This window comes from Lissotriton vulgaris, chromosome 10 (assembly GCF_964263255.1).
Source record: "Lissotriton vulgaris chromosome 10, aLisVul1.2, whole genome shotgun sequence".
Classification (NCBI taxonomy): Eukaryota; Metazoa; Chordata; class Amphibia; order Caudata; family Salamandridae; genus Lissotriton; species Lissotriton vulgaris.
Window position 1 is genome coordinate 515,664,845 of NC_141698.1, and position 288,358 is coordinate 515,953,202.

Here is a 288,358-nt window from a genome sequence, read left to right on the forward strand (position 1 = left end):
GCGGCCATCTTACAGCTTGTGTCCGTATCTTGCACTAGGAAAACAAAAGGGAGGTTGCTGCACTATTCCTATGGAGAGTGAGGGAAGAGTTAACTGGCATGACCACAGATGTTAGAGTAACATCCTGGGGCATCCATTTTGTTGGATGTAATTGCCTCACACACCCCGAAGGATGTCATGCTTCATCATCGGCGGTTGCTCCTCGTCGGGGAGGTGGTGCAATCCCCGACGGGCTCACCTCAAAGAGGGGCTCTTTGGCGGAGATCTTTTTTCCAACAGCCTTATGGTGAGGTGGGGGTGTGTGGGCTGGGCTAGGTGTAATGGTGTGAGGGATATTAAAATGTAGCAAGGGGTACCGGAATTCAGTTTATTCTGGGGGTCCCCTGGCTGCAGTTAAAAAAGTGGGGTTAGCTCACTAGGTGTCAGCAGGTTAAGTCAGGTGACCCTAGATGAGACTAAAGGTGATGCTGGTCGACATGTTTCTCGCTGTGGGTCTAGTCACCCGCGATTCATCAGGACCTTAATAAAGTGCAAAGGAAAACATGCTAGTGTCATGTGTGTCAATCGTTACCTCTGTGGGTACTCCTATGCCTAGACATAGAACAAAAAAGAGGAGGACAATCGTTAATTACAAATCTGCATGTCAACAACTCAAGTCAATGACAGGGTGTGTACACAGTGTGGCATGCTATTGGTGCTTGGGAGTAATGTACAACAACCAATGCATGCCTTGCAAATTGTGTGTGCAAAGTGCGCAGTGAGGAGCACACACAACTGTTGAGTCCGTGAGGAGGTTTGTGGTAGAGTGCTGGCTAAAATCAAAGGTTTAAAATAGATTTTAAGAAAGATTTAAAAATGCAGCAGTTTAAGAGGACTTCTCATTTAGTGTAGAATTCGAGCAGGTATAGTATTAGTGGCACCGTTTGTAACTACATGAACAACACTCACACACTGTGACCCAAAGGGGTATATATAGATTGAGAAGTCTCACGTGCCCCACTTACCTAATGGTTAAGGATTAAATGCCACATGAGGGGTCGGCGGGACTGAACATCAGGGATGAGCCCAGGGTTTTAGCTGGAGATAGAATATAACATAGCGCCTGTAGTTGGGTAGTTGCTAAAGCTAATGTTAACATATCTCCATGCAGAGTTGGGCTGGAAGGTCTAAGACCTCCACGCTGTCTCCCTCCGTTAAATCCCTGTCTGGTAGACTCACCTCCATACTCCTGTGTCCGCGCAGTCAGACCTACCCTTCTCCGCCGAGCTCGAGTAGATGTGGGAGCTCGGCGGCCGGGGCAATTTAAACCACGTTGACAGGTCGGCGTGTGACGGCGCGTCTCCGCCTCCTCTGTCAGGTCACGTGGTTTGGGAGCTTTTTGTGGTGGCCATCTTACAGCGGTGTGCTGGGGCGCATAACGCTGAATGAACTTCATTCTTAGTGTCTACTCATGAACATATTATTGTGCCGGTTAGGGAAATAAAAGGGGGGGGGGGGTGTTGGAAATCGCCCCATATTACCGATGATTTAATCACCGCTGGTATGTGTGAGGAGCAGTTAGTTCGGAAGTCACTCGCTCTCATGTATGAAATATAGCGGCCATGTTGTGTTGGGCACAGAATATGTCCAGGGCATACACTGGCAAGTATGGTTATGAGAACGTAGCGGTATGCTGTAGTTTGGTGAGTTTACTAACTAAGAATCGTGAATGGCATTTGGAACACGTTACAAAGTGTGTGGTGTCGCGTTACATACACATGCACAGAACCACATCACTCGATAATGTGAAATACTGAGCCTGTTACATAATTTTATTTATATCAAAAAGGGAGGGAGTTAAGGTAGTTGATCAATGGATCAACGGACACGGTCCACCACACAGGGTGGTGGAAGGTCCAGTTACAGCTTGATACACTTAATAAGCCAGTTACCAATCAATTTAAAAAAAAAATCCATTTAGACACTTATTTAAACATTTATTCTTCCATCGACCTTTACATATACATATATAAAACATATTTATTTTTCAGAAAGACACACATTCACTGGATGGTGTCATCAGTGATGTCATGAGTGATGTAACTGACCATGTCATGAGTGATGTAATATGTGATGTCATCAGCAGTGCATTACACGCGCAAGTAATAGTGAGTCCAACTAACTATAACGTGGAATTTCATTGGTTTTATGTCAGTAAAATTTCCATCTAACTATAACTGGTGTCAAACCTATGGTTTTTTCAGTGAATTTCATAGGTTTTTCAAATGCTATCTCCTAACTATAACGTGTGTAAAACCTATGGTTTTTTCAATGAATATATATATATATATATATATATATATATATTTATAATTTTATATTCACTAAAAAAAAAGGATCCAGTAAAGTTAGGTGGAATGTTCAGCAATAATTTAACGTTTTAAACTCCAAAAAAGACAGACATGTATCACTTATAGTTATCCCAAGTGATTATAACTCGTACCCTAAATTAACTATAACTCTAGCCCTCGCCATGCACACTTTTCTCATCAACAGTTTCACTGCAAATGTTTCAGTGATGTTTTCAATAATGACATAGAAGATGTCGTGAGTGATGTAATATGTGGTGTAACTACAATTGCATGATGAGGGCAAGTGTTATGGTTACCCTATGGCTTGAGTTATAGTTACTTTAGATAACTATAAATATAACTGTGAATTTCTGTCATTTCTAGAGATCAAAATGTAACATTGTTACTGCTCATTTTACCTAACTATTACGTTACTTTAACCTTTGATATTTACAGTGTATTTCTAAGGGTTTTTCTTTACATAAATGAATATTTTATTACTATACATAAAGCCAACCCCCACCACACACTGCCTTTTTTTACTTAAAGTACATTTTTATTACTAGACGTAAAGCTAGCCTGCTGTTGCGCACTGCCTCCAATTTGGCCCGGTGGCCTCATTGCACACAGGACTTGGCCTACACTTCGGCCCTGAGGCCAACCCACACAAAGGCAGCCAACCATACATTGTGCAGGATGTCTGATCCATCCCCCATGTATATTTAGGGGAGGGACATGCAGGTCCCTCCCCAAGCCTTAATAGGCCCAGGTGACCACATCAATCGGGCACCTGAACCCCTTCTCAAGCCTCTATCAGGCCCTGAGGTCCTATCTCCAGGCCGTGCTCAACTTGAGGTTAGGAGGCTGTAGCCTCCTTCCCGTACCCATTCCCATTCCCTAGAACCAGTGTTTTTTTAAATAGGGGATGGGGTCGGGCTCCCCCATGCTGGGCATACATTCAAACAGTGCTTTTGAATCCTATCCCTCACTGCACTGCTATTTTCTGCCTGAGATGGTACTGGCATACCCTACCTTCATGTCAGACAACCCAACTTTACTCCCACCTGGGTAGGAGCAGTGGAAATTGCTGCTCTCATCCGTGCAGGAGCAAAGTGATTTCAGCTGGCTCCTGCCAGCACTAATATGGGTCTCGGTTGTGCAGCCATCCATGGTCGTGGTGGTGTTGGGGCTCCCCCACGTCCCCAACGGAATAAAGACATTGCTTCTGAAAAAGAAAATGCCTCATGCCCCGGTGGTGGGATGGGAGCCAGCAGAAGCTAGGGAGGCTTTGGGAAACCTCCATGGCATCCAATGATTCTGGGAATATGAGTGCTCTGGGTGGGTACTAGGGCACCCAGTATACCGAAACAATAAGGCTAAGAAAAATAAAAAATGACCAGCAGAAGCTGCACATTTATTATTCACTGTTCCTTTGAAGGAGCGCTACAAAATGCCGCAGGGCTTTTTCTAATAATATTTTTTATTCCTGGTGGTGCCCCTAGAAGGTCCAGAGGCACCCTAACCTTTTTTTTACTGTTGTGGTGTGCTGCAGTGAGCTCAACAGTCACCTATCAACATTAAAAAACACACACAGTAAATCTCCTGGATCCTTAAAAGAATCACCTCAGGAGAGCTTTGTATATTTATTTTAATGCACTCCTAGCTGGAGCTGCCTGCTTTTCAGCTAGGTGGCAGAGCTCCCTTGTGGTTGGTTGTACGGCTGCACTTTGTAGCTTGAAAAATGTACAAAGCCAAAAGGTCTGCTTTACATATTTTGATCTGTTGACCCCTTGATAAAGTTATTGTTACCTGATATAGTCAGCTGGGCACAACAGTAGGAAGTTGGATGCAGGGCCTTGGTATGGCGTGTAATGGGTTTGGGCAGAGTGGCCATGCCCTGCACCCAACACCATGCCACACATAGCAATGTACATCTTATTTTTGAAAAAAATTAAATCCTTGAAAAAAAACAAAGGTTAGACAGACTTTTGTGGTAGGTGAAATGTCAGCTAAAACATACCATTTTAAACAAATGAAACCACTGAAATTCACCATGTATATTTATCTCAAGTAACTATAACTTGTGATAAACTATAACTTGGGCCTTTGCCTTGCACTGCTAAATTCCTCACAGAGTACCTCACTCATGACATATTCTATGGCACGGGTACTCACAAACCTTTTCTCAGGGGCCAAAAAGTATGGTCAGGGATGTGACAGAGGGCTGCATTGATGCCAGCGGGGTGGTACTGGTTGGTGTGCAGGGCGGAGAATGGTGATAACATGGGTGTAGGAAAAGCAAACCATATAAATCCAGTAGCTGAGGTGCACAATATATAACTACAAAACCTGGTATTAATCCTAGTTTCCCCATGTTCCCAAATTTTGTGATTTTAGACAGCTTTATTTCACTTTCCCTCCTTTTTCTACATTATCACATATAAGAGGACCTCAAAATACATGACTCCGGGATGTTCACTGTACAAAACCTTCTCCTGTGTTTGATTTAATAAACTATAATGTTGATCATTTATAAAAGGAACCAAGGCCACCCAAAGAGTGCAAAATACAACTGACTTGCCTCTTTAGTTCACTATTGGCATTGTTGTCAGGGTGGGGGAGAAGAATGAGCATTTCTAAATTCATGTTTGAAAACTATCACTTTTAAAATAATACTATTCAATCCATTGATATAATTGTATGTACTAAGGTGGGAAGGTTCTGCATGTTAATTAAATTCACTTTTTGAATTTTGAAGAGACTTTATCATATTTTTACACTATTGCTGCAAGATTTCTTTAAAAATGAAGGTGTTCCTAACACTGCAGGACTCCCTAGTTAAATCCCTTCTTTAATATCAATTAGCCTTTAACTGCATGATTTCCTGTTTATTTAACAGGTTTTTGTTTGCTCTGTGTTAGGTATACAGCAGCCCAGTGCTGCTGTTGAGCAGAGGACCGCATGTAAAGGTCAAGGAGGCTGCATGGTTCCCCCGGGCTGCAGTTTGAGTATCAATGCGTAATTGATAACATCCCTGCAACATATGAAATGACATAATTGATTATAAGAATGTGCACGGAGGGTGCAAGCTATAATTACTTTAGGGCAAGTCTCACAGAACTTGGTTGCACAGAAGTAAAAATGGAGGAAATGGGAAGTTACATCACCCAACAAGTGTCAATTTTTGAAAGACCGCTGAAAATTGTAACCTCTTTCATGAATAAATGTAGATCAATTTCTGCTTCAGGAATTTAAGTTTCATCTTTCAAAAGTGGAGAGAATGCATGTCCACTTCTTTCTCATGGAAACTCAATAAAAAAATCAATTAATTCAATTGTTGCCATGTTTGGTCTGGTGCATATATTTCTACATAAGCAGCAAACATTTAGCCATATTATCAAGAACGGTGATAACATTATCGCCGATTTAGCGGCAGGAAACTGCAGCTAAAGCGGTGTTAAGGGGCTTGATAATATGCCCTTGAGAATTCCAATAGAAGCCCAGGTTTGATGTCCTTCACCCCAGAACCTGGGCTTCTATTGCAGTTCTATGGGGCATAATATTATGCCCCTTATCGCCGCTTTATAGGCAATTGCCTGCCGCTGGTTTGTAATTGTTTTGCTTTGGTTCATCAGGAAATTCTCTGTGAACTAAAACTTAAAAACTTAAGGTTGTGTGGGATTTTGTTATTTTTATTTAACCTGAAAAGACTATTTGGTGCAAAAGGGAGCAGAGTATTTTTGGAAATGTCCATTCTGCACGTTTTAATGCGTAATGTAACACCAGGTTTTAAATTGTTATGTTATTGCTGTTTCCGTAAACCATCTTTATTTAATGTATGATGGTTTGTATTAACCACGTACAGTAAGGTTCTCCCTGCCTACTTCATATGGCTCTGGTGCATTGCTGACACAACCAGCCCCTCTTTGAGGAGATATCTCATTACTCATCTTGCTCTTACTGTTCTCTCCTCACTGGGCATCCATCAAACTCTCAAGTTGTGTAAAAATAACATTTGTCCTGATAATTGGAAGCACTGAGTCCGCTCTTCACCCAGAACAAAGTTAAAGAATTGTAACATTATCACATTAATCAAAAAGCTTTGTAAGAAAATTACTGTTTAAGATATCTAGATGTTTCCACCTGCATCCTAAGTATTACATTAGGATTATTGCTAACCAACTGATGATTCCTAATCAAAGCTATGCAATTAGTTGAGGCTATACATCGGAGTCACACATCGTGCACCTTCAAGCCAATCAATGTTTACTCGAGACTGGTGTTATTGATTCACACGTCATTGGTGTTCCACCGAAAAAAAGTAAACATTTCCTGCCTTAATTTGTACATCAGATAGCAACGTTCTACAGAATGTGCAAGTAGGTGGTGCAGATATCCACTATCCAACATGCAAATATACATTTTATGGTGGGAACCTAGGGGCATATTATCAAGCTGGGCATTGAAAATTATCCCTGTTTTAGCAGCAGAAAACTTCCGCTAAAGTGACGATAATGGGCTTGATAATATGCCCTGGAGAATTCCAATAGAAACCCATGCTCTGGTGTGAACATGGGCTTCTATTGGAATTCTCCAGGGCATATTATCAAGCCCATTATCGTCGCTCTGGCAGCAGTTTTCTGCCGCTAAAACGGCAATAATTTTAACGCCCTGCTTGATAATATGCCCCCTAATTCGATAGTAAGATGCCTCTTCATGTAAGTACATGCTTTAAAAAAAAACATATATCCACATTATTAACTAATCATTTTAAAATATATTGCCTTCGAATTGCTTTAAGTACCTAACTGGTAAGAATTGTAACACTGTGCATTTACTGTGGAAAATGACTTTGTCAATCTGGCCCGTTATTGTTACCATAAGTGCTTCTTTTCTAGGGGTATTTTCCAGTGGATGTACCACTATTATAGTCAGTTAAAGTCTTAGCTGTTTATTTACAACCGAAAATGTCTTCATTTAAACTCATAAGTTTTCTACTGCGTAATTGCCCACTCCAGGAGCTTGGAATTAAGCAGCAGTAAACCCCATGCAGGAGGGAAGGAGAGAGAAGATCAAGGTAAGTTGTACGTTTGTGAATACCCCAACACTCTTCATTTTCTAGGCATTCACAAAAGTCTGATCTGACCCTTTCTCACCTTGAAAATAGGCTGTGATTTACTGTAGCCAAGGGCTGAGGGTCTTTCCCATTCAATTGTGAGAATGGGAATGGTCTACCTCCAAACTTAATGGGGGTCTAGGATGAGGGAAACGTTTGCAATCATAGAGAAAAAGAGAATTAAGAACGTAAATTAACTCGTTGGACTGAATTTCCATAGGACATCCAAACGTGCACTGACGAAAGGGGAGCACGAGGAATGTTTCACATGTGGCATTCTCTGTTGTAGGTTATGGAAACCTACAACTAACACAATCTCTCAGGGCAGGATTACACTAAAGGCACTTTTTCATTTTTGAGCCAGGTGAACCTTTTAAAAGGTGCAGCCTGTGCAAACAATAAAAATGCACCTTATTGCCATGAATGTGCTGTCCCAAGGTAGCCACGAACACGCGCTGCCCCCAGGGCAGCACATTCAAATGAAAAACGGAGCGGCTGATTTGGAGTGAATATTTAGAATTCCTTAAAGTCAAACATGTGCACCAGTGCTGAGGAGTAGATCTGCAGTGTAAATGTACAACTTTTGAAATAAGCCCAAAACGTCCCCGTAATCAAACCAAGGTTTTATTCCGCAAATAGAGTTTTTGCCTTTAATGTGTATTATTTTTCGTAGCGGTATATAAGGAACAACATCACTGAGGGAGGAAGTGCCCAAAAATAACAAGCACAACAAAAGAGTAGGTCCAAGATCTACTGTGATTTTGCACTAGGGTGCAAAATTATTTGTGACATTTACTAAGTTATGCAAAACCACTTTGCGTGGTTTAACAACTACAACGTAATGCAACACAATGTGTATTGCTGCCTCACGTTATTTTGTGTCAGGTAGGCCCTACATGGACATTCCCGTGAATCCATACATGCATTTTGAAGCAAACCGAGATTTACCAAAGGCAGTAATCCTTTGTGTTAAAATGGTGCGCCTACCCAACAGAGGCGTAACAAGGAGAAATAGTTGTATCTCTCCTCTTTACTTCTTTCCATGCATGTGGCAGTCTGACAAACACATACAAAGTGGAATATGCCTCTATGGATTGCTTCTGTGTAGTAAGTTGTCCCATCCTGCATAAAAGCAATCCTGCCCTTAATGCAGGCACCCTTGTACTATGGTGCACTGGTGCGAGCATTGGTGCTAGGCAGCACACCGTACGCCAGCCCTGGGCGAGAACAGAAATGCTTCTTATTCTTGTAAATATGGGGGATTTCTGTTCCCTTCTTTCAAGCACCCTAGTAAGGTCCCTTGATGTGTCCCACTGCATGACAATGTAATAAATGGACCCCTAGATGTCTCTGCTGTCAAGGAAAAGAATCAAGTTATGATGGGTTAGAAACTCATCTAGTTGCGCACTGTGCACATGGTGTTGTCCTACACCTTAATTATTTTTACTGATTCGCCATATATACACAATTATTCATCAGTTATTTATTTTCATAATCTGATATCTTCAAATTGTTATCATACAACACATTCAATATTCATTTTACACTTTTCAATGTCGGTATTTCCAAAATACACTGTAATATCAATATTTGCACGTGGTAACCATTGATCACATTTTACATTTTTCAATCCCTGCCCAATGCATTTCGGCACTGACTTGTGCCTTCATCAGGGGATGATCTGAAAGAATAAAAAGCAAACTGTGTAAGTGTTGTGTTATTTAATGTGTGCCATGGGAGTAATTGTTGTGAATAGTTCTATATCATACCTGTCGGTTATATATCTTTGTTCAGTCGGCTGAAATAAAGACCACGACACCTGATGTTACTATTAAGTCATGAAAATATACGGTGTTAAGTTTAAGCCTTACGATCCTTTTCAATATGCTTACCTACTGATTCTTGGGGCTTGTTGCTCTGTGCAGAAAAAATACATAAAAGCCCTAAGGTTAATGCTAATCATTCCTGTGTGCCAAATGATGTCTTTATATGAGGACTGGAAAGACGGTTACAAAAAACGATTCGGTCCTACCTGATCTTCTCTGATTTAGGTGACCTGTAAAACGCATAATCGGACGTTTTTAATATGAGCATAGGTACACTAGAAAGGTGTATCCTAGCTGTAGAATTATGTGGACATACCAGCTGAATTTTTAGTGGTCGACCTACAAGGAAAAATGAACACATAACGTGAGTTATGTTCTATCATTAGAGAGCGTCTTGGTCTCTTAACGGGATGAACTGAATATTATGACTACTACCTGTATTGTCCTCCGGCACTACTCGAAAAAGCTGTCTCTCGTGTAGTTCTCCGTGTGTTTCTCTGTGTGTATTCAGCGTTCGCGACTCGCCGTTCTCGAGTGTGCCATTTACTGGCTCTCGCCGTTTGGTAAACACAAACGAAGTACTACGTCTACTAAGAATGTCGGTAGAGAAATATCTCTATGTCTGCCATTTTGTAATGTCTAACCATGGTATATATCAAGGCTCCTGTCACATTAAAGTGACTGTTAAAAACTGTTTATTAATGATATATTGCTAGAAACTCCGCTGATCATATTTGAACGAATTAATTAGGATATTTCTTGCCTTAGGGTGCTGTTTCCGTTGCTTAGAATAAACTGTTCTAACACTTGGGGAAAAGTAACATTAATAACGAGATACACTAAGGTGACCTATTTCAAAGTGTGGGTTACGTGTTGGTATATTTCAAGTGTCAGTGAATGTTAATCAGTACTTTCAAGTGTACATACATATATCAATACTTTACAATGGCCATTATATAACATACTAAATCAGCAATACTAGAATTTCATACAATACTCATTAATGCTGTTTGCTCCTATTCAACAATTCCACATATTCCTGCCTGTTAATCTGATGTGTTTCGTGGTGATCTTATATTATGTAACTTACTAGGGTTGAATAACGTTATGGATGTGGTGGTGTTTTAGTGTGGCCTTATAAATGACTAGACATTACTCTGCTCTAAATTGTAGCCAGCTTTGCTATGCTCTACAGGTAACATGAAAGGTCATATCTATCATTTAAACCTGTTGGATGCATTGTCTGCAAGTATTTTATCCAATATAACTCTCGTTGTAGAAGTCTCTGCCTGTTGTCAATACCTGCTTTGATCTCCACTTTTTCTATTATGATAAACTGTAACTGAGAAATGTTGTGGTTGGCTTCCTTCCAATGAGAAGCTAGTGGTGATGATATGTGCTGGCTCCGTATCCTACTCTTGTGCTCAGTTAGTCTAGTTTTAATTTTCCGCTCCGTTTTCCCAACATACATCTTCCCACATGGGCACTTGATTGCATACACCACGTTTTGGGCATTGCAGTCGCTGGAATGTCTGAGTTTTATGGTTTTGCCCGTAGTTGGGTGCGTGAATGTATTTCCAGTGTTAACGTTGTTACAGTGTGTACAGTTCTGACACCGTACGGTCCCCTTGTGTTCGGTCCATCGATCATCCAGTGTGGTTCACTTGTCTGATATTAGGACCTCTGGTGTACGCATGCATGGGTGGTTGTGAAAATATTCCATTGAAGTCCTTTTCTGTGGTTAAAAGTTCCCACCTTTGATTGATTATCCGTTTGATTGTCGCTGACTGTGTTGTAAATTTGGACACAAATACCATTCTATCCTGTTGTGTTTTTTGTTTAGGTTGAAATAGAATTCCTCTGTCCATTTGTTTAACTCTCTCTTTGCTCTGCTCCACTATTTCCGTGGGATATCCTCGTTCTTTATATTTCTGAACAAACCGATCTATGTTTAAACCACATATATTGGTTTGTGAGCATATTCTCTTGATGCTGATGAACTGGGACACTGGTAGATTCTTCACTAATGACCTCGGGTGGAAGCTGGTATAGTGTAATGCACTATTTTGGTCAGTTGATTTGGTATATAGTTCCGTGTTGAAACCTGTGGAATGTTTGGTTATCCTCACATCAAGGAAATCCATTGTATGGCAATCAATCTTATGTGTGAATTGGATCCTTGGATTCACCTGATTTAGTTCATGAATGGTATCCTGTAGTGTTTCCTTTGTGTCTTGCCAAATTAAAAAAATGTCATCCATGAAACAACAGTACATTTTGACTTTTGACCAAGATGTTGATTTCATTAGGTGTTCTGCTTCGAATTGCGCCATGAAAATGTTCGCATACGCAGGGGCCCCTGCAAAGCCCATGGAAGTTCCAGTCATTTGGGCATAATACCGATGATTCCACTCAAAATAGCTGTTGTGTAGGCAAAACTTTAATAGTTGCAAAAGAAACAATTTATCTGTTGGTAGATCTTCCATTTGTAGTAAGGCCCATTCTATTGATTCTAACCCAGCTAAGTGCGGTATTGAGGTGTACAACGATACTACATCTATTGTACATAGAATCCAACTTTCTTCAAACTCACTTCCAATGTCTGAAATTTTTGTTAAAAAATCGCTAGTGTCCCTTATGTAGGAATGCCATCCTTGCACGAATTTTTTGAGAAAATAATCCAGATAACGTCCGAGGGGGTCAAAAATTGACCCGCACCCCGAGACGATGAGTCTGAATGGTGGATTAGTTAAATGTTTATGGACTTTTGGGATCATGTAGAGTTTAGGACATCTGGGGTGGATGGTGGTTAAATATCCTCTTATTTTGTCATCGATCCATTCTTGTTCCAATGCGCTTTGCAGTAGGTCTTTAAGCATCTGTTGTAATAATCCGATTGGGTCTCTGTCCAATAGTTGATATGTATCTGTGTCTGAGACATGCTCTTCGACTTTTCTGGTGTAAAAATCTGCATCCAACACAACCATGGCTCCTCCTTTATCTGCTGGTTGTATTTGTAATGCTTGGTTATTGGCTAAATTTTGTAGTGTTTGCTTCTCAGCTTTTGTTAAATTGCTGTGTTTCACTCGCTCATAATTCAAACCTTGTATGTCTTTTTTAACCATTTTTTCGAATGTATCAAGCATTTTATGTGAGACAGGTGATTGGTAAACACTTTTAGGTTTGAAGCGTGTGTTATATTCTGTTTGGACCAATTCTGTGGGCTGCACTATGTTGCTGAAAAAGTGTCTTAATCTCAGGTTTCTCATGAACCTGTAGAATGCCCCTTCCAATTCCATCTCGTTAGCTGTAACAGTGGGCACAAATGAAAGTCCCTTGTTTAACACTCTTTGTTGTTGTTGTGTGAGTATTATTGAAGAAATGTTTATTATCAGACCACTGTCCTCCCGCTCCTTAAGTATTTTCCGGCCGTTTCCTCTCCTGGTTTTTTGCTTGCTGCAGCCCCTGTTGTTTGAATCGTGGGTTGTAATCCTAGATTCTGTACCTGTGACAAAAAAGCCACATTTCCGCTGGTTGTTGCTTGTTGTGTATTGTTTGTTGTCGATGTAGAAATTGGTGTGGTTAATTGAACTGGTCCCCGGGTAATTGATGTTTCCTTATCTGTTACCAAGCTCTCTTCTGAAGAATGAGCAGTTATTTGTGCTTTTTTTGGATGGTATTGTCGCCGGGCATAGATTTCCGCCCAAATATACACCTTGTTTACTTTGTAGTCGATGGTGTCGCGTTTGTATTTTCGTAATTTCCCTTCCTGGAGTTCTTTACTATACTTTTCCAATTTTTGGGTTAATCCATCTATACTCATTTGCCATGTGTCAATTTCCTCTTCAAGTTCACATATTGTCTTTGATAATTCCTCGATGATCAGGAGGATCAGATCAAGTGAACATTTATTTAGAATGTTGTACCACTTCTCCATGCATTTAGCGTTCAAGTTACAGCGAAACAGCATTGGCTTGATCGACTGTCTCAAACCTCAAGGGATCCGTTTGGCTTTGTGATATTGCACCAATGTAGATGCATGCATTTTCTGGTTTAATTGACGTCGAGTCAAATATTCAAGTTGTTTTAATTGCTGGCTGATTGAACCCCCATGGGCATCCATTGTCCGTACCTCTTGTATCAATGTATATATCTTGTCAGCCTGTTCTGTTGTGTATGCCAATGTGCTGGCTCTATTATCAGTCATCGCTGTGATATTTTCAAACTGCATTTTGAAATTGGGTGCTTCCTCACCTTGTGACTCAATTTGAAAAACTGTAATGGGGGTATGTGAGGAGCACACCTGGTCTATCTGTTTGTCTAGTAATCTATTGGTGCTGCAACTAAGGTTTGTCACGCCTGTGATAAATATCAAGTTAGGATGGGTTAGAAACTCATCTAGTTGCGCACTGTGCACATGGTGTTGTCCTACACCTTAATTAATTTTACTGATTCGCCATATATACACAATTATTCATCAGTTATTTATTTTCATATTCTGATATCTTCAAACTGTTATCATACAATACATTCAATATTCATTTTACACTTTTCAATGTCAGTATTTCCAAAATACACTGTTCTGTAATATCAATATTTGCACGTTGTAACCATTGATCACATTTTACATTTTTCAATCCCTGCCCAATGCATTTCGGCACTGACTTGTGCCTTCATCAGGGGATGATCTGAAAGAATAAAAAGCAAACTGTGTAAGTGTTGTGTTATTTAATGTGTGCCATGGGAGTAATTGTTGTGAATAGTTCTATATCATACCTGTGGGTTATATATCTGTGTTCAGTCAGCTGAAATAAAGACCACGACAAACCTTAGTTGCAGCACCAATAGATTACTAGACAAACAGATAGACCAGGTGTGCTCCTCACACACCCCCATTACCGTTTGTCAAGGAAAAGAAAGCACCAACAGGGACCATGCTTCAGTACAATGTGACTAGTCCTTTATCCAAAGATCATTTAGCTTGCTTTTACAAAAAATCTTGCTTCTCTTGTGGTCAAGTTTAGGAGCGATCAGTACAAGTGACTCTGTGAGAATATTTTGTGGCACTTAGCAGAACATATTTTGGGGCCCTTGCTTGGCGCATCTTAGAATTTACTACTCATTTTCAGCTAACCCAAGCCCTTGGGATGCCACACAAAATTAAACAATGCATTCTTTCTAGTGTCCGACAGCCAATTAGTACCAAAAGAAAACTTGGACAATCATTTGATCGAGGCATTTCATTTTGCGCTTGGACCTAGATTTTTTTTGCATGCTTCAATAATAATTCATATGAAAACCAGTCTGTTCTACCCATGGTAGTAAGGACACTGCAAGGGTGACTTGGTAGCTATTTAGTTGTCTAAAGTATAATAATAAAATAACAAACAAAAGAGACGAGGGAGAATATACCCGGGTTTAAAACTGTGGCATCAGTTTTGAGATTTCAGCTGATAATCAATGTTTCTGGCAGGTGAAAATATTTTTCATTATAAGGATGAAATCTCACCCACCACAAGGTGGCATGCTTCACATAGGGTTCCTCCTCACACCACAACAATAGTAGTAATATGGACTACATCTCCTAAAATAGAGGAGCTATTGGATGCTTTATGTTGTGCCCTATGTGAATGGAACATTGTGGGTAGGATAAGCAGAGTGTAACACCATGAAGAAAGTGGTTAACATTGATGCCTAATCAGACTGCAGCCTTTATTCTTGTCTGTTAAGGGCAGAATTAAAAACAAATCCCTACTTCTTCTCTGCTTCTCATCTATACTTCTCATCTATCATCCCTCCTCATCCATTCTCTCTACTGCTCATCACTCATCTCTGTTTCTCATCCCTACTTCTCATTCATCACACATACTTTTCATCCATCATCCATGCTCCCACCCGTACCTCTCATCCATCAACCCAATGTCTCATTCATTATCCCTACTTCTCATCCTTCATCTCTAATTCTCTTCCATCATCCCTACTTTTCATTCCTTATCCCTGCTTCTCAACCCTACTTTTCATCCATCATCACTACTTTTCATCCATTAGTCAAACTCGTAAATGTAAATGTAGTTGAGCTTATATAGCGCACAGCTACCCGCAGTGGGTGTCCCGGCGCTTGCTTAGGGAACCCCTACTGTTCATTCATAATCCCTACCTCTTACTCATCATCCCTGCTTCTCATCCATCAACCCTACTTCTCGTCCCTACTTCTCAGTCCATCATCCCTACTTCTCATTCCTAGTTCTTATATATCATCCTTACTTCTCAACCATCATCCCTACTTCTCATACATACTTGTCATCCATCCTCCTTGCTTCTCATCCATTATCCCTAAAGACTTGAATTCACCGGCAGCAAATGAGAAATAGGGTTATTGGGTGATGGATGAGGTGTAGGGATGGGAATTAGGGATGAGGCTGACTCAGGGGCGTTGATCACCAAGCCTCGGGAAATCACAGAAGCCATCTCAGATCTACCCTATCACAAAGCCCCGGGTGAGGATGGCTTTCTGGCAGAGTTCTACAAGTGGAACAGATCCAAAGCAGCGGATTTTCTCCATGAGGCCTTCACTGATCAACAAAGTGCTGATGTTGGTCCACCCCGATCGAGGAAAGGACCCTCTACTTTGTAGCAGTTATCATCATATATCCATGCTCAATGGGGATGTCAAGATATTGCCCACATTTGAGCTGCCTGCCTCATACAAATTTTCCCCTTTCTTATTCATCATTTACAAGTGGGATCTGCTCCAGGTCACTGGTCTGGCAAACGATTTTTGTGTGTTAGCTCCTGTGGTCTGCCTAGCAGCAGACCTTTCAGATGAGGACCCTTCCCTGTCCGCAGATGTACCTGTCACGGTAAACTGGGGAGATTGAGGCCTTGCCTCTATTATGGATCACGACATGACCTGCCTTTGTCGGTTGCCCATTCCAGTGGGACCCACTTATGGAGCAAATGTGTTTGGACTTGGCAAAATGGTCGCACTTGAATCTCTCACAGTGGGGACAGATTCAAGCTGTGAAAACAGTTGCTCTTCCCTGATCCGCATATTTGTTGGTCATGCTTCTCCAATCAATACCCTCTCGACCCTCTGTCTGATAGCTAAGACCATTACGGCCTTCATCTGGGTGTAAACAAGTCTTTACCTGACAATTCAGAAGGTTTCACTCATAGTTCAGCAGGGGGACTGGGCCTGTCTTCTGTGGATCATTACTGTCTAGCCCTACATTTGGCACAAATGGCATATATGCGCCCCCGTTATGGGTCACGATCAAACGCAGACTCCAGGAGGATTTGTTTGGACCACAGGCCATCTATCTTCCTGGTCCCACTTTGGCAAAAAGTCATGTACACCCCTTGGATGTGAACTCACAAGGTCTTTTTGGTGGAAATGCATCTCCATGATAAAACTTTCTTCTGGAACAATACTGGTATCTGCATGGGGGCCATGGTTAATTGGGACCTGTGCCGCAGAGCTGGTACCCTTACTCTTACACACCTAATCTTTGGTGGTGAACTCAAGTTCTTTGTGTTGCTACAGGATGAGTTTGGCCTGTTTCATACTTAATGGTTGCACTATACATAACTACAGCATTGCCTGCTGAGCAAACTGGGTCCCCAACCTTGCATCATCCCTTGTTGCCCGATGCTCTCTTACCTTAATACTTGGGGGTCCGTTTAAAACTGTGATGTCTGGATTCTATAATTTCCTGATTGACCACCTCTACTCCTAGCCACAACTGGCTAGCTTCAGGATGACCTGGAAGGCTTATATGCAGGTGGAATATGATGTGTGGATTGGACAGAACTTTTGGAGATCCTGGAACGGGGAGCCCCAGAGGCATGGATAAAGCTCAGTCTTTTTAAGATCCTTCTGGACTGGCACTGGACACCTTCACAGCTTCAGGTTACAGAGTTGCTTCCTCACTCTGCCTTCTGGTGATGTGCCCTGTGATATTCTTACTGGACTGTTCTGCCATTTACCCCTTCTCGAGGGCAGCAGGGTCTACGCTCCAGGAATCTATGGATTTGCCCTTGCCGCTTCCAGACCCAGTAATTCTTCTCCAAGACTTATTGGATCTTTTGAAGCTGACAAGCCATGCCCGTCATTTTCTTGTCACTGCCCTGACATCTGTCAAAATATGTATTCTGTGAGACTGGTGCTCTCTACAATTGGTGTTGCATGAGGAAGTGCTCGCGCAGATGTATCATACTGTGTCCTGGAAACAGGTCACTTACAATTTAATGGACAAAGCAGATATTTTTCTTCTGACAAGGTCCCCTTTTCTGCCGGATGCCACCCTAATTTGCATTGAATCTTGATTCTTCCTCATCACTATCATTGCACCCCATTACCCTTCTTTTTTTCCACGCATTACTATACTTGGGGTTCATTTGACTTGCCTTCGCATTCATGCTTTGTAGTTTCATCTTCCTTCCCTCCCTTCTTTTCTTTCTATCCTTCTTCACCTCTTCTCTTTACTTTCCTCTTTCTCTAACTTCTTTTCTTACCCCTTTATTTCTTTCTCCTTTTTCTATCTATTAGGATTTTTTGTTATTGGTGCATGTTTTTCAATCAACATTTGTATCTCAGTAGGGGTCTATGCTGCACATGCATTTCACTGTATTTGCTGTAATTTATCAGTACTTAATTTATACCAATAAAAATAAGTGCTTCAGTAAAAAAGAAAACTGTACCAAATGTGTTTTTACAAACGAATAAATCTTACATGACTCAGCACTATGGGGCCGTGGGGCCGATTACGATCCCATTCGGAAGGGCTCCGAATCGAATTGGGGCTTGCCTAATCTGATTCGGAACCCTTGTTGCTGACCGAATCGTACCCAGTTCTGAACAACCAATAACAATGCCTTGAAAACAGTTTGGGCTGTCTGAATCGGTTCCGATAGGCATTCGTTCAGGTCTAGCCTTTCTGAGCCGATTCGTACAGCTCTATGGGCACGGTTTTCCAAGCGAGCAAATACAATGACAGATTTGGACAACGGTTCCAATTTAGTGTGCCCGGAATGAAGCGACTGAGAGAATATTTCTTTTGGGGCCCGTAGCAGGCCCCTTTGACCCGGGGCCTTCCGAATCCGACCCCTAGGGTAGCCAAGGTACCCTTTCCTACCATGCACAGTTTGGCAGGCACCAAGGTAGGCCGCCACAGGTTGCATGATTTTCCCCAACCACCCCTTTCTTCAATGGGAACCTGTGTTCTTGTTTCAGAAACACAGGCTTCCATTGAAGTCAATGGGAGTCTGACCAAATGGTATCCAGAATGTATCCAAATCGCTCGGTCGGACTCCCCCGATCCGAGTCATCTGGAAAGCATTCCTGGACTGATTCGGTGGGAATGCTTTCCAAACGGGGTTGAAATCACCATCTGTGTGTTTTTACCATATATTCTTTAAAGACAGAAGGAAAAGATAAGGTTTCAAACCAATGAATAGAACATAACGCTAACCAGATTATTTAAAATGTTTGTACTGACTTACTAAAACCTAATGGGTCCTATATAGAAAACCATTCCTCTCCAACAAAAGGTTTCTGTGGCAAGTTCTGTCATTGAATCCCATGTGGGGTCCAGGATTATCACTTCTTTCACAACCCTGTTTCTCAAATACATCATTTGTTTGGAGTATTGTTGTTAAAAAGTATTAGAAGTACCCCTCAGTTTAACATTTTGCTGACACGTTGCTTTTTTAACTCACTGCAGGAACTGGCATTCACTAGGGGTGGGCATTAAATTCTGCTCTGCTGGCAGAGTGGGCAGAGGTTTGGCTACTCTGTGTTATGCATGCAATGTGGAGTTCTGGCTATTTGCCCACAACCACTGCATGATTCAGAAAAGGGGGTGGTGATGAACAGAGTGTCTGAATTAAGCGGACCACTCTTACCCAGTCCAAAGATCAGGGCTTGATCCATCACCGTTTTTTTAGCTCACTGCACCATCCCAGCTCAGAACCTGGCTACATGAAAATTAGTCTGTTCCTGTCCCAGTGCATGATGGGAACAGGGCAAACCAAACTACCAAGCCAATTCTTATACTGGGAAGGAAACAAGCTTCCGGGGCCCGGTTTCTGGCATTTCAGCCATCGTCGGCCCCGCTTGCTTGAATCCTGATGGTGCAATGAGCAAGGGACTCACATCTGAGTATACCCTTCCACGCTTATGGTGGACAAAATGATTCAGAAAAGGGGGTGGTGATGAACAGAGTGTCTGAATTAAGCGGACCACTCTTACCCAGTCCTAAGATCAGGGCTTGATCCATCACCGTTTTTTAGCTCACTGCACCATCCCAGCTCAGAACCTGGCTACATGCAAATTAGTCTGTTCCTGTCCCAGTGCATGATGGGAACAGGGCAAACCAAACTACCAAGCCAATTCTTATACTGGGAAGGAAACAAGCTTCCGGGGACCGGTTTCTGGCATTTCAGCCGTCGTCGGCCCGGCTTGCTTGAATCCTAATGGTGCAATGAGCAAGGGACTCACATCTGAGTATACCCTTCCACGCTTATGGTGGACAAAATGATTCAGAAAAGGGGGTGGTGATGAACAGAGTGTCTGAATTAAGCGGACCACTCTTACCCAGTCCAAAGATCAGGGCTTGATCCATCACCGTTTTTTAGCTCACTGCACCATCCCAGCTCAGAACCTGGCTACATGCAAATTAGTCTGTTCCTGTCCCAGTGCATGATGGGAACAGGGCAAACCAAACTAGCAAGCCAATTCTTATACTGGGAAGGAAACAAGCTTCCGGGGACCGGTTTCTGGCATTTCAGCCGTCGTCGGCCCGGCTTGCTTGAATCCTGATGGTGCAATGAGCAAGGGACTCACATCTGAGTATACCCTTCCACGCTTATGGTGGACAAAATGATTCAGAAAAGGGGGTGGTGATGAACAGAGTGTCTGAATTAAGCGGACCACTCTTACCCAGTCCAAAGATCAGGGCTTGATCCATCACCGTTTTTTAGCTCACTGCACCATTCCAGCTCAGAACCTGGCTACATGCAAATTAGTCTGTTCCTGTCCCAGTGCATGATGGGAACAGGGCAAACCAAACTACCAAGCCAATTCTTATACTGGGAAGGAAACAAGCTTCCGGGGACCGGTTTCTGGCATTTCAGCCGTCGTCGGCCCGGCTTGCTTGAATCCTGATGGTGCAATGAGCAAGGGACTCACATCTGAGTATGCCCTTCCACGCTTACGGTGGACAAAATGATTCAGAAAAGGGGGTGGTGATGAACAGAGTGTCTGAATTAAGCGGACCACTCTTACCCAGTCCAAAGATCAGGGCTTGATCCATCACCGTTTTTTAGCTCACTGCACCATCCCAGCTCAGAACCTGGCTACATGCAAATTAGTCTGTTCCTGTTCCAGTGCATGATCGGAACAGGGCAAACCAAACTACCAAGCCAATTCTTATACTGGGAAGGAAACAAGCTTCCGGGGACCAGTTTCTAGCATTTCAGCCGTCGTCGGCCCGGCTTACTTGAATCCTGATGGTGCAATGAGCAAGGGACTCACATCTGAGTATACCCTTCCACGCTTATGGTGGACAAAATGATTCAGAAAAGGGGGTGGTGATGAACAGAGTGTCTGAATTAAGCGGACCACTCTTACCCTGTCCAAAGATCAGGGCTTGATCCATCACCGTTTTTTAGCTCACTGCACCATCCCAGCTCAGAACCTGGCTACATGCAAATTAGTCTGTTCCTGTCCCAGTGCATGATCGGAACAGGGCAAACCAAACTACCAAGCCAATTCTTATACTGGGAAGGAAACAAGCTTCCGGGGACCAGTTTCTAGCATTTCAGCCATCGTCGGCCCGGCTTACTTGAATCCTGATGGTGCAATGAGCAAGGGACTCACATCTGAGTATACCCTTCCACGCTTATGGTGGACAAAATGATTCAGAAAAGGGGGTGGTGATGAACAGAGTGTCTGAATTAAGCGGACCACTCTTACCCTGTCCAAAGATCAGGGCTTGATCCATCACCGTTTTTTAGCTCACTGCACCATCCCAGCTCAGAACCTGGCTACATGCAAATTAGTCTGTTCCTGTCCCAGTGCATGATGGGAACAGGGCAAACCAGACTACCAAGCCAATTCTTATACTGGGGAGGAAACAAGCTTCCGGGGACCGGTTTCTGGCATTTCATCCGTCGTCGGCCCGGCTTGCTTGAATCCTGATGGTGCAATGAGCAAGGGACTCACATCTGAGTATACACTTCCACGCTTATGGTGGACAAAATGATTCAGAAAAGGGGGTGGTGATGAACAGAGTGTCTGAATTAAGCGGACCACTCTTACCCAGTCCAAAGATCAGGGCTTGATCCATCACCGTTTTTTAGCTCACTGCACCATCCCAGCTCAGAACCTGGCTACATGCAAATTAGTCTGTTCCTGTCCCAGTGCATGATGGGAACAGGGCAAACCAAACTACCAAGCCAATTCTTATACTGGGAAGGAAACAAGCTTCCGGGGACCGGTTTCTGGCATTTCAGCCGTCGTCGGCCCGGCTTGCTTGAATCCTGATGGTGCAATGAGCAAGGGACTCACATCTGAGTATACCCTTCCACGCTTATGGTGGACAAAATGATTCAGAAAAGGGGGTGGTGATGAACAGAGTGTCTGAATTAACCCCTTCGCTGCTAGGCCTTTTCCCCTCCTGTGCTGAGCCCTTTTTTGGCTATTTGGGGTAGTGCGCACTTAGGCCCCTGTAACTTTTTGACCACATAAGCTATCCACGCCAAATTTGCGTCTTTTTCTTCCAACATCATGTGGATTCTAAAGGCGCCCAGGGTTTGTGTATTGCCTTGGAGGGGTCCCAGAAATTAACCAAAATATAGTGATTTTTTTGTTTTTTTCAGAAAAATGGGAAAAACGGGCTGCAAATGAAAGCCTCTGGGTTTTTCCCTGAAAATGTTATCAAAAAAGGGTTTGTGGGGCTGAAATCTCCATTTTCTCAGCTTTTAGGAAATGACAGTCTTTTGTCAGAGAACCGACATTTTTCACACAGGTTTGGCATTTTTCTGGGACATAGCCTATTTTTGCTATTTTTAGAGCTTTTCACCTCCTTCCAGTTAATGGTAGAAATGAGTTTAAAAGCAATAATGGATCCTAGGAAGCTGTACATTTTCAAAAAGTAGACACAATTCTGAATTCAGAAAGGGGTCATTTGTCTAAATCCATGAAGGTTTCTTTATAGAAACTAACAGTTAAATATTAGAATAATTGAATATTTGTTAAAAAAACAGCCTTTTGTCTCAACGTTTTCACCTATAACTTTTTTTAGTTTTGACAGCTCTTAGAAAGCAATATACCGTTACATCCGTTAGACCTTCCTGGTTGTGGGGATATATAGGACTTGTAGTTTCACCAAGAACCCGACGAACCCAGATCCAAAAACTGAGCAGCAACTTGCAATGGTATTTTTTCATTTACTGGGTATAGAGCACTTTGTCTTGGAAAATGTATACATGGAAAAATCTGTATGAAAGACACCTATGTATTTCTGAATTGGGTACAAAATATAGAGTTCAGAAACAGTATATTATTGCTAATTTTCAAAATTGGGAATACTCATACTAGCATGAGAATTATTGGTCATTTTTCAAAATTATTTTTTTTTTACACAATGTCTTTCATTGAAAGGGAGAAATGCGCAAAAGCTCAATTGGTAATAACAGTTGATTTACAAATCTAAATTACCCCAAGTCTCCCGATAAAAACGGTACCTCACTTGTGTGGGTCGCCCTTGTGCCTGCGACAGGAAACGGCGCAAAATGCAAAGTGGTGACACCTAAATTTTGCAGTTACAAATTGACCCTTTTTTAGCAAAGTGCCTACCTGTAGTTTTTGTACCCTAGCTCTGCTGGCACCGAGGGAAACCTAGCAAACCTATACATTTTTAAAAAGTAGACACCCAGGGGAATTCAGGATGGGGTGACTTGACTGCCTACCACCAGGTCTTGTTACCCAGAATCCCTTGCAAACCTACGAATTTGACAAAAAAAACACATTTTCCTCACATTTCTGTGGAGGAAAGTTCTGGAATCTGCTTGGATCAACAAATTTCCACCCACCCAGTGTATCCCCAGGTCTCCCGAAAACAATGGTACCTCACTTGCGTGGGTAGGCATAGTGGCTGCGACACGAAACAGTGCAAAACGCAATGTGGTCGCACCTCAATTTCCCAGTGAAATCTTGCGCTCTTTGGACAAAGAGACTACCTTTTGTTTTTGAGCCCTAGCTCTGCCAGCACTTAGGGAAACCTAGCAAACCTATACATTTTTAAAAAGTAGACACCCAGGGGAATTCAGGATGGGGTGACTCGTCTGCCTACCCCCAGGTTTTGTTATCCAGAATACCTTGCAAAGCTAGGATTTTGACAAAATAAACACATTTTCCTCACATTTCAGTGGTGGAAAGTTCTGGAATCTGCGTGGATCTAGAAATTTCCACCCACCCAGCGTTCCCCCAGGTCTCCCGAAAAAAATGGTACTTCACTTGCGTGGGTAGGCATAGTGGCCGCGACATGAAACAGCGCAAAAATCAACATGGTCGCACCTCAATTTCCCAGTAAAATTTTGCACTTTTTGGACAAAAAGACTACCTTTTGTTTTTGTGCCCTAGCTCTGCCAGCACCTAAGGAAACCTAGCAAACCTATACATTTATGAAAAGTAGACACCCAGGGGAATTCAGGATGGGGTGACTCTTCTGCCTACCCTCAGGTTTTGTTACCCAGAATCCCTTGCAAAGCAAAGAATTTGACAAAAAAAAAACATTTTCCTCACATTTCTGTGGTGGAAAGTTTTGGAATCTGCGTGGATCAACAAATTTCTACTCACCCAGCGTTCCCCCAGGTCTCCCGAGAAAAATGGTACCTCACTTGCGTGGGTAGGCATAGTGGCTGCGACACGAAACAGCGCAAAACGCAACGTGGTTGCACCTCAATTTCCCAGTGAAATCTTGTGCTTTTTGGACAAAGAGACTACCTTTTGTTTTTGAGTCCTAGCTCTGCCAGCACTTAGGGAAACCTAGCAAACCTATACATTTTTAAAAAGTAGACACCCAGGGGAATTCAGGATGGGGTCACTCGACTGCCTACCCCCAGGTTCTCTTACCCAGAATCCCTTGCAAAGCTAAGAAATTGGAAAAAAAACGCATTTTCCTCACATTTCTGTGGTGGAAAGTCCCGGAATCTGCGTGGATCAACAAATTTCTACCCACCCAGCGTTCCCCCAGGTCTCCCGAGAAAAATGGTATCTCATTTGCCTGGGTAGGCATAGTGGCTGTGACAGGAAACAGTGCAAAACGCAACGTGGTCACAACTCAATTTTTCAGTGAAATTGTGCACGTTTTGGGCAAAGAGACTACCTTTTGTTTTTGAACCCTAGCTCTGCCGGCACCTAGGGAAACCTAGCAAACCTATACATTTTTGAAAAGTAGACACACAGGGGAATTCAGGATGGGGTCACTCGACTGCCTACCCCCAGGTTCTCTTACCCAGAATCCCTTGCAAAGCTAAGAAATTGGAAAGAAAACGCATTTTCCTCACATTTCTGTGGTGGAAAGTTCCGGAATCTGCGTGGTTCAACAAATTTCCACCCACTCAGCGTTCCCCCAGGTCTCCCGAGAAAAATGGTATCTCATTTGCCTGGGTAGGCATAGTGGCTGTGACAGGAAACAGTGCAAAACGCAACGTGGTCACAACTAAATTTTTCAGTGAAATTGTGCACGTTTTGGGCAAAGAGACTACTTTTTGTTTTTGAACCCTAGCTCTGCCGGCACCTAGGGTAACCTAGCAAACCTATACAGTTTTGAAAAGTAGACACCCAGGGGAATTCAGGATGGGGTCACTCGACTGCCTACCCCCAGGTTCTCTTACCCAGAATCCCTTGCAAAGCTAAGAAATTGGAAAAAAAACGCATTTTCCTCACATTTCTGTGGTGGAAAGTCCCGGAATCTGCGTGGATCAACAAATTTCCACCCACCCAGCGTTCCCCCAGGTCTCCCGAGAAAAATGGTATCTCATTTGCCTGGGTAGGCATAGTGGCTGTGACAGGAAACAGTGCAAAACGCAACGTGGTCACAACTCAATTTTTCAGTGAAATTGTGCACGTTTTGGGCAAAGAGACTACCTTTTGTTTTTGAACCCTAGCTCTGCCGGCACCTAGGGAAACCTAGCAAACCTATACATTTTTGAAAAGTAGACACACAGGGGAATTCAGGATGGGGTCACTCGACTGCCTACCCCCAGGTTCTCTTACCCAGAATCCCTTGCAAAGCTAAGAAATTGGAAAAAAAAAACGCATTTTCCTCACATTTCTGTGGTGGAAAGTTCCGGAATCTGCGTGGATCAACAAATTTCCACCCATCCAGCGTTCCCCCAGGTCTCCCGAGAAAAATGGTATCTCATTTGCCTGGGTAGGCATAGTGGCTGCGACAGGAAACAGTGCAAAACGCAACGTGGTCACAACTCAATTTTTCAGTGAAATTGTGCACGTTTTGGGCAAAGAGACTACCTTTTGTTTTTGAACCCTAGCTCTGCCGGCACCTAGGGAAACCTAGCAAACCTATACATTTTTAAAAAGTAGACACCCAGGGGAATTCAGGATGGGGTCACTCGACTGCCTACCCCCAGGTTCTCTTACCCAGAATCCCTTGCAAAGCTAAGAAATTGGAAAAAAAAACGCATTTTCCTCATATTTCTGTGGTGGAAAGTTCCGGAATCTGCGTGGATCAACAAATTTCCACCCACCCAGCGTTCCCCCAGGTCTCCCAAGAAAAATGGTATCTCATTTGCCTGGGTAGGCATAGTGGCTGCGACAGGAAACAGTGCAAAACGCAACGTGGTCACAACTCAATTTTTCAGTGAAATTGTGCACGTTTTGGGCAAAGAGACTACCTTTTGTTTTTGAACCCTAGCTCTGCCGGCACCTAGGGAAACCTAGCAAACCTATACATTTTTGAAAAGTAGACACCCAGGGGAATTCAGGATGGGGTCACTCGACTGCCTACCCCCAGGTTCTCTTACCCAGAATCCCTTGCAAAGCTAAGAAATTGGAAAAAAAAACGCATTTTCCTCACATTTCTGTGGTGGAAAGTCCCGGAATCTGCGTGGATCAACAAATTTCCACCCACCCAGCGTTCCCCCAGGTCTCCCGAGAAAAATGGTATCTCATTTGCCTGGGTAGGCATAGTGGCTGCGACAGGAAACAGTGCAAAACGCAACATGGTCACAACTCAATTTTTCAGTGAAATTGTGCACGTTTTGGGCAAAGAGACTACCTTTTGTTTTTGAACCCTAGCTCTGCCGGCACCTAGGGAAACCTAGCAAACCTATACCTTTTTAAAAAGTAGACACCCAGGGGAATTCAGGATGGGGTCACTCGACTGCCTACCCCCAGGTTCTCTTACCCAGAATCCCTTGCAAAGCTAAGAAATTGGGAAAAAAAACGCATTTTCCTCACATTTCTGTGGTGGAAAGTTCCGGAATCTGCGTGGATCAACAAATTTCCACCCACCCAGCGTTCCTTCAGGTCTCCCGAGAAAAATGGTATCTCATTTGCCTGGGTAGGCATAGTGGCTGCGACAGGAAACAGTGCAAAACGCAACGTGGTCACAACTCAATTTTTCAGTGAAATTGTGCACGTTTTGGGCAAAGAGACTACCTTTTGTTTTTGAACCCTAGCTCTGCCGGCACCTAGGGAAACCTAGCAAACCTATACATTTTTGAAAAGTAGACACCCAGGGGAATTCAGGATGGGGTCACTCGACTGCCTACCCCCAGGTTCTCTTACCCAGAATCCCTTGCAAAGCTAAGAAATTGGAAAAACAACGCATTTTCCTCACATTTCTGTGGTGGAAAGTTCCGGAATCTGCGTGGATCAACAAATTTCCACCCACCCAGCGTTCCCCCAGGTCTCCCGAGAAAAATGGTATCTCATTTGCCTGGGTAGGCATAGTGGCTGCGACAGGAAACAGTGCAAAACGCAACGTGGTCACAACTCAATTTTTCAGTGAAATTGTGCACGTTTTGGGCAAAGAGACTACCTTTGGTTTTTGAACCCTAGCTCTGCCGGCACCTAGGGAAACCTAGCAAACCTATACATTTTTAAAAAGTAGACACCCAGGGGAATTCAGGATGGGGTCACTCGACTGCCTACCCCCAGGTTCTCTTACCCAGAACCCCTTGCAAAGCTAAGAAATTGGAAAACAAAATGCATTTTCCTCACATTTCTGTGGTGGAAAGTTCCGGAATCTGCGTGGATCTAGAAATTTCCACCCACCCAGCGTTCCCCCAGGTCTCCCGATAAAAATGGTACCTCACTTGCGTGGGTAGGCATAGTGGCTGCGAAAGGAAATGGTTCAAATTGTACGGTGGTGAATTTACAATACCAAATTGCAAAACAACCTTGATTTTGGGGGGGGGGGGCACATGAGTTTTTGGCCCGGGGCTCGGTGGTATTCTTTGGATAGTACAAAACCCAAACAGTTCTGAAAAGTAGACCCCCGGGGGAGTCCAGGAAGGTATGGCATGCATGGGTCCCCGAACGTTTTCCTACCCAGAACACCTTGCAAACCTTAAAATTAGGTAAAATAATCACTTTTTCAAACTTTTTTGCGTGGAATCACCGTGCCCGCAAAAATGTCCTACCACCCAGCGCTCCCCTCGTTCTCCCAAGTAAAAGGATACCTCACTTGTGTGGGTGCCCCAAAGCAGAACAGGCCAAAAACGAATGTTGAAAAAAGTAGTATTTCAGTGTAACAAATTAAGCTCCCCTGCCTTAGTCACAGGCCTTTGGCCCACCCACACAAGTGAGGTATCATTTTACTCGGGAGAACAAGGGGAACGCAGGGTGGTAGGACATTTGTGCTGACACGGCGATCTCACGCAAAAATGTATGGAAAACTGTTTTTTTAACCTAAATTTGTGTTCTGCAGGGATTTCTGGGTAGGAAAACATTGGGGGACCCACGCATGCCATACCTCCCTGGACTCCCCCGGGTGTCTAGTTTTCAGAACTGTTTGGGTTTGGTAGTTTCCAAAGATGCCCGCCGAGCCCCGGTCCAAAAACTCAGTCCCCCCCCCAAAAAAAGAAGGTAATCTTGCTATTGGTTATTGTAATGTCTCCACCGTACGATTTGGACCTTTTCCTGTTGCAGCCACTATGCCTACCCACGCAAGTGAGGTACCATTTTTATCGGGAGACCTGGGGGAACGCTGGGTGGGAGAAAATTTGTGTGAGCCCAGTGACGCCACGCTTTCCCACACAAAAAAGTGTGTAAAAACTGATTTTTCCATCAAAACTTGAGGTTTGCAAGGGATTCTGGGAAAAGGAACGTTGGAGTATCCACGCAAGCCATACCTCCTTGGAAGCCCCGGGTGTCTACTTTTCAGAAAAGTGTGGGTTTGGTAGGTTTCCCGACATGGCCGTCTCGCACGGGGCCAAAAACCCAGGTAACCCCTCTTGCAAAAGCTGGTGGTATTGAATGTCAATCCCACCAGCTTTTGAAAGAGGGGTTACCTGGGTTTTTGGCCCCGTGCGAGACGGCCATGTAGGAAAACCTACCAAACCCACACATTTCTGAAAAGTAGACACCCGGGGGCTTCCAAGGAGGTATGGCTTGCGTGGATCCTCCAACGTTCCTTTACCCAGAATCCCTTGCAAACCTCAATTTTTGCAGAAAAAGTCAGTTTTTTCACACTTTTTTTGTGTGGGAAAGCGTGGCGTCACTGGGCTCACAGAAATTTCCTCCCACCCAGCGTTCCCCAGGTCTCCCGATAAAAATGGTACCTCACTTGCGTGGGTAGGCATAGTGGCTGCGAAAGGAAATGGTTCAAATTGTACGGTGGTGAATTTACAATACCAAATTGCAAAACAACCTTGATTTTGGGGGGGGGCACCTGAGTTTTAGGCCCGGGGCTCGGTGGTATTCTTTGGAAAGTACAAAACCCAAACAGTTCTAAAAAGTAGACCTCCGGGGGAGTCCAGGGAGGTATGGCATGCGTGGGTCTCCGAACGTTTTCCTACCCAGAACACCTTGCAAACCTTAAAATTAGGTAAAATAATCACTTTTTCAAACTTTTTTGCGTGGAATCACCGTGCCGGCAAAAATGTCCTACCACCCAGCGCTCCCCTTGTTCTCCCGAGTAAAAGGATACCTCACTTGTGTGGGTGCCCCAAAGCAGAACAGGTCAAAAACGAATGTTGAAAAAAGTAGTATTTCAGTGTAACAAATTAAGCCCCCCTGCCTTAGTCACAGGCCTTTGGCCCACCCACACAAGTGAGGTATCATTTTACTCGGGAGAACAAGGGGAACGCAGGGTGGTAGGACATTTGTGCCGACACGGCGATCCCACGCAAAAATGTATGGAAAACTGTTTTTTTAACCTAAATTTGTGGTTTGCAGGGATTTCTGGGTAGGAAAACATTGGGGGACCCACGCATGCCATACCTCCCTGGACTCCCCCGGGTGTCTAGTTTTCAGAACTGTTTGGGTTTGGTAGTTTCCAAAGATGCCCGCCGAGCCCCGGTCCAAAAACTCAGTCCCCCCCCCCCAAAAAAAAAGAAGGTAATCTTGCTATTGGTTATTGTAATGTCTCCACTGTACGATTTGGACCTTTTCCTGTTGCAGCCACTATGCCTACCCACGCAAGTGAGGTACCATTTTTATCGGGAGACCTGGGGGAACGCTGGGTGGGAGGAAATTTGTGTGAGCCCAGTGACGCCACGCTTTCCCACGCATAAAAAGTGTGAAAAAAGCTGATTTTTCCAGTAAAAATTGAGGTTTGCAAGGGATTCTGGGTAAAGGAACGTTGGAGGATCCACGCAAGCCATACCTCCTTGGAAGCCCCCGGGTGTCTACTTTTCAGAAATGTATGGGTTTGGTAGGTTTCCCTAGATGGCCGTCTAGCACAGGGCCAAAAACCCAGGTAACCCCTCTTGCAAAAGCTGGTGGTACTGACATTCAATACCACCAGCTTTTGCAAGAGGGGTTACCTGGGTTTTGGGCACCGTGCTAGACGGCCATCTAGGGAAACCTACCAAACCCACACATTTCTGAAAAGTAGACACCCGGGGGCTTCCAAGGAGGTATGGCATGCGTGGGTCCCCCAATGTTTTCCTACCCAGAACTCCTTGCAAACCTTAAAATTAGGTAAAAATATCACTTTTCCAAACTTTTTTGCGTGGGATCTCTGTGCCGGCAAAAATGTCCTACTACCCAGCGTTCCCCTTGTTCTCCCGAGTAAAAGGATACCTCACTTGTGTGGGTGCCCCAAAGCAGAACAGGCCAAAAATGAATTTTTAAAAAAGTAGCATGTAAGTTTTACAAGTTAAGCCCCCCTGCCTTAGTCACAGGCCTTTGGCCCACCCACCGCCAGCCGCGGACCCATCACATTACAACACTCACACCAGCAGACAGCGCCATTCAAGGGCCCATCACTTACGTATCTGCCACAGCAACTACACAAAATGATGGACTGGGTAGAGTGTCACTCAACTAGCAGTGTGTGTAGTGACCAACAGAAAGTTAGTACTCGCACACTGCCAGCCGAGCGCAAGTCCACCCACACCACCATCCAAGCACCAGACCATGCACACCGCCAGCCAAACACCACTCAGCGCACACCGACAGCCAAGTACCACTGCACACACACCGCCAGCCAAGCACCACTCCGTGCACAGACAGCCAAGTACCACTCCGTGCACAGACAGCAAAGTACCACTCCATGCACACCATCCAGCCAAGCGCCACTCCACACACACCGCCAGCCAAGCACCACTCCGTGCACAGACAGCCAAGTACCACTCAACACACACCACCAGCCAAGCGCCACTCCACACACACCGCCAGCCAAGCACCACTCCACGCACACCACCAGCCAAGCACCACTCCACGCACACCGCAAGCCAAGCGCCACTCCACACACACCACCAGCCAAGCGCCACTCGACACACACCACCAGCCAAGCGCCACTCCACACACACCACCAGCCAAGCGCCACTCCACACACACCACCAGCCAAGCGCCACTCCACACACACCGCCAGCCAAGCACCACTCCGTGCACAGACAGCCAAGCACCACTCCGTGCACAGACAGCAAAGTACGACTCCACGCACACCATCCAGCCAAGCGCCAGTCCACACACACCGCCAGCCAAGCACCACTCCGTGCACAGACAGCCAAGTACCACTCTACACACACCACCAGCCAAGCGCCAATCCACACATACCGCCAGCCAAGCACCACTCCACGCACACCGCCAGCCAAGCACCACTCCATGCACACTGCAAGCCAAGCGCCACTCCACGCACACCGCAAGCCAAGCGCCACTCCGTGCACAGACAGCAAAGTACCACTCCACCCACACCATCCAGCCAAGCGCCACTCTACACACACCGCCAGCCAAGCACCACTCCGTGCACAGACAGCCAAGTACCACTCCGTGCACAGACAGCAAAGTACCACTCCATGCACACCATCCAGCCAAGCGCCACTCCACACACACCGCCAGCTAAGCACCACTCCGTGCACAGACAGCCAAGTACCACTCAACACACACCACCAGCCAAGCGCCACTCCACACACACCGCCAGCCAAGCACCACTCCACGCACACCGCCAGCCAAGCACCACTCCACGCACACCGCAAGCCAAGCGCCACTCCACACACACCACCAGCCAAGCGCCACTCCACACACACCACCAGCCAAGCGCCACTCCACACACACCACCAGCCAAGCGCCACTCCACACACACCACCAGCCAAGCGCCACTCCACACACACCACCAGCCAAGCGCCACTCCACACACACCACCAGCCAAGCACCACTCCGTGCACAGACAGCCAAGCACCACTCCGCGCACAGACAGCAAAGTACCACTCCACGCACACCATCCAGCCAAGCGCCAGTCCACACACACCGCCAGCCAAGCACCACTCCGTGCACAGACAGCCAAGTACCACTCTACACACTCCACCAGCCAAGCACCACTCCACACACACCGCCAGCCAAGCACCACTCCACGCACACCGCCAGCCAAGCACCACTCCACGCACACTGCAAGCCAAGCGCCACTCCACGCACACCGCAAGCCAAGCGCCACTCCACACACACCACCAGCCAAGCGCCACTCCACACACACCACCAGCCAATCGCCACTCCACACACACCACCAGCCAAGCGCCACTCCACACACACCGCCAGCCAAGCACCACTCCACACACACCACCAGCCAAGCACCACTCAGCGCACACCGACAGCCAAGTACCACTCCACACACACCGCCAGCCAAGCACCACTCCATGCACACCGCAAGCCAAGCGCCACTCACCGCCAGCCAAGCACCGCTCCACGCACACCGCCAGCCAAGCACCACTCCGTGCACAGACAGCAAAGTACCACTCAACGCACACCACCAGCCAAACGCCACTCCACACACACCGCCAGCCAAACACCACTCCACGCACACTGCAAGCCAAGCGCCACTCCACACACACCACCAGCCAAGCGCCACTCCACACACACCACCAGCCAAGCGCCACTCCACACACACCGCCAGCCAAGCACCACTCCGTGCGTAGATAGCCAAGTACCCCTCCACGCACACCGCCAGCCAAACACCACTCAGCGCACACCGACAGCCAAGGGCCACTCCACACACACCGCCAGCCAAACACCACTCCACGCACACTGCAAGCCAAGCGCCACTCCACGCACACTGCAAGCCAAGCGCCACTCCACGCACACCGCCAGCCAAGCACCACTCCACGCACACTGCAAGCCAAGCGCCACTCCACGCACACTGCAAGCCAAGCGCCACTCCACGCACTCTGCAAGCCAAGCACCACTCCACGCACACCGCCAGCCAAGCACCACTCCACGCACACCGCCAGCCAAGCACCACTCCGTGCACAGACAGCCAAGTACCACTCCACGCACACCATCCAGCCAAACGCCACTCCACACACACCGCCAGCCAAGCACCACTCCGTGCACAGACAGCCAAGTACCACTCAACGCACACCACCAGCCAAGGGCCACTCCACACACACCGCCAGCCAAGCACCACTCCACGCACACTGCAAGCCAAGCGCCACTCCACGCACACTGCAAGCCAAGCGCCACTCCACGCACACCGCCAGCCAAGCACCACTCCACGCACACTGCCAGCCAAGCACCACTCCGTGCACAGACAGCCAAGTACCACTCCACGCACACCATCCAGCCAAGCGCCACTCCACCAGCCAAACACCACTTCACGCACACTGCAAGCCAAGTGCCACTCCACACACACCGCCAGCCAAGCAGTACTTCTTGCCCAAGGGGTCGCTTCCTAAAAACTAAATTTAAATTCCCTGGTGCTAGTGGGTATTTTCTGCCCCCCCGGGGGCAAAAAGGCAAATAAAACGGGCCGATTTGCACCTAGGGTGGACAGAAAAACAAAAAACACACCGCCAGCCAAGCACCACTCCGTGCACAGACAGCCAAGTACCACTCAACGCACACCACCAGCCAAGGGCCACTCCACACACACCGCCAGCCAAACACCACTCCACGCACACTGCAAGCCAAGCGCCACTCCACGCACACTGCAAGCCAAGCGCCACTCCACGCACACCGCCAGCCAAGCACCACTCCACGCACACTGCAAGCCAAGCGCCACTCCACGCACACTGCAAGCCAAGCGCCACTCCACGCACTCTGCAAGCCAAGCACCACTCCACGCACACCGCCAGCCAAGCACCACTCCACGCACACCGCCAGCCAAGCACCACTCCGTGCACAGACAGCCAAGTACCACTCCACGCACACCATCCAGCCAAACGCCACTCCACACACACTGCCAGCCAAGCACCACTCCGTGCACAGACAGCCAAGTACCACTCAACGCACACCACCAGCCAAGGGCCACTCCACACACACCGCCAGCCAAGCACCACTCCACGCACACTGCAAGCCAAGCGCCACTCCACGCACACCGCCAGCCAAGCACCACTCCACGCACACTGCCAGCCAAGCACCACTCCATGCACAGACAGCCAAGTACCACTCCACGCACACCATCCAGCCATGCGCACCTCCACACACACCGCCAGCCAAGCAGCACTCCGTGCACAGACAGCCAAGTACCACTCCACGCACACCATCCAGCCAAGCGCCACTCCACCAGCCAAACACCACTTCACGCACACTGCAAGCCAAGTGCCACTCCACACACACCGCCAGCCAAGCAGTACTTCTTGCCCAAGGGGTCGCTTCCTAAAAACTAAATTTAAATTCCCTGGTGCTAGTGGGTATTTTCTGCCCCCCCGGGGGCAAAAAGGCAAATAAAACGGGCCGATTTGCACCTAGGGTGGACAGAAAAACAAAAAACACAATCATGGCCACCTGGAAGCGACCCTTACCCAAGGGGTCGCTTCCCAAAAGAAACACTGTGCCCCAACAAATATCCCTGGTGCTAGTGGGAAATTTCTGCCCCCCCCCCTGGGGGCAAAACGGCCGAAAAACAGGCCGATTTGCCCCCAGGGGGGGCAGAAAAACAAAAAGTTAAGTGTGAGGCCACCTGGAAGCAACCCTTGCCCAAGGGGTCGCTTCCTAAAAGCTAAAAACAAAATCCCTGGTGCTAGTGGGCATTTTCTGTCCCCCCCCTGGGGGCAAAACGGCAAAAAAAACGGGCCGATTTGCCCCCAGGGGGGACAGAAAAACGTAAACAAAAAATATGGCCGCCATCTTGGCTCCAAAAAACAACCCTGGTGCTAGTGGGGAATTTCTGCCCCCCTGGGGGCAAAACGGCCAAAAAAACGGGCCGATTTGCCCCCAGGGGGGACAGAAAAACGTAAACAAAAAATATGGCCGCTATCTTGGCTCCAAAAAACAACCCTGGTGCTAGTGGGGAATTTCTGCCCCCCCTGGGGGCAAAACGGCCGAAAAAACGGGCCGATTTGCCCCCGGGGGGGGGAAGAAAAACGAAAACATTATCACAGCCCGCCTGGAAGCGACCCTTGCCCAAGGGGTCGCTTCCTATAATCTAAAATTACATCCCTGGTGCTAGTGGGGGCATTTCCGCCGCACAATCGCGACGCTGTGCGCGATCGTGAGGCAGAAATGCCCTGCAAAGAGACATCAGGGGAGAGGAAAAACTCTTTCCTCTCCCCTGATGCCTCTTCGCTGCCCCAAACCCCCGCCAGACACTGTAATCTTACCTTTTCCCCAGACGCGCAGGAAGCAGATGGCTTCCCGAGCGCTGGGAATCCCTGATGATGTCAGCGCGCGCTGTGCGCGCTGACGTCATCAGGGATTCCCATGGGGGGGGCGGGGGCGGCAGCGGAAGGTCTTCCGCTGCCGCCCCCAGAAAGACAACGAAGATCAGAGAACCTCGGGGGGAGCGCCAGCGCTTCCCCCGAGGGTGGGGCTCATGACGAACTGGGCTCGTCATCAGCACACGACCACTGTGCACCATGACGAGCCCAGCTCGTCATCAGCATCGAAAGGGTTAAGTGGACCACTCTTACCCAGTCCAAAGATCAGGGCTTGATCCATCACCATTTTTTAGCTCACTGCACCATCCCAGCTCAGAACCTGGCTACATGCAAATTAGTCTGTTCCTGTCCCAGTGCATGATGGGAACAGGGCAAACCAAACTACCAAGCCAATTCTTATACTGGGAAGGAAACAAGCTTCCGGGGACCGGTTTCTGGCATCTCAGCCGTCGTCGGCCCGGCTTGCTTGAATCCTGATGGTGCAATGAGCAAGGGACTCACATCTGAGTATACCCTTCCACGCTTATGGTGGACAAAATGATTCAGAAAAGGGGGTGGTGATGAACAGAGTGTCTGAATTAAGCGGACCACTCTTACCCAGCCGAAAGATTAGGGCTTGATCCATCACCGTTTTTTAGCTCACTGCACCATCCCAGCTCAGAACCTGGCTACATGCAAATTAGTCTGTTCCTGTCCCAGTGCATGATGGGAACAGGGCAAACCAAACTACCAAGCCAATTCTTATACTGGGAAGGAAACAAGCTTGGCATAGAATATTTTCTTGCATGCACCTCACCTACGGTAAGTTGGCAAGTGAGATTTGGCATCCCCTAGCACAATTTCTGAATGTTAGGATGGCATCGGTTGAGATTTCCCCATCTTAGGTGATCACAAACATTCATAGTCATAAAGCTGCAGCTTGAGTAGAAAATCTACAAGCAGCAGCAAATTCAACTCGAGAAGCCAAACTTTCTGGTACACCACATGGGTCCATTTGCGCTGATTTTCCAGTGCAGAATGAGCTCCCCACACTAAAAATGAGTGCAACTACTGCAGTGTGCCTAAATACGGCCATTTACAGAACGCTGCAGAATCTAGCAGAGTTTTCATGTAACTCCATGGAAATCTGTAGAGTGAAACTCTGCAAGGTCCACCCACCCCTAGTATTCACCAGAGGTCTTTATCAGGAGGACTGTTATTGGGGGGAGGCCAAGATGAAGCTGTGATTGAGCGCTTTGTGCTGGTGCTCCACTTCTATAAGGCCCAGCATCTCAAATTCTGTACCCATCCCACATTGAGTGCCTCCCATGGCTGTTCCGCACTTGCCCTGTATGCTGGAGTTCCACTCTTCAGTGCCCTGCTGTGACTGCAGTAAACACTTGAGACTGCTGGTGGCCTTCAATGGAAGCCATGCGGAGGGAAAGCACTGCTACCATCCGGATTCCACACATTGGTAATTACTTGTCACTGTTGCTATTTGGACAGCCAGGGAGCTGCTGCAGCACCCTCAGGGGCTCTTCTTCTTCCATTGTCGGCGGATCGGTCTACTTGACTGAAGGTCTACAGTGGGTGTGGCCTACATGATTCCTGAGGGCCCCAGTGATGCCTGGGCTCCTGGCCCAGTGAGAAATGGCCCTTCAGACTATGGCCTCTGTGCAGACCTTTGGCGTGCTCTTGTTGGGTTGTCAGCCCCTTCAGTGAAGGTGAGCCAACAGCGTCCTGGGGAAAACAGACTGCTATCATCTGGGACCACATTATTGATGCTGCGGTGATGGAGCGCATGGCCTACATGATGCAGTAGCACATATGACTGTTGGATTTCTGCCACTTCGGGTTCATGAGTGCTGAAGAAGGTGCCTGAGTGGACGGCCTGTGTGCCATGTGAAGCCAGTGCCCTCCCCTTGAAGTTTGCATGTGTGTCCTGTGAGAAAAACTCCTGAAGTGACTTCTGGGACATTGGGAGCTTGGTATGGTGAGAAGTGCCCTGGGGTGAGTCGGGCAGCTGTGTGATATGCGCTGAGTGCCCGCTGGCTCAGGACGTTCTACAATATCTGAGGGTGTCACCTGCAGTCAAGGAGGGCACAGTGTGCGATTGGTGGGTACCTCTCTCAGATAGGCTTTCTCGAAGAGCGTCATTGTGATGCTGGGCCCCTGAGCTGTTGCTGTTGTAGCCATGGGAGCTAGGTATAGCTGGGATGCTTAGACTCGACACAGCTGGCCTGGGTGAACATCCACCGGTGCACTCCACCCTCACTAACCCTCACTCGGGATGTCCCAAGGATTGCATCTTCACTGACGACCACCTCATGGAATCCTGTGTTTGTTTGAAGACAGCACTGTGCATTATTGTGCAGCGCTGAAGTTTGGGCCCTTTTAACTGTGACAGGTAGCAGTTGACTGGGCATGGTTCACCATAGTAGGAAGAGGTGTGGCGCCGCAGCTAGGGCGACTAACTATGGAATCTGGGGATCAGGGTTCGATCCATGGCACCGGTGGCAGATTAGCCCAGCACCATGTGACAATAGCTTGCTTAATCTTCCCGACAGCCCCCAGCACATAGAGACCCTTACAGGTGATTGTGCACTTTACAAATGTGGATTATTAATATTATTATTATATGGTAACCAAATTTCTGCCCAAAAAGTCCATCATGGCCATGCTAGAGGCCACACCATCCCACGTGGATTCGATCAAGCACTTGGAGAGTACACTGGAGAAACATACCAGCATGCTTGATAAAATTCTGCAGGCAATACAGGACTCCAATATGGCAATGGAAGCCCAGCTTGGAGCCATACAAGTTGAGACTGGCAGGATGTGGGCTGACTATGCCAAGCTGGTGGAACGGGTACATGCAGTTAAATCCAAGCTGGCGTCCCTCACTCCTTCAATGAAGAATATACAAGAACAGCTAAAGGCTCTCCAGGTGGAGGTTTAGACTCTTCAAAGGAGAGGTGAAAATTCAGACGGAAATTCCTGCCACAATAACGTCCTCTTCATAGGTTTCCCGGAAAGATCTAAGAGAGCGATCTCTGAACAGTTCCTTGAAGAATGGCTGGTGACCACAATCCCAGCTAATAAGGTCCCAACATTATTTTCTGTGAGAGAGCACACAGGGTCCAAAGCTGCTCCCCATCACCCAGCACACCCGATTATAGCCCGCATACTTCGTTTTTGGGACATAGACCTGCTCTTGCAGTTATTCAGAGCTAAAGGCCTTGGACCTCCAATAGGACCAACAACATCACAGCCTAGATGGATTACACTGAGAAGGTTCAAATACGACATAGTACTTTTGCAGCAGTTACAGCCCAGCTCCGTACTCTTATTCTTTCATATGCCTTACATTTTCAAGCCTACCTGTGTGTGGTGGACACTGGCACCACACATTTCTTCATGTCACTAGAGGAGGCCTGGCAGTGACTTTGCACTAGGGCTACCTGAGCAGGGTAAAGGGTGGGAATGAATTTATTTTTAATTATTAATGATTAGTTGTTAATTAATATAAACTAACTAATTGAAAAGTAATTAGGGTAATTGTGAAATAAATTTTAGGTGCGGTGTGGGTTTTTTCTGGTAAAGGGTGGGAATAATTTATGTGAAATTAATGATTATATGAAAATTATATAATTGAATTATTTGATCATTATGTAGTGTAATTGTTTAATTATTATTTTGTGTGTGGGTTTTGGGTTTATAGGGGTGAAGGGTGGGAAGTTAATTAATTTTACTTACTTTACAATTAGTTGTTAAATACTATTAGTTATTTATTTGTAAAAGTTTTCTAATTGCTTAATAATTTTTTTTACAGTTTAATTTTAGGTGTGGGGTGTGGAGATTATAGGTGTAAAGGGTGGGAAGTTAAATAAATGTTATGTGATTACATTTGTTTTTTAATATTTGTTTAATTGATAATTAATTATGTAAAATATGTAAATATTATTTTTTACTTTCGATGTGGGTTGTGAGTTGTGTGGTGTTGTAGGGTAGGAAGTAAATAGACTAAATGTATGTAATAACTAATGTAAAGATATTTATTTGTTTGAAAATTATTTTTCTTTTTATTGATTGTAGTATTTGTAGGTATTTGTGATATGTATTTAACATTCTAATGTTTTTTATAATAAATATCTTTTTATTTTAATTATTAGCATATTTATTCATTTTGTATTTACTTTTTAAAAAGATATTTGTATTTTGTTGATGATATTTTGTTTGCTTTTAATTTTGAACTGACTGGAGTGGGAATGGTAAATGTTATCCCTCCGCTATTCAACACTTTCCCTACTGTTGCACTCACTGGATTGGGAATAGTAATTGTTACCCCTCCTCTAGCCAAAACTTTCTCTACTGTTGCACTAACTGGAGTGGGAATAGTAATTGTTACCCCTCCTCTATCTAACACTTTCCCTATTGTTGCACTCATTGGAGTGGGACTGGTCATTTTTACCCCTCCGCAATCCAACACTTTCTCTACTGTTGCAGTCACTGGAGTGGGAAATGTAAGTTTAAATATTTTTAAATAGTTCAAAATAGAACGTTTTTTAAATGTATTTCATGTTATTGGTATGTGTATATAGTATATATATATATATATATATATATATATATATATATATTCACTGAAAAAACCATAGGTTATAGACCATATATAGTTAGGAATTAGCATTTACAAAACCCTAATTTACTCGCACAAAACCATAGAAATTTGCATATCTAGTTAATTGCAATAACTACATATCGCGCACCCGCAATCCACTGCTGATGATGTCACATATTACATCATTCATGACATGGTCAGTGACATCACTGATGACATCATCCAGTGACTGTATGATTCTGTAAAGTTAAAATATGTCTTACATATTGAAGAATGAGTGGATGTATAAGTGTCTGGATGAAGGATTTAGTAGGTGCATGACTGACTGTATGAGTGAGTGATTAAATGTGTCTCACTGAGTGCATGGGTTAGTGACTAAACTGTCTTAATTTGTGCATCATTATATCTGTTGTTCTGTAAACTGCTGCATGTGTTGATCAGTAGCTATATGAGTAACTATATGGGTTATTGATTGGTTGCCCAAGTATTTGTATGGGAGAGTGAGTGTGTGTGTGTGGGTGTCTGGGAGGTGTGTGACTCTGTGCATAGATGTGTGAGCAGTTGATTCACTAGATGTATAGGTTCAAAACTGCATGTGGAAACAGCTGTATGGGTGGTTGACTGTGTGCATGAGTGTATTTGTGAGTGAATGGATATCTCAGTGCTACATGTCAAAGTAAGTACATATGTAAAACACAGTACATATGAGAGTTCACATATATAAATTACTGTGCATAAGAGCTAGTGAATGTGTGAGTGGCTGCATGGATCATTGAAAAAAACTTGTATCAGTGATTGTATAAGAGAGTAAATATGTGTTAGAATATGTTTGAATAAGTAAGGTGTGTATAACTGTATAGTTGAGCAAATGGAGGTGTGATTTATTCTTTGCATGACTGACTAGGTGTGTGAGTAACTCCATGGATGAGTGACAGTATGTGATTGTCTGTTTACACTGAGTGTATCTAAGGTTATATTAGAGCCTGAAGAGGTTCATTGTATTATCACATGAATGATGTCATCAGTGATGTGATCAGTAATGTCAAATGAGATGTCATCAGTGATGTTATCAGTGATATCATTTGAGATGTCATCAGTGATGTCATCAGTGATGTCATTTGAGATGTCATCAGTGATGTCATCAGTGATGTCATTTGAGATGTCATCAGTGATGTCTCTGACCATGGCATGAATGATGTAATATGTGACATCATCAGCAGTGGATTGCGGGTGCGCGATATATAGTTATTGCAATTAACTATAAATGCGAATTTCTATGGTTTTGTGTGAGTAAATTAAGGTTTTGTAAATGCTAATTCCTAACTATATATGGTCTATAACCTATGGTTTTTTCAGTGAATTTTCAAGGTTTTGTAAATGCTAATTCCTAACTATATATGGTCTATAACCTATGGATTTTTCAGTGAATTTCAATGGTTTTTTAATAGCAAATATCAAAAGCTGTCAAATGTCAAGTACGTGATAGGTAAAAACATTTTCGTGTTTATGCACGCGGATGTGCTTTGAACGCTGCCCCCCCTCTTTTCTCTTAGGAGTACTCTCTCTTTGCAGATAGTGAAGGTTAGTTAACGTAGGCCTTTACCCCCGTTGTAATCCGTCGTGCCTGCTGCCCTCTCTATTTGATTGATTGTTATCCAAGCATTTACTGTTTTAGAATTGGTTCTCTTTGGTTCATTCTCTATTTACAAACAAGCACAGAATCGCAATACTCTGTTTAGTATTTGCAGATAGTGAAAAATAGTTTAAAAAAACAAAAGGAATCGAGCAAAAAGTAGGCCACTAATGGGATCTTTTTTTGCCCTCGCTAAAATAGAAACATTAAGAACAACCCCTCATGAGAAATACAAAACTAGTGAGATGAACTTAGCTCCACACCATGATGGCTGCAAGACAGCTCGGCTCCGCCACCCACCCCACCCAAAATAACAACAAACCCTATGCAATTATGTGTCACATTAAAAATATATAGCACTCCAACAAAGTAGTAGGATAATAACACTTTAATAACTTATAAATATTTACAACACACCAGCAAAGTAACAGGGTAAAACATTTTATTAAATAACTATTTACATAACTATTTTATACTTTTTGTTGCCCGATCCGGCTAGCTCTATCGATTGAGCATGAGACTCATGCACTCTGATCTCCTTGGCCTCAGTCAAGCATTAATAGTAAGATTTTCATACGTGAGTGTACTTTTTGCCTTTTGGTGACTCTTCCATTCTTAACATTGTTCCACAATCCGTTTGACCTGAAACGATTACACAAATAAAACATTTGTGAGTTTTAAATTTCCGGAGAAGTATAATTCACCAATACCTTTTTTAAAGTGTTATAATCCTACTAATTTTTTATCGATTATTGCTCTTTGAGATATTCCCTGTCTACAAACAGAGAAGAATAGGAATATTCTGTCTCCCTTTGCAGATAGTGAAGGATAGGTAATGCGGACTTTTGTCCCCCGTTGTAATCCGTCATGCCTGTTTTTCTCCCCACTAATTGATTGATTGGCTGGACATTTATTGTTCAAGGAATAGTTCTCTCGAGGTATTCTCTGTTTGCAAATCACGTGGAATAGAAATATTCTCTCTAGTCTTTGCAAGTAGTGAAGGGTGGGTAATGCGGACCTTTGTCCCCCGTTGTAATATGTCATGCCCATCTACTCCCCACTGATTGTGAAACTAGTTCCACCCAGACCATTTATTAGAGGTACATCATCTGGCTCAACTGGAGAGTACCCCTAATAAAGAAGACATATGTAAAATACTAAGTAATCACTGTATCCTGTTAAACAGAAACTTTAGCATGAAACACACTTGAAAAGGAAGGGAAAGAAATCGAACAAAATCAGTAGGCCACTGATGAGTTTTTGACTTCGCTAGAAATAAGAAACATGAAAGTAGTAAAAGAAGCCAAGCTTGACGTTACGGCAGCCACGAGGTAGCTAGGCTCCGCCACCCCCCCACTGCTCCAAGCATGTCTGTCCCACCGCCCACCACGCCCAATAACGGTAACATGAAATAGATACAAATCAGCAGATACCTACCCCCATTCCGGAAACTCCCGAAGTGCAACAGGTTCGCGGCTACGCCCATCCGGAAGACGAGGCCTTCGGCACGTGTAGGGCGGGTCCTGCTGGCAGCCATCGGCCGGGGAGGTCATCGCCTAAGGTGGGACAGGAGAGGAGCCGAGGCCGACGGGATTCTTCTTCTTTCTAAAATAATGGCTGCGACAACGGGGGGGGATGTCTTGCACATGCCACCGACCCCCCCCCCCTCTTATCGCCTGGTCCGGACATCACGGATATCAACGCCAAATGTCGGCGTGGGGTGCGCTGGGAGGGAGAGGCAGCGCGAACAAGCCTCTCCCACCCCAACAGGTGGGGGCCCCTCAGCTGCACCCCCAACGCTCCACTCACCCAACAAAAGGGTCGTCGCATAAGGTGGACCAGGAGAGGAGCTGAGGCCGACGGTATCTTCTTCTTTTTTCAATAATGGCTGCGACAACACTGGGGGGGATGTCTTGCACATGCCACCGACCCCCCCCCTCCCCTCGTATCTCCTGGTCTGGCCCCGGCTTGATATGAGCTCCCCGTTTGGTCCTGAAGCGGCGCCCTGCAGGCCACGGGGGGGGATGTCTTGCCTCTGCCTCGGACCCCCCCCCCCCTCTTATCGCCTGGTCCGGACATCACGGATATCAACGTCAGGTGTCGGCGTGGGGTGCGCTGAGAGGGAGAGGCGGCGCGAATGAGCCTCTCCCACCCCCCTCAGCTGAACCCCCAACGCTCCACTCACCCGACAAAAGGGTTCCTCCACTCTTGCGATGCAGCGGCGCTGCACTCACCCGACAAAAGGTCTCGTCCACTATTGCGAGGCAATGATGCTCCGCTCACCCAGCGGGGTCTCGTCCACTGTTGCGGTGCAACGGCGCTTCTGAGTTCAACTAGAAAATGAGTCCTGCGTCCAGAAACGTTCTCCTCAACTTTGAAGATTCTATAAGAGCCACGGGGGCCCCCGACCCCCGCAGACACCCCCGATGGGGAATGACTGCCATGATCACATACGGAACGACCACGACGTAGCCGCGGGACGTCAGCGCGCTCATGCCGGCGCCGGCCTCAGTCTTGAAATGACCAAAATCCTGCAAGACTACCAACTTGATCAGTTCCGGTAGGACACCAGTATGACCCGGTAGGAGAGATTGTTGCCTCCCACCCCCCCACCCCACTTTGACTGATGGTTCATGTCGGCAGTCCCCTCTGCTACCCTTCAACGAAAACTTTTGGACTGCCGAAGGAGGTCCCGGTCCAACCACGAGTTGATGGAGACATTTTGACTATACTTGGACCTTCCTGACCTCACCCAAAATGGCGCCGGTACAAATGAAACTCTCAACTCCTTGTTGTGCCCCGATTGCTCAGCCTTGATATCATGAGATATGTATGCAGTTTTTAGCACATGAATTGATATGGGATAAGACTGATTATATGTTCGGACAATGAATTGATCCAGGATGGGTATTGATTATACGTTCGAACAATGAATTGACATGGGACGGGTACTGATTACACGTTCGAACAATGAATTGATATTAAGTTCTAATGCATCATTGATTACTGTATTTATTATTGAAGGTTCGAATTGTCGACACTTTTGGTACTTGCTCACAATCAATTATAGATATGATTTTGTTGCACTTGTCGCACTTTTTACTATGAAATCAACGACCACTGACTCTCTGTTATGTTTTCCACAAATAAATACCCCCCCCCCCCCATTTACAGTTCCAGCCTGCTCCGTGGCCGGCCCACATGGTTGTAGGCCCGTATTTGGGCACCAACATTTTTATTAAAGGTTTTTGAAAAAGCAAACGTAGTTGTAACGCGTAGATTGGTAAGTTTCGAATAAATGGCCACTGTTTCCGATTTTTTTTTTTTTTTTAAAAAGCAGGTGAAATGAAGCAGCTCAATTAGTTAAGGGTTAAAAAGTATAGTACGCAGAAACTTTAAAAATATGAATGGTCCAGGTTTGTTGTGTGTTTTTCATTTTTGTACAGCATAAAGCAATCGATGAAGATCCTGGTATTTAGCCTCTACTTTATATGCTACCTGTATCAGGGAAGTTGTTTTAAATGCCCCTAAGCCACCCCGAAGGAATGTCACCTGGCCCCCCTAGTACGAACGAAAACGACCCCATACCACTGTAGGTTACCTCTCTTCCTCAAAAATGACAAAAATTACTTTCTAGGACGTTTTGGACATTGATGATTTTCATATGATCTATTTATTAAAGTAATACTCATCTCACCGCATGAAATTCATTTTCCACATGCTACGCAAGTCAATCTCATCTGCCCAAAGTTGTTTTGCAGATTTGAGACCGTTTCCCTTGCCTCTGACTCACTTATTGCTAAGTCATTGGTGGATGTTTTTGCCGGTCGGGGGTTATCCACCAAATCTCGAAGTTGTGCTTCGGAATAATTAAGAGGGTGCCACCTCTCCATGTGCCGATGGATGGTATGATTACCATAGCTATATTTTTTTTCGGTCCCTCTCGAGAGTTTTTTTTGTTGCAGATGAGGCAGGTAACGAACCTGGCATTAACTTTCTATTCATGAGAAGTAAAAGAAAAAAATTGCCAGATAAAATTCACTTTCACATGGGATGTTCTTGGCATTTTGTTTCAGAAACTTTTACATCACTGTGTCATTTCTTTGTCTATCCTGGTTAAAGCAATGTCATGTAAATAGTTGTTTAAAAAGTTTTTTTTTAACGTGTTTACTTTGTTGGATCGTTGTATATATTTATAAGTTATTAAAGTGTTATAATCCTACTACTTTGTTGGAGTGCTATATATTTTTAATGTGACACATAATTGTGAAGACTTTGATGTACAAAAAGGCATCCCTGGAATCTTCCGCTTCAGGCTCGGTCCCACACACCCTTACAGTGAGAATCCCCTCCCCAATCACAATACAGGATCGTAATCAGATAGTAGGAACGTGTGTGGTGTGACGGATCTCATGAGGTGGGGGCCTTGATCTACTGTAACTCCTTTGAACAGGGGTGATTCTTTACAGTTGGGGCCATAAACTACATCCGCAGGGCTAGGTGATAGCCTGGGACCGGCCTGGACAATCAGACACAGAGGAAGAGGAGTGTCAGAGGGTGCGGTAGTGAATAGGGTGAAAGGAAGGTGTCGGGCGGGCACAGGGTGTGATACTCATGGAAGAGCAGCGCAGATGGGGGGAGGTTTATGGCCCATGCATGAGAGAGAGATCAGGGGTGACCAGTGCGTGGGGGAGGTGCTTGCGAGGGTGGGGAGCCATGCTGAGGATCGGCGGCGTGCAGAGAGTGGGTCTGGTCAAGGCATCTAAAATGGCTGCCGTGCACGACAAAAGTGTGGCATTGGAAAAAAAGCAAGATGGCACAGACAATGTTTATCAATACGGATCAATTTATAACAATTATTTTTAACCATATATTTACTTGTAGTGTCAAAATGGCAGTCAACACTTCCTGATTTCCTTCGAATCGAACGTTAACAGAAGTCAATCGGCAAAAAAAAAAAAAACGCTCACGCGCAACCGCTGGAAGACAAGTATCAACATATATGAGCCTCCTCAACCACCCTCAGAAAACATAGGGGGTCAGGATACGTCTCCCATACCCCCTTATACCCAATACTCACATTGCTTTTCCTCCATCTAGTAATTTAATTAAATCGAAACACAAAATGGCGAATTCACGTTTCGCTACCAGTTTGCGACCCGGTTCGCGAACCGAGAAACGCTTTTACCGCGAAAAATCTAATTTTTTTTATTTGCCGCACGGGACCCTTTAATAACCCCAACATCATTCCTAGGTGGTCAAGAGGAGTCTACCTTGCCCCCTTTCATTAAATTCCCCCTTCGTTTTTCTCCTCCTCTTGTCTCTCGATCCTACCGAGAGACAAGATGGCGGCCGCACCGGACTGTTTAGAATGTTGACAGACACCGGAGAGCCAATCAGCTTCGCTTCGCAAAGCTCGGTTACGCGAAAAGTACGCGATCTGGAGCGCTATCCGGGACGCTGTCACAGATATATCAGTTTTTTTAAACGTTAATTTCTCAAAATCCACTGGAGCACATATATTGAGACCCAGCAAAGGCACATCGGGCTAACAGTCCCTACAATTTTGCCAAGTTTCGTGTAAATCCATTCAGCCGTTCGAGCTAAAAGTGAGGCCAAACGCCCTATGGAAAAATGAATGGGATAAAAAACGATTTGGGACCCCCCTTTTTTCTCGACCCCCCCTTGACGAACAACCCCCAAATTGTCAGGGGCTGCTCAGAAACAGAATGTGCCATTTTCCTGAAAATTTCAGCCGATTCCGTCCACAAACGCCAAAGTTATTAGACATAGAATTTTCAAAAGTTCCATAGAGAAAAAATCCTAACTATATATACCTATTGGCGACCGCCAGTAGGTAATATATATATATATATCTATCTATCTATCTATCTATCTATCTATCTATCTATCTATCTATCTATCTATCTATCTATCTATATATATATTTTTCTAAATTATTGAAGTTCATTGACCTTTATTAATTTTTGACATTTAAATTATGTCGAATAATATATAAAACTAAATGGTTGAACTTCAGCAACAAGAAATGTTTTTGCACATTAGCACTATGTACTTTTATAGTCTGTTTACCCTGTTCATGAAAAGAATGGGAGGGTTTTACATTGATTCATAGTACTTAAGGGTGGAGTTTTTCCTGACACGTCATGTGATCAAGGCCGGGGCAACCCGGTTGAAACGCGTCATGTTGTGAGAGGCTGAATAAAAAGCACTGTAATTTTCGAAAACCTGTGTGGTGGTCCGTTCCTGGTGGAGGAGTTCGCTTTTTCTGTTCCAGGAGTTGTTTTCCATTGATTTCAACACGCACTAGCTGTCGGCGTGTTAAACGGACCCTCTTCACGTTTGTGGCTGGTTTGTTTGGCGGCTGTTATCGTTCGCGGTATTTGGACTTGACCCGGAAGTGGTACAGTACTCCAGCCCCCCACTAGGCGGAAAGAAGGAAGCTCCGGGCGCAACGGAGGTGAAGCGGCAAGTTTGTCTCTGGCGAGGTTTGGACTAAGGCGTCGTTGGATTCCTGGTCCGGACTGTGTTGCCGAGCAGGTGAGGCGCTTGCTCTTTTGCGCGAAGAGGAGCCCTTTGCTTAAGAACTGTGGGTGTGAAGATTAAAGGACTCTGTAGCGTCTTTTTGTTTTCCATAACTTTATTTACCGAATACCTGTTGGAATAGTTGGTGATCGGTAGTTTTGGAAACAAGCTATTAAATAAAGCCGTTACACTATCGAACTGTGCATATCTTTACATTGCCTAATATCAGCGCTATGGCGTCCACAACTGACGTGCTCAGGAATCGTGATGAACGAGCGGATGCTATGTTTGCCAATATGCCGGTAACTTCTGGGACTGGGCAACAGCAAAATGTGCAAACCACGGAGGTGAAAGACATTAAGAGCTTACTAAAAAAACTTGAAAAACTACAGAAAAATGAATTAACAAAGTGGTGGGAGCGAAAATCCCTGGAGAAGTATAAAGAGGCCGGAAGGGTTCCTAGAGGATTGCGTGTTTTAATTGCACCCTCATTTGACAAACCGAACCCTTTGATGCTGAAAGAATGGGCTACGAATAACCTAGAGTGCTCTATGAATATGGTAATAATGCTTGTTAAGTATGCTGAGATTGACAGAGTGGAAATAGTGGCTGAAATTGAATTATTGATTGCAGAACTTGATGCATTAGACCAAAAAGATGCGGTTAAGAAAGGAAGAGAAGACATACAAAGACGCCTTGATAAACATGAGAGTATTATAATGAATCGCAAAATAACTAAGTTTGCACGAGACAAACGCGACTACGAGACTGGACGTATTTTTACTTTTGCCAAGCGCTTTGATAATGCTAAAAAAGCGGCAATAAATAAAGTCCAACCACCACTAATCTCTATTAATCAAGGAACTATTACTGATAATGCTTCCAGCTCAGGATCTAGCCTTATATCTAGCAATGCAGAATCAATCTCAGGAGAAAATGAGCAACATTTAAACCTGTCGGAACCCCAAAGCTTCACTCCTTCGGAAGAATTGGGGTTCATGATAGAAGATCGTCGACAAACACTCAGGTCATGGGCACCCCAAGCGCAGCCGCAAAATGCAGCAGAAGGAACAAACAGCGCAAAGAGAGGAGGAAAGCGCGGAGGTTTCAGGAAAAGAAACTAAGCATGCCTGATAGCCAGTTAAATGATGTAGATCTTTCATCTGTTAACACTGTTATTAACATGACTCCGTTAGAATTAAATACTGCAGAACTTCAGTTGCTTTCTTTGGGGCTTTCTTTCTGTCCAAGAAATAATTTTAAGTATGTGCAATCTCGTATTGACATTTTTAAATTTATAAGAAAGTTAAAGTTGGTTAAGTTCCATAAATTAAAGAAAGCTAATGTTAAAGCAGCAGTTATTAATGTTGAAAACCAGCCTAGTGCTCGTTTTCAAGTAGCTGATGTATCTGCACTTCGGACTGTGAGTAGTTTGGCAAGTGATAATGATGAGACTGTATTAAATACACAGGAAGATCTTCAAAGTATGGGTGTATCAACTTCTAATGCTGCACTCACTCCTTTTCGGCCTACATCTACATTTATGCCTGTTATGGCAAGAGATGCCATTGACATCTTTGGTGACTGTGTAATTAGTGACTTAAAAATCCTGCATAAAAAATGTATTACAATGAACAAAAAAAGTCATTTCAGAGAACAACAATATTTTCGCCTTATGGAAAAACTTACTAAGGAAAAGAACATTATAATTAATAAAGCAGATAAAGGCGGAAATATTGTTTTATGGCCTAGAGATTCTTACTTGGAAGAAGCGAAAAAACAATTGAGTGATGCCCATTGTTACAAGCAGGTAGCTTTTCCAATTCTTTTGAAAGTAAAGGATCAAACTTTTAAAGAATTATCAAAGTGGAAAAGGGAAAGTCTAATTGACAAGGATGAATATAACTTTTTAAAAACAGAATACCCAATTACCCCAACCCTATATCTACTTCCTAAAATTCATAAAGAGATATCTCCAGTGCCAGGACGACCCATTATATCGGCCCAAGGTAGTTTACTTGAATCAATGTCTAAATACATTGATTTTTTTCTTCATGACTATGTAGCTGCCCTGCCATCTTTTATTCGTGACACAGGACATTTTTTGGAAAGACTTAAGGATGTTACTTGGGAGGATGGTTATCACTTATTAGTGATGGACATTTGTTCCTTATACACAAGTATTAACCATCAAGATGGCTTGAATGCTATTAAATTCTTTCTGTCTAGTAGAAATATCTGCTACAATGAGCATAACAAAATGTTACTCCAGATGACAGAAATGTGTCTAACCAACAATTTCTTTATTTTTAATAAGGAGTTGTTTCACCAATTAAGGGGTGTAGCTATGGGGGCGTGCTTCTCTCCAAGCTATGCGTGCTTGCACGTTGGCTGGTGGGAGAGGCACGTCCTCATGCAGACCCATGGTGATGATTATTCAGAACATGTCATCAGATGGTGGCGTTTCATTGATGACGTGTTCGTCATTTGGAGTGGTACAAAAGAATCAGCCATTGATTTTGTCAGGAAGATCAATAGTAATTCCCTCAATCTGGAATTTACGGCACAGGTCAGTGATTCTAAGGTAGAATTTTTAGATGTTGAGGTATTTATTGACCAAGGTAACATTTGCACTAAATTACACCGCAAAGTTACAGCTGGTAATTCTATTCTTCATGCCAGCAGTGCTCACCCTAGGCACCTCATAAAAAGTATTCCCTATGGTGAGTTTTTACGTATAAAAAGGATCTGTAACAGAAAGGAAGATTTGGACATTTGTCTACATGAAGCTAAGGAAAGATTCCTGAAGAGAGGCTATAGTCTAAAAGATCTCCAGTTGGCTCTAGACAAATTAAATACATCCAGCACAATAGAGGTCAGGGAGGTGTCTAAGGACAGTCAGGTCATAACAACTGCTCCTATACCAGTAAGACTAATCACCACCTATAGTAGTCAGGAACATGATATTAGGAGAATTGTCAATAGACATTGGCCTATTCTCCACACTGACATTATTTTGTCGCCTGAATTACTGAACCAGCCTACTGTCACTTTCAGAAGAGCTCCATCTATTCGAGATGCTCTAGTTAAAACCAGTCCTGAGGTAACAGAAATGAAGAACTGGCTTACTGACAAGAGAGGCTTTGTTAAATGCTTCTCTTGTCGGGCTTGCAAATTTGGTGTAAATAAACAATTTTTTACTGACCCCTTTTCAGGAACTCCTAATAAGATTAATGGTTATTATACCTGTAAAACCGATTGTGCGGTATATGTCCTAGAATGTACATGCCAATTATCTTATATCGGTAGTACTAAACTCCCTGTGTTTAATAGGATCCTCCAACATTTGCGAGCAATTGTGAATTCGGATCCATCTTATCCGGTTGCTCGGCATTTTAAACTTGTACATCAAAATAAATTGGATGACCTAAAATACTATGTAATCGACTCTGTTCCAAAATCAATACATGGCGGAGATAGGGAGAAGAAACTCCGTCAGTTAGAGAGTAAATACATTGTAAGACTAAACACCAAGATACCTAACGGTTTGAACACAGGAGAGGATATGGTTAATTTTCTATGAATACAATTTATAACATTTAGTTGGGACTAATAATAGCTTTATATGTATATCTGATATTGGGCTCAATATCAGATTAATGAATTTAGAAGAATATGTTTACTTCATGTGGGTTTATGTTCCTCTGATACAGATATGCTATGGATGTGTATATATATGAATTTAGATTTTATATAGATGTGTAAAACATATTATGAATTTGTAGGATATAATGGATTTTAAATGGAACCTTTTATTGTATATTACCTAGTTGGTCTTCTAGTATGTTCTGGTTTGACTATAGGGTTTTCTAAAGAGAGGGTTATCAATCTATTATGAATTCGTCAATGTTGATTAGCACTTTATTAAGAATCCACGGAAATATCTAATCTATTTTCTAATTTTATATACAATTTTATACATATTTATATATATATATATTTATTTGCTGTGAATTGATCCTTTTTAATAGAATATATCAACTTTTCTAGTTTCAAGTTATAATACCATCAGTATATTTAATAAGAAATGTATCTCTGGGTGGTTGTATGCATGATTGCTTGATAAAATGCATTCGTTCATTCTCTAATTAATTTTTAACTTATCAATCATGAAAGGTTGTGTTCAACCACATGTTTTATTTACACTAATGGGTTTTACTATGATCAATGATTTTCAGATTTGTACAAGATGAATATTACATTTCATAGAATAGTATCGGGCACTTGCCCCGGATTTTTCTAAATTATTGAAGTTCATTGACCTTTATTAATTTTTGACATTTAAATTATGTCGAATAATATATAAAACTAAATGGTTGAACTTCAGCAACAAGAAATGTTTTTGCACATTAGCACTATGTACTTTTATAGTCTGTTTACCCTGTTCATGAAAAGAATGGGAGGGTTTTACATTGATTCATAGTACTTAAGGGTGGAGTTTTTCCTGACACGTCATGTGATCAAGGCCGGGGCAACCCGGTTGAAACGCGTCATGTTGTGAGAGGCTGAATAAAAAGCACTGTAATTTTCGAAAACCTGTGTGGTGGTCTGTTCCTGGTGGAGGAGTTCGCTTTTTCTGTTCCAGGAGTTGTTTTCCATATATATATATATATATATATATATATATTACCTACTGGCGGTAATATATATATATATTACCTACTGGAGATAGGTATATATAGTTAGGATTTTTTCTCTATGGAACTTTTGAAAATTCTATGTCTAATAACTTTGGCGTTTGTGGACGGAATTGGCTGAAATTTTCAGGAAAATGGCACATTTTGTTTCTGAGCAGCCCCTGAAAATTTGGGGGGTTTCGTCAAGGGGGGGCCGAGAAAAAAGGGGGGTCCCAAAACGCGTTTTTCCCATTCATTTTTCCATAGGGCGGTTGGCCTCACTTTTAGCTCGAACGGCTGAATGGATTTGCACGAAACTTGGCAAAATTGTAGGGACTGTTAGCCCGATGTGCCTTTGCTAGGTCTCAATATATGTGCTTCAGTGGATTTTGAGAAATTAACGTTTAAAATAAGATATATATCTGTAACAGCGCTCCGGGCAGCTCTCCGGTTCGCGTACTTTTCGCGTAACGGAACTTTGCGATGCGAAGCTGATTGGCTCTCCGGTGTCTGTCAACATTCTAAACAGTCCGGAGCGGCCGCCATCTTGTCTCTCGGTAGGATCGAGAGACAAGAGGAGGCCAAAACAAACGGGGAAATGAAGGAAAGGGGGCAAGGTAGACCCCTTCTGACCCCCTAGGATTGATGAGGAGGATATGATAAAGCCACGTGGGGCCAAAAAAAAAAAAATCCGATTTTTTCGCCGTAGAGACGCGTCTTGGTACGCGAACCGGGCAGCTAACCGGGCAGCTAACCGGGAAGCTAACCGGCAGTGTAACGGGAGTCTGAGGAGAAGCTGATTGTTATCATTGTAAACAGTCTGGAGCGGCCGCCATCTTGTCTCTCTGTGGGATCGAGAGACAAGAGGTGGAAAAAACAAAAGGTGTAAATGAATGAAAGGGGTAAGGCAGACCCCTCCTGAACCCCTAGGATTGATGAGGGGGCTATTAAAGTTCCCTGCGGGGCAAAAGAAAAAAAAATTGCGATTTTTCGCGGTAAAGGTGCTTCCTGGTACGTTAACCGGGCAGCTAACCGGCAGCGTAACGGGAGTCCAACATATTGTGTTTTTTGAACGTTTGTGATATGTGCACGTGTGGATTTTGTCTAATTAAGGTTAAAAAAATATATATATATCTTTAAGCGTGTTCTGGCGCGCTTACGTTTTGGGTTTGGTTTGTGCTGCAGAGACGATACGTCACGGTTATGCGATGCATCATGAGGCGTCTCACGGGCTACGTGATACGTCACTTAATAAAGAATATATTTTACAGCTATAGATATTAGCTTTTAAAAAACCAATGAAATTCACAGAAAAAACCATAGGTTATAGACCATATATAGTTAGGAATTTGCATTTACAAAACCTTGAAAATTCAATGAAAAAACCATAGGTTATAGACCAGATATAGTTAGGGATTAGCATTTAAAAAACCTTATTTTATTTGCACAAAACCATTGAAATTCCATATATAGTTAGTTGCACTAACTATATATCGCGGACCCGCAATCCACTGCTAATGATGTCACATATTACATCATTCATGACATGGTCAGTGACATCACTGATGACATCACTGATGACATCTCAAATGACATCACTGATGACATCACTGATGACATCTCAAATGACATCACTGATGACATCACGGACATCTCATTTGACATTACTGATTACATCACTGATGATATCATTTATGTGATAATACATCTTCAGACTCTAATATAACCTTAGATACACTCACTGTAAACAGGCACTCACAGACTGTCACACATCCATGGAGTTACTCACACACCTAGTCAGTCATGCAAAGAATCAATCACATCTCCATTTCCTCAACTATACAGTTATACACACCTTACTTATTCAAACATATACTAACACATATTTACTCTCTTATACAATCCTTGATACAAGTTCACAATGATTCATACAGCCACTCTCACATTCACTGGCTCTTATGTTCAGTTATTTATATATGTCAACTCTCACATGGAGTGTGTTTTACATATGTACTTACTTTGACATGTAGCACTGAGATATCCATTCACTCACCAATATACTCATGCACACAGTCAACTGTCCATACAGCTGTTTCTACATGCACTTTTGAACCCATACACCTAGGGAATCAACTGCTCACACATCTATACACAGAGTTATACACCTCCCAGCCACCCACACACATATTCAGTCTCCCATACAAATACTTGGGCAACCATTCAATAACCCATATAGTTTCTGATATAGCTACTGATTTAAACATGCAGCAGTTTACAGAACAACATAAATAATGATTGCCAAATTAAGACACTTTAATCACTAACCCATGCACTCAGTGAAACACATTTAATCATTCTCTCATACAGTCAGTCATGCACCTACTAAATCCTTCATCCAGACACTTATACATCCACTCATTCTTCAATATGTAAGACATATTTTAACTTTACAGAAACATACAGTCACTGGGTGTTGTCATCAGTGATGTCATCAGTGTTGTCATTTGAGATGTCATCAGTGATGTCATCAGTGATGTCACTGACCATGTCATGAATGATGTAATATGTGACATCATTAGCAGTGGATTGCGGGTCCGCGATATATAGTTAGTGCAACTAACTATATATGGAATTTCAATGGTTTTGTGCAAATAAAATAAGGTTTTTTAAATGCTAATCCCCAACTATATATGGTCTATAACCTATGGTTTTTTCATTGAATATATATATATATATAGCCACTTTGAAAAGAAAAGGAAGACAAAACCACCTGTTTCCGGCTTCTATCCTTGCATGAAGTGCAAGGCCTGTAGGAATTCACAGAAAGTCAAGGAGTATTACATACCTGGTCAAAAGAGGAAAGGTAGAATAACTAAACTGTTGAATTGCAATTCTGACCACACAGTCTATTGTCTAACATGTCCCTGTGGGAAGAGGTATGTAGGGAGCACGGTGAAACAAACCAAACTCAGGGTCCTAGAGCATATGAGGGCGATTACATCAGGGGACCCCAACTACCCAGTAGCCCGTCATTTTGAACAGGAACATGATAGCAATAGCAATCTTTTGACTTTTTTCATTCTAGATCAGTTGGTCAGAACAGAAAGAGGGGGCAATTGGGTAAAAAAGCTGAGAACACTGGGATCACGATTCATTATCCAGTTACAGACCAAAACCCCGGGAGGGATGAATAATGAAGAAGAGATGTGGACTCACATCTGAGCATCCCTCTCATATTTCCTTCCCTCTTTGTTGAAGAACCAGTGATGTAAATTTGTATATAGTTTCCTTTAAACAGAGTAGAGTGATGTTACCACCAATGTTTTGCATATTATTTTTTGATGTTTTGATAAATACAAATGCAGTCATTAATCAGTTGATTAGATTCGGTCACTGATGAAAGGCCTATTCAAGGCTTGAATGTAAATAATGTCTATGCCCATCCAGGGCTAAAATTATATATATGATAACTGCGATGCAACAATGGTAACGTAAAATCATGTGAGCATAGGCGACTTTCACGATAAAATTTAAGTGAAACTCGCATCTGTTGGTACCAGCGGCACATTTACCATCTAAATCTATGGGTTGTAAGCGAGATCGAGTATTGTAATTAATTTAATGTTTTCTTTCCTAATTCAAATGGATATGACAAATGTAGTATCTATTTGAGTTCTCTCGCATTGTGTGTATATGTACATATGTAATATAGTGGATCACATATTGAAAGATGGCCGCCGCAGAAGCAGTGAATGTATTGTTTTGAGTACCTTCGTTTATGTCAATGCACATGAATTGACACGTGACCAATGACGATCATGATGTTTCTTGATTTAAATTCGATTTGTAAATAATGTCAGTTACACTGACGAAGGTGGAAACGCCGAAACGCGTTTGCTAACTGACTATCGAGGGAGTTTAATGAATAAAGATTTGGCTGACCTACGCCATATTTGCTTCGAGTGCTCTCATTTCCTGAAACCCGGGAGCTTTGGGGGTTTCTGCGTTTTGCCAATATATATATTACCTACTGGCGGTCGCCAGTAGGTAGTTATAGTTAGGATTTTTTTCAATGTTAAATCTCAAAATTCTATTTGGAATAACTTTGGCACCGGTTGACGAATCTGCCTGAAAATTTCATGAGAATGGCCTCGTCGAGCTCCGGTCCTTCCCTGAAAGTTTGGGGGGGATACAATAAGCGGGGGCCGAGATAAAAGGGGGGTCCCAAAACGCGTTTTCCCCATGTTAATTTCCATAGGGCGGTCGATTTCACTTTTAGCCCGAACGGCTGAATGGATTTACACCAAACTTGGCAAAATTGTAGGGACTGGTAGCCCGATGTGCCTTTGCTATGTCTCAAGATATGTGCTCCAGTGGATTTTGAGTAATTTAGGTTCAAAAAAATATATATATCTATAGCAGCGCACCGGTGCGCGCACCAGGGAGCGCTCCGGGCGCGTGACGCGAGGTGCGCATGGAAAGCTGATTGGCTCTCGGGTGTCTGTAAACATTCCAAACAGTCCAGAGCGGTCGCCATCTTGTGTCTCGGTAAAATCGAGACATAAGAGGTGGCTAAAACAAAGTGGGAACTGACCATAAGGCATCAGGGATAGACCCCTTTGACCCCCTAGGTTTGATGTGGGGGCTATAAAAGGGCCCCGCGGGGCATTTAAAATATATTTTTTTTTTTCGTTTTGCGCGGGGGAAGCGCTCGGTGCGCGCACCAGGTAGCGCACCGGGGAGCGTAAAATGAGGGAAAAAGATGACAGAGTTTTAAAAAAATGAAGTTTTCATTTAGAAATTGGAGGTAGTTCTTAAAAGAACTTTTTTTTTTCTTCTTTTTGTTGTTTTATATTTTTTTTGTGTTTTTGGAACTTTTTGAACTTTTTTGGGCTTTTCAAAACAGTTTTATATTTTTTTTGTATTTTTTAGGGGGAGAAACAAAAAAAGGGAATTGAAACTGGCTCAACTGGAGCAAAAAAACAAAAAACCCAAAAAATTATTTCTTTTTGGGGCACTTGTGATTATCACCTGCAAGGACGATGAGCTTAATACTTTGTTCCCCATAGGAGATAAGCTTGCCACAAGCAGTGCAAGTAATTTTAAAATCAGCAAATCTCGGCTGAATGCAAGACATCACCTCAGATGTTTCTGGTTGCGAGGAAGTGGGTTGGTTTCTTTGGGAGGGGGTCCTTGATGACTGGGGGAGGTTACTGGCCAGTTCCCGGAACTCTGCACAAGAGTAGTTGTTTGGATGCTTTCTTGTCATGTGCCGAATCATGGTATAGTTACCAAAAGAATATTTCTTGTTTGGGTTGCCCCGTGAAAGTTCATCATTGCAGATGAGGCAAGTCACCTTGGGAGCATTCACCTTTTTTTTCCCCTCTGGAATTGAAAAAAACTGCCAAACAATGTGTGGTTTGGGTTTGTAAGGTGTATTTTCTTCTGGCAGCCATCTTCTTCTCCCCTCCTCCTCTTCCTCTTCCTCCTCCTCCTGTTCTTGACCACCAATATAATTTGGAGCTGGTCCTCTTGGTGGTGGGGGTGGGGGTGGTGGGGCAGATGCACCAGCTGATGCTACTACTGAAGCCATTATTTGGAGCAAAAAAGTAGAGAGAGCAACAAACAGGTCTTCCTCAGTCAAAGGACAAAGTCAGAATAAGGAAAAAAGGTGGGGTCTTTCATCATTTAGAAAAAAAAACTGTCCTGAACCAATGAGAAGTGTTATTTTCAGGTCACATGACCAGGGGCTTCATCATTATGAAACTAAAACTGTTATGAACCAATGAAAAGTGTTATTTTCTGCTCACATGACCCGACGCGCTTACGCTACGCGCACGGGGGCGCGCAGCGTAAGCGCGTCGGAAGTTTACGTTTTGCGATCGTATTCGCTCGAGTACTTCCGGGTGCGCTTACGCCGTGCGTATCACGCGGTCGCGGCTATGCGATACGTCACGATCATGTTTTCGTTTGCGATATTGGCGCTCACGAGACGCTCCCCGGAGCGCGCCCGGGGGCGCTTTTCAGAAATACGCTTTTCGGGGCGCACTCCGGGGCGCGCTCTGGGAGCGCTCCCCCCAAAAATAAAAAAATAAAAAATGGGATAATTGTAGAGACAGGTAGCCCTATTCTGAAGTGGTTTGTAAAAAAATTTACTTTATAAAAATATGTATTGTGCTACATTGGGCTTAATATATGTTAGAGCCAAAATGTAGCCCAAATGTAGCCCAAAGTAGCCCAATGTAGCCCAAAGATGGCCACCAGAGATCAAAAATTGTAAATGTAGCCCAAAATTCAACTAGATGTAGCCCAACTGTAGCCCAATGACAGAATGTACTAGAGTGTTAAAAAGAACAACTAGAGTGCTAACAGTCTTATTTTCAAAGTGAAACTTATAGTTAGGAATTAGCATTAAAAAAACCTTTGAAATTCACTGAAAAAAACCATAGGTTTCACACCAGTTATAGTTAGGAATTAGCATTTAAAAAACCTATTAAATTCACTGAAAAAACCATAGGTTTCACACCAGTTATAGTTAGCTGGAAATTTTACTGATATAAAACCATTGAAATTCCCACGTTATAGTTAGTCGGACTCACTATAACTTGCGCGTGCAATGCACTGCTGATGACATCACATATTACATCACTCATGACATGGTCAGTGACATCACTCATGACATCACTGATGACACCATCCAGTGAATATGTGTCTTTCTGAAAAATAAATATTAGTGAGTTATGTTTAAATATTTAAATACATATATTAGTGTTTCACTTTGTGTATAAGTGGCTACATGTGTTGATAAGTAGCTACATGCGTATGTATATGGGTTATTTGATATTTTTAGTAGTATCAGTATGAGTGTCTATATGGTTTGGTGGAGGTATTACTTAGCACATAGATGCATGAGTGACTGACTGTTTGTTTGTATGTGTTTTGAAGACAGCATATGTACAGGACTGTATGGGTGGATGAGTGTCTATATGTGTTTGTTAGTGAGTGAATGACTGTCTCACTAGTGTCTTTATCAGTAACTACATATGTTTTAATCTAGTATATATGAATATTGATGTATATAAGTGAGTATATGTGAGAGTAAGAGATTGTAAGATTTCCTGTTTAAATAAGTATGTGTTTCTATAAGTGATTGTTTAAGAGAATAAATATGTGTAATTTTCAGTAGAAGTAAGGTGGAAGTGTGTGTATAACTCTATATTCAAATAAATGGTTGTTCAATAGTTTATTTGCACGTGTGAATATGTGTGTGAGTAACTTTTGGATGAATGTCGGTGTGTAACAGGATGTATAGGTGTATCTCTTCATATGATGAGTGAGTATATGTATGAGTGACTATATAGAACTGTTGGTGAATGAGTGGATGTGTATATAGATAGTGGAAGTACAGAATTGCTTGTTGTAACTGATATAGGTATGTCCATTTTTTAAAAATGTCAGTTTCTATTTTTGAATATGTGTCTCAAGGGTTACTTTACACTGAGAGGAGGTCTGTGACTGTGTCACAAGGATGGTGTCATCAGTGATGTCATGAGTGATGTCACTGACCATGTCATGAGTGATGTAATATGTGATGTCATCAGCAGTGCATTGCACGCGCAAGTTATAGTGAGTCCGACTAACTATAACGTGGGAATTTCAATGGTTTTATATCAGTAAAATTTCCAGCTAACTATAACTGGTGTGAAACCTATGGTTTTATCAGTGAATATATATATATATATATATATATATATATATATATATATGCAGAATGAAAAATTAGGGCACATTTTGAGTGACTTCTCAAATCCTTTTCTATTTCATTAAAACAGTCTGACATGCAGTCTCCCAAAATGGCCACCAGAGACAAAAGAGCCAAAATGTAGCCCAAATATCACCCAGATGTAGCCCAAGTATAGCCCAATGACAGAATGTCCCAGAGTATACTAAAGAACAACTAGAGTGCTAACAGTCCTACTTATTACAAAGGTATGGCACACCTGAAGCCATCTTGATTGGAATAAAGTGGTAACTCCTAAAACATTTAATTTAAAAAGAAACAACATGAGGGGGTATATTTTTCCATAGAAAGTATGATTAGTGCTGCAGAATGAAAAATTAGGGCACATTTTGAGTGACTTCTCAAATCCTTTTCTATTTCATTAAAACATTCTGACATGCAGTCTCCCAAAATGGTCACCAGAGACAAAAGAGCCCAAATGTAGCCCAAATATCACCCAGATGTAGCCCAAGTATAGCCCAATGACAGAATGTCCCAGAGTGTTCTAAAGAACAACTAGAGCGCTAACAGTCCTACTTATTACAAAGGTATAGCACACCTGGAGCCATCGTGATGGGAATAAAGTGGTAACTCTTAAAACATTTAATTTAAAAAGGAACAAAATGAGGGGGTATATTATACAATAGAAGGTATTATTAGTGCTGCAGAAAGAAAAATTAGGGCACATTTTGAGTGACTTTTCAAATCCTCTTCTATTTCATTAAAAAATTCTGACATGCAGTCTCCCAAAATGGCCACCAGAGACAAAAGAGCCCAAATGTAGCCCAAATATCACCCAGATGTAGCCCAAGTATAGCCCAATGACAGAATGTCCCAGAGTGTTCTAAAGAACAACGAGAGCGCTAACAGTCCTACTTTTTACAAAGGTATGGCACACCTGAAGCCATCTTGATTGGAATAAAGTGGTAACTCTTAAAACATTTAATTTAAAAAGGAACAAAATGAGGGGGTATATTTTGCCATATGAATTATGATTAGTGCTGCAGAAAGAAAAATTAGGGCACATTTTGAGTGACTTCTCAAACCCTCTTCAAGTTCATTAAAAAATTCTGACATACAGTCTCCCAAGATGGCCACCAGAGACAAAAGAGCCTAAATGTAGCCCAAATATCACCCAGATGTACCCCAAGTATAGCCCAATGACAGAATGTCCCAGAGTGTTCTAAAGAACAACTAGAGCGCTAACAGTCTTACTTATGACAAAAGTATGGCACACCAGAAGCCATCTTGATTGGAATGAAGTGGTAAGTCTGAAAACACTCAATTTAAAAAGGAACAACATGAGGGGGTTAATTTTGCCATAGAAAGTATGATTAGTGCTTCAGAAAGAAAAATTAGGGATCATTTTGAGTGACTTCTCAAATCCTCTTCTATTTCATTAAAAAAATTCTGACATGCAGACTGAAACATACACTTTGAAAACCAGCAGCAGACGTCCCTGGTGAGCAGTAGCTTTACTACAGTTATCTAATGTGCAACTAGAGTGCTAACATTCAGAATTTATGGCAAATATGTGACACATCTGAATCGGCATCACACATCACACCGGCTGTCCTGCAACCAGCATAGACGTGGGAGGGGTAGGTGCCTAGAGGCCTACTGCTAGTAACTCTTGAGGTTCTCCTCAGTTGTTGCTGGCCCCACCAGGTCAGCCTAGGGGATCTGGAAACGGGAATAGCGGTTCCCGGGAGGTCCATAAAGAAAACAATAATTCTGCGACACTACTCAGGTCGTATCATCGATTCCTCTGACCCCAGAGGGACCGTAAGCAATTATATGAGCACCAAAGGTCCTGATGAATTGCCTTCCAGGCAAGAAACATGTCGACCACACGCACACTAAGGGTTGAATAAGGATTGACCAGATAACCCATCACTCCTTAATACCCCTTATTTCCCTTTTTAACAAAGCAGTGAGCCACACTATTAAAATTGTTTAATGGACTCTACTGACTTTTCTTAAATCGCACTCACGCTCACAATTGCACTTTCTTTAGGCCCCTCACATTCACACACCCGTTGGCAAGGAATAAAAGATCTCCACCAAAGGGCAGCCCTCCTGGGCTGCCCGACGGGCATTGCACCGCCAGCCTGCCGTAGGAGCAGGATACCAATGATGACGCTGGACGGTCACCGGATGGGATGACAGTAGTCGTCCAACCGGGAACTTGTGTGAGGTATCCTAAATTTCCGATAAGGGTTCACACTATGCACTTTCCCTGTCTCGACCAGTGAGAGAAATGTTAGTTTGAGCCACTCTTTTGTCTCCCTCTGGGAACTCTGCACAATCAATTTGTTTACTACTGACACATCTGAATGCCTTCTTGATGGAACCAAAGTAAACAAGCATTGAAAATGCAATAGATCTCGCCCTCGTTTAAGTTAAAGCCATTCTGTTTGTAATGAGGTGGCTTTTTAGCTTTGCTTTTATTAGTGTTTTTTCAACTTTCATGTAAATAACATGCATCTGTATGCAAATAAGTATATGTATGCATGCATTTATGTTTGTATTTATATAGATATACAGATGATATATGTTTATATATGTATGTATATATATATATTCACTGAAAAAACCATAGGTTATAGACCATATATAGTTAGGAATTAGCATTTACAAAACCTTGAAAATTCACTGAAAAAAACATAGGTTATAGACCATATATAGTTAGGAATTTGCATTTACAAAACCTTATTTTACTCACACAAAGCCATTGAAATTCCATATATAGTTAGTTGCACTAACTATATATCGCGCACCCGCAATCCACTGCTGATGATGTCACATATTACATCATTCATGACATGGTCAGTGACATCACTGATGACATCACTGATGACATCTCAAATGACATCACTGATGACAACATCCAGTGACTGTATGTTTCTGTAAAGTTAAAATATGTCTTACATATTGAAGAATGAGTGGATGCATAAGTGTCTGGATGAAGGATTTAGTAGGTGCATGACTGACTGTATGAGTGAGTGATTAAATGTGTCTCACTGAGTGCATGGGTTAGTGACTAAACTGTCTTAATTTGTGCATCATTATGTCTGTTGTTCTGTAAACTGTTGCATGTGTTGATAAGTAGCTATATGAGTAACTATATGGGTTATTGATTGGTTGCCCAAGTATTTGTATGGGAGACTGAGTGTGTGTGTGGGTGGCTGGGAGGTGTATGACTCTGTGCATAGATGTGTGAGCAGTTGATTCACTAGATGTATGGTTTCAAAAGTGCATGTGGAAACAGCTGTATGGGCGGTTGACTGTGTGCATGAGTGTATTGGTGAGTGAATGGATATCTCAGTGCTACATGACAAAGTAAGTACATATGTAAAACACAGTACATGTGTGAGTTGACATATATAAATAACTGTGCATAAGAGCCAGTGAATGTGTGAGTGGCTGTATGGATCATTGTGAACTTGTATCAGGGATTGTATAAGAGAGTAAATATGTGTTAGTATATGTTTGAATAAGTAAAGTTTGTATAACTGTATAGTTGAGGAAATGGAGGTGTGATTGATTCTTTGCATGACTGACTAGGTGTGTGAGTAACTCCATGGATGAGTGACAGTCTGTGAGTGTCTGTTTACACTGATTGTATCTAAGGTTATATTAGAGTCTGAAGAGGTTCATCGTATTATCACATGAATGATATCATCAGTGATGTGATCAGTAATGTCAAATGAGATGTCATCAGTGATGTCATTTGAGATGTCATCAGTGATGTCATTTGAGATGTCATCAGTGATGTCATCAGTGATGTCACTGACCATGTCATGAATGATGTAATATGTGACATCATCAGCAGTGGATTGCGGGTGCGCGATATATAGTTAGTGCAACTAACTATATATGGAATTTCAATGGCTTTGTGTGAGTAAAATAAGGTTTTGTAAATGCAAATTCCTAACTATATATGGTCTATAACCTATGTTTTTTTCAGTGAATATATATATATATATATATATATATATATATATATATATATATATATATATATATATATATATGTATATATATATATATGTATATATATATATATATATATATATATATATATATATATATATATATATATATATATATATATATATATATATATATATATATATATATATATATATATATATATATATATATATATATATATAACATACTGGCGGTCGCCAGTAGGTAGTTATAGTTAGGATTTTTTTCAATGTTAAATCTCAAAATTCTATTTGGAATAACTTTGGTGCCGGTTGACGAATCTGACTGAAAATTTCCTCAAAATTGCCTCGCGGCATTCCGGTCCTTCCCTGAAAGTTTGGGGGGGATTCGTCAAGCGGGGGCCGAGATAAAAGGGGGGTCCCAAAACGCGTTTTCCCCATGTTAATTTCCATAGGGCGGTCGATTTCACTTTTAGCCCAAACAGCTGAATGGATTTCCACCAACCTTGGCAAAATTGCATGGACTGGTAGCCCGATGTGCCTTTGCTATGTCTCAAGATATGTGCTCCAGTGGATTTTGAGTAATATATCTATAGGCGCGCTCCGCTGCGCGCACCGGGGAGCGTACCAGGCGCGACACGCGACTTGCGCGCGGAAAGCTAATTGGCTCACGGGTGTCTGTAAACATTCGAAACAGTCCGGAGCGGCCGCCATCTTGTGTCTCGGTAGGATCGAGACACAAGAGGTGACAAAAAAAAGGGAGAAATGACTATAAGGGGGCAGGGTAGACCCCCTCCTGACCCCCTAGGCTTGATGTGGGGGCTAAAATAGGGTCCTGCGGGGCATTTTAAAAAAAATATTTTTTTCGATTTGTGCAGGGGGAGCGCCCGGTACACGCACCGGGAAGCGCACCGGAAAGCGCACCGGGTAGCGAAGCACGTGGAAAATCCAGGGCCTTATTTATGAATGCCTTGCGACAGTTTTGCGCCGCCTGTGCGTCACTTTTTGTGACGCACCAGCGGTGTAAAAAAATGTGCCTCGTTGCGCTATATTTAAAAAGTGACACATCTAGGTAGATGGGCCACTTTTTAAAACCCTGTGCCACATTATACCTGCATCAGGTATAATGTATGCAGAGGGGACGTTCCCCCGCAAAAAGCTTCGTAATAGTGACGCAGTGAAATCTATGAGATTTCACTGCGTCACTTTTAGGATGCTGTTGCGTCAAAATCTTGCGCCTGCCTCACAGCAGGGGTAGACTGACGCAGTACCTTTCACATGGGGCTTTCCCCATGTGAAAGGACACATTACTGGAGTTGCGTCAAATTTGTGACGCACTCCAGCAATGCGTCACTTTTGTGTTTACAGATACGTCAGAAATACTGACGTATCTGTAACTCCTTGCGACATGATGTGTCATACATTAAATATGACACATCTGGAATGTCGTAAGAAGTGCACACAGAAAAGTGACGCATCGCTGTTTTCACGCAGCAATGAGTCACTTTTCAGAAATGAGGCCTCCAGTTTATTCACTGTGTCACCTCTATGACCCTTTCTTGCGTCAATACGTCCTTTTTGCATACATTACACCTGACGTAGGAATAATGTGGCGCAGGGGCTTACAAAGTGATGCAACTACCTAGATGTGTCACTTTGTAAATATGACTGAATAAGGTGCATTTTTTACAGCACTGGTGCGTCACAAAAAGTAACGCATCGGTGGCGTTAAAGTGACGCATGGCCTCATAAATGAGTCCTTCAGTCTTCTACTCATGCGTCATATTAAATTTATGGCGTAATATGTTGGAAGTTCTTTTAGATACGTTAGTATTTCAGACGTATCTGTAAGCGCAAAAGTGAAGCATTGCTGGAGTGTGTCACAAAAATGAAGCAACTCCAGCAATGTATCCTTTCACATGGGGCCAAGCCCCATGTGAAAGGGCCTGCACGCCTGCTGTGAAACAGGTGTAAGATTTGGAAGCAACAGCGTCATAAAAGTGACGCAGTGATATCTCATAGATTTCACTGCATCACCTCTACGACCCTTTCTTGCGTCAATACGACCCTTTTGCATACATTACACCTGACGTAGGAATAATGTGGTGCAGGGGTTTACAAAATGACTCATTTACCTAGATGCGTCACTTTGTAAATATGAATAAATAAGGTGCATTTTTTATTGGACTGATGCGTAACAAAAAGTGACGCTTTGGTGGCGTTAAAGTGACGCATGGCTTCATAAATGAGGCCTTCTGCCTTCAACTCCAGCAATGCATCTTTTCTTACCCTTCCACACCCCTGTTCCTTTTCAACATTTTTTGAATATCAACATTCCCCATATTCACTCTTCTTCTCCTTACTTTCTTTCCTAACACTCACCTTCTTTCAGTCCTCCTACTTCACTTCCTTTCTCCTTTCATACCTTTCTGTTCTTTCTTACTCATTTTCCTTTCCATTATCAATGCACTCTATTTCACTTACTCTTTTTCATTTTTTTAAGAATATAGCTCTTTGATGAGAATTGGAGGTAGTTCTGAAAAGAACTTTTTGTTTTCTTCTTTTTTCTAAACAGGAACAAAAACAGGGAATGGAAACTGCTCAACAGGAGCAAAAAAAACCAAAAAAATAGGGGTGGGAAGGGCAGTGATGGTTCTTCAATGCTCGAACCATGAGCTGAACACTTTGCTCCCCATAGGTGAAGAGTTGATTGCAGTATCTGCATCTCAGGACACCATGGTTAAAAGCAGGTTGAATGTTTGGCACCAGCTCCTGCAATTGCCCCCTCCCAGAAGAAGTTGCTCCTCCGGTCGATGTAGAGGCCCCATCACTGGGAACCTCTTGTGCCAGAGCCCTGACACTTTCCCGGGCAAAATTCTGGGGGTGCCTCCTCTCCACATGCCGGATCATTGTGAAGTTCCCAAATGAGTACTTTTTTTTTGGGGTCACCCCGTGACAGGACCTGTTTGCAGATCCTGCACTCCACTTTTGGAGCATTCACCTTCTTCTGGTCTGCTGGAATCTTAAAAAATTTGCAAATAAAATGTTCCTTCAGCTTTGGGATCGGAGGCTCTTCATTGATGAAATCAGGTTCTTCATCACTGCTGGATTCTCTGGCAACCATGGTAAATCAAGAAAGATCCAGGAGCAAAAAACAGGTCTTTCAGTCACAAAAGTGAAAGAAGAAGTGAAGGAAATGGGAGAGGATTTCATTCTTTGTAAAAAAAAACTGTTAGCAACCAATGAAAAGTGTTATTTTAAGGTCACATGACTTGACACGCTGACGCCGCGCGCACCGGAGCGCTTCCGGGGGCACACACGTGGCGCGAACGTAGGCGCTTCCGGGGCGCATACGCGGCGCGAACGTAGGCGCTTCCGGGTCGCATACGCGGTGCGAACGTAGGCGCTGAAGTGACGTTTTGATAGTTTCACGGAAATGCAAAATTATTTTCTTTTCCTTATTAAAAAAAACTGTTTTAATTTGTATGGTACAAAATGTTTTGCGTTGATATTAACTTTTCATTCATATTTTTTTCATGAACGAAAGTAGCACTCTGGGTGCGCTTTCCGGAGAGCTTACCGGAGCGCGCACCCAGAGCGCCCCAGGAAAAAATGATTAAAAAAATAAATAATAAACATACTTATACAAAACAGCAAATTGTAAAAAAAAAACATAGGTTAGAAACTCGATATAGAAGGGAATTAGCATTTAAAAAACCTATTAAATTCACTGAAAAAAACTATAGGTTTCACACCAGTTATAGTTAGGAATTAGTATTTAAAAAACCTATTAAATTCACTGAAAAAAACATAGGTTTCACACCAGTTATAGATAGCTGGACATTTTACTGACATAAAACCATTGAAATTCCCACGTTATAGTTAGTTGGACTCACTATAACTTGCGCGCCTGCAATGTACTGCTGATGACGTCACATATTACATCACTCATGATATGGTCAGTGACATCACTCATGACATCACTGATGACACCATCCTTGTGACAGAGTGAGAGACCTCCTTTCAGTGTAATGTAAGCCTTGAAACACATATTCAAAAACAGTATTTAACATTTTCAAAAAAATGGAGATACCCATACCAGTTACAACAAACAATTCAGTAATTCCACCATCTATATACACATCCACTCATTCACCAACAGTTCTATATAGTCACACATACATATACTCACTCATTATATGTAGTGATACACCTATACATCCTGTTACACTTTGACAGTCATCCAAAAGTTACTCACACACATATTCAGACATGCAAAAAAACTATTGAACATCCATTTATTTGCATATACAGCAATACACACACTACCACTTTACTTCTAAGAATACTTACACATACTTACTCTCTTAAACAATCACTTATAGAAACACATACTTATTTAAACAAGAAGTCTTTCAATCTCTCACACTCACATATAATCACTCATATACATCAATATTCACATATACTAGATTAAAACATATCTTGTTACTGATAAAGACACTAGTGAGACAGTCATTCACTCACTAACACACGCATATACACACTCATCCACCCAAACAGTCCTGCACATATGCCGTCTTCAAAACACTTACAAACAGTGAGTCAGTCATTGATGCATCTATGTGCTAAGTAAAACTCCCACCAAACCATACAGACACTCATACTGATACTAAAAAAAACAAATAATAACCCATATACACACACATGTAGCTACTCACCAATCCATGCAGCCATTTATAAACAAAGTGAAACACTGATACGTATTAACCAATCATTTTTTTTTAAAACAATTACACACTTATTTAAACATTTATTCTTATTTATTTATTTTTCAGAAAGACACACATTCACAAGGATGATGTCATCAGTGATGTCATGAGTGATGTCACTGACCATGTCATGAGTGATGTAATATGTGACGTCATCAGCAGTGCATTACACGCGCAAGTTATAGTGAGTCCAACTAACTATAACGTGGAATTTCAATGGTTTTATGACAGTAACATTTCCAGGTAACTATAACTGATGTGAAACCTATGGTTTTTTAGTGAATTTAATAGGTTTTTAAAATGCTAATTCCTAACTATAACTGGTGTGAAACCTATGGTTTTTTCAGTGAATTTCAAAGGTTTTTTAAATGCTAATTCCTAAATATAACTGGTGTGAAACCTATGGTTTTTTCAGTGAATTTCATGTTTTTTTTTAATGCTAATTCCTAACTATAAGTCTCACTTTATAAGTAAGACTGTTAGCGCTCTAGTTGTTTAGAACACTCTGGTACATTCTGTCATTGGGCTACAGTTGTGCTACATCTGGCTGATATTTGGGCAATTTTTCTTTTTGTCTCTGGTGGCCATCTTTGGGCTACATTGGGCTATATTGGGCTACATTGGGCTACATTTGGGCTCTAACATATATATAGCCCAATGTATCCCAATATATATTTTTTCAAAGTTAATTTTCGTAAAAACCACTTAAGAATAGGGCTACCAGTCCATACATTTTTTCCCATTTTTTTAAATTTATTTATTTATTTATTTTGAGGGGGGGGGGAGCGCTCCCGGTGCGCGCCCCGGGGAGCGACCCGGAAAGCGTAATTATATGAAGCGCCCCGGTGCGCGAACCGGGGAGCGTCCCGTTAGCGCGAATGTCGCGAACGAAAACATGTTCGTGACGTATCACGTAGCCGCGTCCGCGTGATACGCACGGCGTAAGCGCACCCGGAAGTACTTGAGCGAATACGATCGCGCAACGTAAACATCCGACGCGCTTACGCTACGCGACCCGGGGCGGGTAGCTTAAGCGCGTCGGGTCATGTGACCTATAAATAACACTTTTCATTGGTTCATAACAGTTTTGGTTTCATAACGATGAAGCCCCTGGTCTTGTGACCTGAAAATAACACTTCTCATTGGTTCAGGACAGTTTTTTTTCCAAATGATGAAAGACCCCACCTTTTTTCCTTATTCTGACTTTGTCCTTTGACTGAGGAAGACCTGTTTGTACATCTCTGTACCTTTTGGATTTTAATAATGGCTTCAGTAGCAGCAGCAGCTGGTGCATCTGCCCCACCACCACCACCACCACCACCAACAGGACCAGCTCCAGATTATATTGGTGGTCAAGAAGAGGAGGAGGAGGAAGAGGAAGAAGAGGAGGGGAGGAGAAGATGGCTGTCTGAAGAAAATACCCGAAACAAGCCCAAGCCACACATTGTATGGGAGTTTTTTTCAATCCCAGAGGGGAAGAAAAAAGTGAATGCGGCCAAGGTAACTTGCCTAATCTGCAATGAAGAACTCTCAAGGGGCAACCCAAACAAAAAATATTCATTTGGTAACTATACCATGATTCGTCATATGACCAGAAAGCACCCAAACAACTATTCACGTGCAGAGTTCAGGGAACTGGCCAGTAACCTTCCCCATTCTTCAAGGACCACCTCCCAAAGAAACGAACCCACTTCATCGGGACCAGAAACATCAGAGATGATGCCTTGTATTCAGCCAAGATTTGCTGATTTTAAAATCACTTGTTCTGCATGTGGCAAGCTTATCGCCTATGGTGAAAAAAGCGTAAAGCTCATCGTCCTTGCAGGTGATAATCGCAAGTGCCCCAAAAAGAAGTAATTTTGGGGGTTTTTTGTTTTTTTGCTCCAGTTGAGCCAGTTTCAATTCCCTTTTTTTTGTTTCTCCCCCTAAAAAAATACTAAAAAAATATAAAACTGTTTTGAAAAGCCAAAAAAAGTACATAATGTTCAAAACACACATAAAAAATATAAACCAACAAAAAGAAGAAAAAAAAAAGTTCTTTTTAGAACTACCTCCAATTTATAAAAAAAGGCTTCCTTTTTAAAAAACTCTGTCATTCTTGTTTCCTCATAGTACGCTCCCCGGTACGCGCACCGGGGAGCGCACCGAGCACTCCCCCCGCACAAAACGAAAAAAAATATATATTTTAAATGCCCAGCGGGGCCCTTTTTGAGCCTCCACATCAAAACTAGGGGGTCAAAGGGGGTCTATCCCTGTCGCCTTATGGTCATTTCCCCCTTTGTTTTAGCCACCTCTTGTGTCTCGATTTTACCGAGACAAAAGATGGCGGCTGCTCCGGACTGTTTCGAATGTTTACAGACACCCGAGAGCCAATCAGCTTTCCGTGCGCACCTCGCGTGTCGCGCCCGGGGCGCTTCCCGGTGCGCGTACCGGGGCGCGGCTATAGATATATATATTTTTTTGAACCTAAATTACTCAAAATCCACTGGAGCACATATCTTGAGACATAGCAAAGGCACATCGGGCTACCAGTCCCTACAATTTTGCCAAGTTTGGTGTAAATCCATTCAACCGTTCGGGCTAAAAGTGAAATCGACCGCCCTATGGAAATTAACATGGGGAAAACGCGTTTTGGGACCCCCCTTTTATCTCGGCCCCCGCTTGACATATCCCCCCCAAACTTCCAGGGAAGGACCGATGCACCGCGAGGCTATTTTGAGGAAATTTTCAGGCAGATTCGTCAACCGGCGCCAAAGTTATTCCAAATAGAATTATGAGAATTAACATTGAAAAAAATCCTAACTATAACTACCCACTGGCGACCGCCAGTAGGTAATATATATATATATATATATATATATATATATATATATATATATATATATTGTCGCTCCAGGTTGTCCACCTCTTGAGTAGCACGCGAGCAGCAGCGTTATTTATGTGTAGGTGAGGACGGGGATCCGCTTGTAGACGCCGCTCCGTAATGGATCTGCCCGACGCGTTTCGAAGCTCCATCTGCTTCTCTTCAGGGGCTTTAACGGAAGCGGTGTGTGCACCCGCTACACTTCTCCAATTTCATATAACTCACCCGCCGATGGGAGGCTCCAATGAGACTTCTGGGAAGTGTAATACGGAAAGCACACAATCAAGTCCTGTATGGACTCCACAAGTGGGCCCGTCCTCGATCCCATGTACGGCTGCTACTTCACTGCCGTGACCCCCACGTTAACGGGGTGGTGCATACTCCGCGGCTGGACTGCCGCGTATAAATTGTCGCTCCAGGTTGTCCACCTCTTGAGTAGCACGCGAGCAGCAGCTTTATTTATGTGTAGGTGAGGACGGGGATCCGCTTGTAGACGCCGCTCCGTAATGGATCTGCCCGACGCGTTTCGAAGCTCCATCTGCTTCTCTTCAGGGGCTTTAACGGAAGCGGTGTGTGCACCCGCTACACTTCTCCAATTTCATATAACTCACCCGCCGATGGGAGGCTCCAATGAGACACTCTGGGAAGTGTAGTACGGAAAGCACACAATCAAGTCCTGTATGGACTCCACAAGTGGGCCCGTCCTCGATCCCATGTACGGCTGCTACTTCACTGACGTGACCCCCGCGTTAACGGGGTGGTGCATACTCCGCGGCTGGACTGCCGCGTATAAATTGTCACTCCAGGTTGTCCACCTCTTGAGTAGCAGGCGAGCAGCAGCTTTATTTATGTGTAGGTGAGGACGGGGATCCGCTTGTAGACGCCGCTCCGTAATGGATCTGCCCGACGCGTTTCGAAGCTCCATCTGCTTCTCTTCAGGGGCTTTAACAGAAGCGGTGTGTGCACCTGCTACACTTCTCCAATTTCATATAACTCACCCGCCGATGGGAGGCTCCAATGAGACTTCTGGGAAGTGTAGTACGGAAAGCACACAATCAAGTCCTGTATGGACTCCACAAGTGGGCCCGTCCTTGATCCCATGTACGGCTGCTACTTCACTGCCGTGACCCCCACGTTAACGGGGTGGTGCATACTCCGCGGCTGGACTGCCGCGTATAAATTGTCGCTCCAGGTTGTCCACCTCTTGAGTACCACGCGAGCAGCAGCTTTATTTATGTGTAGGTGAGGACGGGGATCCGCTTGTAGACGCCGCTCCGTAATGGATCTGCCCGACGCGTTTCGAAGCTCCATCTGCTTCTCTTCAGGGGCTTTAACGGAAGCGGTGTGTGCACCCGCTACACTTCTCCAATTTCATATAACTCACCCGCCGATGGGAGGCTCCAATGAGACTTCTGGGAAGTGTAGTACGGAAAGCACACAATCAAGTCCTGTATGGACTCCACAAGTGGGCCCGTCTTCGATCCCATGTACGGCTGCTACTTCACTGCTGTGACCCCCACGTTAACGGGGTGGTGCATACTCCGTGGCTGGACTGCCGTGTATAAATTGTCGCTCCAGGTTGTCCACCTCTTGAGTAGCACGCGAGCAGCAGCTTTATTTATGTGTAGGTGAGGACGGGGATCCGCTTGTAGACGCCGCTCCGTAATGGATCTGCCCGACGCGTTTCGAAGCTCCATCTGCTTCTCTTCAGGGGCTTTAACGGAAGCGGTGTGTGCACCCGCTACACTTCTCCAATTTCATATAACTCACCCGCCGATGGGAGGCTCCAATGAGACTTCTGGGAAGTGTAGTACGGAAAGCACACAATCAAGTCCTGTATGGACTCCACAAGTGGGCCCGTCTTCGATCCCATGTACGGCTGCTACTTCACTGCCGTGACCCCCACGTTAACGGGGTGGTGCATACTCCGTGGCTGGACTGCCGTGTATAAATTGTCGCTCCAGGTTCTCCACCTCTTGAGTAGCACGCGAGCAGCAGCTTTATTTATGTGTAGGTGAGGACGGGGATCCGCTTGTAGACGCCGCTCCGTAATGGATCTGCCCGACGCGTTTCGAAGCTCCATCTGCTTCTCTTCAGGGGCTTTAACGGAAGCGGTGTGTGCACCCGCTACACTTCTCCAATTTCATATAACTCACCCGCCGATGGGAGGCTCCAATGAGACTTCTGGGAAGTGTAGTACGGAAAGCACACAATCAAGTCCTGTATGGACTCCACAAGTGGGCCCGTCCTCGATCCCATGTACGGCTGCTACTTCACTGCCGTGAACCCCACGTTACCGGGGTGGTGCATACTCCGCGGCTGGACTGCCGCGTATAAATTGTCGCTCCAGGTTGTCCACCTCTTGAGTAGCCGCGAGCAGCAGCTTTATTTATGTGTAGGTGAGGATGGGGATCCGCTTGTAGACGCCGCTCCGTAATGGATCTGCCCGACACGTTTCGAAGCTCCATCTGCTTCTCTTCAGGGGCTTTAACGGAAGCGGTGTGTGCACCCGCTACACTTCTCCAATTTCATATAACTCACCCGCCGATGGGAGGCTCCAATGAGACTTCTGGGAAGTGTAGTACGGAAAGCACACAATCAAGTCCTGTATGGACTCCACAAGTGGGCCCGTCCTCGATCCCATGTACGGCTGCTACTTCACTGCCGTGACCCCCACGTTAACGGGGTGGTGCATACTCCGCGGCTGGACTGCCGCGTATAAATTGTCGCTCCAGGTTGTCCACCTCTTGAGTAGCACGCGAGCAGCAGCTTTATTTATGTGTAGGTGAGGACGGGGATCCGCTTGTAGACGCCGCTCCGTAATGGATCTGCCCGACGCGTTTTGAAGCTCCATCTGCTTCTCTTCAGGGGCTTTAACGGAAGCGGTGTGTGCACCCGCTACACTTCTCCAATTTCATATAACTCACCCGCCGATGGGAGGCTCCAATGAGACTTCTGGGAAGTGTAGTACGGAAAGCACACAATCAAGTCCTGTATGGACTCCACAAGTGGGCCCGTCCTCGATCCCATGTACGGCTGCTACTTCACTGCCGTGACCCCCGCGTTAACGGGGTGGTGCATACTCCGCGGCTGGACTGCCGCGTATAAATTGTCACTCCAGGTTGTCCACCTCTTGAGTAGCAGGCGAGCAGCAGCTTTATTTATGTGTAGGTGAGGACGGGGATCCGCTTGTAGACGCCGCTCCGTAATGGATCTGCCCGACGCGTTTCGAAGCTCCATCTGCTTCTCTTCAGGGGCTTTAACAGAAGCGGTGTGTGCACCTGCTACACTTCTCCAATTTCATATAACTCACCCGCCGATGGGAGGCTCCAATGAGACTTCTGGGAAGTGTAGTACGGAAAGCACACAATCAAGTCCTGTATGGACTCCACAAGTGGGCCCGTCCTTGATCCCATGTACGGCTGCTACTTCACTGCCGTGACCCCCACGTTAACGGGGTGGTGCATACTCCGCGGCTGGACTGCCGCGTATAAATTGTCGCTCCAGGTTGTCCACCTCTTGAGTACCACGCGAGCAGCAGCTTTATTTATGTGTAGGTGAGGACGGGGATCCGCTTGTAGACGCCGCTCCGTAATGGATCTGCCCGACGCGTTTCGAAGCTCCATCTGCTTCTCTTCAGGGGCTTTAACGGAAGCGGTGTGTGCACCCGCTACACTTCTCCAATTTCATATAACTCACCCGCCGATGGGAGGCTCCAATGAGACTTCTGGGAAGTGTAGTACGGAAAGCACACAATCAAGTCCTGTATGGACTCCACAAGTGGGCCCGTCTTCGATCCCATGTACGGCTGCTACTTCACTGCCGTGACCCCCACGTTAACGGGGTGGTGCATACTCCGTGGCTGGACTGCTGTGTATAAATTGTCGCTCCAGGTTGTCCACCTCTTGAGTAGCACGCGAGCAGCAGCTTTATTTATGTGTAGGTGAGGACGGGGATCCGCTTGTAGACGCCGCTCCGTAATGGATCTGCCCGACGCGTTTCGAAGCTCCATCTGCTTCTCTTCAGGGGCTTTAACGGAAGCGGTGTGTGCACCCGCTACACTTCTCCAATTTCATATAACTCACCCGCCGATGGGAGGCTTCAATGAGACTTCTGGGAAGTGTAGTACGGAAAGCACACAATCAAGTCCTGTATGGACTCCACAAGTGGGCCCGTCCTCGATCCCATGTACGGCTGCTACTTCACTGCCGTGAACCCCACGTTACCGGGGTGGTGCATACTCCGCGGCTGGACTGCCGCGTATAAATTGTCGCTCCAGGTTGTCCACCTCTTGAGTAGCCGCGAGCAGCAGCTTTATTTATGTGTAGGTGAGGATGGGGATCCGCTTGTAGACGCCGCTCCGTAATGGATCTGCCCGACGCGTTTCGAAGCTCCATCTGCTTCTCTTCAGGGGCTTTAACGGAAGCGGTGTGTGCACCCGCTACACTTCTCCAATTTCATATAACTCACCCGCCGATGGGAGGCTCCAATGAGACTTCTGGGAAGTGTAGTACGGAAAGCACACAATCAAGTCCTGTATGGACTCCACAAGTGGGCCCGTCCTCGATCCCATGTACGGCTGCTACTTCACTGCCGTGACCCCCACGTTAACGGGGTGGTGCATACTCCGCGGCTGGACTGCCGCGTATAAATTGTCGCTCCAGGTTGTCCACCTCTTGAGTAGCACGCGAGCAGCAGCTTTATTTATGTGTAGGTAAGGACGGGGATCCGCTTGTAGACGCCGCTCCGTAATGGATCTGCCCGACGCGTTTCGAAGCTCCATCTGCTTCTCTTCAGGGGCTTTAACGGAAGCGGTGTGTGCACCCGCTACACTTCTCCAATTTCATATAACTCACCCGCCGATGGGAGGCTCCAATGAGACTTCTGGGAAGTGTAGTACGGAAAGCACACAATCAAGTCCTGTATGGACTCCACAAGTGGGCCCGTCCTCGATCCCATGTACGGCTGCTACTTCACTGCCGTGACCCCCACGTTACCGGGGTGGTGCATACTCCGCGGCTGGACTGCCGCGTATAAATTGTCGCTCCAGGTTGTCCACCTCTTGAGTAGCACGCGAGCAGCAGCTTTAATTATGTGTAGGTGAGGACGGGGATCCGCTTCTAGACGCCGCTCCGTAATGGATCTGCCCGACGCGTTTCGAAGCTCCATCTGCTTCTCTTCAGGGGCTTTAACGGAAGCGGTGTGTGCACCCGCTACACTTCTCCAATTTCATATAACTCACCCGCCGATGAGAGGCTCCAATGAGACTTCTGGGAAGTGTAGTACGGAAAGCACACAATCAAGTCCTGTATGGACTCTACAAGTGGGCCCGTCCTCGATCCCATGTACGGCTGCTACTTCACTGCCGTGACCCCCACATTAACGGGGTGGTGCATACTCCGCGGCAGGACTGCCGCGTATAAATTGTCGCTCCAGGTTGTCCACCTCTTGAGTACCACGCGAGCAGCAGCTTTATTTATGTGTAGGTGAGGACGGGGATCCGCTTGTAGACGCCGCTCCGTAATGGATCTGCCCGACGCGTTTCGAAGCTCCATCTGCTTCTCTTCAGGGGCTTTAACGGAAGCGGTGTGTGCACCCGCTACACTTCTCCAATTTCATATAACTCACCCGCCGATGGGAGGCTCCAATGAGACTTCTGGGAAGTGTAGTACGGAAAGCACACAATCAAGTCCTGTATGGACTCCACAAGTGGGCCCGTCTTCGATCCCATGTACGGCTGCTACTTCACTGCCATGACCCCCACGTTAACGGGGTGGTGCATACTCCGTGGCTGGACTGCCGTGTATAAATTGTCGCTCCAGGTTGTCCACCTCTTGAGTAGCACGCGAGCAGCTGCTTTATTTATGTGTAGGTGAGGACGGGGATCCGCTTGTAGACGCCGCTCCATAATGGATCTGCCCGACGCATTATGAAGCTCCATCTGCTTCTCTTCAGGGGCTTTAACGGAAGCGGTGTGTGCACCCGCTACACTTCTCCAATTTCATATAACTCACCCGCCGATGGGAGGCTCCAATGAGACTTCTGGGAAGTGTAGTACGGAAAGCACACAATCAAGTCCTGTATGGACTCCACAAGTGGGCCCGTCCTCGATCCCATGTACGGCTGCTACTTCACTGCCGTGAACCCCACGTTACCGGGGTGGTGCATACTCCGCGGCTGGACTGCCGCGTATAAATTGTCGCTCCAGGTTGTCCACCTCTTGAGTAGCCGCGAGCAGCAGCTTTATTTATGTGTAGGTGAGGATGGGGATCCGCTTGTAGACGCCGCTCCGTAATGGATCTGCCCGACGCGTTTCGAAGCTCCATCTGCTTCTCTTCAGGGGCTTTAACGGAAGCGGTGTGTGCACCCGCTACACTTCTCCAATTTCATATAACTCACCCGCCGATGGGAGGCTCCAATGAGACTTCTGGGAAGTGTAGTACGGAAAGCACACAATCAAGTCCTGTATGGACTCCACAAGTGGGCCCGTCCTCGATCCCATGTACGGCTGCTACTTCACTGCCGTGACCCCCACGTTAACGGGGTGGTGCATACTCCGCGGCTGGACTGCCGCGTATAAATTGTCGCTCCAGGTTGTCCACCTCTTGAGTAGCACGCGAGCAGCAGCTTTATTTATGTGTAGGTGAGGACGGGGATCCGCTTGTAGACGCCGCTCCGTAATGGATCTGCCCGACGCGTTTCGAAGCTCCATCTGCTTCTCTTCAGGGGCTTTAACGGAAGCGGTGTGTGCACCCGCTACACTTCTCCAATTTCATATAACTCACCCGCCGATGGGAGGCTCCAATGAGACTTCTGGGAAGTGTAGTACGGAAAGCACACAATCAAGTCCTGTATGGACTCCACAAGTGGGCCCGTCCTCGATCCCATGTACGGCTGCTACTTCACTGCTGTGACCCCCACGTTACCGGGGTGGTGCATACTCCGCGGCTGGACTGCCGCGTATAAATTGTCGCTCCAGGTTGTCCACCTCTTGAGTAGCACGCGAGCAGCAGCTTTAATTATGTGTAGGTGAGGACGGGGATCCGCTTGTAGACGCCGCTCCGTAATGGATCTGCCCGACGCGTTTCGAAGCTCCATCTGCTTCTCTTCAGGGGCTTTAACGGAAGCGGTGTGTGCACCCGCTACACTTCTCCAATTTCATATAACTCACCCGCCGATGAGAGGCTCCAATGAGACTTCTGGGAAGTGTAGTACGGAAAGCACACAATCAAGTCCTGTATGGACTCTACAAGTTGGCCCGTCCTCGATCCCATGTACGGCTGCTACTTCACTGCCGTGACCCCCACATTAACGGGGTGGTGCATACTCCGCGGCTGGACTGCCGCGTATAAATTGTCGCTCCAGGTTGTCCACCTCTTGAGTAGCACGCAAGCATCAGCTTTATTTATGTGTAGGTGAGGACGGGGATCCGCTTGTAGACGCCGCTCCGTAATGGATCTGCCCGACGCGTTTCGAAGCTCCATCTGCTTCTCTTCAGGGGCTTTAACGGAAGCGGTGTGTGCACCCGCTACACTTCTCCAATTTCATATAACTCACCCGCCGATGGGAGGCTCCAATGAGACTTCTGGGAAGTGTAGTACGGAAAGCACACAATCAAGTCCTGTATGGACTCCACAAGTGGGCCCGTCCTCGATCCCATGTACGGCTGCTACTTCACTGCCGTGACCCCCACGTTAACGGGGTGGTGCATACTCCGCGGCTGGACTGCCGGGTATAAATTGTCGCTCCAGGTTGTCCACCTCTTGAGTAGCAGGCGAGCAGCAGCTTTATTTATGTGTAGGTGAGGACGGGGATCCGCTTGTAGACGCCGCTCCGTAATGGATCTGCCCGACGCGTTTCGAAGCTCCATCTGCTTCTCTTCAGGGGCTTTAACGGAAGCCCCTGAAGAGAAGCAGATGGACTTCGAAACGCGTCGGGCAGATCCATTACGGAGCGGCGTCTACAAGCGGATCCCCGTCCTCACCTACACATAAATAAAGCTGCTGCTCGCGTGCTACTCAAGAGGTGGACAACCTGGAGCGACAATTTATACGCGGCAGTCCAGCCGCGGAGTATGCACCACCCCGTTAACGTGGGGGTCACGGCAGTGAAGTAGCAGCCGTACATGGGATCGAGGACGGGCCCACTTGTGGAGTCCATACAGGACTTGATTGTGTGCTTTCCGTACTACACTTCCCAGAAGTCTCATTGGAGCCTCCCATCGGCGGGTGAGTTATATGAAATTGGAGAAGTGTAGCGGGTGCACACACCGCTTCCGTTAAAGCCCCTGAAGAGAAGCAGATGGAGCTTCGAAACGCGTCGGGCAGATCCATTACGGAGCGGCGTCTACAAGCGGATCCCCGTCCTCACCTACACATAAATAAAGCTGCTGCTCGCGTGCTACTCAAGAGGTGGACAACCTGGAGCGACAATTTAATACGCGGCAGTCCAGCCGCGGAGTATGCACCACCCCGTTAACGTGGGGGTCACGGCAGTGAAGTAGCAGCCGTACATGGGATCGAGGACGGGCCCACTTGTGGAGTCCATACAGGACTTGATTGTGTGCTTTCCGTACTACACTTCCCAGAAGTCTCATTGGAGCCTCCCATCGGCGGGTGAGTTATATGAAATTGGAGAAGTGTAGCGGGTGCACACACCGCTTCCGTTAAAGCCCCTGAAGAGAAGCAGATGGAGCTTCGAAACGCGTCGGGCAGATCCATTACGGAGCGGCGTCTACAAGCGTATCCCCGTCCTCACCTACACATAAATAAAGCTGCTGCTCGCGTGCTACTCAAGAGGTGGACAACCTGGAGCAACAATTTATACGCGGCAGTCCAGCCGCGGAGTATGCACCACCCCGGTAACGTGGGGGTCACGGCAGTGAAGTAGCAGCCGTACATGGGATCGAGGACGGGCCCACTTGTGGAGTCCATACAGGACTTGATTGTGTGCTTTCCGTACTACACTTCCCAGAAGTCTCATTGGAGCCTCCCATCGGCGGGTGAGTTATATGAAATTGGAGAAGTGTAGCGGGTGCACACACCGCTTCCGTTAAAGCCCCTGAAGAGAAGCAGATGGAGCTTCGAAACGCGTCAGGCAGATCCATTACGGAGCGGCGTCTACAAGCGGATCCCCGTCCTCACCTACACATAAATAAAGCTGCTGCTCGCGTGCTACTCAAGAGGTGGACAACCTGGAGCGACAATTTATACGCGGCAGTCCAGCCGCTGAGTATGCACCACCCCGTTAACGTGGGGGTCACGGCAGTGAAGTAGCAGCCGTACATGGGATTGAGGACGGGCCCACTTGTGGAGTCCATACAGGACTTGATTGTGTGCTTTCCGTACTACACTTCCCAGAAGTCTCATTGGAGCCTCCCATCGGCGGGTGAGTTATATGAAATTGGAGAAGTGTAGCGGGTGCACACACCGCTTCCGTTAAAGCCCCTGAAGAGAAGCAGATGGAGCTTCGAAACGCATCGGGCAGATCCATTACGGAGCGGCGTCTACAAGCGGATCCCCGTCCTCACCTACACATAAATAAAGCTGCTGCTCGCGTGCTACTCAAGAGGTGGACAACCTGGAGCGACAGTTTATACACGGCAGTCCAGCCGCGGAGTATGCACCACCCCGTTAACGTGGGGGTCACAGCAGTGAAGTAGCAGCCGTACATGGGATCGAGGACGGGCCCACTTGTGGAGTCCATACAGGACTTGATTGTGTGCTTTCCGTACTACACTTCCCAGAAGTCTCATTGGAGCCTCCCATCGGCGGGTGAGTTATATGAAATTGGAGAAGTGTAGCGGGTGCACACACCGCTTCCGTTAAAGCCCCTGAAGAGAAGCAGATGGAGCTTCGAAACGCGTCGGTCAGATCCATTACGGAGCGGCGTCTACAAGCGGATCCCCGTCCTCACCTACACATAAATAAAGCTGCTGCTCGCGTGCTACTCAAGAGGTGGACAACCTGGAGCGACAATTTATACGCGGCAGTCCAGCCGCGGAGTATGCACCACCCCGTTAACGTGGGGGTCACGGCAGTGAAGTAGCAGCCGTACATGGGATCGAGGACGGGCCCACTTGTGGAGTCCATACAGGACTTGATTGTGTGCTTTCCGTATCGCATTTCCCAGAAGTCTCATTGGAGCCTCCCATCGGCGGGTGAGTTATATGAAATTGGAGAAGTGTAGCGGGTGCAAACACCGCTTCCGTTAAAGCCCCTGAAGAGAAGCAGATGGAGCTTCGAAACGCGTCGGGCAGATCCATTACGGAGCGGCGTCTACAAGCGGATCCCCGTCCTCACCTACACATAAATAAAGCTGCTGCTCGCGTGCTACTCAAGAGGTGGACAACCTGGAGCGACAATTTATATGCGGCAGTCCAGCCGCGGAGTATGCACCACCCCGTTAACGTGGGGGTCACGGCAGTGAAGTAGCAGCCGTACATGGGATCGAGGACGGGCCCACTTGTGGAGTCCATACAGGACTTGATTGTGTGCTTTCCGTACTACACTTCCCAGAAGTCTCATTGGAGCCTCCCATCGGCGGGTGAGTTATATGAAATTGGAGAAGTGTAGCGGGTGCACACACCGCTTCCGTTAAAGCCCCTGAAGAGAAGCAGATGGAGCTTCGAAACGCGTCGGGCAGATCCATTACGGAGCGGCGTCTACAAGCGGATCCCCGTCCTCACCTACACATAAATAAAGCTGCTGCTCGCGTGCTACTCAAGAGGTGGACAACCTGGAGCGACAATTTATACGCGGCAGTCCAGCCGCGGAGTATGCACCACCCCGTTAACGTGGGGGTCACGGCAGTGAAGTAGCAGCCGTACATGGGATCGAGGACGGGCCCACTTGTGGAGTCCATACAGGACTTGATTGTGTGCTTTCCGTACTACACTTCCCAGAAGTCTCATTGGAGCCTCCCATCGGCGGGTGAGTTATATGAAATTGGAGAAGTGTAGCGGGTGCACACACCGCTTCCGTTAAAGCCCCTGAAGAGAAGCAGATGGAGCTTCGAAACGCGTCGGGCAGATCCATTACGGAGCGGCGTCTACAAGCGGATCCCCGTCCTCACCTACACATAAATAAAGCTGCTGCTCGCGTGCTACTCAAGAGGTGGACAACCTGGAGCGACAATTTATACGCGGCAGTCCAGCCGCGGAGTATGCACCACCCCGTTAACGTGGGGGTCACGGCAGTGAAGTAGCAGCCGTACATGGGATCGAGGACGGGCCCACTTGTGGAGTCCATACAGGACTTGATTGTGTGCTTTCCGTACTACACTTCCCAGAAGTCTCATTGGAGCCTCCCATCGGCGGGTGGATTATATGAAATTGGAGAAGTGTAGCGGGTGCACACACCGCTTCCGTTAAAGCCCCTGAAGAGAAGCAGATGGAGCTTCGAAACGCGTCGGGCAGATCCATTACAGAGCGGCATCTACAAGCGGATCCCCGTCCTCACCTACACATAAATAAAGCTGCTGCTCGCGTGCTACTCAAGAGGTGGACAACCTGGAGCGACAATTTATATGCGGCAGTCCAGCCGCGGAGTATGCACCACCCCGTTAACGTGGGGGTCACGGCAGTGAAGTAGCAGCCGTACATGGGATCGAGGACGGGCCCACTTGTGGAGTCCATACAGGACTTGATTGTGTGCTTTCCGTACTACACTTCCCAGAAGTCTCATTGGAGCCTCCCATCGGCGGGTGAGTTATATGAAATTGGAGAAGTGTAGCGGGTGCACACACCACTTCCGTTAAAGCCCCTGAAGAGAAGCAGATGGAGCTTCGAAACGCGTCGGGCAGATCCATTACGGAGCGGCGTCTACAAGCGGATCCCCGTCCTCACCTACACATAAATAAAGCTGCTGCTCGCGTGCTACTCAAGAGGTGGACAACCTGGAGCGACAATTGATACGCGGCAGTCCAGCCGCGGAGTATGAGTCATTTGAGATGTCATCAGTGATGTCATCATTGATGTCATTTGAGATGTCATCAGTGATGTCATCAGTGATGTCACTGACCATGTCATGAATGATGTAATATGTGACATTATTAGCAGTGGATTGCGGGTCCGCGATATATAGTTAGTGCAACTAACTATATATGGAATTTCAATGGTTTTGTGCAAATAAAATAAGGTTTTTTAAATGCTAATCCCTAACTATATATGGTCTATAACCTATGTTTTTTCATTGAATTTTCAAGGTTTTGTAAATGCAAATTCCTAACTATATATGGTCTATAACCTATGGTTTTTTCTGTGAATTTCATTGGTTTTTTAAAAGCTAATATCTATAGCTGTAAAATATATTCTTTATTAAGTGACGTATCACGTAGCCCGTGAGACGCCTCATGATGCATCGCATAACCGTGACGTATCGTCTCTGCAGCGCAAACCAAACCCAAAACGTAAGCGCGCCAGAACACGCTTAAAGATATATATATATTTTTTTTAACCTTAATTAGACAAAATCCACACGTGCACATATCACAAACGTTCAAAAAACACAATATGTCGGACTCCCGTTACGCTGCCGGTTAACTGCCCGGTTAACGTACCAGGAAGCACCTTTACCGCGAAAAATCGCATTTTTTTTTTCTTTTGCCCCGCAGGGAACTTTAATAGCCCCCTCATCAATCCTAGGGGTTCAGGAGGGGTCTGCCTTACCCCTTTCATTCATTTACACCTTTTTTTTTTCCACCTCTTGTCTCTCGATCCCACAGAGAGACAAGATGGCGGCCGCTCCAGACTGTTTACAATGATAACAGCCAATCAGCTTCTCCTCAGACTCCCGTTATACTGCCGGTTAGCTTCCCGGTTAGCTGCCCGGTTAGCTGCCCGGTTCGCGTACCAAGACGCGTCTCTACGGCGAAAAAATCGGATTTTTTTTTTTTTTTTGGGGCCCCGCGTGGCTTTATAATATCCCCCTCATCAATCCTAGGGGGTCAGAAGGGGTCTACCTTGCCCTCTTTCCTCTCTTTCCTTCATTTCCCCCTTTGTTTTGGCCTCCTCTTGTCTCTCGATCCTACCGAGAGACAAGATGGCGGCCGCTCCGGACTGTTTACAATGTTGACAGCCAATCAGCTACTCCTCAGACTCCCGTTACACTGCCGGTTAGCTTCCCGGTTAGCTGCCCGGTTCGCGTACCAAGACGCGTCTCTACGGCGAAAAAATCGGAATGTTTTTTTTTTTTTTGGGCCCCGCGTGGCTCTATAATATCCCCCTCATCAATCCTAGGGGGTCAGACGGGGTCTACCCTGCCCCCTTTCCTTCATTTCCCCGTTTGTTTTGGCCTCCTCTTGTCTCTCGATCCTACCGAGAGACAAGATGGCGGCCGCTCCGGACTGTTTAGAATGTTGACAGACACCGGAGAGCCAATCAGCTTCGCATCGCAAAGTTCCGTTACGCGAAAAGTACGCGAACCGGAGCGCTGCCCGGAGCGCTGTTACAGATATATATCTTATTTTAAACGTTAATTTCTCAAAATCCACTGAAGCACATATATTGAGACCTAGCAAAGGCACATCGGGATAACAGTCCCTACAATTTTGCCAAGTTTCGTGCAAATCCATTCAGCCGTTCGAGCTAAAAGTGAGGCCAACCGCCCTATGGAAAAATGAATGGGAAAAACGCGTTTTGGGACCCCCCTTTTTTCTCGGCCCCCCCTTGACGACCCCCCCAAATTTTCAGGGGCTGCTCAGAAACAAAATGTGCCATTTTCCTGAAAATTTCAGCCAATTCCGTCCACAAACGCCAAAGTTATTAGACATAGAATTTTCAAAAGTTCCATAGAGAAAAAATCCTAACTATATATACCTACTGGCTATCGCCAGTAGGTAATATATATATATATATATATATATATATATATATATATATATATATATATATATATATATATATATATATATATAAATTATTATATATGTGTGTTTAACTTAAAAAATGATTTAATACGTTCATTTGTTATATTTGTTTACATTTATATTAAATCAATTTTTTAAAATAATTTTATTATTTAATACATTTAATATTTAATAATTTATGTTATATAGGTAAAAAAACGATATTTTGCGCAACTATATTTATGACATTGATATTTTTCTCTCGAGATTTTTATACTTACCATCACAAGTTTAGGATGTAGATATTTTTGACATAGATATTTTGTTCACAATATTTTTGTATGGGGATATTTTGGGTGTCAATATTTTGTCACTGTACATTGACATCTTATTTATCAGTAATAACATTGTTCAAATTGTTGTTTCGTTGATCCAGGAGTTGGGGTTGGTAACCAATTGGGAAACATCTAATCTTCCTACTGCACAACAGATAGAGTTATTGGGACTCCTGGGTGATTCAACTTTAAAGATATTTCAAGATTCCATTACCAAAGCTGAACTTGGTAAAAAAAAAAGGAACTAAGACATGGGCAGAATCTCTCTGTTATTTCTCTTCACCAATTGACAGTCACAATGTTGATGGGTATTTACAATAGTTAGGTTTTGAATTCACTAACCTTATGTCCGGAAGTTCTGCAAGAACGAGAGTACCACTAGTCCATGCAAGGCTGCATTGCGATGCGATGTGTTAAGCATTTAAGTGATTAGAGCCCCTTAGGGAAAAGATGGGGATTATGGAGAGGAATTGAGAGAGAAGATGTCTCATTTCTCATTTTAGGTGTTCATCTAAATCATCAAGGATGGCGTCATTCTATGGCATTAGGGCTTTGGTCTTTTCTCTTCTTTAGTCAGGGCACAGCTGGGGCTACAGCAAAGATAAACAGATGTTACCACCTTCACGCAAATCTAATCCACATGTTATCTTCAACGGTTTTCTCGTTTATAGTGTGGAGCCCCCTTACAATGCACAAGATCCAATGCAAACAAATACCTTTTTAGCTGGGTTGTCTCTTTTTCTAGGAGAGTGAAACAAGCCTCTGATCTCTGTGTTTGAGCACTGTGCTTAATACTGTGTCTGTTTAACATGAAGTCTCAATTAAAGCAGAGTTATGTTACTATTTTGGTAGCAGGCCTGTCACATACTGGTTGCAAGTGAAATAAGTAATTTCTTGATTCTGTATACTCATTACACAAACTTTCTCTTGAGTTGCTAAACTTTGGCCCCTTTTGACACTGGGCGCTTTGCCTTGTTAACTGGGTCTTGACTTTGCATTTGTGTTTCCAATCTTTAACCATGTGTGTCTTGAAACGTTTCAGACCGGTGGTTTCAATGAGAGAAATGACCATGATTTTTATCTTCTTTCTTTTGCAGATTTACTTGATACAAAAGATGCCATTGTTCAGCTCTGGAACGCTGATGCTGGGACCTGGACTCTAGGGAAAATGTGAGTATATCCGCTTGATTTGGAATACAATTGGTCCTTCCAGAAAGCTACGAGTAAGCGGAGGGCTTGGTCAAGGGCGGGTCTTTTATAGTTCTCAGTCATAAAATGGCAGCCACTTGCCGCATCTCATGAGAAGAACCTTCCAACACTCTGAGCATGCAAACTTGAGCTTCTACACTTATAATAAATCTTCAAAGACATGGAGGTCAATATTATCCTTCCAAAAAGACATTTGTTTGTTTTTTCACTCCTATCCTGTCATCGAGGTTTTATTGGGCTTCTATTTTTTCTTCTTTTAATTCTGATTTCAGCCACATCACCATCGTCCTGCGAGGGTAGAAGTACGCTTCAAGAGAGAGATTTCTGTAGGTTTACAATCAGGAGTCAAGATAGTCAGTGAAGGATGAGGCTGCTATGTTTCTACTTTGTCTTTTGTTATTTCTTTGTAACTTTTTGTTTCCTTCATGGCTTATGCACAACTTCACATAAAAAAGAGGCTTTAAGTGTGAATGTTCCTCCTTTTATGGACTAGGGTTGTTCAGTTGTGTGCTCCTTTTCCTGTCATGAGGCGACATGGTGTGAAGATTTGAGTGTATTAGATGGTATGCCTGTGTGGCCTTCCCATGGAATAAACCCGCAAAAACTGTCTTGAGTCCAGTCAGGCTCTGAGCTTGGGGTGGACCAGTTCTGATCCATGTAGAGGATGTACACAGAGGCCTAGGGGATTGAGCTCACGATTCACTAGTGTAGGGCATGGGGCTGTATCTTCTGGTCACACTACTTGTAGCTCCTGAGACAGCTTGTTTGTTATAGGGGAGGGGTCCTGGGACGCAGACAAGGGCACAATAAGTTGGTGGCCACCAATCAGAGATGCAAGTGGTTCCACCTGGGTAGTCCATAGGGGATAAAGGATTGTCTAAGACCTTATTGTTCGATTGTTTACATTGGAGGTCTCGTGTAAATATTGTGTATGCTAACAAGATGGAATCATTCATTTATTGTTGTGTTACTTTAGATTTTGACAGATGTATTTCAACTCTTGCTGTATGGTGTGTTTATCTTACTTGATTCTTACTATGTAAATGTTATGATGTGTTTTTCACCTGCTTCTAATTAACATGACCTTTCAGTTTCTTGTCATTTGGGTTTGGGGGGTGCGCAATCCAGACTGGGGTTGCTGGGTCCTATTGGCCAGTACCTCCTGTTACGTGGGGTGTAAGGAATTCAGGCCCATTTATAAGGAAGAGCAGATCTGAAAAACAGAAGTAAAAGATAAAACATTTGCATATTTCGCATGCAATATTCATTAGAGAAAAAATGAAAATATGCAATTATTTGATTGATGTGTGTCACCGACCCTTTAGCCTGTTTTATGCTATATTAAGTAGTTTTGGTGCATTTGCTTCCATTTGCTTGTTTTGTTTCAAATCTTGTAGGCACTGTGGGGAAAGTAGTTGTGTTCCAAATTCTTTTTTTTTGTTTACAAACAGAACCCACAGGCTGTATGGTCTTGGATTACTTTACCGTTCACACCTCTAGTACAGAGAAAAAGGCTAGCCTGAGGGTTTTCTTTTCCATGGAAGCTTGACGGCTGCTGCACAGATCTCTCTTCCTTGTTGATAAGCCATGCTGTAAGTCACGTACTAAAGACATTCACTTGGGTATTTGGTTTTGAAACATTCAGTTCTTACTGCCGGTGCTGCAAATTGTAGCATGGTTTTAAAATAAAGCTCAGAGACATTAGGTAAGTCAGGAACTGTAAAATAGAGGCTGTAAAAACATCCCTATTCACAAAAGAAAGAAAAAAGAAGTAATACATTGACAAACGTAAAAGAATCTGTAAGTACACATAAACGCTGATTAAACAAAATGACAGGGGTAGAGAAAGTGGCATCACACACTTTTTGATCTTAATAACATCACAGGACATGACATGATATGACCCTGAATCTTCCAAGGCAATGATGACACATGGCCTTAAACCATGATGACATCACAGTAAATTACATAATACCGGCATGATTAACATAATCAAACAACACAGGCAAATATCTATATGTCTTTTTGAATACATCACCTATAGTAAGATAAGTGGCGCGGTGTACAACTGGCCATGAACTGTAGCGAATGAAGCAACTGAGTCAGGTCTCTTCTAGGAGAACTCAAGGGTTCCCCGCCATCCCAAACAAAATTGAAAATCAAAAAGCATCAAATAGCGCATTTTAAAGCACAATTGCCACATACATTTGCTAACTCATCAGTGGCTTTCAAATGGCACTCATTCAATATTTAAACCCCTTCATGAAGTGGCAAGCAAATGAAACCTGATTCTATCCATGAGATGACTCAATTTTTTTCAAAATGTGCTGTTGGTGCATTCATTTGTAATAGCTGCCTCCATTTTGTTAAAGCTATTAAGGGTGCCCCTTAAGGCAAATATTAAAGACAATATGCCCACATGTACCCAATAATGCCATTCATATACTATGGGGGACACATGACAAAATTATTTCTAGTATGTCAAACCAGAATTTGTCATAGTTGCACTCCTCCCATATGCTGTGGATTTCTCTGTTATTTAAAAAAAAAAAATACATTGAATGAGCTAGCACCAGCATTTATCACCTGGGGGCACACATGGAAAAATGCAGGCACTAGTACATTAGAGGTAATTACCTCTAAAATACCAGTTCCAGCAAAATGATGGCTTATTTTCCCATTAATGCCATCGATATACTATGGGCGACTCTTATTTCAAAATTACTTCTAGTATGTCAGACCAGAATTTGTCATGGTTGCCCTCTTCCCATATGCTGTGGATTTCTCTGTTATTTAAAAAAACAATATATTGAATGTGCTAGCACCCGAATTTTGCACCTAGGGGGCACACATGGCAAAATGAAGGCACTAGTACATTAGAGGTAATCACCTCTAAAATACCAGTTCCAGCAAAATTATGGCTTTAGCACATTGGAGGGAATTACCTCGAGTATTTTGTCATAGAAGGTTTTTTTGCTTAGAATTTCTCCCAATTGTCAGGCCCGGTATTTGCTCTGGGTGCCTCTCCAAGTGAAGATTTGCCTCCGGTATGCCAGGGCAAATGGCAGGCACAAAGGCAATACATCACATTCTCATTTACATTCATTCACTCACAGTCATTCTCACTCACACTCACTCAGCCATTCTCAATCATTTGCACTTATTCAGTGTCACTCTCTTGCTCTCACTATTGTTCTTACCCATTCTCACTCATTTGCAGCCACTCTCACTCATTCTTACTCTGACTCAGTTCACACCCTCTTGAACTCATTATTACTTTCACTCTCAATCTCACTTATTCTTACTTATCCTCTCGCACTCGCTATCACTCATTTCTACTCATTCTCACTCACATACATTTTTGCTCACATTCACCAACACTATCTCACACTCATTCTTATGTTCATTCTTACTCACCCACTCTAACTCACTTACAATGACTCTTACACTCATGCACTCATACTACTGACACTCAATCAAACTTCTCCTTACTCACTCACACATGGTCACACGCTCACAAATGCTCACACTCTATCACAGTATCACTCAGAAACACACATACATACATTTAAAAACATCATATTCAGAAGGAAGTGCATAGCTTTACTCAGTTCCTGAACACACATTTGTGATCAGGTGATATGGGTTAAAGCACAGGTGGCAGAAAGAGCATCTTGAAAACACGGCAAAACAATGATTATTCTGTGTCACCTAACTGGGCTGCCTGCAGCTTATGTTCTAACTCATACTGATAATTACATAGTACATGGACTGTAAACACTTTGATTTCTTGAAAAATAGGTACACAACTCCATTCATACCTGTGTACAAGTACAAAAGATGTTCATGATACAAGTTTTAGAGTCATACGGCTGGCATTCCCCATTTTGTATAGACCTCTGCAGTGACACAGGTCACCTAAATGAAGTAAAAGATTAAGGGTATGTACCTTCTTAGTTACTTGTTAGTTACTTGTTAGTCAGAAAGAAATCGTTTTGATTGGAAATTGCAAATTGTTAGCTTTTTTTCCAACATTGTATTATATGCTGGATGCTGGGCAACTTGCCATGAAATATTAAATTGTAGATTGTTTAACTACTACTGATTGTGGCCCAGTTCTGATTGCTAGCCACACAACTAGTATCATGAAGTGACCACTCTGTACTCTGTGCCAATGCTAGCTGCCAGACCAAGGGAGGAGAGCTATTGTGCCTTCGGTGCTATGCCAGGCAGTTTATGACTAAGAAAGGAGCATAATACTTTATAGAAATGTGTTACCAGAACTTTATCTTATCAGTATAGTAAAGGCTGAAGGTTCCATGAATGCAACAATTGTTAAGCTCCAGACTCTCCCCCAAAAATCTAAGGGGCACATGCATCAACCTATTTAGGAAGTGCAAACGGTGCGAATCGGTAAATTCGTGCGCTTCCTAAATACGTTTTTGGGATGCATGAAACATTTTTTCAAAAATCGTTTTTTTTTGCATTTCCTAAAAATGAGAATGCATTTAAGGAATCGCATTTGTGCGATTCCTTAAATGCAATGCATCATTTTTTTTAAAAATGCGAATTTTGAAATAGGAAGTGCAAATTAACACGAGGTTGACCCTCGTGTTAATTTGCGAAATTGTTTCAAAAAGCACAAAAATGCATTTTGAAAAGTGTCATGTTACAGACACACATGTCCTTAGGACATGTGTGTGTGAAACATGCACTTTAAAATACATTTCAGGGGTGCAGGGGGGGTCCTTTGGACCCCCCTCTGCACCCTTGCAATGCATCAACAAATTGCGATTTCCTAAAAAAAGAAATGCAAAACGGCATTGATTCCTATGGGCCTCTAGGCCCATAGGAATCAATGTAATGCCATTCCTTAATTGTGATTCGCAATTAAGGAATCGCAAATTGCGAAATTTAAGAAATCCTAAAAAAATTTAGGATTTCTTGATGCATAGGATTTTGCAATTCCTAAATAGTGATTCCTTAATTTTCGCTATTTAGGAAATGCAAAATCCTCGATTGATGCATGTGCCCCAGACATTCTAGGGATGTGCCCCTGTACCAAAATACACTCTAAACATATGCTTTCTAAAATACAATGAAGCTTAATCACTACCACACAGCCCCAAGAGAAATGGTTCCCAAATGCCAACACTCTTTAGAAAAATCACAGCAGTCACATGAACAAATTTGTAGCTGTCCACCACCTTAGTTTTAGCAGTGCAACACTGGGGGCCTCAATCACGAGTTGCTTGGATTAATCCTTAATATTTCCTGGCATGGAATTACTATTACAGGGTGTCCCAGTAAAAATTAGCGAAGGGGGGGGGGCGTGGTTACGGGGCCGACCAAGATGGCTGCACCGTGAGGGAGTTCCACCGCACTGGGACCCTGCCGCGGCTTTAAGGGTGCATTTCCCTGTTCCCGACGTTGTTGTGGAGCGGCTCCCTGCATCAGAACCCAGGAAGACCATGACGAGCTCTTTTTCTGGATGAGCGGAGCTTGTATGACGGGCATTTCTACCACCGCGTCTTTCCTGTCATGTCTGTCGCCATTTCGCGAAGGTCCCGCAGCTGACTAACTAGCTGCGGACCTCGCTTCCCATTGTTGCAAGCTGCTGCATTTTCGACTTCTGCCACTATGGAGAGCTGATCTTAGGTACTTTGCCAATAACTCCTTACCTTACTTTTACAGGTCCTTCAAATTCATGCCTGCATTAAGTGTTTTTCTCCACATATTAACGCTGCCATTTTTTAGTCAGCAATGCCTGCAATTTTTTTTCTTTTGATGTCATTTCAGCCAGTCTTGTTGCACAATGCATATGTGGAATGGACTTGAACATTGTCACTGCTTAACTCATTCTATACATTTAATAATGAACATTTTCGCAGTGTTGTTGCTTCTATCTTCCTAGGATACACTCCTGTTCTCTCAAGGTTCTGCGTCATATAACAACAGCTGCATGGTTTATCCTATGACTTTTCTCCGCTTTGTTGGTCCCCCTTTTCTTTATCCTGCCATGCTCCTGCTGCATATGCGGCATACACTGAATGAGCTGCATTTCATGTTTCGTTAGTTCTTCAAGTACCTCAAGTATTTTTCAACGGTTTTTTGTCAACAGCCAACTAGGGATTGCCTTTATACCAGAGGACTCCATTTGAACAAGTCTTTCAATTTTTTATGGCTGTTTTGCATTTCATTGTCTCATGACTATGTTGGTGCTCCCATGACATTCCGAATATGTATTCAGTTTCCTGTTTTTCCTAAGAGCACGTACTTATTTATTCATCTCCGCAATTTCAAGTCCTTATTACTCATTGGTTTCCACTTACTTATGCTTTGGAGCCCAATGGTTATTAATTTACTATGATAACTACGTTAATTTTCGTATGGGCAGGTTGCGCAAACCAAAAGTTGTTTTTGTCCCATCTACCTCTCCTCAAGTGCCATCTTCTTCAGGAAGCTCCAACGTCACCACAGCTGCGGATTCAATGGCGGGGCAGGCTCCACCTCGTTCTTCCTCAACGCCTTTGTCATCAAACAGACCCTCTCCTCCCAATGCTTCTTCCAAACGTTTGAAGCAAGATCCCCCGTCCCCAGATAAGTCCTCCTCTTCAATTTCTTTGGATTTACTTTTACAGGAGATTTGTGCTGTGTGTCCTTTTGTTGAGGAAACTACCAAAGACATGCAACTTTTAAAGGACAAATGGTCATCTATGGATGCTTGAATCTCTTCGGTGGAGCAGCAGGTTGCAGAGGTCCAATCCCACTCTCAACGCATCTCTTCCTTGGAGTAATCAGTTTGCGACCTACGCTAACATACTGAGGATTTGGAAAACTGGAACAGACAGATTAAGCTTCGCGTTTATGGTGTTCCAGAGTCTTTGGAAGGGGATGATCCTGTATCATTCTTCACTTCTTTTATTCCCAAACTGCTGGACATGCCTCCTACCACTTCTCTCAGCATTCAGAGAGCCCATAGACTTGGCCCGCGTTCATCTGACTCCCCCAAACCAAGAGGTGTCATTATTCTTTTATTAAATTTAGAGATCTCTTGTCAGTCCTCTCTGCAGCAAGGTCCAAACGCCAATTTCTGGATGGATGTTTCTTTCACAAGATGTCTCCAATGCTATGGCGTCCAGAAGGAAGGATTTTCTGAATCTTCGTGCACCTCTACGCTCAATGGGTCCTAGATATGGCCTATTTCGTCCGTGTACATTTAAGGTCACTCATCAAAATAAGACTTGGTCTTCTCAAGATCCTGGTGAACTACGGAACTTCATTCATCTCCAGTCTGGCGGTGCCATTGATACATCCACTTCTTCATATGGCTGATCAGCTTGTCTTCTATGCTTATAATTGTTTGATTGTCCTCCAATAGTTTTTCCTGATGTTGTTCTCATTTCTCACTTCTTTCACAATTCTTATCAATATATACATGCCTGGTTAATTTTTTCCAATGTGTTTATTGTAATATTATCTCGTTTTTGGTTCAGTATTTGTTCTTTGCATACTTATAGTATAAGTTTTTCTGTCTTTTTTTCATCTTTTTTTCTTATTGTCACTCATCATTTTATATCTTTCGTAGATTCGTGGAGTCCTTCCCTTTGTTTCGTGTGGCCCTTCCCCTGCAACATAGATCCCTGACATTCTTCCTTCAGTCTGCATGAGTCAACTTGTCAACTTCCCAATTTGTTCTGCCCTGGTGTGGTTCGGTTCCCTCCCTTGCAAGAGCTGTCTTGCGGAGTGTCGCCACTTCCGCATTTCCTCATGTTTTACTTTTTCAGGTACGTTCTCTCAGTCATCCTTTGGATGTGTACTGTCTCTTCTTTACTTTCCTCTTTTCCTCCTCTCCTTCCTTTCCTTTTCCCTTCCCTCTCATTTTGTTCTTGTTCTTTTTCCTCTCTCACATCTAGCTCCTTTCTTTTTTCCGGCTTTAAGATAATTTCTTACTTTTTTGCAAATTCTAATGTTGTAATGTTTACGGTTACTGCAAATTTACAGTTATTTTGTGGAATGTAAAAAGTTTTAATAACCCTATTAAGCGGCAGAGAGTACTTTCCCACTTATGTTCCTATGCCCCTGATATTGTACTTTTACAGGAAACTCATCTTAATGATGTTGAGTCTCTTAAACTAAAGAGGAACTGGGTTGGTACAGTTTTATTTTCTCATACCTCTAATAAAAAGAATGGTGTGGCTATTTTAGTTCACAAAAAAATGAAATGTACTGTGTTATTAGAGGAGAGGGACTCGGAAGGGAGATGGCTTCTAGTTAAATTGTTGATTAACTCAATATCTCTAACTGTCTTTAACATTTACGGTCCTACTCAACCTGATTATGCATTTTTGCCTTTAATCACTAGCAAAGGTATGCAATACAAAGATGAATTTTTCCTTTTAGGAGGTTATTGTAATCAGTTTGTTGATCCGTTCCTAGATCACAAATCTACTGTCCGTTTTCTCCCTCACAAATCCCACAAAAAATCCCTAAATACTTTACTTCAATCTCATCTCTTCGATTCTTGGAGACTAATGCACCCAGATACATTAGATTATTCCTTTTTCTCACACCCTCACGCTTCATCCGCTAGACCGGATTATATCTTCTTTTCTTCATCTTTTAGTGTAGTTCCTATATTCCCAATAGGCTCTGCGCATTGGAATAACATAAACGACAGTGTAGACGTAGGACTGAGGTCGACTATGTCTCTATTGAATATGTTAGTCTTAATTATGGAATGCCAGCTAGCTCAGAGGTCACTAGAAACTTTCTCGAGTAAACAAGAAGGTGTTAACTTTCTTGAATAGACAAGAAGGGATTCGTTTCTGACAACGGCATAAAGATGACAACTTTGCTCCCCCAGAATAAGGAGTATATATCCATATCGCAGAAACAATAGATAGCTATTTCACTCAGTTAATCGTGCATGCTTAGTTTCACCAGGAGTGCAGAGAAATAGAGAGACGGGCATTTCCAATAAAAAGGGTATTTATTGAGCAGTCTACTTTCTCATGCAAGATAAGTGAATTGCCACAATTGCAATACTTGTCATAAAGTAAAGTGCATGCAGTAAAATGAGTATTATGAAATAAAACTGTAAAAGCATGTATATGGTTTCTAAGCCATAAGATACTTAAAATGGATAAAATACATACAACAATAAAATAATGACTAAACATACTCTACTGGTGTTTCTAAGATACGCCCACCCCAGTGTACCTAACCTAAGCCTAGTACAGGGAAGGAGTAGATGAGTTACAGTTTTTGCCAAGAATCTGAATCAAGAATTCTCTGTGGGTCTAATCAGCTCCGTACCTTGGTTATAAAATGAAGGAGGTCTTGTATCTCTTTCTCAGGACTCAATCTCCCAGCAACCCGCAAGGGTGACAGGGAAACACTGGAGCTGTTTCTCGGCAGGAGAAAAGACAGCGTCTCTCTCAGTGCGTCAGCATGGAGGGTCGGCTTCCTTCGGCACTCGCATCAGCAGGGCGCCGGGCGAGTAGATAGCCAATCTGCTCCAAACCACTGTGTGTTGCTTAAGGCAGATGCTGGTATATTTATACCTGGAAGGTGCAGAGTTTGACGTAAGGTTGGAAATAAGACGTCACTAAGAACTCGCAGTTCTTTCAGGACTCCAGGAGTTCTAGGACAAATCAATAAAGAAGCAGGGGGAATTCCCGGGCTGCTGGAGGTTTGGTTTGTTTAAGAACGCGTTGTGCTTTCTAGGAGTCTATGGGAGTAGCCTTGCCGTATTTGGACTGCCTTGGCTAAGTCTTAATATGGGTATGATTCTTATGCCTGTATAAGGGTATGATTTGATATAACCACATAAGGGCATGAACGCAGGAATATTTACTAGAGTCCTAGAATCATCTACAACTATCTCTCACTCAAAATTTACTATCCTCCTCTATTGAACCTATAGTTATTTCAGATCATGCTCCCATCATAACAGATATTGATTTACTCCCTCCTCTGCCCAAGCCTTCTCACTGGCTCTTTAATTCTACCCTTCTTACTGACCCTACTTTTTCCTCCTCATTTTGATCTTTTACTAATGATTTCTTTCAAACTAACTCTACTCTCAATACTCCTCCTTATATTCTTTGGGACTCCTTCAAAGCCACCGCTAGAGGGTTTATTATCGATTTTGTATCCAGGGAAGAGAAACAATTTCTTCAAAAACGTAAGTCCTCTCTTGCATATAATAAACAATTAGAACATAAATTCTATAGTTCGTCTGACACTTGTATGTCTCCTGAACTTTTACGTGCTAAGATCTCCTTTAACAAGTTTACTACGGACAACGCATCCTCTATTCTCCTACACGGTTCTGTACGTTATTATGGTGGCCGTAATAGATCTGCGAAGCTCTTAGCTACTTACCTTAAATCCCGTAAAGAGGATACTCTCATTGAATCCATCTTTTCTCCCGACAAAGATCTCCTCCACACAGATGAAGACATTCTTAAACAAATTACCTATGCTTTCTACTCCCCATCTTGACTTTTCAACTCTTGATCTTGATATTTCCCTACATGAACTTTCTACAGCCTTATCTTCTCTTATTAAAGGTAAGACTTCTGGTCCTGATGGCTTCCTGGTGGAGTTTTATTTGCACTTTTCTGATCTCTTACTGCCTAAACTTTTGTTGCTTTTTCAATCCTTTTATTCCTCTGGAGAGGCTGCTGGTACTTTTCAGGATGCCACTATATGTCTCATTCCGAAGGAGGGTTGTGATCCCAAATACTGTAAAAATGATCGCCCTATATCATTAGTGAATGTTGATTACAAGGTTTTTGCTAAGTTACTTGCCTTGCGTTTGGACACTTTCATGCCCCATCTCACCGGAAAAGAACAATGTGGCTTCATCAAGGGTAGGCTCACCTCTGATAACTCTTGTCTCTTTTTAAATGTCTTAAATAAGGCACCCTCTCTTTCTATTCCTTTGGCTGCTATTTCTGTAGACGCCGAAAAAGCTTTTGACAGGGTGGATTGGTCCTTTTTATTTGCTTCAATCAAATGGCATGGTTTTGGTTCTAAGTTTATTTCTCCTATCTCTTTATTATATTCTTCAGCCAAAGCTTCTGTACTTGTGAATGGCCGTCTCTCTTCTTCTTTTACCCTTCAACGAGGAGTACGTCAAGGTTGCCCACTTTCTCCTCTCCTTTTTGTTTTAGCCCTTGAACCCTTCTTATCCTCCATTCGTCAAAATGCTACTATTTCTGGTTTTCCTTATGGAGACCAGCAAATAAAACGCTCTGCATACTCCGATGACATTCTTTTATTTATTTCTGACCCGGAAACATCCATCTCTCCTTTGTTAGCTGAATTTGAAGCATTCTCTCGTGTTTCTGGATATAAGATCGATTCAGATAATACAGAAATTCTTCCCCTTGCTAAATTTTGTCTCCCTCACCTCTTTTCTTTTACCGGTTTTGCTTGGAATAAATCTCAAATTAAATATCTTGGCGTCTGGTTTTCCAACTCTATATCTTCCTTCGTTAAATTAAATATGTCCGCTGTTCTTTCTCGACTTGATCAGTTGTTTTCTTCCTGGAACCCTCTTTTTCTCTCCTGGTGGGGTCGACTTGATTCCATTAAGATGATGGCCACTTCTATTCTTATTTATGTTCTTTCTATGTTACCGGGTCACATAGAAAGAAGAAAACCTCTAGAATTTCTCTACTCTCCCTTCACCAACCTAAATCAAATGGGGGTGTTCATTTTTCCAGATTTTCGCCTTAATCACCAATCCTTCTCCTTACGTCAGGCTTTGCGCTGTCTTTCTTCGGAGTCCTTCCCTCTCTCTCCCCTTTGGCTCAATATTGAACGTTCCTCCTTATCTCCTTTTTCTTTTGAGGAGATTATTCGCCTCTCCTCTAAATCCCCCTATGACTTATTCCCCTTATTTAAATTCACCTCCTCTCTTCTTAAGCCCCTGTTATCCTCATCGCTTATCTCGCGGGAAGCCTTCCTTCTTTTGCCAATCTGGTATAACTCACTTATTCTCCTACATATTAGACCTATTTCTTGGTCTTCTTGGAGGCTTAAAGGTATCATCTGGGTTCGTCAACTTTTCAATGGTGTTTCTCCTTGCTCCTTTCTCCACTTTCAACTTCAATTCCACTGTCCCCGTTCTTTTCTACAAAAATACACTTTTCTTATGGAGGTTATACTTGATCGTTATTATTCCCTTCCTTCCTATACGCCTCTCTTTATTCCTCCTCCTCCTCTTCTTGCTCTTCTCACTACTATTCCTAAAGCGTCTATCATCTATAAATTCTTCTCTTCCTCTAATCCAGATAAAATCAAATCCAAAGATGTCATTTTCATAGATTAGATGTCTCCTTTGCTTCCTCCTCTAAACCCCCTCGTTATGTAGAATTGTATTGGTTACCTCTTACCTCATATCTAGATTGCTTGGCACAAAAGCCATCTACTCCCGTCAATTCCGAAAACTTTAAGCCGCCTTGGGGAATGTGCTCTCTCCTCCTTGTGTACTTCATTGCTGTATTATAGATTTGCTTATTGCTGTTCTGCATACTTTTGAATACCTTTTTACTGTTGATTGTATTATTTTCCTTCGGCCGCTACTTTTCTTTTATAAAATTGCCCTGTTGTAACATAATTTTTTTTTTTTTTATAATTCCTTCTCCTCTTCCCTCCCTTTTTCCTTTAAAATTAAAAAATGCTTTTATTCCTTAATTTGACATTAGAATTGTTATAGCTTTTTTCTTGCCTTGTTTGCCTTCTATTTCTCTGCTGATGTCATTTGTTATTATTAATATGCTAAATAAAGCTTTTCAAACAGAAAAAAATTTGTGAAGGGTAAATGAACAGAATTACACATTTCTGTGGAACATCATATGGAAATCAGTGTTGCAGCACATTCTATCGCTTGGAATTGAGTCTGCTGACTGTGTAAACAACACAGAGATGTTATTCTTCGGACTTGTTAACTCTCTTTATCGGGATCAGATTTTATAGTCTGCTCATAATGATTGCCTATGTAGGGCTACTGGTACCCATCATGAGCTTGGGAAAGGACTGGGGGGTAGAGTTTGGTAATGGTATGTTTTAAACCGAATATTATTTGGGTGATCACTCCCCCGATGATGTATCTTTTGGTCCTTTTGTTGCTGAATTCATTTTTGGTGACTTTATAACTCTGCACACGCTTTCACTTCTAACCAATGCTCAAATGCTTGTGTTCTCACCCCCGAATATGTTGCAATTGGAACACCGTTCACACGTTTAATTTACTTGTAAGTTCCTGGTAAGTGGTACTGTGGTGCCCAGGACCTGTAAATTAAATGCTACTTGTGGGCTGCAGGACTTATTGTGCTTCCCACTACAGTAGCCTTAAACCTATGTCTCAGACCTGCAGCCTGCAAGTGTAATTTAAAAAAAACATGTCGACTTGGCAAGCTATACCACTGCCAAAGCACTAAACCTTACTTTTTATTACAAGTTAGTTACCTCTAGAGTAGGCTCTTTCCGTTTAGAGGGCAGGGTGCATAGTTTTTAAAAAGTAGGACATATGTACTTTGTTATACATCTTAACCATGAAAATCGCATAAACTCGACTTTCACTATGCAAGGCCTGGCTCTCCCAAGACTAACACTGATGCAACTTTATGCAACCATTACGGCTAGATTCGGAATGAGAACAGCTAGAGAAATATTTCTTTACTGTATATATTATATTTATATACTGTTTGTAATATTTCTTACTTATAATACTTGCATTAGATTCTAAAATTCTCTTTATTGGTAAAGTAGGATTTTTACTCCTACTGTTTAAAATACCACTTTTGGGGACATGGCTAGCACCCAATGAAGATGGCAGCATGATGGCGGAGCTCCTCACCTGGGCTGCCCTATACTGCGGCCTTTGATCTACCCAAGTGTCCATCCAACATGTAAGACAGGCTCCTACGTACCAGCGAGGCTCCAGCGATGTTGATGACGTTTCCAAGAGGTTTTATGTGGTGCACAATTCATATTGGTGAACTAGTGCATCCCAATTCTGACATACCCATCACGTAAAATGACTCCTGTCTCTCTTCACAACATTGACCACCCATCTCTGACGTTGCGCTGTGGTCCCCAAAGATAGCCCTAGTCAGAGCTTTAAGTGGGATGAAAAAACTGGGGTGTGTCTCAAAGGGGTGTGGCCAATGCAATCAAGGGTGTGGCTTAAAAACATGTAAGCTAAAAACCTGTGCTTAGCATAGTGTCCCGCCCAACTGGTATTTTTCAGGTTCTGTCATTGAATCCAAATATATGATGCAACAAGTAACATCACACCTACAACAAGTCAAGACTGTTGGCTTTGTCAAGGGTTGTTAGTTGCATAAGATAAATAAGCAGCAACTATGGCTTGCTTATAATATTGAAAAAGCTTCCACTGTAAGCCCTGGTGACACTAGGACAATGTTGCTGCTCCTAAGTTTCAAAAAGAGAAGGCAAATCAAGAGAGAAAGTGATTCTCTGTAAAGGATCTCCAGTCCCCTACAACGCTCAACTGACATGATGTCATGCCGTATAACTTTTCCACTAGTGAGCAGCGCACATCAACGTGCCTGCTGTCACTGCAGTCTGGAATGTTCTGCTTAATTCAGATACTCTGTCCATCACCACCCCCTTTTCTGAATCGTTTTGTCCACCATAAGCGTGGAAGGGTATGCTCGGATGCGAGTCCCTTGCTCACTGCACCATCAGGATTCAAGCAAGCTGGGCCGAAGATGGCTGTGATGCCAGAAACCGGTCCCCGGAAGCTTGTTTCCTTTTCAGTGAAAGAATTGGCTTGGTAGTTTGGTCTGACCTGCTCCCATGATGCACTGGGCCAGGGACAGACTAATTTGCATGTAGCCAGGTTCTAAACTGGGATGGTGGAGTGAGCTAAAAAAAGGTGAAGGATCAAGCCCTGATCTGTTGACTGGGTAGGAGTGTTCTGCTTAATTCAGATACTCTGTCCATCACCACCCCCTTTTCTGAATCGTTTTGTCCACCATAAGCGTGGAAGGGTATGCTCGGATGCGAGTCCCTTGCTCACTGCACCATCAGGATTCAAGCAAGCCGGGCCGAAGATGGCTGTGATGCCAGAAACCGGTCCCCGGAAGCTTTTTTCCTTTCCAGTGAAAGAATTGGCTTGGTAGTTTGGTCTGCTCTGCTCCCGTGATGCACTGGGCCAGGGGCAGACTAATTTGCATGTAGCCAGGTTCTGAGCTGGGATGGTGTAGTGAGCTAAAAAACGGTGATGGATCAAGCCCTGATCTGTTGACTGGGTAGGAGTGTTCTGCTTAATTCAGATACTCTGTCCATCACCACCCCCTTTTCTGAATCGTTTTGTCCACCATAAGCGTGGAAGGGTATGCTCGGATGCGAGTCCCTTGCTCACTGCACCATCAGGATTCAAGCAAGCCGGGCCGAAGACGGCTGTGATGCCAGAAACCGGTCCCCGGAAGCTTGTTTCCTTTCCAGTGAAAGAATTGGTTTGGTAGTTTGGTCTGCCCTGCTCCCATGATGCACTGGGCCAGGGACAGACTAATTTGCATGTAGCCAGGTTCTGAGCTGGGATGGTGCGGAGAGCTAAAAAACGGTGATGGATCAAGCCCTTATCTGTTGACTGGGTAGGAGTGTTCTGCTTAATGCAGATACTCTGTCCATCACCACCCCCTTTTCTGAATCGTTTTGTCCACCATAAGCGTGGAAGGGTATGCTCGGATGCGAGTCCCTTGCTCACTGCACCATCAGGATTCAAGCAAGCCGGGCCGAAGACGGCTGTGATGCCAGAAACCGGTCCCCGGAAGCTTGTTTCCTTTCCAGTGAAAGAATTGGTTTGGTAGTTTGGTCTGCCCTGCTCCCATGATGCACTGGGCCAGGGACAGACTAATTTGCATGTAGCCAGGTTCTGAGCTGGGATGGTGCAGTGAGCTAAAAAACGGTGATGGATCAAGCCCTGATCTGTTGACTGGGTAGGAGTGTTCTGCTTAATTCAGATACTCTGTCCATCACCACCCCCTTTTCTGAATCGTTTTGTCCACCATAAGCGTGGAAGGGTATGCTCGGATGCGAGTCCCTTGCACACTGCACCATCAGGATTCAAGCAAGCCGGGCCGAAGACGGCTGTGATGCCAGAAACCGGTCCCCGGAAGCTTGTTTCCTTTCCAGTGAAAGAATTGGTTTGATAGTTTGGTCTGCCCTGCTCCCATGATGCACTGGGCCAGGGACAGACTAATTTGCATGTAGCCAGGTTCTGAGCTGGGATGGTGCAGTGAGCTAAAAAACGGTGATAGATCAAGCCCTGATCTGTTGACTGGGTAGGAGTGTTCTGCTTAATTCAGATACTCTGTCCATCACCACCCCCTTTTCTGAATCGCTTTGTCCACCATAAGCGTGGAAGGGTATGCTCGGATGCGAGTCCCTTGCTCACTGCACCATCAGGATTCAAGCACGCCGGGCCGAAGACGGCTGTGATGCCAGAAACCGGTCCCCGGAAGCTTGTTTCCTTTCCAGTGAAAGAATTAGCTTGGTAGTTTGGTCTGCCCTTCTCCCGTGATGCACTGGCCAGGGACAGACTAATTTGCATGTAGCCAGGTTCTGAGCTGGGATGGTGCAGTGAGCTAAAAAACGGTGATGGATCAAGCCCTGATCTGTTGACTGGGTAGGAGTGTTCTGCCTAATTCAGATACTCTGTCCATCACCACCCCCTTTTCTGAATCGTTTTGTCCACCATAAGCATGGAAGGGTATGCTCGGATGCGAGTCCCTTGCTCACTGCACCATCAGGATTCAAGCAAGCCGGGCAGAAGACGGCTGTGATGCCAGAAACCAGTCCCTGGAAGCTTGTTTCCTTTCCAGTGAAAGAATTGGCTTGGTAGTTTGGTCTGCCCTGCTCCCATGATGCACTGGGCCAGGGACAGACTAATTTGCATGTTGCCAGGTTCTGAGCTGGGATGGTGCAGTGAGCTAATAAATGGTGATGGATCAAGCCCTAATCTGTTGACTGGGTAGGAGTGTTCTGCTTAATTCAGATACTCTGTCCATCACCACCCCCTTTTCTGAATCATTTTGTCCACCATAAGCGTGGAAAGGTATGCTCGGATGCGAGTCCCTTGCTCACTGCACCATCAGGATTCAAGCAAGCCGGGCCGAAGACGGCTGTGATGCCAGAAACCGGTCCCCGGAAGCTTGTTTCCTTTCCAGTGAAAGAATTGGCTTGGTAGTTTGGTCTGCCCTTCTCCCGTGATGCACTGGCCAGGGACAGACTAATTTGCATGTAGCCAGGTTCTGAGCTGGGATGGTGCAGTGAGCTAAAAAACGGTGATGGATCAAGCCCTGATCTGTTGACTGGGTAGGAGTGTTCTGCCTAATTCAGATACTCTGTCCATCACCACCCCCTTTTCTGAATCGTTTTGTCCACCATAAGCATGGAAGGGTATGCTCGGATGCGGGTCCCTTGCTCACTGCACCATCAGGATTCAAGCAAGCCGGGCAGAAGACGGCTGTGATGCCAGAAACCAGTCCCCGGAAGCTTGTTTCCTTTCCAGTGAAAGAATTGGCTTGGTAGTTTGGTCTGCCCTGCTCCCATAATGCACTGGGCCAGGGACAGACTAATTTGCATGAAGCCAGGTTCCGAGCTGGGATGGTGCAGTGAGCTAAAAAACGGTGATGGATCAAGCCCTGATCTGTTGACTGGGTAGGAGTGTTCTGCTTAATTCAGATACTCTGTCCATCACCACCCCCTTTTCTGAATCATTTTGTCCACCATAAGCGTGGAAGGGTATGCTCGGATGCGAGTCCCTTGCTCACTGCACCATCAGGATTCAAGCAAGCCGGGCCGAATACGGCTGTGATGCCAGAAACCGGTCTCCGGAAGCTTGTTTCCTTTCCAGTGAAAGAATTGGCTTGGTAGTTTGGTCTGCCCTGCTCCCATGATGCACTGGGCCATGAACAGACTAATTTGCATGTTGCCAGGTTCTGAGCTGGGATGGTGCAGTGAGCTAATAAATGGTGATGGATCAAGACCTGATCTGTTGACTGGGTAGGAGTGTTCTGCTTAATTCAGATACTCTGTCCATCACCACCCCCTTTTCTGAATCGCTTTGTCCACCATAAGCGTGGAAGGGTATGCTCGGATGCGAGTCCCTTGCTCACTGCACCATCAGGATTCAAGCACGCCGGGCCGAAGACGGCTGTGATGCCAGAAACCGGTCCCCGGAAGCTTGTTTCCTTTCCAGTGAAAGAATTGGCTTGGTAGTTTGGTCTGCCCTTCTCCCGTGATGCACTGGCCAGGGACAGACTAATTTGCATGTAGCCAGGTTCTGAGCTGGGATGGTGCAGTGAGCTAAAAAACGGTGATGGATCAAGCCCTGATCTGTTGACTGGGTAGGAGTGTTCTGCCTAATTCAGATACTCTGTCCATCACCACCCCCTTTTCTGAATCGTTTTGTCCACCATAAGCATGGAAGGGTATGCTCGGATGCGAGTCCCTTGCTCACTGCACCATCAGGATTCAAGCAAGCCGGGCAGAAGACGGCTGTGATGCCAGAAACCAGTCCTCGGAAGCTTGTTTCCTTTCCAGTTAAAGAATTGGCTTGGTAGTTTGGTCTGCCCTGCTCCCATAATGCACTGGGCCAGGGACAGACTAATTTGCATGAAGCCAGGTTCTGAGCTGGGATGGTGCAGTGAGCGAAAAAACGGTGATGGATCAAGCCCTGATCTGTTGACTGGGTAGGAGTGTTCTGCTTAATTCAGATACTCTGTCCATCACCACCCCCTTTTCTGAATCATTTTGTCCACCATAAGCGTGGAAGGGTATGCTCGGATGCGAGTCCCTTGCTCACTGCACCATCAGGATTCAAGCAAGCAGGGCCGAAGACGGCTGTGATGCCAGAAACCGGTCCCCGGAAGCTTGTTTCCTTTCCAGTGAAAGAATTGGCTTGGTAGTTTGGTCTGCCCTGCTCCCATGATGCACTGGGCCAGGGACAGACTAATTTGCATGTTGCCAGGTTCTGAGCGGGGATGGTGCAGTAAGCTAATAAATGGTGATGGATCAAGCCCTGATCTGTTGACTGGGTAGGAGTGTTCTGCTTAATTCAGATACTCTGTCCATCACCACCCCCTTTTCTGAATCATTTTGTCCACCATAAGCGTGGAAGGGTATGCTCGGATGCGAGTCCCTTGCTCACTGCACCATCAGGATTCAAGCAAGCCGGGCCGAAGACGGCTGTGATGCCAGAAACCGGTCCCCGGAAGCTTGTTTCCTTTCCAGTGAAAGAATTGGCTTGGTAGTTTGGTCTGCCCTGCTCCCATAATGCACTGGGCCAGGGACAGACTAATTTGCATGAAGCCAGGTTCCGAGCTGGGATGGTGCAGTGAGCTAAAAAACGGTGATGGATCAAGCCCTGATCTGTTGACTGGGTAGGAGTGTTCTGCCTAATTCAGATACTCTGTCCATCACCACCCCCTTTTCTGAATCATTTTGTCCACCATAAGCGTGGAAGGGTATGCTCGGATGCGAGTCCCTTGCTCACTGCACCATCAGGATTCAAGCAAGCCGGGCCGAATACGGCTGTGATGCCAGAAACCGGTCTCCGGAAGCTTGTTTCCTTTCCAGTGAAAGAATTGGCTTGGTAGTTTGGTCTGCCCTGCTCCCATGATGCACTGGGCCAGGGACAGACTAATTTGCATGTTGCCAGGTTCTGAGCTGGGATGGTGCAGTGAGCTAATAAATGGTGATGGATCAAGCCCTGATCTGTTGACTGGGTAGGAGTGTTCTGCTTAATTCAGATACTCTGTCCATCACCACCCCCTTTTCTGAATCATTTTGTCCACCATAAGCGTGGAAGGGTATGCTCGGATGAGAGTCCCTTGCTCACTGCACCATCAGGATTCAAGCAAGCCGGGCCGAAGACGGCTGTGATGCCAGAAACCGGTCCCCGGAAGCTTGTTTCCTTTCCAGTGAAAGAATTGGCTTGGTAGTTTGGTCTGCCCTGCTCCCATAATGCACTGGGCCAGGGACAGACTAATTTGCATGAAGCCAGGTTCCGAGCTGGGATGGTGCAGTGAGCTAAAAAACGGTGATGGATCAAGCCCTGATCTGTTGACTGGGTAGGAGTGTTCTGCCTAATTCAGATACTCTGTCCATCACCACCCCCTTTTCTGAATCATTTTGTCCACCATAAGCGTGGAAGGGTATGCTCGGATGCGAGTCCCTTGCTCACTGCACCATCAGGATTCAAGCAAGCCGGGCCGAATACGGCTGTGATGCCAGAAACCGGTCTCCGGAAGCTTGTTTCCTTTCCAGTGAAAGAATTGGCTTGGTAGTTTGGTCTGCCCTGCTCCCATGATGCACTGGGCCAGGGACAGACTAATTTGCATGTTGCCAGGTTCTGAGCTGGGATGGTGCAGTGAGCTAATAAATGGTGATGGATCAAGCCCTGATCTGTTGACTGGGTAGGAGTGTTCTGCTTAATTCAGATACTCTGTCCATCACCACCCCCTTTTCTGAATCATTTTGTCCACCATAAGCGTGGAAGGGTATGCTCGGATGAGAGTCCCTTGCTCACTGCACCATCAGGATTCAAGCAAGCCGGGCCGAAGACGGCTGTGATGCCAGAAACCGGTCCCCGGAAGCTTGTTTCCTTTCCAGTGAAAGAATTGGCTTGGTAGTTTGGTCTGCCCTGCTCCCATGATGCACTGGGCCAGGGACAGACTAATTTGCATGTAGCCAGGTTCTGAGCTGGGATGGTGCAGTGAGCTAAAAAACGGTGATGGATCAAGCCCTGATCTGTTGACTGGGTAGGAGTGTTCTGCTTAATTCAGATACTCTGTCCATCACCACCACCTTTTCTGAATCATAAAAGTTATAAAAAGCACCAGTTATAATAAAAAAAGAAGCAAAAAATAGACAGTTTGTACAGCAGCTGTGTGTAATTCTTGTCGTGCTGGATGCTGTGGCGTTCCTATCTGAGCCTTCCTTCTTATATGTCATGTATGGCTTAAAAACCTGGCCACTCCACAAGCAAAGAGTGACCTGGAATCTGATCTTAAAAGGATTTATCCATTGCTCCCTCCAAACTGTGAAATCATGACAAACACGAGAGAAAGATCACAGACTTGATACACATGGGTCATAAGAATAAAAAGACTCAAAAGACCGAAAACTGGGTCAAAAGAAAACAAAAGAACATCTGCTGTCACCAGATACTCCAGTAAAAGGGAAGACTTTGCAAATGGTATGGACATTATACTAACAAAACTCAAAGCTTTTCATGAACTTCCTCAGGCAACTAAAGCCAATACGGAATGCCTTAAATTGGGAATGGAAGGCCTTTATCAGGATGTATGGGCAGGGCAGGACTGGCTCTATCTGGCACCGGGCATTTTCCCGGTGGACCACCAGGGTGGAGACTAGTTTTGGGCCCCTGACAGGCCGGTTTTGTTATCAAGAGTTTACAGTAGCAGCCCCCTGTACCAATATCGGCTGAAACCGGCCCTTGCAAACAGCTCAGAAATACCCCCGGGAGCCGACTGAGCACTTTGCCAGGTTCTCAGTCCAGCCCTGTGTATGGGCACTAGCTAACGAAGTAGAAGAAGCAGAATCTTGCATCAGATAAGTTGAAGATAAGCAGTGCTCTGCTGCAAAAGCATTCAATATATTGTCAACAGAGATCCTCTTCAGCCTTGGAAGATAGAATCAATGTTGCAATGGTGCTTCCCCTTCCTTGAGGGAATATACGGCAATGGGTGAGGGTACTTTCATGCTTCCTTCACTGCTGCTGCTTTACCAATAATTTGAATACGTGGAGAGACTTCGCAATGGGTGAGGGGTCTGTCATCTTCCCTTCACTGCTGATGCCTTGAACACATCAGGAGAGCCATTGCAAGGGCAGTCACTGGGGGCAACAAGTCCCATAACCCACGAGGGAGCTCGCACCTGACTTCACTTGCCTGCACATTAAGCTCTTAAAAAAATGCATTGCTGTCGTGTGGTGCAGGACGCACCAGGCAACATCCAGGAAAAGCCCAGGACAAGGGCAGGCCCGTCTGTGCTCATCTGTGCCTGACTGAGGCTGGGGAGGGCCCACTCTCTTTTGTCTTCAAGTCATTGGTTCCGAACATGAGTCCGGAGTCCTGATGAAAATACTTATTTTTATCAGTACTGTAAGGATGTTTATGCCTTAGATTAGCTAAGAAGACATCAACAATTGATAAATTAAAATTAACACAGGCTCAAGGAGGGAAAGGCATGAAACCTGTGGAATCTGCTAATACTATTACAAATTACCTTCCAAACGCTAAGGAATTGCTGAATAGAGAAATTGTTAAAGGTGAGGAAAGGTTGCCCACATCAAAGACTGCCCTATGCAGTTCTATGTGGAGGTTGTTGGCAATGAGATTGTTCTAGTACATCAGGGGTTTTTGTGCAACACCATAACAAAAATCAATACCAAGCCTGTCCAGACTCCATGTGTTTTCCATTACCGCCGATTACTGAGGTATCTAGCAATAGCAAACAAACTCTCCCTCCAGTGAAAAAATGCTGTTAGCCACGGGTCCTGACGGCTCCTAATTTAAAGAACAGGAGATCATCTATTAGGCCAAGTGGGAATGGCAGCAACATTAATAAGGTTCAAAAGGACAAAGAACTAATACCACCTCAATCCTCAGAAATGATATGCAAGACTGTATATGCCAAGATTGAGAATTTGGGTGAAATATTTGTAAAGGAAATGAAAGAGATACAAGAAAGGATCTCCACACAGGAGACATATGTAAATGAAGTCCTAACCTTGCTCAGGAGGAAAGATCAGCCTCATGCCATTGCCAGACCAGCAGGCACTGCTACTTCTTCCAATCCTAGCATGCCTGTGAGCTCCCATCTTGCCCCTCAGCAGCTACCGGCTGCTCTCTCTGAGAGAGTTTTAGCTCCAGAAACTGCAGCTCAAGCACAAGATATCTTGCATCTTCCACTGGAGGTGACCCCATGTAATTGTGTTAAGAAATGTTCCTAAATTACAGTCACATTCTTTAAAGCATTGGAGTGATTTACAAAATAAGGTGATTCACTAGTTGGCTAAACACATTTAAGACCCAAACTTTTTATTCTAGCAAGTGATAGTGGTGGGAAGAGTCAGATGGGTAGGCCCTTCTAGGAAAATTTTGATAGGGTGAATGCATTGTTGTGAATGTTCACTCCCCCAATGTGGTCATATCTGTTTTTTGTGACCTTGAAAGGCGGTATCATCATAAAGGAAACACTGAGGGGGACATCTTATGTTTTTCACTAGTCCTGATAAACTGTTTTCGTAACCCAATTTTTGTTCATATGCACCCGCCTCACTGTCTAACTCTAGTGTGCAAATACCTGTTCCAACCTGCAATGGATTTGAACTCCGTTCAAACTGTGATCAATAGGACTGACTCCAGGGGACCATTGAGTCTAAACCAACTAGCAGTGTGATTAAAGAGCTAGTCCATATCTCAGTGGATAGTTTTACGCCATCAGACATAAATATTAAAAGTGCAAAACTCATTGGCAAGTCCTGCAACATTTGCGGGTGTTAAGAATAAACTAGGGGCTATAGAAAGGCTAAACATTATTACAATATGCCATATCGCCTGTCTGCAGGAAACATGGGTGGTGGCTGATTTTTATGTAGAGAGCTATTTTTCTGTCATTACCCAAGCCATTCCTTCAGATGCTGGAAGGTCCAAAGGGGGTTTAGCTTTATTAATCTACCACTGCCCCCCTTAGATTAAAAAGGTCTTATACCAACTCACCATATTTTCAGATTTGACACCGGCACACAGACGAACAGTTTAATATTGTCTGGTCAACTATTCTAATAATGTTTTTGACAACTCTAGATCTAGGGTCATTGTTGAACTTGGAATGGAGCTGTAATCATTCAGAAGTCATGTTACAGATGATTGCATTCTTGTCTGGGCAGGGGATTTTAATATCTGAAAATGCGTTACTAAATTGGCCAAAAAGCGTGGCTATATAAAAGAAAATGGAGATACTTTGCCTCAGTTTCCTCATAATACATATAGAGGAGGTTATCAATTAAATCATTTTTAAATATCATTCATTCATTCATTGATAACTTTATTTCGATCACAGTGGGCCATAAATTACATGTTAAAACAAACAATAAAACATTAAAATCCATTTTTAAATATCATTTAGAGAATATCCTTATGAGAAAGGGTGGTACCAATACCTACTTTTCAAAGGAGCGGCCTTAATTTCATCATTGACAATTTTTTAGTCTCCAAAATTGGGATATGTATGGTGGAATCTTTTGAGGTCACCCCAAGCCCACTTAGTTACCATAATCCTCCGATGGTGGTTTTTAACGTTAATCCCATCCACATAATCGGCCCGCAATTTTCACGCCACATCGAAACTCAAAGCAATAATAGCATTAATCTCAGATGGTAGAGTGCTAATTGTACTCTCCTTTTTGAAAAAATAATAGAAGAAAACTTTAGTGACTTTCCCCCACATGCATCAATGTAGGCTTTTTTGATACCGTAATTGCGATTATTAAGGAATCGCAAAAGCCTATGCATGTAGGAATCGCTAAAAAATAGCGATTCCTACAAATTCCCGAATTGCGATTCGAAAATTGCGAGTTGCAATTAAGGAATGGCTTCCCATTCATTCCTATGGGCCTACAAGCCCCTAGGAATGAATGGAAATTGCATGCGCATTTTGCAGGTACCCATTAGGTACTCGCAGATTGCGCATGCAATCTAAAGGTTGCAAGGGAGCCAAAAGGACACCCTGTTGCACCCCTGAAATTGTAATGTGAACCCGTGATGGGCACACACATGCCTCAAGGGCATGTGTGTGTAACATGTACGTTTTTCCGCAAATTACTGTCCCATTTCATTTTACCTGAATTCGTGACCCCTAATAGCAAAATTGCTATTTTAAATCGCATCATGCATTGCATTTAAGGAATGGCAATTTGCAATTCCTTAAATGCAATTGCAATTTAAATCATTGCAAATTCTGTGATTCCTTAAATTGCGATTTTTCCATTTGGGATGATGCATCCCAAATGCAAAAATACCGGTCGCAAAGGGGCAGATTCTGAAAATCTGCCCGTTTGTGACTGTTTTTTTTCATTTGATGCATGGGTCCCTTAAAAACTTGCACTGTCAAAAAAGTCAAAAATATCTTTATTCGGTTTTTTAAAAAAAAACATAAAAGTTCATAGAAATACATTTTTATACATTAATTCAGTTAATTAAAAAAACCTGTTAAAAACAGAAATTTACAACTACAGTTTATAAAATCTCAGTGTTTAAAAATGACTAAACTTTTACTACTGTTCTTTGTATTCTATTCATTCGTTTTGTTTTCAGAGGTTAGTACGATGGCGGATGCAAAATTTCAAAAAACATACAATTGCTTTTGCTATTAGTTCATTTTCAAGATATTGTAATGCCATGTAAGCTGGGCGACATTGGCGTAGGCCCCAGTATTTTAATATAGGCAATAGCCATTGTCTGCGGGGTGCCTCAAAAAACTTGCAGAATAAAGTTGTATGTATTGTTGACTGTTGTGATTGGGAATCGCAGGGGCACAATGAAGATTTTGATGTCCAATCATTCTGTGTTGGAAAGCAGACCATTTGGTGGAACATATTGAACCTGAAGCGTGTCAGAAGTAATTTTTCAAATTGTGTTATTTTGTACATCAGATAAGGTTCAACAGATGGGACCGTTTGTACCGACAAACTTTGTTGTACAGAAGGTTTATGGATTTCTTTTAACAGGCGTATTTGGCGCAGATGTGAAAGACATGCTTTTCTCAGTTCTGATTTAGAGATGCTGTTTAGAGATAATGGGTCTGTAAAAAAAGTTTGTATCCCATGTCTTCTAAAAAGGCTTTTACATATGCTGTCCATTTCATCCTCCCATGATGATCAAGCGTCTGTATATCTTGAATAATGAGTCTGGTTAGATGACATTGTTCGGTGACCCAGATTCTGCGCCATAGCATTATAGGTTGGGCTTTTATAATATCCTCTAGATGGTCTATGCCCAGATCTTCGTGACAGGCATATGTAGAGGAGTTTTTCGGTAGCCCTAATAGGGTTCTTAAAAATGAGTTTTCTATGTTTTGTACATCAGTCACATTTGCATACCCCCATATCCCTGCCCCATAAGTAGCGGTACTGACACATTTTGCCTTATAAATTTTTAACATTTCTAAAGGTGGTTTTTGTCCCAATTTTTTAGCAAATGATCTCAAGGCCGTTGTTGCTTTTAAAAAGGATAGTTTCCTGGCATTAATTGCTGCCTTCCACTTGAATTTATCATCAATCACGATTCCCAAGTATTGGTAAGTGGATGTTCTTTCCAATGCTTCCCCTTTCACAAATAGTTTTTTAGGTTTCAACATCTTTTTCCCCGCATGCATAGTAAAAGTTTTCTTAAGATTTAAAAACAGATTCAGACTTGACATAAATTCACAATATTTATCCAACTCTCGCTGCAATTCCACTGAGGTTCTAGCCAGGATAACCGCGTCGTCGGCATATAACAAAGCGGGTATATGCCGACGACCAACCGAGGAGAGATCTTTACTTCCCTCGAGCATTGCGATCTCGAGGCCATTTGTATAAAGGGTAAATAAAAAGTGGGCCAGCACACAACCCTGTCTGACCCCCTTTTCCACACCAAAACTCTCTGTCAATTGACCTTTTGTCCCAAATCGTACTCTGCCTGTTGTTCCGGTATAAAGTTCTCTAAGAAAGTCTACAATAGGGGGGTCAACTCCCATTGTGAGAATGATCTTCCACAGCCTTGAGTGTATAACACAATCAAAGGCTGCGGATAGGTCTACATACACCATATGAAAGACACTCCCCTTGGCCTCTAAGTACTTTCCCGCTAGTAAAGACAGATTTAACGCTTGATCTACAGTACCTAGGCCCTCTCGGAATCCGTACTGTATATCTGATAAAATGTTATTTGTAGCTGCCCACTCCTGGAGCCTCTCGAGAATGATCCGACCAGGGACCTTCCCAAGAGAGTCCAGGAGTGAGATAGGCCTGTAACAAGTTGGTGAATTTCGATCTCCCTTTTTAAAGATCGGGACCAGTACGGAGGTCTTCCATGATTTTATCAGACCTTCTTCTAGGGTTGCATTTAAAACATTTGTCAAGAGCGGGGACCAAAATTCTTCCTCATGTTTGAAGATATCAACGGGAACCCCGTCTGGCCCCGGGGCCTTGCCTGTTTTTGAGGATTTTAATGCTTTCTTTACCTCATCATGTGTAAACTGCAAGTTTAACGGATAAATAACTTGGTTCAATGAATCCATTGTTTCCATATTAAATAATGATCCTAAACCAAAAACATTAGAATAATGATTTACCCATTCAGTATTGGTAATTGCGACATCGATATAAGGTAAATCCTCTTTACCTGTGAGATAGGGTGACCTTACTATTTGCCAGAACTCAGCGCTATCTTTAAGTTCTGAGCTCTTCTTTAGACGGTCCCATAAATCGATTTTTATCTCTTGCTTTCTATTTTTTATTGCTAAGGCGTATTCTCTTCTTAGAGTAGTAATTTCCTCCCTATCTCTTTGATTCCTGACGAGCGCTTTTTTCAGTTTTGTATGTGCTTTAGTGCAAGCTGGATTAAACCAGCCTTTATTCGCTTGGTTTTTTTGTTTGCAAGATCTAGTGAGTGCCTTTTTTATTTTTTCTATAATAGTATTAAAACTATCTATTATATTGGTACTTTTTGCCTTATGCTCTAGACAGATTAATATCTCGTTTTTGCATGCTGTAACTATTCCTGAAGTGATCGCTCTTTTGTCAATATTTCCCCATTTTAGGGTGTAGCCGTTAAGAGAACCCAACTCTAGGTTTTGTTGATCTAATAAAGTTAATATGTCAAGATCCTTTTGTTTATTTTGATCTTTTAAGGTGATTATAATCGGGAAATGATCGCTTAGAGGGTTTTTGACTACTTCGAATGATTCTACATTTGGGCCTTTATGTGCTGAGATCATGACGTAGTCTATCAGACTCATTAGTCCCCTACCAATAATAGTTGGTGTAAAGGGTACTTGGGGAGATTTTAGTTCGTTTGCAAAGCCCAATTCTAGTTCAGTTACAACCTCATTCATTTTTTCGCCCTCATATGAGTGCGTGAAGTGAATTCTCATATTGCCTTCATCTTCCTCGATTCCACATTTATCTGTGTTGTTATTCTCACATAAATGGATATTAAAATCGCCACCCCAGAGTATGGTACATGATTTATTAATATATTTCTCTTTTAAGTCTTGTAAGATTAGAGAGATCTCTTGAAGAAGATTAATCAAATCATCTAATTTCTTGTTGTTATAGAAATTTACTATAATATATAACGTCTGTTTAGTTCTCATTAGAATAACTATTTGGTAGTTCTCGTTTAGTTTGACAGGGACGATCTCTTCATAGCATAAAGTGTTTGCTATATAAATAATTAGGCCACCACTATTTCTTCCAGATGGAGATTTTTTTGCCGAGGAAAGAAAGGTTTTGTACCCCATTATACGCAATGGGTCAATGGCCCAAGTTTCCTAGAGACAAATAAGACTGCTCGCGTTCACTTGATTTATAAAGTTAGGATTAGTTACTTTGGCCAGCAAACCTGCTACATTCCAGAAAGTTATATGTACAAGAGAAGTACTACTATTTTGTCTAGGAGGAATTATCTTAATTGATGAATTTTTTCAGGGGTTCAGTGCTAATTTTTAATTGTAGTGAATTAATTTCATCATTTGGTCCTATTTGATTGTGGAGAATTAGAGTATTTTCTACAGTAGAATTTCGTATATCTGTTTCCTGTCTGTCTAGGGCACTATCTGACACCTGACCTACTGGATTTAATATGTAGGTCACTACCCTTTCAAGATGGATATTTTTTTGTCAATCATTGAAATCAAGGGTAGATAGTGCAGCAAATCTATTTTGAGTAGGGATGCTATAAAGGTTACCAGGTGCGGCAGCAACTTGTTGCCAACGAGGGTCACCATACTCTTTATGAGGCATTGTGGACAGATAGGGATGGGGTGTGAAGTGAGAACGTACCTGCGGTTGGTGTCTTTGTGTATGAACATTTGGATATGTAAATTTAGGATATTGATGTAAAAACGGGGAATTGTTTTCAAACATTTGATGGTGATCAGGAAAAGGAGTAGCTAAGTTAGATCCCATTGATGGTATATTAGTAATCAAATGTCTATAAAAGTACCCCAACGGAAGTAGAGTGATATTAAATTCCCAAACCGAGGGTGGAGGGGCTCTAGCCAAGGTCTTCTCTGCCCATTGCGGATTCTTGAAGCTTATAGATACACAGTCACCCTCAAATATTTTCTTCATGGGGCCTATCCATCCTACTCTCTGTACATTGTTTATTTCTCCTGTGCATTCTATCGGGAAGTTACAGTTTGCTATCAACCAATGCAAGATCTTATTTTTCAAGGACGAACAAGTTTCCTCCTGATCATGTCTAAGTCTAGGAACGTTAACCAAGACCAATACGTAGGCACCACATTCAGTAGGAAGATTGATTCTTGGAGGGATCTGCCTTGAATTGTATGGTGGATCATGTGTTGGCCGAGGTTTTTGAAAGTTTATTGAAGTAGAAATCGAATGATTGTGTGTCTTTTTTTTATCATGAGATGATGCTGTCGTCTTTCCTGGAGTTTCAATCACGGGCTGAGCGGTAGTAGTTATACTCGAAATTGGGCCGCTTCCTGTGTTAGAGTTGTTTGTAGATTTATCTCTGCTTAAAGGAAGAACAGGATTTGGTTGTAATTTTGTCGATCTGTCTACAGATGATGTAACTTTTTCTATCTGTTTGTTAGTAGTAGATTTACTAGTATTTGTTATTGCTGCTGTGTTAGTAGGTACAATATCTCTAGGAGACTTTTTATTAACAGCGATGATTTCCTCAAGTTTCTTTTCAATTCGGGTCAATCTAGATTCGATTGGTGACATAAATATCGCCAAGAGGTTACCAACTCTTTCTATGAGTTGGTCATCTTGTATCTGATTTGTAGGTACGTCAAGATTGTTTGTACGCTCCTGATCCTTCCCCTGAGTAAATTCAGTTGATACCCCTGCATGTGTTGTTATTCCACTAACGGTGGGATGTTTAGTTGTGGTTTTTCTGGATGGAGCTTTGGTTTTTTTATACAATTTTTTGACAGGAGGAATGATTATTATTGGTTGTTGCGTCTGTTTACGGATTGCACCCTTCTGGCTGGGTCTTACTAATATAGCACTATTCTCTTCTGTATTTTCCGGGGTATGATTTATATTTAGATCCGGTGTCTTTTCTAGATCGTTGCTCGTATCGGAATCACAGTCAATCAGTGGATCTGTTGCTGATAGGTTAATTTCATTAGGAATAGTGTGGAGTTTGGGCCGTATTTCTTGCAGACAGACCGTGTGTGAGTCGTTATGTTTGGCTGGAGTTTTTGCCAACAAGATTTGGCCAAGGGAAGAGCGTTTGGTTGTTAATAGTTCGTATGAGGCTCTACGCTTGACGGCTTCTAAATCTTGTGAGACTCTTCTTTCAAGAAGTGAGATGCTTAGATCAATGGCATCGTGCGTTCTCGTAATGAAACTATCAATAGGGCCAATGATAGATGTAGTACTTGCTGCTGCAGCAGTCTTGCTTCTACTTCCCCTGGTGGACATTGTGGTCTAGTCGTGACAGTCCTGCAATAACATGCACTGAGAAAGAGGACCAGGTGTCTCCTGATAAGTGTGATACGGTGCGACCCAGTGTCAGGAAAGTTATTATCCTTCAACAGTGTAATATACCGGGTAACAAAGTCCGTTTTATTCACATGCAAGTTGAATAAAAAGTTTTACCTGTAGAACAGCAGAGCGAAGATGTTAGAGGGGTATACCCGACCCGACCTCCTCGTCCTCTGAGGGCCTCAGAGGGCCCGCCCTTTGCCCGGGCTTCGCCCGGCGTCCCGCGAGACGGGGGTGATGCTTGATTTATGCGCCTCCTGGCGCGGAAATGTCGCTGTATGTGCCGCTAAGCCTGCTGGAAGTTGTGGTCCTATGCCTGTGCCACGCCCACTCTCCACTCGGCAGCCGGACTCCCGAGATGGCTGAAGGGGTCACACAGCGGGAGGCGGGCGGGCTGGGTCCAAGGCAATATCCCAGGCGGTGTCCCAGGGCAAAATAAGGCAGCGCCTATACAGCGGTAGACGTCTCTAAGTTTTTTGCAAGGTTTCACCCCCTCGACCGGGGTGATGCTTGATTTATGCGCCTCCTGGCGCGGAAATGTCGCGGTATGTGCCGCTAAGCCTGCTGGAAGTTGTGGTCCTATGCCTGTGCCACGCCCACTCTCCACTCGGCAGCCGGACTCCCGAGATGGCTGAAGGGGTCACACGGCGGGAGGCGGGCGGGCTGGGTCCAAGGCAATAACCCAGGCGGTGTCCCAGGGCAAAATAAGGCAGCGCCTATACAGCGGTAGAAGTCTCTACGTTTTTTGCAAGGTTTCACCCCCTCGACCGGGGTGATGCTTGATTTATGCGCCTCCTGGCGCGGAAATGTTGCGGTATGTGCCGCTAAGCCTGCTGGAAGTTGTGGTCCTATGCCTGTGCCACGCCCACTCTCCACTTGGCAGCCAGACTCCCGAGATGGCTGAAGGGGTCACACGGCGGGAGGCGGGCGGGCTGGGTCCAAGGCAATATCCCAGGCGGTGTCCCAGGGCAAAATAAGGCAGCGCCTATACAGCGGTAGAAGTCTCTAAGTTTTTTGCAAGGTTTCACTTGCACTGATCGGAGTACCTCCCCACACTTAATTGCTGCAACCCAAAGTTTTCCATATCTTGGTATGCAATTTGCGAGGTGCAGTAATTGGGTCACAGCTGAAAGCTAGGAAACTGACATTTTTAAGAGCCATAGAAGCCTTTTTAGATTTTCCACCAACATTGGAAATAAACCAATCAAAAAAAATTGTTGACTCTATACACAGCTAAATGTCTCCCATGTTACCTATGGAGCACCATTGTGGGGATGGGAAAATTGTGCTCCCTTAAAGACATGAGAGAACCTCTTTTTAGATAGACTTTTGGTGGTCCCAAAGTCAACCTCCTCTTATATTGTACATAAAGAGCTGGCAGTACCTTTCTTGGAGGATATTATCCAGATAAGCCCCATTTTGTGGGGTAAAACTGGTATGACGTTTACCAAAGAATTGATATCTGATTGTCTAAAACTTCAGAACAGAAAGAGGATCACATGGCTAGCTTATATTAAATCATTTTAATAACAGTGGATAAAAACCTTAGTTTGCAGTACCTCGCTAGTATCTTGCATTATAGCAAGATTGATTTAAAAACAATTAAATGGGGAAGAGATCGGCAGATAGACAAACGAGAGAAAAGTAATCTCTCTGTACATAATTATTGCTCAGGCCCCATAAAAGAAGGATTTCAAAATGATTTATTAATGGTGTAAAATACGAAACATAGATTCTATCTTACAAGATTGTATTTAGACACATTGCACTTTAAAGGTTTTATTTCCTAAAATGGGGTCATGGTCAAAGACTCTTCCAAAATGCCTATGTGATGCCACTTCGAATTAACTGACTATACATTTTATCTTGTTCTGTCAATTTTGCAAGGACTTAAGAAAGCAAATACTATGAATCCTGTTTGTTACTGGAAACTCCATTTTTTTATCAGGAAGCTTTTAAGTATATTTACTTTTTAGAAAATGTGGACATATGTTACTCTGTAGCTACTTTTATTATAACTGTCACCTCTAGAAGGAAAAGCCTTTAATACAGTGAAGTATTAACATATGAGGATGGGTCATGATAATATACCCTGCAAAGAGAGATGCTTTAGCTATTCATAAGCAATATGAGATATGAATACTGTTAATGTGATTTTTGGAAGATGTATGTATGGCGTAAACAGAGAAGCTACTGTATGAAGTCAGATATATTAGATATTTACAAGAGAAATTAATGGTATTGACGTGATTTTTAAGAGATCAATGTATAGTTTAACATCAACTCTTTTTAGATTTGCTTGATATACTACAAAATGCTTTAGAGTGTTTCTCAATATTTGTATTGTTTTGATAACTCTCTTATGGACATCATTTTATGGAACAGTAATTGATTGACTTGACTTGACATTACTGCAGATGCCATATTTCAGTTACCATATTGTCTAGCTCTTTGAGCCATGTTGTCTTACAAGTTCTTTTTACATATACTTTTTGTGGCCTTTGGGTCTATATTGCTTCTAGACTTGCCCTCAGCTGCTATTAGATATCTGATTTCGCTCATTGTTTGTACTCTCAATACAGCCTTAACACTTATTGTGTTCTCCTCTTTTAGATTTAAATAAGTTCCTTCCACCATATTAATTCAATCCTTGGATTAATGCATGGTTCATTTTAAACACATGCATCTAAGATTGTTTCCCTTAATATCAATGGGTTAAACCATCCTATGAAGATGAAAAACATCCTCGACTATTGTGGTAAATTGAATGGTGATATCCTTCTACTCAAAGAAACAAGAGCTGGTCTAACTGAAGCCAGTAGCATGCAACATAGTTGGATTTTTGATTATGCTTGTTCCCCAGCTTATAGCAAGAAAAACTGGGTTTTCACCTTGATTTCAAAGCATGTGGATTGTCAGCTAAATACTATTTCTAACGATAAACAAGGTAGGTGGCTTATCTCCAAAATAACCCAAAATAACTCCTCCTTTTACATTGCCAACATTTGTGCACCAACGACGGACAACCCAATATTCTGGACCCCCCTAAACCGGAGACTTCTAGAAATCCCATCAAACAAAAAACAGGTGACTTTATTTTACCCTATGACACCACTCTGGACAGATTATCACACTCTACATATACACCTAACCGTTCATGTACTCTGGTTGAGAAACTTTCTGAAGAGAATGAACTTACCAATATATGGCGCCTTCATAACCCAACAGGTAAGAATTTTACATTTAACAATCATGACTTCTTACCCAGAATAGAATATTTTTTATAAGCAAATCTCTGGTTCAATCTGTATTTAACCCCACCATTGTGCCTTCTAATGTCTCTGATTCTCCTCCCAAAACTAGAGCTTGGTGAATGAATGATGCGATTCTTGAAGATCCGGTTTCCAGGAATACAATAGCACAAACGTTAGCAACTCTTTTTGAACCATAGTATTGCGTCTGATGCTGATGAAGGTAACCAATGAGATGCTATGAATGCTACTATTAGAGGTGTGATGTTAGGTGTAATGGCAAATGAAAACAAGAAGCTGAACTCTAAACTAAATATCTTGGAGGAAGAAATACACGTTCTAGAACAGGAGAGGATCAAGTATCTAAGTCTAACAATTCCTCCAAAATTAAACAACTTAATACAAATACAACAAGATACTTAATGAAATGGCTCATGTGTGGTCAGATAAACTTATATCTAGAAACTTATCATAGTATAATAAAGATGAGAGCCAACTGGCTCTTACCCTTAAGACCCCTAAAAATCCATCAACATCTCGGCCATTAAAGATCATCTAGGGTGCCTACAAACTGATCCTGTAAAAATTGTAGAGACTTCTTGTAACTTCTATTTACAACTGTATAATGAAGTAAACTCAGATAATAACGATTGTGCAACTGCATGTAAATCCTTCTTAGACCCCCTCAAATTGCCAAAAGTCCTAAAAGAGGCTCTCGCTCAACTAAATAACCGCATTACATGGGATAAAATATCTTGAAGTATTAAATCGTTAAAATCAAACAAAGCTCCTGGCCCAGATGGCTTTGTTATGTTATGTTATGTTATGTTAGTTTTGTCTTCTATAGCGCACGGCTACTCCAAAGAGTGTTCCGGCGCTTTTATTAAAACCAGTCGTAGAGTAACACAACACAGAACAAGCAAAAAATGGAACAGCCAAAATCAGAAAGAAAAGAATTACTGGGCGAAAAGCCAAGTTTTAAGGCCCTTCCTAAAATTCAACAGGTTAGAGGTGCTGCGTAGTGCCAGGGGCAACGTATTCCAAATCTGTGGTGCCAGCAGCCTGAAGGAGCGACCTCCGATGCGGGCCCTCTTTACTCGGGGTACCACCGCAAAGAACAGTGATTCAGATCTCAGCGATCGGGTCGGCTGGTGGAAGGCAATCCTCCTCTGGAGATATTTAGCTCCCGAGGCATGGAGAGCCTTGTGGGCCAGGGTCAAGGCCTTAAAAACTATCCGCTTCCGGATAGGCAGCCAATGGAGCGACTGCCAAAGGCGTGAAACTCTAGAATGCCTATAAAGGCCAAAAATGGCCCGCGCGGCCGAGTTCTGGCGACCTGCAGACGTTGTAAAAGATATTCCGGCAGGCCAAGATACAGGACGTTGGAATAGTCCAATCTTGAGCCGATTAAGGCCTGCACCGTCGTCTTCCTATGATCTTCTGAGAGCAGAGGAAGAAACATACGGAGCATCCTCAGAAGGCCGAAACATGTCCCCGTAAGGCCAAGGATCTGAGATCTTAACGCCAGGCCATTATCCATCTTAATCCCCAGATTCTTAGCTAGCTGGGAGGAGTGCGCTGGAGGAAACATGTTGACAGGCCACCATTCCTGCCAGTCTGGGTCGTGTGGTCAGCCGAAGAAGAGTACCTCAACTTGTCTGAGTTGCACTTGAGGCTGTTGAGCTGGAACCATTTAAAAACAGCCCCAAGGCACTCACGGATACTCTCTCCATCAAAATCTTCTCCTTTCCTGCAGGTAAAGAGGAGCTGGGTATCGTCTGCATAGGATACAATCTGGGCCCCATAAGACTCCGCCAGTGCCGCCAGAGGGGTCATAAAGATGTTAAAAAGAGTCGGGCTCAACACAGATCCCTGCGGAACGCCGACTCCCAAAGGCGGCAACATCACGGCGGAGCTGGGTGAGGCCCAGACCGTTTGCCGACGACCAGCCAGGAATGATGTAAACCAGCTAAGCACCGTCCCCCTCAGACCGATCTCATGAAGTCTGGTGAGGAGACTCTCGTGGGGGACGGTGTCAAAGGCCGCCGACAAGTCTAGCATTACTAACATAGCTTTGCCGCCCGAATCCAGCGCCTCTTTTATGGCCTCAGACACCTCCAAAAGCGCCGTCTTGGGGCGGAAGCCAGATTGGGTGGAGTGCAGCAGATTGTGAGATTCCCAAAAATTGGAAAGCACAATATGAACATGCTTCTCCAGGATCTTAGCCAGCGCGGGGAGGAGAGAGATTGGCCTGTAGTTGACCAAGGCCTCCGGGTCAAGACCCGGCTTCTTAAGAAGGGGTATGACCATTGTCTGCTTCCAGGCCTGCGGGACCATTCCCCGAGTCAAGGAGAGATTCAGGAGTGGAATCGCCAGAGGATTTACAACGTCGGCCATTTTCGCCAGAAATTTAGCAGGGCATGGGTCAAGAGGCGACCCAGATTTAAGATTGGCCATAAGTGCCAGTGACGCAGGAGCTGAAATAGGCGGGAAATCTGCCAAGACTGAGCCCGAAAGGGCCCATGGGCCGGGCCCATCTTCAAGGCTCGAAGATACTTCAACTACCCTCGAAGAAAAAGAATCCTGGATCGATTTGATCTTGGTGGTAAAGAAGTTGGCGAGAGCGGAGGCCCACGAGTCAGAGGGAGCGGCCAGGGTCGAATTAGTTCGAGGGGCCGTGAATTCCCTGAAGATCGAAAAGATCTCCTTTCATGAGTTGGAGGCAGCCTCTATCCTCCTAGCAAAATAGCCTTTTTTCTCCAAGAGGATGTCCCGATGATAGGCCTTGACCGCTGTCCTGTAGACAAGCCTGGCTGCTGGGTCATACTGAGCACGCCACACCCTTTCCGCCACCTTGCATTGCCTACGAGAGGCCGACAATGCTTCGGTGAACCAGGGGGCAGAAACCCGTTTCAATGTAAATGGGGGGGCCGTCTCGGGGGCTAGATCGTTCAGCCTATCTGTTAGCCATGACTGCAAGGACTCCAGATCTTTCTCTAAAACTCCAGTTAAAGGGCAAGGATGATCGAGAGATGCTTGAGCCAGCATCTCAGGAGTCACCCAAGGAAAACGCCCTGGGGGCTCGACAAAGCTGCCATGGGGCGTTGCTAGTTGGTTTCTTTGTGCCTAGAACATAGAATTTGGCCATCCTGTGGTCTGACCAAAGCACCGGCAAAAGTGACATGATCTCAATAGGAGACGTTGAAAAAAAGAGGCTCTCCAGCGTCCTTTTACCATACCTTCCAACATATATTACAGCCTCATATTCTTACCCTTTTTCATACATTTGATTCAGCAGGCAAACTAGGAGGTTCTTTTTCAGAGGCAAACATTGCTGTGCTTCCCAAAGATAGGAAGGACCCTCTGGATAAAAAGAATGTTATACCTGTCTCATTATTAAATATAAACTACAAAATATATACTAAACTGTTGGCACTTCGGCTTGAAAAAGTCCTTCAGCTACTTATACACCCATCTCGGACAGGTTTTCTAAAAGGCTGACTTGCAAATGATAATGTTAGGACCTCATATTTTAGGGAAAGAAAAATGTCTTTACTCTCTGTCCAATCTGATGGTTCTGGATGCAGAAAAAGCATTCAACAAGGTCTCCTGGCCCTTTCTGCAAGACACTTCTGAGGCATTCAATTTAGGTGGCAGGTTTATATGCTTGGCCATGGCTATATACTGTCACCCAATAGCTCGTATCAAATTGACTGGACACATTTTGAATGCTTTTGACTTAGCTCAAGAAACGAGACAAGGTTGACCCTTATCCCCTGTATTATTTCTTTTATCAATTGAACCTCTACTACATTCCAATTGCTTTAATACAAATATCAAAGGTATCCCTTTAAGAAGTGATTCTCAGAAGCTAGCTGCTTATGCAGATAATGTCCTAATCTTTTCGACTAAGGCACAGAATGCCATTCCTGAAATTTTAAAGGTAATCACAGATTATGCTAAAGTCACTGCCTACTCCTTAAATAAGGAGAAAGCTGAAGTCTTAAAAATGTAAGTCTTCCATTTATGGCATCATCCTCAAATCTTAAATTACAACCATACAAACCTATATACTTTCCAGTGAGTTTGCAAACTCTACATTGGCAAGTAAGAACCATATAGAAACCTCTCTCCGTACAAACATCATAAAGGTTACTGAAGAGTGGTATCCAAAACTCATTACATGGTGTGGGGAATAACTGAAACAGTTGAGATGCCAATTGCGCCCCAAGTCAACTTTTATCTTAATGAGTTACCTCTGGACCTCTACAACACCTTCTTCACATCGCTCAATGGTTTATTTACTACTTTCATTTGAAAGGGGAAAAAGGCAGGAATTTCCTCACGAAATGAGAATCAAGCAAACAACAGGGTGGTATTAACCTCCCCAATTTCCTCCTCTACCAAACTGCCTTCCTCCGTTCCTCTTTGCCCTACTTGAGTGGACACAGATATGGGCCTAACTGCTCCTCTCTCACCCATAAGTATCCTAACAAATCATTTTAGGCTTCGTCATTCTTACCAAATAATGAAAGATTCACTTGCAGCTGTTAAAAGATCAGATATGTGTTTTCCTCATAGAATCAAAGACTTTAAACTTGCCTCCCTATGGTTCAATCTATCTATAAAATGTGATCCTAGCCCCTCTTTCTGGGAACGATGGGCCTCTATGGGACTACTATATCTCAAGGCATGATATCCCTGGAAGACCCACTAACTTTTGCCACATTAACTACTAAATTGAATGTATGACGTTACTTAGCATGCTATTACTTAGCATGCCTTTTCTACAAAGTTTTTACTTCGCAAATGCCTTTACTTAGCAGTATTTTATTATGCATACCATTACTTCGCAAAATCAAATAAAACCATTAAATTGGCATTACTTAGCAGTATATTACTTTGCAGGATTTTACTACGAATAAAGATTATTTTTTTATTTTTTTCCCTACACACCAACACTACCCTCCACGCCCCCTACACTACACATACACTACAACACTACCCAAACACTAAAGCACTACCCCACACTACACATACACTACAACACTACCCTAAACCCTAAAACACCACCCCTACACTACACATACACTACAACACTACCCTAAACCCTAAAACACTATCCCCAACACTACACATACACTACAACACTACACTAAACACTAAAACACTACACCCTACACTACACATACACTACTACACTACCCTAACTACACTGCCCCACTTTCCTCTCTCTGCCCGTGATCCACTCTTCACCTGCGAAGTAACGGCATATGCTAAGTAAAGGCATATGCGAAGTAAAGGCATGCTAAGTAAAAACATGCGAAGTAAAAGACAATGCTAAGTAAAAGATGCTAAGTAAAAGAAGTGCGAAGTCAAGTCAAGTCAAGTCAAAAATTTATATAGCGCACTACATACCCAGAGGGTCTCAAGGCGCTTGAGGAGAGGGGGGGTTTACTTATCAAATATCCAGGTTTTAAGCTGTTTTCTGAAGGCTAGGTGGTTTAGGGTAAGGCGGAGGTGGATGGGAAGGGAATTCCAGGTTTTTGCCGCTAAGTAGGAGAAGGATCTTCCCCCCATAGTGGCTTTGTGGATGCGCGGAACAACGGCGAGGGCTTGGTTGGACGAACGCAGTTGGCGGGTGGGAGTGAAGAAGGAAAGGCGCGTGTTGAGGCAGTCAGGTCCAAGTTCGTAGAGGGCTTTGTGTGCATGGGTGAGGAGACGGAACGTTATCCTTTTGTTGACGGGAGCCAGTGAAGGTCTTTCAGGTGACCGGAAATGTGGTCTGTGCGGGGGATGTCTAGTATGAGTCTGGCTGAGGCGTTTTGAATGCGTTGGAGTTTTTTCAGCAGTATTGCGGTGGTGCCGGCGTAAAGGGTGTTTGCGTAGTACAGACGGCTTGTAACCAGTGCGTGGGTGACCGTTTTTCTTGTTTCGGTGGGGATCCAGCGAAATGTTTTTTGAGCATGCCTAGGATGTTGAAGTAATGGTTGTTTACCACTAAATTTGCCCTTCAGTCAATCGCTTTTTATAACTGACTGTCTCTAAAAGTTGCTCCTAGGGGATTTAAGAACGCACTTAAAGCAGATTGTCTCAACTTCTTCCATAACTTAATGTCTAAAAACCATAAAGTCTCCATAATCTATAAAATATTTAGGAACTCTTCTCTTATTTTTATGGACAAGATAGACCCCATAACACCATTACATTGGCGTAATATATGTAAATCAATGCTATTGCATAAAACTTTGTCTCTCATCTTACAAAGCGAAATGTGGACAACATACAGAGCATTCTGCACTCCTGCAGAGCTGCATAAACATGGTCTCCTTTCTTAAGCTGCTTGTTGGCATTGCCAGCATCCCTAAGGGGATCTAGAACATTTCTTATTTTACTGCAAACACATCACTCCCTTCTTGCTATCTGTTTAAGCGACACTCACAAACATATTTAACAAACAAATTCCATTATCACATACTATAATCTCCACGGGTATACATGTAACATCCGACTCGAATACACTAAACTCACTATCATTTTGGGACTCTTCCCTCATTGACTTTTTGCTTGCAATGGGCATTAATACAATCTTTGTGAATTGGAAAAAGTATGACAACATATCATACCATATGTGGTGGGCGCGGGTATGTTTTTTCAGGAGTGCTGATAACTTTACACTTAATCATTGTTAACAAAACGTCTTCTCGTCTTTTATGGTCCAACCTTCACTTATATTTGCAAAAGATTAACCCACCCTAAAATATATCAGCAGACTTCTTGTACAATCCTTATGCAATCCTGATTCTTAATTACTATGATCCTTATGCGTTTGTTCTTCTTGTTTCTCTTTATTCTTCCTCCTTTTCTTTCTCCCCCTCTTATATGAGATACTCAGGATACACATATATTCATAAACCTGCAATCAATATGCTTTTTACAATTCTAACTAGTTACTCAATATTATAGTAACCTCTCAGTATATATGATCTCATGCTGAATTTTGTTTTTTGAACAATAAAACACAATACATTCTTAAAAAAAAAAAAATACCACTTTTAGGAAGTTGGTATTTATCTGCCTTCAGTCTCTAGAGCTTTTCCTGGATGTAGTCTCCCTGCCTGGCATGCTGATTACTGACTCCTTGGGTTGTGAATTGAAACCAGACAATAGACCATAGGGGCTAAGTGCGCTTAGTGGTGAACACCTAGAACAGGATGAGGGGGTGGAGCTCATACTCACATCACTTACATTTCAATAGCCTGTCTTCACATTCACACAATAGCCAGCATACAAAGGACAAGACATCTTGGCATCTCTGAGCGAGGGGTGAGGAACTGCTCAGGGCACACTTAAAGTACATATGTCCTACTATTTAAATACAATGCACGCTGCCCTCTGAGCTGAGAGGGCATACTCTAGGGATGACTTACATGTAATAAAAAATAACTTTTAGGACTTTGACATAGTAATTTTAAAACTACACTTGTATACTGCAGGAGTGCAGGTCTGGGCCAAAGGGTTATTGCTACAGTAGTGTGTGGCACAATATGTGCTGCTGCCCTCCAGTAGCATTTAATCTACAGAACCTCAGTACCACAGTATCACTTACCAGGGACTTACAAGTAAATTAGATGTGCCAAACAGGTAGATATCAATTGCATCATATTTAGGGGAAAGACTACAATCACTTTAACACTGGCTATCAGTGAAAAAGTGTGTTGAGTTCTAAAACCAACAAAAATAAATTCGGTGACAAATGTACCAATAGGCAGAAACGTACCAAAAGGCAAATGGCAAAAAGCCTCGGAAGTAACCAGCACATACCCCCAGGAGTGAACTACCCACCTTCATAGGAGTTCTCATCGCAAATGGGAAGAATCTGGAGATACGGTCAGAACTTGAGTGGTTAACACCATGACGATATTCCACTGTGAAATCAATTCCCTGTAGCGCGATGGAACACCTCAACATTTTCAATCCGCATTTGTATGACCCATCTAAGGGGTCTTTGGTTGGTCTGAACATGGAAGTGAGTACCAAAGAGGTATGGCCTCAACTTCTTCAGAGCCCAAACCACTGCAAAAGCCTCACACTCAATGGCACTCCACTTCAATTCCTCCTGCTGATGTAGGCTACAGGTTGCTCCAATCACTCTTCATTTAGCTGTGATAATAATGCCCCAATTACATGCTTTGAGGCCTTCGTCTGGAATAGGAATTATTTGGAGAAGTCAGATGCAAGAAAGATTGGTGCCATGCACATAGCTTGTTTCAGGGAGTCAAAAGATTCCTGGCACTCCTCAATCCAATTAACCAGTTTTGCCTGTTTCTTGGATGTCAGGTCTATCAAGCATGTCACAATCGACCCATAGTTCTTGACAAACTTCCAGTAGTGTCTTGTCAGACCCAAGAATGCTCTGACTTAGATCTGGGTCTTGCGAGGCTTCCCAAGTCATGATTGTCTGGATCTTAGGTTACAAGAGCTGGACATTGCTTCGGCTCACCTGGTGGCTCAGTTAGATCACAAAGCCCTGCCTGATCTTGCACTTGCTAGCTTTGATTGTCAGTCCTGCATTCTGCAGGGCCTAAAACACTGCCCAGAGGTTTCAGGGGGTCTTCTCAGGTTGAGTTGAAGAAGGTAATGTCATCCAAATGGGTGGCACCAAAGCTCTCCTGTCCAGAAATAACCTGGTAGACCAACCTCTGGAATGTGGAAAATGTGTTCTTTAATCTGAAAGGCATCACAAGGAATTGGTAATGACCCTCTGGGATGGAGATCAGTGACCACTCTTTGGGCCCTTCAGTTAGGGTGATGCCATCACCCAGACATCGGATCAAAAGTGCAGAGGAACCTGGCAGCTCCTAACCAGTCAATGAGCTCATCAGCTCGGGGGAAGGGGTGAGCATCAGTCTTGGTGACTGATTTCAGACCTCTATAGTCCATGTATTACCAGAGTTCAGGAACTGCACCCAGTGGGGTTGCCTTCGGTACCAATACAACTGGGCCAACCAGGGACTGCTAGAGGGCTCCATCACCCCTAAGTCCAGCATCTTGGCAACTTCAGCCTTGATGCTTGCTCTCACTTTATATGAAGGCCTATAGGTTTTATGTTTCACAGGCCATACTATACCCTGTGTCAATGTCATGCACACACCAGTTGGTAAGTGAAAACAAAGAGAACTGGCTCAGAATTTGGCAGCAGTCTCTCTCTTGTTCTAGAGTCAGTGTGAGAGAGAGGACCACCTCTTCCCCTGGACCATCCTGCTCCTTAGTGGTGAGGAGGTGAGGGAGTGGCTCACTCTCTTCTTCCTTGCCTCCATCTGTAACTAGGATCATATTCACTGCTGACCTCTCGAAGTGGAGCTTGAGGAGTTTGACATGCAGGAGCCTCAAGGCGTGCCTGGGTGTCTTGAGGTCCACCAAGTAGGGGACCTCACTTTGACACTCCAGTATCTCCTAGGGCCTGGTCCACCATTCCTACAAGGGTCTGGTCTCCACAGGCTCCATCACCCATGCCTTCTGACCAGGCTGAAACTCAGCCAAATGGGCCTTCAGGTCAGGCCACTGTTTCATCATCTTCTGGCTGGCCCCTAAGTTCTCAGAAGCTGTCATCCAAAAGCATTTCATCTGAGCACCTGGAACTAGTATGCAGCTCACTATATTTTGTGGGGTTTCCTGGGAGACATGCCCCCACCCCTCTTTCACAATGTTGAGAGGCCCTCACAATGGATGCTCGAACAGAAATTTAAAGGGACTGAATCCAACTCCTTTCTGATAAACCTTTGTAATTTCGGCACCCAGAACGAAGTTAACTCTTTCACTATGCCTAAGTTGGTCCCTAACACTGGCACAACTCCTGTGTACCTGGCTTAAACTTTCCAGCTCCAGCCCGAATCCAAGCACTTTGGCTCTTTCTGTTTCTGAGTGCTATTTTTCTTTAATACTTTAAAATTCCATATCTCAAGTTTTACTGACTTTGTATATGTCATTTAGTGTTGTTTTATTGGTTGAAATATACTATATTTTTGAAAAATCTGTTTGGGACCATTTTTGTGTAGTGTTTTTTTGACTTTATTACTGTTTGTGTGTTGCATAAATACTTAACATTGCTTTAAGTTAAGCCTGACTGCGTATGTCCACATTAACTGAGGGTTAAGCAAAAAGGATAATTTGACATTTGCTGGTCACCCTGTCTGGGATTGTGGTGCTTGCTTCAAGAGAACTTGCTCACACTTCAACAGAGAACCCAATTTCTAACACTGTGGTACTGCACCATGACTAGTGGCAAACTTGCATCTGATTATTTCTTTTCTTAAGATGCTGGCCGATCTTAGGAAAAGATTAATAGTGACAACCATCTGTACCCGCACTTCCTCATCTGAGAATAACAGCTACCCAGATCATTCAAACCAGCCAGCTTATGAGCTATTGTTACCCCACCCATACTATAAGAATAAAAACAAGTGGGAAGGTTATTTAATAAAGGTCTGTGTGGCCGTTCATATGACAGAAAGTGTTACGTTGATTTACTTCCCATTAAAAAAAAAAAACATGGGTAATGCAGAAAGTTGTGCAGATCCATGTTACTGGACACAGAATGATTAGTAAATTTAGGCAGAAGTCACGCTTTTATTATTCACTGTTCCCAAAAGGGAGCACCCAATAGTGCCCTTTGTGGGGTAATTGGCATATGTATGGTAGGTTTGGGGTGCTCCAATCAGGGAAGGAGCACCACCAAGATGTCACAAAAATGTTGTGGGTGCTGTAGTAATTGCAGCTTCCTCCTAGAATTCATTTATTTTAAGTAACCCTAGGTTTCCTGGGGTGTCTACAATGTGACCCCAGGACTCAGACCGGGAGCTTTAGATTTCAGCAAAGACTTGCAAGAGACCCCTTATGGTTTATTGTATGGTTGTATTATTTGGCAATGGAAAGACTACACCTGTATTCTTCTTTTACTTGTTTACAGACAAACATTTAAATGATTGTTATTAATAATACATGCTTAGGGATATGGATTTGGATTCTAATGGTTTTAAAGTATATGCATAACATGATTGCTGTTTTATTAAGGTGTGCCCTTGACAAAGCCAATCAACTTCCTCTCTTTCTTTATGTGGTGATCCCATGAGAAAGCCAGTAGACTTGTTTTCTATATTGATGTGGCCATCTCTTGAGAAAGCCAATATGTTTGCTTTTTATATTTTGAGATGGTGACCCCTCAAGAAGTCAAATAGACTTACCGAATTTAAAAATACCATCCTCCTTTATATTGTGATGAGCGCTGTCATTGGCTGGACATACACAAGAAGTTGGCCACCTCCAGTGAGGCTGGCTACAGGGCATCTTCCCCCCAGGCCAGTTAGATATAGTTAAATATGGTAGTATATTAGATATACTTAGATGTGGTAGTAAAACGATACTTTGAATTTTTTTAAAGCCTAGACATTCACTGAAAAATAAAATATTAATTAAAGTGTTGGTTGGTTTGGGTAATAAGATCATACTTTACATTAAAAAGATCTAAGAAATCCACTTAAAAAAACAAAGTTTAAATTGACATTAATAAGATCTGGTAAAATTATCTTAGTGTACATTAAAAAAATATTTGCAATTGACTGAAAAAAACGAGGGTTAAAGTGGCATTACAGTTAGGTGAAAATGTCTCTTAAAAAATACAATTTTAACCTATAACTTCACTGAAATTCACAACTTATTCTTAACTGACCTAGCTATAACTTGAGTCCCTGCTGTGCACTGCTTATGACGTCACATAATATATCACTCATGACATGTTCCATGACATCATTGATGACATCAATGGTGACATTAAAATGAGAAATTTGATGACATTAGTGATGACATCACTCATGCTATCATACGCTATATTGCTGTTCAAAATACTCTACATATCAAATGTAACTTATTACACCATAACCCTTTCCCTTTAGAAAAGGTAGCTCCGTTAGGTGGTCAAACCCATAGTATGCTCATCCTTCGCCATGTGCACAACATTTCATCTACAGTCCACTACTTCCGGATACTAAAGCTCTATAATGATTTAGTAAAAAATAGTTTAATTTGAATTAATTCAAATTCGTTAAGTATTAGTAAGAGCTTATTTTAAGAAAAATGAAGATTAATGTATGGATTTATGATATTATTTATCTTTATGTTTAAATGAGCAGTAATGGGTTTTTATGGTTCAATTCTGCGTGTTGTATAGAGCTAGTGATGAGTTTTTAGGGATCAGGGATGGGTAGATTATAGACTTGGTAATGACGTTTTAGGGCTGTGGGATGGGTAGTGCTTATCGGTAGTAAGGATATTTTAGAGCTCAGGTAAGGGTAGTGTTTAGGGGTAGGTAGGACTTTTAATATCTAATACGTTCCTAGTCTACAGGAAAGCAAGGAGTTTTTAGGATTAGAGAATGGTAGTTTAAAATATTAAATCCAATTGAATTTAAATAAATTAAATTCAATTCAATTTCAAGTTGTATTAATTGTGTATAGAACAAATATAAAAAGTATTGAAAGATATAATTCAAATTCATGTACATACTTACATTAAGTGATTATATATAGTATATATATTTCTGTTATGAATATATAAACATACGTGCACATCCACTTCAAAGAGTAACAATGTAAAGGTACACCCGAGGTAATTACCTTTGAAGTAACAACTGAAAATCCTGGTAAACAGTTCTTGAGCTTTTCATTTTAAATAGTAGTCTCTAAAAAACTTAAGGCCTGATTATGACTTTGGCGGTCTTCCCGCTGGACTGCTGCCATGGTGGTCTGAGGAAGACCACCAAGCAGCCAGCATTCCTGTCTACCCGATTACACTAGTAATCCAGGGCTGGCAGTGTGGCAGTATGACGATGTCATGCTGACAGTAAAGTTTTGCTCATACGGTAGCATAAAAAGCATACCACCGCCCTGGCATGTTGTGCATGCCACACAATGTACACATTACTGTGCACATTTGCAGGGGCACATAATGTGACCCGCACGCTCCCACATGAGCAGATTTGCCAGGTAATCATGTTGGGGGTCCTTTTCATGCCTGTCTGAAAAGCATTTCTTGTGTGGTCCCCGCCATGACATGCTTGGTGGAACGGTAAGTTAGAATCTGCTCAGTAGTGGCGGCATCGGTACCGCTCCGATTCCTGACTGCGTCCCTACTGCGGTCGCCACTGGATCGTGGATCCTGGCCGTGGCAATGGTCTTGTGGTGGTCCCACTGCCACCATTGTAATGGGGTGGGAGTTTATCCACGGGTCTGGACGTCTTATGACCACCGTACTCGTAATTAAGTCATGAAGATAATAAAAGATCTGACCACGGCAAAGTCTCAGATTTGTCCCTATTTTTTAGGTCGAGCATTTGAGACCACTTGAATATACTTTAGTATATACTTATATGTGTATGTACTTTGTGGGCTCTGGAGATCAGCCCTAGGACTTGTCTGCTTCCGCTTAGGGACTTTTTTTCTGTTCAACTGACTCTATTTAAATGTCTTGATATAAAATGACCAGTAGATGCCAGTAAAATTCCAGAATTGCTGTCTGCTGAGGGACTTTCTTTTTTAATTGTTCTTGCAATTGCCTGTATTTAACCTTCTTGATAGAAAACGACCAACAGAGGTCAGTAACATACCACAATCACTTTAGCATTCTCTAGATTCCAATCCATAGAAATTGTCTTCCATGAGCACCCATTAACAATATTATTTTTTCGAATCCTATATTTTCACTGATATGACCACCCAAGGCCCTGATTTTATATTAAAACAAAGCTTTGACTATACCATTTTCCGCTTAAAGGCAATATTTCTCTCCATGTGTTCCCATACCTGGGGTATCAGGCCGTTTGATGCTTACTTTCTCTCCATGTTAAAGAACAGTAGAATTTCAGCACCCAGGGTAATGTGCTGCATATCTAAATACATGTAAGGCCCCAACGGCGAGACTCATTGCATTGCAAATGCTTGTTCTTTCTTTTCTATACCTGCTCCATTGGTCATTACATTTCATGCAGCACTTGACAGATCAATCTTGCGAAACATATTTCGTTCTATTAAGCAACATAAGAAATAGCAATTGCAAAATACTTTTTAAAAAACTATTATTGAATGATATCCCAGGATTCCAATATTTCTGTTAAAATAGTCACGTCACAGCTTATATTCTGCAGAAAGATTTCGAGATATTTCACTCCACAGACTTTTTCAATTAACTTCATTTTTAGGCATGGCCTTTATCATCTATGGCAAACTTATTTCTCGTGGCATCATAATTCACAGATAAAAATCCCATTTAAAAGCTTTCAAGTGCAGTCCTATCTATTTCATGGTCCCTGGGTCCTTATCTCCGTACATCATCCCAGTGTAGACAAGATTATACATTCTCCAAAGATGGGAAATCCATTAATTGGTTGAGAGCCCCTAACATACTGCAGCCACATACAATACTGTACTGCCAAGTGATGGATTCACACCCTTGTGTAACAGTGATGCATTAAAGTCTATACTCAAGCAAATCAGGATGCATAAAAGGCCCCTGCGGCTGCATTGCAAAGAAAACAGGTCGAAGTATTGGGCCGTTTGCAATATTTGCAGTATATATACGTATCAATTCCTATTGGTAACAATACCATACAATTGCACATCTTTAACCACTGACAAAAGTTCTAAACATTAGTTTCATTTCCATCATTTGCATGCCCAATGTAAAAAAAGGTGTTCAAGACATTGTTTGTGGTAAAAACAATTACACTTAACAGCTCTTTTCGAATTAAATAGTGATCTAGCTGGGATCTCAGGAAGGCATTTGTCATGGACTGGGTCATATAAAGTGAGCACTGCAATTGCTATCACTTAAAAAGAGCATTGTGAGTGTTCAGTTAGGACTCAGGGACTGATTTAGAATTTCGTAGACTGGTTAATCTGTCACAAACGTGCCGGATATACCTACTGTCTTATTACAAGTGCACAAGATTCTATGGCACTTGAAGTAAGGTATGCAGAATAATAGCTGTCACATTTGTGACTTGGGAACCTGTCTGCTTAATCAGGTCCTCAGTCGCTTCCACAATTTTAGGCTGACTAGTGTCTTAAGTCGTTATTGTGCTGCTTTTGGCTGAAAAATTAGCAGTAGTTATGTTATAGCTGAAATAAACAACAGAAAACAATATATTTCCATGCACAATTATATAACAGCACAATTAAAACATAACAGGGAACATCACATCAAAACTCACAGAACACAACAGATGAATACCAGTAGAACACAACAGAATCTCACTGAAATAATGCAGCACGAAAGCACAGTATCACTGGAAACAACAAAACACAGCCCACCAATGCTACACAGCAAATATGCACACATGTTGTTGTCACACATTACTATTTTCATAACAAAGGGATGAAAGGTGCTTGACACAAACACCGCCTCAACTTACCACCAATACCATGTTTTGTGTGATCTGGCCCAAAGTTCAAAACCCAGTATCAACAACTGACGATTATCTGATAGATATATTTTTGGGAGAAGCCCATGTACTTGTAGGGAAGTATGTAAACACAATAAAGACATCGAAAATATATCACATGAGCCCGAGCTTTTGGACCGACTTTTCTGGTTATTTGCCCTCAAAACAGTATTATTTAAACAAATTGTGGGAGTGCTCCAGTTTATTATTTTAGTATATATTTTTTTTATTTAGGGTCAAACAACGTTTTGGTCAGAAACGTGCAATGGAAGCGACGTTTACAGTACAGGAAGCTGTGAGAGTGAGGTGATCAATATAAAATATGAAGGGCAGCACTCAGGTATGGCTCACTTGCGTCCTTGTTAGCATAAAAGCAACTTCTTGCACAAATGAAGGGTAAATCTTGTTATTGTTTAATTACTAAGCATTCAGCAATATAATATGGATATTTACACTAGAGTGGGTAGAATTCACTTGCGAATAAATATGTTTGTATGGATTCAGCTGTAGAATTCGCACAGTTCATATTAGGACTAGGACTGTGTTTTAACCCATCTACAAAAGGAACAGGCCATTCCATCACACCAGACACAAAACTGCCATCCACTCTTTCCTGCTGCCCCACAACCTCTCTCCAAATGTGCAGGTTAGAGAAACCCCCTCCCTTTGCTTCCCTGCTGCACTTGCTTTTCCCCTTGCCTCACTGAGGGATAAAAGAAAGCCCGAGAGCCATAGAGCAGTAGGAAAACATAAACAAACGTAATAGATTGTTTACTTTTAATACATGTTTGTTTGCTTTGCCAGCCCTCCTCAGTGGATCAAAGGCTGGAACAGATACAGTGCAGCAGTGATGTAAAGCACTATTTCTCTGACCTCTGCAGTCTGCACCAAGAGAGCCAGAGCGGCACAGTGAGAGCGAGGAATCTATATTTTTTTCGCCCATGGTTTGCTGGACTTGTCTTCCTGCGGTAAGATGCAGCGCTTGCTCTGACTGCTCGTCATTGTTGTGGGGTAATAAGTGTTATTAATGATCCTTTGTTATTGGCCTTCATCTGTATTTCAGACCTCACATTGCTGAGAGGATAATTATCAGTCATTATTGGCCACAGGTGCGGTATCTATCTATCTATCTATCTATCTATCTATCTATCTATCTATCTATCTATCTATCTATCTATCTATCTATCTATCTATCTATCTATCTATCTATCTATCTATCTATCTATCTATCTATCTATCTATCTATCTATCTATCTATCTATCTATCTATCTGTCTATCTGTCTATCTGTCTATCTGTCTATCTGTCTGTCTGTCTGTCTGTCTGTCTGTCTGTCTGTCTATCTATCTATCTATCTATCTGTCTGTCTGTCTGTCTGTCTGTCTGTCTGTCTGTCTGTCTGTCTGTCTACCTACCTACCTACCTATCTATCTATCTACATATATATATATATATATTCAATGAAAAAACCATAGGTTTTAGGCCATATATAGTTAGGGATTTGCATTTACAAAACCTTATTTTACTCGCATAAAACCATTGAAATTCCATATATAGTTAGATGCGCTAACTATATATCGCGCACCCGCAATCCACTGCTGATGATGTCACATATTACATCATTCATGACATGGTCAGTGACATCACTGATGACATCACTGATGACAACTCAAATGACATCACTGATGACATCTCAAATGACATCACTGATGACATCACTGATGACAACTCAAATGACATCACTGACAACATAACAGATGACATCATTCATGTGTTAATACGATGAACCTCTACAGACTCTGATATATCCTTAGATACACTCAGTGAAAACAGACACTCACAGACTGTCACTCATCCATGGAGTTACTCATACACCTAGACAGTCATGCAAAGAATCAAACACACCTCCAATTCCTCTACTATACAGTTATACACACCTTACTTATTGAAACATATTCTAACACATATTTACTCTCTTATACAATCCTTGATACATGTTCACAATGATCCATACAGCCACTCACACATTCACTGGCTCTTATGCACAGTTATTTATATATGTTAACTCTCACATGTACTGTGTTTTACATATGTACTTACTTTGACATGTAGCACTGAGATATCCATTCACTCACCAATACACTCATGCACACAGTCAACCGCCCATATAGCTGTTTCCACATGCACTCTTGAACTCATACACCTAGTGACTCAACTGCTTACACATCTATGCACAGAGTCACACACCTCCCAGCCACCCACACACATACTCAGTCTCCCATACAAATACTTGAGCAACCAATCAATAACCCATATAGTTATTCATATAGCTACTGATCAACAAATGCAGCAGTTTACAGAACAACAGATATAATGATGCACAAATTAATACAGTTTAATCACTAATCCATGCACTCAGTGAGACACATTTAATCACTACCTCATACAATCAGTCATGCACCTACTAAATCCTTCATCCAGACATTTATACATCCACTCATTCTTCAATATGTAAGACATATTTTAACTTTACAGAAACATACAGTCACTGGATGTTGTCATCAGTGATGTCACTTGAGTTGTCATCAGTGATGTCATCAGTGATGTCACTGACCATGTCATGAATGATGTAATATGTGACATCATCAGCAGTGGATTGCGGGTGCGCGATATATAGTTAGCGCATCTAACTATATATGGAATTTCAATGGTTTTATGCGAGTAAAATAAGGTTTTGTAAATGCAAATCCCTAACTATATATGGCCTAAAACCTATGGTTTTTTCATTGAATTTTCAAGGTTTTGTAAATGCAAATTCCTAACTATATATCGACTATAACCTATGGTTTTTTCAGTGAATTTCAATGGTTTTTTAATAGCAAATATGAAAAGCTTTAAAATGTCAAGTACGTGATAGATAAAAACATTTTCGTATTTATGCACGCTGATGTGCTTTGAACGCTGCCCCCCTCCCCTCTTTTCTCTTAGTAGTACTCTCTCTTTGCAGATAGTGAAGAGTAGTTAACGCAGGCCTTTACCCCCGTTGTAATCCGTCCTGCCTGCTTGTCTCTCCATTTGATTGATTATTATCCAAGCATTTACTGTTTTACAATTGATTCTCTTTGGTTCATTCTCTATTTACAAACAAGCACAAAGTCGCAATACTCTGTTTAGTCTTTGCAGATCGTGAAAAATCGTGTAAAAAAATAAAAGTAATCGAGCAAAATCAGTAGGCCACTAATTGGATCTCTTTTTGACCTCGCTAAAATAGAAATATTATAAACAACCCTTCATGAGAAATACGAAAATAGTGAGATGAACTGAGCTCCACACCATGAGGGCTGCAAGACAGCTCGGCTCCGTCACCCATCCCGCCCAAAATAACGACAAACCCTATGCAAATATTAAAAATATAGACAACACACCAACAAAGAAACAGGGTAAAACATTTTATTAAATAACTATTTACATAACGTTGGTTTATAAGATGATGTCAGTAGTGGACCGATGGGTGAATAGGTCGGAAGCAGCACAAGGCGCCAAGATCCGGATGGAAAGTCCTGGATGTTGGGTGCCATAGTTCAGAGTTCAGAGTTTGAGCCTTTTTCAATGCCTGTGCTTTGTTGTTTCCCCTCCATCAAAAACAAAAAAAAAATATAAAACTGTGCAAAAATACAAAAAAATCAAAAAATGTTTACAAAAGCAGTGCTTGTAAGACTGTCTGAAGCTTATTTCCACCTACTGCAGCTTCACTATTCTCAAAGTAAGTGAGGGTCGTTTGTGGACCTGACTGCATTTGAAAACAATGTTATATGGTACCTCCCTAAACCGCTTGACGGAGGCCCCCGAGGGGCGGTGTGATGGCACGGACTCGGAGAAGACGCTTGGCTCCGACCCCCTCCCCAAGTCTTATAGCACTGGTGTAGCCTGAGATCGCCTCCGACATAGGCGGCCGGCTCCCGGGGTCCGGCGGAACTTTTTGTCTTTTGATGACTCTTCTATTCTGGACTTTGTCCCACAATCCGTTTGACCTGAAGACACGCTGTAGTGGGGCGCCCCTTTACCGTTTTAGTTGCCATTCCGCCCGCTTTTGCTACACTGTGCCTCTTCCGCCATTCAGCTGTTTACCGCCCGCTCTTGCGACTACAGCGTCTCGCTCACCATGTAGTTAAGTTGCTCCCGCTCTTGCGGTGCAGCGATAGGCGGCTGCCACAGGACTCTCAAAATGGCGGCCGGCTCTTCGGTTTTGGGCCTGGTCCACTAAAATGGCCCTGGGACACCTTGGAACTCGGACGCTTCCCTGACAGGGCTTGGGTCCCATTCTCGAAAGCGTCCCCTCAGCCGTGAAGATTCTACAAAAGTCTTGGGGGCCCCCGACTCCCGCAGGCTTCTGGTGGGGAGCGGCTGCCATGTCTGCTCGTGGAATGGCCACAACGGAGCTACGAGATGGTAGTGCTCTCATGCTGACGCCAGCTTTAGTCTGACACATCCAGAAACACTGTAGACTACCAATTCGATCAGTTCCGGTAGCGCCCCAACATGACCCGGAAGAGAAGAACTTGCCCTCCCCTCTTTGACTGATGGTTCTTGTTGCCTGTCCCCTCTGTTGTCATTTAACAGAACTTTTTGGACTGCTGAAAGGGGTTGTGTTCCGAACGCTGGTTGGTGGAGACATTTTGACTATATTCTTGACCTACGTTGTCGCGTAATGCGTTATATGACACGCCGCGTTAGCGCACCCGGAAGTGATCCGGGGCGCGGCGCGCAGCGCGTAACGTAAGCATAACAGGTCATGTGACTTGTTAATAAAACTTTTCATTGGTTCATTTTACTTTTGTTATTTTAATGATGAAAAGCTTGGTCATATGACCTAAAAATTACGCTTTTTATTGTTTTCGAACATTATTTTTTTTAAAACATATATGTTATAATATTCCAGGCTAATGTACTTTCCCGGAAAATTTACAACTGTCCTGCAAGTAAAATATATTCCTTTTTCGAGAAAAAGGGCGTTTCTTCGTTCCATGACGGAGCCGTTGAGTAAAAGAGACTCGGCCTGCTGTCTTAGTCGCCGATACGCCTGATTATCAGATTCTTATCGATCACTTTATGTTGCAGGAGTGGAAAACACAACTGCCCTTGACCATTTATCTTTACTACGTTCCTACATATTATACCTTTTATCCGTCATGTAATTGGACTGCTTTATTTCACTTGCCTTTTACTGATTCGAAAACAGTGACTAAAAGTAAAAACTTTACCAATGTAAATACTACTACCGTGTTTTGTTTTAAAAACCTTTATTGTGAAAATGTCAGTATACAAATACGGGCCTATAACCACGTGGGCCGGCCACGGAGCAAACTGAAATCGTATATGATGAGGAGACATTTACACTGTAGAGGAACGTAACGAGCGGGCCATTAGGTTGCAAGAACTAAGGTGTCTAACAGTTGCGGAATCGGTGGACGTACATTTTGTAATTAAAATAAGACAGGGCCACTTACAATAAAATTTTCTAGATATACATTTGCGGGCAAGGAGTTACGAGTCCCATTTATACCAGCGCCATTTTGGGCGAGGCCGGGCAGGTCCAAGATATAGTCAAAATGTCTCCACCAACAATCGGCCAGACCAGAACCCCTTTCGGCCCTTTATGCTACAAGATGGTGTCTTCCATTCAGAAAATATTGTTGGCAGCATTTTGAAAGGAAAGATAAACAGCCGTTCTCCTAGTGAATCTCACATTGTTACATTTAGGAAGAATGTTGAAGAGTAATATGTGGAAAATCTGAAGCCATTTTTCTACAAACTCTCAATCAGCCTAAGTCATGGGCGATCTTTGTCCACACCAGGGCAATAGTGAAGCTGCAGCAGGTGCAAAAGAGCTTCAGACAGTCTTACAAGCACTGCTTTTCTAAACATTTTTTTGTATTTTTGCACAGTTTTATATATTTTTTTTGTTTTTGATGGAGGGGAAACAACAAAAAACAGGCATGGAAAAAAGCTCAACAGTGCAGGGCGCCTTGTGCTGGTTCCGACCTATTCACACATCGGTCCACTACTGACATCACCTCATAAGCCAACGGGGCACCCCACACTGACTTTCGGCGCAGCATTGTAGGATGGCCACACCAGTGCGGCAACTTGCTGGACACCACCTCGGTGCCATCCGGATCTCGGAGCGTTCGAGTCACTGTACCGCAAGAGTGACCGGAACTCAGCTGGTCACGCCGTCTTTCGGCGCAGCATTGTAGGATGGCCATACCAGTGCGCCAACTTGCTGGACACCACCTCGGTGCCATCCGGATCTCGGCGCGTTCGAGTCACTGTACCGCAAGACTGACCGGAACTCAGCTGAACACGCCGTCTTTCGGCGCAGCATTGTAGGATGGCCACACCAGTGCAGCAATTTGCTGGACACCACCTTGGGCAACAGTGAAGCTGCAGCAGGTGCAAATAAGCTTCAGATAGTCTTACAAGCACTGCTCAGAACTCTCAACTATGGCACTCAACATCCAGGACTTGCCATTCGGATCTTGGCGCCTTGTGCTGGTTCCGACCTATTCACACATCGGTCCACTACTGACATCACCTCATAAGCCAACGGGGCACCCCACGCCGACTTTCGGCACAGCATTGTAGGATGGCCACACCAGTGCGGCAACTTGCTGGACACAACCTCGGTGCCATCCGGATCTCGGCGCGTTCGACTCACTGTACCGCAAGAGTGACCGGAACTCAGCTGGACACGCCGTCTTTCGGCGCAGCATTGTAGGATGGCCACACCAGTGCGGCAATTTGCTGGACACCACCTCGGTGCCATCCGGATCTCAGCGCGTTGTGCTGCCTTCGGCCTATTCGCACATCGGTCCGCTACTGACGCCGCCTCACGTGCCAACGGATTTTCTACGCTTTTTGTAGCCCTATGCCGCATAACAGGTCATGTGACTTGTTTATAAAACTTTTCATTGGTTCATTTTACTTTTGGTTTCCTAAAGATGGAAGGCTTGGTCATATGACCTAAAAATAACACTTTTCATTGGTTTAGAACATTTTTTTTTCCCAAACGATGAAAGCCCCACCTTGTTTCTGGATGTTTCAGACTAAAGCTGGCGTCAGCATGAGAGCACCACCATCTCGTAGCTCCGTCGTGGTCATTCCGCGAGCAATCATGGCAGCCGCTCCCCACCGGAAGCCTGCGGGAGTCGGGGGCCCCCAAGACTTTTGTAGAATCTTCACGGCTGAGGGGACGCTTTTCGAGAATGGAGCCCAAGCCCTAGCAGGCAAGCGTCCGAGTTCCAAGGTGTCCCAGGGCCATTTTAGTGGACCAGGCCCAAAACCGAAGAGCCGTCCGCCATTTTAAGAGTCATGTGGCAGCCGCCTATCGCTGCACTGCAAGAGTGGGAGCAACTCAACAACATGGTGAGCGAGACGCTGTAGCCGCAAGAGCGGGTGCAACTCAGCTGGATGGCCGCCACCTGGGGAGGCCCGTTTACGCCGCCTCCCCCACGCCCCCCCCTCACCCCCCCCCCCGGGTTGCCCCATGCCAATTTTCGGAGCAGCATTGTAGGATACCAAAACCAGTGCTGCAGTTTACTGGACATCACCTGGGTGCCATCAACATCTCAGCACGTTCTACTGGCCTTGGGACTATTCGCACAACAGACCGCTACTGACGAGGCCTCCCCCCGCACCACCCGGGACGCCCCACGCCAATTTTCGGAGCAGCATTGTAGGATACCAAACCAGTGCGGCACCCAGGCGACATCACCTGGGTGCCGTCCAGAACTCAGCACGTTGTGCTGCCTTGGGACTATTCGCACAAAAGACAGCTTCTGACAATTGTTGCTTTTTTTGGTGAAAAATGTTTAAAAGTTTTTACAGTTTTTGTTCCATTCATTATATTTAAAAGTTAATAAAGTTTTATAATCTTACTTTGTTGGAGTGTTATAAATTTTTTTTTAAACGGGTGAATGGGGCTTTGAATCGGGTTATTGTCATGTGTGGGCTTTGCAAGTGTACTGCTACAGGATCGGACATTTCAAACTGAAATGCACGTTCTTTTTCTTACCTTTCCGAAGCATGGAGCGCAATAGCAGGCAGAGAAAGGGGGGGCACTGCCTAGCCTGGAAGTTGCTGGCAGTGCCCCCCCCCCCCGCCCGCTCCTGAAAGAGGACACACACACACCGCCGCCCCGAGTACTTCACAGAACTTTAAAAGACCATGCGCTTGTTTATGAGGCTTAAATGGTTTATCACCCCTTCTAGAACCCCTGCATCGACCCTCTGACGTTTCCTGGAAGAATTACCACGTAACACAATACCAAGCCCTGTCAGCTGAAACCCCCGAGGAATCATGGGGCATATTATCAAGGGGGTTTATCTCCGCTTTTTTGGCTTTAAAAGCCAAGAAAGCGGAGATAAAATGATCTCCCTATTACCAAGCTGTCGCTAACACCAGTTAGTGACAGCTAAAAGGAGATAGCGACCATCGTGGGCCCCGCTTTGCATGTCAGTGATAGTGCCCTGAGCAGTTCTTAGCCATGTTATCCAATGGGAGGTGGATAACATGACTAAGAGCATTTGCTCGATAATACATGAATATCGCTGACTTTTCTGCGATATTCATGCATTGCGGCCGTTTCTTATCGCATTTGCGATAAACCTTGCTAATAGCAAGGTTTATCTGCGATAAAAATCGCCGATGTGCGGCGATAATGTTTGTCTCTAAACAAGTTAGAGACAAAAATTATCGCTAGTTGTTGGTAATATGCCCCCGGGTTTTTGCTTGCAGAAATCGGGAGGCGGGAGACTAGCACTGAAATCAGTAGTCTCACGCCTGAATCGGGAGGGTTGGCATGTCTGGATTCTCTACAGCTGGGGCCATAAACTACATCCGCAGGGGTAGGTGATAGCCTGGGACCAGCCTGGCATCTAAAATGGCTGCCGTGCACGACAAAATTGTGGCATTGGAAAAAAGGCAGGATGGCGCAGACAATGTTTATCAATAAGGATTCATTTATAACAAAATATTTTATCGCAGTGACAAATTGGCGGTCAACACTTCCTGATTTCCATCGAATCGAACGTTAACAGACGTCACGCAGCAAAAAAAATAAAAAGCTCACGCACAGCCGCTGGAAGAGATGTATCAACATATATGAGCCTCCTCAGCCACCCTCATGAAACATAGGGGATTAGGATACGTCTCCCGCACCCCCTTATACCTAGTAATTTAATTAAAACGAAGCACAAAATGGCGAATTCCCGTTTCGCTACCAGTTTGCGGCCCAGTTCGCGGCCCGTGAAGCGCTTCTACCGTGAAAAATCATTTTTTTTTTTATTTTCCCCACGGGACCCTTTAATAACCCCAACAACATTCCTAGGGGGTCAAGAGGGGTATACCTTGCCCCCTTTCATTAAATTCCCCCTTCGTTTTTCACCTCTTCTTCTCTCTCGATCCTACCGAGAGATAAGATGGCGGCCATTCCGGGCTGTTTAGAATGTTGACAGACACGGGGGAGCCAATCAGCTTTGCATCGCAAAGTTCCGTTTCGCGAAAAGTAAGCGGACCGGAGCGCAGCCTGGAGCGCTGTTACAGATATATATCTTGATTTAAACGTTAATTTCTCAAAAACTACTGGAGCACATACATTGAGACCTAGCAAAGGCACATCGGGCTAACAGTCCCTACAATTTTGCCAAGTTTCGTGCAAATCCATTCAGCCGTTCGAGCTAAAAGTGAGTCCAACCGCCCTATGGAAATTAACATGGGAAAAACGTGTTTTGGGACCCCCCTTTTTTCTCGGCCCCCCCTCGACAAAACCCCCCCAAATTTTTAAGGGCTGCTCAGAAACAAAATGTGCCATTTTCCTGAAAATTTCAGCCGATTCCGTCCACAAACGCCAAAGTTATTAGACATAGAATTTTCAAAAATCCCATAGGGAATAAATCCTAACTATATATACCTACTGGCGATAGCCAGTAGGTAATATATATATATATATATATATATATATATATATATATATATATATATATATATATATATATATATATATATATATATATATATATATATATATATATATATATTTCCTACTGGCCGCCGCCAGTAGGTAGTTATAGTTAGGAATTTTTTTCAATGCAAAATCTCAAAATTCTATTGTGAATAACTTTGGCGCCGGTTGACAAATCCGCCTGAAAATTTCCTACAATTTGCCTCGCGGAGCTCCGGTGCTTCCTTGAAAGTTTGGGGGGGATTCGTCAAGGGGTGGCTGAGTTAAAATGGGGGTCCCAAAACTTGTTTTCTCCATGTTAATTTCCATAGGGATTTCCACCAAACTTGGCAAAATTGTAGGGACTGGTAGCCCGATGTGCCTTTGCTATGTCTCAAAATATGTGCTCCAGTGGATTTTGAGTAATTTAGGTTCCAAAAAATATATATATCTATGGCCACGCACCGGTACGCGCACCGGGTAGCGCAGCGGGCGCGACACACGAGGTGCGCACGGAAAGCTGATTGGCTCTCGGGTGTCTGTAAACATTCGAAACAGTCCGGACCGGCCGCCATCTTGTGTCTCGGTAGGATAGAGACACAAGAGGTGGAAAAAAAAAGGGGGAAATGACCATAAGGGGGCAGGGTAGACCCCCCCTGACCCCTTAGGTTTGATGTGGGGACTATAAAAGGGCCCCGCGGTGCAAAATATTATTTTTTTTATTTGCACGGCGGAGCGCCCGGTAGGCGCACCGGGGAGCAGACCGGGGAGCGGCCCATGGGGAAAGAAGAATGACAGTTATTAAAAAATGTAGCCTTTTTTTATAAATTGGAGGTAGTTCTAAAAAGAACTGTTTTTTTCTTCTTGTTGTTGTTTTATATTTTTTGGTGTGTTTTTGGAACATTTTGTACTTTTTTTGGCTTTTATGAACTATTTTATATTTTTTTTGTTATTTTTATGGGGAGAAACGAAAAAACAGGGAATTGAAAATGGCTCAACTGGAGCAAAGAAAAAAATAAGAAAAAATTAGGGTTTTTTGGGGCATTTGTGGTTGTCCCCAGCAAGGACGATAAGCTTTATGCTCCGATCACCATAGGAGATGGCCTTACCACAATGGATACATGTTATACGGAAATCCGCAAACCGTGGCTGAATGCAAGGGATCATCTCCCTTGCCTCTGGTCCCGATGGAGTGGGTTGCTTTCTTTTGGAGGTGGTGCTTGAAGATTGGGGAGGGTTACTGGCCAGTTCATTCATCTCAGCAGCAGAATAGTTCATCGGATGCCTGCGCTGCATGAGGCGAATCATTGTGTTGTTTCCAAAGGAGTATTTTTAATTAGGGTTCCCCCTGGAAAATTCCATGCCACAGATTAGGCAAGTCACCTTGGCCGCATTGACTTTTTTCTTGCCCTCTGGGATCGAAAAAAACTCCCATCCAATGTGGGGTTTTGGCTGGTATGGGGTATTGTGTTCTTGCAGCCATCTTCTCCTCCCCTCCTCCTCCTCCTCCTCCTCCTCCTCTTGTTGACCAGCAATGTAATCTTGTGGTGGTCCTCTTGGTGGTTGTGGTGGTGGTGGTGATGCAGATGCTGCAGCTGCGGCTGCTATTGAAGCCATTTCAAAGTACAAAATATACTTCAAAGATTGCAAAAGAGGTCTTCCTAAGTCGAAGGACAAAGTCAGAATAAGGAAAAAAGGTGGGGTCTTTCATCATTTAGAAAAAAAAGGCCTGAACCAATGAGAAGTAATATTTTCAGGTCACAAGACCAGGGATTACATCATTATGAAACCAAAACTGTTCTGCACCAATAAAAAGTGTTATTTTCAGGTCACATGACCGACGCGCTTATGCGGGCGCCCCCGGGCGGGTCGCGTCAGCGCATCACATGTTTACATTGCGCGATCGTATTCGCTCGAGTGCTTCTGGGTGCGCTTACGCCCTGCGTATCACGTGGACGCGGCTACGCGATACGTCACAATGATGTTCTCGTTCGCGGCAATAGCGCTAACGGGACGCTCTCCGGAGCGCGCCCTGGGGCGCTTCAAACGACGACGCTTTCGGGGCACTCCCCGGGGCGCGCCCTTGTTTTAAATACAAATTAAATATAGGATTCATTCATTTTCAAAAATATTACATTTTATAGCTATAGACATTTGCTATTAACAACATTTTGAAATTCAAAGAAAAAAACATAGGTTTGGGGCCTTATATATAGTTCGGAATTAGCATTTAAAAAACCTATGAAATTCACTGGAAAAAACATAGGTTTCACACCAGTTATAGTTAGGAATTAGCATTTAAAAAACCTATTAAATTCACTGAAAAAACCATAGGTTTCACACCAGTTATAGTTACCTGGAAATTTTACTGACATAAAAACATTGAAATTCCCACGTTATAGTTAGTTGGACTCACTATAACTTGCGCACCTGCAATGCACTGCTGATGATGTCACATATTACATCACTCATGACATGGTCAGTGACATCACTTATGACACCATCCTTGTGACAGAGTGACAGACCTCCTTTCAATGTAATGTAACCCTTGAAACACATATTCAAAAATAGAAACTAACATTTTCAAAAACATGGAGATACCCATACCAGTTACAACAACCAATTCAGTAATTCGACATCTATATACACACACTCATTCACCAACAGTTCTATATAGTCACTCATACATATACTCACTCATCATATGTAGTGATACACCAATACATCCTGTTACACACTGACAGTAATCCAAAAGTTACTCACACACATACTCACACATGCAAATAAACTATTAAACATCCATTTATTTGCATATACAGCTATACACACACTACCACCTTACTTCTAAGGAAACGTACACATACTTACTCTATTAAACAATCACTTATAGAAACACATACTTATTTAAACAGGAACTCTTACAATCTCTCACTCTCACATTTACTCACTTATATACATCAATACTCACATATACTAGATTAAAACATATGTAGTTACTGATAAAGACACTAGTGAGACAGTCATTCACTCACTAACACACACATATACACACTCATCCACCCATACAGTCCTGCACATAAGCTGTCTTCAAAACACATACAATGAGTCAGTCATTGATGCATCTATGTGCTAAGTAATACCCCCACCAAACCATACAGACACTTATACTCATACTAAAAAAAATCTAATAACCCATATACACACACATGCAGCTACTCATGAACCCATGCAGCCACTTATACACAAAGTGAAACACTGATACAAACATTTAAATATTTAAACATTACTCACTAATATATGTATTCACTAAGATACACTTAATAAGCCAGTTAACCAATCAATTTTTTTTAAAAACATCCATTTAGACACTTATTTAAACATTTATTCTTCCATCGATCTTTACAAATACATATATAAAACATATTTATTTTTCAGAAAGACACACATTCACTGGATGGTGTCATCAGTGATGTCATGAGTGATGTCACTGACCATGTCATGAGTGATGTAAAATGTGACATCATCAGCAGTGCATTGCAGGCGCGCAAGTTATATTGAGTCCAACTAACTATAAAGTGGGTATTTCAATGGTTTTATGTCAGTAAAATTTCCAGGTAACTATAACTGGTGTGAAACCTATGGTTTTTTCAGTGAATTTAATAGGTTTTTTTAAATGCTAATTCCTAACTCTAACTGGTGTGAAACCTAGGGTTTTTTCAGTGAATATATATATAGCTAGATAGAGATAGATAGATAGATACCTATTACCTATTACCTATTACCTACTACCTATTACCTACTGGCAGTAGGTAGTTAAAGTTAGGACCTAGTTACCATGGGAAAATCGCAACATTCTATTCCCAATAACTTTGACGCCGATTGATGAATCTTGGCAAAATTTTAAAAACGTATGGCCCGCTTTGGTCAGCTCCTATCTTGTAAGTTTCGGGAGGCTGAGGCCCAGAAAAAAGGGGGTCCCAAAACGTGTTTTCTCCATGCAATTTTCCATAGGAAACTTTAGACACGGCTACAGCCTAAATTGCAGAACCAAATTACACCAAATTTGGCAAAAAGGTAGCCCTTGGTTCATAAAAGATGTAAATCGGTTAAATGATGTAAATTGGTTCAGTAGTTTTTAAAATATTAATGGAAAAAGAAATATATATATCTGGGCGGAGCCTAACCACACATCTCCTCGTGAGATCTGATTAGCTGTCAACACTTCATCCAAGAAGTGTTGGCTGCCATCTTGGGACCAATATACATTATAGCACCTCATTAAAAAGCAGTTAATAGAAGGTTTTTAGACTTTAGTTACACTATAAATCATTTGTTGATGGTACCTTACTCATTTTAGGAATTGTGGTGTGTTCTAAGGTGATTTTACCATGTGAAAAAGCCTTCTGCTGGGATATCATGTATTATCTTTGAGAGAAAACTATTTTCTCATGCTTTTGCCACAGAGGTTTGGAAAGTGATCTATAAGCTAAACTGAGAGCATATTTTCTGTTAATTCACATTATCTTTCTCAGTCATGTGAGAATGAAGTCTGACATTCTCAGTAAAACATGTACATGCAACAAGGGCAGAGACTGTCATTTGATTAATTTGTGTCCTACTGCAGCTTCCCAGAGTGCTCTAAAGAACTACTAGAGCGCTAACAGTCCTACTTATGACAAACGTATTGCACAACTGAAGCTATCTTGATTGGAATAAAGTGGTAAATCTTAAAACATTTAATTTAAAAAGGAACAACATGAGGGGGTTCATTTTGCCATAGAAAGTATGATTATTGCTGCAGAAAGAAAAATTAGGGAACATTTTGAGTGACTTCTCAAATCCTCTTCTAATTCATTAAAAAATTCTGACATGCAGACTGAAACATGCACTTTTAATAACAGGCAGCAGACTTCCCTGATGAGCAGTAGCTTTACTACAGTGATATATTAAGCAACTAGAGTGCTAACATTCTGAAATCATTGCAAATGTGTGGCACATCTGAATACCTTCTTGATGGAATCAAAGTAAAAAACTGAAAGTATTTCCTACTGAGAAGACTGTAGTAAATGAGGAAATTAAGAAACTTCATAACACATAAGTCTCCCAAGATGGCCACCAGAGACAAAAGAGCCCAAATGTACCACAAATATCACCCAGATGTAGCCCACATGTAGCCCATTGACAGAAGTGTGCAAAACACTTATTATTCTTTGTGTTTTTGCAGTTTTATATAGTGCAGACTTGTCAGGTATTGGAGTGCTTTACATGAGCATTGGTTACATCACACAAGAACAAATTCATTTTGCTTTTAGACATGGGGAGATTAAGTGATTTGACCAGAATCACAGAATGTCGAGCTGAAGCAGAAACTCCAACCTAGTTCCACAATTGCAAAGACTGCAGCTCTGGAAGTAACACCACATCCTCTCCCCAAAGAGCAACATTTAATCAAGTGGTCAACTGGATAAAAAATATAAAGATAACAAATAGTTTAAAAGTGCTTTGTCGCTATTTGAAAACTCGGAAAATATGTCCTAATTTTAGTTTTTTAGAGCCCTCACCATAATTTTGATGCAAATAAGACCATCTCATATACATAATTTCTTAAAGGAAATCCTCTAGGTATTACAGTTTTGATTACATCAAGATGACGTCACTTTTGTAATATGTATGAAATGTTCGCAATCTAGTTGTTCATTAGGATACTGTTGAGTGGCAGAGGCCAGGGACACGGACTCTGAAAATTGAAGGCAGGTAGGAGGGTACAGAGGCACCACTTTGAACCCACTGGGCAGGCAGGAAGGGCAGTCGCAGCACAAGAGACTATGGAGGGCAGCGGAAAGGAGAGCAGGGGCCAACAAACCAAAAATACAGGACTGGCAAGAGAGGCTGCAGCAATATATTAGACCATTGTGGGCAGAAGCAAGAGGCAGTGGTAGTACAAGCATACATGCCAACAGACCCGATTCAGCTAGGAAATGTCCAATGTTTTTAAGCCCAAATGGGCTTTATTTGATCTGTCACCTGTCAACAATCTCCTCTTTTTCAACGTAAGTCAAAGGGGAAAATCAATACCCCAGTTTTTTTCAAAATCTCCCCCTTACCAAGTTCAAAATGTTAGCAAGTATGGTACATTGGATCATGTAAGGCAGGAGGAATTGGGGTGGGGACATGACTAGGATAACAGAGGACAGGAGGGACATGGAGAGGTGCACCAAACTGACCCTAAAAGGCAGGCATCAGGGTTTGCAGCAGCACAATACCCCACACAGGGCATGCGGCACGGGAGTGCAGCACAACAATACATAGAAAGCAATAGGGAGGGGATAAGACCATGCACATGGACAACAGAGAACATAGAGGAAAGAGACAATGGTAGCAAGCTTACCATAATGGACAGACAGGAGAGAAAGCTGCAGCGTAATGACCATAAAGGGCAGGAGGGATGGATCAGGGGCATTACAATAGAACAGACAAGCCAGGAGGGAGGGAAAAGGGGTCTGCACAAGGAAACAGAGGGCTGGGGGCAAGGGAGCAGGGAAGGAGCAGCAAGATGACCATGAAGTTCAGGCAGGATGGGCACTAGAAGCAAGACACACCATGGAGAGCAACAGTGAGATTATAGTGGCATAAACCCAGACCATGGAGGGAAGATGGGGAGGGGTCAGGGGCAGCTAGCTGACCACACAGGGAATGGTGGGGGGCTGTGACAGCACAGAAGACCATGCATGGCCAGCAGGAGGGTTAGTGGCAGCACAATGGCTATGATGGGCAAGACGGAGGGTGCAGGGGCATGCACAAAGGTCTATGGAGGAAAGAAGGGAGGGTCAGTACCTGGGCTTAGACAAGAGAGTTCAGGGGAAGGGGCCTCACAACAGACCACGCGGGGCAGGCAGGAGAAGCAGTTGCAGCAGAGCAGACCAGGGAGGGCAGAAGGGTGTGGCTGTAAAATGGACAATGGAGGACAGGAGGAAGAGGATAGGGGCATGGAATGTGGACAGACAGGGTGGAGGTGGCAGGAACCGGTTACTGTCATCTGACAATGCTAGGCAGGTGTGAGGGGAGTGGCAGCTCAACAGAACACTCAGAGTAGATAGGACTGGCAGGTCCATGGAACATGGTGGGCAAAAAGGATGCAACAGGGGCATGCACACAGACATCGGAGGGCAGGGGGAAGGAGAATAGGGGCAGCGAGCTAAGCGCAGAGGCTAAGCAGGAGGTCAATGATGTGGCATAGAATTGGGAAATGGAGGGTAGTGGACTAGTACATCATGCTAAATGGAGGGCAGTGGGAGCACATCAGACCCTGCATGGCAAGAGGGAGGAGGCTAATCCATGGATGCAGACAACAGAGGATAGGGAGGCGGTGGATGGGGCAGCAAGCTAACTGTTCAGAGAAGGTGGGAAGGCCAGTGGCAGAACAACAGCCACACAGGGCTGTAATAAGGGAGCAGAGACATGGACTTGGACAATGGATAGCTAGGAAGGAAGACAGGAGCAGCAAGCATAGGTGGGGGCAGCACAATGCCAGGCCCTGCTTCCAACCCCCCACCATCCACTTTGATATGCACCTTACTTAACTTTGAAAAAAACCTAGAAATTTTCTGAAAAAACAAAGATTACAGGGATGGTTACACTCAAATTTTACTCACACACAACCAGTGAAATTCAGCAGTTATAGTTACCTAAGCTAACTATAACTTACACCCCGCATTGTACTGCTAATGACCTCAGACATTACATTATTCATGACATGGTCAGTTACATCACTCATGACATCTCAAATGAGCTGTAAATGGAACTATAATCACTAGAACTTTATTTAGGGATAGTATGTGTATATTATCACCCATTTTTTTCTTTTCTTTTGCGTAAGAACCATTATAATACACAACGTACCCAGATTAATATGGCCGATAGCCTTTCACTTTAAAGTAATGTGTAGTTCATTGTTTATGTTGATGTTTGCAATCCTAAGTATGTTTATTATGAATAATTCACGTTGACGAACATACAGGTAAGGCGGTCACTGGGCAAGATATGCTGAAATTACATTGTGTGCATATTAACACTTGTTTTCTTTTTTTTATTGTATCAATTCCTGAATTTTCACATCGTGACCAGGCCAATATGGCCGCCAGTTTTTTTGGATTAAAGTAATATGTAGTCCTTTGTTAATGTTGGCAACTTTGGGCATTTGTACATTTAAATAAGGATGCTACAATGACGTCTTGTATCGTTATCAAGGTTTGGACGAGCCGAAACCCGTGTATCACGTCCTTTGCAGATTAAATACTTCCAAACTGCAACCTGAGTGCTGATTCCTTCCTTGTAAGAGTGAGAGGAGAATAAATACATATATATAAAATTCACTGAAAAAACCACAGGGACATTATAGTTAGAAATTAGCATTTAAAAAACCTCAGAAATTCACTGAGAAAACCACAGGTTTCATGGATGTCATAGTTAGTTGGACATTTCACTGGTACAAAACAAGATAAATTCATCCGTTATAGTTTGTTGTGGTAACTATAACTCGCACCCCCTCAATGCACTGCTGATGACGTCACATAATATATCACTCATGACATCGTCAGTGACATCACTGATGACATCACCAATGACATCTCAAATGACTTCACTGATGACATAACCCACGTGATCATCTGATGCACCTCCTCCACCCTAAAATACAGACTACCATTCTCAAAACCATAGATAAACCAATACTAATACAGCTACAATATTCTATGCAATATGCATGCAGACCTCTAACCAGCTACATACTATTGATACGCTCTTCTAAATACCCAGTTAGTACCTATGCAGTCTAGGAATCCTTCTGTCTGTCCCATGCACTTTTCCATTCACCCATGCAGCACTATCTACGTATCCTATCACTCCACCTATAACTAAGCACTTATAAATTCAGCACAAACTTTCAACAATAGTATCAGGCTGTGGATCGATCTTGGAACCATTAAACAAATGTATTGACCATGTTCTGCAGTCCTGGGTCCCGACAACTAAATCTTTTGTCAGGGACAGCATGCATATAATCCAACTGCTGGAGTGGCAACCCTTTGACAACAAAAGCCAAATTTTAGTCAAACTTGATGCATCTTCTTTATATACATCCCACAGGATAACGCAGTGGAGGTGATTAGAATCACAGTGGACAGAAGACCCAGGCCCCACTGGATCCCAACCAGCTTTGTGATCTCGTTGCTAGAGATAGCCATGAAGAAAAAACTATTTTATCTTTAGGAAACAGTTATATCTGCAATGCAAAGGAATGGCTATGGGGCAACTTATGCCCGAGCCTAGCAAACATGTTCATGGATAAATATGAAGAAGAGCGCCTGTATGACACAGCCAACCCATACCTAGATAAGATCGATCTTTGGAAGAGATACATAGACGATGTCTTAATGATATGGTCGGGCGAAGAAAAAGACCTTCTGGAGTTTCACACATGGCTGAATAACAAGAGTGAGGACATCCATGAACCACAGCAGGGAGTCAATTGATTTCCTGGACCTCACCTTCAAGACAGACACTGGCATGCTCTGTTGCGATCTCTACCGCAAACCCATGGAACGCAACACGCTATTGATGTATGGATCTCATCACCCCAGGAACCTGCGAGACAACTTACCCTATGGACAATACCTAAGCATAAGAAGGAACTGCTCACAGAGGAAAGACTGCTTCAAGGAATCTGACAGCCTAACGACACAATTGAAAGCCCGCGGTTACCCTTCAGGACACCTTAAGCGGGCAAAGAAACGGGCATGGTACCAACCAAGAGACCAACTGCTGGAGGTGAAAGAAAAACCAGAGGAAAGTGGTAATATGGTATTAGTCACCACATTTAATACAAAGTGTAATGAGGTGAAAAAGATCATATGTAAATATTGGAACCTCGTGGCAAGGGAAATACAGATGGAGCAACAACCGATGTTTGCCTTCAAAAGGGGCAGAAACGTGAAGGACGCAGTGGTTAAAGCATTCTTGGAACCTCCACGACCAGCAGACATCAGGAGCTATTTTGACCGTCCGCCACTATCAGGACATCATAGCTGTGGCAGTTGTAAGGCCTGTGATTTATGCCAAGAGGGAACAAGTTTCTCATATAACTCAAGAACCTACAAACTCAGGAACTTCACAAATTGCAATAGCTCACATGTGATTTATGCAATCACATGCGCAAGCACAAAGACATATATTGGCCAGACATCCCAAAAGGTTAAAACACGTATTCTGCAACACATGAGCCGCATCAGATGCAGAACCATAGGTGCTCCCCTAGTAGAGCACTATGTCACACACAATCACAAACCTGAGGACATGAAATGGAGGGTCATAGAGAAGATAATCCCTAGCATTAGGGGCGGATCAGTCACGAGGTCCCTCAATTTCAAGCAGTGTAAATGGATACATTGTCTTAATTCTGAATAAGAGGGCCTCAATGAGAAAGAGGAGACAGCAAAATAGATGGGTGAACTCTAACAGCCCATGGGCATGACTGCCACTCAATAGGGGTCCTGAGATACACATGTATTACATGAAACAGCTTTTTGCCTTATCTATGCAGGGATACGATTTATATGCAGTATATGGCTAGGATTGTGTATTGCAGGCTTCTCTAAGAACGCCATATACACTTATAGTAGGAGTTCAAAAAAGGGGTCAGCCCTCAAAACTCATGGACCTGGGTCACTGTGTAAGTATGAAAAAGGAATGGTCCGAGTTTGTTAACAATAATTTGCATTCTAGTGTATATTAAGAACACCACATTTCATGTTTCTCTTTGAATTCACACAATATAATGGAAACGGGATATGCAGTCTACACAATTCAATTGCACTGAGAGCACCTATAATACAATGCTTTCACAATTATTATGATGACTTTCGCTTGAATTTGAATCAAATATATGCAGTGAGAACTATAATTTAATGAGCTTATATGTGGAATAAATACAATTGAATTGTGTAGACTGCATATCCCGTTTCCATTATATTGTGTGAATTCAAAGAGAAACATGAAATGTGGTGTTCTTAATATACACTAGAATGCAAATTATTGTTAACAAACTCGGACCATTCCTTTTTCATACATATACACTTATAGCCACCAAGGATGTGCTCCATTCTTTGGTAATTACATGCCTGTAATTGATAAGCCCCGCATTACAATGATTTAGTACAATTGTGGTAAAATGATTGACCACCTCTGCAAAGTCTGCCTAAACTGTATGCAATTTTTGAATGTTAAAATAACAGATATATGCTTGGCGCTAGTTTTACGTGGACTAGAATACTAGACACAGAAGGCAATGAGTCATTACCGTCTATGGCAGTTACCATTAGGCAAAAATGCTAGCCATTGCAAATATAGAATGACAAAATTGCCCTACATGCACTAAAATACTATCCACACATGGTTATGAACTAATATTGTATTTGACAGCAACCACGATGCATAAATGTTAGCCTTTATATGTGCTTAAGATCCGTTTAGACTAACATGAAATGTTTAATGATTTTAAAAGAGTTTTCTAAACTACATGCAGGAATGTAATGTCTCCAGTTACACGTATGTACCCCATGACGCTAGGAATCTACGCAAAAATATTTAAATGAATATTTGTTTTTGCTTGATTAATTATGATCTGATATTTTATTTGACGGCAACCACTATGCACAATTATTAGCCTTTATATGTGCTTAATATCCGTTTAGACCAACATGATAGGTCTAATGATTTTAAAAGAGTGTTTATTTAACATGCAGAAATGTAATGTCACCAGTTACATGAATATACCCCATGACGCTAAGAATCTACAGAAAAATGTCTAAATGAATATTTGTTTTTACATGTGAAATATTGTCCTTCTTAAATTGCATGAATGATAAGTCATCGATAATCTAAGTATATTGCCTGTGACCACCAAAACCTCCGTAAAGCGATGTTTTTGCGCTTGTGCATAATCATTGTCAATGCGGATTGAGCGTGTTTGCAGCAGGTTGCTGGGCAACCGTTCATGCCACGCACAACGTCCTTGCGGCTGATAGACCAGAACATACTGATTTCGCTAGCAGCTTTCATTCAGATTTACTGCGTCCTGTCAACGAGAAGGAGACTAGTCGTGACAAGCAAGAATTACAATAATTTTGAAAACGAAGGTGAGCGCCCCACTGCTATCGTTTTCTAGGCGAATAGAAGGTAAATCATTTCCTCCCACGAGCGCATTAACAGCAAGTCTGTAGGCTTTTACAAAACGCGTGTATAATCCCTGTCACATGCGCATGCGATCATAGGCACTCTGTCATTGAATACTAAAGAGGGGAAACTTCCCTGATGGCACAGTAGAAAGTTGTATGCGTATGCACACTAATATAGCCATAATTCTGTCAAACGCGGGTGCCATCACAGGCACTTTGAGAATAAATACCAAGAGGACTTAGTAATATCGTTGCCTGTACATTTAAATGGCGTAAATAATACCGTTTACACATGCCTTTAATTGCAGGAACGTAAATAAATACCAAGAGGGTATTTTGTGTTACTGAATACTCCATCTAGACCCAGTGCCATAGTGGAGCATAACGCATATTATCAGGGCTATTTTGATTAATTACAGTGCCACACACTACATAGAATGTTCGCACGCCTTAGGAAAATACCCCAATGGGTGGACTGCACTAATGGATCCCCTATCTCTTTCCTTCTTCGAGCAGAGGAGACGCTCTATAAGAAATTGAATGAGCTGCCTACCCTGGGATCAGGGTAAGTGGAGCCTAATTTATTCTTTCAGCTTTTTAACCTGTTTTGAATGGGTCATTAATTGATTTGCCCACATATATTTTCAGAAATCCGGTCCCCACTGGAGATCAAAGCAATTTGCCTGTAAGATTCAGCACAAGTCAAGTCTGGGTGCGACCCCGCTGGGTCCCCAGAGGTGAGTCCTGAATCACCAAACCATTAATCCTCTGACCTAGATTAAGTGCAAATCCACACCTGATGCCTTCTTAATTAATTTGACAGGCGACATCACCCTTTTCCGCACCCCCGTCCTGATGAAGACCCGCTCTGACCCGTGAATCGGGCTGTACAAGGGTCGAAACGTCTACAAAACCCCCGGACAACAGAGAGTATTGCATAGAACCCGTCAACAATTGTGACACATTCCTTGCCAGGAATGAGCATGCGCAGACTCCCACGCATGCGCAGTTCCAAGAAGAAGGCTAGACAGACAAGGTTGACCCCGCGATAAGGTACGTTTTATTTCAATCTTATTTTAGGCATTTTAATCTCATTTAATATTGCGGGTGGGAGACAGGCGGCGGGCGGGCGGTGCATAGCGGAAATATGCGGAGTGACATGGAGATTAGTTCAATCTCTGTGCCTCAGTTCCGCCTACCCCTACATACCTGTGCTTCGGAAGTGCGACAGTGCAGTGCAGCTAAAGAGCATGCAGTATCACGCTGCAGTACTTCCTCATAAGTCTTCACCTGTTCTGACAAGAATTTTTTTTTCTTCTTTTTTCTTTTGTATTTTTTATTAACAATTTTGTATTTTTTTGTGTTTTTTCAAAAAATTTACAAAAAAAGAACGAATAAAACAGGAAACTTTTGGAATCACTTATCATTCCAAAAACAAAACAAAAAAAAAGTACCAACAATGGTTGCTCTGCGCAGCACAAACTGCATCCACCGACTGCTCACCGAAGCATACAAGTTACTTACACTTCACGCAGTGTTGCTCAAGAAAGGCGAATTCAGGCCTAATGTCCATTGCAGGTGTTCCTGAGGACGCTCCAGACATACTTGCCACAGCAGGTGAGGGGTTCAAAGCAGCTCGCCTCATTTCCTCCAAAGCCAGATTGAGAGGATGTGTGGTCCGGAGATGCTTGTACATAGAAGCAGTGCCACAAGAGCATTTTTTTTCACTGCCTCTTGACAGGACTCGGTCACAAATTTTGCACGTCGCCTTTCTCGCATTTACTTTTTTCTCTCCAGGTGGAAAAGTGAAGAATTTCCACACAACAGATTCTGGCCTCTGTGGAAGTGGTGCCTCCTGCTAGAATCCTTCTTCAGAAGATACTTCCTCCTGCTGCTGCTGCTGTCTAGGTGCCATTTTGTTTGATATTTTCATGAAAAACATCCAAAAAAACAAGCAAAAAGGGTTCTTGTAGGAAAAGAGATGTCTCTCTAAAGATGCTCCAACAAGAATGATTAAAATGGGTGGGGTCCTTCAATAGTTACAGCGGGAAATGTTATGAACCACTGAAATCTGTTTTTTATAGGTCACATGGGATACGTGCACCCTGCGCTCGCCAAGCACGCACCCGACTAAGCATGGGCGGAAAATCCGTTCCGCTCGCGGATTTTGCGGATTTTCAGTAAATTCGCAATCCGCGAACGCTTGCGAATTTACCGAAAATCCGCAAATTCGCACGCAGCGGATTTTTTTTTCTTGGTGATACAATTTTGCAGCGTGCAGTATAAGTTCGCAATTGCGAACATGTAGGTGCGGCGGGCAGCAACAAAATTACAAAAATTGCAATTCTGCACAAGAAATCCACTAGCAAGCAGCATAGACCTGCTGAAAATGATGATTTTTATCAGAATAACAGGTTGACATTTGCCTGCACTTTTTTGGATTTGAGGCCTTTTGACTTTTTTTTGGATCACTTTTGGATTAGAAATCAACTTAATCTTGTTTGGGGCATTACAGTTGCTGTAATGCTGTTCTGCAGAAAAATGAGTTTTGCAAAAGTGAAAGCATTCAGCAGGTGCAAAAGTTCAAACTCATCATTAGTAACCATTCCCTGTAGTGCTTCCTGACTGGGGCCCCTCCAGAGTTCAGTTGCTAGTTGCAACAATTGTATGACCCTGCTCTGACCCTCACAGCAGGCTCATAGAATAGGTACAAGTAGGCCACAAAGGTCCTGGGAAAAAAAATTGCACTGCAACAGAAAGCAAATTACAGATAAGGAAGCAGGTGCCAGACTGGAATTTTAAAACAGTGACACATTAATAAATCAACCCCAAATTAATTCATGTCAGTTGAAGCAGGGCAGGTGTGCTTGCTTTTTCCCCCAATAATCTACAGTGATGATGAACCAGAGGGTGGCATTGATGTACCAGACGGTGGCATGGGTGAAACAGAGGGTGGCAGGGGTGAAACAGAGGGTGCTGGGAACCTGTGATGATGAACCAGATGTAGAAACAACATAATCGCGACCGTTGCGAGCCGACATGTAAGTTCGCAATTGCGAACTGGTACAAAACCCTCGCAAACTGGCAGAAATCCTTGCAAACACAAAAAAAAATCGCAAATTCGCGAGAATTCACGGATTTTGCGGATTGCGAGTTCGCAAATTCGCAAAATTCGCGAAAGCCAGATTCGCAAAATTCGCCCATGCTTACACCCGACGCGACTTCTCAAAAATATATTTAAAACTAATATAAGTTTATTATAAGTATGAATATATTGTTTTCATGAATACCTTAGATAATCTCTTGCCCTAAAATGTATATTAAAGACACATACATATAATTTTAGAACATAAAAAATGTTTGCAGGAGTCGCGCACCCATCGCGCTCCAGCACGTATATGACGTCACTCAGGACCCGCCACCATGCAAGAGTCGCGTACCGTAATGCGCATTTTTTCGCTAATGTGCGGGAGCAGGAGTCACACACTGGTTGCATACCAATCAATGATGTCATTAGTGATGTTACTAAACATGTCATGAATGATGTAATATGTGACATCATCAGCAGTGCATTGCGGGTGCGTGAGTTATAGTTAGCAGAACTAACTATAATAGAGGAATTTCTATGGTTTTGTATGAGTTCAATGTCCAGCTAACTATAACACCCCAGTAACCCTGAGACTAAGTCCCCTTCAATCCTAAGGGTCCTAGCGTAAAACTAGCCCACTAGGTACCTCCAGTAAGCACCCCAGAGCTGTGTTGCAGAGAGGTGTAAAACGGGGCAAGGCCTCTGAACACCTGTCTGCAACGCAGCTCCCTTGCGCATACTGGAGATACATCTTGGGCTAGTTGGTCCTCAGGGACCTTCAGTACTGAAAGAGAATTAATTCCCCAACTTACAACTCGCCACGGGGCGCTTTTGCACAACGGTGAAGGAAGGGGGCGTGGCCTGAGATGAAAAGTCTGCAAACACGCCCTGTGGCGCGTTTTAAGTTGGGGAATTAATTCCTCCTCAATCCTGAGGGTCCCTGGGGCCAAGTAGTTCACCAGGCACCTCCAGTATGCGCCAGAGAGCTGTACTGCAGAGAGGTGTTCAGAGGCCATGCCCCTTTTTACAACACTCTGCAATGCAGCTCCATGGCACTTACTGGAGGTACCTGGTGGGCAAGTTGGGCTCCAGGGACCATCAGGATTGAAGAGGAATTAATTCCTCAACTTAAACCGCACCACAGGGTGTGTTTGCACACATGTCAACTCAGGCCCGCCCCCTCACTTCACCACTGTGCAAACGCGCCTGTGGCACGTTTTAAGTTGGGGGATTAACTCCCCTTGAATACTGAGAGTCCCTGGGTGCAACAAGCCCAACAGCTACCTCCATTAAGTGCCAGATTGCTTTTCTACATGGGGAGCTGCTAAGATGCAGCTTCCTGTCTGGAAAAGCAATTTGTTTTGCATTTTGAAAGAGAGAGCATGTTTCCCTGCTCTCTCTTTCAAAATGCAAACCCAGTTTGCTATGGCAGGGCGGGAGCCGCGAGTCTCCCACCCTGCTATAGCAAACAACAATGTCCCGGGGGTGGGCACCAGGGGTGGCGCTCCCCCGGGCCACCACAAGCCTCCAGGAGGTGGGCCACGTGGCTCCCCTCCCACAATTTACAAAGCCCCGGAGGGTGGTGGTCCTCAGGACTGCGGGGTCCATCAAGGACCCCACAATTTTACTATTTAGTGCCCCAGGGAGGTGGTGATCCCCGGGGCATGTGGGGGCCATGAGCCCCTGCATATATTGTTATAAGGCCCCGGGGGTGGTGGTCCCCGGGGCTGGGGGGGCCTCTGAACCCCCCACCCATATCATTTGTAGCCCCAGATGTGGCGGTCCCCAGGGATGGGGGCTGTGATCCCCCTCACATAATTGATGAAAGCCCCGTGGGGTGGCCCCTCTGAACCCCCATTACATTCAAGAATATTGCCCCCGGGACTTGGCCTCCCGGGAGCTAATTATTAAATAAGCGCGGGAGGCCGAGCTTTGTTTTTTTCCCCCCACGGATCCACACAGGTTTTTAAAAAAAATATATATATATAGGCAAAAACAAGTCCCGGGGGTGGAGGTCCTCGGCGCTGCTGTGAGGTCATGAACCCCCCGCATATATTGTTATAAAGCCCCGGGGTGGCAGCCCCTGGGGCTGGATGGGCCTTTGAGCCCCCCACCCTTGTCTTCTGTATCTCCAGGGGTGGTGGGGGCAGGGTAGAAACATTCTTCCCAATATTACTCCAACCATCATACCTTTCCTTCCTTCATTAACCATTTCCAGGTCCTTTACACCTTTGCCTTCAATTTGCACTACCCTCCATTCTTCACTCCCCCTTCCCCACCTTTTCCCTCTTCTGATCTCACTCCTGACCGTTTCACACAGCCCCAATCCCAACCCTCTTGTCACTCCAACACCAACACCCCTTCTGCTCCAATCTTCACCATGGAGATGATTATGACTACTCTTCTTCAAATCAAAGATGATCTCCAATCCTTCAAAGAGTTATTCTTTAAACAACTCAGGATCCCTTTACCCCCGAAAACTTTGTCACCCTACAAACCCCTCACCCACCCTCCTCCTCCTTGCAAACTGAACCCTCCTTACTGGACCTCTATCCCCTCACGTAACTCTATCACCCGTCCAAATCGCAGCGTTAACACTCTCTCTTCGTACGACATACCCTCTCTCCTACAATCATATGATATCGCACCCCTGACCCACGCAGCCCCTACATGTCTTCCCATCCCTACTATTCCGTTCAATCCCCACAGGTCCTGCAAACAGAACGATAGAGGTATCGTTCCTGATAATCTAAAAAAAGTCTCACTCACCCCGACCCCTCTTCCTCCCTCTTTACTCCTCGGCTAAAATGCACTCTTCTGAACTGTAGATCGGCCCCCAGACATGCCTCAGACATTGCAGACCTCATCATTGCACATGACCTAGACTTGATCATACTCACCGAAACCTGGTTATCTGACTCCTCCTCACCTTTCATTGACATTTTAGTTCCCCCTAACTACCATATCATTAGGCTAGACAGGTCTGGCAAAACAGGGGGTGGGCTTGCATGTATTCACCGTAGCAATCTTGCAGTCAATAGAGTCAGTTCACCTCTATTCTCCTCCTGTGAGTACCTTTGTCTTGATATCATCAGCGAAACTAACCCTGTCCGCTCCCCACATATTCTCTACCATCCTCCAGGAGACAACCTCACCTTTTCTGAGCACCTCATGGATCTGATCACAGCCAACACTGGACGTCAACATACACAGATTATCCTGGGGGATTTCAACCTTCATTGGAACGACCACAACGACTCTTTAGTCAATTGTCTCAAAAACGTCCTCATTGACCTAGACCTCACACAAATTTGCAACAGCCCCACACACGACAAAGGCTCTATCCTGGATCTTATCATCTCCAAAGCTGACTCTATCCAACTCGAGTCAATCCAACCCTGTGACTGGTCTGACCACTTCATTATCACTTTCTTCATTACTGAAAAAATGAAGCTCATCCCTTCTCAATCCACAGACCTAAGGTCTGGAAGAGAGATTTGAAGAAACTCAACCCCAACTCTCTTCCCTCCCTCAACCACAATCTTCTCTTACCTCCCATTGGCGTTGTTGACGTACAGGTCCTTACCGATCACTACCTCAATTCGATGTCCTCTATTATCAACGCAGCTGCCCCCCTTCAATTAAAGAATGTTTCCTCAAAAATCTCTAAACCATGGTATGACGGTTTTCTGAATGACGACAGACGAGCGATGAGACAGGCAGAACGTAACTGGAGATCTGTCCCATCTGCTTTGCACCTCAAAACACTTAAGAAAAAAAGAAATGCTTACTTCAGAAAAATCAAACGCTCAAAAACTGCATTCTTTAGCCTCCAGCTTGATCAAGCAAAAAAATGACCAAAAAAACTGTTTGAGTTAATAAAAACTCAATCCAGAGATGCCCCTCAATCTCTTTCAAACTCCTCTAACGCACTGCCGTCATGTGAAGAATTCTCTTCCTTCTTTAACTTAAAGACAGACAACATCAAGAATGACCTCCTTATTGATCTAAATCTCTACTCTAGTGCACACACTAAAACGCCCACTGAGTTAAAAAACAATGCTTCATGGTCATCCTTTGAAATGTATTCGGAAGAAAATATTGCCAAGATTCTCAGCACTCTGAAGCCCTCCAATCACCTATCTGACCCTCTACCCGCAAACGCCATAAAGGACTTTATACCATTACTTCTCCCCCTTTGGTCCAAAATCATTAATTGCTCACTTCAACAAGGATGCATCCCTGACTCTCTCAAGTGGGACAGGTCTCGCCCATTTTAAAGAAACTCACAGCTGACCCCTCTGAACTTAACAACTATTGCCCTATCATCAATATCCCTACCCTAGATAAACTACTAGAAAAATGCGTGCACCTTCAATTGACTAAACACATCGAGCACTTTCACCTCCTCAACCCATACCAATCAGGCTTCCGAGCAGGCCACAGTACTGAATCTGCCATGACCCACATTATGGATGATGTACTTCAAGTACTGGATCAGAATGGCTCCTGCCTACTCATACTACTCGATCTCTCCTCTGCTTTCGATACGATCAAACATGAGAATCTATCTGTTGAATCTCAGAATGGGTATCTCAGGTACAGTTCTCAATTGGTTCACTTCCTTTCTGCACAATAGGACCCAAACATTCAAAATCAATAACACTATGTCCTCTCCAGTTCCTGTTACTCTGGGTGTTCCTCCAGGTTCCTCCCTCTCCCCTACTTTGTTTAATCTTATCATGGAACACTTACCGCACTACTCCAACATCCAATGTTCAATTCCACATGTACGCTGATGATACCCAACTCTACCTCAAAATAAACAACGTCGACGACATCAAATTACTCAACACAACGCTTAGGAACACACAGACCTGGCTAGCAGAGAACCACCTCCAACTCAACGCATCAAAAACTGAATTCCTCCTAATAGCACCTCCCTCCAAAGTCCACATCGTTCAGCCCTGGCTCAATCGCCTCACTGCTCTCAACGTTCAACCAACTATTGTGGACTCCGCGAAATCTTTAGGCATAACCCTCGACTGCAATCTCAATATGCAACGTCACATCCGCAATGCAACGAAGGGAGCTAATTTCCACATCAACACATTGCGCAAATTGAAACCTTTCCTTCCTCCCAAGGATTTCAAAACTGCAGTCCAAGCTTTGGTCATCCCAAGAGTGGAATATGGCAGTGTTGCACTCTGTGGTCACCCCCGATCATCTATAGCACCATTAAAAGCCTCTATTAATGCTACAGCCAGACTTATCACAGGATCGAAAAAAAGATCACACATCACTCCTGATTTCAAAGCTCTAAACTGGCTTCCTTACGAAGCCAGAATACATCTGAAAATCGCCTGTATGACCCACAAAGCTTTACACCACAATGCCACCAGTTATCTCGCACAGAAACTCACAATATTTGGTGGATGCATTCTCAACAACCCCTGGGGTATTTTTTTTTTTTAAAAAAAATGTTTTGAGCTCTCTCTCTCTCTCCCCCCATACACGTCGCAGGGAACGCTACATTTTTGGGGCAGTGATATGTAAAATGAACTTCCAGGTCCGGGTACCTGGATTGTCTGGAGTTTTTTATGACTGTGGGAGGGTGTGCTTGATAATACGTCCTTGTAAATTGCCATAGAATGCTATGTTCTGGTGTTAACATGGGCTTCTATGGGAAATACCAAGGCCGTATTATCAAGCTCATTATCACCATTTGATCAGCAGTTTCCTGTCAATAAATGGTGATAATTTTAACATCGGTCCTTGATAATATGCAACTATGTTTACTGGTCAAAAAAAGAGAGCAATGGGTCATATTATCAACAAAAGGCGATACATTATCGCTGTTTTTATCGGCAGGAAACTGTTGATAAGGCGGCGATAATGGGCTTGATAATATATACTTGTGAATTGCCATAGAAGCTCATGTTGACACTAGAACTTGGGTTGGTATGGGAATTTACAAGGGCCTATTATCAAGCCCATTATCAGCGCTTTAGCATCAGTTTTCTGCCGATAAAAGCGGCAATAATGTATCGCCCTTTACTGATGATATGGCACTGATGGGCATATTATCAAGGACCAGTGTTAAAATTATCGTTGTTTTATGGGCTGGAAAGTGACGATAAAACGTCGAAAATGTTCTTGATAATACACCCTTGTTAATTTCCATAGAAGCCCATGTTCTGGTGTTAACATAGGCTTCTATGGGAATTAACAAGGACAAATTATCAAGCCTAGACGCGGTCCTTGGAGGGAGTTGCGGTGGGACAGGCGGTGCGGGGGAGGGGCAAGGTGGGGGTGATAAAGAACAGAATCTGGATTATTGTAGGCAGGTAAACAATTAAATTAATAAAACACATTTCTGGGTATATTATCAACAACATAAGGCAATACATTATTGCCGCTTTTATTGGCAGGAGACTGCCAATAAAGCGGCTATAATGGTCTTTATAATATGCCATTGTGAATTGCCATAGCAGCCCATGGTAATAGTAGAACCTGGGCTGCTATGGGAATTTGCAAGGGCCTATTATGAAGCCCATTATCACCGCTTTATCGGCAGTTACTGGCGATAAAAGTGGCGGTAATGGATCGCCTTTTGTTGACAATATGCCCCTTCATTTATATGATAGTATATAAAACTTTCCTTTTTTTGTGTAGCAGTTGTACGCTCTATGCATGCGTAGACTCGTTTCAAAGCTGACGTTTTTTTCTTTTTCTTCAAGTTCAACAAACAAAACTTTCTTTATTTCAGGTAATAAATTTGGCGCGTTATTTTCCCGGGTCGTGTGTGTCATCCTCTGTTGTACTTTTGTAATATATCAATAATCGGATTTTATGTACATTTATTTGGAACGTAGTGTTGAGGCACCAAAAGTTGATGAGGTATTCCGTTGACCGCCATTTTAGTCGTTTTCACTGTTGTTTTTATTATATCTGTTACTTTCACTTTATCGTCCTCCTATTTTCTTTGTGATTGACGAGATTTCGAGGCACAGACACCACAGTGTTTGTCCTTAAACTCTGTTGTTATCAGACTTGGTCACACGTATACCTAAAAACTAATTTGAAGGACATTAGTCACAGCCATTACAACGCGTGTTCGTCAACACTATGGGGCATATTATCAAGCCTGGCCGATAAAGTGGCAATAATCGGCTTTATAATATGCTCTATGGAATTTCAATCGAAGCTCATGTTAGATGTCCTACACAATTAACATGAGCTTCGATTGGAATTCAATAGAGCATAATATCAAGCCCATTATCGCCACTTTATCGGCAGTTTCCTGGCGATAATTGTATCGCACAGGCTTGATAATATGACCCAAAGACATTATTAAGATTATCGCCGCTTTTATCGGGAGGAAAACTGCTGATAAAGTGGCAATAAAGGTCTTGATAATAGGCCCTTGTAAAATTCCCATAAGAGCCCAAGTTAACACCAGAACCTGGGCTGCTATGGGAATTTGCAAGGCCCTATTATCAAGCCCATTATCACCATTTTATCGGACTTTTTCCTGCCAATAAAAGCGCTGATAATGTATCGCCTTTTGTTGATAATATGCCACTTTGTTTCCTGCCCTGCATCGCATTTTGCGATGCAGGGTGCAGGATACGAAATTCATTTTATAAATTTAATTGTTTACTTACCTGCAATTATCCACATTCCGCTGTTTATAACCGCCCATCCTGTCCCTCCCCCGAGCCACTTGCCTACCTCACTACAACTCGCTCCACGGGCCGCGGCTGAGTAAGTTACTTGTACTTACCTTAAGGATAATAAATTTTAAAAAAGTATATATTATAAAATTGTCACCTGTGGAAGATTAAAAAAAACACAGTTACTAGATATATTTCACAACACAAAATAATTTGTAAAACATTTAATTTGCCTTTTTTGCTGTTCTCAGAATATACTGAATTTCACTACGGTGAGTTCAATAGCACTCATCACATAGCAGCGGGCAAAAAAAAAGACAATCCATAAGGATATCTTAAAAAAAAACAGCCAACATTCTCAATAACAATATAAAAAAAAAGAAATAAAACATATCTTAAATGTTTTTTCTAAGAGTAATTTCTTACGTAAATATAACATATCTCAAACAATCATAAAATAACAATACATTCTGATGAACTTTCTTACACTGTAAATAATGTTACTTAGAAATAGATGCTGACAAAATACACAGCAAAAAGTCCTTAATGGTTTTGCATACTTTCCTTACGACAAAAGAACCGGGGGTCTAAAACGGAGCTTCAAGTACTCCGAGCTGCTGCAAAACTCCTACATAAGTGAGTTAGGCGCTAATAGAACTATATAAGTCTCTATATCATAATGTGTGCCAGGACAAACCTGTCGAAGGACCTACTGAGATTGTTGGTAAGACCCGTACAGAGATGTGTTGGATTCCCATCAAATAGGTATGTAGATCAAGTGTTCTCATTTGGTCATCCAAAAATGGGGTGGTATGTCTCTTGATCAATGAGACCCATCCATCGCCCTTACTCAATTGGGTCGCACTATCAATCGCTAAGGTACCCATGAACAAATGATAAAGATGGGATTGAGTGCAGTGCAAAAATCAAAAGATGTGTGAGTTAAAAACAAGGGGTAAAAGGATCAAAAGGCGAAAAACTCTAATGTAATTTGTCCTTTCCTCAAACAAACAAGAACAATGCAGAGGAAGCAGTCTAAACATATAACTGCATTTACAACCCCAACATGTTTTAGCCGGTAGGGACACGATCCCATGGCTTTCTTCAGGGCCAGAGTTCTAAGCATTAGCTACTGCATACATAAAGTGAACGTAACGACAATCTGTAAAGGATATACATAAATAGTCCAAAATCGTGTTTCTCTGTACCAAACGGTGTCTCTTACATCTGAATAGTACAGGGAGTGTACCTCACCTCTCCTGGAACCCAGCTCAGGAAAAAGGAGGCCCCGCTCTGTCCGGCGTTGTCTCATTGCAGGACCGGAGCTTCGTGGGAGGCCTCCTCCTGTTTGTTTGAGGGAAAGGACAAATTACATTAGAGTCTTTATCATATGTTCATGGGTACCTTAGCGATGGCAAGTCAGTATCTTTTGTACAGTTATTTCTTCTTCTCCCACATACACATTTTTGTAATATTGATTATTTTTTACCAGATACAACGTTGCCATTTTCACTTTCCTAACATCCACTAATTCTTGACATATTTTCTTACTCTTAGTAGGAACGCCATTAACAAGAATAACTAAAGGTTCATCCTCTACATTTTCTACACCAATAGTTTCAATATTTTTCTTTAAATCTAGAGGCGAATATACAACTCTTCCCTTTAATCCTGTTGTTTGTAAATCAAAAGGAGGCAATTTTCCTGTCTTATGCTCCATACGAACAATAGCCTGAAATGAATGCACACATTGAATAAGAATAGACTCATACGTATTTAAATTCATCAGTTCAAAATGAATATTTACAAATACGTTGATCAGAACCCAAATCAAAACAATACCATACCAACAAATAAGTTGCAAAATCCTTCCACTCATTATTATTTTCCTTTTCACTTTTTAAATACAGATCAACAGTCCTGGTTTGATTTTTATAATGAATTCGTCGACAACAGATACAAGAATAATTTGGCCTTTTAACTGAAATCACCTTAAACTGTATAATTTCTTGCTCAAAATTTTCCACACTGCCCTGTCCTACATTCTCTTCCACATTTTCTTCTATTAATCTTTCACTTTCTGCACTGTCTTCCTGAGGACCAAAGTAAGTAATCTCAATTTCATCACAAACATTTGTTACATCTGATACAGATCTATGCAAAAGAGCACTGTTCAACTTTTTTAACATTAGTGCTGGACTTTTCACGTAACACAATGTTCTGACTAATTTCCTCATCTGAGTATGATGAACTGCTAACATCCTGAAATGGTGGAAAACACTTCAATATGCTTTTTTAAAAACACAAGGCAGAGAATGACCTTGCAAACCAGTATTTTCTCTCACTCTGCAAGGGTCTAGTCTTTGTAACATCTTAATCTTTTGTTTAACACTTTTCTTGGTATAATTACATAAGAAATTGTGTAAAAAATCAATAGATTCTTGCCGCACACTGCAAATACTACTTCAATTCCAAGTGTACACTGGAGCTTTAGGACGTCTTCCTAAAACTTCATCAGCTAACATCTCTTCTGCATTTCTAGGAACAATTTTTTCTTTCTCAATAGGATAACCATTTCTAACCTCATAAGCACGACCACTGGTGTCAACTGCATGCAACAAATCATTACTCTGAAGATAAATTTCTTCATTAAAAAAGGCTCAGAACTTGAACTATGTTTCCATTCACCCAAAAAAACTCACAATATTTACTTCTGTTAATTAGTCTTCTCCACTTACTTTTGGACTTCATTAAATGGATTCGCTTATCTAGTGATCTAACTCAATTGATTACTAAAATAAAGAGTTTTCTTTTTAATTCCAAAACTTTCTCAACTACATTTTTTATAGCTTTCTTTTTCTTATAAAATACTGATTTTTCTTATATTCCTTAATTTCTTTCATTAAATTTGATACCAATCTATTATAAAACACTTTTTTCCTAATTTCTATGAATTGCTTTTTTCTCCTTGTACTATGCACAGTTTTGTCTGCACTTGATTTTGCATTATTCTTTTCTTTATAAGTAGTCTTTTTTTCGTTGCTGATACACTAAAGACATTTTTCGGTTTCGGAACACTGCTCTTAGTCTTTAGTATTTTCCTCAAAAAGAGCTCCTGCTCTTACCAGGATTTTCTTTCTTTTTGTTAAGACATCTCTCTTCATGTAAATCTTCTTGGTGAGTTCTGTTGAAATACACACTTTTCTTTCGTTGCTTTCTCTTTTGGTCCTTTGTTGGCATGATGCAGTATTTTTAGTATCGATAAACACAACCTATAATAAAAATGATATATAACATTACAAAAAAAAATATATATCAAATATTCTATTGTATTACTTACAAGAACAGAGGGAGGAGTATGAGGACAAACCTCGGAGTATAAAACTAAGGGGACTTACAGCAAAAGAACAAGGAGTATGAAGCAAGGAAAAGCAAATAAAAAAATAGAGTATAAATAGACACTGACAGTACAATATAACGGAAGATAGAAACAGCCGCGGCCCGTGGAGGGAGTTGCGATGGGGCAGGCAGGTGGGGCGGAGGAGGGGCAGGGTGAGGAGTGATAAAGAACGGAATCTGGGGGCATATTACCAACAAGTAGCGATATTTATTGCTAAATAGGGTTAGCAACAATTTTTTTAATGCTGCCTACTGTTGGATATGTTAGCGGAGAAAACATGCTATTAGCAACGTTTTTCTCTATTGTACTAAAATATCCAGCGATAGCGGCGAAATGCGTGAATATCGTTGAGAATACAGCAATATTCATGCATTAGAGACTAAATGGTCTTAGCCCTGTTATCCACCTCCCATTGGATAAAATGGCTAAGAACTGGTCTGGGCAGGTGTTAGAATTTGGAGATATTCGCGCTTAGCGCAAATATTTGCAACGCTACGCCTGCCTTGCTAATAGGCGATAGCGACGTTAGTGACTGCTTTCAGTCGCTAACTGGTTGGGTACACCCACTTTGCAAGTCATTAGCGATAAACATCGCTGACATGCAAAGAGGGTCCCAAACTGCTCGCTATCGTCTAAAATCTGTCGCTAACATCAGTTAGCGGCAGGTTGAAAATAGGGCGATTGAATTATCACCGCTTAGCGACCAAAAATGGACACTAAATCAGTGATAATTGGCTATCGCCCCCCCTTGGTAATATGCCCCTTGGATCATCTAGAGTACAGTGTTTGCAGCACAACCATTAAATTTAACATTTTCCCTCTCATTTTACGCATACATACATATAAATAACCAATTCAAATCCTGTTCACATTAATTCAAAAGAAAACACACATTTCTATTGGTTTAACATTCCAAAGCTTTCGAACTAATGGAACTTTCAACCCTTCCCCGTTCCAGAATCTGCCAGTTTCCATAGAAACACTTCAGGGAATACCTAACTCAGCACACAGGTGAAAAGTTCATCATACATTGTTTCAAATTAAAACAGCAAGTGTGCTTGACTGGAGAATATACCAGCTTATCTTATATAACGTTCTTTTTTATCACTTTTTCTTAACGAATAAAAATAAGGCTTTTAAAAAACAGAAACATGGAACCTAGTTTTTGGTAAAATGTTGTCAAACGACCAATGATTTCTTTTGTTTCTTTGAAAACTGCATGTTGTCCACCAATTTAGAAAAATCTTACTTTTGAAACTAGCATTTCATTTACAGACACCATCAGAGTGCATCCAGACCTCTGTGGATTGTGGGACACAGCTATATTTTTCTGGAGTCAAAGGTACACACAACAGAAAAGAATTCACAAGGACCTAGGTTTACCAAATGTAGACATTAAATGGATTGGACAGAGAGGATTAAAGTTGTACCAATTGATGCCATTGGTGAAAATCTTTATCCATCTCCAACACTCTGACCTCATAATTGTGCACTGTGGTGACAATGACCTAGGCACTTTGACTGGGGTAGTTCTGGAAATGCTCATGAAGGACACCTTTGCCCAATTGATGACACTGTTCCCGAAAACTGTCTTTGTATATTCTAATATATGTCAAAGGCAGAGATGGAAGCGGTCCAACCACTATTGTCCACCGTTTAAAAAGCTAGGAAACATGTGAATAAATCTGTTTCTGCCTTTCTCCGAGACTACCGAATGGTGTCCATTTACAACAATAATCTGTGTTTCAATATGCATGGCATCTATAGAAGAGATGGTGTACATTTTACAGATGAGGGGAACAGAGTTTTCCTCATAAACTTAAGACTCTGCATCGATACTTACTTGTAGGTGCTAAAATCTCGCAATAAACACAACAGCTCTTTTTAGAGTCACACAACATATAAACACATACACCTCATAAATATCTAAAATAATTTTTAGTTTTATTGCTTTCGTACTCTTACATGACGAACTTCAACATTACAGCTGTACGTTGTCAGTATGCGTACAATAAATGTACCACCCCCTGAGCATCACTATAGGTTCAGAATGTTTCTATCGTGCCCCCTTTCCTTATTTTTCAACTTTGTTTTACTGTTTCCTTGTGACTTGGCTTCCGTGACAAATAAGATGGCTTGCAACACTTCCTGGTTTGGAGTAAAGAGCCTATACATGCATGTATGACCCCCTAACCACGTGTGATCGTCACCCCGAAGCCATTAGCATGCATTTCGGGTCATATTATCAACAAAACGAGATGGATTATCGCAGCTTTATCGGCACTTTCCTGCTGATAAAAGCGGGGATAATGTGTCGTCTTTTGTTGATGTTGCGTTTTGTTGAGAATATGGCCCGAAATTCATTTTATTAATGTCATATTTAGTTAAAAGCAATTATGCAGATTCCGTTGTTTATCACCCCTCACCCTGCCCCTTCCTCGCCTGTCCTGCCTGCCCCATCGCAAGCCCGTCCACGTGCCGTGGCTGAAAGACGCGGTTGCGATCTAGTCATTTACCACAGAGTTGTGTGGAATCGTTGGTGAGGCGCGCGCTCACTAACCAGTGCGCATTTCACCTAAGACGTTCCAGAAGAGAAATTGGAAATATTTCTGTGAGAGTTGAAGAACGTTATTTGACAAGTTAGTGAGTAAGTAAACTTACCTGACATTATAGACAATATTGAATGTACTCAGTCGATGTATTTTCTGTAACTCAAAAGAAGAAACGATAACATTTGTGTAAGGAAGGTCTAAATGGAAAAGAACACATTGAGTTAGGAATAGTAGGAAGACTTTTGAATTAAGAAGGAACATTAATGAAAAACATAAGATATTGAAGGATTTAGAGAATAGATAATGAGCAACTGCATAAAGAAAGGTTAGTAGAAGAACACGAGCAAATTAATAACATAAAAATTCGACAATAAACTGAGAGGCCTAGGTTAATGAATGTTATGGAATTATAGTTGTATCATTTTGCAAATGGTAAAACTCTACTAATAGAATGTTATTAGATAATAGTATTTATACAGTATTTTTTGTAGGCCAAAATACGTGAAAACAGTAGTTTTGTATTATATATTACGAAAAGTGTTAAAACTAATTGCTTATATTTTTATACAAGGAGCAAGAACGTAAAGGAAAAATTATGGAAAGTGAACAGCCTCAAACTCAGAAGATTTTGGATATTGCTTTGAGTATAATTGAAGAACTAATTGTATCTGTCACAGGCAATGAGAGTGAAGAACATTTTGAAGATGAAAGCTTTGATGGAGATTTTCTGCAAGTTGTAAATTATGTTGCCATTTTAGTACAAATGAAATCAGAACCTGCTGACAAGGAAAATGATCTAAATGGCATTAATGATAAAGTTGTATTGCAATGTCTGTTAAATTATTAGATGTTACAAGAATAAATTTATTGTTGAAAAATAATAAAAGTTTGAGCACTATCTACTAATGTATTTATTGTACTAAAAGTGAAGCAGTTATAGATTCAGATATATATTCTTTAAATGTTTGTATTGATTTAAAATATGCAAAGTGGGTTTGAGGGTATCAATTGCTTAAAATGTGTATGGAGTATACATGCAGTCTTGTATGCAGCTGCAAACTTGTGTTCTATGGTTTCAATTGCCCAGTCTGTAACCTTACACTTCCTGCAAACACTGTGACACTGCTGTTTTAGTATTGTAGTGAGCCAGTCAGCTGTATTTTCTTTTTCATTCTACCGTGGTAAAACTGAAGCTGTAATAAATTTAGTGAGGAACTTTTTTTGTAGAAGTGTAATGATCTAGTCAGTATTTAGATACTCATGGATTAAAAGAGGTCTTAGTGCATAGGCTGTTTCAAAGGTTTATATGCTGTGCATGCACTGTTCTATGCACCAGCAAACTTATGTTTTATACGTTCAATTCCTCAATGTGTATCCTAATACTTCTAGCAAACATTCTCGCACTACTGTTTCAATATTGTAGTGAGCCATTCAGCAGTATGTGTTTATCTTTATACTGTGGTACAACTGAGGCTGTTATAAATTCAATCAGGTTATTTCCTTGAAGTCTTGTAATCATTAACTCACTTAGTACTCATGCATTAAAATAGGCTTTAGGGCATAGACTGTTTCAAAACCCTTATAGACAATGTATGCAGTCTTCTATGTACTTGCAAATTTGTGTTTTATACGTTCAATTTACTAGTTTGTATTGTTAAACTTCCATCAAACACTCTGTCACTGTTGCTTTAGTTTTGTAGTGACTCATTCATCCGTATGTAGTAATCCTATCACTACATTAAAACACTAATGGGCAGATATACAATAATTGGCATATCCCCAAGAATATGTCAGTTATTGTGCTAAGTGACACCACCACCATGGATGTGCCGTACATACAATGTGGTGGACCATGAGACAAAAATGGCACATATATGTGATGCATCTGTGCTGTAAAGGTGGTGCATTGTTTGAGTTATGTTGCAAGTGCAACGCATCTCTAGCAATGCTCTGGGGGCCCTATTCTCAGACTGCTGTGTCAATCCTTGCACCTGCTTTAAGGTAGTGAAGGGTTTTGACACAGCATGAGCCCAAAAGTGACAAAGCGAAATCTTGTAGATTTCAGTCAGCCACTTTTAGGAGGTGTTCCTGTGCCGGAACGCCCCACCCCCTCCTCCGCCCTATGTAGGAATGTCTCTTTCTGGTGCCGGGATTTACAATGTGATGCACCTTCCAGATACGTCGCATTCTAAATATCACATACCACGGCGCATCTTTTGCACCACCGCTTTGTTAGAAAAGTGATGCAACAGTGGTGTAAAAGAGGAACAAGGGTGTTGTAAATCTGCCTCTAACAAAGACTTACAAATTCACCCAGGCAGTTTCAATAGCAGTGTATTCTTTCTGAATTTACTTTTGTTATTATTTTACATAAAAAATATGAAATGTAACTTTAAAAATAAAATAAATATAAGTATTTATATTAAAAATGTAGGAAATTACTATAAAAAGAAAGAAACATAATAATTAGTACATTTTAAAATTATCATTTACAAAACCGTAGAAATTCGCTGAAAAAACCATAGGTTTCAGGCAAGTTATAGTTAGGATTTAGCATTTAAAAAACCTTGGAAATTCACTGAAAAAACCATATGTTTCAGGCATGTTATAGTTAGGACTTAGCATTTAAAAAACCTTAGAAATTCACTGAAAAAATCATAGGATTCACCTATGTTACAGTTAGCTGGACATTTCTCTCATACAAAACCATTGAAATTCCTCCCTTATGGTTAGTTCAGCTAACTATAACTCGCGCACCCGCAATGCACTACTGATGATGTCACATATTACATCACTCATGACATGGTCAGTGACATCACTCATGACATCACTGATGAATTTCTAAGGTTTTTTAAATGCTAAGTCCTAACTATAACATGCCTGAAAGCTATGGTTTTTTCAGTGAATTTCTAAGGTTTTTTAAATGCTAAATCCTAACTATAACGTGCCTGAAACCTATGTTTTTTGCAGTGAATATATATATATATATATATACATATATATATATATAGATATATATATATACAAATATATATATAGAGAGAAATATATAGATATATATATATATATTTATATATATATCAATTCCAAACATTCCTTGACCTCCGGGTATGGCAAGAAAGAATGAGCGAACTCTTCTTCGTGATATTAGGATATCTTTTTTATTTCTCTCTTCTGCCCCCAATGTCTCAGCTAACCCAGCGAAAGATGTGAGATACGTATGGAATATGGTAGGGCTAAGTGCCGAACCTTGAGGTACTCTGACTGATAGCTCATTCTTCTCTCTTTCTCTGTCTCAGCAATAACATACCTAATTCAGGGCCCAATTACCAAGCCAAGAATGCATTATTTTTGAGGTGGGGTCACACTCCGAAAAAAACACCAACCCCACCCGAAGCTATGCCCCTGGATTTTGGGACTATCTGAAATTAAAGCACTAACTAAAAGAAATATTGTGTTAAATGAACCTGCAGAGACATAAAGCAGATACTCAGCTCTGCATTGTGCCACAAAAGCTCTTCTTGACACAACCCAGTCACTATGTAGGGAATTTTTGGAGTAAGTTACATGGGGACACCGTAATATACTGTTAAACATGGGATTCTTGATGTGGCTTTCCCCTTAATTTTTTGCCTTCAACCCTCCTGTTTGCTGACTTTGTTTTTTGTTTCTGCTGGTTTTTAGAGTCTGCACATGGTACCATTGCCAATCAGTGATAATGAGTCTGTGCTCTCTCCTTAAAATATGGTAGAATTGGCTTATCCCCAATTGGTATATTTAATTTACTAGTAAGTCCCTAGTAAAGTGGCACTGCCTGTGACCAGGGCATGTAAATTAAATGCTACTAGTGAGTGTGCAGCACAAGACTTATTTTCTCTACATTGGAGTAGAGAGAGGTCACCTCCTGTGTTTACGAAGGTTATTTTCTTGGATGACACTAAGTTGCATTGGTTTTTGGAAGTCAATTTCCGCAGGGAACTGTGATGACCAGAGGGATCACGGAATTGGTGCATTGAATTGTGATTGCTACGACACCTAGTGGATCACAGCATTTTACTAGGTGAAGTAGGATCGATGTGACGATCCCATCGTACGGCAGATGCCCTGTCTGGACCAGCCTGGCCAGCGTCCTGATCTTTTCACGTATGAACACATTAGACTGGTCTCAGTCTAATGTGACTGAGACCAGTCACATTGGTTCTAGGCCAAACAACTTAGTCCAAAGGAGACTCTTAGAGTCAACTTTGATCAAAACATCAACCTCTTCCCCTGGGTTCATATTCACAATGCAATTATGATAGCTAGGCAATGATAGGCTCTCTATTCTCATTTGAAGCTATTTATTGAACCTAGGTTTGCAGTGTCTTGTATTTATGTCTTATATATTCACACATTGCGTCATTTGCACTTTATATTGTTGTACAATTGCAGTGATCTTGTATAATATATATCATCAAAAGAGACCCATGTCAAAACTTGTTTTATGTACTTTGAAATGAGAATATGTCTCTATACCATAATAGTAATTATATTTATTGCGGGATTCACATTTTTATAGGATGAGTTCCACCCACTGAATAATGCTTATGACACTTTGTATACATGTGTAAACCTTAAAGCAAGTGTGGCTGGTGCAAACATGGAAAGTGCACTCTATCAGGACAAATGTGCTGCCCTAGGGGTAGCCGCAAACTTGTGCTGCCCCCAGAGAAATAGGGAGCAGCTGTTTGAAAGCTATTGCGTGCTTCTCTGTGCAGATGGCAACCCGCCTGCACTTCTAAAAGTGATTTGAGAACCCCTTGCAGGCGGATGCAGTGAGTGCCTGCATCCGCCTGTATGGGGATGCCGAGGGGGTCCATGAGACACCCTTTTATTCCTTTAGATAGCTGCATTTAGAAGGCATACTGAAAGCGAGCCACCTTTTTGTGGTGTACTTTTAGTGCACCTTCTAAAGGCATGTTTGCCTCTGCACCCACGTGGGAAAAACGGCTCGAGCACAGAGGCAAAATGATTCCCTCATTTACATTGGGCCACCTCCCTATGTAAATGAGGGAAAGTCCTGTAAATATAACACTGGAACTGTATGTGTGCCAGAGTTATTAATTTGACAAAAGTGGCCATACAAGTATCTGCAGCCCTTTCTGAAATACCAAAGTGCCCTGGGGGTGGAGGGGTATTAAAGTAGGCACAAAACCCTTTGTGCTCCTAGGATGCTTGTTTGATACAGGCCCAGATACCCATAGTTGGCGCTTTGTGCTTTCTGGCACTATTTTTACTGAAATCTTTAAAATTGTATGACTTTGGATCTACAGATTGGAACTTTGTTGTTTTTGCCTTGTTTTATTTATGAAAAATTACTTTATAGTTCTAATCTGATGTGTGAGGTTTTTTTTGTATGGTGTTTTTCATGCACAACTGTTTGAAGTGCTGCACAAATACTTTGCACTTTGCCTCCAAATTAAGCCTGACTGCTCTGTGCCAAGCTACCAGTAGGTTGATTACAGAATAATTTAAGGTGGGCTTGTGCCTCCAGGGTTCCCACCCCATTTAACCTACAACCCCATTTACCACACATACCATAACGCAAGATGTGTGCACAATGCTTACCCTATAAGGTTGTCTATTGGCACTATTGACAACAGATGTTTATTGGTACATATCACAATGATACTCATTTTATCAACCTCAGAAAGATTAAATCAGTGGCATAGCTAGCCCTGCAGGCACCCGTGGCGGTCTCTGTGTATGCCGCCTGAGGCGGCTGCAGTGAAGAGGACGGGTGTGCTTGCAAGTATTACCTCCTTTTGCCGCCATCCGGAAAATGCCTTGAGTAGAGGGGGGGTTGCTGTTGCCGCCTGAGATGGCAGGTGAGAGCGGGGGAGGCTGCCACCCCTAAAACTCATGCCATCTGGGCTAGCTACGACACTGGATGAAATACTGAGTAGACCCACTGGGGTTTGAACCTATGCCCATTTTAACCCAGGTTAACCCGGTTTTTGACAAACACTCAGGCATTCCAACTCAAAGTAAACGCCCCCTTGAGATGTGTGAGACCTCCACGCTATACTGGACCATGGGATCGAGATCTAAAAGCCCCCTCCCCACAACCCCATAGTTATCAGTAGGTACAGACAAGAAGCTTCTCAAACTAATCAGATCGATCAATCACTCCAAAAACCGACCAAAATCAAGACAGATCCCACGCTGCCCCACTTCAACTGTAATTAAAGCTCTGAGAAGATCATCTGATTCTCACCAGCCCAAGAGCAAACTTACACAGATCCTGTGAGTCCTATTACGGAGAGTCCAGGTCAAGCGTATGCCCCCACCAATAAAAACCAACTCATATTCCCCCCAGAAGTTCAGTTGAGGGGAAAACATGACATCCTTAATCGCAGTAACATCCTGAAACGTTTGGAGGCAATTTCATTTCTTAAGATAACAACTTCGGTAGACAGTGATTCAATTGAATTACTTCCATCCAGGGATGATAATGTGCAAGAGTCCACCCTTGTGATATGGTCCTCTAACTTGATAACCTGGGAATTCCTCCAGGAGAAGAACACATTGCCAGCTGGGGAATTAGGATAAGCCAACCTCTTCCTCCAGCCTATCCAGAACCATTTGTCTGTTACAAGGAGCCCATGCGAAGGGTGTCTGAAGGCAACAAAACAAACACACTCAGTCCTCAGGAACCCTTTTGGCAGAACAGCACAACCCTCGCCTTCCCCTTTGCCGGATCAAACAAATAACTTTACCAAAGGGTAAGCTTAGCCCTCTGAAATTAAACTTAAGCTGGCTGTTAGCAATCCTACATGGTGACAGCTGCCCCTGACATCCTGCTGTCATGTGCCCCAGTTAGGCCTAGTAGGAACCTTTCCATTTCTACATTTACACAAATCTTTCCTAAAGTTACCTTTATTTTTCACTTTGACTTTTGACACACATTTGCATTTGTGACACTCTGGATTACTTTCCTGGAAACACCGACCTTGCTTACATGCATCAGCCTCACAAGAACACTATCGTATTGGCTTGGCATTGTGTACAAGGCCTACATGTATGTTATGCAAATGTTTTTGGTATTTATGTTCCTATGGTGACAGAGGTATCTGTAGAAAACAACTAATGGCAGCTTGATTACAATCTCGGCCCAAGGCAAGGATGCCTTTTTCTATACATAAACATCTGTTTCTGGGTATAGTCAGAGGAGGCAATTCTGCTGGCATCAAGAGGTCCCTACATGCTGATGGCTTTTGCGCAGCAGCTGACTGACATCTCCACGATGGGTGTCCATTTTGTGACCAACGCGGAGTACTACATTCTTACTCACCAGGTGATGGGGTTGGATCATCCAGTAAGGGGTTTCTAGACAGAACACACACATACACCCTAAACACATAGGTTAGAGTTTAGCATAGTAGGAGTATGCCAGAAAGTTATATCATTTCATATGCATATGCTTAAAAATATATGCTTTCTCAGCATGATGGTGGAACCTTCTGTTCTGTTCACTGTCCTGACGCTTATTATAACTTTCACCTGAATCTCTCTATTGATCATTGCAGTGCATATATTCTATACAAGATTCACTTTGGTTAAAAAAACATTGAAAACATCCCTTTGTGTATTCTTTATATATTTCTCTGAGCAAAAGAGAGCACAAGTGCAGGAGTGTGAAAGGTTCTAGGTCTGTCACCACGGTTCCTGAGGGAACACGGTTATCATGTTCAGTGGTTGCCAGAACTGTTTGCTCCTTGTCTAGGTTTAGGGAGGTTATAGTGGCACTATTCAAGGGACAACATATCCTGTGGGAGTGCACAGAATCAGACTGGCAGCATCCCAAATTTCATGTCGTCTACAAACGTGCAATTCCTAATGATGAGTGAAAATGACATGACACTACAACACTAGAATAAACAAAAAGAGAGCAAATACTGTGGTTGATCAACCAGACAGTCACCAACTAAATTGGAACCCGGACTAACAATGATTCAATTGCTAGTCGGAATTAGAAATTTATCAATTGTATTTATTTTTATATTCAGAAAATCCTTATTTTTATACACAAACCAAAAAGAGCTTTTTACATTTTTTACGTATATATGCAAGAAGAACAGCTAAGAGTGAGTGATATAAATTACAGTGTAGGACAAACAGTCAGTGAATTAGGCATACAACTTTCACACCTCAGTCATTTCACATTCACACTCATATTCATTCCATACCAAAACAAACAATGTGCAAGTGAGAAAAAAAGGGGGAGAAGGGGTCAAAAGAACACAGTCAAGGACAGATCAAAAACACTTTAAATGTTGAAGCGATACTAAATATCACAAAAATTGTAAGATAAACATAATAAATATTCCTTAATGACCAAAACCTAACACAAAAATATGTACACAAGGTCGACGCGTTTCGAATCGGACCCTTTGTCCGATTCTCATCAGGACCAGAGAATCTGTGTGTGTTCAATGTTAAGTCACGGTGGTAACTGTGTTAAGTTGTTTAAACATAAATTGTTTAAAGAGAACTGCATGGATTCGGAGTCATCGTGAACGGGCGTTTTTTCCCGCGTAGATCGGTGGCGTCTCTCCGTGCTTGCCGGATGCAGACCGGCAAGCACGGAGAGACGCCACCGATCTACGCGGGAAAAGGTTTCCGCCAAAGCCAGCGGCATTCTCAACCACAGACAAACAAAGACACAGCTGAACCTCGAGCGACACGCTACGCTCTAAGAGCCCGTGGTGGTGGAAAAAACGCCCGTTCACGATGACTCCGAATCCATGCAGTTCTCTTTAAACAATTTATGTTTAAACAACTTAACACAGTTACCACCGTGACTTAACATTGAACACACACAGATTCTCTGGTCCTGATGAGAATCGGACAAAGGGTCCGATTCGAAACGCGTCGACCTTGTGTACATATTTTTGTGTTAGGTTTTGGTCATTAAGGAATATTTATTATGTTTATCTTACAATTTTTGTGATATTTAGTATCGCTTCAACATTTAAAGTGTTTTTGATCTGTCCTTGACTGTGTTCTTTTGACCCCTTCTCCCCCTTTTTTTCTCACTTGCACATTGTTTGTTTTGGTATGGAATGAATATGAGTGTGAATGTGAAATGACTGAGGTGTGAAAGTTGTATGCCTAATTCACTGACTGTTTGTCCTACACTGTAATTTATATCACTCACTCTTAGCTGTTCTTCTTGCATATATACGTAAAAAATGTAAAAAGCTCTTTTTGGTTTGTGTATAAAAATAAGGATTTTCTGAATATAAAAATAAATACAATTGATAAATTTCTAATTCCGACTAGCAATTGAATCATTGTTAGTCCGGGTTCCAATTTAGTTGGTGACTGTCTGGTTGATCAACCACAGTATTTGCTCTCTTTTTGTTTATTCTAGTATTGGACTCTGCATTACTGTGAATGAGTCAAAGCCCTTCTTTGTTATTCATCATGACACTACAACACAGCTGCCCCATATAACCACAGTGCCCAACTCAAACTCAGCACCCAAACCAGCGGATACCATGAAAGTGTGCTCATGAAATATAAATAGGGTGTACACCAAAAGTCACAATAAGCAATTAAAAAACCTTATAGGGGCATTTCAAATTATTCTCCTACAATAAACTTGGGTATAACGCCCATTTACAATGGAAGAATTTGCCAGCTACTTAAATCTAGCACAGAAATTAAATAAGTTTCGCCACTCAAAGGGGGTCCTGGTTATATTTATAGCCACAGCACTAAAGATGGAAAGCGAGCTGTTGGAACTGGACAACAACAACATTCTAATAATTAAACTCCAGAAATGGCACATAGTAGCTATGTGACCCTTGCTGCTCTTCAGCCTCTATATTCACCCTGGTTCATGGTCCTGAAAAACAATGTCCTCTAAACTAGTAAACGCCATAACAGACAGCCTACAAGATCCAAACCCACTGGACCTCCTTATCACAGGGGACTTTAACATGAACTTGCGGGGCCCTTCTCCTGAGAGGAGCACATGCTGCAACAGGACCACATCTGGGCGGTCCCTACACAGTTCACTGATCTGCAAACAGCAGTTCCAGGGATGTTAAGGCTGTTTCGCTGGCAATAGACTTGAATCTCTTGGGCTAAGAGTTCTTATGGCAGGCACCAAAAAGACACGCCACCAGCATGGTCTTTCCATTTAGGTGGCTCACACTCCACTATTGATTACACTGTACCGTCACTCCTCCATCTTTGCTTCATAAATTTCAAATCTACATTTGTGTGCAACGCAATCTTCCATGACAAAACCTAGCCCACTGGGATATCCCCGCTTGCTTCCTTAAAGCTATACAATTGCTATACTCGGGCACTTGGGCAAGAGTGAGAATAGGTGATGGCCTGTTCCTGTCCAGGAAAATTGCCACCACCCAGGGCTTAAAACAAGGATCCATCTTGGCACTGTACCTGTTTAAGTTCTTCCATGCTGACTTGATCATAGCTTTGAGTGCAGTAAATGCACACACCCAAGACTAGGAGACATGCACATTTTACCTTCTAGACACAAATGATGTGATTTTATCAAGGCAAACAAAAAACGGCTTGTAATGACTCATCAACAAGTAATTCTATTATTCATCTGCCAACGTGATGTCAATAAATGAGGAAAAAAGCAAAGTGATGAAAGTGAGCAATAGAAAGCGGACTTCTTACAACTGGGACCTACAAGGTCATCAACAGGAATTGGCTGAAATTTGAGATACCTCGGGGTACTATTTGACCACAAGGCCTCCTTCCTCCAACACAAGCAGGATCAGCAGAGAAAGGGCAACATCCTACTGCTTGCATTTTGCATCTTGCAGAGATCCTCAGGATGTCTGAATTACTTGCCCCTGCTCGAGGTAATAGCAGAAAAACTTCCACATGTATCTCCTTCGGATGTGGGACCCTACGAGGCAGAGATGGTGCTTCTTCAAATATGATCATCACAAAAGAAATGTGATCACTCCTTCAACTTCTGCGCAATGCTTCAGTAGTTCAGATAAGACTAGAGTTTGGTTTATTAAATCAAACAACTGCAAGAAAAGGGGGCTACATCAAAGTATGGAAGATAATTTACTCTCTGTTGTATCACCAACTATGCCAGGCTCTCTGGCACAAAGTACAAACAAACATTTGCCTTCCTGGCATTACTTAGACCAAGCAATTGATGAGCTGGCTGTTCGTCTGTTGTGGGAAAACACTTTGCTCCAGAGTAGTTCCAAAAAGTGGTTAATGGCATCTTGAAAAAAACAACCATGCTAAAAGACAAAGAGACCCTATCAGTTAGCTCCCACACATGGACGATCCCAGGAGAATACACATTTCTTAACCCCCAGCCCTACCTAGGAGACTTGTGGCCATTGCAGTTAAAAGAGCGCTTCATCGAACACAACTTTGGTTCCCTCCGAGGTCTTATTCACACACGGCCAGATGCATCAAAGTGTTTTGCCCATTCTGTGTCTATGCCCATTATGTGTTGATGCATATGGCCCACAGGCCCTTGGCTCAGGACCACAAACAATGTTTGATGCAGACTGTGTAAGACTGGGGAGGAGGACATTACCCACATAACCTGCCTGTGCCCTGGTCTGATGCTCGAAAGAAGGAGGATATTAAGAACGTTTTCCAACCAACGTTGGATATTTACATGCAGGCAGGCTGGAACTGCCTGACTCAAAGCAACGGACCGCACCTTAAATAGTAATTTCACTAAAAGCTTTAAAACTTGCAGCAGTAAAACTATGATCGTGAGAATTGCAGCCTCTTTTTATTGTTTCATTAAAAACTTGTCTTTATGAGTGCCGCTGCGGTGCTCGTAATGGGGAAACATGGCGGCAGTCGGCTGACTGCTGCAGTGCTCCGCTCCGCTCCTACCTCAGATCTCGTAATTCACTCTGCTCGCTAAAATATACATTAGACTTGTTATGAGCAGCTTAACGATGACAATTCAGTAACAGGTATTTTGAGCATTTTTATTTTGGTCATACTAGCGTTTTTTCGAAGCAATTACGCAGTCGGATAGCACACGCCCTGATGTGCTTCAGCGTAGGAGGAGAAGGCGTGCACCACAGAGCCGGTGAGAGGAGCTCTGAGACCGGCGGTCTCGCGAACGGCAGCGGCCAACGCCCTTCGACTCTGACGGAAGAGCAGTACACACCTGGGTTACTTCGTTGGAGTCAGGCCGCCCTGGAGCTGCGCAGGAACAGGCGGGTGCGGAGCCTCCGAGGCAGCTCATTAACAAGCCTCGTGAAACAAAGCCGCAAGGACGCTCCGGCCCTGATACTTCACAGTGTTTCTCCACGTCAGACACCTGCACCGGGTCCCACGCAAGTATTACACATGAGGAGGTTGAAGAAGGGGTTGTAGTTCGTGGAGAAAGCAAACATAAGGTAAAAGGGGGGTGTGAACAGAATGAAGCAAATTTACCTCCTGAATGTATGTGTGATACTGAAGCTGACAAGGCTAACAAGGTTAATAAGAACCTCCAAAGTAAAAGCATAGCGAGGGGCTTGGAGAGGGTTGGCGTTTCCCGTAAAAGAAAGGACAAAGGGCTGGTTGGGGAGCTGACAGAGGAATCTGATAACGTTCTAGGCACTGCTAAAGCCTCTTTTAATTTGAAAACCTTAAGAACGTCTTCATACCTCTCGACAGAAGTTAAAGCAAAGAGAGGGAGAAAGCGAAATAAGATAAAGCTTCTCGCAGACCCAATCCCCAAAATCACCCCTTCTCTGCGATCCTACTTCAAGGTCATTCCGCAAGTATTGGAAATAGAACAGGATCACCTACAGAGGGACAGCACCCCTAAAGACAATAACTCGGGCTCTAGGGTTATGGCGTCACGTGAGCAAGACCTTGCCTCAGCCTCAGCCTCAGTCTTAGCTCCTATTAATCCTATAGATGCCATTGCTAGAGCGCGCAGTTTCCCCAGGTCACCCGAGTTACCAATTCCTTTACACGCACTGGGCCCTTGGCGTGCAAAAACCTTTTATTATCACACTAATTTTGTTTGGGTGAACCGGGTGAGGATTTCTCCTCCTGCACGCTGCTAAGAGTAATCAAGTTTGGATTTACCTCTGCTTACCATGTACCCGACTTACCACAGGCACAACTCTTACGACGGACCTAGAGCTATCAGGGAAAATAGTAGACAGGCCTAACATCAAGTACTCTTTATAATCAGAAAATACTTTCCACAATTCTGTAAAATGACCACAGACACCTGATGAAGTTTAAAACTTTATATAAGAATTCAAAGAGAAGATGCCAAGATAATAAGCGATACACAGAATAATATATCAAACATTAAAATCAACACCAATAGGTAACTTTGCATCAAAAATATGACCATTAGGATATATGGGAAGACTAAAGGTAGAAGTTTTTTAAAACAAAACTAGTCACTGCAATTTTATACTAGAACATAGGAATGGGGATGAGACCTAGAACATGTACTAAACCTAAGTGTTTTAAGCTATTCTTGCTAAGTTCACTGCAATCCACTAAAGGAAAGGGAAAACGGGAACATGCTATTGCTTTATAAAATCAATGAACTCCTAAAGGAGAGGAGGAGAGAAGGAACCAACTAAAATTCAGACACATATATTTGATATATCAACGGCAATAGAGCAACATCACAGGTAAAAAGGCTTTAACAGATCAGACAAAAGAGAGAGAGAGAGAGAGATACGCAAACCCACAATCAATAATTACCTAGTTCAGAGTGAAGACCAACCCTGGCCACGGGTCAGTTGGGAAGACGGGGACAGGGACCCTCAGAAAAGGAATGCCAGAATGCGAGCAGGTACAGCTCACGGACAGTAAGGACAGGATACCCCTCAGGTTCAGGTCAAGGACTGGGCCTCCCAGGGTACGACCAACACCCACAGCTTCGGACAGCAACGCCTGCGTTACCCCCTCCTGCAAGTAATCCGCCAGAAACCCCGATTGGATTTTCGAATTCCCCAGCAAAGTGCTTCGCCGGCACTTAGGATTTTCCACCCCTTAGGAGATTGTGGAAAGTATGGACAAAGTGCTCCGCAGCACTTTCAGAATGAGCACCTATTGAGATCGTAGGGTCAGTGACAGGTCTGCTACTCGGACAAGTCGGACAATTTTTCTAAGCTAAACTAGGGCAATTATACTGTTTTGGGGACCCTCAGACCACCCACTAATGTTGCAAGTGACAGTTTCCCACATTGTGATTGGTCAGGAGAGGTGGTGCGGTCATTACCACCTCCTAGAATTCAACGTTCCCATCATAATTATTCAAGTTTGCACACCCGCCCCCCTGGTTCACTTTCCCAGGCATAGGAATACAGAAGACAATGCAAGAGTCCAGCATATAGCAACAGTGTATGACAATTCAAGGTGTAATCTTGCATCTTCGGGATGGGTTCCCAGGCGCATCGGGCTCCAGGAGCCAGCTGGCTAGTTTTAGCTTCTGCGCAGTTAGGACTCTCCCTGGTCAGCTGACAGAGTTCAGAGGAGCCTCAGCATGGCGTCGCTCATATGTATGCCCCAGCCCACAAAGACGCGGTACATGAAAAGTAAGCGAAAACAAATTAAAATCATACATAAAAATGATCGCACTGTATACCATGATAAAATCTAACCAACCCTTATTTTATAATGACTATAGCATTATGGATTAGTGCGAAAAGACAGATAGGCTAAAGCAGCAATAGCAAGCAGAGAGCGTGGTGAGAGACAAGCGGCCATATTTTGCATCAGTGCGCATGAGCACAGTATCCCTCCAGAATGCGAGTGCGTCACATCACATGGGTATGACCGACGCATGCGCAGACTGAATCTCAGCGAAGCAGCCATTTTAAGTGCAAGCTTCGTTTTAGTACGGAAAAAACAAACAAGCAAGCATCCTGGGGACACCCGCGTGTTGGGAAAACACTTTATAAATGACGAATAATGAGGTTAATATTATTATGCAGTTTAGACAAGGGTTTTGCATACGAGCAAGGCGCTTTACGTGCAAATCCTTGCTCCATCAATCCCCTCTTTGATGATATTTACTATCATCACTACATGAAGGAAACAGATGCCAACTTTTCTCATTCATCCACATCGTCCATTTCAATTTCAATAAACTTATTGTTTAGTTTTCTTTCAGCTTCCCTATGAGAGTGGTGATTTTTCGCCTTTTTGTAAATTGCACTCTTTAACTCTTCTAGTTCTAGTTCATCAATGTTTCTTTTCACCCCCCTCTGATTTACTGTATATTTTTTTTTTTGCACTTTTGGCATTTGCAGCAGATAAAAATGATCAACACAATCACACCTATTATAACTATTGGCATCAGTATTTTCCACAAAAGATTTTTACCTAAGTTAGTAAACCAACTACCTATAGAGGAGAGACCTCCAGTCAGTCTCGTCCAGGCACTGTCAACCTCCAATGGTTTGAGTTCCCTTTCCAAATTAGTTATGTTCTTCACATATTGTTTTAATTCGATACTTTTATCAGGAATGTAAGTGCAACAATGTTGCGCTTTCAGCATTCTACAGACTCCGCCCTCTTTTGCTAATAGGGTGTCAAGGGCAAGACGGTTTTGTAAAACCATTGATCTGATCGCAACCATTTCCGTATTGACCAGCAGGAAACCAGCAGCAGTGTCCGTTGATAACCGGTCCACTACTGTAGACAATTTGCAGATTCTATGAGTGTTCAGAACTACCCCCATTCCAGGTATCAGTGCACTAAAAATATCACCTATAATTTCACCTACACTTTCACGTCTACTACGCACTAAGCCATTAGTTTCTTCATCGCTTCCAGCTGCATTATTCACATGGTATATTTTCGGGAAAACAATGCCAAAGTAGCAGCTTCCATACCAGTGATCCGGCAATTTGAAATAAGCCTTGTTCCCACATATATAATATATTCCGGGAAACACAGGTTCTGACCCATTTTTGAAACCCCAACCTCCAATTACCTTGTAATTATGTTCACACTCGCTGGAACCGATGAATACATTGTTATAGTACTCTGTCTTTTCCCTATGGATACAAAGTTTCCCCTTTCTTTCAAAATCCAGCAACAAGGCAGGACTGGCTTCGCCTTCCGAGGTGTTATCCATGTGCTCAGCCCACCTAGGGATTCTATCCTTCTCGTCATTTGCCTTCTTCTGAAACTTTTCTCTCCTTCTGTCTGCCATCTTTATAAACATCTTTTCCTGCTCTTGCAGTGAACAGGTCAGATTATCTTCTCTTGCTTGATCTAAATCTATGTTACCTATAGTCAGGAAATATTCTCCCATATAGCGGGTCACGTCACTTGTAGTATGTACACGGTTCAAGTGTCCTCTAACAGGAAGTTCAGAAAATACTACGTCATCATTTGAATAATAGTACTGCAAGGTGCTTCTATAGAACAGGCTAGCTAATATACTACAGGAGATTCCATAGGTCAAAGGTAGATGGTGGTATGTCACGCCTTCAGCCACTGAGGTTGGTAGCTTCATGCAGACATAACAGTCCTCTATTTCCATAGCTTCTACATAATGCACTAATAAGTTAGCAAAAACATTTAGATGCGTCCTGTTTCTCATTTTGTGAAAATGTAGTCCATCCTCATCTGGTGCTTCTAAATTAGGTCGTGTGTGTGTCAGTCCTACTCTTTTGTCGTGTCTTACTAGGCTTCGTGGTGTTTCTGCAGTCTGTACAACCCCTACATCTACTGCTTCGGGTTCAGTAGGGGACAAGTTTGGATCTTTACTTATCATAAAAGGTAGGAAAACAGTTAGTCCTATCCACATTACTATTAGCATGGCTATACTACACAAGCATATCTTACAACAGGTTTTGAGACACCCACACCGGGATCTCCCAGAGACATTCGGATCAGACATTTTTAGCTTACAGGTGGCTTTTGCTACCCCTCTTCGTTTCTTTGCACCAAAGGCTCACTTCGGGGCTCTCTCAAGGAGGGTCTTCGTCCGAACTCCGATCAGCAATGGACTCGTTGTCACTGTTGCCACTGTGGTGTGGCTCGTCAATTTCCTCCAACACAAAGTACGTCCACTCAGGGCTCCGATACAGTCGGTTCTGTTTCTTTATTCTGTCGCTCTTTCTCAGCGATTTGCCTTGGGCTGCATTTCTTTCACTTTGAGCCCTTTTCCGGTCTTTATCGTTTTCTTCGACTGTCTTTAGTCTGAGCCTTAGTCTCTTGACGTATCGGGGTGCACTTCTTCCTCCGTGCCTCCCAGTGGTTGAGGAGACTTCGCCTTCTTCGTGCACTCTTTTCACCTTTTGTGGTGGCACCTCTGTTTTCCTGCCTGTCTGACTAGTTCCAGGTCTTTCGTCTATTTCTTCTGCCTGGTCCCTATTCTGACCCTGCTCAGATTCAAAACACACTTTCTTCTTATTTCTGGTTACTGTTGTTTCCGTTGTCTGAGCACTTTGATCTAGTTCTATCTGTTCCTGTTCATGCTCTTCGATCTCTTCGCTTTCTTCTGCATGAACGTCAGCTCTAATTTCTAACTGTCCCTTTCTCGGCTCCGGAGTTTCAGGAGGAGTCTCGAGGTCTTGATCTGACCCTACTTGGCCTATGTCCTGATCAGGTGTGTTGTGGCTTTCGTTGACCTGACCTTCTTCTTCTATTTCTGACTCACCTGGACTATCCCACTCACTGTCTAAGTAGGAATATTTCTGGGTTCGTATTGGATCATGAACTGGTTCGTCGGCGGGATACCATTCAACGTCTCGACTTGTGCTCGGCAGTTCGATGTCAGCTAGCTCCGGACTCTCTTCCTCGGAAGCCTCTTCAGCTGCGCTGCCTTCAGCTCCAGTCGCGTTTTCTCCAGATACCCGCTTTGTGTGGCTGGCGTGGATCCACTTCGGTACACCAGCACACTTCACAGCAGTGGTAGTGACGAGGATCACTTGTCGTGGCTTTCCCCACCTTGGCTTCAGGCAACTGCTCCGGGTGTGTTTCTTTAACACCACCCAGTCTCCTGGTTGCAGATTGTGTGCTGGAGTCTTTGGCCACTCGTCTTCTGTCTCTCCAATCTGCTGAGAGAGAGAACGCACTTGGTCACCCAGCTGCTTGCAGTATTCTAGCACCATATCATCAGAAATGCTTAGCAGTTTGTTTCCGGGTACCCATGCCTGGCGCATCACTCTTCCCATCAACACTTCATGGGGACTTAGGCCAGTCTTTCGGTTCGGGATACTTCTCAAACTCATCAGCACCAGGGGTAAAGCCTCTATCCAGTTCATTTTTGTGGAATCACACATTTTTCCCAATCTGGACTTCAGGGTGCCATTTATTTGTTCCACTACCCCAGAAGCCTCTGGATGGTAGGCGCAGTGCAATCTTTGCTTCATTTTGAATGCTTTACAGAGTTCCTCTAGGACATCGTTGGCAAAATGCCCACCTTGGTCCGTTTCGATTGTCTCTGGGATCCCATACCTAGGTATCAACTCCCTGAGCAATAATTTGGCTGTGGTGATAGCGTCATTTTTCTTAGCTGGATATGCTTCCACCCACCTGGAGAATAGACAAACTATGACTAAGATATATCTATATCCTTTGCATCTGGGCATGGTTATGAAGTCTGCCTGCATTCTAACGAAGGGCCCTACTGCCTTTCCAATAGTGCTCTGTTCCACTACAGTCTTCTTTCCTGCATTGAATTGCTGACACACTAGGCACCTCTGGCAAAGCCTTTCCGCCTGGTTCCTGAACTTTGAATTACAGAACACCTGTTCAAACACCCGACACATCGCGTCTCTTCCCATATGTGTTGGCTCATGTATCATTCTGATCATGGGGTCGATCAAACTATCAGGCAGTACAGGCACCCCAGTCGGATTTACCACCACACCATCTTCTCTCAACTCGCATCCATTTGCGGCCCACCTGCCCTTCTCTTGCCTGTCTGTGGCTTGTTGTAACTCCTTTAATTCTTCCCACGTTGACACATTCTCAAACAACATAAGTTGGCAGCTGGTTCCATCCCACAGTGCAATTTGTAGGGACATATGGTGTCGGGCACAAAACTGTGCAATTTGGTCAGCGTACCTATTACCGGCAGTCACATCATCATTTCCAGATCTGTGAGCCGCACACTTGACCACAGCCAATTCTTTGGGTAATTGGATAGCTTCCAGTAAGTCATGCACCACCTTCCCATTTCGGATAGGTGTGCCTGAGGAAGTCATGAATTCTCTTTGTAACCACAATTGGCCGAAGTCATGAACTACCCCAAAACAATACTGGCTGTCTGTGTAAACAGTTATTCTCTTGTTCTTACCCCTCTTACAGGCTCTGGTTAACGCGATGAGCTCTGCCACTTGTGCAGATTTCACCTTGCGCATGTAAGATGCCTCGATGGTTCCTGTCAGTGTAACCACAGCATAGGCAGCACTCAGACTCCCACTCTCATGTCTCAAACACGAGCCATCCACGAACATTGTTTTATCCCCGTCAAGTAGCGCTATTTCACGGATGTCGGGACGGGGTTTTGTGCTATATTCAGTTAGATCGATGCAATTATGTTCCCCGTCCTCATCAGATTCTACATCCAGAGGGATAGGTAACAGTGTCGCAGGGTTTAGGACATTGCACCGGGAAATAGTTACATTTTCAGCACCAATCAAAATTCTCTCATACTTAGTCAGCCGACTAGGTGTGAGGTACTGGGTCTTAGTTCTAGTCAGTAGGATGACAACAGAATGAGGAACATAGACAGTGACGGGATGTCCCATGACAATGTTCTCACTCTGTTCCAGACTGACGCAAGTAGCAGCAACGGCTTTTAAGCATCCAGGCAGTCCAGCAGCCACTGGATCTAGGGTGGCCGAAAAGTAGGCTACTGGTCTTCTGACTAATCCGTGCTCCTGGGTCAGGACCGAAAGAGCACAATTCTCTCTTGTGTCACAGAACAGCTCAAATGGCTTAGTGTACTCAGGCATACCCAATGCAGGTGCGGTACATAGACAGTTTCTCAGAGTTACCCAAGCATTCATGCTTTCACTGTCCCAATGGACGGGGTCTTCTACTCCTTTCTTTGTCATATTTATCAGGGGTCGGGCTAGAGCCGCAAATCCTACAATCCATTGTCTGCAGTAACCCACAACTCCCAAGAACATTCTCACTTCTTTCTGTGTTCTGGGCAGCTCCATTGCTTTGATTATTTTGATCCTTTCGGTAGTGACCTTCCTGATTCCTTTTTCTATCTGGTGCCCCAGATACTTTACTGAGTTTTTACAGAATTGTAATTTGTCAGGCGACACTTTATGTCCTCCTTTTCCTAGGTGATTCAGCAAGGCAATTGTGTCAGTGACACAGTCAGTCTGGGTTTTAGATGCCACTAACAGGTCATCTATGTACTGTACCAAAACAGACTCTCTTGGCAGCACTAGGGATTCAAGGCACTTTTTCAGTATCTGGTTGAAAATCGATGGACTTTCGGTGTACCCCTGGGGGACACGATTCCAGACATAGATATGGCTGTCAAATTCAAAACTGAAAAGGAATTTGCTTTCTGGATGCAATGGGATGGAAAAGAAAGCGTGGCATAGGTCAATGACAGTGAACCATTCTGCATTCCAGGGAATCTGATATAGAATTACTGCAGGGTTGGGCACAATAGGACAGCAAGGCACAACAATTTGGTTTACCTTGCGCAAATCTTGCACCACCCGGTACTTTCCACTAGGCTTTTTGATCCCAATGATAGGCGAATTACAGGGGCTGCTCATCACTTCTTCTATTATTTCTGCTTTGAGCAGCCTCGTAATTTCAGTCGCTACTCCTGCCTTTACTTCTGCACTCATTTTGTACTGTCTGGTTTTCGGGTATACAGCATTTGTTTTTATTGCTATTTTCACTGGGTCCACATTTGCCATCAGGCCTACATCTTTTCCTGTGAAATCCCACACTTCTGGTACTACTCTTAGCTGGAGTTCTTCAGGTAAATCTTCAATTGTCAAAGGCTTGATATCAGCATCTTGTCTGACCAACATCAGTTTGTACAGGCCATCTTCATCGGGGGTCTGAATTTCTACGCCATTTGGTGTGCAGAAAATGGTACAACGCATCTTGCACAATAAATCACGTCCTAGCAGGTTTACAGGACTGGAATCACAGATCACAAATCTGTGCATTTCCTTGAAATTTCCTATAGAAATTTCCATTGGTTCAGTTACATGGGTACTTATTATCTGATTTGAGACTCCCACTACTTGGATTGCTTCTCCCGAGAGGGGTAGGTTAGGAACATCCACTGTTCTTACAGTAGATCGGGTAGCACCAGTGTCCAACAGAAAGGTGACGTCTTTTCCCTCTACCTTTCCTTCAATGTATGGTCCAGTCTGGTCTACCGGTAAGGAGGCGCCAAGTACGCACTCCTCATCCTCCCCTCTCAGGCCCCGTCAATCTTGATCCTCACAAAGGAAGGTATCATTTAGCAAGTACTGTGGAATGACTGTGTTTCTTTCACTCTCAACCTCCCATACTTCCGCCCTCTCATTCTGCTGACCCTGACTCTTAAAATTCTGTCTAGGAGCGCGGGGTACTGGAGGTAATTTTACCTGTTGCTGGGTTTTTCTTGTCCCCTCTTTCGGCACCTGTGGATTTAAACCATTTACAGGGGCATTACCGGCCTGTAGGTGTGGACACTCGTCTCTCCAATGCCCCATCTGGCCGCACCCATGGCACGGAAACTTTTTCATGGCCTCTTCACGACTCATTTTAGGTCTGGGCTTTCCTCCCCCCCCAGTAGTGGCATTCTGAACATTATTATCAGAAGTCAATTTACTTAACTGTTTTTCTTGTTGTTCAGCTAATTTCACCTGTGCCCACATGACTTTTTCCTTGAGGGCCTTCTTTTTATTTTCGATTTCATCTTCGCAGTATTTTGCATATTTCAGGACATCATCTATGGGTTTTCCCTGCCAACTGATTTTGTTATCTCGAATCCATTGTGAGATTTCAGGCCTTAATCCTAGCACAAACCTATAACTGAAATGGGTCATGTCTTTCATGTCTACATTATCGATACCACTGTAAGTTTTGAATACCTGCAGTAACCTTTCATAAAATGAGTGCACCGTTTCATCACGTTCTTGGGTGGTTCTATCTATACGGGTCCAATCTGTCTCCTTTGCTGGTACCTTTTTCTTGAGGTATTGTATGACCTGCTCATATTTCCTCATTACTTCAGGTGCGGGAGCTCCTGTTTTCTCATCTCTGGGAAATTCCTCACTGGGCCAATCAATTTCAATTTTACAGTCGGTCCACAAATCTACAGGGACCACAATGTCGAAAAACCCATCCAGGTCTTTCAGCAGACATTTCTGAACTTTTATGAAACGCTCTACCTGTCTGTACCAGTCAACTGGTTTCTCACGTAATTTCGGGAAGTCGTTTGTAAACGATACAATGTCTTGTCTGGACCAAGGGACATGGACATATTTTCCTCCCGGGACCTCTCTCATGGGGCACAATTTTTCTGTTGGGGTTACTTCCTTTAATACGAATTCTGAAGTTACTGACCCAGCCCTGCTGCCGTCCTTTTTCTTTGCCCACCTGGTTCTCCATTTCCCCACTTCGCCCCATTTCTGCAAGATTTTCAACAATTCTCTTACTTGGATCTGTTTTCCCATCACATTCAGGCTTTCTAAATCCTTGTCTGAAAAGTCCACTCTGTAGGGTTTCTGAAGAATTTTGGAGCGACTAACATCAACTCCCATTTCTGTGGCGGCATCCATTATCTTTTCATGGAGCACCCTAGCACTCCGGGTAAGATTTTTACTGATGAATAGTAACTCTTCTTCATTATACGAGCTTAGGCGCTCAACTCCCACGTTCCCAGCCATCATTTCTTCTATTTCTATTCTTAATTTATATATTTCCAATGCTTTAGGTTGGGGAGTGGTCTCCTTCTCTAGCTCCTTTGTCCATCTGTCCAATTCTTCAGGGGAAACTAAAGTGGCACTCCTAACTCCAGTTGCACTTTCAATCACCACTTCCTTTTGTCTGGGCTGACTTCTCGTCCCTGCTATACTGGCCCTCGACTCCCTTATGGGCAGATCCATCAGAACCACAGATTCACACTCACTTTCCTGATCCTCATCTATGAATACTTCCTTCCTCGGGGTCTGGATGCTAGGAGTAGGCAGTATTGGGGTGATAACAGGAGGATGGGGACTAGTCAGGTCATTTCTATACATTGGAATAGCAGGACCAATAGTTACCGGAATGGTCAAGGAATCAGGATGGGGATGCATCTGGGCAATGGTTCTAACTAATTCCTCTCGCTGTTTAGTCAGGGCTTCTTTCTCTTTTTCCTGCAACCCCCTTTCAGCAGAATTGCCATGCAATACCTGAGGTACTAAGGACGGATAAATACTCGGGGCAGTCGGAGCAACCAATCGAGGTGGACTTTCTCCGAATGGCTGATAATTTGGGACTGTGGACTTAGGTCTGCAAAACCCATCCCTTTCACTAGTTTTACTGCCTGTAGCTGTTCCGTCTGTATCACTTTCCCTCCTACTTCGGGGGTAATTTGTAAAGGGATTTTGAGAATGCACCGGTTCTAATTCTGCAACATAGGGAGGTGGATTCTTCATTAACAAATCTTCCAGGTGTTCATCTTCTATGTCCCCCATAGGTGCTAGGTGATGGGTCTTTTCTTTACACTTTCCTCTCTTCTCTTCTGATACCCCCATCATAGGGAACAGCCCTTCAGTTAACATAGACTGCCTCCACTGTTTCATTTTCTGCTCTTTGGTTGGCGTTGGAAGTCTGGGATACCACTTACTCACTCCCTTATCCATTCGGGGTTTATCTCGCTCTGCAGCCTCAATCTCCCATTCCTCCAAAGCTTCGTACTGGGTCAACCTAGGTCTAGGGTGTAATTCATTCATGCGGGTCCTTAAGTTAAACAGGATCCGACCATTAAATGTACCTTCAACAGGGAATGCTAGGACTCCGTCATCTACAGTATACTTTGCCCAATTTTCTAGCCAGACACAAGTGTGATACCCTTTATCAAACAACATGAAAGAAGCAGGGGTATTTGGCGGGGGAATGAGTACACCTTCCCTCGTTCTAATGGGCTTGTCAGTTTTGAAAAAATTCTTTACTTTATCAGAGAATGACAATTTTCTCTTTATTCCATACATCATGTGCGGTCTACCTCGTACAATCTGCTCCTTATGGAATCCTAGGTATTTGGGATTTGGTATGAAGTCTGGATACCACATACAACTCTCCAGACTCGCTTCTAGCTCGGCTGGATTAATTTTGTTTACCTTTGTGCTTCCAATGCTAGCGCGACTTTTATTTCGCACCACCCAATCAGGTCAGAAAATACAAATACTGTTAACCAATGGGTGCGCGGCCTTTTCGCAAGACAGAGTCTCACGCTTCGGCACTCACCCCTCCTTTACAAATTCAGCTCCACTACCCACCCGCTGTTTTGACCAATACCAGCGCGGCACGGAGTGACGTCAGAGCAGCTCTCCGGCTGACTCCCTCCTTCACAAGGTAACGGAAACTTTTTACTTTCTCTAAAGTGCGAGTGCAAGTTTTAGTTAACAACACGCAACATTTGCCACTATGTCTGAGTGTTCTAAAAAGAGAAAAGACTTTTCTTTCGCTACTAGTAAACCACTTCTGTCTACTTTTCATTCACTCTGGATAGACTTCTTTGCCTGTCCCTTCACACTAGTAACATAGAACCCGTTATTCTTCTGGCTCATCCACCTTAGTCGGGGATATGTACTGAGCCAGGATTTCACCAGCGAACTATTTTACTTACCAGACAAGCCTCGGAGACCCTACTACTCCTTCCGTATGCGACCCTTACTAGGTGATATCGCAATGAAAGTTTTATAACGGACTCGTAGCTATCATTCACTCCAGAAACAAAGGTCCTAATTAGTGCTTCCAGTTACTCTTTTAACCCTGCACTAATGCCTCGAACTTAGTGACTTCAACAGCTAACCGGATTCTACTCACCGTTAGCTAAAATACTTCCCCTGGGATTCAGACTACACTGAACACTTACAAACAATTCTGGGTTAATTCAACATGCAATATTTATAGCAGCAATGCAAAATCATGCACATTTACATATAAATCCTTAAAACATTTCAAAATTTTGAATCAATACAGTAGAAAATCAGCAGCACACTTAATCTTCACGGTTTGTTTATGACCTATCCTGTCTACCTAATCTAACTAGTCCAAACCATCCTCTGGCTGCCAGAAAATTACTGCTAGAGCGCGCAGTTTCCCCAGGTCACCCGAGTTACCAATTCCTTTACACGCACTGGGCCCTTGGCGTGCAAAAACCTTTTATTATCACACTAATTTTGTTTGGGTGAACCGGGTGAGGATTTCTCCTCCTGCACGCTGCTAAGAGTAATCAAGTTTGGATTTACCTCTGCTTACCATGTACCCGACTTACCACAGGCACAACTCTTACGACGGACCTAGAGCTATCAGGGAAAATAGTAGACAGGCCTAACATCAAGTACTCTTTATAATCAGAAAATACTTTCCACAATTCTGTAAAATGACCACAGACACCTGATGAAGTTTAAAACTTTATATAAGAATTCAAAGAGAAGATGCCAAGATAATAAGCGATACACAGAATAATATATCAAACATTAAAATCAACACCAATAGGTAACTTTGCATCAAAAATATGACCATTAGGATATATGGGAAGACTAAAGGTAGAAGTTTTTTAAAACAAAACTAGTCACTGCAATTTTATACTAGAACATAGGAATGGGGATGAGACCTAGAACATGTACTAAACCTAAGTGTTTTAAGCTATTCTTGCTAAGTTCACTGCAATCCACTAAAGGAAAGGGAAAACAGGAACATGCTATTGCTTTATAAAATCAATGAACTCCTAAAGGAGAGGAGGAGAGAAGGAACCAACTAAAATTCAGACACATATATTTGATATATCAACGGCAATAGAGCAACATCACAGGTAAAAAGGCTTTAACAGATCAGACAAAAGAGAGAGAGAGAGAGAGATACGCAAACCCACAATCAATAATTACCTAGTTCAGAGTGAAGACCAACCCTGGCCACGGGTCAGTTGGGAAGACGGGGACAGGGACCCTCAGAAAAGGAATGCCAGAATGCGAGCAGGTACAGCTCACGGACAGTAAGGACAGGATACCCCTCAGGTTCAGGTCAAGGACTGGGCCTCCCAGGGTACGACCAACACCCACAGCTTCGGACAGCAACGCCTGCGTTACCCCCTCCTGCAAGTAATCCGCCAGAAACCCCGATTGGATTTTCGAATTCCCCAGCAAAGTGCTTCGCCGGCACTTAGGATTTTCCACCCCTTAGGAGATTGTGGAAAGTATGGACAAAGTGCTCCGCAGCACTTTCAGAATGAGCACCTATTGAGATCGTAGGGTCAGTGACAGGTCTGCTACTCGGACAAGTCGGACAATTTTTCTAAGCTAAACTAGGGCAATTATACTGTTTTGGGGACCCTCAGACCACCCACTAATGTTGCAAGTGACAGTTTCCCACATTGTGATTGGTCAGGAGAGGTGGTGCGGTCATTACCACCTCCTAGAATTCAACGTTCCCATCATAATTATTCAAGTTTGCACACCCGCCCCCCTGGTTCACTTTCCCAGGCATAGGAATACAGAAGACAATGCAAGAGTCCAGCATATAGCAACAGTGTATGACAATTCAAGGTGTAATCTTGCATCTTCGGGATGGGTTCCCAGGCGCATCGGGCTCCAGGAGCCAGCTGGCTAGTTTTAGCTTCTGCGCAGTTAGGACTCTCCCTGGTCAGCTGACAGGGTTCAGAGGAGCCTCAGCATGGCGTCGCTCATGTATGCCCCAGCCCACAAAGACGCGGTACATGAAAAGTAAGCGAAAACAAATTAAAATCATACATAAAAATGATCGCACTGTATACCATGATAAAATCTAACCAACCCTTATTTTATAATGACTATAGCATTATGGATTAGTGCGAAAAGACAGATAGGCTAAAGCAGCAATAGCAAGCAGAGAGCGTGGTGAGAGACAAGCGGCCATATTTTGCATCAGTGCGCATGAGCACAGTATCCCTCCAGAATGCGAGTGCGTCACATCACATGGGTATGACCGACGCATGCGCAGACTGAATCTCAGCGAAGCAGCCATTTTAAGTGCAAGCTTCGTTTTAGTACGGAAAAAACAAACAAGCAAGCATCCTGGGGACACCCGCGTGTTGGGAAAACACTTTATAAATGACGAATAATGAGGTTAATATTATTATGCAGTTTAGACAAGGGTTTTGCATACGAGCAAGGCGCTTTACGTGCGAATCCTTGCTCCATCACCATTGCCCTACAGGAAGAACTTAATTCTGATTTCGCATCACAAACAGCAGTACACCACTGCTTGGGAGAGAGCGAAGATACTCCTAGCGACCAGTCTGGGCTAGGAGACCCTGTTGGTGAAAACACCCCTGCAGGCTGACAGAAAATCACAACCACAGACCCTATGGGGGTACCCTCATGTCTAGCGAGTAGTCCGGAAGACCCTCCTAGCAACTTAGCCTCAGAGGCCTTAGAAGCTAGAGAACTTGCAGTGCCTCTTTCTGCTTCAGATCCGCCCCTCAATCCTTTTGATGGTAATCTTCTACCCCGTCAGGGAGAAGATGGAGTCCTAGTCTCTACTTTAGTACCTATTTCAATTGCCTCGCTGCAACAGATGCTTGCATCACTATCTACTGAGATTAAGGAAGGCTTCACAGAGTCAGCATCAAACCAAAGAGACATAAGGAACTTTTGTGAAGCACTTGACGAAAAGATTGGTAATTTGTCGGTAAGAACACAAGCCCTGGAAGAAACTGTGGGTCAAATATCTATGCGAGCTGAGGGCACTCAGGAAGATATACTAAGGTTAAAGAGGGAAGATCTGGCCATCTCAGAAAGAATGGAGGTGTTGGAAAATAACGCCAGGCGCAGCAACTTACGTATTTTAAATGTTCCTGAAGGTAGTGAAGGCACTGATATTAAGAGCTACATAATCTCGCTACTAAAAGATTCTCTCAGTCTCCCCCATACTCCTGAGGAATTAGCTTTGGATATTCAACGAATCCATAGGGATCCTTTTAGGCGTAATCCACAGAGGGCTAAGCCGAGAAAAATCCTTGTAAACTTTCATACTTATTCTGTGAAGGAGCACATTTTGAACTTAGCCCTAAAACAAAAATCGCTAGCAGGCAAAGGCTTTAATTTTCAAATACGCTCTGACCTGTCTTGATACACTCTAGGTAAACAGTGGTGAGCTAGGAAGAAGAATGGATGCCTTTCGTAAATTGGGTGCAACAATGCAGATGGGTTTTCCAGCATCCCTCAAGATTATGATGGACAATAAAATGCACAACATTCGCTCGGTGCAGGCTGCAGATGAACTACTAATGTCTTTAGGTAGCAGGAAGGAGAAATAAAAGGTGCTAGCTGAGGGTTAGTAGAAAAAAAAAACGCTACTCGTCAACTGAATTAACTCCCTTTAACAGAATTCTCTTATCTACATTGACTCTAGGCCTAGGCCCAGATAAAATGCAAAAAAAATATATATATATATAGGAAGATGAAGGGAGAGGATGGAAAAAAAAGGAAAACAAAGATTAGTACCACTCAAACTTATGCTCGTAACATATATATGGCGAGCTATCATATTATATTAAATAGAGAGACACATGAGGTGGGGACGGGGAAGAGCTAGGAGCACTTACTTCCGGAATTTTCCGGGTAGTGAGTTCAGGGGTTTCCCATGGGAGGGGGGGTCACGGGGGGTGAAGGGTGGTAGCAAAAATGGAAAAATATCCACTATTGATAAAGCTCCAATCATCACATTTGGTAGTTATTTTCTTCCAATTTCTCTTTTTTCTTGCTGGCAGCTAAAAACATGCATGAGAACCTATAGGCAGTTATGCTTGAAATGTAGTCCCTATTCCAAGAAACATGAGTAGGCCGAGGATTTTGTCCTGGAATGTTAATGGTCTCCGCACCAGACCTCGAGCTAATAAAATCATGCAGTACCTTCGAGATGTGGATGCCGAGATCATTATACTCCAGGAGACACATTTAATTGAAAGCGAGATACTTGAGTTAGTTAAGAGAAATAGGTGGATACATTCCTCTATCTCAACATCTCATTAACTAAACACGCGGGGTCACTATTTTATTTAAAAAATCTTCGAACTTAAATCTGAAAATTTTCCAACAAAAAGTAGATCTTGGAGGGAGATGGGCCATCTCTGCAGTAGAGATAGGTGAGGTGTCTATAACACTGGCTGGTAATTATGGGCCAAATTGTGATGATCCTTCTGCATTAGAATCCCTATTCCAACACCTTTTGAGTTTTCCTGAGCCGGTGATTATAACCGGCGATTTTAATATCACTATCAACCCTTTACTGGATAAATCTACAAATAGCAGAAAACAAGTTCCCTCCAGATCCAGAAATTGCCTACTGGGTGTAATGAAACAATATGGATATGTCGATATTTGGAGGCTAAGAGAGGGCCAAAGACAGAGTTTTTCTGTCAGAAATCTCAAATATAGACATAGCTCAAGAATAGACTTCATCCTAATCAGTAGAGCCTTGGTCGATTCTATTATCTCAGTAGACTACATTCCATCCCATCTATCTGACCACTCTGCGATGAAGCTGGAAATGGAGTGGGGCACTAAGCCTTCTTCCTCTAAACTGTGGTCCTTTGATAGGTCATTTCTTACATCAACAGAGGATATAGAGTTCCTCCAGTCAGAGACACGCACATTTTTCATTTCCAATACGGATACAGCCCCTGCTGGTATAGTATGGGATGCTTTTAAGTGCACACTAAGAGGAATAGTCAAGAATAGGGTAGCTCATAGAAGAAGGCAGTACAGGGAAGAAATATCTTCTATTGAGAATAGTATGTCCGTCATTCAGTCCTGCATCGATACTGATAGAACTTTAGATAGTCATAACTTATCCCTGAAACTTGCAGAGCTAGATGAGCTTAAAAATAGCCTGTCCTCGATTATAGAGAAGCGAGTCTTGCAGAAAAAGGAGGCAAGCAAACTCTCTCATTTCCAGTATGGGGAGGGTGCAGGAAGGCTGCTAGCCTGGAAAATAAAATCAGACCGGGTTTGTAATAATATCGCCTCAGTTACATCTGATAAGGGCACCCATACCAGTGACGCAGAAATTAGAGAGACTTTTAAAACATTTTTTCAATCAATTTATCAGGAAGATCTCAATATCAATACTAACGATGTTGGCAACTGGTTAGAGGGTATCTCCCTTCCATCCCTGTCACTCGAGCAGAGCAAGCTTTTGGAAGAGGAAATAAGCGTTGCCGAAGTAGAGCAGGCTATAAGGGGATCCAAAGGGGGTAAGGCGGCGGGAACCGACGATCTACCGAGCGAAGTATACAAACACTTGATTTCAGAGGTATCTCCAATCTTAGCAGTTTTGTTTAATCAAATATTGAGGGAAGGAGAAGTACCGCCTGCCTCATGGGATAACGCCTCAATAACGCTTATTTTAAAGCCAGGGAAGTCCCCCTCTGACTGTGGCTCATATCGGCCTATTTCAATCTTGAATGCCGACTATAAAATCTTTTCCACCATACTAGCCAAACGGCTTGGCCAGGTAGCGCCTGACATACTTCACTCTAATCAAAAAGGTTTCATAAGAGGGAGACAACTTTATGAGCTCACTTATGAATTAATAGGATCTATTGATGTGGCCATAAAAGAGGTTCTCCCCTTATCTATTCTGACGTTGGATGCTACCAAGGCCTTCGACAGGATAAATTGGCTGTACCTGTCGGAGGCCTTGAAAAAATGTAACGTCGGAGATAAATTTCGTAGGGCAATAGATGTGTTATATCGTAGCCCTTCAGCTTCAATCCTGATTAATGGGGGCCTTACAGCGTCATTTAGAGTAACCAGGAAGAACCTGACAGGGCCGTCCCCTGTCTCCCCTCCTCTTCGATTTGTATATAGAACCCTTTGCACAAACATTAAGAGATAGCGCATTTATTAAACCCTTTATTTTTGGTGATTGGGAAAAAAAGGTGGCACTTTATGCTGATGATATAATGATTTTCACGACAGATATCAATGCAACATATCCAGAGGTGATAGGCCTAGCTCTTAAATTTGGCAAAATTTCTGGATATGAAGTGAACGCCTCTAAAACAGAGTCAATGACTTGGAACACCGATTCAACTACCTACAATGAAACATCAAGACCTCAATTACGATACTTGGGGGTAAATATAGTTAAAGACATTGATCGGATCGCTTCCTTAAATTTTTCTATAATAGCAGCACAGTGTCGAAAAAATATGAGAGATTGGTCACATCTTCCACTCACTATCCTAGGTAAGGTCAATTTGGTAAAAATGTGTATTCTGCCTAAGATTTCCTTTCTATTTAATTCAATACCACTTTTGTTTGATCCCAAATTAATTTCTAAAATACAAAGCGCAATTTCAACTTTCATTTGGAATAGTAAGAGTCCAAGAATATCTTGGAAGAAAATAAGACGCCGCAGAGAGAAGGGAGGGTTAGCGGGACCGGATCTTCAGATTTACGCATGTTGCTAAAAATACCAGCAGCAACAGGGGTAGGTCATATGTTCTCTACGTTATTGAACTGTGAGGGAGTCGGACAGGGCAGCTTTTTGTTTAAATTCAGAGACTCAAAATTTTTTCAAAGAAATAAACTGAAGATTTTGCAGGGGATAGCTTCCACATGGTACAGAATGAGGCACGCAAGTAAACTAGGGTATTACTCAGAGAGAGCTCCAATATGGGACTTACCATCTCCCCCAGTTTGGGCAGAAGACACATTAACCCAACCATTAAGAGCGGCCGGTATTAACATCTGGGGAGACCTGTTTATGGATGGAACACTACTTCCTTGGGACTACTTAACAAATAAGGTCGGGCCAAGTTTGTCTAGATTCAAATCTATACAAATCTCAAGCTGGTCCCAGGCATACAACACACAGACATCCCGGAGTAGCATTTTACCTATAGGCGGCACTAGCGAATTAGTGACGTGCCTGCTGGATAGTCCCCCTGCAAAGAAGGAAATATCTCTTTGGTATAAGAAGATCATGGAGGAAATAGATGGCAAATTTTGCCTCCCTGCAACATTATGGGCCGACGTATTGCCAGGAATAGATGTGGAAGAGCTTTGGTCAGCTTCCTGTGTTGAGGAAATATAATTTTTGATCGAGTAGTGTTCCCCAGCGCGTACCCCACCGTCTCCATGTACTAGCTTGCAGTGCATGTGATTTCCCTCCTATGCCAGCTATGAAGACGCAAATACATTTGCGTCCATCTTTAACATGTCCTCTTTCAGATCCGCCATGAACGGATTGAATATTCAGTTCCTATATATGCCGTACCACCGTTTTTTTGTGGTACACTTTACACGTTTTTCAGCTCAGGCGAAGTAGGCCCTGATTCTGCCATCGAGCCTCTTCCTGCCTTCCGACTCTGAGGGCCTCAACCCAGGCTGCCTCTGTACCAGTGATCCCTGCCTTACTCCTTGCGCGGCTCCGGCGCATAGCTCAGCCACCTGCCTGCCAAGACTGTATTCGACCTTCGAATAATCTGCTCCACTCCTCGAAAATACATTCCTGTCTCGTAGTTCAAGTAAACATCCTCCCAGCTGCAGGAGCAATGGGCCCGGTCTTTCTGTCTCCGTGCAAGTAATTCATAGACTCCGTTGCCATGGTAGGCCCATGCCCCCTCACCCCGCATGCCGACACGTAGACACATATACACGCACTCACAACCAGTATAGGGTAGCCTCCGCCCGAGAGACCTTTTCCCTTCTAGACACTACAGTTCCTTAAACATACGATATCAGATACGATTTGGGATTAGGTTGATCTGACATCCCAGACTTATGTCTACACTTGTAGTGTTCAAATGTCAAGTCCCCTTCACCCTCCAGTTACACGTCAGACACACGTCAAGCTGCTGCGCGCGCATCTCTGCCATGAATTTCTGCTGACATTGCAAGATTCTCCTATGAATCCACCCATTTGTGACCTCATGATGAATGACGTCTCTAGTACACGCCTTTATGCACGCCTATTGCAACGCCTTTTCTATGACGTATTCATATGTTATCTCTCCCTTTTCCAGCTGTTACGCCTACTGCCTATTCGTTTATTGTAATGCATTGACTATATATATGAACTTCTGTAAATAAAATGTTGTCTGTCTGTCCCTTCCCGAACCTATGTGGTGACGGAATGGTATGCCACCTTGGCTCGAGCCAATAACCCAATTCCTTTTTAAGGAATAAAACCCTTTTGAGTAAACCTCAATATCCCGGATTTTGCCTCTTATTTACCTGAGTTATCCTTATTGATTTTACCGTATAAATTATGCATAGGTAATTAATTTTACCACAGTGTGGTACTGTGGGACTTGGTTAAGCCAGCTTGGCTCCGTCGGAACCACCTCTTCACAATACACAGGGCTTACTATTCCCCGCAGAGGCTGTCAAAATTCTCCTCGACAGGTCCTGTCTCGTGCCCAAGGTGCCGACTTGTTGCCGCATCTGACATCCATATGTTTTATGAATGTCCAGAATTAACTACCTACTGGAACTCTATAGGAACCGACCTATCTTTGTCATTGGGCTCTCACATCTCTATTGACCTCGCCCTCGTTATTTTCGGCCTGAAGGACAAAGTTCGTAATGCAGCTTCTAACCTCGTGTTCTATTCCATTCTGGCGGCCCGCAGAGAGATCTGTAGACATTGGAAGGAATAGCCTCCTACTATTCACGAATGGCGAACCTCTGTCCTCCAGATTTCCAAACTTGACCTAGCTAGAGGTGGAAGTTCAAGTAGGAGAGCTTTTTGGGCACAGCTGGCGCAGTCACATTGAGCCTGGGTTTTTTTTTTTGTTTTGTTTTGTTTTTTGTTCCCCAGGGTCCTATGATTAATGCGAGCATTGCTAACCATTGTTTTTAATGGCGTAGAGTCATGGAACAATCGGGGCTACGGTGTCTCGGGCACTATCTTCCAATGAACAGCCCTAAGCAAGATCCTCCAGGCTAGTGTGAATGTGCTGCTGGGATTTGGCCTCCTCCCTCCCCAATTAAGATCTCCCTGCCAGCTAACGCTGAGACGGTACAGAAGCACAGCCAGTTTTCTTAGCTCTGTGGCATATTCCTGGTTTGATAGATTAGAGCCATGCACGCAAATGAGGATAAAAAAGAAAGAAAAAATAAACTTGTCTTTATGCGAGGCTTTAGAAACAGCTGCTAACCAATGTTTGTTTCACATGCATGTTTGTAATTCACGTCTTTTAGGGTTTGTACTATGGGCGCTTTAAATAGATTTCTGCAGGTAATAAGTTTATTTAACTACTACTCTGATATAGCAAACTCAGAGTTACATTCCAGGTTGCGCCCATGAGGGCCTTTTATGATAAAAGTCACTTGCACTTTATTTGGTACGTCTATTGCAGCTTAGATTGTTCTTTTCTATAGATTTCTGTATTTAATTTCGTATTTACTGGATTTTATCTGCTGCTCTTGTGTTTTAAGTCTTTTACATCATGTGTTTTTATCATGATCCAATTGTAATAACTTTTGAACTAAATACGTTTAAATACTATGTTGCTATGCACTTTAACGCACTTAAGTGTCTAGGGGCCATATGTATCATACAAATTTGCATTCACAAAGGCCGAAATTCACAGAATTTTGGCCTTTGCGAATGCAAATTTGCTAAATGGGATGTATGAATGAAAATCAGGTGCAAAATAAGGAATCGCAAAATTTGCGATTCCTTTTTTTGCAAGTGCAATTAAGGAATCGCACATTTTGCGATTCCTTAAATGCAATGTATGAAGATAAAAAAAAAACTAATTGTCCCTAAGGAATCGCAAATTACCACCAACTTCAAGTTGGTGGTAATTTGCGAATTTCTTGAAAAATGCCCATTTTTGCATTTTTCAAAGTGCCATGTGACGCACATACATGCCCTTAGGGCATGTATGTGCACCACATATGCACCCATACTTATTTCAGGGGTGCAACAGGGTGTCCTTTGGACACCCCTGCACCCTTGAAATTATTCTCAATTTGCGATTTGCAAATTGCGAATCGCAAATTGAGAATAAATTCCCATTCCTTCCTATGGGCCAGGAGGCCCATAGAAATGAATGGGAAAGTATTCCTTAATTGCGAATTCGCAATTTGCGAATTCACAATTAAAGAATATCAAGAAATCGCGAAACAATTGCGATTTTCTTGATACATACCAATTAGCGATTCTAAAATAGCGATTTCTTAAAAATTGCTATTACAGAATCGCTAATTGGTATGTTGATACATATGGTCCTAAATAAAGTATTTCACTCACTCACTAGAGGAATGGGAAGGAAGTGTAGAGTCCTTGAGGGCAGATTTACAATAACTGGCGCAGCCCTGCATATATGCAGGGATGCGCCAGTTATTGTGCGCCACGGCTCCGCCACCATGTATGTATAAAATGTATGTATAAATTGTTTTGTAACGCGCACTGTTACTTGGGAGTATCCTGGCGCGGAGGGAAAGAGCAGAGGAGAGCATGCAAGGATCGTCTTATGTCACACTTCTAAACAGGTAGGTTTTTAGATTTTTCTTAAACTGGGCAACACATTGACTGGAACGCAGATGTAAGGGGAGAGGGTTCCAGGCTCGAGCCGCTACCACTGCAATGGACTGGCCACCGAGCCTGGTTCGCTTGAACCGGGGAAGGGTCATTTTAAACAGCGAAGATGACCTAAGTACTCTTGTGGGGGCATAAAGAATAAATCTCTTCTTTAGATAGACCGGACCTTGGTCATGAATGGCTCTGAATGAGAGTGCCAGAGCTTTGAAGAGAATGCGTTGAGGTACTGGGAGCCAATGGAGGCTGGACATATGAGACCGCACGCTCTTCCATCTCGGAACATTAAAAAGGAGACGGACAGCAGCATTCTGAATGACCAGCAGACGCTTGACCAAATAAGCAGGAAAGCCGCTGAACAAGGAGTTCGCATAGTCTAGCCTTGCTAAAATAAGTGCCCGAGAAACAGTCTCCCTGGCCTCTCTAGGAAGCAGTGGAAAGAATTTTCTGAGCATTCTTAGGGTAGCGAAGCATGTCCCGGTTAGTTTCTTTATATGGTCCTCAAATCTTAGATCCTCCCCAAACCAGATCCCAAGATTTTTCGCAGGGCCGCCCATCACCTTAGGACAGGGGATATTCGGGGGCCACAGCGAATTCTTGAAACTGAGAGGGAAGGAGCCATAGAAGAGGACCTCCGATTTGTCCTCTTTGCATTTTAATTGGGCCAAGGTTAGCCAGCGAAAAACTGAGGATAGGCAAAGCTGGACTGTTGCAGTGTCCAGATGGTCGTCTGGCCAGGTAAAGAGTAGCTGCGTGTCATCAGCATACCCTATAATCTTAGCCCCATACTGTTCAGCTAGATAAACCAGGGGGGTGATGTAAATATTGAACAGTAGGGGGCTAAGAGTAGATCCCTGTGGGACCCCAGTAAGGCGTGATTTTGGCTCGGAAGCATGAGGTGGCATCCGGACCTGTTATGTCCTACCCGAAAGAAATGAGGACAGCCAGGCCAGGACATTGCTGCCAACGCCAATAGTGGATAGCCTGGCAGTGAGGAGCGCGTGGGGAACGGTGTCGAAGGCGGCAGAGAGATCCAATAAAATCAGGACCGCTCTGCCGCCCCCGTCCAGACACTCCCGAATCGACTCCGTCATCTCTACCAGGGCCGTCTCCGTACTATATGCCGCCCTGAAGCCTGATTGGGCTGGATGCAGAGCATTAGAGGTCTCTACGAACCTTTCCAATTGTCGAAAGACTACTTTTTCGCAAATTTTAGTGAATGCAGGCAAGAGGGAAATGGGCCGGTAGTTTCCGGGAACAGTAGCATCGAGGCCTGGTTTCTTCAGAAGCGGCAGAAGTTTTGCCTGCTTCCATTTAACAGGAACCACTGCCGAGGAAAGAGAAAGGTTCACGATCTGGGTAACATCCCTACAAACAATGCAGGCCACCTCGGACAGTACCCGGGCAGGGCACGGATCGGAGGGAGAGCCTGATTTAAGGGACTGAAGAAGAGGCAAGATATCACACTCTGCCACCAGCGAGAAGTTAGTAAGCTGTTGAGTATCAGAGAGGTGTGGCCTGATGGAAAGGTCCTTCCCTAGACTCTCAGCTGGTACCGCAGAGGTGAGGTCCTGCTGAATCTTAGCAATTTTGTCTATAAAGAAGTTAGACAGAACTTCACACCGTTCCGCAGAGGACGGGAGTATGGTGGTTTCTGCGACTGAGGACACGAAGCTTTTAACAATAGAGAAAATTTCTCTACTGTTATTTTCCGCTTTAGCAATTCTCCCTGCATAATAAATCCCTTTAGCAGTTTTAATAGCAGCATAATCGTTTTTTTGGGCTGTACGCAAGGCGGCCTTTGCGTCCGAACTATACCCACGTCTCCAGGCTCGCTCTAACTTTTTACAACCCAGTTTTAACTCCCTCAGCTCAGGCGAGAACCAGGGTTGAGAGGGGCTGTGTCGAAACCTAGGTGCAGTAGCATGTTTGATGGACGCATTCGCCGCCTGCAGCACCCACCCATTAAAATCGTCAACCGCCTTGTCCAACTCGGATGTGAGCATCAAGTAAGTTTACAATGCGGCGCACCATGGGGCAAAAATGGCACAGATGCGTGACGCATCTGTGCCGTAAAGGCGGTGCTTTGCTGGAGTTGCGTCGCAAGCGCGATGCAGCTCTAGCAATGCTCTGGGAGGCCCTATCTATCTAATGCTGCATCAATCATTACACCTGCTTCAAGCACGTGCCAGGTTTTGACGCAGCATGGGCTCAAAAGTGACTGAGTGAAATCTTGTAGATTTCACTCAGCCACTTTAGGAGCGGTCCTGTGACGGAGTACCCCCCCTGTGCAGGAACGCCTACTTCTGGCGCAGGGCTTTACAACGTGACACATCTCGCAGATGCGTCATGTTGTACTTAGCCCACACCATGGCGCATCTTTTGCGCCGCCACTGCATAACAAAAGTGACGCAACAGTGGCGTAAAAGAGGCGCAAGAGGCTTGTAAATCTGTCCCGAAGTACATGGCGCCCAAACTTTAAAATGGAGTATTTGCATTTGTGTTTACTTTGAGCTTTTCAGATGTCATAACCAGGGCTGGACTGCCCATAGCGGGCATCTGGTGTTTTTCCAGGAGAATTAAAGGGTGGGAGGGTGGTTCTAGAGCAGTGGGGGTCAGTTTTTTCACTGCAATGCTGACATTTCGGCACCTAGTAACAAAAGCAGCAGTGCTGGAGACTGGTTTTGTTAAGCAGCAATGTATCATGCTTGCATCACCCATCCCAAGATGGGGGTCAATCCAACAAAATTGCCAGGTCTCCTTAGGTTGCTGCCTTGGTCATAATGTGGCCCGAGCCATATGTACCATGAAGTGACGGAGCGTGTTGTTAGCCTCCTGGGATTAACGACATACTCTGCCACTTTGGATACACAAGGCTGCACCGTATTTCCAAGGATGTGGTGCAGCCTTGCGTTTCCCTCTGCGATGGTGCTAAGTTTCACAACTTAGCCCCAACACTCGCACCCTTGCACCTGAATGCAGGGGAGGAATGGTTATGTGTAGGAAGGTGTCCCTTCCTGCACATACCCAATCCTAAAATTCCATTTTGTAACTTTCATGTGTGCTGCTTCATGCAGCACACATGAAAGTTAAAAAATTGCATTTTTAAAAAGGTTTGTTTATGTACAGGAAGGGACACCTTCCTGTACATAAGCAAGTCTTGGCATTTTGCTTTTTCCATGTGTGCTGCACAAGAAAGCACACATGGAACAATCAAAAACTAGGAGAAAAAATAAATTTCTCCTCGTTTCGTCACTTTAAGACATGGTTTTCCTGGTCTTAAATTTAGCACTGCCTCCTATGTACGCCACCCTTGTACATAGGGGGCTGCGTCAAATACAATGGGTGTTGCGGTGGAACGCCCTCCACAACACCCACTGCACGCCCCTTTTACGCTAAACATAGTGTGAAAGGGTGCCTTATGGACAAGGCAGCGTTAAGCCACCTTGTACATAAGGCAAGACCCCTATCGCCACGGGAACATCACAAAAAGTGACATTCCCGTGGCAATAGGGGCTTGTACATATGCCGCCAATCTTTAAAAAGGATCCATAAGTACTCAAACACTGCTTCACTGTTTTACATTCTTCCCAAGGCTGTGTTTGTTCTTTGCAATTTAAATGGAACAGTTCTTTTTGCGATGTGCCCAGGATATTAGGGTCTTGGTAATATAAAACTTACTAGATAACAAGCAGTGATTGACAGGTCTTACATACGTTCCCGTGTTTTCTCAAATGTATTATTATTTTATTGTGCATATTTCGACATCTTGAAAGGAATGACTCACAATTTTGCCTAACATTGTCCTCTGCTGGTATTGGGTGCTTGATATTCCATGCACATCTTTTTGCCTGGTGCACATGTAACATTGCTCCATAGGTTTTTATTGTTATTCTTTCCTAGCTCATTTGGAGTACCACACTCGTCTGATATTTGAAAAATTAAAAGGATTGTAGATATGCTTTGCTTAAACACACACACAATTATAGTTCTAAAATCTTTTTCTCTGTAAACTGCAACTGTGGCACCCTGTATTCAGGTTGCCTTCGCCCTAAAAATCATGATCTAATGTCTCCTTTTCTAACTCAGGCCGGAGCAAAAAAAAGAAAAATGTTTTAAGATGATGAACTACAAATAATTGCAGTATCGAGCCAGCTTCTTGGTAGCAATCTGTGCACTGCCTTGAGCATAAACACGGCAATCTGTATGCGTTCCGAATCTTTCACGCAGCATGGGTACGTGGCAGCTCATTGCCAAGATGGGCATTACACGTTTGAACAGAGCAAGCACGAGTTAGCTAAAGGCAACACTTTTCGAACGCATACAGCGAGCATCCTTAAAATAATAGCTTTATTGTTTATTTTTTTAGCACCCAGTACTTAACTTTTCTGTTATTTTTACGCTTGCCTCTCGGCCTTGGGAGTCAAGCTGCATGATCGCGGGTGCAGAAAACGAAGAGGAGGTCATGTGCAACACTGGAATGTAAGTGCCATGGCCTCAGTGGCCACATACACAAACTTTAAACATAGATAGGACTTTTAATGATGAACCACACTTAAGAAAAAAAAAACATTTCAAAAACGCCTTAGAGCTATGTGCATTGCTTTTAAAGTGGAATCAGCTGCAAAACACACAGCCTCACTCACATTACCTGCTGCTGAACAGAGCATCCGATGTTTAAATATGATAACTTACAAAAAGAGAGCACCTGTGGCCAAACCCGGCCAAAACTTCACGATGGTTAACACAGATGCATGTACGTGAAGAAATACTCAGTATCAATGGTGTGTGTGTGTGTGTGGAGGCTCAATGAACTAAATCAACCAATGCATCTTGAGTCATTGTTACATCCAAAAACGTCTAAGTTTGATGTTAAATCTTCTAATGAACTAGACAGGACATCCAGGATTTTTGCAAATGTATTAATCGGGGGCACACGTGTAGTCTATGTAAGTTGCTGCAGCATAGTTTTGTGCCCAGAATGGAAGGTTGATTAGATCAGACGGCCTTTGATCAATGCCTGCCACCAAGTTTGCCATGACGTTAGGAAAGTCCACTTGGATGTCCATTAGATTTGACTGGTATGTGAGGGCTTTTAATGTCAATTGAGAAGTCCTGAACAGAAGATACCAAACATCCACAGCTTCTCTTATGCAGTGATTTTTTGAGTTTTTCACTGTGGTTTGTCCCTGGGCTCTTATGTGCTGCAGGTGATCCTGTGTAATTGTCTGCATTTTCTTTGAGTTGTCTTGGGCCTCAAGGGTCACGTCGATAGGAAGTCCCAGATGTCTTTTGCCTTATGGGAGCTCAGGTCATTAGCGCACTGACCAGGCCAGAGTGGTCTGAGAGTGCTAAACTGAACTGTGTGTTGAACAGGTTGGGATTTAAGCATGGGATGAGGTGAACCCAGTTTGAGACCTCAGCTCAGCTGTTGCAACTCTGACTCTGGCTGCCAGTTACTGTGTGGTGAAAACGATTCTGGCCTGCTGAATGCTGGTAAATTGTTTGACAGCTTTTTCTGTTGTTAATTTTTACTCTGACCTCTATTGGCTTTGGAGCGCTGTTTCGCAGGCGTAGACTAGGCATCGAATGCGGCTTAGGTGGACTGGGAGTGGGTTGAGGTTACAGGGACCTTACTGAGAGTAATACCAGGTCAGATATCGGCCTCCAGGAGGGCTCTTTGTTATCTACCAATACTGGTTTAGCTGCTTCGTCCTCGGCCCTGTTACTAGGCCCAGTGTTTGAATTGAAATCCTGGTCAACACTTTTTTCCTCATTGCCTTGGAGTCAAGCTCTGGGCCCCCCTGATTTAGCACCTACCAGAGCTATTTATTTATACCAAGATACCTATTATCCCATACACTTCTCCCTCAATTCTCTGCCCTAGCCAACCTGCCAAACTGCAGACCATCCAGGAGAAATAGGAGACAAACATGTGAGAAGGCATAACCATTGGGCCAAACCCTTCCCTCAACCCCCTCCTTTCAATTAAGACAAGACAAGACAGGGTTGCCCCTTATCCCCTCTCCTTTTTAACTTATATATTGAAACATTGGCAGTCAAGATTAGGAAGGAGAGTTGCATGCTTCCTTTTAGATAAAAGGGATGGGAGAAAAATATGTCCCTATACGCAGATGACTTGTTGGTCTTTACGTCAGACCATTAGACAATGGTCCCGTTATTAAATGACAACTATATTCACTAAACAGGTAAAAAACTGACGTCATAGCCTGGAACTTGGAGACAAAGCCAAACATTACAAAAAAGAGATGAGATACCTGGGCATAAAGATTACTAAAAACATCAAGGATCTCCCGGAAGGCAATGAAAGAAGCCAGTGACCTTACTAAGCTGGTCCTATCTTCCTCTGGCTATTATAGGGAAAATAAATCTGGTGAAAATGACATTTCTCCCGTAGTTCACTATCCAATTTCAGACAATCCCATTTCTATTTAAAGCTGAATGATTGACAAGATTTCCCGCTAAAATTAACAGTTTTACCTGGGATTTAAAATACCCCCGATTTGCCTGGAAAAAACTATGGGGAAGGAAAGAAAAAGGGGGTCTATGTCTGCAGATTTAGGTTACTACACCTGGGCTTTTCATTTAAGAACAGAAAGATCTTATAAAGTAGTTTAGTCTGCCCTGTTCCCATGATGCACTGGGCCAGGGACAGACTGATTTGCATATAGCCAGGTTCTGAGCTGGGATGGTGCAGTGAGATAAATAACGGTGATGAATCAAGCTCTGATCTTTTGACTGGGTAAGAGTTGTCTGCTTAATTCAGACACTCTGTTCATCACCACCCCCCTTTCTGAATCCCCTCCTTTTAAAGGAGGCAGGAAAGCAGAAATGAGGAGATGTGTTGGAAAAAGGAGGTTTTATATCCTGGGATAAAATGGCTGAACCATCTTAAAACAAAATCTCTAGGTTTAAATCTGTCCAAAAAAAAGTTGGTTTCAGTCATCAGGGGTGGAGACAGGTTCGTCAAATGATCTAGAAGAAGGGTTAATGTGTGGGGTGTGAAGAAGAATGAAGTAGCTAGATGGTACTGGCTTTTGGTGGAGTTATCCAATGGTGCCTTAAACATCCAAGTGACCTGCTGAGAAAGAGCTTGCTGGGGATACAACTGGAAGACCCATGGCAAGTATCTTTTAACTTTCTTTATTCCACGGTATATCCCACCAAATTAAGAAGAAACCCCATATTCTGTCTTCATAGAGTATATTGGGTTCCCTATAGATTATTGCAGCTGGGGAAAGGAAGAACGTCGAGGTGTGCAAAATGTAGCCAAGAGAAAGCAGACGACATTCATATGTTCCTGGAGCGTCCTGTGATTCAAACATTTGGGGAGACGTAAGTAGAGGTATTTCGTCTCTATTGGTCACAGAACTCCAGGTAAGTCTGCCTCTTGTATTCTTTGGCTTATCACTCCTGCATGCTGATTTTACCAATGAGGAAAAAAAGCTGTGTTTTTTTTATTTGACTCTCTTGGCTTGGAGAGAGATCTGTAAGAAGTAGATCGGTAATTTGTCACCAACCGAAATAGACTGGATGAAATCCATTTAAAGCATAGTAAGTCTGGATAGAGCATTAGTAAGAAAAGGGAACAAATTCTGGTCTCCAGCTTTAAAGTTGTTAGATCTTAATTGACTGGTCAACAATCTTGGTGCTTGTGGTTGAGGAGATGGGAGCTAGGAGGCTGTATGAGCCGTCTTTGAAGGTAAAAATAGCCCCAATTGTGTATTTTAAAAAGTCAAACGTGCTGTATGTTTGTAGATTTTTCGAACATGCGAGCAATAGGTGAAATCAAAGGTTGGTTGTCTCGGAGAGAATTTGCCTTCCTGCATTTCGCTGCTGGGCGAAATTGCAATTTTTCTTCCACCTTGTTGGAGGTTCTGGTGCACTGACCCTTCTTGCCTGCATGCGTGCTGCTTCACTGAGTTGTGCTGATCGTAGTTTCTAGGAGCAAGAGTTGCTGAGCAGTAAAGTTGGATGTGGAGGTGAATTGGCAGTTGGAGCGCAGAGGTGTGGAGGAGTAAAAGAGGAGGGGGAAGAGGCATGGCGCAGGCACCCAAGGGCGCACAAGCCACACCAGCTTAATGCCATCCACCTCCGTGCAATGCGTGGTGTCCGCAGCCTAGTGCTCATCAGCTGCCTTTGTCCTCTCCTTGACTGCTTGATACATGCACACTTCACACGCTGTGAGTTGATGCTGCCTTTATCTGGTCTCACAATAAACCATGCAGCCACTCACCTTCCTTGCGAATTTTATGGTGCTTGGCTCCATGAGGTGAGTACTCGACTGCTTAATTGCCTGGCAAATAAGGGCCACCTCTGGCATCTGTTGTCCGTGGAGCGGCAGGTTCTTTGTGATACTCAAGAACACAGCTGTGGAGCCTGGAGAGAGGGCTTGTTGCCAATTTTTGGTGTCTTCTAAATGATGATTAATGCTGCGGTAGGTGGGTGCACTTATCCTTATTGGGGGTCAGATACAGATAGCCACATGACTGTGGCCACCCGCTGTGCAGGCTTCATTGGCCCTACCCACTGTTGATTGTGCACGTGTGCCTCAGATCCTGCCTGGTGCTGCGTGAGCTGCAGTTGCAACAGGTCAGCGTTGGCAGCAACAGCTGGAAGGGCTCGAGCACACACACTCTGCCTTTCACCTGGCCACCGAACTGCCTTCTCCCAAATGCCTTCTTTGGCGTCTTTCAGCCTTTCGAGAGGCCAGCTTGAGTTGCTCAAGCCCGCCTCAGTGGTTAGCAGTCACCCCGGTATCTGTGATCTGCCTCCGCTGCTCTGCTCTGCTCTTCTGCCTCTGCTACTACACCCCTTCCGGTGTGCTAGCCGGTAGGTATTGTGTGCCATGGAGTACGGAGCGATGTTGCACAGTGAGTGGGAGGTGTTAAGTGAGGTGCATAGTCTTCTACCACAGTCTTCAAACATGCTGCTGCATACTTCGCTGTGCTTAAGCATGAGGTGTTGTGGAGAGTATGAGAATAGATACATTTCAAATAATTACTTTCTAACTTGTGTAGTTGGTCAACTACATCATCTGATTAAGCGATAGGAAAATCCAGGGGGCAGATTTATGTTAACTGGCGCATCCCCAGGGATGCGCCAGTTAACGTGCGCCACAGTGCGCCACAGCTACGCCACCCATGCTGCGCCGCATTTATGATGCGGCGCACCATGGGGCAAAAACGGCACAGATGCGTGACGCATCTGTGCCGGAAATGTGGCGCATTGCTGGAGTTGCGTCGCAAGCGCGACGCAGCTCCAGCAATGCTCTGGGGGGGCCCATTCTTTCAATGCTGCCTCAAGCCTTACGCCTGCTTCAAGCAGGCGCAGGGTTTTGACGCAGCATTGCCCTGAAAGTGACTGAGTGAAATCTCATAGATTTCACTCAGCCACTTTCAGGAGGCGTTCCTGCGCAGGAACGCCCCCCTTGCGCAGGAACGCCTCCTCATGGCGCAGTGCTGTACAACGTGACGCATCTCCTAGATGCGTCACGTTGTAAATAGGGCGCAGGGATGCGCCACGTTTCCGTACCGTTGCGTCACGCAACGGCGGCGTAAACGTGGCGCAAGCCCTTCATAAATCTGCCCCCAGGTTTTTAGTTCTTTCTAGAATTCAAAGTGATTGTCACTTCCTCCTATTCATGCAGAGATTGAGCTGCAAAATGTGTACATCTGCATGGAGAACGGCTCCCCTCAGTTTGCACCTTTTCAAATGACAGGATGGTGAAATGTGTGGCCACCCGGCATTTTAATGGTCTTATTTTGTAATGGGTGCAAGTTTCAAGTGTATACACAATGGTATAAGTCATGTGACCTCTGACCTATGGTCTTTAGGTTGACTACTCTTATTATATAAATCATATGATAGTTATGTTTCATTATGTGTATGTTTTGCTTATTATGACAGGCTACTTTTAAAGCACATGTATATAATCGAGTTACTAGAGTGTTTTATTTGGGTATAGTTTCACTCTAAATGTGTACAGCTGTACAGGAATTCCAGTGATATTCTTCAAATGATAGGTTAGCATCATGGGGACACTTCCTCATGCTCCTCGCTTTAAAAGAGTACATGCTATGTCACGTCTCAGGCAAAGAGGGTCTTGTTTTGTTCAAAGGATTGTGCCTCCAAGGACATCAGGGCTGACAAGTTCTGATACAAACTGCTGGCAGCCAAGAGTAGCTTTCCCTTGACAGCTGGTATGCAATTGCTTAATTCAATCTCTCACAATGAAAAACATTTAGCTGTTAACAATTAGCAGCAAACTTTTTGTAGGATAAAGAAATACCACTAATATAAGGTGCATTTTTAGTATTATTTATGTTGTTTGTGTTCTCTTTGGTCACAATAAGTATGTTATTTGGTGGCAATATTCTTTATATGTTCTCTACTGTTTTGGCTTTTAATAAAAAGCTTCCAATATAGTAATAAAGTGTCTTCAAATTGTTGTTCTTAAAAAGGGGACAGTTTGGGGGTAACCCAAACAAATACAATGTGTTGTCTCTGGCAGGTTTATCCGTTCCTCGTGCGAATCAATTCCAGGCAAGTTATGGTAGACATTGACAGGACACTTGCCCATTTTCTCTGGTCTGAATGGTAAGTGAGGTATTTATTTATTTATTGTGCAGTTAGTTAAAACCATTACAAGTTAGCATATGAATTCAACATGCTTCTCAAGTAAAAACGCAACTTAATTAACATCATGTTTTGCATTCATTCCTTGTGTTGAAATAGTCCAAGCAGTTACATTATTTAGGAGAGCAAAATACTAGGGCTAGAAAATGTAGAAGTCATTCTTAAAAGTGAAACAAAGTACACATTATGTCTAAATTGGTGATCAATGAACGGCAAAGTTGATTCAACTTGCAAAATAAGCAAAGTATATGCTGACCTGTTTACGAAAATGACTAAAGTGCATTGTGCTGCCTAGAGTTACCACAAAAATGGAGCTCAATGGGCAGAATTGGAAAAACGATATTGTATACATCACTAATTTACGAGAGTTTTGAGTGTGCGAAGTGGGCAGAGTAAATTTGCTCCATTATTGCACGTGGTTGTTCCTAGATTGCATGCAATTTCTAGTAAAAGTCTTTGGTCTAAACAATGCCCTATATGACCTGTTGATATTTGTCTGGGTTAGAACTATAAATCAGTACAGGTAAAACTTAACATTCTATATTTCTTCTGATTCACGAAGGTCGATGTTGTTGGATTAGTTTGTACTGTTCACACTACCCCTACTGCATTTGTAGCAGTGTGATAACTTGTTGCAGAAACTTTGTTGTCCTGCCGAAAAGCTGCAGCGACTGGCTATTCAATAACGACATTACAGCAGGTCGACAAGATCTTACATGGAGTGATCTGAGAGCTGGAAGTAGAAATTGCCGTCTACATTGACTGACGGCAGGACAAGTACAAAGACAATGTTGGACTGTCTCTTCTCACTCTCACAAAGTCGGCACAAATTGGTCGGCCAGCTTTGTCTCCATGATGGTACCTGGTCTTCTGAGGAAAAAGCTCCCAAACGAATAAGAAGTAGCGAGTGCTGTATTGACGGAGATATGCTATGTACGATATACAGCTGCAGCGACCAGACCCCATAAGAAGATAAGGTCATCCATTTGTGTTTTTTTTGCAAGTGCTGCTTCATCTAATAACCAGGCTTTCTGTTTAGCAGCTTTATTTGCAATATCTTTGAATGCTTGAATGCGGGGAAGCTGGTGTTTGTGCCCCATGCTTCGTTCAGAGTGAATGTGGTTAAGACGTGCTAAAGCAGTGTTGGTCAAACATTCCTACTTTTTGGCTGATTCTTTAGTTCAGACCAGCAGAGGCCCTTAGGGATTCTTCGTGTGCCACTCTCATCCTACAGCGCAGTTTGATTATTGTTGCAGACCTTACCAGCAGTTGATTGACCTGCACCTGGGAGGTGAATTTCGGGATTCGAAAACTTTGTTTAAAAAAAGTGGATTGGGGTGTGTGTGGCCAAGATGGCGGTCTCTCCGGCTCTGCCACATCTATCACTTTGTTTTGCCTGCTCTACGTCCTCATCTCTGGCAGGAGGGACAGGGACTGGGCTTGAGAACACGCCCGGACCCCCTGCATTGTGGAGAATTCCGTGTTCTCGAGTAGAGCTCCCCAGAATAGGACAAGGGAGATGGGGCCTGCCAGACAAGAAGGGCAGATGACAGTTGAATTTGTGACTGCCGCAGTCGATACGGCGGCAGGGGTTATGTTGTGACCCCCATTGTCTGCGGAAGTCGCCACCATGGGGAGAAGATGTCCGGGTCCTTGTGTGGCCCGAAGAAAGCAAGGAAGAGGCAGTTTGGTGACTGGAGAGGAGAGGCCCAGAGGCACAGCGATAATGCCGTCCTGGCGAAGGGGGAGGTGACGCAGTCCTGTGGCCTGCAGGTGACGGAGCAATACAGCATGCTGCCTAGAAGGGAGGTGACACCAGGAGTGGTCCCCCCGGAACCAGGAGACATGAGTCCACGGGAGTGGATTATGGTACCTCCCACCAGCATCTGAAGCGGCGCGTGCCATGCCCAGAAGCAAACAACCGGGTCCGAGACCAGCCAGCTCGCAGTTTGGGTCCGGAAATCCGGTACAGCAGGAGATTGAGGCCGTGGAGAAGAGGCCCTAGTGTGTGTGGCACCATGTCGCTGGCTTCCCCCAGGTGCAGTCAGCCTGATGTGAGCAGTGGACCCCCGGTTAGTGTGTAGCTTGGGGGGTTTTGCGGGGTGCCCCAAACGCGGGGGCCCTCGCTGTGCACGGTACAGGTGGCTAGTTAGTGGCAATCCGGGAGGCGAGGGTAGAGTCTGGGCCCCCGGAGTTCGATCACTGAGGCCTGTGGTGCCTCAAACGGTGCAGGCCCAAGCGCATCATCTCGGGGGAGCCACTCCAACGCTGTTGTGGCAGAAGTACTTGGAAGAGCTGCAATAATAGTTACAGGTAAACTCAACTTGGTCATGGATAACGTTAAGGACCGCTCTGGTCAGAGGTATGCGCAGGTAGGGGCACTCTCCCCTGAGGGGTATCAATGGCTCATAGACAATGGTCTGCACAATGTCTGGTGTCACAGTCACCACGAGTTACAGGACTACACCCACTACTCTGCTGCACACAAATCTTACGGCCGCCTCAACCACTTTTTAGTTTCCCCTGCGCTGCTGCCCAGGGTGCGGGGCACTATAAAGCCACGATCCCTGTTGGATTATGCACCAATCACTATCAACGTTCAACCAGATGAGAACACCCAAAATCACGCAAGGTGGCGTCTGCCAGATGGCCTGCTGCAATCACCCAGCACGCTAAAGGGGTTACGCACAAAGCTAGTAGAATACTTACATCATAATGAAAGAGTGGACACCCCACTAGCAGCAATCTGGCAGACACTTAAGCTTGTAATGAGGGGTGAACTTATGGCTGTTTCCTCTGCCGATAATAGCAGACGACGGGAAGCTCGGCAGAACATCGAGCAGGAGGTGAGGGAGCTAGAGGCTATACATAAATGTAAAGGTGCGCAGAGGGAGAGATTTAGAGAAAAAACGGCTCCTCCTAAAACATCTAGATCTAAATAGGGCCGAATACGCACTACCTCGCATTCGCCACAAGTTCTATCTGCACCGCCACAGATGTGGGAGGCTGCTTGCGCAGAGGCTCCGAGCTAAAACTATGGTGACTGCCATATCATTGAATAGGCAGCCCTTGGGGGTAGAGGTGCACTCCGATTCTCAGATAGTTGTCACATTTAGGCAGTTTTGCCAGTCTTTATATATGGAGGAGGCCGCAGGACAAGAGGATGCTTGTGTCTACTTGGAGGCAAGCAAGTTCACTCGTCTTCATGAGGCGCCGGCAACGCAGCTTGATGAGCCCATACACATGGAGGAAGTTATATTGGACATTGAAAGGCTGAAATTGAACAAGCCCCTGGACCCAGAAGGATATCCTGCCCTATTCTATAAAACCTTTTGCGTGGAACTGGCACCCCTGCTGATGCGGCTCTTCAACTCCTTGCTGTAAAGTAGAGCGGTCACGGAGTCCATGGCAGAAGCGGCGATTTTGGTGATTCTTAAGCCCCACAAGGACCCTAGTCTGTACAGTTCCAACCACCACATCTCGCTGCTTAACCTAGGAGCAAAACTCTTTGCAGGTATATTAGCAGCCCGGTTGAACCTGCTGATGGCGGGCCTGATTGACCCTGAACAGGCGGGGTTCATCCCCACTCGCCAAGGAGGAGATAATACAAAACAACTCCTACACCTCATGGATAGCATACAAAGATCCTGTAAGGAAGCCTTTTTTCTGTCAGTAGACACAGAGAAAGCGTTTGACATGGTTCAATGGAGTTACCTGTTTGACACACTCCATTGCTTTGGGGCGGGCCACATCCAATGAGTTCAATGTATCCATCACTTCCCTCGGGCATTTGTTAGAGTGAATGGGGTTTCTTAAATGCCTTTCTCGGTCACTAGGGGCACAAAGCAGTGGTGCCCGCTTTCTCCCCTCCTCTTCGCCCTCTATATGGAGCCCTTTGTCCAAAGGATACGGGATCATCCACAAATTCAGGGACTCCAATTTGGATGCGACACCCATAAGATAAGCCTCTATGTGGATGATGTGATTCTCTCTCAGAGCCACTCATGTCTTTGCCCACTCTCTTGACTGAACTTGAGACCTTCAGGGAGGTCTCTGGATTTAAAGTAATCCTCAGCAAGTCCCAGGTCCTTAACATTTCCTCTCCCCAGGTTCACGTAGAGATTTTAAGAGAGAGATTTTCATTGCAGTGGGCACCCAACCAATAACCTACTTGGACATCCTTCTGACTCCTACATTGTTGCAAACGCTGGGGCTGAACTATTTACCGCTGGTGGATCAGACGGCGAAAGCTCTAAATGGGAGGTCGAGGCTAAAGCTGGCCTGATTCTGGCGCATAACAGCAGTGAAGATGACAGTGCTACCATGGATTCTTTATCTGTTTAAGACCCTGCCTTTGGTCTCCCCTCCAGAAGCTATGTGGGCTTTACAACTGGCCATAAATAAATTTGCTTGGGGGAGGGCAAAGGCGCGACTACCCATGTCCCAATGGGTGCAGCCCAAGGACGGTGGAGTGGGCCTCCTGCTAGTACACAGATACCTCCAGGCCTCCGACCTTCGGTATATTGTGGAGTGGAATTTCCCCTTTCTCCGAAAAGCATTGGACCTTCACGGATCACGCAGTTGCTGGAGCAAATATTTGGAGGGAGGTGGGGGTGTGTGGCCAAGATGCTTCTGCGTAAGCTGAGGGCTTGGGGTCTTTACTCTTCACCTGTTACTGTGTGTGATGCTAAAGGCCTGGGATGCGGTAGTGCTCAGGAAGGGTTCCCACCAGGCTGTAAATCCGAAGCCTCCCAGAGATAGTGGGAAGCTGGCTGCAAATGGTAGGCTCGCTATTCGACCAGGAGGGTATTATTCGCTTTGCCCAAGTTTGTCTGGCTTATGATCTACCCAATTCCGATGGATTCTACTATTTGCAACTGTGACACTGGGCTACCTCTCCAACCTACCTGCCTCAGGTTTCTCAATGACTCACCCCCTTTGAGAAATGGCTAATGGGTAAAAAAGATGATAAACGCATGATTTCAGAGCTTTACACTATGCTAGCCACCGGACAGGGAGTGGGCGCACAAAAGGCCAACTGCGGTAGGAGGAGGAGCTGGGGAGGGTCCTCTCTGACAACGAATGGGCAAACATACATTACAGGGCACACCATACAGCCTATAACACTGCCAGAACCGAGTCTGCATTCAAAGTTACACCATATTGGTACCTCACACGGGCCTGCATTCACTTCTGGGACAAAAATCCTTCGTCTGCCTTCATCGATCCCTCCCCTCCTCCCGTTCTACACCTTTTTACCGCTATCCCCCCCCTCACTCAGGATTCTTTTTTGGAGATACTCCCCAAAGTGAAGTCAGGGTCCCCTGCGGACGTCTGCCCGGCAAGAGTCCTGCAGCAAATTTACTCCAGCTGCCCGGACCCCCCCATCGCCTTCCTCAACAGTTCTCTGGCACAGGGCGTTGTGCCCTCTGTGCTAAAGGCAGCCACAATAGTGCCCATCCTAAAAAAACCTGGCGCGGACCCTTCCATCTCGGCCAACTACCACCCCATCTCCCTGTTACCCTTCTTGGGTAAGGTGATGGAACGCCATGTCACCGCGGCACTCAGCGCTCATGTTGAGGCATATGGAGGACTGGCATCCCGCCAAGCCGGGTTCCGCCCCAGGCATTCTACCGAATCAGTCATGGTTGCGGTCTTAGACAATCTCAGAAAGGGTATGGACGAGAACAAACGCCAGGCACTGGTCCTCCTTGATCTTTCCGCCGCCTTTGACACGGTGGACCACACCATCCTACTTACCCGTGTCAAGGCGGCCGGCATCGGGGGATCAGCACTGGTCTGGCTCTCCTCCTTTCTGAGGGACCGCACTCAGGCGGTTCGGCTAGGCGACTTCATGGCCACCCCTCTTCCTGTCACCTGCGGTGTTCCCCAGGGTTCCTCTCTCTCCCCCTTGCTCTTCAATCTCTATATCTTTCCTCTCATCTTCGCACTCCAACAGCTGGAGGTCACCGTCTATAATTACGCGGACGACCTCCAGCTCATCTTTGATCTATCCCCCTCTTCTCTTTCTGTCTCCAATTTCCAGTCTACTATGACATTCATCAGGGACTGGATGAACCACAACCATCTCAAGCTGAACCCGGATAAGACCGAGCTGGTTCTCACGGGTGGCTCATCCAGCCCCTGGAACTCTCTCTTTTGGCCTCCCTCTCTTGGTCCCTCTCCTACCCCCTCCACCTCGGTCAAAACACTTGGTGTGAAAATTAACAGCCAGCTCACTCTTCATTCACAAATCAGCTCTGTGGTGTCCTCTTGTTTCCTCACCCTCCGCACTATCCGCTCTATTTCTCGCTTCTTTTCCCCTCAGGCACTTAAGATCATCATGGCCGCATTAGTGATGTCACGATTGGACTACGCAAACGCTCTCTATCATGGCATCCCCGCGTACAGCCTGCGTAGACTCCAGATTATTCAAAACCAGGCAGCCCGGCTGGTGTATGGCCTTTCTCGTTATCACCATTCTACCCCCCTTCTCAAGGAGCTTCACTGGCTCCCTGTAAAAGAACGCTCCCTTTTTAAGATCGGCTGTATGGCCTTCCAGGCCCGCCAGGGCACCGCCCCCGCTTTTATTTCCTCACTAATCCACCCGTATGTACCTGCAAGAGATCTTCGGTCTTCCTCCAAGTCCCTTCTTCAGACCCCCCGCTTCACACGCAAAAAGTGGGGCGGGGCCAGTTTTTCCACACTGGCTCCAACTTTTTGGAACTCACTCCCCGACCACCTCCGCTCTGCCACTCAGTACCTCTCCTTTCGTAGAGACCTGAAAACGTTCCTCTTCGACCAGGCCTTCCCTTCTTAAACTCCCTAAACACCCCCCTTTTTCCTTTCTTCTGGTCTCTCTCCCTCAGTTGCCAATCCCCCCAGCGCCAAGAAACCGCAAGGTGTACGCTGCGCTCTACAAATATTTTAAATTAGAAATTAGAATTAAATCACACAGTGAAATGCTGGAGGGGTTGTGGGCTTGCCGGCTTTCTGGTGCATTTACTCTGGCATTGCCCAAGACTGGAGCACTTTTGGGAGGGGGTGCTGAATGACATTGATGTTGCCTTTGAGAGGGAGATTCCACGCTTTCCAGTTTACACTCTACTAGGGCTTTCAAATGCGCTGACGTTCCCCCTGCGCTCCTTGCGGGGTTGATAAATGGCATTGGCGTTACTGGCAGCGCAACAGGCAATTCTAGTGCACTGGGGCTCTTCAACTGTGCCGGATCACACAACATGGCTGCACAGACTGGGGCTGACTCTTGCCATGGAACGCCTATCACTAGTGCAAGACCACAAGGGTGAGTCCTATGCAGAATTATGGGCCCCTTTCATACAATTGCTATCAAAAGAATTTAGAGAAGTCACATGCCCCAAATATCTTCAAATACTGCATCTGATCCAGGGGGCTCAGAAGCTGGCTTTGTCCCATATGTAGTGCAGCAGGTCTTAAGAGGGGTCTGTTTGGTGGGAGGGAGTGGTATCTAGACAAACTTGTATGTAACAATGCAGGATCCCTTTCTTTATTGCTAATAGTTTTGTTTTCATTGTAGTTATGTATACTCATGCAATCCAGACAACGCTGCCAGCCCCAGGGTTGTAGGCATTGAAGCTGTGCATAGTTGATTCGTGCATCCATCCCACGCCGCCGACCAATGTGGTTGTAGGCATACAGGAGTGTCTCTCAAAACTAATAAAAGATTTGTTCCATAAAAAAAGTGGATTGTTGTAAATTCAAGAAATTTGCATCTTTACCCATGAAAAGTTCAGAGTTGTAAGTGAGTGTTGGGAGAAACTTGGCAGCAATTACTTGTAGAATTTGGGAATTGGACAGGCACCTTAGCTTTGATTGTAGTGCATTTAGTGTGAAGTGCAGTTTGTCCGCCTGTGCTCGTGTTTTAGTTAGATGGTCTTTAAATGTTAATTTGGAGTCTATCACCCCCCCTGGATATTTGTATGAGCCAACCAGCTCTATTCTGTTTTCTGCTACAACCCATTTTTGTTTTGTGTTGTAGCTGTTTGTATTTGCAGAAAAACAGATTATCTTTGTTTTGGTCATCAATCGCTGGAGGCCAATTGGGGTGTGGCTGCATAAGTGTGTTTTAGACTTCTGAGTTGGTGGTTTGCTATCTTGGGTGGGTCACTTTGGACTTCTGACAGCTTGGCATCTAAATCTGCTGTAAAGATGTTAAATAAACGAGCGGCTAGCACACATCCTTGTTTTAAGTCTCTGTACGTTAGAATCTTCCCTGAAGTTCTCTCTCCATTGCCTAGCTTGAGCCCTACGGGAAACAACCTTTACAACGCAACTTTTACAAGGCACTACCATTACAATGAAACTTTTACAACGCAACATCCATTACCACGCAATCCATTACAGAACAACCATTACAATGCATGATGACACTACAATGCATGTCATTACAACGCATACCATTACAATGCATACCATTACAACGCATAGTACCCTTACACTATCCAACACTTACCCTACTGTTGCACCCCCTGGAGTTAGAATAGTAATTTTTACCACTGCACTATCCAACACTCACCCTACTGTTGCACCGCCTGGAGTTAGAATAGTAATTTTTACCCCTACACTATCCAACACTTACCCTACTGTTGCACCCCCTGGAGTTAGAATAGTAATTTTTACCCCTACACTATCCAATACTTACCATACATGCAATGTAATGGTATGCGTTGTAATGGTATGCGTTGTAAACGTAGAATGCGTTGTAATGGAATGCATTGTAAAGGTAGTTTTTAAAAATTCTTTGTATTGGAATGCGTTGTAATGGATGTTGCGTTGTAAAAAATGCTTTGTAATGGTATGCGTTGTAAAAGTATGCGTGGTAATGTCATACATCCGAGCCCGACCCATGTATGTGAGTACAAGTTTGGTATAGCTGTTAGTAACTTTGGCAGGTGCCCCATTTTGCCATCTTTGTGCATAGGAGCTATCCTGGTACCATGTCGAAAGCTGCTTTAAAGGTAACGAAACCAATGTACAATTTGGTGGACTTCGTAGAGATTTTTCTGCAAGGAGATTTAAAGCCAAAGGATTACTCATTGTACTTGTGCCCGGTCTGAAGCATGTTTGTGAGATTGGAAGGATCTTGCTGGAAGTGACCCATTCTTCAAGGTCTAAGAGAAGATTTGAGGCATATAATTTAGTTTCTACAACTATGAGAGCAATCAATGTGTAATTTGATGGATCTGGTCTACTGCCGGCTTTGAAAATTGGGTGAAGGATACTGCCTTTCCATGATGCAGGCATGCTATTTGTTAGAAACACATGGTTAAACAGGGGGATGAGGTGCTGGGCCCAGAAATGTTTGTCGAACTTGAATAATGCCTTAAGACCATTTGGGCCGAGGGCCCCATCTGACCTTAGTTTTTTGAAGGCTTTTTTCATCTTGGGTTTCATTTAGACAACTTCTTTCAGATGGGTTTTCATTTTTCAAGCGGCTCACTTTTCAATTGAATCAGGGCTTGGTGGAGTTCGTCCACTAGTACTGGTTTGTCAGACGTGTTCAGATGTTCCATTCAGTTAACCTCAGACATGTTTGCATTATGGTGTCAGAAGGAGCCATTTGCTATGTTATTTCTTTCTGCCCAAATCTGCTTGTTGTATTTTGATTTTCTTCTTAGCAACTACTTTATCCAGATGCTTGATTGATGTAATTTCTTTTCTAACAATACTTCTTTTTTGTACTGATGCCTAAAAAGGTTGATTTGAAGATTCCTGTTTGCACAGTTTGTTAGTGCTCTAATTTCCTTGTGTAAAATCCTTTTTTTCCATAATAAAGAGTTTGAAAACCAGGATGCTTATTTCCTAATTCTGTTTGCGTGTTGCATGTGATGTGATGGGAAGTTGGAAATGAGGGTCGTTATTACTAGGACCCAAGTTTGCCATGATATCTGCAAGTTATTATCTAGTTTGGTTGCCATCAACTTTTTTATAAAGATGATTAGTATGGATGCGTGTTTTTCCTTCCTTGCTACCCTTTTCAGATTATAAGGGCTTGAGTATTCCAGCAATTCATTGCTTGGAGGAGCTCTTGGAGGGTTAATGAAGAGCTCGATGAGCTGAGGACAATGGTCACTCTCTAGTTGAGGTGCAATTTGGTAGCTGGCAATCATTTGAAAAAGCTCCATACCGACTAGCGTGTGATCTAAGATGTTGTTTGTATACTTTGATATTTTAGGGGCTGCCGTTGGTTGATCTTGGGAAAGACAGCCATGTATGGCTAGCATCCCTATGTTGCATAGTGATGTAATACAAATTTTATCTTGACGATCTATTCTGCGATGGTTAGTGATTACTGAGGGAATATATTTCCCGATAGATTACAAGTGGTGTTTTCCTGAAATATGCCTGTTTGTAGTAAAAACATGCTAAAGTTACCTCACCCAGTTGCCTGATGCAGATTCCTTGAATCTCAATTGCTCGTGAACCGCGCCTCGGTCCCCGGACTTAGACAGCAGACCGTACTCAACTCAAGGAACCCACCTTCAACTACGGGCATTAGTTCCCTCTTATCCAGAGCCCTCCCCCTGAGATCCATTCCGGTGAAGACATTTTTTCCTCCCCGGCCAGAAAGGGGCTACGTCTCTGTGCCCCCGCTTCACCATACTTGGACTTCTACTCGGACTCTGTTGAGCCTTCACGAATTTTCTGGAATTACGAAGAACGCACCCACAGCTTTTACCCCCTGCCAATTCTGGCCACTCACTCACCACACTGGAAACCCGGTCCTGATGAAGATCCTAAATAAATAGGATCGAAACTCCGTCAACCCTTCTACAGCGCGACTTATGGTGCACCATCAACACTGGTTCACAAAACAGAGAGTCATCTCTCATTTATTGAGGACGAACCATTGCCTTTGTAAATATTGCGTTTTTGTCACATTGTCACCTGGCGTCCTTGCTGTATTCACCCACATGTCACTTGCGCCTGTCACTCTTTGCTTCACTAACACTTAGTGCGCAAAGCCCCCTTGGGTTGCCATCGCATTTTATTCCTACAGTGCTGCTTCAACTGTTCTGTATGAAATGTGTCCTCAAAGATATGATGCTACGTGCCCTTTCTAAAAACTGTAATCCAGAGTCTCTCTTCCTTTTTTCTCCACGTTCTTGTAATGTTTTGTACATATATATATACTCGCCCTGTTTACTGAATCCGATTGAGAAATTGTTGTTGATAATGCATGTACACCCAGATCTCAATTCGGTCTATGGGTTATACTCCTGTCACTTTACCCCAAAGTTATCTCACAGCAGGATACTGGCTTGCGGAAAGAAAAATTTCAGTGATTTCAAAAGGGCTGTTAAAGACTTTATTTTGTCTGGTTTATCCTTTTGTGCCGGATGATTATACATATTACAAATTAATAGAGAATCTTTCTGAAATTAACTCTGGGTTTCTCTGTTTGGATCTTGCGGCAGAGAGATTTTGATGCATTTGATCCATGTTTGGCCTAGATCGAACACTTCGAGTTTCCACCATAGATCTGTTGCTATGTAGATCAATAGCCTGCCAGAAGCTCTGCCAGATTTGTTTGTCTTACTTGCTTTTTGGTGATAATCTTTAAATCCTATGATCAGCATTGATGTCACAGCCCAGTTCTCCTGAAGGAGCAGGATGTCAAATTCTTGAAGAAAAATAATGAAATCGACCTCCTCCACCTTGGTGCCTAGTCCATTGATGTTCCAAGAGCAGAGCTTTAGTTGACTTCTCCCTTGAAGCATGGGATCGCGTACTCATGCATCACTCTTGGTGGTGAGGAGCTCCAAGTTGTTGATATAGAAACTTGCCTTGATTGACTGACTTCTCTGGGTAGTGCAGAATGTAAGATACATAGGTTAGGTAGACTATCCTGGGCTTGATCAGCTCACCCTGTGGCTCCCATAAGTACCCTACTGGCCGTAGTGATGTTGTATTTTGCTGTTGGGCATCGGGGACCTGGATACTACTCTGTTTTCATTATTTTTATTTCTATTCCCCATTTTGAGAAGAGATCCCTGTGGCATCATACTTCTATAGCGATCATTGGGTTACTCCAGGTTACCACCGTTATTACTTTTCCCATTGCTTCTGTTTCTGATTTGAAATTTATGCTTTCAATATGGTTAGTATTAAGAAATGTTATGGTTTCAATTGTGCTAGCTAGATTCAATATTGCACTTCGATTGAGTATGTACTCAGGATCTGTAATGAGGAATCATTTCTAAGATTAATGGCCCTTCGGGTGTGTGTGGGCAGTCATTACTTGATCGAATCTACACACTGTTTGGATATGCGCGGTGTTGGTCTTTATGGGATCTGTTTTCACTTACAGGAATATTTGTTTTGATTGTGCTTAGGGCCAGAGTAATTGCTGTCTGCTCTTCTATTTTTTGCTGGCTCTCTGCTTGCTTTCTTAATGATCTACACAGAGTTGTTAGAGTTGGATGATTCTGATGCGTTTTGTTTTTTGGCCATCCTTAGGCCACCCCATTTCTGTTACGTGAGTTTGTTTGTTCTGAAAAAAAGTATTGTTGGCTTTTCTAACCAATGCTTATTAAATGGGTTACCATGAGTTAATTGACCTGATCCTATGGTGTTTATGATGGATGCTAGTTGTTAGTCATCTATGGAACAGCTGTCAATTAGAGTTTTTAAGACAGGAGGGTTTATTTGCTTTTCATGCTGCCCCATTTGTGACTTGAATTTGAGCATGTTTTTTGGAGGACCATTTTGTATGTGTATCTGTGACCCCTATTTCTGAGATCCGCAGGTCTAGTGAGGCTAGAGAAGGATATGGTGACAGGCTTGTGCTGTCCTGATGATTCTATTTGCATTCAAGGGGCCTCTTGTTCATATGATATATCTAGGGGCATCTGGGCCTTTTTTTGGTGCTTCATCAATTTACTATTCCTTGATTTCCTCAGACATTTAAGTTCCCTTTTTGGTAAGGGGAGACTTTGTTACAGCGCCTACAATTTTGTATCTGTTGCTATAGGCGACTGACCTCCACATTGTTAGTTTGTAGATGTGAGTGCGAGATGCAGGTCCTCCATGTTAGATAGGACTCCAGCCACTCACCTGAAGTTCAGGAATGTTTGCAGGGGCGATGTTTAGCTCCCCAGTCCTCCTGAAACAACTCTCAGCACCACTGAATGAGAACAGAAGCCCTGGCAGATGTCCCTAAAGGGAAGTGGAATTGGGAAGAGAAAGAGAAGACAAGAGACAGCAACCGTCTGGAACTTCCAGGTTCTGAATTCTCACCGGGATGAGCTGCGCCTTATTGTCATCCTGTAATCAAGCAGGATACCTAATAGAGTATATCAGTTTACCTTATAATCTTATTGAATATACACAATTTCTGTTTATTAGGTTTACCTTATATATATATATATGGATGGTGGCACTAAGTTTCTCTCTTTTAACTTTTAGGGAACCTTGGCAATAACTGGAGTTGATGTGTTTTCTTAATGTACCTAAAGGATACTATAGAAAAACAGGACACCCATACATTAGGGGAAAGAATTCTAAATTGTAATAAATCTCTAATTTCCTTCACATGAGTTTTATACCTTGCAGATTGTAGTCAGAGGTTTTTCAGGGGGTTTCTCTAGTACCAACTTGACAAAATATAACATCAAAGTTTCAATGTCCAAAGTCTTTTTAATCTTGATTAAATGAAAGTTCTTTACAAAATTGTCTTTGAAATTGTCTTTGATATATTCTCTTGCAAGCCACTGAAAATGATCACATGTTAAGCATCAGCGCTATTATATTCATATGTGATGCTTTCCTAAATGTTAAAGTGCCAAAAATAAGGACTTAGTCAATAGAAGCGCGATGTTTGTTCCTAGAATGAAGCCATACATCACTCTGTAGACGATAGACAATAAAGCTAATCTTTACTTAGCTCAATATTGTTGCAGAGTCTTTGGAAGGCTCACACGAGTGCTGGAATCCCTGAAGATGTTCTACATGAGCAGAAAGCAGTCACGGAAGAATTGCTGGAACAGGATGCTTGATTTCTTGATGACAGGAACAAAAAGCCAAGCACTCGAGCTGTGTTGGGTGTCGCTATTTATACTCAACAGATGGGCGTTGGCTGTAATGTTACATAGGCATTTCATTAGCGTTTTACTGGAAGTTTATCCTGGTATTCAACAAGTGTTGTTTAAATGCTTGAACAAGCACTGGCAATACTCAGGAAAACAAAGAACACACTTAGTCCTGATTATACAAGAAAGAACTACACATGAACTAGTAAGACATTACCTCAAGAGACATAACAGGTCATAGAATCACAAGTAATCAGAAACAGAGACATGATTCATAAACACACCAAAAGGATGGTGACGAATTATACATGCTTGACGCTTTTGTGAGTTTCATGAGTTTCTAACAGTCCTCCCCGTCTAAGAACCCAACACTGGACGTGGATTAGAGGGATTCCGCTGATGAAATTGTCTGACAAATCGTGGGGCATGCACAGAGGAAGCTGGTTCCCATGAGTTCTCCTCTGGACTGTAACCTTTCCATGCCAGGATATTAATGTAGCGTTCCTCGAATATGAGCAGAATCAAGTACCTTGGCTACCTCGAACTCCCATTGATAATGAACCTTAATCGGAGAGGGTGGAGGACCTGTTCGGGTGTCCCTAGAAAATGGTTTTACTAAGGATACATGAAACACGGGATGGATGTGGAAATCAGCAGGAAGGTCTAATTCTATTGTAACTGGTTTAATAAGTCTTTTGACTGGAAAAGGTCTTAGATATCGTAGATGCAATTTACGAGAACGATGTAACCTAAAGTTTTTTACGGAGAGCCATACCTGATTCCCTACGGTGTAAGAGGGAGCTGGTTGTCTATGTTTGTCTGCTTGTTTTTTCATTTCTTGCTGGTGTGTTTGCAGATGTTATTTCTCCTGTGTCTGTATGTTTACCAAATTATCATGATGGTCCTATACTGCTGACAACTTAGAAGAAACAGGTTTGTGTAAGGGAAACATACAGGGATGGTAACCCAAAAGACAAAAAAAGGGGATACTCCTGTTTCTGTGTGTATTGTATTGTTATCAACAAATTCCACTAAAGGTAGAGCTTTATCCCATTCTGTTGTCCACGTAGAAATTAGACAGCGTAAAGTCTGTTCCATGGTCTGGTTTAACCGCTCTGTTTGACCATCCATTTGAGGGTGGTCGGCGGAACACAAACGGACATCAATGGTGAGGGAAGAACAGAGGGATTGCCAAAATTTGGAGACGAACTGTGGGTCCCGGTCAGAAATATTGGTAGTTGGCAGGCCATGTGCCCGTACAATGTGTTGTATGAACAACGTGCTTAGTTCTTTAGCAGAGGGAATGTGTTTCAATTGATAGAAATGAGCCATTTTGGTCAAATAATCAACGATCACTCATATAATGAATGACCATTTGATTGAGGTAAGTCGGTGACACAATCCATACTTAAAGTATGCCAGGGTGAGGGTAGTATGGGCATTGGTTGTACTAAACCTGCAGGCTGCATGGGAGACTTTGGATTGTATGCAGGTGGGAAAAGATTGTAATAACCTCTGAGATCATCTGTTAAAGTAGGCCACCAAAATGTTTGTTCACATGGTTCCAAGTTTTTCTAAAACCAGGATGACCAGCGAGGACAGTATCATGATTCCGATATAAAACCGTATTGCGTAAGTTGTCAGTGGGAACATATAAACGTTTTTTTAAATATACCAACTCTTTGTTTTTTATGGTATCAGGTGGTATGGGTTCTGTCTTTAGAGCCCGTTGTGTAAGAGTAAGGAAATCTTTGGAATCGCATAAAGTGAGAACTTTGTGTTCCGGAAAGGATTGTATTGGTTTATCAGCATTAGTGTAGAGATTAATCGTGATAAAGTGTCTGCTTTTTGTTGTTCCTTACCGGGTCTGTAGGTGATTGGATTGTATGCAGGTGGGAAAAGATTGTACATAACCTCTGAGATCATCTGTTATATATATGTTAAAATGTTTGTTCACATAGTTCCAAGGTTTTCCTAAAACCAGGATGACCAGCGAGGACAGTATCATGATTCCGATATAAAACCGTATTGCGTAAGTTGTCAGTGGGAACATATAAACGTTTTTTTAAATATACCAACTCTTTGTTTTTTATGGTATCAGGTGGTATGGGTCTGTCTTTAGAGCCCGTTGTGTAAGAGTAAGGAAATCTTTGGGATCGCATAAAGTGAGAACTTTGTGTTCCGGAAAGGATTGTATTGGTTTATCAGCATTAGTGTAGAGATTAATCGTGATAAAGTGTCTGCTTTTTGTTGTTCCTTACCGGGTCTGTAGGTGATTGGATTGTATGCAGGTGGGAAAAGATTGTACATAACCTCTGAGATCATCTGTTAAAGTAGGCCACCAAAATGTTTGTTCACATAGTTCCAAGGTTTTCCTAAAACCAGGATGACCAGCGAGGACAGTATCATGATTCCGATATAAAACCGTATTGCGTAAGTTGTCAGTGGGAACATATAAACGTTTTTTAAAATATACCAACTCTTTGTTTTTTATGGTATCAGGTGGTATGGGTTCTGTCTTTAGAGCCCGTTGTGTAAGAGTAAGGAAATCTTTGGAATCGCATAAAGTGAGAACTTTGTGTTCCGGAAAGGATTGTATTGGTTTATCAGCATTAGTGTAGAGATTAATCGTGATAAAGTGTCTGCTTTTTGTTGTTCCTTACCGGGTCTGTAGGTGATTATAAAACCAAAGTCCTTAAAGAGTGATAACCACCATAATTTGTCGTGGAGTCAATGCTTTCACATTTTGAAAAAACAAGATTACGGTGATCTGAATAGATGGTAACCGTGTGACGAGCTCCTAAGAGGTAATGTTGCCATTCTTGAAAGGCCAGTTTAATAGCAAATATTTCTCGTTCAGCCACAGTATAATTCTGTTCTGCAGCTAAGAGTTTTTTAGATAAAAAGCCACAGGATGGAGGTGTCCGGAATCAGGGTCTCTTTGTGACAGAACACCTCCAACGGCAACTTGGGAGGCTTCTCCTTCTTCGAAGAATGGTTGTGAGGGATCTGCATAATGCAGAGTGGGAGCTTCGGTAAAAGCTGTTTTAAGGACCTGAAAAGCACGTTCAGCCTCTGGGGTCCAATTGAACTTAACTCCTTTTTTAGCAATTGAGTAATGGGAGCGACAATGGAAGCGAACTGGGGAATAAAGCGCCTATAGAAATTGGCAAAACCCAGAAATCGGTGAATATCTTTTACAGAACCTGTAGCATCCCAGCCCAAGATGGCTAGCCCTTTGGTAGTATCCACGGCAATACCTTCTGGTGAAATTACATAGCCTAAGAATTCAATCTTTGTGGCATGAAAAACACATTTGTCTATTTTAGCAAACAAATGATGTTCTCACATTCTCTGTAAAACCGCCCAGACATGACCAACGAGTTCCTCAGTAGAGGAGGAATAAAAAAGGATATCACTGATGTAACAGATAACAAATACATTCAAAAAGTCCTGCAAAACTTTGTTGATAAAAAATTAAAAATGCTGCAGAAGCATTGCAAAGTCCAAAGGGCATTACGGTGAACTCGAACAGACCAAATTTAGTTCGAAAGGCGGTCCTCCATTCATCTCTAGACTTGACTCTAACTAAATGGTACATACCTCGTAAATCTAGTTTAGTAAAAATGGTTGACTTTTTTACTTGATCCAATAGGACAGGTATTGGAGGAAGGAGATATCTGTTCCTAATAGTTACGTTATTTATTGCGTGATAGTCAATACAGGCGCGCAATTCTTTTTTCTTCTTAGGCACGAAGAAGAGTGGAGAACTCACTGGGGAAGTGGAATGCTGAATAAAACCTTTCAGTCATAAATCATCAATGTACTCTTTCAAGTATAAAGTTTCTGGCTTAGTCAAGGCGAACACTCGACTGCATGGTAGACTGGCCCCTGGAATTAGTTCAGTTAGTCAATCATAGGACAGATGGGGTGGTAATTGAGTAGCTTGTATTTCTGAAAAGACATCTTGGAAATCTTTATACTGAATAGGTAGCGTTGTAGTGTCTGTTTTAGTAGTTAAGGAACCTTTAATGTCTTTTTCAAGAGTGGAAGCTCAATATAATGAGAATACGGGTTGTTATCTGTTTGAGTAACAGCAATGCCAACAATGTACAGAGTCAAGGGTAACAGTACGTTTAACCCAATCAATTTTTGGGTTATACCCATGAAGCCAAGGGATACCAAAGATGGCTCCAAATAAAGGAGTGTCAATTAAATCAAACTGAATATGTTCTGAATTACTCTCTGCACAAATCATTGTCAAGGGTTTAGTCTGATAAAGAATTAAACCAGAAGACAATTCAGATCTATTGACTGCTCTAACAGGTTCTGGCATATCTTTTTTACCAGTGGGACTGTGTAAGGTATTGGTAAACTCGATGTCCAAAAAGTTTCCGGTTGCCCCAGAATCCAATGTAATTGGTATTACTTTCCTCACCTGATTAGAGAAAAGCAAGGTTACAATCAGAGTTAAGTGACGAGGAGTATCAGTGATAGCGTTAGCCAAATAATGGTATGAGACTGTGTTGGCCAAAGTAGCTGATAAGGGGGTCTCAAACCTTAGCGGGCCTGGGAGTTTCCAGACTGAGAGTCCATCTGGGGGGTTGTAAGGTTGCAGCAACACCTATTGCCTTACGAGTATTATTATTTTTGAGTAAGCATTCCCTAGCAAAATGTCCTGAGCGACCACAATATAACCATAGATCAAGTCGACGTCTACAGTGCTTTTCCTCTTTAGACAGAGGACCCCTGATTCCCCCAATTTGCATTGGTTCTGAGGTATTTGATAAGGGTACTTTTTTCTTTTCAGTTTTCACTACCACTAAACGTGTAAAATCTCCAAGTGTTCTTTCACCGTGACGTTCACCCAAACGATGATCTAGGCAAACCACTAAGTCAATAAAGTGTGCACAATCTTCGGGAGGATGAACAATCTGTGCAAAGACATCTTTTAACTCATCCCGTAGGCCACAATAGAATAGTGATTTTTTTTTAACCTCTGGCGATTCAGTTTCTGCACGAAGTCTATTAAAGGTAGTGATATATGTCAACAAATACTGCTTCCCTTGTTTTAAATTGAAAAGTTTGTTGTCACTAGCTTGGACAAACCGATGTTTGGCAAAAAGCTTTTGAATTGCATCCTTGAATCTATTGAGGTTATGTAGATTATGATCATCCCTTTCTACGTATGGTATTGACCAAGTTGCAGCTGTGCCACCCAAGTATGAAAGGATAAATGCTATTTTAGTGGTATCATTAGGGAAGGCTAAGGGGCGACATAAAAAATGCAATTGGCACTGATTCATGAAAATACTAAATTTAGACTGATCCCCTAAGAACCACTCAGGAGGTGCCAAAGGAACAGGAGTGGGTGTGGTAACTGAAACAGTAACTGGTTGATTGCTAAAAGCAGAGGTATCGGAAGGGATTGATGTAGTAGTATCTAGAGGGAGTGGTGTGAAGTGGAAACGTGGTGTTTGTAGGACCTGCTTAGGACAAACTGAATCATCTTCCCAAGGTGATTCTCGTGGTTTATATAGTTGAAGTTCACATTGTCAATTGTGGTTGGTTTGTTTAAGAACCGCAACCTCATGTTGCAAAGCTGCAAAAGCTTTTGACAGGTCTAGTAGGGAAACGTCTTTATCTACTGGGAGATCCCTCGCTCAGGCAAACTTATGATTTTGTGGCTTGGCTTTGTGTTAGATTAGACTCCAGCCGCTCACCTGAAGTCCAGAAATGTTTGCAGGGGCGATGGCAGCTCCCAAGTCCTCCTGGAACAACTCTCAGTGCCACTGAATGAGAACAGAAGCCCTGGCAGACGTTCCAAAAGAGAAGGGGAATTGGGTAGAGAGAGAGAAGACTAGAGACAGCAACTGTCTGGACCTGCCAGGTTCTGAATTCTAACTGGGATGTGCTACGCTTTATTGTCAACCTGTAACCAAGCAGGATACTTAATAGAGTATACCAGTTTACCTTATAATCATATTGAATATACACAATTTATGTTTATTAGGTTTACCTTATATATATATCTATATGGATGGTTGCACTAAGTTTCTCTCTTTTAACTTTTAGGGAACCTTGGCAATAACTGGACTTGATAAGGTTTTCCTAATGTACCTAAAACATACTATAGAAAAACAGGACACACATACATTAAGGGAAATAATTCCAAATTGTAATAAATCTCTAATTTCCTTCACATGAGTTTTATACCTTGTAGACTGTAGCCAGAGGTTTTTCAGGGGGTTCTCTAGTACCAACTTGACAAAATGTAACCTCAAAGTCTCAAAGTCCAAAGTTTTTTAATCTTGATTAAATGAAAGTTCCTTTACAAAATTGTCTTTGAAATTGTCTTTGACACTCATGATACGTGGTGTAAGGGTCTCTTTGTACCCGCTCAATTAAAGAGTTTAAATCTTGAAGTTTCTTCTCAATGCCAGAACATGGGTGACCAAGATGTGCAATAGGTCAACTTGAGGCTCTAATTTTTCTGACTTAAAGGAAAGTGCAGCAGAAATGGTCTCCATTTTGTTGATAAATGGAGTCTATAAAGGTGCTGAAAGCGGTGAGGGGTCTTCTGTGTGCGTGCATTGCATTGCTTTGGATGGGTGGTGTCACATAGTTGGCTCATGTTGACCTCCATGAACTCCATTTCTGGAGAGCTACTTTGTTGGGAAATGCTTCTATGCTCCAATTTAGCCTTTATTGGTGAGGGCATGATGTTGTAGTCATGGGAAGATCCAGAGTTTGTTTTAATTTTAGATGGTGCACTTACTTCCTTGGGTACTTTCTGGATTGGCACTAAATGACTAACTAGTAGTTCCTGTCTTTCTATTGGGGCTTCTGGTTGACTTTCTATTATGACGGTTTTGTCTGTTTCTTGAATGTCCTGATTATCCGTTGTTCGATTAGGTGATCGGCTTTCACCTGCTATGTCCCCCAAGAAAAAGAGCAATGTTTTATTCCCATTTTGTTGTTTTTGGATTTCCCATGCATTTGTTTGAGCTTTCACAATTATTAGATGACTGATGATGTTAGAAATGTTGGCATTGCTAAAGTGGTCCTTTGGCAAATTGCTGGTCTGCATAGTGATGGAGCAAGGAATCATGTAAATGAGACTTGCTTGGACGCAATCCTCTCATATAATCCCATAAAGAAGTATTAATAATATTTTCTAATACTAATTATGCACAACATTCCATATATTAATAGATAGAGGAGGCTTGCTTATGTGTTTCACTAACAAGTAACCCGAGTATGATTAAAGATGGCTGCTAACGCGGGACAATATATTGCGCATGCGTCAGCTGCATGACGTCTTAACCCTTTGAGGGAAAATTCTGCTTCTGCGCAATTGCATCTAATATGGCCCCTTGGAAACTCACATGCTAAGCATCTGCTTTGCTGAAACTGAAACGAGTTATATACTACATGCTAATGCATAAATAGTTTTTATAAGTATATGGGATTAAAGTAGAGATAGGTGGCAGACAGTAAAATCATTTTATTATGAAATCAATACATTTTCTTTTCACCTCTCTATTAGTTCGTATTTGGGCCTCAGAATGATGCAAAACTCTGACACCCACGTGTTTCTTTTCACATGCGCAGAAGGGACAACGCTGAAGCAGTGAGCTCAAGTCTTAAGAATCGTCCAAGGTCGTTCTCCCCACATGTCCTTGGAACCAGCTGAACATCCTGAAGATTCAATAGACAACTGTGAAATTGACATTGTTGTTGATAAAGTTTACAAATATTGGTGGGAACTAAAGCTTGGGAGAACAAATTAATGGGCGGGAACTTAAAACAATGAACTAAAGAACATTATTAGAAACTTAGCATGGTGTGATGATCATCCCCTCAGCTGGTCCAATCAGAAATAGGAGTTTCATAAAGTCGAAACAATCGGTGATGGTACATGCCATTACAAAAGTATAATTGGGGTAGTTAGTTAGATTAGTTGGAACGGTTGTAGCCAAAACGCTGAGAGACTAAGATGCTGCCTGAATGCTGATCGAATACCTCAAGAAGCAGAATCAGATTTTTAAAGCTAAATATTTAGCAGAAGATCGCGGAAGAATCGAGGAGGTAAATAGATTTAGAAGAAGATCACAGAAGAATCAAGGAGGAAGTTAGTGTCAGAGAGGGGTGAGATGCAGGTTTGAATCCAGAAGAGGTCATCTGTCCTGTCCTGAAGTCTTTGTCACCTGAACTTTCCAAGGGACGCATAACTCTTGGCGAGGGCGGTCTGATTTTCACACCATCCTAGGTAAATATAACTCTGAGTATTGTGTCAATGTACTTTTCTCTCTATCCTCTCTTTCCTGAGGTACTTGTCATTGTAAATCTTATTCTAAATTAGGTAAACTGATCTTTTACGAATGAATGTAACACTTTACGTGTGCAGTGTGCCTAGTACATTTTACTTCTGTTATAGTCCCGCGTTCAGGTGGTGTCTATATGGAAGTGACTACTGCGTTACTGACACAAAAGTGGCACAACAGGATTGTAAATACGCCGGTTCATTTCTAATGCATTGCAATGGAGGCGTTGTATATCTAGGCCGCTGTGCTTACCTTGTATAAACATTGCGGCCACCAGAATTCACAACTTCAATTCAACTTTGCTTCTACACGTCAAAAAAGACTGCCGTGCCTATAACTTTAAAAGAGAAAGAGAAATGATGTCACAGAGAGTGGGAGAGAGAAAGAGAGAAAAAACAACATTAAAACTGTCTCGCAGAGTCTGGAGTTAAGATTTTCTTCTTGAAAAGTCAGACGCAGATTTACAAGCTCCTTCCGCCACTTTTCCCTTGTTAAAAATGACACAAAAGTGGCGCAATAAGCTTGTAGATCTGTTTCTCAGACTGTTGTAACCTATCTATTGTCAATGCTCGGAGGTAATTATACATTTCTACACAGTCAAGCTGCTGCACACTACCTACTCACTCCTTTCACAAATTTTTTGTTGTTGTTTCGGAAACAAAATTCTTTGCTCACCTAGTGCCATTGGCGTCATTGAAAGAGGGTGCTCTATGTGTCAAAGAGCCTTCAGTGTAACCAAGAGATTTTACCACTTCAACTCAGATAAGGTTATATATAGCAGACTGGAGATAGTATGGTCCAAAACATAAAAAGAGAAAGAGAAATGATGTGAGAGATTAAGAAAGAGAAAGAGAGAAAAAAGAACATTAAAATATGGGAGAGACACACCTGACGGGGGGGGGGCCTGAAGCTAGATGCGCAAACACAGTCAAAAATATCGGGGGGCTAGAAAAAAGTTTTGGGGGGCTTAACTTCAACAAAAAGAAGAGTGGAGCTGCAGGGGCTGTAAGCGGGGAGGACATCAAAGCCTCATTAACAAGCAAAATGTCTTTAAAAGACCTGTGAAGTACTCAGTGCGACTGTGTGTGGGCCCAGGAAGCTATCTCATCCTAGCTGAAGCCCCGTTAACCCAATGTGTGTTTTACACACCTGCTGCATACTACACATTCTCTCCTTTCTGAGATAACTTGTTGTTCTCTCCGAAACAAGCTTCTTTGCTCACCTTGTGCCAGTGCCGTCATCCTTGTTGCATAATACAGCCTGAAGGTCTACATCTAAAAGATAATAAAAGAAAGATGTTATGATTGGTAATTGTTACTATATTGATTTGGAGTTAGATAACATTGCGCTTTTATACACGTTCCTTCCCACATTTCTATGAACTGTTTGTATTGGTAATATTCCGGACATTTCAGAGATTATAAAAACGTTCCTGCTATTGGGAAAAAATGTATACATGTAAATTAATACACTATATAGGAGTGCGTTTGTCTGAAACACTAAGTCGCGTTTTTGTATCTAGTCTGCTACAACCGTGACTCCCTCGGATGCATACTCAAGCCTTACTGCTCACCTTTTCGTGGATAAGACACCTTCTTGCATGATGTAGTCCCGATCTCCAACAAAGAAGTCTCATATATGGTGCTGAGTGTTAATATCTCTATGGCTAACGACATACTCGTGCTGCTATTATCATCATCGCAGGTTCTTCACCCGCTCAGGGCTTCGGGCACCACTAACTCAGTGACCAAAGAGGCCACGCATGTAGTAGTGTGCCCCGTGTTCGGTACTTTGGGAACAACTCTAAAATGGCGTACAACACGTGCGCTCTGTCTTTTTTATACATAGGGTCACATGTGTAGTGACGAATGTGCTGGATGGGTGTGTTATGGGTGTATACCAGCCATGAGGGAGTGTGTGTGTCGATCTGACAACTATACATGCAACTAAGAAATCACTACAATGGAAATCTGGGCCTTGTACTGTTGTTGTGTTTTCCTGATAGCGTAAGCACAGTAGGCTGTACTAACGTATTCAGTCTCGATTCATTTACCACCTCCCCCCAGGGGCTTTTAAATGTTGGGAGGGGGTCAATATTTGTGCTGACTTTTCTCCTTTAGCGTGCAGTACTATATTGTTTTATAAAATGTATAATTCTTCAAACCATCTTTGCTCTTACGGTGTATGGCCGCAATTTCCATAATTGCTTTTAAAAGTAATAGACGCTTATTTAAAGTTTTAAAAAAAACGATTTTCATGATTATCACAGATAATGTCTTCCATTAATATTACTTTAAATACATAAATATATGTTTTTGAACAATTAGAAACGTTCACTCCGTACGCGTACGGGGCGCCGTACATGACGTTAAGCGTTCATTTTTTTTTCTTTTTTAAAAAAAAATCGCGGGGTACGCGTTTTGGACAAAAAAGAAAAAAATAGGCGAAGCCTGCTTTATTGCTAATTACCCTCCGGGGGGGGGGGGTAAAATCCCAAAAGGATTTTTTTTTCATAATTGGGGGCCCATAGGGTCCCCCCTGCACGGGTATCGCTTAGCCCAGGTCTTTAACTATATGTATGCGGGGGGCTCCCCGGAATTCCAGGGACCGCCTCCCCCCCGGGACCTCTTTTTATTAAAAAAAACTGTGCAAGGGTGTTGTACACGTGGTATTTTGCTTTCCTTTCTGTCTTGTAGAGGATCCAGGGAAAATATAACGTTTTTTTGTACAGCCAATACCTTTCTGCCTGCTACTATAGTGACAGTTCATGGATCACTTGCGTGCGTACAGAGGTTAGAAGTTCACCACAATATGTTGCTAATTGAAATAGTTACTGTGCTGGACATTTTTTTTTTTCATAGGAACCGTAGTCGTCGAAGAAGTCAGTGGAAAAGTTTTGTAAGCGAATCCTTCCTGTTCAGGGAGTATTAGGGTAACGTGCTCCAAGCGGGACTTTACGAAGCTTAAAGGTTTGGCAGTCATTCCTTGCTCGTCTGTGGAACAACATGGACATTTTATTGGCTAAAGCGTTCCGAGCACAAGTTTGTTCCTTATCGGGTGGGGACGGTTCACTGTTGTCGGTGATATTGTGATGCATTTTCCAAAGGAGTATGGGGAAAGAAAGTAGTAGAGGGCAGGTTAGGAACACTATTAACTCTGTACAGTTCCCATAAGATGGTGGAGAGGGATTATGAGGGAAGCAATCTTTTTATGTGTTTCAAGGGACATTTATATATTAGCTGTGTGGTGTATAAATCAAAGCGGAAAAATGACAGTGTCTTGCGCTGTTTTTCTTTATCAAGTTTGTAGGTGACATACTTCTTAGGAGTACTATTTACTTATAATGTGGTGTTTACTTTCCTGATGGGGAGGTGTGGCTGCGCAGCAAAAAAATCAGTCTAGATTTGAAACACCTTTTATTAAGCAAATACAAATAAACTTTCCTCAGAAACTGTCGCTGTATATGAAAGGAGTGACAATTAAAAATGGAATTTCATAAAATATCAGTTAAGTGTAGCTATATACTTCTTTTTTGTGCTACAGTTTGTAAAAGTGTTGCCCCACATTCTTGATGATGTAAGAGGGCATCCGTTACTTTTAGATTAAGTAGAATAGAAGTGCTACAACAAACACTCCCGCACTACATTATCTCAGATCAAGAGAACAAGTAAAAAACAGTTAAATACAAATGATTTCATATCACATGGAAATGCATGCATTATTATTTTTCAAATTTGTATTCTGTACAATTCAGGAATGTGCTGTCGTAGTGCTTAGAGGTTGCAGACTGTTCCGCTAATAAATCACATACTCACTAAAAAATATATAGGATGGTACTCTTATAATATAAAGTACAGGTCCTATATATTCTTTAGGGAGAAGGTGAAAAGGAACCGCAAATAGGAATAGAAATTAGAAATTAACGTTCAGAAATGTAGGGTTTATTAATTATTTAAAGTAAAAAAGTATGCATGATAGCTATATTTTTTTATCCCGATGTTTCTTAAAATATGATTCTTGAAATAAATATCTGATCAAGCACTTTTTAATATTTGAAAGTTATATTATCGATGGCGCTGAAAAATCTCCCATTTCTCTTCTGTACCAATAGGACAATCTATTATAATATAACAATTGATACCATTGTTACAGTAAAAAGAAAAGGAAAATTAAATCATTTATTTAACAGAACATCCATAATGAAATACTTTCGAGCGGTAATTATTTACTGAACTTTTTTTCACCGGGAGGTGAAAAAGTTTGATCTTCAGGGTGATGGTCATAAACTCCTCTAAGATCATGACGGTGAGAATAATAATATGTATATATTCTCACAGCACATGATCACAAGGGGAAAATACACTGAAAACCGGAAGCCGCTATCGTTTGTAACTTATTGTTACTTCACGACGGATCGTGAAGTCCACTAAGATCACCAAGACTGGTAATGTTATAATATACATATTAACAGTATGTGATCTCTAGGGGAAAACACAATAGTAAGTGGAAGATGGTGACGTTGATTGTAAATGTTTAGGGTTCGCGCCGACGGGTCACCACACCTCTCAAGTACAGTGTCAATATTATAATTTCCAAACTCACTATATATAAGGTGAAAGGAGCCAGAAAAGGAGCAATGTTTTTTATAATCTATCTGTTTTTAAAAACAAGCTGCTGACTTTACAGAGAAAAATCGAAAAACATGCAATAACATTTTTTTCTACATATAAATGTTTAAATATTGATAAATTGCCACAAATTATAACTAAGGACTATGCCTCTGCCATATTGAAACAACTTACAACTCCGGAATATGTTTGTTGATGCAAAAAGAGAATCCGATGTTAGAAAACGGAACCTGCAACATCGATTGGCGACTCAGAAATAACTTGCGAAAACAAAACTAATTGCACAGTAGGTGTGGTTTATATAGTTTTTGGTTGTTTAGTAGTCTACGGAAGGAAGCTGTGGGTCCGCCTATTTAGATGTCATGTTTTGCAGTTTACACATGCTCACGTTTTAACTGTTTTTCTTCAGCACGTGTTCGGAAAAGTTACAAACTGTGAACCTGTAAAGGTTTCGATTTTGATCGTAACATGTATAAGGTATTTTTATCTATATACGTTGGAAAGTTTAAAAAGTGTTACTCGGTAAAATGTGTTCTTTGCATTTTCATGATTGAAAACATGTAAATAGAAGACATAAAAAAAATATTGTTATCATTAGAAGAAAAAAAAAGGATTAATATTTGTTATTATTATGCTTCTTAATTTAAAAATGTTAGCATTTGTAAATCATCGTAAACCTACCCTCGGAAAGGTGTGCTGGCACTTCGGGCGTTGGGAAGATTAATAAATAATAAATGACTTTTTCTATGCACCTGCAAACTTGGCTTTTATACTTTCAATTGCCCAGCCTGTATCTTTATACTTCCTCCAAACATTCTGCTGCTGCTATTTTAGTAATGTAGTGAGCCATACAGCAGTATGTGTTTATCTATACACTGTTTTAAAGTGAAGCAGTTATACATTCAGCTCGACACTCTCCTTGGACAACTGTAATCATCCAGTCAGTATCTAAGTAGACATGGAACAAAGTAGGCCGTAGGCCATGGACTGTTTTTAACTCTTATAGACTATGCTTGCAGTATTCTATGCACCTGCAAACTTGCCTTTTATATGTTCAATTCCCCAGTCTCTATCCTTACACTTCCAGCAAATACTCTGTCACTCCTGTTATAGTTTTGTAGTGACTCATTGATCAGTGTGTACTGATCCATTCACTATTTTAAACTACTAATGGGTAGATGTACAATAACTGCCATATCACCAGGGATATGCCAGTTATTGTGCACTGTGACATCATCACTATGGATGTGCCGTATTAAGAATGTGGTGCACTATGGGGCAAAAACGTTACAGATATGTGATGTATCTGTGCACTGAAGGTGGCGCATTGCTTAAGTTGCGTTGCAAGTGCACTGCATTTTTAGCAATGCTCGGGGGCTCTATGCTCACAATGCTGAGTCAATCCTTTCACCTTCTTCGAGCAAGTGCAGGGTTTTGACGCAGCATGAGTTCAAAAGTGACAAAGTGAAATCTTGTATATTTCACTCAGCCACTTTCAGGAGGTGTTCCTGCACCGGAAGCCCCCCCCCCCATCCCCCTGCTTCAAATCATTATAGTCTATGCATTCACTGTTGTATACAGTGGCAAACTTGCCTTTTATATCTTTAATTACTCAGTGTGTATCGTTACACTTTCACCAAACACTCTTACACCACTGTTTCAGTATTTTAGTGAACTATACAGCAGTATATGCTTATCTATACCCTGTTGTAAAAGTAAAGCTGCTATACATTTAGCCACACACTCTCCTTGCAGAATTGTAATCATTCAGCCAGTACCCAAGTACTCATGATGGAAAGTGTGCCTTAGGGCATGGACTGCTTCAAACACCTATAGACTATGTATGCAGTGTTCTATGCACCGGCAAACTTGTCTTTTATACCTTCAATTCCCCAGTCTGTATCTTTACACTTTCACCAAACACTTTCACACTACTGTTTCAATATTGTAGTGAGCCATTCAGCAGTATGTGTTTATCTATATACTGTGGTAAAACTGAGGCTGTTATAAATTCAATCAGGCTCTTTCCTTGCAGAACTGTAATCATCCACTCACTACCTAAGTACTCATGCATTAAAATAGGCCTTAGGCCACAGACTGCTTCAAACCCCTATAGACTATGCATGCAGTCTTCTATGTACTTGCAAATTTGCCTTTTATACCTTCGATTCTCCAGTTTGTACCTTTACTCTTCCACCAAACACTGCTGTTTTAGTTTGTAGTGACTCATTCATCGGTATGTATTAATCCATTCACTACATTAAAACACTAATGGACACATATACAATAACTGGCATATGCCCAGGAATATGCCAGTTACTATGCACCATGACACCACCACCATGGATGCGCCATATTTACAATGCGATGCACCATGGGACAAAAACTGCACAGATATGTGATGTATCTGTGCTGTAAAGGTGGTATTGTTTGAGTTATGTTGCAAGTGCAACGCATCTCCAGCAATGCTCTGGGGGCCTTATGCTCAAAATGCTGAGTCAATCCTTATACCTGCTTCAAGCTAGTGCAGGTTTTTGACACAGCATGAGCCCAAAAGTGACAAAATGAAATCTTGTAGATTTCACTCAGCCACTTTTAGGAGGTGTTCCTGTGCCGGAACGCCCCACCCCCACCCCCCTCCATATAGGAATGTCTCCTTCTGATACAGGGATGTACAATGTGACACACCTCCCAGATACATCACATTCTAAATACCACACTCCATGGCGCATCTTTTGCACCACCGCTGCATCAGAAAAGTGATGCAAAGGCGGTGTAAAAGAGGCACAAGGGGGTTGTAAATCTGCCCCTAACAAACAATTACAAATTCACCCAGGCAGTTTCACTAGCAGTGCATTCTTTTTAAATTTACTTTTGTTATTATTTTACATAAAAAATATGAAATGTAACTTAAAAAATAAAATAAATATAAGTATTTATAATAAAAATGTAGAAAATTACTATAAAAAGAAAGAAATATAATAATTAATACATTTTAAAATTATCATTTACAAAACCTTTCAAATTCACTGAAAAAAAACATTGGTTTCACACATGTTATAGTTAGCTGGACATTTGACTCATACAAAACCATTGAAATTTTCCCGTTATAGTTAGTTCAGCTAACTATAACTCGCGCACCCGCAATGCACTGCTGATGACATCACATATATATTAAACAAGAATAATGGCCAGATAGGTTCTTTTAATAGTCTAGCACCACACCTAGCCAAATAATCCTAAGCGGGCAAACTTTTTTCATTTCATCATGTTTACTTTTTTGTATATGTTTTTTATCAAAACATTTCAATATGTCCAAAGCAAAACACAGCTGTCACAAATTTACACCATTAATACATAAACTTTCAGAGAAAAGACATAATATGCATAATCAATGTTATACATTCATATAGACACCATAAAAAAGTGTAATGCCTCCAATTACTTCATTATGGGGCACCAGTCCTTATGTGATACATACATAGAAACAAGCGGACAATACATCAGTTGCAAGGGTCTGGTGGTTTACTGTGCTGGAAGCTATTCTTTACACTGGGTCGGATATAGGGGGGGAAATTGCATCCTATATTTCATTCCCTATACCACCCTTTATTTCTTGCTCCAGCACAGGGTCAACGCGTTTCGAACCACACAATTACGTAAGGGTCCTCCCCAGGACGTGGACTGGAAGTAGCCTTCACTGTGAAACATAAAACAATAAAGAATTGGTGTCAGTGATTCGGGAACTTAGTATTGTACTAATTATCTCTCAGATTCCACCTTAGACACCTCATTGTACCTGTAGTCTTTACCTTTATCCACACACTGCTGTGTCTACTTCGTGGGCATACAGGGAAACTCTGTGGGTAAACATGAAGGGGGTAGATGGTCATTAAACCTAGTTCGATTAGGCTGTATACTTCTCTGTTATATCCCCAATATGAATGACTTCCTACCTCGTGCTCAGTGTAGTGCAGTTAGTAGTTAGATTGGTCGCTCTTCCGTAATTCATGCGCTGCGATACAGTGTTTCAAATTTTCCGGCGTGGTACTGCAGTGAGAACTCATGTCATCCCCCCTTGTAGTTCTGACATTGCATTTCTGGGTGCCTGGTGACTGTTGGTGTAGTTGCTAGCATCAGCTACTCCCTGCGGGCTGGCTTACACTCACACCACACACAGCCAGCACAGGTGTCACTGGATTGGTGGACCTGCAATAACATTCTGCCGAAACAAGTATTGACTCTTTTCTCCCTGCTCTGTCACAGGTGATCAAGGATATGCACTCTGCCCTAGGATGATGACACTCCTCCGAGATCCGAACACACCCACCCAGAGGCAGTACAATGCGGCCCACATACGCACCAAGGGCATCGTGGAACGCACATTTGGTGTGTTGAAGTCACGTTTCAGGTGCCTGGATGGCACACGTGGGAAGCTCCTGTACAGCCCGGACATTGTGGCAAGCTGATTGTTGCATGCTGTGTGTTGCACAACATCTGTGTTCGCACCAGGCTCCCATGGATCCCTGTCCCAGAGGAACCGGCCGATGATGGTTGTGATGGGGCAGGTGGGCCGCATCCCACTGCAGTAGCGACTGGAATGACCTGTAGGAATACCATCAACACTTACTTCTCATGAGCACGTCACATTGTGACCGTCCATGGCAATCAAGTGACAGTAATAAATGTCCAAATATGCTGCATGTGTGAATAAAACATATTTGCTGGTTTCAGCTTGTACTTCTACTTTTCAATGTTAGTTTTCCCTGCGATTTCAGATGTGATTTGCCAGGTTGTGCACATTTGCAGAATCAGTTGTGTCCTGTTCAAATGTGGTGGGGGTGTTGTTTGTACTGGGATGTTGTCAATGTCGAGGTGCAATCCTGCCTATGTGTGTATGCTGCACGGTGGGTGTGTTGCTCGTGCAGCTCTGATTTGTCTGCCACTGGTCTCTTTCATGCGGTGTGCCTGTAGGTTCTGAACTTCCATGGTGCTAGGTAGTTGTGGTATACATGTATTCCTCTGCAGTTGGCCCGGGTGCATCCCTGGTACTCGGCTGCTGTTGGATTTTGTTCAGTGGCATTTTCCGTATGCTTTTCTTGTGATTTTTCCCGCATTGAGCGTGTGTATTGCTGCCCTTGCACTGGTTGTCACTGTTTTCTTATCACGCTTTTGCCCATTGCAGGTTTTTTCACGTTGGGGTTTGTCTTTTTATCTCCGTCGAGGTGGTTGTGTCGCGGGCATTGGTAGAGTTGTCGGCAAACTATTGCATGCTATCGCTGTGTGGTGAATTCCACGTTGTCACTGAGTTGTTTTCCCGCGATGGGCTGCGCTGTTGAAAGTTGCGTTAAGCTACTCTTGCGGTAGTTATCACATGTTTTTGGGAATATACCCCTGAGTCCGGTGTCTCTAGGTTTGAAATATCTAGGTTTAGAAAATGCAGAGCCAGTAATTTAGGGTTCAGAAGCACCGGAAAACTCACAATATGGTGGAGCGTCTTTCAGCCAGGGGATAGCACTCCACGATACTTGCAACTGAGCCAATAGAAGGAACAAAGCAGAGGACAGAACTTTATATCAAGATCTTGGCCTCTTGCAAAAAATACCTAGGTGCAAAAGTAAATTTGCCAATGATAGATTATTGATTTTCTTGTAAAGCAAGCAAACAAAGGTTTTCAGCAGGACCCACTCTATAATTCAGCTTTATGAAGATATTTGAAATATTTCGCCATGCTCATTCAAGCATAGCCTAAGTGTATGAGTGCATAAGGTAATATTCAAACATTTTTGCATGCAATCCCACTTCAGTCTTGAGGGAAAGTGTTGATGTTAAGGGTAGATTCCGGTATTTTTTATGCAATCAAAATCTTGCACATCCCAGTTTTTCGCATTACTCATACACAGCAAATATTTACTACACTTAACAGCTACATTTTTTGCTTACTTTCGCCTAGTCTGGTTTGAGCAGCAAATATCTCTTTGGAACTGTGAGAATGATTTATGCCGTGGGCTTGAAATCTTTTCTGTGCAAAATAGTCTCACATCGGTTTCTAGAGTGATTTGTATATGCTCTCACATTTCATTTTTACTTAGACACCAGGAAAATGGATATTGATTAATATGCATAACTTTGGAAAGAAACAATTTTGACCAATTCAAAGCACAGGCGAAATGTTTAGCACTGCACGTCTTAAAGACTGTGATATGCTGCGGCACCCAAATGACCTAGCTACCTCTAACTGAGGGTTTGCTATTCGGTATGTGCAATGCTTAACTCGCTGCTAATGTGTGCATATCCCTTGGAAATCAAAGTATTGGCATCTTTTCCATCTATCCTACTTATTCAAAAATGAAAACGGGATTTGAAGTTTGAGGACGCCAAACATTAAGGACTTTATACTTCTGATCCTTTATTTTCAAATGGCGGGGAGTGCAGACTAGAACAAGAGCTGTCATCAGGGAGTTAAATGTTTTCTGTCTGTGCAATTGACACAGCGTAATTCACATTCAAAAACATGAGCACTAAATTGAAATTCAAGCTGTTTATTAAAATACCTGACTTGTGTGCACCCTTGTCAAATTCCGATCTTTGTGTGGATTTGGTACTTGACTTCATCACTCCTGCTGTTATATTACTTTCGAGCATGTGGATATTCTCAAACAGAGATGATTCCAGATCTCGATTTTACGAAGTTATCCATTGGGTCAAGTTGATCAGAGGCACTTTTAGGATGCCACTTCGGGGCATATGTACAAGCCCCTATCGCCACCGCAACGTCACATATAACAACGTTGTGGTGGTGATAGTGGCTTAGCCTTATTTACAAGGCAGCGTTAAGCCACTTAACCTGCCTCAATGCCGCCACGTAAATAAGGCCCCTTTCATGCTATGCTTAGCGTGAAAGGGGTGTGCAGTTGGTGTTATGGTGGGTGTTCCATCGCAACACCCATTGATTTAGACCCTAACCCTTATGTACAAGGGCAGCGTACATCGGAGGCAGCGCCAAACTTAAGACCAGGTAAATTGACGAAACGAGGAGAAATGCATTATTTCTCCTCGTTTTTGCTTTTTTCCATGTGTGCTGCCTTGTGCAGCACACATGGCATGGCGCTACACTGCTAAGTGTAGCCCCATCGCAGGGGGAAATGCAAGGCTGCACCATATCCTTGTAAATATGGTGCAGCCTAGTGTTTCTGAAGTGGCGGAGTGAGGCGTTAGGCCATGAGGGCCTCACTCTGCCACTTCCTCAAACATATGCCCTTTATTTGCCTTTCCCTGTATTAATGTATTTGTGGATGGCACAACACATGCACACTATCATGTTACTCAAGATAACCCCAAGATGAAAGCAAGCATTGACCAGGTTCAAGATATTAAAACCTTCAAGCCATTGCCGTATACTAAGTAGTATCAATTTTTCAAATATTTTGGTCAAGGTTTGAAGAAGGGAGGTAGGCAATAATACCTCTGATTCAAAACACTGCAGTACAACCAGTTAGAACACAAAAAGCCACAGCACTTGGAAGACTTGCCTTGACAAATTTTCTTTGAAAAAACAGACGAGTTGCATAGTTGTGTCTGTGGCAAATAATCTGGCACACCACATTTCATTTTTGCAATATTCAAGGGGTTGACTGGCAGCATTTATGCGATTGGTTGGACTCTACTTCACAATCACCTTTGACCCTGAGAGAGTAACATGTTGACCCAAACAGAGAGCACGTATTCTCTGGGATCCCTCAACAGGCAACTTTGCTTTTTTATTCAAGGGCATGCAGAATTAAGAGATTGTAGGGGCATATTACCAAGGCAGGCGAAATGAAATTATCGCCACTTTTGGGCGTCGATAATTTCATCGCCCTATTAGCTTTTAGGTGATAGCGAGCGGTTTGGGGCCCGCTTTGCATGTCAGCGATATTTATCGCTAATGACATGCAAAGTGGGAGTACCCAACATGTTAGCGACTGAAAGCAGTCGCTAACATCGCTATCTCATATTATCAACGCATGCTCAGACCACTTCTTAGCCTGCATATCCAAGGTGGATATTCAGGTTAAGTCCCTATTAGCGATAACGCCTGAATATCACTGAATTTCCAGCTATATTCACGCATTTCGCCGCTATCGCCGGATATTTTATCGCTTTGGAGATAAACTTTGCTAATAGCACTCTCTGCAATAAAATCCAGCGATGTGCGGCGATAAAAATAATTCGCTAAGCTTATTTAGCGATAAATATCGCTAGTTGTTGATAATATGACCCGTAGTTTTTATATTTACCATTGGTTATGGTCTCAAAAAACATAAAGTCAGGAAGCAAAATGCTATTGACTAAACATAGGGGACTGGTTGAAGATGTTGCATGGGATGTTTGCTTTTACAGCACTACCAGTGCTGTCAAAAGTCATATCATATTTCTAAGACTTAACATGCGACATCACTCAACAAAGTTATTTGCCCTATTCAGGGATTATATAGTTGTTAGATCTGTTATTAAGGAAGACCTTTGTACCTCATAAACACACACCCCCACACATACACACACTTGTGCATGCACATGTGCACAAATACACACACACATTTAATAAAAAAACAAAGGTTAAAGCTAAGTTATAGTTAGGAAAACTTAATTTTTTATACACTGACCCAATTTAAACTAAGCAATCTGGAGAAGTTATCAAGTTATATTTATAACTTAAATTAGAAATTTATGAACCACTAGATACAATTTACATTTATAATTTATGCACCACCTTAAATTTACTATACGTTGCCTACTTCTGTACACATTCTTCTTGCATCAATCGCCACACTACATTATCTATAACTCCACACTCTACCATGCACTCTGTTCTGAGTAATTATGTAACTTCAGATGTCACAAGTCTTATTTTGACTGCTATGATTTCACATGCTATAAGTTATATATTATGCAAAGCAATAACAAGTGTATGGAGAAAAGGCGAGTTATAGTTAATGTAGTGTGGTGATTGACCATACAGTGATATGGCATACACTGGAGTAATGTAGAGTGGAGTTGTATACAGTGTAGTGGTGTACACCGGAGGTGCAGAGTTTGGACTACCGCACTGTAGATTGGCACAGAGTACAGTAATGTACAGTGGAGGGGCGTATAATGGAGTGGGTAAAATGAATTTGCATAGAGCCAAATAGCATAGAGTTGAGTAGTGTACAGTGGAATAGGTTATACTGGAGTGGCATAGAATGGAGTGGCGTACAGTGGAGTGCCATGGATTTGAATAGCATACAGTGGAATTTTGCAGAAAGTAGTAGCGTAGAGTGGAGGGGCGTACAGTAGAATAGTGTACAGTGGAGTGGCAAAGAGTAGAGTGGCGCAGAAGGGAGTGTGGTAGAGAGTAATAGCATACAGTAGAATAGCATTGAGTGCAGTGGCATAGAGTGGAACACCCTACAATGGAGTTAGGTACGTTATAGTGGCACACAGTAGAACAACATACAGTTAAGAGTCATACAATGGAGTGGCATAGAATGGAATAAATAGTGTATAGTGGAGTAGCTTAGAGTGGAAAACTGGATAGTGGAGTAGTATGGAGTAGAATAGTGTAAAGTGGAGTGGTGTGGAGTGTATTGGTGTGGAGTGGAGTGGCATAGAGTGGAATAGCTTAGAGTGGAGGGGCCCAGAGTGGAGTTGCGTACAGAAAAAACATTGTAAAAAGGAGCAGAGTGGAGAGGCTTTCAGTGGAGTGACAGACTGGAGTGTGATAGAATGTAGTGGTGTGGAGGGTAATAGGGTACAGTGGAGTGGCGTATAGTGGAGTGGCAAAGAGTAGAGTAGCAAACACTGGAATAGCATGTAGTGCAGTGGTGTACACTGAAATGACATACAGTGGAGTGGCATAGAGTACAATAGCATAGATTGTAGTATTGAAGAGTGAAGTGGTGTACAGTGGAATAGAGTATAGTGTAGTAGCGTAGAGTGGAGGGGCAGACAGTAGAATGGTGTAGATTGGAGTGTCATAGAATGGAGTGTCATATAGTGTAACAGCAGACTGTGGAATGGAGTGGAGTTGAGTGTAGTGACATAGAGTGTGGTGAAGTAAAGTGGATTAGTGTAGAGTGGAGGGGCATAGAGTGGAGTAGCATAGAGCGTAATGTTGAAGAGTGGAGTGGCATAGATTGGAGTGGCATAGAGTGGAGTGTGGTCATTGAAACAGTGAAAGTGTGTGAACAGATGTAGATGAAATGTGTCAGGAATCAACATTATAAAGTGTAAATGGTAATGGCTGGTACGTGTGAATAGTGTAAGTAGCATTAAAGTTATACGTTTTAAAACATAGTTATATATTGCGCCACAGTATACTTCAGTAAGTTCACAGTATACCGCAGAACGTGTTAAAGAGAAGTCAGTATTTGATGGGCTAATGGCTGTGTTTACCAAAGATAAAAGGCAGCCAGTTAGTTTTTATCACAGTTTGGCTCTGTTTAGGGTTCTCTGCGTTCTGGTTTATTGAAGGTGTTATTGTTGTTCACTACCTAGTACCACTTTATTAATGTGGTAGGTAGAGAAATGTATTTATTAATTGCTATATATGTTTAAAGCAGTTTAGGGAAAACTGCACATTTAAAAAAAAAAATTAGGTAGCGCAGTAATTTGTAGGGATTACTATGTAATTCTGTAGACTGTTTTGTGCATATTTAAACATATTAAACTAGAAAATACACTGTAATACCCTATATTTGTGATATAAAGTGTATTGCAGTATATTTTTTAAAAAATGACATATTTTTTACATTTATTTTAGGTACTGTGGTACTTCCAAGGCAGTACCGTGGTACTATCTATATTTGTTTTTCGATATATAGAAACTTATAAATATTTTTCACTACCTATTGCCACTATTATAAAATGGTAATAGATAGGGGAAAAATATCAAAGCTAACACTTACTTATATCAGTAGTATTAACACAGAGCCCAGCCAGAGTGTACCTGAAAACAATATGTCTGCCTTTACTGTTGTAAAAGCAGTCATAAGCCAATCGCATTATGACTTGTCATTGCTATGTACTATAGTTCTTCTGTGAAATACTGTGAAAATTTGTGAAAACACTGCAACTGAGTTAAATATTTTATACCTTACTTGCTTACCCTAATTAGCTAAGGGACACAACAGGCTCCCAGCATTATGAACTTGAACCTGGGCCCACCCTGAATAGACCTGAGCCCCCAAGTGGTGCTCTCCGGTCTTCTGGCGTTCATTGTGCAACATTCCGTCCATTATCTTGTGTGTTTTGCTGCTGAGGAAAACAGCACATCACCAGACACCTGCCACCCTTGACCCCACCAAGTAGGTCGCTCCCCCTCTGCACAGCACCGTCTGTGTCTCCCTGCCCTAGCAGCAGCTGCTGAGGAAGATCGAGGCCCTCCACCACCCGCAGGCCACCACCTGCGCGTCATCCTGGTGGCCAGTGGTAGGCCATAGGTACGTTTGTTCATCCTCCGCTTTATTGCTTTTATTGTATTGCCTGTATTTTCATTGTTGTATCTGTGACTGAGCCACACCTGTTTCAAGGCCGCCCTTAAACGCACAAACGGCCTCTTCACCTGCCAGAACTGCAGCTACACCAGCCTCAGAGCTGACAAACCACCCAGCAAGAAAGACCCCAACCACCTCCGATGCATACTACTGAACACCCACTCCGCAAGTTCTGGGACCTGCTAGACGAAACATCCCGAATGTCGCCTTCCTGATAGAGACCTGGTTTAAAGACTCCTCTGCACCCGACATCGCCATAGCCATCCCAGACAAGATCACCCACAGAGACCGCACCAATGGGAGTCGGAGGAGGAATCGCCATCGTCCACAAGAACAGCATCAGGGTTTCGACTACACCGACGACGCGTTCAGCACTGCCGAACAAGTGTATTTCCAGATGCAAACATACACTAACTCCACCCTCAGAGGCACCCTCGTCTAACAACCCCCTGGACCCCACCCCAGTTCAGCGACTCCATCGTCGACTTGATCAGCATGCACGCCCTGACCTCCACCCACTCGAAGACCTGAACTTTCACCTTGAGAACAACAACGGCAACAACTCCACAACCCTGATCGATAACTTCGCCAACCTCGGACTGAAGCAACTCATCACAACGCCCACCCAATCCGCCAGCCACACATTGGACCCTGTCTTCTCCGCAAGCCTGCACCTCTCTGTCAGCCACACCACTAAACTCCTCTGGACTGACTACCGCTGCATCCACTTTTGCATTTGAGAAGCCCACCACACACCATTGCACCCAACAGATCCCCTGCCACTGCTGGAGCAAACTCACCGAAGACCAACTACATGCAAACCTAATTCTCAGCCCACCCATCGAAGCCTCCAACACCAACAACACTGCCCACCGCCTCAGACGCTTGATCGAGGACTGCTTCGACACCCTCGCCCTGCTGAAGAAACCCCCCACAGAGACACCAGCAAGAGGGCCAGCTGGTTCATCCCAGAACTCCTATCCTCCAAGCAAGCCTGCCAAAACTAGAGAAGAAATGGCACAGTGAACAAACTCTGGACAGCCACGCAGCACACAAGGACGCCATCCGCCACCTCATCCGGGTGGCCAAGAGGACCTCCTTCAAATACCACCTCGACAACAACACACACAATAGCAAGGAGCTCTTCAACATCATGAAGGAACTCTCCAACCCCAGCTCCAACACCAACGACATCCCCCCGTCGCAAGCCCTGTGCGACTTTCTTGCCACCTTCATCCACCGCAAGATAGCAGGCATCCATCACAGCTTCAACACCCAGACAGTCTCAACATACAGCAAAACAACAGACCGCACACCATCGACCACGACCCCCTGCTAGCCTGGGCCAGAGTGAGCATCGATGACACCAACAAGACCATGTGCACAATCCACTCCGGCTCTCAGTCAGACCCATACCCGCACCACGTCTTCAACAGAGCAAGCAGCTCAATCGCACCCCACCTGCTCAACATCATCAATCTCTCCCTCGAGACCGCGACCTTCCCAGAGATCTGGAAACACGCCAAGATCAATGCCCTACTCAAAAAAACCTAAGGCAGACCCAAGAGACCTCAAGAACTTCCGGCCCATCTGTCTGCTCCCCTTCCCGGCCAAAGTCATTGAGAAAACCGTCAACAGACAGCTAACCCGATACCTCGAAGTAAAAAGAATCCTGAACCCAACCCAGTTAGGGTTCTGCACCAACCACAGCACCTAGACTGCCCTTATTGCTGCTACCGATGACATCAGGACCCTGCTGGACAACAGTGATACCGCAGCACTCATCCACTAGACCTCTCTGCCACCTTTGACACCGTCCGGTCCAGGGAAGACATGGCTTGGCAGTTCAGGCTGGACTGTTCTCATGAGGCACAGGGTCAAGACTGATTTGCATATGGCCATGTCTGAACTGGGGTGGCTTGTTGAGCAAAATAACGATGGACTAAACCCAGATCTGTGACTGGGGGTGAATGTTTTGCCATTGTGCAACATTCCGTTGATTATCTCGTGTGTTTTGATTTCTTCAGCAGCGCAGAAGGGTCTGCATCAAAGTTGTACCTTGGACATCGGAGACACAGGCATCAGGACTTGGGCTGTGTCGATCTTCGGGCTGCACAGCAGGCGCTGTCTTGATTCTTCTGCCGCACTGCGACAATACATTGGGGTTTCAACTGCAAGGCAAGACTGCGGTTGGAAAACAGGCACTGATGGCTGATGCACGTTCGCCTCTGGCAAGAAGCATATGTTCTCCAAACTCCGGTATTTGGTGAGTTAACATATCTTGAATACACATTTCTTCTAAAAATTCCTCGAATTGTGATGGTCTAGTGATGTTTATACAGAATCTCAAACCCTCATCCCAAATAGCGATTACTTAATTGCAATTGCATTTAGGAAATCATAAATTGCGATTCTCTGAATGCAATGCATGATGAGATTGCAAATAGCGATTTCTTCAATAGAGGTCGGAATTTACAATCAATTTGAAATTGATGGTAATTTGCAAAAACTAAAGTGCATTTTTGAAAGTTCCTGGTTACACACACATGCCCTTGGGGCATATGTGTGTGCAACATGTGTTCACAGTACAATTTCAGGGGTGCAAGAGGGTGTCCTTTTGGCACCCTTAAACCCTTGAAATTGCATGCGCAATTTGCAAGTACCTATTTGGTACTCACAAACTGCGCATGCAATTCCCATTCATTCCTTTTAGCCTCTAGGTCCATAGAAATGAATGGGAAGCCATTACTTAATTGTGACTCACAATTTGCGAGTTGCAATTAAGGAATATTTAGGAATCACAATTATTTTGGCGATTCTGCATGCATAGGCTTTTGCGATTCTTTAATTGCGATTCCATAATAACCACAATTAAGGAATTGCAAAAGCCTACCTTGAGGCATGTGCCCCCTAGTGCACTGCCACTGAAATGCAGACAGTGTTTCTGGCCAAGGTGTGTGTTTTTTTTTTTAAATAAAATAAAATCTCCCTTTTTTTCACTTTGCAAAAGCCTAACAGCTCCCTAGATACTGATGCTGGGACCTCACCACCACTTTTAGTGCCCCACATCACACGCGAGCACTGAAAGACGTGTACTTCTATGAACGGGCTTCAAACCGATTCCAAAACACCCAATCAGGAGTGCACACACGTGTTCATGCACATGCTTGTGCAGCCAACGTGGTTAGCTTTAACTCATTTAAAAACACCCACCTGGGCATCCACATCTACACATGTGCATATTTGGTCTGCCATCTTGTAATATTTTCCTAAAACGTGACTACAGAAACATTAAAAGACAACTAACCACTTGTATGTGTGTGCACATATGTTTATGCACATCGACCTTTTTAAATATTTTTGAAAACCATAGTACACAAAAACATTACAAAACACCAGTCACCAGCAGCTTTTGTCAATGCTTGAGTCAAATGTGACATGCTCCAGCACCTCATTCCAGTGTACCTCTTTGCAAAAATGTAATATCACACTGAGAGGCAGCCTTGCATTTGTTTCTACCATGAGGCAGCCTTCTTAATTGGACAGTGGTGTATCCAAGTTTGCATGTTCCAGCCATTGCTGATAATTAGTGATTGGTGCTGGAAATCTGAGCATGCACTGATGATTGCTGGGTGGTGTTGAAAACCTGTTGTTGTGGCAATGATGGACGAGTGGTGGTGCAATTTGAAACACTTCTGACCTAGCCAGACTTGCTGACTTTGCCATTGTTTGTTCATTTATCGTACAGTCCTTTATGTGTTTTATACATGCCAGGTGCTATCTCTTCTCAACTATATGGTGGATCTTTTGGTCTTCCTTTGAAAAGGAAAAGGCGAATACAATTTGGGATTCAAATTAATGACCAGCAGGATGAACATAGATTAATTAAGTAGGGTTTACAATGAATAAAAATAAAAACAAACGTTTATAAAGTTTTCACAAGCTCCGGGGAAACAAAGTTATTGGATTTGTCAGTCTGAGTGCTGAATTCGTGCCGTAGGATCGTGGGTTGTTCTTATTTTGCAGATGAAAAAGGCAGAGAGAGAAAACCCGATAAAGGGTGCACGAAGCAGAGGCCAAGTTAACGGTGCTTTCAGCAACTAACAATATCGACTGCTTTGCCCTGGACCTGTCACACTGTGGAGACATCAAGAAAACAATTATTTACCAGAAATGAGTAAAGGGACAAATCAGCATGATGTGAATATCACCCCATTCCATTTTGTTTTGCAATATTGTCAAATTCAGTTTATTGAGAGGTAATTCCCCATAGAACAACGCAGTAAAAAACAGTAAATCTTCAGCAGGTCACAGCATATCCAGAAAGATTTGATAACAATAAATAAGTAGCAATAATGTTTAAAATCCCAATATACTCATAAGGAAAAAAGAATAAAATGCGTGGGCGTAGCAATATCAAACGGCACCACGGAAGGGCAATAGGCAGACTCCACATGCTCCACTGCAAGTACGCCTCTCCCTCCGCCCCTCATGTCACGTTGTTTCTTCTTCCAGGTCACAGAGACGCAGTACGAGTGATGCGCACTAGCCCGATGGACATGGTTGCCGGCGTGCAACCGGAAACGCTGCAGCTGTTTGCCACCCCGGCCCTGAGTTGTGATGGTGAGATAGCAGCTACGGAGACAAAGCTGTCGGCTGAGAAGACAAGCATTTACAATGCAATTGGTCTTGCCTTTGGGACCTTATATGTATTTAGCTAAGCAGCACATTAGCCTGGGTGCAGAAAAATCTACTGTTCTTTAACATGGAGGTAAAATAATCACCAAACTGCATGACACGCCAGGTATGGGAACACTGGGAGAGAAATATTGCCTTACAGCGGGAAATGGTATAGTATAAAGCTCTGTTTTTAATATAAAATCAGGGTTTTCGGTGGTCATATCACTGAAAATACAAGATTTTAAAAAAACATTATCGTCTATGGGTGCTCGTGGAAGACAATTTCTATGGGCTGGAATATAGAGAAAGCTAAAGTGATTCTGGTATTTTACTGACCTCTGCTGGTGGTTTTCTATCAAGAAAGTTAAAAAGAGGCTGTTGCCTGAGAAAATGTAAAAAAGAAAGTCCCTCAGCAGAAAGCAATTCTGGTATTTTACCGAACTCTGCTGGTCGTTTTCTATCAAGACAGTTAAATAGAGGCAGTTGAACCGGAAAAAAAGTCCCTAAGCGGAAGCAGACAAGTCGTAGGGCTGATCTCCAGAGCCTACAAAGTACATACACATATAAGTATATAATATGTATATATTAAAGTATATACAAGATATAAAAAAAGCACAAAAGCACTGAAGCCCCAACAGCCTGAAAAAACATCAGCAAGGCGGTAAAACCCAATAAAGAAGGCTTCTGCATGGTGATGTATGGGGACATTTACAGGGCGAGACACCAGGTTTCACCCCAGGGGTAAGCCCTGTGCATTCTTACTGGTAGTTGGTTGGTGAGTAGGGTCTCCCCCAACTAGGTATTGTGGCTCCAGGCTGGAGTAAATATCAACAAAGAAGGCATTTGCATGGCTGTCGGCTGAGATTTAAAAAAAGGTACAAAAGCACTTCAGCCCCAACAGCCTTAAACAGACGACAGCAAGGGGGGGTAAAACCCAATAAAGAAGACTTCTGCATGGTAGGGTCTGGTGGCTCAGTGGACTAATACTTCTACTGCAGGGGCCTGTGTTCAACCTCATATTTCCAGGTTCAAATCCCAGTGTGTCCACTCAACCTTTCATCCATCTGAGGTCAATAAAATGAGTACCGTTGGGTAACAACAAACATCTGTTATTCAGCGCCAAGATACTTGTAGTGTTGAACGTGCACTTTACAAAGACACGTTATGGTATGGTATTGTGTAGGGCAATTTATGGGTAGAGCCAGCAGGTTTCACACTAAGGGTAAGTGCTTTGCATTCTTTCACCAGGTTTCACACCAGAGGTAAATGCTTCTGATTTTTACTGGTAGGAGGTCACTGGGTAGGGCCTCCCTCAACTCAGTATCATGGCTCCCTGCTTGTGGGGCTTGAAGCACTCTTGATCCAGGAAATTATGAAAAATTAAGGGCTGGCATCTGGGACTGTATGAAAACAAAAATGGAAGGAAAACAAGAAGGGTAAAAATGTATACAATGAAAAAGAAGAGATGGAATCAACATGGGGAATCATTCAAAAGTTGTTAATTTGATGGGGAACTCTGATGTCATTTTAACACTAGCCGTTAGAGCAAAATCACGGGCAGCACAAGTGAAATCGGCCTCAGCAGCTGCTAGAGCAGATCTTAGTTTACAGTCACGCCAGGGTCAGGGCTTGCAACACGTCTATTGAGCTCTGAGGACGATTTATCAGTAGCCTCCAAAGAAGAGAGAAGTTAGAGGGTACCCCTCAACAGATGGGGGTAGTTGTTGACGTGCACTGATAGATGTGGAACTAAACAAGTAGTATGTGGACAACAGCAGAGTGATTGCCCTGACGAAAAATGAGGAGATTGAAGCAAAAAAACTTTCTGATGCAGCTTGACTTAATCACAACTGTGGAGCCATGTAGAACAAACGAGTATCCACTGTTCATAAGAGGGAAACTTTTGCCATCCGGGTGACAGGGTATACTCCAGCCCTTAGAAGTATGAAATGAAATGAAGAATTTGTAGAGCGCTGTATATACCCGGAGGTGTTTAGGTGCTTAATGAGCATACAGGCAGAAGTATTACAGTGGAGGGTGCCCTAATATAGCCAGGTTTTAAACCCTTCCTGAATTTAAGCAAATTGGATTCTTTTTTAGGGATATAGGAAGTGAAGTCCAGAGTTTGGTGGTGGTGTAGGCAAAGCTTGTTCCTCCCCGTTTTACTTTGTGTGCCTTGGGGATAATCAGATTGCCACTATCTGACGATCTGAGTGGTCTGGCTGTAGTGTAGGATTTGAAAAATTGCGATAGTTGTCATGGACCAAGGCCGTGTCTGGCTTTAAACGCTATGCATAAAGCTTTGATTTTAATACGTTTGCTGATGGGCAACCAGTGAAGCTCTGTGAGAGCCCTGGAGACCAAATCATAGCGAGAGAGCCCAAAAAAGACTCTTCCTGCAGCATTTTGAGTCATCTGAAGTTTGTGTATGCTGCACTTGCTCGTACTGGTAAATAGGGCGTTACAGTAGTCCAGCCTAAATGCAATCAACGCTGTTACCCTTGTTTAACTTAGCTCAAATGTAATAAACATAATTTCTTTTTTCAAGATTGTGAGAATGAAAAAGCATGAAATGAATGAATGAAAGCAAATTTATAACGCGCGTACTCAGCCCAATGGGCATCAAGGCGCCTAACCAAAATGTTTGCATGACCAGAGAGCTAATTACTAGTAGGCTTTCCTGAAACACCATGTTTTGAGGGCCTTTTTGAAGAGGGGCAGTGAGGATAAGGACCTAAGCTCCAAGGGGAGTGCATTACAAAGACGAGGGGCAACTGTAGAAAAAGCTCTTCCTCCCCATCTAGTCTTCTTAGTCCGAGGGATCACCAAGAGATTCAGTTGTGATGAACGTAAACATCTGCTGGGGACATAGCCAGAGAGAAGTGATCCCAACCCATCAGATGTTCCAGCTCTCAGAGCCCTATGCACTAGACAAATGAGGCTGTAGTATGATTGATCTAAGTTTTAAAAGACAGCTTAGTGTCAAATAAATCTCAGAGATTTTTTATTTTTTTTAGCCGGTATTGGAAGGGGGCCATTGTGATTGGGCCACCAGCTGTCTGACCAGTTAAGAGACATGTTGCCAATGAGCATAACTTCTGTTTTTGATGAATTGAGTTTTAAACAGTTATCCTGCCTCCATTTTCCTTTGTGGCCCATGTAGTCTTTGAAACGGGACACTGTATCAGTGGACAAGCTCTTGATTGACACAAGATCTGCGTGTCATCCACATAGGACACCAGGGAGAAACCCTTGTTTCTTATTAGCAGGCAGGGGAGTGACATACAGGTAAAAAAGAGTTGGGCTCAATGATGAGCCCTACGGGACTCCACATAGGAGTGAAAGAGCCGGGGAAACTCTTGTCTTCCGCGTTGAAGCTTTAACGTGAAAGACAAGAGTGATGGTTAGGCGTGAGCAAGCCGCACATGAAAGCACCTTAAAGAAATTTGATAGGTCCAGGTCATGCTTACACTTTGGCAAGTATGTTCTCTAAGACTGATGCTACATAGATGGACAAGATGACGTCAGATGCTCAGAAGTGAGCCACAGTTGCCCTTTCAATATAGAAAAGTGCAGTGGAAGGGCCACAACCCAATATATGTGTTTAGCCGCTACTCCCGAAAATTAATTGGGAATTTAAACATTCTAATCGGTGCAGCATATTTGTTGTGTTAATGCAAAAGCCCTAGTCATGATGAGGCCCAGAAATGAAGAGGCTGAAACGCGTCGACAACATTTGAAATGGAAACCCTTTGAATTGAGATTCGGTGACAAATAATAATCAGCAGTTCAAATTAGAAGGATCAAATAACTGATCTCTTTAACACTGCATTAATAAGGTGTACCTGTATTTTTGAGGAATGCTCTTTAGATAATATGATATAGAGCATTTATATACATAATATGGGCTATTTTGAAACAATGTAAATGTAAATGTATAGGCATTTATATAGCGCACTACTTACCCGGAGGGTCCCAAGGCGCTTCGACCACTGCGAAACACTTCCTGGCTTCCCTGAGAGATGGTCCCTTAATGGGTATCTCCAGGGTGAGACCAGGCATCCCCGGCGGTCTGGTGGGGCCGTTAGTGAAGATGAGGCAAGCTAATGTCCAGAGTTGCCGAGTGTGAACGCTGATCAGAGTGGGCACTGAGGTGAGAGAATTATCAAGTCCGCTGACCCTGGTCCAGAAACCTTCCGCGCCGGGAATCGAACCCTGGTCCCGGGCCGTCCTCTGCTCTCGGGTCTGCCGCCTCTAACCAGTGAGCCACACTACTTCACCATGTGAATGCTTAACTTTTCATTTCCAATTCTTTGTAGATGTTTTTGTAAATTGCTTGTGTGATGTGTAAATAGTGCAATTTTATATGTATAGTACAAAAAAGAGTGTATATTGTATTGTATTGTATTGTATATAAATCATGTATAGCGCAACTGCCACCCTACGGGTATCCTGGCGCTTTTTGAGAGAACTAATCAGATGGAGCCGGCCGATGGCAAGGCTGAGAAAAAGTATGTGAAGTAAAAAAATGAATATGCAAAATATTTGAGTAAATAAAACAAAATTCAAAAAGAGAAATACATATCAGGTGGATATAATTGATTTATTGAGGTAATGGGTGGTAAATGACACAAAAATCTGTATAGATTTACTCTAGAAGAAGTTATCAGGTCGGATGGGTAATTGATAAATCTGTTTTGAATAATCATTTAAATTAATTGGTCCCACAGCGTCACTTTTTGTGTTTGTGATGGACTTGACTTTGGCATGCTGGCTGTGCGCATCCACTGCACGTCCAGTGCAGCATGCGATTAAAATAGGCAGAGAGCTGCTGAGGATGGTGTGCCAACTTTCGTGACTGGAAGTGTGTGAGGAGGTTAAGTCCCGCCCTCTGCTCAAACAGCATCAACAGCCGCAGCGGAACAGGGCAAGGACCAATGTCGAGGTTTAGGAAGAACCACAGGTAGGATAGAGAAAAGGAAGTAAAATCTGTAGTTTTGTGCTTCAAAAAGATTAGTCAATACAAGAGGGTTTAAAAGCAGTTTGAAAACTGTATCTACTCTGGTCTCTGCTTGCCAATACTTGCACTCTCCTTCGGCACAGCAGCAAGCGCTGTACAGACCTTGCCGCTGCCTGCTTATGCTACACGTCCACTGCAGCATGCAATTAAAATAGGCAGAGAGCCGTCGAGGCTGGTCCGCATATTTCCGTGAGCGGAAGTGTGTGAGAAGGCTTAGTCCCGTCCTCCACTTAAATGGCACCAACAGCCACGGCGGAACAGGGCTAGGACTTGCAACGAGGATCAAGAGGAACCACAGGTAGGATACACAAAAGAAAGTAAAATCTGTAGTTCTGCGCTACAAAAAGATTAGACAATACAAGATGGTTTAAAAGCAGTTAAGAAACTGTATCTACTCTGGTCTCTGCTTGGCCATACTTACACTCTCGTTCTGCACAGCAGCAAGCGATTTACCGACCTTGCCGCTTCCTGCTTATGCCCGCCCATAACTTTACAGATCCTTTCTTCAAGTTCAATTACAGGGCTATCGCAGCCACAGGATAGTGTTTCTCAGCAATCACTGCAATTTTGTTCTCATCCACGATCGCAGTTTCATAGTCCAGTCTCCAGCTCAGAGACAGTCTTGCAAGATAAGACCCAACCCCAGGTCATGGCATTATCTCGGTCCCAGTAGATGCTGCAATCAAATGGGGAGCAAGGCGAAAGGGTTACTGCATAGTGGGATATCCTGACCATGTTGAAGGTAATCCTGGATTATATTAGGGAGTTAAAAGCTTCTCAAGGAATTTAAATTGCAGCCTTGCACCTACGGCTATCTAAAATCAAAGTAGCACGGGTGAATTTTCCAGAAAGAATGCATGAAGCTGATTCTAGCATTTCTCATCTTGAAGACCAGGTTAGCACAATGCAAGAGCAGGTCAACCAAGTAAGGAAGCAAAAGTCCTCACTGGAAAATCAAACAGAACAGCTGGAAAATCACTTGCAGCACTCTAATTTACATCTGGTCGGTGTTCCTGAGGACTGCGAAGGTCACCGGGTATTACAATGGGTAGACTCATTCATCAAGAGACATGTCTTGCTGGAATATGCAAGGTATCTGACAATTGCACTAAAATGTAATTTGATACTTGTATAGCGCACTACTCACCCGCAAGGGTCTCAAGGCGCTTGTACGAATACCGCTGTGGAACCCATCCTGGCTTTACCTGTGAGGCGTCCACTCCTGGGCGCCCCCAAGGTGGAGGCCAGGCATCCTTAGCGTTGTGGGGGCCGTTGTGGAGATTAAGCAAACTATTTCCCAGAGTTGCAGAGTGGGACTCCATGATTGGAATAGGCACCGAGGCGAGAATTATCAGGTCCATGGAATTTTGAACCCAAGACCTGCCGAGGCGGTGTATTGAACCCTGGTCCCAGGCTAGACCTCTGCATCAGGGTCTGCCGCTCTAATCATTGAGCCACACTTCTCCACTACCACAGAAGTTCCCAGTGCAACCATTTCTGAATTCAAAACTGCCACACAACATTGGTGAACTTTGCTGACTAACACATAAAAGAGCTTATATTGGCCAAAGCAATTGTAAAGACAAAGTTTGCAACCGTTGAAATGCATCACTGTCACATTGTTTCTGATATGTTGGCCACAGTAGCTGCCACCGTAAAGAATTCATTAACAGTTATATATTTTTAAGGCACAAGGCACTCAAGCAACAATTGATGAACTGTCAAAGCAAAGAGTATTGGTCAAAGGACAGTTTCACATGTTCACAAATTTTGTTGATGATCAGGAGTTTCTGCAAAAGATTACTAACTTAGCAGCAAAGTTGGAATGTGATCTAGTATTAGCAAAATAGAGGATGTTTGTTGTGCTTCTGAGGTGGGGTAGGGTGTGCCCACTAGAGGTGCATCTCCATGGCTCCCTGGGAGGGCGAAGAATGCTGCAAAAGTGGTATTGTGGGCTATTCCTCTCTCACTGGGATGCAGGGTCAGGAGAGATGGATTATGGGATGGTTAGGTGGGGGGATCATTGGGTGGTGAGGAGCATGCATTGCAGCATGCAATTAAAATAGGCAGAGAGCCGTCGAGGCTGGTCCGCATATTTCCGTGAGCGGAAGTGTGTGAGAAGGCTTAGTCCCGTCCTCCACTTAAATGGCACCAACAGCCACGGCGGAACAGGGCTAGGACTTGCAACGAGGATCAAGAGGAACCACCGGTAGGATACCCAAAAGAAAGTAAAATCTGTAGTTCTGCGCTACAAAAAGATTAGACAATACAAGATGGTTTAAAAGCAGTTAAGAAACTGTATCTACTCTGGTCTCTGCTTGGCCATACTTACACTCTCGTTCTGCACAGCAGCAAGCGATTTACCGACCTTGCCGCTTCCTGCTTATGCCCGCCCATAACTTTACAGATCCTTTCTTCAAGTTCAAATACAGGGCTATCGCAGCCACAGGATAGTGTTTCTCAGCAATCACTGCAATTTTGTTCTCATCCACGATCGCAGTTTCATAGTCCAGTCTCCAGCTCAGAGACAGTCTTGCAAGATAAGACCCAACCCCAGGTCATGGCATTATCTCGGTCCCAGTAGATGCTGCAATCAAATGGGGAGCAAGGCGAAAGGGTTACTGCATAGTGGGATATCCTGACCATGTTAAAGGTAATCCTGGATTATATTAGAGAGTTAAAAGCTTCTCAAGGAATTTAAATTGCAGCCTTGCACCTACGGCTATCTAAAATCAAAGTAGCACGGGTGAATTTTCCAGAAAGAATGCATGAAGCTGATTCTAGCATTTCTCATCTTGAAGACCAGGTTAGCACAATGCAAGAGCAGGTCAACCAAGTAAGGAAGCAAAAGTCCTCACTGGAAAATCAAACAGAACAGCTGGAAAATCACTTGCAGCACTCTAATTTACATCTGGTCGGTGTTCCCGAGGACTGCGAAGGTCACCGGGTATTACAATGGGTAGACTCCTTCATCAAGAGACATGTCTTGCTGGAATATGCAAGGGATCTGACAATTGCACTAAAATGTAATTTGATACTTGTATAGCGCACTACTCACCCGCAAGGGTCTCAAGGCGCTTGTACGAATACCGCTGTGGAACCCATCCTGGCTTTACCTGTGAGGCGTCCACTCCTGGGCGCCCCCAAGGTGGAGGCCAGGCATCCTTAGCGTTGTGGGGGCCGTTGTGGAGATTAAGCAAACTATTTCCCAGAGTTGCAGAGTGGGACTACATGATTGGAATAGGCACCGAGGCGAGAATTATCAGGCCCGTGGAATTTTGAGCCCAAGACCTGCCGAGGCGGTGTATTGAACCCTGGTCCCGGGCTAGACCTCTGCATCAGGGTCTGCCGCTCTAATCATTGAGCCACACTTCTCCACTACCACAGAAGTTCCCAGTGCAACCATTTCTGAATTCAAAACTGCCACACAACATTGGTGAACTTTGCTGACTAACACATAAAAGAGCGTATATTGGCCAAAGCAATTGTAAAGACAAAGTTTGCAACCGTTGAAATGCATCACTGTCACATTGTTTCTGATATGTCGGCCACAGTAGCTGCCACCGTAAAGAATTCATTAACAGTTATATCTTTTTAAGGCACAAGGCACTCAAGCAACAATTGATGAACTGTCAAAGCAAAGAGTATTGGTCAAAGGACAGTTTCACATGTTCACAAATTTTGTTGATGATCAGGAGTTTCTGCAAAAGATTACTAACTTAGCAGCAAAGTTGGAATGTGATCTAGTATTAGCAAAATAGAGGATGTTTGTTGTGCTTCTGAGGTGGGGTAGGGTGTGCCCACTAGAGGTGCATCTCCATGGCTCCCTGGGAGGGCGAACAATGCTGCAAAAGTGGTATTGTGGGCTATTCCTCTCTCACTGGGATACAGGGTCAGGAGAGATGGATTATGGGATGGTTAGGTGGGGGGATCGTTGGGTGGTGAGGAGCATGCATTGCAAAATAGAGCAGAATCATAGTAGTGTATTTATTGTAAGGATTTGATCATACAGGGAAGACAAGAGTCAGAGTGTGTTATCAGTGTAATGGGTCTTAAAGCCAGAATCATCTCTTGTAATGTCAATGGAATATCAAAAATGAGAAGTACAGGTGTTGATTGGATGGCTATCCTCATTTTTCTCTCACTTTTTATTTCCTTAAAAGCAACTCCCCAAAGCTTTCTATTCCTAAGCATTACTCTAAGACAAATTTTTCTTCAGCAGGGTAGGCGGTCAGAGGGAATGCCGTGTATCTTGGTAAAGTAGTAGATTGATTGGTCTCTCAAGTTACCAGTGGTCCTAAAGATAGATGGAACTGGCTCGCAGTCAGTGTAAATGGCAGTCCCTTGAATTTGATGAATTATTAAACCCCGATTTCGGATGACGCATATCCAATTAATTAGATCAATAATATGGCCATGGGAGCAGTAGATCCAATAATTATGAGGCAGGAGATTTTGATTTTATCCATGACTTAGTTTGGGATACATCTAATAAATCTAAAAAAACTATTGAAGCCGAAAACAAAAAAGGTGATAGTTGTGATGAAGTAAGATTACCAATTGTTTGCTCAATGACATAGGGCCACTTGGGAATCACGCAATATACTTGCTTTTTACACCATTTCCATACAGTTTTTATATCAATTATTTCCTTATCTTCCACTCTTTAAAATGTATGGGTTGAGATATCTGGGAAAATACTTTTTCAGATCACTCTTCAGTCACCATTGAAGTTGAATTACAGGTAAGGCAAAGAGAGAGGTCTAGGTTGCAGATGAACGGTAGCCTTCTTCCTAATCAAGAGTGAGTAAAAGGTATGAGCACATTCAGTAGGGAGTTTTTCAGTTTAAAATTGGTACAGCATCACCTTCTTCAGCATGGACATCTTTTAAGGCAACTCTCTGGGTACAGATAATTGTTTTGATGGCTATACAATCAGAAACTCATATGGAACATTTAGCTGATCGTCAATCCAGTGGAAGTTGCTCTACAAAAGATGAATAGCTCCCAGTGGCACCAATCAATAAAAGATACTCAGCTAGGTAAAGCTAAACATGAATAAGGGAATTCTTTATTTTAGAGGAGATCACAAGCTCGATAACTTCCCAACAGCGGGTGTATGAGGAAAGCCAGATGATCAGTAAGTTTCTGTCCTGTTCAACACAGGTTAAACAGGAAGTGCCATTAGTTACCCAGCTGCTGAAGTAAGGGAATGGTGAAATGGTGTGTGGTAGAGATGAGGTGTTGAACGTTTTCATGCAACATTATAAAAATCTGTATGAAAGTAAATACTCGGTCCCTCATGAAAATATATTTCAATACTTTCAGTTCATTAGCTTGCCACGGTTGACAAATGCCCAGGTGGAGAGAATGGATGTGGGAGAGATTCAGCAGGCTCTTGCCCCAATGCCTTCTGGCAAGGCTTGTGGCAGTGATGGTATTTCAGTAGAGTTTTTAAAAGCATTTGCTGTTGAGCTTACACCCTTACTGACAGAGCTTAAAAAAATGTATAAAGGAAGGAGGGGAGGTTCTTTCGACTTTTCATAAATCAAGTTGTTAACTTTTTAAAAAAGGGTAAAAATTCAAGAGATGTCAATTCACACCGACCAATAGGTTTACTCAATACAACTTCAAGCTTTTAAAGGAAATATGAGAAAATCGTAATACTCCGGTAGTGTAGGCGACTATACATAATGATCAGCCAAGCCTTGATCTCCCTTTTTTCCTGCCAGAAAACACCATTCACTTCCCTCCCCTATGAGCACGGCCGCCTTCCTCAATCCCCACATAATTCGGCAAATGTTTACATTAAACCTCCTGGAAATCAGAAATCTGTGTAGTTTTCAACTGGAAAAAGAGGTTCCACATGGCAAAATTAGTTCAAAATGTACTTACATTTTAATTTCGAAGCTTTTCCACCCTTAATTCTTCAAATACCCATTAATGATATGTAGAACTACTTCACTTGGTTCATGGACCTTCAAGATTCTTTGCTTTATCATATACCTGATATATTCACTCTTCGTCTTTCTTAGAAAAATTCTTTTTATATATTGATCGGTGGTAGATCTGGAATTTATAATCTTAATTGTTGGTTTCAAAGGAGGCATTTATTGCTAAACACCATCACTTTCATCCACTTAAGTGAAGATATCTGGCCTAGGGTAGAGCTCAAACTTTCGCTTTTATTCTGGAAGGGTTTGACCTTTTAGCCCTTGTTGCTATGCTTTGCATGCTGCAGTTGATTATGCTGACTGCACAGACTGCCCTTCACACCCCGTCCTCCACAGGGGAAGGGGGAGAGTTTAAAGAATGTAGCTATGTACCATAGGTATTAGCTAAACTGTGGATCAACTGGAGCTCATATTTGTTGAATAATGACATCAGCAATGAAGGGGGAATCTGAATAACAGGTACAAGCAAAAGAAGTTCTATAATTTAAACGACATGAAGCCATAGACGTACTTCAGGAACATCAGGCCAGAAGAACTCTTTCTCTATTGATAAGCGCAATCTCACATAATAAGATGGCTAAGATATCAAAAAGGTAATCATCCCAGGGGGAATCTAGGTGCTGTTTTGCTGGCATCAGTCAAAGAGCCAGGTCTTGAGTCCCTTTCTTAAGTCATTCAATGAGAGGGAAGTATGGGGATGGAGGGGGAGGGAGTCCCAGGCATTGGCAGAGAGGAGGGAGAAGGATCATCCTCCAGAGCGGCTGTGGTGGATATGTGGTGTTTGAGCAAGGGTGAGATGTGCAAAGGGAAGGTTTCTGGTGGGTAGGTGGAAGGTCATATGGTGTTTCATGTAGTCTGGTCCTTTGTTGTGGAGGGCTTTGTAGACATGGGCCGGGAGCTTGAAATGACATCTCATCTGAACGGGGAGCCAGTGGTGGTCTTTCAGGTGTTTGGTGATGTCTATCTTCTTGGATGGTTGAGGATCATTCTGGCATCAGGATTCTGGGTTGTCTGGAGCCTTTTCATGAGTTCGGTGGCTGTGCCAACATTGAGTTTGTTGCCATAGTCCAGTTGGCTGGTGACAAGGGCATGCATAAGTCTATCTTGTGCTGATGGGGAGCCAGTTGATGGTTTTGAGGAGTGTGTGGATAGTGTGGAAGCAGGCTGAGGCGATGGTGATGGTGTTGACCTGATGTTTCATGGAGTGTTCACTGTCAAGTATGATGTAGAGGTTGCAGGCGTAACCTCTTGCCATGAGGGGTAGGTCCGAGCTCTGCTGGCCTGTACGAGTTGTTCCAGAAGTTGTATGTCTGCTGAAGGTCGGAACCTCCATTTTGTCGGTGTTGAGTTTCAACAGTTGTGTTTCATCCATCTTCTGATGATCTTCTTTCAGGTGTGGAAGTTGTTTTTTGTCAAGGTGGGATTTGCTGAGACTAAGGAGATGAGAAAAGGTATGCTCTATAACATGATTAGGGCTGAACTGGGCATTTATCTTAACAGACAATATGATGGGATCATGCAGCCATTGGAGACTAGCAATTGAAGGGTCCAAGGGCTCTGCTCCCCGCACTCCCCTCTGCCACCATTTTCACTCTCTTAAATCCACTACGATTTATAGAAGCAGTCACAGAAAGTCTATAAAGAGAGAGAAATAAAGAGGGAAAGAGAGAGTGAGAAAGAGAGAGAGATTGAAAGTGATAGCTAGAAAGAGAGTGGTGGTTTCAACACTAATTGACAGAGCTAATTCTGGCTCTAAGTTTGCCCCTGAACACGACAGAGTCAGAACTGCCTATTTTGTTGGGCCTAAATTAGCGATATTAACATTGCACTTGAGTTGAGAATGTGACCTATATGTTCAAGAAGCCCCATCTTTTCAGAGGTGAAAACAAGAAACATAACCATAAGCATGGCTAGGGACTATTTTGTCCGTAAAGGAAATATAGCAGAATCCCACACATTTTGAAGCTCAGTTGCATAGTCAAATTTGCTTTAGAACCTGCTATAATCAGATGCCATGATAGACTGAAAAAAAGACAGCTACCACGGCCAACCATAGACAACTGCTTGTATTCTGGATTCTAGTACCACTTTGGGCCATAAAAACGCAAGCCAATAAAACTCCAGTCACCAGAACCTATAGTAATTGGCTGCTGCTTGTACTAAAGGTACCTATTTTTATTGGTTGAAAGGCTAGCCAATTAGAAATGCCAAAACAGCAATTAGTTTGGCCAATTTCTTTTGGTCACCCTGTCAACCAATCCAGAAAAGACCATAAGAGCCAGTAATCTCGCAGGAGCCGTTGGCTATCTGCAGTGTATCAAACACAGTGTGTACATTTTGCTTTCCACTGATTGTGGACGCGGGTCCCTGAAAATACTAATTACCCCACAAATCCATTTCCACTTACCAAGGCAAACAAAAATATCAAATTATCTGAAAGAAATGCATAAATTATTCCTTTGAGGACAAATGTCTATTTGTTATTGAATATACCCAGTTCTCACGGGAATATTGGGTGGCTCTGTCTTTATTGAACATTCCCAGCACACAAGCACTAAAATACAGTGTTCAGGGTACAAAGTCGTAATTGGTTTGCTATTCAGCAGTGCTTATCAGCAAAGCCTTAAGTGGGCTGGGTCCTGCCATTGGTCAGCACAGGCAGTTCGATAAAGCAAGTGCTGAGTCGGGTTCCTATCGGGCTATCTTAACTCTGCAGCAGTACCACTCTTCCTTTGATGTGACTTCAAAGACACTTGTTGTATATCTTTCATAGTCCCATCATTTCAGAACTGAAGTATTTTCAATAATAAATACAAAGATGGCATAGATTTGCTCTATTAATCCTATACAACTAATAACCACTGACAAAGCCAATAGTCCTGGTTTGTTGTAGATATAATGTTACTTGCTTTATTATATATCTGGATGCAATGAGAGAAACGGCAATATACCAGTCAGGCGGCGCACAATGCTAAGCACAAGACTTTAGCTTAGGTGATTTTTAAGCCACGTCCTTAATTACACAGGCCGCACCCTTTCGAGAAACCCCCCAGTTTTGTCATCCCTCTTAAAGCCCTGATTACCAGTGCGTTAATTTCAATACACTTAAATACAAAATAAAGCGCCTCCCGTACGATCATTGGAGTAGTGTGCCAAATAAGTAAAATTGATAAGCATAGGATTACAAAAAATGAAAGACCTCTTTCAATAAGTAAAAATGTTTTTTGCATATCTAATTTCTGTAAATCACATTAGCAGTTAAAGTTATCAGCAATAAAAGCCACAGTACATAAGTACAATATACATGTGTGGTTGAAAACAAACTGATTGGAGCACAAACGAGCTCAAAGTTATTAGCCCTATTATGACAAATGCTTTTGTAGTATGGGAATATCACATATGGATGCATATATGGAGCTAAATTTGAAGAACATACTGGCTCTGTAGATGAGAGATATTAATCATGTGGCTGTATTTATTATTTACACAAATTAACTGCTCAATTTATGAAAAAGTGTATTGTCTTGTGTGTTTTCTCTCTCTCTCTTCCCTTTTTCTTTTAAGGTGGAATTTAATCTTTTATTGTGGTGTATCAATTTTTATATTAGTCATTGTTAAATTTATGTATTCCCATAGACTGACATTGGTACTGTTTATAAAGTATGCCTGATTTTATATAATATATTTCTGCATATGATTTATGATCCTGTGGCACTATATGCTCCTGTTGGTGGGCCATATGTATGTATATGTGAGCAAGTATGACTAGTGAAGTGTGCGGTGATTGCGATATGTGAGTCCTTGTGGTTAAGGAAAACTCAGTAGCCAAAGGAAATATTTGCAGATTTGATAATCTATGGGAATATCATACACTGATAGAATGATGCATCACAGTTAAGTAAGGGCTTTGAATCCAGTAAATTGTGATATACAGAGCTCTTCTGGAACTGCTTCAAGGTGGCATGCTGCAGTGCAACATGGCTTAAAGTAAAAGTAAATTTGCTATGACTTGGCGTGCATTGACCGCATTGCTGTATGCCATTTTGCACAGCAGTCAGCTTTGCTGTGTAACAAGTAAAAAAAGGTAAACATAGCGCAGGGGGTTGGGGTGGCAGGCAACACAGGGGAGGTGGGCAATGGATGTGATAGAATAATCGGACAGTGGGAGGAGTGTGGTGATGGGTAAAGAAACCACGGACAGTGGGAGGAGGGCAGGGGTGAATAAACAAACCACAGACAGCTAGAGGAGGGTGGAGGTGGGTAAACAAACCATGGAAAATCTGAGAACCTCACGGGTAGGGAAACAACTGGTTGTGCGGGACTTTTGTGACTTAATCTGCAGGTGTAATAACTAAACAACCCCTGTCACTGGTCATATGGACCATTGATCATCGACTAATAGAGTTTAAAAAGAGCGATCATATACATCAATTCTTCCTTATAGGCAAATGCATTTTCGTTTATTGTAGTCAATAAAGGGATTAGACTGAGTTAAAGGGTTTTTATTAACAATTTAGTAAGTGCAAAATATATTTTAATCAGAAGTCCTTAATCTTTGGTCATCATTGTTACAGATTCAAATAATCCATTAGTCGATATTTCAATATTAAATATTTACAATATTATTAAAAATGATAGTAAAAATAGTGATAATGCACCAAGCGTGTTCCATATTGGAATTTCCCTAAAACTAAATTCAAGATTTTGATCTGCAAATAGTCAGAAAAAGGTGTCAGTTCAGTGAGCTCTGATAAGAGAATAATTGGATAAGCATGAAGCATTTTCATTAACGCGAAGCTATTCTCAGACATAAATCAGCAGACATCTAATATAAGTGAAAAGAGATTAAAAGGGAATCTCACCTGAAGACATCAATAAAGTCCAAAGTGTTCTTGCTCTTAATAGCCAGACGGTCTGGAGAAAGTGTATCAACCTACTCTAGTAACAAACATTAATATAAACACAGCGGATTATGAATAGAAACAAATATCACATTCCATATTCACACCATCCAATGGGATTTCAGTAAACTCCTGGGAGTAGGTTAACTCCCTAGCTTCTCACATTTTCACAATAGGCCACAGAAATACGTTCTTGAAAAGATACTTCATCCAGATTTTGGGGGTTAGACAGTTGTTCCTATGAGTCATGTTTCCTGCCATCTCTTCGCCTCTTGTGAGGACCTCACAATCAGTTGTCTAATACAAAACTAATGCTTATTCACTGACTAACAGAAGGATTCTGGAATGGTACAGCATCACCAGCAAAGAAGAAAAATATTAAACCACTATTTGATATGAAAACAGTCCTTTTTTTTAATGTTCTGCTAATGTAGCATCAGCGGTTAGGCTAACTTAAGTAAATACATTATAGCTTCTGTATATATGCTTGCAACATCTACGTATCCCTACCCACTGCAAAATTGCATTGATTATATGTTTTGTTTTTACATAAACTATTGCAATTGTCAGTTATTTGTGTTTTAAGTTTACAAAATAAGCAAGTTTGCATCATCACAGTTAACAGACCACAGACAGTGGATCGGAGGGGGTAAACAACAACAGCAGAGGAGTTCGACGTGAAGCAACATGAGAGGGATGCAATGGCGGGAGGAAGGAAAGGAAGACAAACTACAGAGACATGCACAGTATAAGAGGGCATGCTAAAAAGTGAAAAAATAGTATCTGTAGGAGTCTGCTGCTGGTGGAAGGGCACTGGCTGCAGACAGGAGGCTGTGCTTGGTCCGTGGCAGGGAGATACACAAAGCCCCAGGAGGAAGTTGAGGCAAGGAGGGGGCTCTGGCCAATAAGAATCAAGGAAGCGAGAGTTAAGGGAGAGCAAACCAATGGTAAGTAATATGTGGGCTGGACTGTTGTGTTTGCCTGTTTGGGGACGGCAGAGGATGGTGCAGGTGTGGAGTAGGTATGGGGATGATTTCTTTCAATGGGGTGAGCATTTTGCACTGGGATGTCGTATCAGGTGTACTTCACCCTATAAATAAATACTTACTACACGGATCGCGTGTTGTCTTCACGGTGTTCCGGTTCACAGGCAGAGGAGTCAGGGCAGACCTACGGAACAGTAAGGTGGTGGCAAAGCGTTGTGGGCTTGAGAGGATGACGACTAGTACCCGAAGGGCTCCTTCCGTTAAAAACGATTTCGATCCGTAAGGAGAGAGCGGGTCATTTGGAGGGGCACGCCCTAGATAGTGGCAGCGAGATGAGAGTTTACTTTGTATTTGTTCCTCTCATTTCAACGTAGGTTGTGCCCCTGGGATACCCTCCTGCCGGACATCATTTTTAGTTTATATATTAAAGTCGGTGAGTACAGAGTGGGCATAAGTCAGCATGTACAATGTACTGATTTATTATAACAACAACACTCCTCGCCACAATTACATAAGTATGATGACGTAGGTGTTAGGGGTATTTGGCAATAATTATGGAGATGGAATGTGGTGATATGTGATACATCTGTATATATGCAGCACTGTAAAAAAACTTTATTTAGGTTTGTTTCGTTTGGGATCACTACACCTGGGGGATTACTTTACATACCAGGGATAGGATCCAAGAGGGTGAATATAATACTCCTGACCACAGTGGGAACACAATCAGTAGTTTTAAGACATGGTGATGGGACTAAAAGTCACCGTGACGTGTAGTATGACCATACCATTTCTGTTCTGTTATGTTCCCAATTCAGTTTATGTTCTCCTACAATATTGGGAGCACTTTCCACACGTGGCTAAAGGGGCCAGGATCTAATTAGACCGGCTTGTGTTTTCTGTGGCATAACAACCGAAATCCGGGGGGCCTTAAGAGGTACTGGGAGCGACATCAGTCCTGAAAAAGACCTGGGTGACCTGTGCAGGCACAGTAAGTCGGTCGAAACATGTTGACACTAGCAGTACCAGGAGGGGTGTTTTGAGAAATCTCACTTTCTCTTTTAGATACTACCCATACTTTTTCTTTTTAATCCTGGTGGGGGAACCTTGTATTAAAGTTTGGTTTGGTATCCTCTAACCAGTTTTAAATCACATCCTTATTCAACTTCACTTTATGTCGCATCACTAGTTCGTATCACTTTGTGATATCCACTGTTCTATCACTTTGTATGTTACGTGTTGAGTTCTGTGGTCTTACGTTTTGTTGTGTATGTTTTTATTATTTTTACCCCTCCCTTATGCTCCGCCCTGAGTGTGGCTACACCAGGGCGTATTGTAAGCAGGCCCAATGATGAAGCATGTCACATACGTCGGTATGTGAGTGAGGGCAGTTTTTCTAAACAGATGAGTTTTTCTGTTTCATTGTATGTGTTGTTTTGTGCGCTCCCCCTCACAGTGTGTTTACCTGAGACTTTCGGGGGTTTGGGGTGGTAGAGTAGAGTCTTTGACCCTCTCCCCGTGTTGTCTTCACGGCGATCCGGTTCACAGGCAAAGGAGTCAGGGCAAGCCTACGGAACAGTAAGGAGGTGGCAAAGGGTTGTGGGCTTGAGAGGATGACGACTAGTACCCGAAGGGCTCCTTCCGTTAAAAACGATTTCGATCCGTAAGGAGAGAGCGGGTCATTTGGAGGGGCACGCCCTAGATAGTGGCAGCGAGATGAGAGTTTACTTTGTATTTGTTCCTCTCATTTCAACGTAGGTTGTGCCCCTGGGATACCCTCCTGCCGGACATCATTTTTAGTTTATATATTAAAGTCGGTGAGTACAGAGTGGGCATAAGTCAGCATGTACAATGTACTGATTTATTATAACAACAACACTCCTCGCCACAATTACATAAGTATGATGACGTAGGTGTTAGGGTTATTTGGCAATAATTATGGAGATGGAATGTGGTGATATGTGATACATCTGTATATATGCAGCACTGTAAAAAAACTTTATTTAGGTTTGTTTCGTTTGGGATCACTACACCTGGGGGATTACTTTACATACCAGGGATAGGATCCAAGAGGGTGAATATAATACTCCTGACCACAGTGGGAACACAATCAGTAGTTTTAAGACATGGTGATGGGACTAAAAGTCACCGTGACGTGTAGTATGACCATACCATTTCTATTCTGTTATGTTCCCAATTCAGTTTATGTTCTCCTACAATATTGGGAGCACTTTCCACATGTGGCTAAAGGGGCCAGGATCTAATTAGACCGGCTTGTGTTTTCTGTGGCATAACAACCGAAATCCGGGGGGCCTTAAGAGGTACTGGGAGCGACATCAGTCCTGAAAAAGACCTGGGTGACCTGTGCAGGCACAGTAAGTCGGTCGAAACATGTTGACACTAGCAGTACCAGGAGGGGTGTTTTGAGAAATCTCACTTTCTCTTTTAGATACTACCCATCCTTTTTCTTTTTAATCCTGGTGGGGGAACCTTGTATTAAAGTTTGGTTTGGTATCCTCTAACCAGTTTTAAATCACATCCTTATTCAACTTCACTTTATGTCGCATCACTAGTTCGTATCACTTTGTGATATCCACTGTTCTATCACTTTGTATGTTACGTGTTGAGTTCTGTGGTCTTACGTTTTGTTGTGTATGTTTTTATTATTTTTACCCCTCCCTTATGCTCCGCCCTGAGTGTGGCTACACCAGGGCGTATTGTAAGCAGGCCCAATGATGAAGCATGTCACATACGTCGGTATGTGAGTGAGGGCAGTTTTTCTAAACAGATGAGTTTTTCTGTTTCATTGTATGTGTTGTTTTGTGCGCTCCCCCCTCACAGTGTGTTTACCTGAGACTTTTGGGGGTTTGGGGTGGTAGAGTAGAGTCTTTGACCCTCTCCCCTTTTATGTTCAAAGTATACTTCACCTTATGCCTGTGGCATACTGGCTCTTTTTGCTCCTTTTGTATCTTTGGTTCATTTTGTTTCTTTTGGGTCCTCATATAATTCAGTCCAGTCGTGCAGTATGGAGTACTATGTGAGATCTTATTCAGTGCCTATTTGTTTTATTACTAAAATCTCAATGAAGAAATGTGCAAGAAAAATAAAAAAATAAATTAATGGGAGGTCACAAAGCCCTTTCACAATTGTTTTGTTTACAAGAGATTTCACAAGGACAGCTCAAGCGCTGTGCATGGGAAACCTAAAATCTGAGCTACCCTAACTAGTTACAAAGGGATCTGGAATCCTTGGTTTCTATAAGAAATAATTATGAGAAAAAAGACTAGTAGGTAAGATGAGCATGACACACATTTCACAGCATTATCATGTCACTTAGCACTTTTGTGCTTAATGTTAAATAGATTTTGTTACATTGACCTTACAGCTACCTTCCATTTCATAGCAGTCAAGGTTCACAGGTCCAGGGAGGACTGGTAAGGTTAGTTCTTTTTTTCTTGCCATTTTGGAACTTATAATATTATTTAACCCAGGATAAACCACAACTTCAAATCCTAGAATTCTAAGACAAAAAAAGAAATCAGAGTTCCCGTCCTGAACCCTCGGGTTCCATTTTGTTAACGGCAGCCATTTTGTGATTGCCCTGACATAGGCCAAATGACTAAGGCCAAAAATGAGTCTGAAGGACACCTATACCTCTGCTGACTCCTCTATGACCTGGGCAAGCTGACTCCACTGCCTTAAGCCAAAACCTGTTCGGCCAATTCCTTTCCCAGTGGCCAAACGAGATTAGTATCAAAGCACAACATATCATAAACCTTTCATCGCACACAAACCACGCCTAATCTTACACACACCTGTCCCTGTTTCTTTCTTTATGACTTGCTTTACGAGGAGGAGGTGCCCGTTTTTATTGGGGGTCCGTCGATATCTGATGAAAATACTGGGCCTTGCCGGGTAATTGATTGTGGGCTGGACAAACTGAAATATGGGCTTGTCATCATGACTCTGCTTTTTCTTTGTAGTGAAAATATGTGAATGGTCAACTGTAAAATAAGGAATGTTTGCCTAAAGCATAATATTTTGTATAAAAAGGGAAGGCTGGCTTTGTAAGATTGAGCAGTCTCCTGAGAACATACACGTGTTGTACATACAACATACACGCCTGTTACTGGCTGCAGCCAATAAATACGATCCTTGACTTCACCAAGAAGACTCTGTGTTTCTGTAGTCTGAAACAGGAAGGACTCGAAGTCTTAGGGTGTGTTCCCTGGCACCGCTGGGTTCTTAAAAACCCAGTACTTCAGTTGGGGCCCAACGTGGGGCGATTTCAGCTGTACAGGTCCAAGCCAGAGGTTCGTGAGGAGCTTAGTGTGAAAATTCTGGAGGAAGGCCGCCACTTCATCGACCCCTGTATGTCGACGTGGTCCGAAAGTCTCTGCTGCGAGGTTCCCCGCTTCCCGACGGCTACGAAGGACTGCTGCCCTGACTATCGCCATGTTTTGGACCCTTGATGATTGGTAGAGCCACACGTTAGACGAGTCTTCTGGTGAAGTCATCGATACCTCAGTTAAGTATGAGTGGAGCGTCTCCCAGTCCTTAGTTTGGTTCTTAGTTTTTGGGTATCCCCTTGGGATCGCTTTGATTTGGAACTTGCAAGTACCAAAGCAGAGGGACTCGTGTATTCACAAGACTATCGTATTCGATAATCCTTTGAAGTTTGAAGCTAGACTAGAGAGCGAAGATGCCTGGTCTTAGCAGACTTGGAAATCTGTTTTGTCTTGGTTGTAATAGGGATTCCCGATTGGAGGACTCGTGTCCGGTTCCTCCGTGTTGGAACTCCAACCTACGAACTTTATGTGAAACATGGCGTAGGCCCCATCGCATATAATGAAGTATGGATCCGATACACCAGGAAAGATGGTGTTTTAAAATGGCCCAAATATGGTAGTTTTGATGCAAAGATTTTGGATAATTTGGAGGTTAAACTTTTTAAGAAGAAAGCCCAGCCGGCAATGTTTGACTCTTTTCGCATATGGCGCAAAGAAGCCAAACAGAGAGAAATGAAATTAGCGAAGAAAAATAAACGAGAACGAGGTATGTCAATGGTACAAGCTGCTGTTCCGTTTAGGGATAATGAGGAAGAACAAGAAAGCGAACTGATGCTTAGGGTGAAGAAGTTAGTGGTAGATAGATTCTACCCAGTTTTGCCGCTTAAAGAACAGGAAGACAAGAAAGATCTTGAGAAAGATCCTTTAATGTCGCATCGCTTGAGTTCGCCACCCCCTTATGCACAAAATGCTGCGGCACCACCGCCACCAGCTGTGGTTGCACAAAACCCAGTTGTTGTGCCACAGCCAGCTCCTTTTCCGTTGGCTACTATTCCTTTGGCGCAGCCTCCTCAGGGGCCGCCACCTTTGCCTCCTTCTTCGTCTGCTACTCCTATGCCTGTTCTTAATGTTCCCTCCATTCCGACTTTGAATTCTTCTGCTATTGTTCTGTCTTCTCTTATTCTTTCACCTTCTCCTTCTGCTAGACAACAAATGACTACTGCAGTTACTGGTTTCTTTTCTCCTTTGTTTGGACAATTGGGTATGTCCCCTGTTACTGAGCGTAGACAGTCACGTAGTTAGTTGCTGAATATGGATGAGCGTACGATTTTGGAC